We start from the raw sequence: 288,358 nt of genomic DNA, 5'->3' as shown, positions 1-288,358 counted from the left end.
ACTGCAGTTTTTGAATTAGTTGGGCCCACTTTAAGCATGTGCAGGATGTCAGCAAAGACCCGAAACTGTGAACAGAGCTGAAGCTGCGAAAAGATCCGAAGTCATGAAAGGAGCTGAAGCTGCTGAACAAAACTGAAGAAGCTGCCATCGAGGACAAGGAAGAAGAGCCTAAGGTAAGTTCCTTTGAACACCAATGTGTTCTAATTAAACCCCTGGCCACCAATATTTTATTTGTATCCCCAATGTGCCCTTGGCCACCAAAGTGTTTTTTTTATTTTCTACGGGGCTCCTTACCACCATGTTTTTTTTTTACTTTTATGGGTTGCCCTGAACAACAATTTTTTTTTTTAACTTGAAGGGGGGCCTGGTCACCAATGAAGATTTTTTAACTTTTATGGGGGGGGCCCTACCCACCAATAGTTTTCTTCTAACTTGTCCTGGCCACAAATAATTTTTTTAATTTGTAGTGGGGTCCTGACCACCAATTTTTATTTTTTTTACTTGTAGGGGTGTTCTGACCACCAATAGGTTTTCATGATTCATCTTTTAGCTCCCATGTTTGGATGGCTTTTTTACTGTAGTGTGGGGGTGTGTGGGGTCTGGGGTGGTGGGCAGGGACTAGGGGAAAATGTTGTACAGGGCCCTGTGATTTCTGATGGCAGCTCTGGATCTAGGTAGAGACCTACAACGTGTAATTTGTTGAGCTGGTGTGAGGAAGGATAGTGTTCCAATAATATAAAAAAACAATACCAAATTTCATTAGTGTTAAAGGGCATGTAAAGGCAAAAAAATAAAATCCCATTTTTACTTTCTTTAATGAAAAAGAACCCTATCTCCAAAATACTTTAATTAAAAAATGTGTACCGTTTTTATAAGAAAGCTGACTGTATGTAGTGAAATTCTCCCTTCATTTACTGCTGTGGATAGGAATTGTCAGATGGTCCCTAACTGCTGAGCAGGGAAACAATCATACTTATGAACAGCAGGGGGAGGCCCCGCCTTACTTCCCAGCAATGCAGAACTCAAGCTTTGTTTATGATGATCCCTAAGCAGCCCAGACCACACTGAGCATGTGCACAGTCTTAGTCTTGCAAAGATGTTTAACAAAGTTACAAGATGGTGACCCCCTGTAGCCAACTTTGAAAGCATAAATCATTTGTTTGATTAGGCTTGTGGTGCAGTAAGTTCATGTTTATATTTAGTATACAAAATACAGCATTTCTAGCCTTATTCTATTTTAGACTTTACGTGCCCTTTAAGTAAGTAAAGCCAATTTGCTACAATATAGTTCATAAAGAAACTGCTCTGGATATTGGACAGTAATACCAGTGCTGGTATTATATTTATATTGTCCCTATCTACTCTGGCTAATGTGAAGCTTATTCACCATATTACCACACTTACCTATCTTACTACCTAGCTATATGTCTTTTTGTTGTTTTCTAAAGCTTGGTTCTACAGGTAGAGACTCTCTATTAAACAGCAGAGTGAGTAGTATGATAAGGGCCTCTGCCTAAACTGAACAATTACTATTTAAATCAATAGTACAGGTATAGGATCCCTTATCCGGAAACCCGATATCCAGAATGCTCCGAATTACGGAATGGCTGTCTCCCATAGACTCCATTTTATCAAAATAATCCAAATTTTTAAAAATGATTTCCTTTTTTTCTGTAATAATAAAACAGTAGCTTGTACTTGATCCCAACTAAGATATAATTAATCCTTATTGGAAGAAAAACCAGCCTATTGGGTTTATTTAATGTTTAAATTAATTTCTAGTAGACTAAAGGCATGAAGACCCAAATTACGTAAAGATCCATTATCAGGAAAACCCCAGGTCCCGAGCATTCTGGATAACAGGTCCCATAGTACAATAGAACATGCTATAATAATACTGTGCTATGGCACTAATGACTATTGACCATGACTGTTAATTGTTGTTGGTCAGATTATTACATTATGCATCTTAATTTCTGTTATTTTAAACATGATTAAAACAGGATTTAGCAAGTCACAGCCAGACACAGAGAGATTAGTGCAGATTTCTTGAGGATATGGAACCAGAGATGAACTAGACTCTTATTTGTTTTACATTTTTGTGGCTGCGTCGCAGTTAGCATGTGTTTGGCCATGTCTGCAGAATAAGAAGTATCAGATGCTATACAAAGTCTAGTGCCAGCCTAATCCAGAGCTGGCCAGGAAACATCCCTAAGGAACGCAAGTTGTACACTGCACACACCCATTCACTCAATCTAGGTTATTTTTTTAAACATTTCTTTACTTCATTTACTGCTAATAGACATACCTCCCACCGACATCAGATTTTTCAAGAAATCATGGATACTTTCACCTCTGAATATCTTTTCCTTTCATAAGGCCAAATATATATCTGAACAACATATTTATTTAGTTTTATACCAATTTTCTCCTGCACCTACTAAATACATTACAAGCAAGGAATGTCTAGGCGGACGCCCATGTCCCACCCATTCCATTGCCAGTGCAACTTGTGCTGAAATATAGAACTTTATCTACCATGCAGCATTTTTCCCAGAATTCCAGTGTCATTGCAGTCACAAAGGGGCACTGAATCCAACAAATTTGTACTGTGCCTGGTGGAATTGCATCCAATTTGCGAAAATGGTAGCTCCAGGGTTCCCCTGCGACAATAGGAGCAGCAGCACCTGATTCGAATGGAAGGCAGAACGGACTGAGTAGTTAGTAGCTATTACTTCTACTATAGAGAAGTTCAAAGATAAGATGTAGTAAAGATACTAATGGGGGAATGTATTATGTTTGTGCAAAACATACGACCATTGTGAATGTTAGCTACTATGTTTGTGTCCTTTTGACTAATTACAGACCTCAATGATTCCTCGCAAAGTTTGCGACCAAATAGCTTTTGCAAACATTCGCAGTGTATGTAAAAACAATTCGCAATTTCAAGGTGTATTTAATGAAACTCCAGAGCAGGTGTTAAAGCTGACCTTTGCTTAGAGATATAATATTCCCTAATGATTTTACATTGCAAGCAGCGCTAAACACTCACAAAAACACAATTTTAAACATTGCTTGCATTTTTTAATTACATTCTGCTCCTTTGATCATGTGCGAGTAATTTTGTACTTGAGCCTGTAATAGTTGTAAATGAACCCCTGCATATTTAAAGTACTAGATATGGCCAAAGAGGTGTAACTTTTTGGTACAAATTAAAGGGCATGAAAGTAGTTCAACCTGACAAGGACACTATACCATAGAGTAGTGTTTTTCCAACTATGGTGCTGGTGGGGCCAACTGGGATCCCCATTAAAAGGTAATTTAGTGTTGAACTTGAAAGGCAGAGAAACCATGTCAGTAAAAAATAATATTTTCCAAAACACATGAAAAAAATAATGCAGATAATCTTTTTAAATCATGGATTTTATTCTGCCATGCATTCTTTTAGGGGCATATTTATCAAGGGTCGAATTTTGAATTGAAAAAACTTCGAAATTTGAATTCAAAAAGAGCAACCCGAAATTAAGTTGAAGTTTTTTTTTGGTCGAATAGATCCGTTTTTGATCGAGTAGGTCTGTATTCGGCCAGATTCTAATAATATGAATTGAAGGAATAGTGCATCCGATCGAATTCATTTAGAAGTTTTCCCAAAAAAAGCTTTGATTTTTCAAAGTCCACCATTTGACTCCAAATAGGTTCTAGGAGGTCCCCCATAGGCTAAAACAGCAATTAGGCAGGTTTTAGATGGTGAATGGTCGAAGCTGAATTTTTAGAGAGAGAGTACATGATAAATTTCGATATTCTAATTTGTTTATTTGAATCAAATTTGGACTATTCCCTAGTCAAAGTACACAAAAAATAACATGAAATTCTATTTTTTTCATTTGAAAATTCACCTCGACCTTTGATAAATCTGCCCCTAAATGTACATAATCATGTATAGCTATGTATGTTCAGATTTCATTGTTAGAAATAGATTAGATGTATGTGCAAATATTGCTATTTCTTTCCTCTGTAGATTCTTCTTACATAACCAGTTCCAGAGGTAGAGTCATTTTCTCCCGCAGTTCATTTTCTATTGAAATGTCACTTGGATGCTCTAATTTTATGATGCTGCAGCTAGTTTTAGACCAATATAAAAATGATAGCTTTTTAGCTACTTTTGACAGATGACTCCAGGAAATTAGTCATTACATCTGTGTTTCGAATTCCAGGAAGGCAGCAACTGTGTAATTAGACTTTAAATACTGTATAATGGATGAAGACAATTTGCTAGGAATTGTCAAAATGTTCTGCTCCTTTCCTTTCTAGCTATTTAAAAATAGACAATGCTTTAATCCCCACTTGAGGCAAAACTCGCCAGGTCTACAGGTGTGTTTTATTTTTCTTCCTCTGAATCCACAAAAGGGTTTTGTGAAAGGATGAACTTATTCACTAATTAGCCAGACTTACTAACTATATTTCTAGAAATCATTCTAATGGATAGAATTTTTGCTCTTATGCCCATTCTTTCTATTAATTGTTCTTAAAATGTGCAGGTTTACATTTTGCTACTTGCGTAGTTTTTAATTTAAAATAAATGGAATTAAGTGGAATTAGTCGAATAAACAAAACACAGATGCATTTTGTGGGTGATGAGTTTGTTTTGCAAAACATATATTGTGGTGTAGATAATATTATTTTTTTGACAAATAAGAATGGGAAATGGGAAAAGGGGCCATCTGAATTATTTCCTTTAGGTCATTTAACGACCACATTTGGATAAGTTTCCCAGAAATCTAGCTTTTCCCATTATAAAAATGACTGTCAATCAGATGTGTTGGGTTGAAGTTCTTGACATTCTAAGCCCCTCATGTTATTCTAAACCAGAAAGGAAGATATGAAAATGACTATTTATAGTTCTACCATTACTCTCTTTTACAATAAATTATTTATTTGATTACATAGTAAATAAAATGGTTTGAGTCATTACTACATTATAGAATAAAAAAAACAATCAGAAATATATAATTTGGAACCAAGATAAAACAGGCACTACTTGTCAACTTATTTGCCCTATATCCAAGTCACATTAACATACTGTAGCTAGCCAGGGATTGACTGTCAACATAATTTAATCAAACTGTTAATATTCTTGGATAATGTTGAACTACTATATGATCATAATATTGTCAACCATTTACCACACATTTACCTACTTCCCATTTCCCTTGGCCTTGTCTTCTTCCTTATTTTATTTGTTTTGTTTTGTAAAACATTAATATATTGGTTCATAGAGGAAAATACTTTGTTTTACTCTTTTCCCTTTTTTACTTATAGACTCAAAATATATGTTTTACATTGTTAAGTTATAGTAGCCTTTCCAAGCTGAATATCACAGTAGCAAAAAAATGTTCCTGCTTTTGTAGATACCTGTAAAGATAATTATATTATCAGAGTGATTTTTCAAATAGATGAGAGATGGATCTGAACTATGACAGGCATGTACGTAGAGGTATTTCCAGGCATGGTGCATACATTAGGATATAATTATAAAAGTGTGTAGATTATTTTACTCCTACTTTACTTTCTTTTATTTTACTCCTACTTTTCTTTACTTTATTTTACTTTACTTTACTCCACTTTTTTCCTAAAAATCGTTAAAATTCAAATCAATCAATTTTAATTAAGGATCTATCACTTTGGTGATGAGCCCCATGAATCATACAATTGATTGTTTAATAAATGCAAATGGTAAATATGCCCATACAATTCATACTGGATTTGTATAGTCAGTGTTGCTCAATAAAAGGGTGTAATGAGTTGAATATCATATAACTTCATATTATAGTTCTCTGGCATTACAAGTTCTCTGCAGCATTAAAAATTACTGTCCGTTTAATTATCTGAATAACTCATACTGTTATAAGGGATACAGTCTTACTGTACGAGTAACGATGTTTCGGTCCTGATCTAAGACCTTAGATAACAGTCTTAAATCAGGACCGAAACGTTGATCCTTATGTTTTTAATTTCATTTATTGAACAATAAAGAAGTAATTATTTTAAATCTGGTGTCCGCTGCTTACAAACACAGTATATGTATATGTAGGTCTGATAGCCCTACAGTTAATTCACTAAAAATTAACCTTCTTTAATATTAGCAATTTAAAAGATTCTAAATTAAAATTCAAAGGAAAGCAACAAAAAAGTAATTGAAAACATTGAATCTTTGAGTCAAAATGGTAAACCTTCAGGGTGTCCTGTTCTAAATTAAAAGAATCCAGAAGACCTCTTTGTACTTCTTTGTAAAGAGTCACCTTCTCTGACATCCATACTGACTTTTTTTTACATCCCTTGGAATGTGACATACAAACATTTTCCATGGTGCAATTCTGTAATAAGTTTGACAATAGTTCCATTCTTTTTTATTGACACTATCATTGTTTGGAAGGTCATCAGGTTGTTCCCTCAACCTTTCTTTCAAAGGTCTTAACGTGTGGCCCATATTGTATGACAGATAGAAATCCTTTAAGTAAACAGGCTGAGTGAATTTCACACATCAATACAACTGCATATATAGTCTCATTTTGTATCAAGAAATAGAATATGTCATAAGCTGCCCCCACCCATGTTTGTGAAACCAACATAAAGACTATTATCAATATATTTTCATGGTTCTTGATCTGAATCTCAGGGACAGAATAGAATTTGTACAGTAAAACGGTATCCCTTATACCAGTATGAGTTATTCAGATAATTAAACTGACAGTAATTTTTAATGCTGCAGAGAACTTGTAATGCCACAGAACTATAATACTATTATACTGCAATAACCAACAAATTTCCAGAATGAATAAACATAACATATATTCTACATCCATACACTAAATGGAAGTGTGTTGGGTGTCCTCCTTTGAAAATAATTGAGAAGAATTTGAGGATTTTCCATTGTCAGTCAGTGACTTTGGGAGGCCCATTTTAAAAGATTGAATTTTAATGACCACGATTAAACTCATTTTCTTGAAAACTAGGAATGTCATGAAAATTATTAAAAGGCCTTATTATAAAAAGTATGAATGGAAAAAGTATCGAATGATCCAAAGAAATACTGTATGAATATCTCTAAAACCTCAAAAATGTTGAGTTTTTTGGAAAATTACAAGCAAAAAAATCCCAAAACCTCTAAAGGCCTGAATGGTTAAAAAGAGGTCCAATAGAATCAGTACAGCTGCCATTGACGTCTATGGGACCTCGACTGTTGTTACTTTGAAAAGTCTTGTATGAGTTTTTCATGGTTTTTACACTCAGGGGCAAATTTACCTAGGGTCGAATATGGAGGGTTAATTAACCCTCTATTTTCGACTGGCGAATTTAAATCCTTCAACTTCGAATATTGAAGTCGAAGGATTTAGCGCAATTCGTTCGATGGAACGATCGAAGGATTTTAATCCATTGATTGAACGATTATTCTTCGATCAGAAAATTGTTAGGAAGCCTATGGGGACCTTCCCCATAGGCTAACATTGGCCTCGGTAGGTTTTAGGTGGCGAACTAGGGAGTCGAAGTTTTTTTTTAAAGAGACAGTACTTTGACTATCGAATGGTCGAATAGTCGAACGATTTTTAGTTTGAATCGTTTGATTCAAAGTCGTAGTCGAAGGTCGAAGGTCAAAGTAGCCCATTCGATGGTCAAAGTAGCCAAAAAAAACATTTGAAATTCGAACTATTTTTCCTCTATTCCTTCACTCGAACTAAGTAAATGGGCCCCTTAATAACACTCAAATTTGTAGGGGGTTATGCCATAAAAAGCAAAAAAAGTTTGCTACTAGCAGTACCTCATAGCAACCAATCAGTGGGTAGCATTTACTGATCACCTGTTTAAAAGCAAACATCTTATTGATTGCTTTGGGTTACTGCTCCTGGGCAAACTTAGTGCATTTTATTACATATTGAGTTTTAGAGAAATAAAAAAAAACATGCATAAATATGATTCTTCAAAAAAAGCAAATCTAAAGCAAGCATATAGGACCGATTAATTAAATAAAACACTTCTTGCATAAAAAAGGCATTTACTTGAGGGATGACATGTTAATTGTCCCTCTTTAAATATCCCTGGTAAGACCTCACCTTGAGCATGCAGAGCAGATTTGGGCTCCAGATGGAAATTAATGAGTTGGAGAGAGTATAGAGATGTTTAACTAAACTGGTATATGTGGATCTTTTTTCCCATAGAAAAGCAAGGGATCACTCATTTAGAACTAAAAAACAGAATCTCCACTTCAGTCAACACAAATAGTTCTTCAGGGTGAGGGGAGTAAGGTTATGGAATGCTCTTTTGCAAAAATGTTGTGTTGGAAGAGTTGATCTTCATGGACTATGGTTTTTCCAAACCCAAATTAACTATGTAAATATGTAACTATGCAGCAATATAAAATAAATTGTGCATTTGTAGTACATACACTACCTTCCACAGATACTGTGTTAGGTAGCCGAGAGGCTTCCAGCAAGTGCATGAAGTCAACCATGAACTTCAAAGTAACATGTACCATCTGGTTTTTATGTAACCAAAACTTGCCTCCAAGCCAGGAGTTCAAAAATAAGCACCTGTTTGGAGGCCACAAATCTGAGGGGTTGGTGAGCAACATGTTATATACAAGCCACTAGTTGGGTACCATTGCTCTAGGAAGTACTGTGCAATTTAACAATTTAAGGGGGAAATGTAAAGAAATTCAAGAGAATACATTTTCGCAGAAATAAGTATAACAATTTGTATGTCCCAATGTAATATTCATTGTTAGACTTTAATTGCAATAATGATCTTGCGTAGATCTTCACGTGCTTGAAGGTGACGGTGTAAACTTTTTTGGCAAACAACTTTTTCAGTAAGAAGTTTTATTACATACCCTGCACACTATCACAAATGATAACATTTACAAACGCTATCCTTCTGTTGGGAAAGGGGCAAAGGGTTTGCAAAATGTTCATTACATTTTGACAAAGGCAAAACTGTTTTCAATGTGAACATTTATTTAAATTGCGAATTTTCCCATAAGTGTTATTCACTTGTGGTTGGTGTCATTGGTAAGTAAATCCAGAAGAACATGACTGAAGTGATTATGTACATCACTGTGATATACTGTCTGTTGGTGTATTATAAAAAATTTAGCAATAATTATAATATTTTTGCAAGAATTAAGGATGTTATAAAAAATAGCTGTTCAAAAGGAAATCAATATCCATTTCAAAAATAATGTATTAAACTTTTGTTTTTTTTTTAATTGTCAGTTTCAAAAAGTCTCATCCATCTCAGGTCTATAGATGTATTATATTACTCCTTTTTGCCTAGATGTGAATACACTATTCATAAGATTAACATTGTTACCTAGAGCAGGTTGACAACATTTGATTTGCTTGTTAAAAAAAAGTCACAGCTCAGTAAGCACTGGAAGTAACATTAGCCAGAATGGGGAAAATCCTTCCAACTGCTTTAATATATGTGATGAAATAGTGATGACATGAAATGAAAGAAGAGAGAAATTTGGTTGTGGTTCAGTAGCTGCTTACTGCCTACCTTTTCTTTTAACCTTGTGCTCACAAAAATTATATATATATATTTTTTTTTTTTGTTCTTACTCTTAGGCCAATAATCCATAGAGACTTGGATAGTTCTAGACAATGTTTGTGATATTATTATAGTCTATATTCCTCCTCCTGCCTTGGTTTGCGGATTTACTGTTTTTAGTTTCAGTTCCATAACACTGATATTAGTGCTGTGCATGCCTTCAATACATTCTGGTGTGGCTCCTACTGCTCTCAAGTGCCACTATTTGGCATGTCACCACCCCCACTCGTTTAACTCCCCCCCCCCCCCACTGCTGCTACTTTCAGCCTGTCCCCAAGGATAGCCTGTTATGTGACATCAACATTGGGTATGCCAGACCAGGGCAGCAAATTTTAAAAGTGGTATGTCAATCCCTGCAAAGACTTAAAGTGATACTGACACTAAAAATTTTCTATTATTCTACATTTGGGAGCATATTTATCAAGGGTCGAATTTCGAATTGAAAAAACATCGAAATTCGAATTCAAAAAGACCAACCGAAATTAGGTCAAAGGTTTTTTTTTGGTTGAATAGGCCAGTTTTCGATCGAATAGGTCCCAATTCAGCCAAATTCAAATTGTACGAATCGAGGGAATATCGCATTCGATCTAATTAGATTCCCCAAAAAAAACTTTGATTTTTCAAAGTCCACCAATTGACTCCAAATTGACTCCAAAAACTCTAGGAGGTCCCCCATAGGCTAAAACAGCAATTCGGCTGGTTTTAAATGGCGAATGGTCAAAGTCGAACTTTTAAAGAGACAGTACATGATAAATTTCAAAATTCTGTTTATTTGAATTTTTTTCAAATTTGAATCATATTTGGATTATTCCCTAGTCAAAGTACACAAAAAATAGCTCAAAATTCGATTTTTTTTCATTCGAAAATTCACATCGACCTTTGATAAATCTGCCCCTAAAAGTTACCTATAGGTCACATTGATTGTTTTTTGCCAGATGTTCTGCTTTTGTAATAATTATTACTTGAAGTTCCTAAACCTGACTGTTTTGCCAACCTGACTGTTCCTTCTCAACATGTCAGTTAGAGTTTCTAATACTAACGGACTTCTGCTGCACAAATATGGCAGCCCCCTCATAGACGATCACAGGGAGTCAGATAGGTAATGTAAAAGCATCAGGCAAATACTTTTATGGCAAAATTATAAACAGCATTCAAAGATAATGTTATGATTGATATAAAAAAAGGTTATTTTCTAGAGTCAGTATCTCTTTAAAGTCAAGAAGAGAGAGAGTAAACCTGTTTCACAGGCTGAAAGGTAGGAGGAGATTTATTAATAATGAAATACTTAATTAATATAGATATTAAAGTAGTGATAGACGAATAAATTTGCCAGACAAGAATTTGCGGTGAATTTTCGAGTTTCACCACAAGCAAATGAATTTGCAAAAAAAATATATCTCTCTATATATACATGACAACTCAATGTAGCCATCAGCTCTGGCTGAATATTGTGGCAATGGAAAAATGGCTTGGGGTGATGAAAACTTAGCGGGATGTGGTTAAAGGCATTGAGGGATGAAAGTATTAAAACTGTATCAGAGTAGACCTGAAAGATATGTAACTATCCTTTCAATTATAGCTAAATCTATTCTAGGATTTTGCCATGTGTTTCAAAAACACATGTTTTGTTCTGGGAAAGTGGGGGAAAACACAGAAAAAGCACAAGTCTTCCACGTGTCTCTTTTTCTACTTTGCATGGGGAAAAAACTAAAAAAAAAGTCATTTTGAAATTTTTTTCTGGGATTTCAGACATTTTTACTTTGTCAGCTTGAAAAAGGACCTGGAAGGTCTGAAACGTTGCTGAAGTCGCAGTATGAAATGCTATTTCTCTACTTTAAGTTATAAGGTATGTGAAGGTCAACACATTTTTATTCAGGAGCTCTCCAGTTTGCAATTTCAGCGATCTGGTTGCTAGAGACCAAATTACCCAAAGAACTGGAATATGAATAGGAGAGGCCTGGATAGAAAGATGAGTAATAAAAAGTAACAATAATAATACAGGTATAGGATCCCTTATCCGGAAACCCGATATCCAGAAAGCTCCGAATTACGGAATGGCTGTCTCCCATAGACTCCATTTTATCCAAATAATCCAAATTTTTTAAAAAGATTTCCTTTTTCTCTGTAATAATAAAACAGTAGCTTGTACTTGATCCCAACTAAGATATAATTAATCTTTATTGGAAGCAAAACCAGCCTATTGGGTTTATTTAATGTTTAAATGAATTTCTAGTAGACTTAAGGCATGAAGACCCAAATTACGGAAAGATCTGTTATCCGGAAAACCCCAGGTCCCGAGCATTCTGGATAACAGGTCCCATACCTGTAATACATTTGTAGCTCTACATCTGATTAGTTCGTATGGATCTTTCAGGGACAAATCAATACCTGTCTTCTTCCTGGGGGTTTTGCCTACACGCACAACTGGCTTGTGTCTAGTGAAATACACACTATTTCCATTATTGAAGCTCCATGCATTAGTGAAACAGAAGTTACCATTGACATATAAATATTTGCCTTTTTCTTCTGACTCTTTCCAGCTTTCAAATGGATTAAGGTTACAAACGTACAGTGATGGGTGAATTTACCGTGAAATTTTTCGAATTTGCAAAATGCATTGAAGTCAATGGGCGTCAAAATAATTTATACACAAGACTATTTGGTCCAAATGCATTAAATTAATTGTGGCAAAACACAGAAATTCACTACAAATTCGTGTCACTACAAATGTATAGTGATGGGCGAACTTGCGCCGTTTCCCGCGAAATTCGCGAAATGTCTGTTTTCTTGACGCTGGCATCCGTTTTTTTCTAATAAGGTCTTCTCCTATTCATATTCCAGTCTCTTATTCAAATCAGTGCATGGTTGCTAGGGTAATTTGTACCCTAGTTACCAGATTGCTTAAAATGCAAATTGAAGAGCTGCTGAATAAAAATCTAAATAAATCAAGAACCTTAAATAATAAAAAATGAAAATCAATTACAAATTGTCTCAGGATATCACTCTTTAACAACCACTTTAAGGAAAATTTTACCTGTATCTTGTGAGCTATTTACTGAAGCTTAAACAAATCAGTACCTCGCATGCATAGTTGTGCCACTTCCTTCCATTCAGTAATTCAGGGGGAAACACTGTATTGTGGGTAATCAAAAGAGAACCATTTGCATGTATTTTTGTGCTTTGCATATGGCACTTGCCTTACAGTAACTTGCCTTACAAATTTGCAGGTCAATCCTATTCACCTGAATTTAAAAAATCTGAATTTCGATTGGTCATTTCCTTTTCGAATTTCGAGTTTATGGGAGTTTTTAGCAACTCCCTTCAACTCGAAATTCAACCCTTCATAAATCTGCAACTTTGTCTTATAAAAAAAATCATTTATGCATTAAAAAAAATGATAGGATTGTTTACATCCATCGAGGACTCATTTCTTAGTTAGGATTCAAATGACCATTTTCTTATTACAGAGAAAAAAATAATTAACTTTAAAAACGTAAAATATTTGATTAAAATGGAGTCTATGATAAATGGCCTTCCCATAATTCAGAGCTTTCTGGATAACGGATCACATCCCTATGCAAAAGATCAGAATTATCACTTACACAAAGCGCATTCTACACACAAACACAAATACATTTATAAAATATACAGACCAAGCCCTCCACAGAGCCAGTGGTTCCTGAAACTGATCAGCCAATGGCACGTATTCTGCACAGGCCAACTTCAATTTTACATCTCCATATATTATTTATGTGGTACCTCATAAAAAAGCTCTGGGAAACCAAGCAAATCCATATTTACTGCAGCCCACAGTATTTCTTTTATTTTGGATTATATGTTTATACTGTCTCATGTTTTTGATCTAGTAAAATCCATATCATCTTTTAAACATCAGGTTTTTGGATACATTTCTATGTTCCACCTGTCATATTTTTATACTAGCCATATGGTCCCAGTTACCATGTCAAATGCTCCATAGATCCAAAAAATTGGGGTTGTGGGATCACTCCTAAGGCTAAGTAAAAATGTATTAACGTATAATGGAAGTGCTACTGACTTGGCCAATTAATCAATGCACCTATACCCACACACATACATACACACTTTCCAAGTGTGTACCTATACATACAACTTTACTTTGCCTTCACTATTGTTTTTAAATTATTTCATTGTTTTTTTTAAAAAAATGGGCATTGGTTTGGCCAAGCTAGTGGCGGGGGAGGATCTCGCCCGAAGGTTCAGGATACATTTACTCCAGGTGGTGCTACTATGCAGAGAGGTACAAGACATTTTATACTATGACCAGAGGTAAACAATTTAGGGACCACCATGTGGGGTTTACCTTGAAATATGGTTCAAAAAGCCTATATTAAATTCACACAAAGGAAAATCTGCTTGCACAAAGGAAAACATGTTCACATTGAGCATATTTCTTCATTAACGACTTTTAATCCACCCCTATATCCGTCCTTAGTTCACTGAACACTTAATGACAGCCATAATTGTCATATTATTATGGTTGATCCTAGAGGCCATGTCTAGAAGGGATGTGGCATCCACAGCAGCAGGTAATATGATACAAATTACTGTCTCACTTTGTAATGCTACCCTGACATAGTTGTTTGTGAAGTCCTGTTGAAAAGATGTGGAATATATCCCTATTGCATTGAAAATATGGTATGTTCTATTTATCTGGGATGGTAGCCAAGTACAAAGACAAGGGGGGCCTTTTTGAAGAGTTATTCCACTGCTTAAGCTTGTAAAGATTATTTATTTAGATGAATGTGGGAAACATGTTACATGCTTTGAGACATGCGAATAAAGCTGATGATTTAATTATAAGAAGAAGTCTGGAACATATATCTGGCGTGTAATGTCATTTATGTGAATGTCTTTAAAAACATCCTCTCACACAGACCCTGTTTACACTACTAAATCAATGCATTGCACGTGGCTTGCGACTGCATCCGTTGGACACCTTTATCGTTCTTGAAGATCAAGACATTAGCTAATGGGGTCAATTACCTCCATTCTGGGCCAGAAGTGGGCATCCTTTGAAGCCAGATTTTACATTGAGAACAATTTTCACAAAAGCCTTTCTTGTTGAAAACAAGTTAATTTGCTTTTTCTATTAATAGCCTTTATTTATATAGTACAGGTATCGGACCTGTTATCCAGAATGTGTGGGACTTTTACAAATGTTTTAACGAATTTCAATCATCTTACCTTAAGTCTACTAGAAAATCATTTAAACATTAAATAAACCTGATGGCTGGTTTTGCTTCCAATAATGATTAATTATATCTTAGTTGGGATCAAGCACAAGGTACTGTTTTATTATTACAGAGAATAAGGAACTAATTTTAAAAAATTTGGATTATTTTGAAAAAATGGAATCTTTGGGAGGTAGCCTTCCCATAATTTGGATCTTTTTACCTTAAATCTACTACAAAATCATTTAAACATTTTATAAACTTAATAGGATTGTTTTGCCTCCAATAAGGATTACCGTATATACTCGAGTATAAGCCAAATTTTTCAGCACCCAGAATATGCTGAAAAACTCTACCTCGGCTTATACTCGGGTCAAGCGCAAAAACGGTCGCCGGCGTCTAAGAATAGTCACCGGCACCTAAGAATAGTCGCTGGCGTCCAAGAATAGTCGCCGGCGTCCAAGAATAGTCTCCAAGAATATTTGCCGGCGTCCAAGAATGGTCGCCGGCATCCAAAAACGAGACGCTGGCACCTCCAATGGGAGCAGAAACCCTCAATTTTTTGATTGAAACTTACCAGAAGCTGCTGCATTTCTCACCCTCTGTTAATTGTTGCCAGCATATATAACAATTAGCAGAAATTGTTAAGTAAATCCCATAAATCACTGCTCCTAATTACAGTTACACACATTAGAGTCAGTTTTATCATGAGCCAATGGACCTACCAGTAGGTTTGTGGAGTGTGGGAAAGTAATCAAGCCTTTCAGAGGAAACTCACAAATTATTTCTAGGGAATCTACATTTTCATCTCTGACAGTATTTGGGTCAAATGAAACCATATTTTCAGTAGGTATTTCTGCCCTTAAACCACTTTGTCAATCAAATTCTTCAAGTAATTCCCAATTGTCGGATCTGGTATTTATGAGCAGGAAATTTTCCATGTTCTTTTCCTTTAGATTGTTTCTTATAATTATTCCATTAAGTGATACAATTGTTAATACCGTAAGATAAAATCAAGCATATAGCTGATACCCAATTCTCTTTGATGCAATTTTTAAAATAAGGAATCATCAATAAAAGTAACATTGCTATCCCAGTATTAACTGTAAAGAATAAAGCCCCTATTTGCAATATTTATAAAAATGTATGGCATGCCTAGTTAAAAAGAAACATTAATCCTCACTGGGCTTAATTAAAATAGTAAAGGAAAATATTTGCCCCAGGGAAACCAAGAAAAGTATAAGTATCATATTTTACTTACTACTTAACATTAATTGATATTCATTTCATTGTGCACGTTGCAATATATTCCTTACATGTATAAAATGCTTACAACACAAATAATTTACAGTTTTTCTTTAATAGAAACGATTTGTTTTAAAGTAAACGCACCATGGTGGTTGACTGCATATTACCCAAAATCCCTAATTATTTCTCCAATTTTACTTTGAATAAATAAGTTTAATTTTTAGGGATTCTGGAGGGGTATTTGCAAAACATACCAAATACTGAGCATGTTTGGTACCAATTCTAAATGAGCATCTCAGTTGATCAGTCCATTCAGGGCCCAGATTTTCTATATATTTGGCAATCACCTGGCAAAGACCAAACGTTTAGGGGCCAATTTCTTAAACTGTGGCTTTTTGGGGTTGGGCTTTTTTTTATTTTGTGACAAAACTTGAACAATTCTGAATCCAAAAAGACTCCAGTTGAAACCTGTTGAAATCATGTAGAATTCAATTTGTGGATTTAGAGGTTTTCGGGGTTTTGTTGACTGGCTTTTCTGAGACAATATGAAAAAGTTGTAATTATTGTGCGACAAGTTGAAAAAAGCAACAAACAGATGTTCTATAAGGCTACAAATGCATTGTTATTGCTATTCTTTATTACTCATCATTCTATTCAGGCCTCTCCTATTCATATTCCAGTCTCTTATTCAAATCAATGCATAGCTGCTAAGATAACTTTCACCATAGCAACCAGATTTCTGAAATTGCAAACTGAAGAGCTGATAAATAAAAAAAGCTAAATAACTACAAATAATAAAAATGGAAACCAATTGCAAATTGGCTCAAAGGTGAATAACCCCTTTTAGAGAAAACCTGCTGCTGCTATGCATTTTTTGATTACTATCATATATTTTCATGTATCTTTGACCACTATAACCTGGAGGTGGTATCAAGCACTTCTCCACCTGCTAAAATACATAGCATCAACGAGCCATATAGTTACATAGTTAGTTACATAGTTAAATCGGGTTGAAAAAAGACAAAGTCCATCAAGTTCAACCTCTTCAAATGAAAACCCAGCATGCATACACACCCCTCCCTACTTTTACATAAATTATATATACCCATACCTATACTAACTATAGCGTTTAGTATCACAATATCCTTTCATATTATGTCTGTCCAAAAAATCATCCAAGCCATTCTTAAAGGCATTAACTGAATCTAGGGACTTAGGGGTCCGTTTACTAAAGTGTGGTAAATCTGACTTTAAGTTTCCGCATGTTATCGCTGAGAATATTTTTACGGCAGAATATTCGCAGCGACTACGCTTACTAAACAGCGATATGCTCAGAAGTCATTGGGATCACTTGCGGTAACTACGTTAAGGAACCAGCTTACGTTAGCGGTAATTTTAGCGAGTTGCGAATTTTCTGGCGAAAAATTACGTTTTTGCGAATATTTATGCTATAAAATAGTCTTGTTTTATGGCGGTTATTATGGCAAATTTTGACTGTGAAATTTATGGCCAGAAATGCATCTTCAAAACTTATAAACTTTAGTGACTGATGATTATACCATCCAACAACATTACTAGAGTAACACCAATCAAACATGTCTGCATCATATAAACCCTTCTGCCAATAGAATCATATGAACAAGAAATCATACCAGTCAATCTCTTTGCTTCATAGAAATGCACAGTTTAATGTAGCCAATCACAATGAAACCAAAAAAGCGTAGAGGCTGACGAATCCTTGGACTTTGATGCCCGCTGCCAATAATATGCCTCTGAGCTGAAACTGCTGCTGTTGCAGCAGATAGAAGCAGAAGCCAAAACATCCTGTCAGCAATAGCTACAGATCTCACTCCTGTCAGCAAAGCATGATGGGTAAAAAAAAACAGTATTATGGGATATTTCCTGCCCCTTGAGAATTTTCTTGTGAAAAAATACTTTTACGCCACTACATAGGTGGCGGTAAAAGTTTGCGAATATTCTGGCATTAATTTTGTCTATAGCACATTTCGCTGTTTAATAAACCAAGCGTTAATGTGTACGTAGCGTTATTTTCAGAGAATGTGATAACTGGCGAACAATTATTCTTGCGCAAGAAAATTCGCAAATTTATATTTAACGCAGGTTAGTAAACTGGCGATAACATATTTGCCGAAAATTCTGTCTATAAATTGCGCGAATATTTTTAACGCACTTTAGTAAACGGACCCCTTAGTACAGAGCTCTGCGGTACTCCACTAACAACACTGGTCCAATTAGAAAATGTTCCATTTACCACCTCTCTTTGTAGTCTATATTTTAGCCAGTTCTCTATCCAGGTACAAATACTATGTTCCAGGCCAACATTCATTAATTTAACCAGTAACCTTTTGTGTGGCACTGTATCAAATGCTTTAACAAAGTCTAAGTAAATCACATCCACTACCATCCCAGAATCTAGGTCCCTGCTTACCTTCTCATAAAAAGAAATTAAGTTAGTCTGGCAAGATCTATTACGCATAAAACCATGCTGGCACACACTCATAGTATTATTATTTGCTATAAAGTCCAGTATCTTATCCTTTATTAACCCTTCTAAAGCTTTCCTACCACTGACGTCAGACTAACTGGCCTATAGTTTTGAGGCCGAGAACGGGATCCTTTTTTGAATAGAAGCAACACATACACAGTAATCTCTCGGCACTATGCCAGACTTCAATGAATCCTGAAAAATTAAGTAAAGAGGTTTGGCAATCACAGAGCTAAGCTCGCTAAGTACCCTGGGATGAATACCTCTGGCCCGAACCTTTGTTAATTTTAACATGTTTTAGTCTCTTTTGAATTTCCTCATGTGTGAACCATGCATCATTAGTTGTATTACTAGAATTCGGACTATTAAGAAGGAAACCTTCATTAACTGGTTCCTCATTTGTGTAGACAGACGAAAAAGAGTTCAGAATCTGCGCTTTTATTTTGTTTTCATCAACCAGTTGACCCCCCTCTGAAACTAAAGGTCCCAACCCTTCCTGGTTCATTTTTTTACTATTAACATATTTAAAAAATAATTTTGGATTCTATTTACTGCTTGCTGCAATATCCTTCTCCATATCAATTTTAGCTTGCCTTATAGCTTCTTTGCATGATTTATTATTTATTTATTTTTTAACTTTCTGTTTAATTCCTTTTTCTGTCTATACATGAAATAAAAAACATTTCTGATGTACATTCTCAGTATTTTTGTTCTGTATTGTGTAATTTCTGTTTTTATCTTAACAAGAACTTGTACTTATACAAGGGGGAGGGAAAGGAGCAAAACAGGGAAGGGTAGGGTTTAAGGGAAGGTTTCGACAGCTGAGATTTTTTAATGAATTTACAACTATGAATGCTTTGATAAAAAAAAGAATTTGGATTTCATATTTAATTTGAAAAGGACTTTTATCATACAGCTTTTTATGTCGACAATTTGGTAGCAATTTCACTGAGCTGTTTGTTTAGATGCATTTCCTAACAAACATTGGGCCTCGAGAGACAAGTGTACAGTATTAATATTGCAATCGTGTGACACTTTTATTGCACACAGGTGGACTTCGTTTAACTATAATGTAACTTTTGAAGACATTTGTTTGCACCAGAAATTATTTTCAAATTTTTGCAGCAAAGGCAGAAATACTTTTACAATCATTTAGATGTAAAAAATTTGGGCAGATCTATCAATGTCCAACTTTTATTTTTTACTGCAGTTTAAGGTTTTTTGTTGCACTAAAACTCATGAACTTTAAATTAGAGCTTCAGAAACTCGAATGATTGAGATTGAGGAAGAGCAAAAACTCAAGAAACATAAATGTTAAATTTCGTAATCTAAAAGCTGGCAAGTTCATGTAGAAGTCAGTGAGTGTTGTCTTAGGCAATTCCAGTTTTACGTTTTTTGAACATATGAATATGATTTTGATAATTTGTTTTTTAATCAGATTTTTGAATAATTAAGTACAAATTGAATTTAGGGAGTTTAATTTCTACTTAAACGACTCAAAACTTTAAAATTCACATTTTGATACATATGCCTCCCCACAGATAAGGGACAAAGTCCAAATTAAATCTATTTAAATGTGTGGATGTAATACCACAAAATCAACAAATCCGAGATATATATTTATGCAAATGTATATTTTCTGTGCAATGCAATTTTTTTGGTGTTCAGTCTATAAAAACTGGACACAACTGTACTACAAAGTCAACATGGGTTTGTACATTGTGACAAAATAATAATGCTCCCATCTTTATCAATATAAACTTTTTTTTGTATAATGCTGTTATATAATATATATAATCTTCAAGGCTTCTAACTAATTCTGGGTCATAGTCATTTCTGACCTCACAGAAATAGGGACATTTTTTTATTATGTTCATTTATACCTTTTCTCCCTTTTTCTAGTGTTGCCTAGCTAGGATTTTTTACAAACTCTAATCTAAGGCAAGTCTTTAAACTTAAGTGCAGGACTAAAATTCACGTTTTAGTTATATTAAGTAAGATCCGGGTTCAAATGACTAAAGCTTTAGTTGAAACAGGTATGGCAATATTTCTTTCAGCCTGTTATAGTTTTGTTCTGTTGCTATAAATATTCACAGTATAATCCATGCAGAATATTGCCCTTGGCATGTGCTGTCATTTGTTTCATGGCATCTAACAGTGACATTATGAGATTCAATACAAATCTAGCCTTCTGGTTAGAAATGAAAAATTGTAAAACAGCTTGAACTATTGCCAAGTCAGTGATTAATATTTTTTCTATTGTATCTTCACAAAATTCCAATTGTAAAACTAGAAAACGGTATGGCTTTTATCCAGGCATGCCTATCTATATATAGAAAATGTATATGCTTAGTTGCTTAATATGTTTATATTTCATATAGAAAAGAAAATAGCACATGATGCAATGCTAAACTGTAGAAAACATTGCAAACAATGGACGAGTACCATAGCACACTGGCACCTACTACAATAGAAATCTATTTCTATGATGCTAATCTTAAAAAGTCATCAGAGTAGGTCTTCGCCTCATTACCTTTGTAGTTACAGCTCTATGGTTGAAATTACAAAACTGCTTAATATTGCCACTGTGACATTCTTGTGGGAGAAAAATGGCAAATTTCACATTTTCAGCCTGTGCCTTGATTGACCTACTTTGGATGCCTTCAGAGGTAATCAGTTGAAACTAGATGAGCCCTGAAGACTTAGTTAATCCCTGCCAATCTAACCTGATCTTGATTACAGAGCTCAGGCTTAAATCCATGTCTAGGGAGGAATACACAGGGGATACTGATGTAAGTAAGCTTTCTTGTGATATACAATAAGTTCTTGTAGTGGAGCTTTGCAAGGAACAATACCTCAGTTCATAATAGAATCAGATATTTTTTTATAGAATAGAAAAAAAGGGCCTTCAAAAACAATAATAAAGAATGGGGACCAACATACATAAAATTAAAGCTTAATGTTGCAGGGCTGTCATATTGGGGGGGCAGCTAGAACTACCATAGGGGGAGGGGGAATTTTATGCATAGGGTCCCACAGACAACAATTCTCTCATTCTTTTTTTAATTCAGTCCTGGCCCTGCTCCTGAGCAGTCAAACACTATTAGCACCCCAGTTGAACTTACAAAACCCTTAGTTCCCTAGTGATGGGCAAGCATCAACCATTTATCTGTAGAGATCCCCGAGATTTCTGATGACAGCCATGTACAGGGGAAATAGTTACTGCTCAAAATGAGGACCATCAGCATTTTACTTATTTCATTATCTTATTTTAAAGTCAAAATTTAAATACTTTTCTGCACATATTTTGGATTACAAAACCAATAACAAAAGGAAGGAAAAAGGAAAGAATAAAGTGGATTTTTTTGCCAATACAATTGAAAATATTAAAGGGAAAGCTCGACTGCCCTTTAAAAATTAAATACAATGTGCTTCTGTACAATTTTATCTTGAAGAACAATACACTTATTTACATATAAATAAATCTGTACATCTTTATGCTTAGTAAGCATTCATTCATTCCTTTTATAATTTATTTTCCTGGTTAACAACAATTAGCTTTGTTTAGTGTCTCAGTCCAACTTTTACAGATCATTTTCACAGAGGTAATCTAACATCAAATATAGTACCTGTATATGATAAACTGAGCTTAGAGCAGAAGAACCTTTTATGATTTATGTTTTTTAGCAGAAAAATAGTGTTAGCCTATAAAGAACATTACATTTTGCCACAATTCAGTGATTTTTTTTATGCTCTTAACACATTGTCATTCCTGATAGTTAAGTTATTGTATCTGGTTGGCTACCCAATCTCAGTACCCAACTTTGTGGCTGATTGAATCAAATCCAGGCAGCAAATTTCTAAAGAGTAGAGGAGAGTATATATATTATATATTTATGCCCCATGTTTGGGTATGAGATGTTGGACAGATGGTTGTCCAGATACTTTTGGCCACATAATACATATATACTTTTCACAAAAATGTTCTTGTAATATTTTATATGCTGTCACTCTCCAGTCACCCACAGGTAAATGCTACTATACAATAAAATATTTTTTTAAATGGCTTATAACAGCTCATAAAACAGATTAGATATGCTAGTTATTTCATTTTGACATTTTACTTTCTGACTCTGGGATATGTTGAAGTGTGAAAATGCTTTAAAAGTTACAGGAAAAGTAGTATTTTTAGTATATCTAATCAATAACATCATCACATTCTAGTCAGGTTGCAATAGCATCAGTTATTTCAAATGCATGTTATTTATTTCCAGATAACCTTTTTTGGGGGGATTGACTGCCTTTTGAAGTTGTTTGTATTCCCACCAAAGCACAAGTGCCACAGTGTGTTGGTTAGCTGTCTATTCTCATCAGATGTGTTTGTTTTAGGTAAATGACCTAGAAAGCTTAACAGTTACATGCTTTGATATTTTATCACAATTACATCACCTTAACATTCCTTGTTGATTAGCACTGCACTAAGCAATAGGTATAATGTAACAGTTTTGTAAGGACGTATGTGTTTAATGGAACATGATATCATTTTGGTTAGAATTTGAAAACCCAAGGAAAGGTGCCAGTAACTGTATATATATCCAGTCTGGTAGAATTCACACACTCTGTAATGTTTTTACAGAATGAGTAAATATATGAAAGATTTACACCCACAATGCATTAGCAAATGATAATTATATAAATGGGTCCTCCACCCAAAAAGTGCAAAATCCTTCGGAGGCCCAGTTATCCTTGAAATATAACATAAGAGATGGCTGTGGGGATTAAAGATTTTTAAAGATTTTAATTAATGTACAGTTTCAATATATGCATGGAAATCACATAATCTTCCTCGAGTTTTGGGGAAATTTGTCCCTCAATGGATTTTAAAGTGACTTTTGTCAGTGGTTTCAACCAACCAATGTTCATTTTCAAGATTCCATATTTATTTAGTGCTTAAGATTAATGCAAACAAAACAATACTAAATATATGGTCACCCAGCACTGACTTTATCTATGTAGGTAATTGCCTTTAGTCAAACCGGGCTCTTTCCTATCTTAGTAATTAGTCTAGTTATCAAGGCTTTAGAAAGGGAGCATTAACTTACAGGCTACACAATTCCTTCCCTGTTTCTTCAGCATTACAAATCATTATTTTGTGTAAGCATTTTGGAATAATTAGAACCTACAAAGTCAAGCATTGGAAACTTGGGTCTTGTCACATGATGCTTCTCACTTAGAGGAATGACAAAGTTCCACCAGACATCCAGAGTGTTCTTAATTGAAGTTTGGGAATATTATGGTACTTTGGCACAGAGGGACACCTCTCAATTTTTTCTCCTATTTTTTGTTTACATTCAAACTTACTTTACTTACATGTCTGCTATTGTCTCATGTTTCTAAACCGATTCAGTCAAACAAAAACAATTTATCTCAAGAAGTTGTTTATATACTTCTAAGCTTAGAAGTGAGGCTTTAGAGAGATCTTAAAGTAATGCATGTAATATATTCTCCCCATTCTTACATGTCTTTGTTTTTGTTTGTTTTTGATTATTCTAACAATTCCTTGAATCAATCAATAAATCAGCTCCACAGCACCTCGTTCCTTTTTTAGAGTCTAATTCATTGGTTTAGATGCTGTTGCATACATGCAGTTGCCCAAACCAATGAGATTTGATTGAATGTTATAATGTCTAATAGGCTGCTCCACTCATGCTAAATTGAACAAGCACCAGACAATTACCCATCCGGTTTTTGATCTAAAAGTGTTCATGACTCACGATTCATGACTTTGCTTTCAATGTTTCAACTTTGTTGTTCCTTTAGATTTTCTGCCTACAATTTTGCTGCATTGATGGGTGTCACAATGAATTAAGGACCATGTGAAAGTCCACAGAATATACAAATATCATAAAAAAAAAATTCTTGATAATTTTAAATTAGGCAAGCTTACAGGGCAACTAAAATATGTGTCTGTATAGTATCAGGTAATCTCCATTCTTATATGGCCCTGACATTGTCCGTGAAGTTAGCAATTACTGGATCAACTAGCAGTTAGGCAGGTTAAATACAGACTTAAGGTTGAACTTGAAGGATGTTTGTCTTTTTTCAACCTAACTTACTTTGTTACTATGTAACTGCTCAGAACCTGGGCAAATGCAGTACTGAATTTTGTATTTAAGGAAAGCTGCATTTAATCATCTCTGGTAGAATTGTATCTGTAATATTGATCAAGATATTCATGTTGGAATTGATTGTTTCCTCTAGGGTTAGAGTAGGGGATATACGTCTTCATATCCACCAAAAGCCACCTTCCTTTTTATTTCTCTGTGCCAGAATCTACAGAGGTTTGTGCATGTCTCTTTGTCTTTATCTGTCTCCCTTTTTTTTTGTAGTGTAATACCTCTCAAAATATGAATTATTTCCAGCAGCTCAAACATTCTTCTCTTAAAATTTAGCACATGTAATCATCTGTTACCAATACACCCTGCCAATGACTCTCAGTGTGCAAAGAGCTCCTCCATTTAGTAGCTAATCAGTAACATGATTTATATTTCAGACTCCAGGCAAGTATTAAAGTTCAATGCAAAACAATCCAAATTTCTTTAAAAGATGATCTTCTTCAGTCAGGACATTCACAATATTGCATTTAAAAGCAGAGTGTCACATATTGAAAAAAAAAGTTTCTTTTTAGTAGTGGAATTGAAAATACTTACTTTTAGAAAATGAGAATTGTTTAAGAAGAACATACACATTAAATTAATATAATTTTAACAACTGGAATAGCTGCTTTAACGATATCTCATGTAAGATGTTATTTAAAGATTCCTGGTACATTCACTGGTTTGATTCTTCCACCTATTCAAACAAATATGAATAACAATGTCTGCTTATGAAAAGTTCAACTTTCAGATATGAGCACAGATCGTAGCCCAGATGGAAGTTAAGAGCAGTGACAAATGCTTAGTTCAATAGAAGATCAGCACAGTATACTCTGTGGAAGGAAACCTTGAATAAGTGTTCTTCAGCATTTTTCTATGGAAGATATCCATCCACAGTCTTGTGGCATTCTTGTACAAAGACACACTTGTGGATTGTCTTGAATTTGTGAGGTTGGCAACCAATCTCAAAATGTATATGGTCAGCAAAAAGTGATAAAGATGTTTATATATTGAGTTTAATGAGTTTTCCCTTACCTTAACTGCAACCTCTTTTTCAGCCTGCTAGAAATGGGTAGTTATTAAGCATAAGTAATGAGTATCTCTCCCAGATAGAGAGACGCAGATGTTTCGCAAATATATTTTCGGTGGTGAATCGCGTGAATTCCCCGCGAATTTGCGCCTGGCAGATAAATTCGCCCATCACTAATTGTAAATCTTATTTCTACAAACAAATTCTGTTCCTCTGAAGAGCTACTTTACAGAGGTAGAAATATTACCCAAACATTCCCTTGATATTTTTGATTATATCATGCTGCACAATTTAAAGTACTAAGCAAAAATTAATCATTGTAGATTTACTAGATCGTCATCATTTTAACATCAAATTTTAACATCAATTTAAGGATCCTGCCAACCCTGTCAAAGATGTGTTGTATTTTACGTCTTGCAGGAAGTATACACAGCAAACATGGGGAGGCACATTTATTAAAGGACGAATTTCGAATTCATGTGAGTTTTTTTTAAACTCTATTAAATTTGAATATAATCAAAATTCAACTGTGGGGTTATTTGTCAAACAAAATCGAATATCTAAAACTTGGACGACTTTTACCAACTCAAATCAAAACGAATCAAATTTACCTAAACTTGATTTGAGTCAGGAAACTCGGCTGTAACATGTCCAAATTGGTCCCTTTGACTTATACATGAACTCAGCAGGTTTTACAGTACGTGGCGAATAGTCAAATTTGAGTTCTTAAAGGGCCAGAGTATGATATATCTCAAAATTCAAATTCGAATTAAAACTTGAATCGCGTTTGGATAATTCACAATTCTGAATTTGAGAGTTTTTACCATAAAAAATTTAAAAATCTGAATTAAAATTTTCAGTGTTACTCTTAATAAATCTGCCCCTTACTATTTATGTTTTTTAATATTTATGTTTTGCCTTTTTTATTGAATCATGAGATATAAGATGTAAGAAATACTCTAGGTCCTTAAAAATGATTTTGCTCCATTCGACACTATACATAGGGTAGCTGAACTGAAATTCCCAGAAAAAAAATCCAGTTCATGCTTAATTGACTCTAGGACCTCCATTTTCAATAAACACATAGAAAATCAGATTAAAAACAAAAGCAAAGGAGCATAGGACTCATTTAGTAACACATGTGCATCAAAAAATTGCTGAACTAGACACAAAATTGAGCACACGTTTCAGAAAGGTAGATTCCTCCATACATGATTCCTCTGTAAGATGCAGGGAACATTTCTGTTCAAATTTACTCATACATATAATTTTACTTTTTAATTTAGAAAAAAGGCAAAATAATATAAAAACCTTTAGAAATACCTTTTAACTTTAGTATCTACAGTACATTATACTAGAAGTTAATACTAACATAAAGTTCCCCATGCAAATTCTAAATCTGTAAATACAGAAAACGAATGTGGCATTGATTGTGTACAGCATCTTTGGAGCATATCTGTTTCTGCGTATTCACATACTGAAACTACAGTCATCTGAAAATTAGGATCAAAGATGGATCAAAATAGATTTACATCAGAAAATATCCCCCGATTACAGGTCTCAACAGTTCAACAGTAAAGAGAGATAGCGGCCTCTAAAATGGGGCCAGATCTGAAGTCAGATCATTTAATTAGATTATCTCTAATAGCTGTTCTGTTTTTAATTCATCATCATGTATCACTCAGAATAGACCAATAGAGCTGAGCACAGTCAATGGAAATACACTGGGTTCAAGGAATTCACTGGAGAACGCTTAGCTTGTTCTTTTGCCCCCTGTTTTCCATTTGATATCACTTTTATCTGTTTCTCTCCTGCTTTTTCAGATAAGCATGCAGAGTGTTTTTAAATATTCCAATCCACTTCCTCAACCCTTTGAATTCTTTTTGAGATAAAAGGAAAGATTTAAAGATGCAAATTTGTGATAGTTTAGTAGGGGCCCTCAATAGGCAGAGTGAAATGGAAAGAAAGAACATAACTGTGCCTGCATTTTTAATCAAAATCACACCATACAGTACTGTACAGTACTTGTGTTGGAAAACTAAACTCTGTTGTACTCATGGATGATATGTGGCTCTAGGTTTCCCAGAATGATGACCACAAGATCAGCAATAATGTGGCCTAATAAGTCTTTGCATCTATAGCAACTCTACCAGTGTTAGACTGGGATGTCTGGGGTCATGCACTGTGTATTTTTTACCTGCTTGCAGCCACAATAAGCTGGGGGTGAAGCTCCAAAAGTTCTTGCAGGGGATCAGGTCTGGGTCGGCTGGGCTTTTTCCTAGTGTCCTGCAAGACCAGTTTGACCATGAACACTGGTACTGGGTTTATTGATTGGAACAATGTTTCTTTTTGGGGTTCAGTACTGTACTTGCTACACAGTATTGTGTAATAATTGGGGAATTGTGAGAGTATGGGGCCTATTTACTAATAAAATATGTTTTTTTTAGATGCATCTCTAAAATGTGGGGGGTTTTCTATATTTCTGTAACACACTAAAAATTTGAGATCTATTTATTAACCCTTTGCCTGCCAAGCACGTACGCTGTACGTTCTGGCAGGCAAGGGCTCAGACTGCCAAACACGTACCTTGTACGTTGTTTGGTATTTCCTGCTTTCTAAAGTGATCTGCGGCTCGCAGGGGAAGGAAACAGCCGCAGATCACTTTGCAACCCCCTAGGCAACGCGCACCCGGTCCTCGATCCCCTGCTGGCCCCACCGATCGACCCCCCACCCGACCCCAAGATCCGCCGACTACCCAAACACTAACCGTGTCGGATTTCAAGGCACTTTTCTTTTCTTCTGTGATCTGCGGCTCGCGCTGCTGGGAAAAGCCGCAGATCACTTGCCAGCCCCTTAGGCAACGAGCTCCGGGTCCTCAGTCGCCTGCTGGCCCCACGATCATTCCCCCACGTGACCCCCAAGCAGCGCCAACGTCAGCTGACACGTGGCTGCTTCTGGGGTAAAAAATCCTGCCTCTCAGCACCGCCCCCCTTCTTCTCTGCTGGTGCTGATCTGCCTGGGAGCCTTCCTGCTGCGGACCTCCAGTTGTGTTCAAGAGGGGGAGACTTTGCCTATCCCCAGGTACAAAATTTACTTTATTACACTTTGTTTTTATCAAACTTGTTTTTTTTTTTTTACTTTTATCAATTTCTCACTTCTTTCCCCCACTATATTTGTATATTTGTACACCCATATACCCACACCAATACTCACATATATACACACACCTTTGCAAGAGTATACACCTGCATAATTATATTTATTTGCTGTCATTTTATCATTTTCGCTTTTTCTGTGATTTTTTTTATTGAATATTCTGTTCTGTTTTGCTTATGTATCTTTAGTATAGTTTTGCTGTTTGGTGCTTTGGTATAGAAAGATATATTTTACTTTGTTTGATCCGTCAGAATATGTACTTTCCAAAAATATATGGTTTTCTTGGTTTTTTTTACAGTTTGGGGCTCTTACGGCACATAACGCACAGTTGGGGCTCTCTTTCAGCAGCTGAGTTGGCCGGCGTGAAAATTCAAATGCTCATTTTTCATTTTGGGTCCGTACACACCACACACTTTGGTAAAGCTATGCATATTGGGCATCAAACTGTTCAGTAGACCCTTGGCATCAATATTTATGGTGTTTTACAATTGTATGTAAGAAATTGGGTGAGATAAATGCGGCCAATTGCAATATTTTTAGGCGATTTTCAGAAATGTAAAAACAGTTGCTTTTATCGCCAAATTTAGGAAAGGCTTGCGACTTGGTACTTTGGAGTACAAAGACATGCATACCCAATTTGGATTCGCAGGAATGTGTACTTTCCAAAAATATATGGTTTTATGGGGTGAACGCACTTTTTTCTACCTTTGCCCCCCCCAAAACAATGTAAATGTGTTGATTTTGCAGTACCTGAAATGACAGACCATATGGGGGTCTTTGTTTTGGGGCCCCTATACGCCACGTACTTGGGTACACCTATACATATTGGGCATCAAACTGTTCAGAGGACCCCAGGCTTTCATATTTGGGGTGATTTGTCTTGATACCTAAAAGTATGTGGGTAATACAATGCTGCAGGGTCGAAATTTTGAAGTCATTTTTGGAAATGTCCCCAAAATCACCAAATTTAGGAATGGTTTGCGGCTTGGTACTTTGGAGTACAAAGACATGCATACCCAATTTAGATCCGTGGGAATGTGTACTTTCCGAAAATATATGGTTTTCTGGGGTGAACTTACTTTTTTCTACATTTGCCCCCCTCAAAACAATGTAAATGTGTTGATTTTGCAGTACCTGAAATGACAGACCATATGGGGGTCTTCGTTTTGGGGCCCCTATACGCCACATGCTTGGGTACACCTATACATATTGGGCATCAAACTGTTCAGAGGACCCCAGGCTTTCATATTTGGGGTGATTTGTCTTGATACCTAAAAGTATGTGGGTAATACGATGCTGCAGGGTCGAAATTTTGAAGTCATTTTTGGAAATGTCCCCAAAATCACCAAATTTAGGAATGGTTTGCGGCTTGGTACTTTGGAGTACAAAGACATGCATACCCAATTTAGATCCGTGGGAATGTGTACTTTCCGAAAATATATGGTTTTCTGGGGTGAACTTACTTTTTTCTACATTTGCCCCCCTCAAAACAATGTAAATGTGTTGATTTTGCAGTACCTGAAATGACAGACCATATGGGGGTCTTCGTTTTGGGGCCCCTATACGCCACGTGCTTGGGTACACCTATACATATTGGGCATCAAACTGTTCAGAGGACCCCAGGCTTTCATATTTGGGGTGATTTGTCTTGATACCTAAAAGTATGTGGGTAATACGATGCTGCAGGGTCGAAATTTTGAAGTCATTTTTGGAAATGTCCCCAAAATCACCAAATTTAGGAATGGTTTGCGGCTTGGTACTTTGTAGTAGAAAGACATGCATACCCAATTTAGATTCGTGGGAATGTGTACTTTCCGAAAATATATGGTTTTCTGGGGTGAACTTACTTTTTCTACCTTTGCCCCCCCCAAAACGATGTAAATGTGTTGATTTTGCAGTACCTGAAATGACAGAACATACAAGGGGGGGTCTTCATTTTAGGGCCCCTATATGCCACGTGCTTGGGTACACCTATACATATTGGGCATCAAACTGTTCAGAGGACCCTAGGCTTTCATATTTGGGATGATTTCTCTTGATACCTAAAAGTATGTGGGTAATACGATGCTGCAGAGTAGATATTTTGAGGTGATTTTTGGAAATGTCACCTAAATCACCAAATTTAGGAATGATTTGCGGCTTGGTACTTTGGCGTAGAAAGACATGCATACCCAATTTGGATTCGTTGGAATGTGTACTTTCCGAAAATATATGGTTTTCTGGGGTGAACTTACTGTTTTCTACTTTTGCCCCCCCCCCAAATCGATGTAAATGTGTTGATTTTGCAGTACCTGAAATGACAGACTATATGGGGGTCTTCATTTTAGGGCCCCTATATGCCACATGCTTGGGTACACCTATACATATTGGGCATCAAAACTGTTCAGAGGACCCTAGGCTTTCATATTTGGGGTGATTTGTCTTGATACCTAAAAGTATGTGTGTAATACGATGCTGCAGGGTAGATATTTTGAGGTGATTTTTGGAAATGTCACCTAAATCACCAAATTTAGGAATGATTTGCGGCTTGGTACTTTGGCGTAGAAAGACATGCATACCCAATTTGGATTCGTTGGAATGTGTACTTTCCGAAAATATATGGTTTTCTGGGGTGAACTTACTGTTTTCTACTTTTGCCCCCCCCAAATCGATGTAAATGTGTTGATTTTGCAGTACCTGAAATGACAGACTATATGGGGGTCTTCCTTTTTGGGGCCCCTGTATGCCACGTGCTTGGGTACACCTATACATATCGGGCATCAAACTGTTCAGAGGACCCTAGGCTTTCATATTTGGGGTGATTTGTCTTGATACCTAAAAGTATGTGTGTAATACGATGCTGCAGGGTAGATATTTTGAGGTGATTTTTGGAAATGTCACCTAAAGCACCAAATTTAGGAATGGTTTGCGGCTTGGTACTTTGGCGTAGAAAGACATGCATACCCAATTTGGATTCGTTGGAATGTGTACTTTCCGAAAATATATGGTTTTCTGGGGTGAACTTACTGTTTTCTACTTTTGCCCCCCCCCTAACGATGTAAATGTGTTGATTTTGCAGTACCTGAAATGACAGACTATATGGGGGTCTTCCTTTTGGGGCCCCTGTATGCCACGTGCTTGGGTACACCTATACATATTGGGCATCAAACTGTTCAGAGGACCCTAGGCTTTCATATTTGGGGTGATTTCTCTTGATACCTAAAAGTATGTGGGTAATACGATGCTGCAGGGTAGATATTTTGAGGTGATTTTTGGAAATGTCACCAAAATCACCAAATTTAGGAATGATTTGCGGCTTGGTACTTTGGCGTAGAAAGACATGCATACCCAATTTGAATTCGTGGGAATGTGTACTTTCCGAAAATATATGGTTTTCTGGGGTGAACTTACTGTTTTCTACTTTTGCCCCCCCAAAACAATGTAAATGTGTTGATTTTGCAGTACCTGAAATGTCAGACTATATGGGGGTCTTCCTTTTAGGGCCCCTATATGCCACATGCTTGGGTACACCTATACATATTGGGCATCAAACTGTTCAGAGGACCCTAGGCTTTCATATTTGGGGTGATTTGTCTTGATACCTAAAAGTATGTGGGTAATACGATGCTGCAGAGTAGATATTTTGAGGTGATTTTTGGAAATGTCACCTAAATCACCAAATTTAGGAATGATTTGCGGCTTGGTACTTTGGAGTACAAATACATGCATACCCAATTTAGATTCAGGGGAATGTGTACTTTCGAAAATATATGGTTTTCTGGGGTGAACGTACGGTTTTCTACCTTTGCCGCCCCCCAAAACGATGTAAATGTGTTGATTTTGCAGTATCTGAAATGACAGAACAAACGGGGGGTCTTCCTTTTGGGGCCTCCTATGCCACGTGCTTGGGTACATCTATTCATATTGGGCATCAAACTGTTCAGTGGACCCAGGATTTTATATTTGGGGTGTTTTACATTGATACCTAATGATGTGTGGGAGATATGTTGCTGTAGAGTGGAAGCTTTGAGGTCATTTTTCAAAAAATTCACCAATTTCTATAAAACACTATAACTTTAGGAAACAATTGCAACTTGGTGGTTTGGAGTACAAAGATATTTCTACCCATTTTTGATTCACCAGAATCTGTTCTTTCTAGTAATGGGTAGTTTTCTTGGGTAAACCTACTGTTAGTGGAATGTTTGGCCTTGAAATCAAAAGTATGCCGTTTGGGGAGTGTTGCTTTGGAAATTTGGTTGTGTACTGCTTGTAGATTTTGAGCTATACAAGTGAGAAATCTCCATAAAACTATATATATTTGGTATTGTCGCGTTCAGGAGACATAGACCTTTCTAAATCAGCTGTGTTCTCGTACGTAAAATGAATGATGTTTCTGATATATGTGATTGTTCTTCGTGCAACATGATTTTTTTCATTTTATTTGACACTTAGAATCCAATATTTTTTTAGAGAAGTAGAATTACACCAAAATTCTTGCATATTGTGAAAGTTCAGGTTGTCCTGAAAAAAACAATATATTGTTTTCCTGGGTTAACTAAAAGACCACCCCAGGAAAGGCCCTTAAAGTGAAAGAGTGCAAAATATCTAAAAACTGCTTGGCAGTAGATGTTCGCATCTAGGACAAAACGGCTGGCAGGGAAAGGGTTAAAGGTTGCGTTAACTCGAATAAACTCACAGGGGGTTATTTACTAAAACTTGAATTTTTCTGGTTGGGCTTTTTGGGGAAAAATTTTCGTGGAAACAAACTAAAATTTTTCTAGATTTTATACCCCAATGCTGCAAAAAGCTCAAATCCAAAAATCTGCCATCTCAAACCTGTCAATTTTCCTATCCTAATTTGCAGATATTGTGGTTTGTGTTGGGTTTAGCCCAATGATCCAAAATATTTGGGGTTTTTGGGAAATAACTCGAAAAAATTGAACGATTCTGGAGAAAAATCCAAACAAATTGTGGATGGGCGTTTGGTCGCTTTTGTTTAATAAAAAAATTAAATAAATTTGGATTTTAGTAAATAACCCCCTCAATTTAAACAAACTTACTTATTTATGAAAAAATCTGAATGTAAAAACTCACTTGAATGCAACCAGGAAATCAAGTTTTAGGGGCACATTTACTAAGCCCGAGTGAAGGATTCGAAGTAAAAAAACTTCGAATTTCGAGGTTTTTTTTTGGGTACTTCGACCATCGAATAGGCTACTTCGACCTTCGACTACGACTTCGATTCAAACGATTCTAACTACAAATAATTCAAATATTCGACCATTCGATAGTCGAAGTACTGTCTCTTTAAAAAAAACTTTGACTACCTACTTCACCACTTTAAACCTACCGAGCTACAATGTTAGCCTATGGGGACCTTCCCCATAAGTTTGCTAAGCTTTTTCTGATCGAAGGAAAATCCTTCGAATCGTTCAGATCAAATAATTTTTCCTTCAATCGTTTGATCGAAGTATTTGCGGTAAATCCTTCGATATTCGAAGTCGAAGGATTTTACTTCGAGGGTCGAATATCGAGGGTTAATTAACCCTCGATACTCATCCCTTAATAAATGTGCCCCTATATGTGTAAAACCTCGAATACCTCGAATTTATCAAGTTTCCAGGGAAAACCAACATGAAATAACTGAAGATTGTGAAGGCAAAAAACATATTCAAATGGTTAAAGGGACCTCTGCCATTGACCTTTACATGAATTCAACAGGTTTTAGCTGGAGTATTATTGCATTCTGTCTTTTTGCAACTTAAATACTCGAAAAACTCAAATTATTGGAGGAAACTTGACCTTTAATAAACAACCCCTAAGTGTAAAAACTACAAAAAAAACTCTAACACAAAAATTCTCCAGGTAAAAGTTGTCGAGGTCCTGTAGAAGTCAATAGGAGCTGCACTGATCCTATTGGCCGCTTTTTATAATCAATTTTCTAATTTTGTTCACTAGGAATTGCCTGAAAAACTCAAATTTTTAGAGGTTTTAGCAGTATTCATATTTTTTTGGATCATTCAGATCTTGTTTTCATGCTTTTTAAATTCTGATCTTTTACAAAATTACCGTATATACTCGTGTATAAGCCGACCCGTGTATAAGCCGAGGTACCTAATTTACCTAAGAAAACTGGAAAAATGTATTGACTCGTGTATAAGCCTAGGGGCCCCATGTCAGATTTCAAAATGTGAATGTGACCCGGCCGCAACAATTGGGGGACACTGGGCAGGTACCTGTTAAAGGGTCCTCTGTCTACCCCTATTTCATGTTTGCTTCCCTCTGCCACTTCCCCCCCCTGCCCTCCCCATCTGTCGCTCTCCCCACCCCGGCCCTCACGTCTGCTGCTCTTCCCTCTGTCACAGTAAAACGTGACCCGGCCCCAGCAGGACTGTCTGTGACTGACTGTGACGCCGCCCGGAGCAGGTCCAGGAGCTCCGGGCGGCGCGTCCTTCCCTGCCGGCGTTCGCTCCCAAAATGGCGGCGCCCATGGCCGCCACGTGGGTAGCGGCGCCGTCACAGACAGTCCTGCTGGGGCCGCGGAAGGAGGTATGACCCGCGTATAAGCCGAGTTTGAGTTTTTCAGCACATTTTGGGTGCTGAAAAACTCGGCTTATACGCGAGTATATACGGTACATGACATTCCTGGTTTTAGAAAAAGTGAATTTAGTCATGGCCTCAAAAACCACAAAATGAGGTTGCTAATTGATAGCCCTCCTTGTGTATATATTTAATTTTTGAAATGCAGAGAAATATCCCATTTAATGGCGTCCAATGATCTTCAAAGTTAGTGCATCAGTCCTGCTATCAGAATAAATTGTATTGTTTCTGCAGAATACACTGAATGCACAGTAGTTCTTTCTCCATTTTATGTTCCTTCTGTGAACCTCCTAACCAACTCTCATATTTGATATCAATCTCAGCATGGCAACTTTATTTATATGTAACATGTTTTGCATGGTTATACTGTATTCTAGCTGCTTTCAGTGGAACATCATTAATTGTGCTGGAGAAAGACATGCTAAACTATAACTCTCAACGTGTGCACCAGTTGTTCTTATCCAGGAACAATATATGTATTTGACATCATTTATTTGACACAGCTGCTCATATTTGCCTCTATCATTCTTTAATATCCATATGCCACTTTCTTTACCCCATTCATGGGGTCACTGACTAATTTTCTTGCTGAGTCTTTCTTCTTCAGGATCTCAGCTTTCCCCCCTACTAGAGTGGAATCCAACACAGAATCATGTGTACCCTTCACTTTTATAGATTGGCAAACAGTAACTACAATCACGAAATCACCCCTGGGCCTATTGTAATAAGTCTTTTCTCCAGGGCATAGGAATACTTTCTCACAGTTGGGATGGTGAATTCCTTATATCCACTATATATTTTTTTTAAAATAACATTTAGTAAACCATAAAGGCACAATAAGTTATGCACAATTGTGTTCATTAATAAGAGTAGCCATGATTGCCCTTACAAAGAAATCCAAAAAATAAATAAATAAGAGAAACACTTTTACATCAAGTGGCCTAATGTGTATAAACAATGGAAGAATATTTTCTTGGATTCACCAAGTAATAACGTTTTATTTAATCATCCTTCTAACTAGCCAAAATAAATAATAAACAGATATTGTTTTCTAAATCCACAACTGCTCAACATGATGTCTATTTACTGAGTGGCACATCTTTAATCCTCTCTCTGCTACACAGTGAATTGGCCAAGAAATCCTGGCTTTAATTTCTTCTCTTAAACAGCCACTAGTCAATGTCTTCTACAGAAGCCCCATGACAGTATGAAAGTCATCTCACTAATAATAATACGTTCATTAATCATTAAAGGGGCAAATTTTTTTGGGCCTGGTTAAGACTTGTCTTTTAACAGTGTATTATTCATTTTGCTGGGAAGACACACATTCACAAAGAAACAGGATCTGAACCAGGTGCCTGACCTCCCAGGAAACACAGAATTTCCTCCTAAAGCCGATTAAAACTCAGCAACTGTTTTTCAAAAGGGGGTGATACCTAATAGCATGTACCAGGACAACGCCCAACTTTTCATGCATTCAGAGATTAACCTTAATTTAGTACATACAAAGAAGGACCATTATTAAATCCTGCAGATAGGCTGTGCTGTTGCCCAGAAATTATTTATCAGTTGCCCAGAAATTATTTATCAGAAAATGCCCTGTTTTGTCCAGAAGACTGTGTACTTTATTATACCACATATGCCTCAGTTTCTTTAAATCCTATATATGATATGTACTCTAAACTTTTGTCCTGGTTTCTGACCAAAGTTGTTTTAATTTCTTCCCTCATCTAATCATAGTTCAGTTTTCTGTGATGAAATGTAACATACCCCTAAGAATTTTGAAACCATACACCCCAGTTTATCATTGATATACTCCTTAAAGAATTAAGGATGACAGTCTGTTTTCGATTGTAGAGGTAAAGCCCAGAACTGTTCCAGTAAAATATCGATGTAATTGATGTAAGGCTAATACAGCCAATGGAGGGAAACAATGTGCATGACATCTGTAAGTTATAAGGTCCATCTTGCCACTACCTTAGAAGTAATCGCCATAGCTGATAAAAGTATTGAAACCAGAGATACCTCTCTGATGTAATCTATAACCTCCTGTCTCTTTTTTTGTGTGCAAGTGTCTTTAATAAGGTAAAGCACATAACTCATGTGTGTAGGACCTGTTCTGAATCACCTCTTATAACTAAAAACAATCTAAAATTGTATTTGTTCTCTATATCAGTCCCAAGGCGGTGCAGACAAGATTTGTTTATCAAAGCTTTCTCTTTATAGTATTTCCATTTTATTTCTAGTTTTGACATTTAAATTACAATATTCAGATATAAATGTTGGAGCTTTGTTGTATACACACTCAAAACTAACTCTAAAACTGAAGCTAAAATGAACTCAAAACCCCTGCAATAGAATCACACCCTTAGGGCAGAGACACACGTTCAGATTCAGTGAGATTTGGTCTCCCGGCGATAAATCAACTCTTTTTCAGGATTACTAATCTCCTCGAACTGCATCCCGCAGGCTAGAATGTAAATCGCCCGCGGGATGGTACTCAGAGCGCTTCTTTTTTTGAGGTTGTCCAAAGTTTCCTCATGAGGCAACTTCAGGCACCTTAGGGAGACAGTTTGGAGAGATTAGTCGTCCCGAAGAAGAGGAGATTTGTCACTGGGCGACTAATCTCCCCGAATTTGAGCGTGTGTCTCTGCCCTTATGCTTGTAGACTTACAAGTGGTTTTAAGACATGTGGCAAGATGCGATGTGCACCAGGCTCAACAGAAACACATGGTTCTGTGCAATCCTTAAAAAATCACGGGCCAAGTATGTTTAAAATAATGACAGTAACTGTCATAGTTATGTGGAGAACATTTACCCATAGAGAGAGGGCAGCAAAAATGTCTTCAAGATGTATCACATAGCAACAGTTGTTGCATGCCAAGTTCATTGCCTCCAGGGTCAAAGACAAACTCTGGGAACTATACAAAAATTGGCTAGCATTACTTGTAAATGCATTCACAACTCACAGATTTCACAGATTTTTCCTTTGGCTTCTTACCATTGGTGATCTAATCTATAAGACTGGTATCTATACTCTTATTACATTTGGGAGGGTCTAGTTCACCAATCTCCTTAACTAGTAAATATCAGCAGGGTCAGACTGGGCCGGGGGGAGACTGGGAAAAAACCTGGTGGGCCCCGCCGACCCAGATGCTCACCCACATCTGCAATATGAAGCCTTGATAATGCCGGAATAACATTGCACTCCGGCGCATGCGCACAAACTCGGAGCCCTGCTGCATGCGCACAAACTCGCAGCACTGGAGCAGCATGGGGGGGTTGGAGGGGGGCCCTGGGGCAGGAGCCCCGGTGGGCCCCAGTCCCCCCAGTCCGACCCTGAATATCAGCCCAATATGGCTAACATTTCATTCTGATCCCCTTAACCCAATCCAAATTTGCCACTCCATTACTATACAACTGCATTTGACTATGTGCCTCTTTAAAACCTGATCCTCTTTAAACACGTGTGTAAAGACATGTTTATCTACAGCATGGATCACCAACCACTGGCTCATAATCAACATATTGCACACCAAGCCCTCTAATGTTGCTCACAGTAGCCTCAAAGCAGGTGCTCATTTTTGGAGGCATAAAGACCATGCGTACTGCCAAACAGACCCACCTTTAGTCTGCCAGTTCATAAAGGGATTGCCACATAACCAATTACAGCCCTTATTGGGCACCCCTTGGAACTTTTTTCATGCTTGTGTTACTCTCTGACTTTTTTATATTTAAATGTAGCTTATTGGTAAAAAAAGATTGGGCACACCTGATCTACAGAAATAACAGTTTGAAAGTTCTCGTCATGTTTCAGAATACACTGTAGCTTTTACTTTAATGTTCATCTAATTTTGAGCCCTAAAAATAAAAACTTACTTTCATGGGATGACTCATATTGTCCTTCTTATTTGATATCCATACTCAGATGGGGTTTAAACCTTTTCCTTCCTTTTTAGCCACCAATTTTCAACCATTGCCTGAAAGATTTCAAAATATTACTATGCAATTATTTTGTACTGATGCTCAACATTCTGTGGAGAACAAATATGATTTATATACTCTGGTCTGAAACCACTTGATTTAGACATTATTTTTTGTAATTCAAGAGGGTCCTTGAAAGGTTTGACAGCCCTAAAATCTATCTTTGCCTTTGTTTATTCAGGCTGCTGTTGCCAAGGTTTTTTCTTGGTCTCAGGAGACTGCCTTGTTTCAGGATGCATATTCTACTCATATAGCTTCTTTTTGGATCCCTACGATATAGATCAGTGATCCCCAACCAGTGGCTCGTGAGAATCATGTTGCTCACCAACAGCTCGGATGTTGCTGTCAGTGGCCTCAAAGCAGGTGCTTATTTTTCAATTTCTGGCTTGGGGTAGCTTTTGGTTGCATAAAAACCATGTGTGCTGCCAAGTAGAGTCTCCTATAGACTGCAAGTACACATAGGGGTTACCAAAAAGCCAATCACAGCCCTTATTTGGCACTTTTGTGTTGCTCCCCAACTCTTTTTTCATTTGAATGTGGCTCATAGGTAAAAAAAGGTTGGGGACCTCAGATCTACTAATTATTACTGTTAAAGTTTAGCAATAACTGAAGTTTATTAGGGCAGCAGAAATGGCTTCATTGTAAGGTGAAAATGTGCATATGCTTCTCTGAACAACAGAGTTTTAAATAGATTTGTTTTTCTTCTTAAGCTCAAAGGGATTCTGTAATGGGAAAATATGTTTTTTTATATGTTTATATATGTTATTAGTGTTTCTCCAGCAGACTTCTGCACTGAAGTCCAATTTTATTTATATTTCATTTCAAAATCTAACATGGGGCTAGACATGTTGTCATTTTCCCAGGTGACCTCAGTCATGTGACTTGTGCTCTGATAAACTTCAGTTATTCTTTATTGCTGCACTGCAAATTGGAGTGATATCACCCCCTCCTATTCAGGATAGCTGGGACAGCCAAATATTTTATCAGGTACAAGGAGGCCAATAAATCATGCAAATAAGCTATCAGAGAAGCTAAAATTGAGATGGAAAAGGGTATGGCAGCAAGGAGTAAAAATAATCCATTTTTTTTTAAATATGTAAAATTAAAATTAAGCAGGAAGGGATGGGACCCTTAATATCAGAGGGGAGTCAGTTGGTTGATGAGAACATAGAAAAAGCAGAGATTCTGAACAGGTTATTGAGGAATCATCTAATGAAGGGTTCCTTCTTAATAGTCCCAATTCTACTAATACAACTAATGATGCATGGTTCACGCACAAGACTAGAACATGTAAAGATAAACAAAGATCCAGGACTGGATGGTATTCATCCATGGTTCTAAAGGAGCTTAGCAGTGTGACAGCAAAACCTTTTTAATTAATTTTTCTTGATTCATTGAGGTCTGTCATGATGGAGAGAGACTGGCAAATTGTGGTGCCATTATTCAAAAAGGGATACCATTCTCTGCCTCAAAATTATAGGCCAGTAAGTCTGATGTCAGTGGTAGGAAAGCTTTGTATTAAGGGATAAAAGTCTTGACTTCATTGCAAATAATACGATTATGAGTTTGCACCAGCATGGTTTTATTTGTAATAGATTTTGCCACACATATTGAATTTCTTTTTATGAGAAGGTGAGCAGAGAGCTCAACTCTGGGGTGGCAGTGGGTGTAATCTACTTTGCTACAGCATTTCATACAGTGCCACACAGAAGGTTACTGGTTAAATTAAGGAATGTTGGCCTGAGTCCAAACAAATTGTAGTACAGGCAAGGGTTAACCAAAGGTGTAGTCAGAAACCGAGCAGGGAGTTAGGGCTGACATAACAGAGTCAAGGACAGGCACAGAGTCAGTTACCAGAGATCAAAATAGCAAGGGGATGCTTAGGCAGAAACTGTATAACCAAAGCCAGCAAAGGCAAGGAAGAGGGCTCAGAGAAGGTTTTTATTTTAAAATTTTGGCACAAATAGTGATGTCACACATCATGGCACTCTGTGCATGTGCACCCACATATTTGGCTGCACAATGAAGTTACAGTGCATGCCTACACAGAAGAACTTGGTACACCGAAAGGTAAGAGAGCACTTTCTGCTCTCAAGGCAGTACAATTTATATGAAAACAGTATATTGCTCTTTGTAATTGCTGCCTCTTAAAAATTCATAGCTTTAAAAGGAGTTGTTGAGGTTAGTGGTATTTTATAACATTTGGGGGCAGATTTACTAAGGGTCGAAGTGAATTTTCTAAGTTAAAAACTTCGAATTTCGACAACAATTTTTGGGTACTTCGACCATCAAATAGGCCTAAATTCGACTTCAATTTGAAGTGAAAATGCTTCGACTGTTCGACCATTCAATAATCGAAGTACTGTCTCTTTAAAAAACTCGAAGTAAAATCGTACGATCGTACAATTAAATCGTTCGAATCATTTGATTCGAAGTACGCTCAGAGTACGATCAGAGTTACGATCATAGTACGATCGGAGTATCATCATACGATGTTAAAAATCGCTCGACTTCGAATGTCGAACTAACCTATTCGATGGTCGAATTTCAACGTTTTTTGCACTTTGAAATTCGACCCTTGATAAATCTGCCCCTTGTTGTGCTATCTCACCTGCGCTAAGTATCTGTTACTTTCCCGTTTGCATCAGAGAACATTCCTATAAACTGAAGAAAATGCCATAGATTATCTTTAAATACAAAATTGATTTTAATAAAACTTCAGTCCTCATTTTCTAGAACTTTAAAATATTTTCGGTGCAATCCAAACCCGGAGAGGCAAAAGCTGTATCAACTTGCTTTTCCAGGGAATATAATATCAGAACATTGTCTGACCTTATTAGTGTAAGATATGTTTAAAACAATATGTTACATGTATAAAAGCTTGCTGTTGATAGCTAACACAATAAAATGAAAGATGTCTGAAGGAGAGCAACTAACTGTTGTTTTTGGCACATAACACACAAATAAATCACTTCTTTTAAAATGTGTAATAAACAGATAGCGTGATTCACACCACATTTAGGAGTGTGATGATCATTCATTTTTCAATTGTGTCATGTAAGAACAGTAAGGTTTCGAGGGCATGTGTACTTTAGGAGACACAAGAATGTGACACTTGGAATTACATGAAAGAATAAGACATATGCTTTTCATTTTAGCATCCCAGAGCTGACTGCAGATGAACCAATTCTAACATCATCTGTGACATTTAATTTCTAAGATATTTATCACTGCCTTCAAAGTATCTTATTGTTAGTCTGTTATAATTACATTAGGCTAGCATTTAGCAATACTTGAAATGAGCCCTTTGACTAATAAATTAAAGAACAGTGTTAATGTGACTCTATTTCTATAAGCACTCATAAGCCAAAAAACACTGCAAGTTTGTATGCCGATCATTTGTCTATTTACTCTTTTGCCTTGAAAACCTCTGCCTGATGAGTATTTGGTTGGTACAGAAATGCTATGAACCATATGAAATGAACCATACAAATGAAAAGTTAACAGCTTCAATTACAATTTATTGGATGTGGGAGAAACATGGACTGCATTTTTCTTGCATTGACCCTTGATGAAGACCCTTCTATATGGGAGGTGAAATATGTTGAACTTATGTCTATGGATATTCTCATTCATCCAGGTCATGATATACAGTATCTAGTAGAGTTAATTCTAAAGCAACTGGACTTTCTGGGTTTTCTTAAATAGTTTCACTGCTCATCCAAGCTGTTTGAAAAAGCTGCTTGTATAAGTGGTGAAAACATTTTCAAGAACACTCAGAAAGTCCAGTTGCTTTAGATTTAACTCTACTAGATGTTGGACTTATTTTTATGATATGGAATAAAATATTTTTTGCTCTATATTTTAGAGTGTCCTGTCCTCTGTTCTCTTCATTCTGGTTTTCTACAGTTAAACACTTGTGTTTTCGCTTTAAGTAATGAATCTTCCAGAAGTTGGGAGAGCAGCTTCTTCTGTAGAAGTTCTACTGGTTTGCTACAGTATAACACTTGTGTTTTCACTTTAAAGGGCATGTAAAGGCAAAAAAATAAAATCCCATTTTTACTTTCTTTAATGAAAAAGAAACCTATCTCCATTATACTTTAATTAAAAAATGTGTACCGTTATTATAAGAAACCTGACTGTATGCAGTGAAAGTCCCTTCATTTACTCCTGTGGATAGGAATTGTCAAATGGTCCCTAACTGCTGAGCAGGGAAACAATCATACTTATGAACAGCAGGGGGAGCCCCCCTTACTTCCCAGCCATGCAGAACTCAATCAGCTTTGTTTATGACGATCCCTAAGCAGCCCAGACCACACTGAGCATGTGCACAGTCTTAGTCTTGCAAAGATGTTCAACAAAGTTACAAGATGGTGACTCCCTGTAGCCAACTTTGAAAGCATACATTATTTGTTTGATTAGGCTTGTGGTGCAGTAAGTTCATGTTTATATTTAGTATACAAAATACAGCATTTCTAGCCTTATTCTATTTTAGACTTTACATGCCCTTTAAGTAAGGAATCTCCCAGAAATTGTACAGTTCCCAATTTAATACACATAATATTAATCTGTGCTTATAGAATATACCTTAAACAAGATATTTTAATCTTTATAAGTCTCTTTATTTGTGAAAAATTGTTGACTATCATCAGAAAAACACAACAGAGGTCATTCAAGACCACAAGTGCAGTGCCAAAGTACATTTTTTGCAGTGTTTTTTTAACCCACAATGCAGCATATTTTTCCCATTACTCCAGTGTAATTGTAGTGTGGGCAGATTTGTGCCCCCTGTAATTGCATCATATGCACTAAAAAGCTTGCTATTAAGCATGTGCGTTTTTAGGAATTGGATGCAATTGCAAGTGATGGGCGAATTTGGGCCGTTTCGTTTTGCTGAAAAATTGCGAATTTGCCGCAAAATTAGCGAAAAGGTGAAAAATTTGCGAAATGGCGCCCGCGTCTCGATTTTGACATCAAAGAAAACAGACTGGTGAATAAATTCACCCATCACTAACAATTGCTTAAAATGCAGACCATGTAATGACAAGGGGTATATCTATTACAGATTGAACTGGGGAATCCATCTGGACTTACAGCTGTTCAGTCTTTTTTTCACATATTTAACAACAAATTTCTAAAGCTAAAACAAACAACTTTTTCCTAAAGACATATGGGATCAAACCATGTGAGAAGAATATCATGGCTTCTTTAAGCATTGTGGACACTTGTTAGTTACATAGTCAACTTGGGTTGAAAAAAGATAAAAGTCCATCAAATTCAACAGCCTGAAATGAGCCCCAGTGTACATGTATCAGATATCTAAACAGACCTATCAATGAACTCACTGCTATCTGTCTATAATGTCCTCTTAGGTACTTGTAAATAATATTCATGTCCCCTTGCAAGCACCATTTTTTAACAAAACAAATTAAAATGCACAAAAAATATTTTTCATAATTCATAATCATAGGTGGCGTTAACGTTCTATTGTCAGAACTATTCCATATTGTACAGTGGAATGAAAATAAGTGAGAATTAAGGCAAAAAGAGACCAATAATTTGTATCAGTAGCCATCTTCTATAAATGGAAAGCATGTGACCTAGAAGGTGATACTGTGGAGATAAAAGCATAATTTTTCAAATGTATTCATTCATTAAAGAATTCTGTTGCAGATAACAAGGGCAAAATTTTATATATTTACATTGATAGGTTTGGTGTAGCTGGGTGAAGAATTCCAGAATGCAATTTGTTTTTTTTATACTGAGAACCATGCCTATTGAGCTCTCACGAATACCTCTTATTATGTATAAATACAAAAAATTGTACTCAAAAGTTATCGAATATCACAGTATGTGGCAAAATTACAAAAAACTGTGAATTTTTAGATAAAGAAAATGTTTCAGAAATATTATTCAAAAAATCCATCACACAATAGTAGCTATGCATATATCAGGTATTGGGCTAGATTCAATTCAGTGAGAAAAAGTTATCTCATGGTTTATCACGTGAAAAAATACTGAGGAGATTCAATTTGAGAAGAAAAAACTTTTCTCCTAATTCAGTTCCATTTTTTTCCCATAGACTTCAATGAATTTATCACATAATGATCAGAGTGTGGTCAGAGTGTGCCATGTCTCTTTGCAGATAGAATAGGCCAGATTCAATTCAGTGAGAAAAAGTTTTATCACATAAAAAGTGATGGATGAGATTCAATTTGAGCTCCAATTCAATCAGAAAAATGTATGTTACTGTTCACTGAATTGTATCTCAAATTGAATCTCAGATAAACCCTTTTCTCACTGAATTGAATCTGGCCTATTCTATCTGCAAAGAGACATGGCACACTCTGACCATTATTTGTCTTTATTTGACATTTTTTAAAATGTTTCATTTGAATGTCATTTTTATCATTTTAATCCAAACTATATTCAGAATACCAGAAATTGTCCTGTTACAATCAGTAGCCACGAGTAATTTAAGTAGATTTAGAAAGCAAATGAAAGCCAGACAATGACAACGCAGCTTGTTGCTTTGATAACATTTATTGATACAGCTCTGACTACATTTGGTAGAGGTGTATTCTTGAGGATCAGACTGGGTTGGTATCTAGTCATCTCCTTGGACACACCCTAGCTTGTACATCATTCAATTGGTGTAAGGTGCTACAGAGCCCTGTACTTACTGCATTAAATATAGGCCTTGTCCCAATCTGACACAATAATGTGCAGAGGTCATTGCTCCAGACACACATTTTAGGTAAATTAGTTTTTACATGTTTCAAGCACAGCTGCCCTTTATTAAGCCTTGGCACAATGGGCTAGATTCTATTCAGTAAGAAAAGGGTCTATCACGTGAAATGGACAAGATTCAAGTTGAGATGCAATTCAATTCAGAAAAACTTATCTCATGACTATTGAAGTTTATGGAAAATAACTGGAACTGAATTTGGAGAAAAGTTGTATCCCCCTCAAACTGAATCCCCCCTTTTTATGTTATAAATAGTGATGGGCGAATTTATTCGCCAGGTTCAAATTCGCGGCGAATTCGCGGCGAATTTAAAGCAAATTGGGCAAGCAGATGTTATTGCTGCTTAAATCTCCTAATCCCCTAAATCACCACCGTCCAAGGTGTCCTCAATCTTGGGGAGCCCAGCTGGCAAATCGGGCCTGCATTTACTAAAACCCTTGACAGAAGTTCAAGACCACTAAGGGGCATAAAAATGTGCTCTTCGGTGCTTATTCAGTGAGCACTTATGTCCTTGGGCTGGCTGTTCTTTACATCCCACACCGGGAAAAAAATCCGGCATGAGGTGCAGATTGCAGTGACAACAGAAGCAGGGCAGCTCTATTCTATGAAGGTAAAACATCACATTACATGGAAGGTGTACTGTATATAAAACATGGTGTATCCCTTGCCACCTAAGCCCTATGAATACCTCAAATAAGAGATGTGAATTGGTAATGAAAAACAGGATAATTTTCCTACATCTCTCCAAGCTTATTCATTATTATCCAACCCTCTCCTATTGTATGCACTTCAGGAAAAGGAATTCTGTGTCACGTTATCGAGTGTCAACAGTTGTCTCACCCTCTCTGACTAAACTTAAAAAGATTTAGTATAGGTTGTAAAAAAGTCAGGAAATCAGCAGGAATTGTCAGAAATCCGCAGTTGCTTAGATGTACACCTGGAAAGTTTGTGAGACTGATCTGCTAGAGACAATGGCATATGGTAAAATGAACCAATAATGGCCATAGCAATGTTGTCAATTTCTATATTTAGGGGAATATTTATTAAACCTCAAATGTTTATGGACGAGTTTTTAAATGGGAAAACTCAAATTTTTAGAGTAAGATTTTTAATGAAGAGATTTATTACACCGCCAAAGCTGCTAAAAATCTGAATTCAAAAATACTCCAGCTGAAACCTGTTGAGGTCATGTAGAAGTTAATGGCAGATGTCCCTGAAGATGTTTTTTGACATGTGATCTGCCCTGGTTTTCATCCCATAATCCGATAAATTAGAGTTGTCGATATGGCGATTCGATAAAGTCAAAGTCGAAGTTTCAATTTAAAAAAGTCACAAGATTCCAATTGGTGCACAATTTTGTTGTGACTTTTTTTGCACAGACCTTTTTAAAGGGCATGTAAAGGCAAAAACATAAAATCCCATTTTTACTTTCTTTAATGAAAAAGAAACCTATCTCCAATATACTTTAATTAAAAAATGTTTACCGTCAAGAAACCTGACTGTATGCAGAGAAATTCTCCCTTCATTTACTGCTGTGGATAGGAATTGTCAGATGGTCCCTAACTGCTGAGCAGGGAAACAATCATACTTATGAACAGCAGGGGGAGCCCCCGCCTTACTTCCCAGCCATGCAGAACTCAAGCAGCTTTGTTTGTGACGATCCCTAAGCAGCCCAGACCACACTGAGCATGTGCACAGTCTTAGTCTTGCAAAGATGTTTAACAAAGTTACAAGATGGTGACCCCCTGTAGCCAACTTTGAAAGCATAAATTTTGTTTGATTAGGCTTGTGGTGCAGTAAGTTCATGTTTATATTTAGTATACAAAATACAGCATTTATAGCCTTGTTCTATTTTAGAATTTACATACCCTTTAAGAAGAATTATTGGTAAATTAAAGGGATTTGGGTTTGGGAGCTTGGTCAAATTTTTTTCATATTAGAGTGAGAAAAAGTTAAGTTTTAGTAAATACCCCCCTTATATTTATGTTAATTATACATAGAAATTGTCTTACTGTCGTGAGGACAGTATTTACTTCTGTATTGACTTTTTCCAATGCTGACTATTAACTTGCAGTATCCATATGTGTAATAAGAGAAATACCGAGGTTAACTACATTGTTCATGGTAGTTTGCCTGATTTAACTGATATAATCATATAACCCAACAGTAATGTCAATAAACACTCACATTCATACCGTATACCGTATACTGTATATGTACAACAGCGCAACTTATTTGAAGTAGAACAGGACAATAAACTTTGACATATAAGCACCTTAAAGTCTTCTTAATTTAGCAGTTTCATCACTTTCATGTCATCATCATCATCACATTTGCATATTTAAACAACTCTATAATGAACAACTCCCTATCCAATGAAAACTACAAAAGCTACAAATGTACAGGTGCACATATGACGTTGATAAAACCACACCACTATACTTATATGTTATATGGAAAAGAAACTTGGCAAATTATTGGGGGCCGTTGGCAGAAATCAAAATGTGCAATTATATATATTGTAGATATTTATTCAGTTATTAATGAAAGATGTTAACATGATCATTAAGAAAGCAGTCATGAATATGTTTTATTCTTCTAGCAGAGGTTTAATGACTAAGCGCTGCATATATTTCTCTGACTATTGTAGCCCAAGAACAGTGATTTAAATACATGGAACAATGTTAAACAGAACAAAACCATTAAGTCTTAAACATTTACTGATTAATACCTTGCTTGCTGAAGAGGAAAGTGGTAATAAAGTAGGTCACGTCAGTTATTTTATTATGTGAAGTATCTGTAGTTCCACTATCAATCAGGAGCCGTTTTAGCATCACTGAAGTTCTAGAACAGAACTGGAGAGTTCATTAAACACTTCAAAGTACTTCATAAAGCTATGAATCACTAAAGCGTATTTCCACTTTCACTATCTTGTTATAGAGGGAGCAATTTGAAATCAGCAGATTTTAGTAAAATAAAAATGTTATTAGCTAAACCTTTTAGAAGGTATCGGTATATTGTCAGGAAAAAGAATTCAGTGGTAAATTCGAAAAATATTAATATGTATTAGTGGGGAGCGAAAGTGCCGTGTTATGATTCACTGGAAAATTTAGGAACTGGGGAAAAATTGGCTAATTGGAGACAATGGATGCATTTTAGCCACGTTTTTTCTCGCGGCAGATGTACAGTATTGTAGTCAACGGGTGGCTTTTCTCCCACATGGAAAAGTGTTTTTTTTTTTGTCACAGCAAATCAAAGCACATGAAAATTTTCATGAATATACATATATGTACATTTAGGGGTTTATTTATCAATGGTCGCGTTTCTGAGGCTTGTGAGGATTTTTCTACCTCAAATAAACTCACAACTCAAATGTTTGCTTATTAACTAAAAAACTCGAACGTGAAAAACTCAAATCAATACAGTCGGGAAAAACTTGAATACTCAAATTGTTCCAGTTATAGGGGGAAAAAAATCTGAGTGTTATGAGTGCAAACCATTGAAAAAAGTGGAAAATCATGAAAGCTCCTTCAAACTCCTTCAAATTGTTCAAGGGACCTCTGCCATTGACTTTTACATGAAGCCAGTTAGCGACATAATAAATCTCGAAAAATTCGAGTCTTCCCTCGAAAAAACTTGAATTTTTTTGGGAAAACACAACTCGACCTTTGGTAAATCTGCCCCTGAGGTGGGTGCACATGTAAAAAAATCGCTAATACCTGGGTGCTACAGAAGTAAACCATAATAATGAGCAATATTTTTTTTGCCTGTTACAGAATTCTGGCAAAATCCATTTTTTCTGGAGTAGCAAGAAATTTCATGAATCTGTGCTAGGATTTTGCCAGATAACTCTAGTTTTGCCATTTCCCTGTGACAGCTTTGAGGAAAGAGCACATAAATGTGATAAGGTAAGAAAGCTGCTAATTAAAACTGAGATTACCTTAATCCAACTTGCAGTGATGTATTATTATAATAACACACAGTAAGTACGATAAATGAGCAGGATAAATTCGAGGAAAGGCTTCTTTTCCCAAAGATTGCTGGCAGCTGCACCGCATACTTTCTTATTTCCAGATCATCTATTTTAACTCTTATTAAGGAGTTCACTCTTGCTATCTGGAAGGGGCTGCAGCCAAGGTATGTATCTGCATGCCAAAACATAATAAATAACATTGGCTATATGCTGCCAAGGAATTCTGGAAAGCTAAAAGACTTCTAAACTAGATTTGTGCGCTGCAAGACAAACATATTTTGTCTTCACAATTACAGTAGGGTCATATTTCTCAAGTTTTTTTGTCATTTTGTTCTAGTTTATTGAATATTAACGTAGAGAAAATTACAAATATCACTTTCCTTTAAATAAGTTTTTCCTTATTTGAATGAACTTTTAGTATGATATAAAGAGTGATATTTGGAGGCAATTTGCAATTGGTTTTCATTTTTTATTATTTATTATTTGGCTTTTTATTCAGCAGCTCTCCAATTTGCAATTTCAGCAATCTGGTTGCTAGGATATAAATTACCCTATCAACCGTGCATCGATTTGATTTGAATAAGAGACTGGAGAATGAATGCACCGGGACGCAGGTGCTAGACCACTAAGGGATGAAAGAGTACTCATCTAACACTTACTCCCTGGGGAATGCTGTGCTCTGTACCTATGGGGCCATTTATTAAAGTCTGAATAGTAAAATATCGATAAAATGTTGAGATTTATTATACCCCGATGCTGAAAAAAGCCTGAATCTGAAAATTCACCATCTCAGACCTGCCTAGGTCTGTTAAAAGTCAATGGGAGAGACACCTTTCCTAAATTTATGTTATCGGGATCTTCGTGGGTTGAGCCCAAAAATCTGACTTTTTTTCAGTTTTCAGTTTTTGTGAAAACACTGAAGAAAAGTCCAAAAAATTAGTTTGATTCGGGTTTTCACTTGATTTTATCTGTTTTTTCTCTCCAATACGATTTATTCAAGTTATTTTATTAATAAATAAGGCAAAATCGGGCACGGGAGTTTGGTCGTGTTATTTTCTTAAAAATAATCAGATAAATTCGGATTTTAGTAAATAACCCCCCTAGTGTTGGACTGAAAGTCTGGTGCACAGATCAGAGGACACCATAATGATATGCAGGCATGCTTACTGTCTACTAAATAAGAGTAGGAGGTGGAAGTTGGGTTAGGTCTCTGATGAAGTGCAGTGACACGAAACGCGTCAGACCTCATGGCGCAGGGTTACACAGTTTGTTAAAATGTTAAATCTTCAATAAAATCAAAGTTTTTTACCAATGATCTGAAGACCAAGCGATTCCTTGGGTGATCCGAAGAGTGCGTTGCCTAGAACTCTTGTGGGTGGAAGTTGGGTTGCCTATATGCCTCATTCCTTCCCAAGGATTAACACAGTTGGGGCCCATTTACTTAGCTTGAGTGAAGGAATAGAATAAAAAAAACTTCGAATTTCGAATGTTTTTTTGGCAACTTCGACCATCGAATTGGCTACTTCGACCTTCGACTACGACTTAGATTCGAACTAAAAATCGTTCGACTATTCGACCATTCGATAGTCGAAGTACTGTCTCTTTAAAAAAAAACTTCAACCCCCCCTACTTCGCCACCTAAAACCTACCGAAGTGCAATGTTAGCCTATGTGGAAGGTCCCCATAGGCTTTCTAATGTTTTTTTGGTCGAAGAAAAATCATTTGATCGATGGATTAAAATCCTTTGAATCGAACGATTTGAAGGATTTAATCGTTTGATTGAATGATTTTTCGTTCAATCGTTCGATCAAACTATTTGCGGTAAATCCTTCGACTTTGATATTCGAAGTCGAAGGATTTACATTCGGCAGTCGAATATCGAAGGTTAATTAACCCTCGATATTCGGCCCTATGTAAATCTGCCCCTCCGTGTTGTATTGATAGGGAGTGGTTTCAAGTTTTTGAAATGGAGTGCAGAGACCTGCATAAAATAAAAAAAACATTAATCAATTTTATGTGCAAAGTGCAAAACAACGAGAAAACAATGGCCAATTGCACCTTTTCCAATAAGTAAAACAATGTAGAATTATTCTGATTAATGATCAAAATTCAAATTGAACTTTTTACAATAATTTGAGTGTAATTTAGAGATTTATTAAATGAAAATAACTCAAGAACTAGAATACAAAAGGGCTTATTTACGACTTTATCAAATCTCTAAAAATGTAAGTTTTTATTTTTCCAAGAAAAATTTGGGTTTTCCCCCTATAAACCTGAACCAAAAAAAATTGAGGTTTATTAAATGAAAGTGCTTAAAAATGTGATTCTTGATAAGTTAGCCTTTAAGGGCGCTTCTCTGGTGTTTTATACACATACGACAAATGGAAGCAGTGGAAATCTATAGTAACATAGATCTGTTCTTAAAATAAGAGAAGGTGCCCGGGTAGGGTTGCCACCTTTTTTAAAAAAAAAAATACCGGCCAGTGGTGGGGGTGGGTAATAAAGGGGCGGGCCGTGACGCAAAAGGGGACGGGCCGGTGGTCAGCGACGTAAAAAGGGGCGGAGCCACAGGGTAGCGCTGCAAAAGGGCCAGGGCCACATCGCAGAAGCCAAAGGAAATGTAAGTTTTTACTGGAGGACAAGGACTTTTGTAAAGGGTATTACAAATTACCGGCATCTACATTGCCGGTAAATTTGTAATACTGGCCCGGCCCTGGCAGGCCCGTAAAATACCGGCCGGGTGGCAACCCTATCCCGGGAGACATGGTGGTCATGTCTGCCATTGTGTAAGTACCAAAAAGGTGATCAGGGAGCCAACACCGTACAGTTACACTAAAAGGGATTTTTTTTGTTCTTCTTTTTCATGCCTTTAAAAGATACAAAAATAGGGCATAAAACACCACAGTTATAATACTTGTGTGCGTTGAATGTTAATAGGGCAGTTTGTATATTACAAACTCTGTCTTTGCTCCTTATGCTTTCATTGCAGATTATACTTGATCAGACTTATTAAGACCTTGTCTTTCAAAAGGTGTAACTAATGATAAAAAATCCTTCAGATGAGCAGTGCCAGGGGAATAATGGTATGCACTCTTGGCATGTTCTTAAATAAACGGTAATTGTTGCAAACTTCCAGCCTGACAGCACTGATGACATTGTTAAATGTTGCAGTGTGTAGCCCAGATTTGTGAAAAATGATGGAATGGAATATGCTGACATGTTAACAACTACAATATTGGAAATTCCAGGTGGTCAGTTTAGTTTTTTGTTAAGAAAAGACAAGTTTTATTAGTATACTACAAAATTAACTTGAAGCATGTGTTCCTTACATTGTTAGCAGAATGCATATTGAACAAAGCGTTCACTCCTATTACATTTGCTTAAAGATTAAAAGAAGCTGCACATTGCAGTATTACAAAACAATAATTGGGAAAGATATCTGTGGACTAAAAGAGATTAAAGCGTGGAATGGAAACTATTTAATGATGACCTTTTCTTTCCTCTTTTCTGGATTTAATTGCATTTTTTAAGGATTATGCACATCAGTTTTTCTTTACTTTCCGTACACTCTGGTTGCCTCTATAGATAGATGGCACAAATGAATAATCAGTGCCAAAATTTCAAATAAAATGTTTGAGGTCAAGAACTGGGGCAGGATTCCTCAATGATCTGTAAAGTTAGGAAGGCTGGAACAGTGATAGAACTACTTGTCCTGTTTTATGGTAATGTAGCAGCAGAATTGAGGGGCTCAGACTCAGACTGGGTGTCCGAAACCTAATCGGGCTGTTGCCACTCAGGGGCTTCCACTGGCCACTCCTACAGCCCATTGCCATGTTTTTTTTACCCAGAACTTAGTATTTTACCTACAATTCCAGCTCAATCACCCAATACATGATAAAGAATGAAACGAGTGTGCATTTTTACAAAATTGGGGTTATGTTGCAACCAAAACTGTTTCGGCTGGGGATTGAGTAATTTTTGTTTAATCTACCTGATTCTTTGAGGGGAATTAATGATGCAACTCTCTGTGAAACTGTTGGCAAAACATTCTGTGAACAATGAATGCAATGTTCTGGGAGGTTGTAGCTCATTTTCTGTATAATTCTGCAGAAGCAGCAGGGTGAAGAGAATGGTGCTTGATGTAGCTATACAGAAGTACATGGTGCATGTTTGGATGCAAGTAATTCAGATAAATAGGTCAATGTACACCTGTTGCAGCAATTTTATTGTGTCTTCTGCATAGATGAGCCCTCGGTTTATTACTTTTTAATCACCGGCACCTCCTAACTTTGGGGCCAATTCACCAAGCTCGAGTGAAGGATTCGAAGTAAAAAAAATTCGAATTTCGTAGTGTTTTTTGGGCTACTTCAACCATCGAATGGGCTACTTCGACCTACAACTACGACTTCGAATCGAAGGATTCAAACTAAAAATCGTTCGACTATTCGACTATTCGATAGTCGAAGTACTGTCTCTTTAAGAAAAAACTTCGACCCCCTAGTTCGCCATCTAAAAGCTACCGAACTCAATGTTAGCCTATGGGGAAGGTACCCATAGGCTTTCCTAAATTTTTTTGGTCAAAGGATAATCCTTCGATCGTTGGATTAAAATCCTTCGAATCGTTCGATTCAAAGGATTTAATCGTTCGATCGAAGGATTATTCCTTCGATCGTTCGATCAAACTATTTGCGCTAAAATCCTTCGACTTCGATATTCGAAGTCGAAGGATTTTAATTCCCAGTCGAATATCGAGGGTTAATTAACCCTCGATATTCGACCCTTGGCGAATCGGCCCCCAAGTGTAGGGAACTTTGTACATCTCCAACTGTGGAAAAACAAAATCTAAGTGGAACAGGATCAAAGTTTGCTTCCAAAGAAAGCTTTAGGGGGGTTGTGGGTGACATGTGTACCAGACAATTTGAGCAACTCCTAGAATGAGAGGATAGGTGTTGGTAGGTTCTGTAACAGATGCCATACCTGTTTCATCTGAACCACAACTCCTACAGTGCAAAAGCTGTCACCCATGAGGATATGCCTTGAATTGCAGTTGAGGTGGGAGTGTAACAGGAAGCAGACCTCATGTTGCATGTTGGGAGTTGTGTTCCAGCAGTTATTGTGTATCCGGTGGCTGAGCCTGCTTTGTTGTTTTCCGAATCACTGAACATAATTCTTGCTCAGCTTAGACTTTCGTAGGGTTTCCATGGTATAACTCATTTCTCAGTTGAAAAGCATACAGTAGTACGTCAGTTTATAACTCCTATGAACATGTCACATCGTCCATGCTAAAAAAGATTTACAATACCACACAGATTGGGTAAGGAGAATATCAATGGAAAATGAGAATTTTCTCAAAACATTAACCTCCTCTAAATGCTCTTGACATTCCAGTGTACTGTGGCCAGACAGCAAGAGAATCAAAAGTGAATACTGAAGTCTGAATAAACTCTCATTTATTCTAACCGCATTCCATGGAACGGGAAGTCAAATAGAATAAAACCAGTAAAACTCAGTGAAAGCCAGAAAGCATAGAGGTGGGAGGGGGTTATGATCTATGTTTTAATACACAAGCAGACCAGGATTTTTACATCTGGAGCATTTTGCTCATAATTGTTCATGCTCCTCTTAGTATACTGTAGATATATGTCGACTTACTGCTTAGGAAAACCATTTTATGTATTATCTCTTAGTTTAGTCATTAAGCTAACCAAACATTTTTAAAACTGGTTTGTGTAAGCATGTGAAATATGCACATTTGTATCTGGGTTGGAGGCAGAATGGAAATGTTGGTGACATCAGGTAGTAACTGCTGCCAAAACATCTGCACAGATCCTACATACTGGGAATGCCCTATACTGAAAATAGAAAAAAATAACTCATACTGTTTCTTAGAGGCCAGAATCAAATTATTTTCTCTGGGATCTTACCATACACCTCATATATCCAAGTAGCCTGATGTTGCTGGAAAAGTGTGATGACATTATTGTGCAGTGATGAGGTTATGTGAAATACAAAGGCATTATGGACATGAAAAAAAAACAAAGACAACCACAAAAAATGGTTTTATGAACCTCAGACATATGAAAGGTGGGTCTTACTCATATAGAGGGTATATCTATTATATAGTAATCCTATGAAAGTTAACAGAGTTGTGGACTCCTCAGCTGATATGTGACAAACTGGTCAGTGAGAAAAAGGATTATCACGTGAAAACTCATGGACGAGATTCAATTTGAGATGCAATTCAATTCAGAAAAACCTATCTCATGGGTTATCACATGAAAACCAATTGTCTATGGGAAAAACTGGAAGTGAATTAGAAGAAAGGTTTTTTTTTCTCCTCTAAATGAATCTCGTCCATGAGTTTTCACGTGATAAACCATAAGACTTTATCTCACTAAGTTGAATCAGGCCCAAATTTGATAAATATGCCACAAAGGGGAAAACTACAATTTCAAAAACCTGAGCATACAAACAGGAAAAACTAAATGAAAAACAGTGAAATCACATTTTACTTTGAGTCTGCCAAATTTTAAATGAATCCCTAAAGGTTGAATTAAAAAATAGCTTGAACTTTGCAAATACAACTCCCATTGACTTCTACATGCACTCACTAGCTTTTAGATTCCATATATATTCTAGTTTTTGCATTCAATTAATCTCTAAAATTTGGGTAAACTTAAATTAAAATTCATGATTTAATGACGCAAAAAGACTCGAATTGCGGTAAAAAGTCAAATTCAAATGTTGATAAAGCTGTCCTTGGGTGTCCATATATCCCAACTTTCACAGAGAAATAAAAAACACAGTGGACCATTAAATACTTTGAGCCAGATTCAAATTGATGAGAAAAGCTTATCTCCAAATTCACTTCCAGATTTTCCCACAAATGCAATTCAATAACAAAAATTGATCCCAGTGTTGAGCTCTGTTGAAGTCTATGGGGAAAAGATGGAACTGAATTAGGAGAAAGGTATTTTGTTCTCAAACTGCATCTCACCCATATGTTTATTTAAGTTCACTTAATAAACCAGAAATAAGTTTTTCTTGTGGAGTTAAATCTGGCCCTTTGTATGAAATCAATCTATTGTGAATCTTTACCTTTTCAAGTTTGTCTACACTGTGAAAACTTGTTCCCAGGGAGGCTGATTTGTTAATTTTCTAATTTGATTAAAAATGTGACTTTAAAAAAAAACAGAATTGCTTGAATGTGAAATATACACCTTTTTTTTATTTTTATTGACGCTCAATAGGTTTTAGTTGCTGATTTTTTAAGAAATATTTTGTTGCTGTAATTCGAAATGCAGAATAAAGATCTTTAATTTTGATAAATTTGCCCCTTTGAGTATTAAAAAAAATATTAAAAAAAGACCTACAAAAAATGAATTCCTTGATTGCTACCTTATTTCTGAAAAATATCTCAAAATCTTGACCATGTTAAATTGTGCGAAACAACTCAATTAAATAAATATCACTTTCCAATGTGTTTACAAAACCTAATTTTTTTTCCCCAAATCAAAAATTTAAAATTTTTTTAACAGTCCACTGAATTCTACAGAAATGCACTAACCTTTACATGCCAATTGAGTGAGTTTTCACTTCTTTTTTTTTCATTGAATATATCTTATGAAACTTAAATCTGGAAAACTCAAATTCATAAATAAGTTTTTTTGATGCAATGAACACAGATCATAGAAAAACACAATCTCGAATTTCGAATAAATCAACCTCTTAGTGATGTAGTAAGGAAATTTGGCATGAAAACTTGCACCTTGGTGAGGCATCTTAGACTATAGATCTGGATCAAATTCATGTTAACTCTGGAATAAGGCACTGCACATTGTCAATTGGCTGTATTTTGTACAAGAACAGACAGCCTCTTGGTCTTCCCGCCCACCCCATGTCACTTCAGTTTTAGACACATGACTCACACATACAGAGAACCTTACTTCAAGTAAAAATAACACCACATTTAAGATTGATTGTTTCCAAAGTGAATGTGAAGTAGAAATGTGTCATGTGTTCTGGAAGAACACACTAAACATTTGCTTTGTTTTTACTAATTATCCAAATAGTTTCCAGAAGTCTTGATATTATATTTAAGGAAAAGCAGGAAGCCTGACACAATCATCTTTTCTCAGAGATTAATAGAAACATAGAACTAACATGTTGGATTGCCAGAGGGGTTTCCCTGGACATTTTGTTCTCCATAGTGTGAAAATAAATTAGCTTAATTTTCTTAGTCATCTGTAGGGATGTAGCGAACCGCCGATAATGTGTTCGCGAACGCCGTTCGCGAACACCGGCAAAAATTGCGAACAGTTCGCGAACAGTTCGCGAACTTCGAACATCCGAAAATCGTTCGATTCGAACGATCGAATGGTCGAATGGTCGAACGATTTTGACGCGAACGCCTATTGGCGAACGTCGCGCGGCGTTCGCGAACTTGCGGCGGACGCGAACAGCCGATGTTCGCGCGAACAAGTTCGCCGGCGAACAGTCCGCGACATCCCTAGTCATCTGTACTAATTCTGGTACTGGAACCAGGCACCGGACCTAAACACACGCGTGAACATAACGCGTGAACATAACGCGCGTGAAGTCAGAACGCTGTGAAGCATGGACATCGCTTCACTTCCACCAACCAACCCGGCCCCATACCCCTCACCCCCCCAGCTCTTTCACTGCATTTCCTATGGAAATCCATGGAATTTTTTTTTTTTTTTAATTAAAAAATACATTTATAGGCACACAAGGGCTGCTGCCCTAGGCACAGGCCCTCGGGTGCCTTAATATTAATACGCCCCTGACTGGAACACACCTAAGCTAATAAACACTCCAGACTTTTATAAATCTATCCTTATAGAATGCTCTGCTTCAACTTTCCACTTAGAGGCAAATTTATCAAGGGTCGAATTTCGAATTCATGTGAGTTTTTAAAACTCCCATAAACTCCAAAAAATTCTATATACGACCAATCAAAATTTATTAGAAAAAATCGAATTTTTTAAACTCAGATGAATGGAATCGACCCGATTTTCTGAGAAAAAACTTGAATCTCAGGAAGACTGCAAACAACTCAGAATTGATCCCTGGACCTCTCCCATTGACTTAAACAGCAATTCGGCAGGTTTTGGGTCAAATTCAAATTCTTAAAGGGCCAGAGTATGAAAATCTCAAAAATCAAATACATTTTTATTTAAAACCTTGAATCAAATTTGAATAAATCCCTAAGTCTAAGTTTTTTTTAAAGAGACAGTACTTTGATTATTGAATGGTCGAATATTCGAATGATTTTACTTCGAATCAAATTCGAAGTCGAAGTCGTAGTATCCTATTTCGATGGTGGAAGTATTCAAAAAACTACTTAGAATTTTGAATTCCCTTGAATTCACTTCTACCCTTGATAAATCTGCCCCTAAGTGTAAAAGCCATGAAAACCACTAAACCAAAGCTTCGCCAGGTAAAAGTTGTTGAGGTCCTATAGAAGTCAATGGAAGCAATGATGATCGTTTTGGATTCGCTTAAATCAAATTGAACTTTTAGAGGGTTTTTTTTTTTGCTAGGTCCTACTAAAACTCAAGTTTATCTAATTTTTTTACTAAACCAATCCTGCCCAAACTCACGTTCACGGTTTTGTTTTATTTATCAATAAAAAAAAAACTAGAAAAAATCGGATTGCGAAAACTCAAATTGTACTAATTTTTCAGATTTGATGCCTGAATTATTCGCTTTTTTAAGGTTGTCCACCATAAACCCTGATTTTTTTGTATTATTAGATGAAACCCAGCTCAGATCACAACATCTTTAAATTGTAAAAGGGACATCTGCCATTGACTTATACATGAAAAATTTGAGGTTTTTTTCCTCTAAAAATCTGAGTTTTTGCCCAAAAAACCTCAACCAGAAAAAGATCAAGGTTAATAAATAACCCCTAAATGAATTCACATTTTGAAATTATTTTTTCAGCACATCAAGTATATGTATTTTATTGTTTCTTCTGTACCAAAATAAACTAAGCATTACCCTTTTAACTCAGATAGTTCCTTTATCATCAACCTGTGCAGTCTTTAAGATAAATGCTCACGTTGATTTAGAAGAACAAGATAATGCCTGCTGAGGAAGTGTGAGAGATGAACTTTGACAACAGTATAAATAAACTGTCTATCTAAGCATACAAAGGAGAAATGCTGAAATAAAGCTATTGTGTGGCAATTTTATCTGCACAATAGTACTTAGAATAACTTGATAAAAAATTTGTCAAGAAATGGGTGAATGTGTATAGGATTATCTCCAGGTGCCCAGACAAGAATCAATATCCCCTTATCATTTGATTACTAAAACTACTGTACTTGACACATGAAATTTTATTGATGTCATGTGTGAAGTATTGTCGGTATTGTTCTGTCCTCCCAACGTATTACCCGGGGCAGTGTGTAGTTCGACATGCAGCTAACATGACAGGTATTTACAGTGCTTTTAAAGCTTAGAGAGAGAATGAAATAGTAGTTGGAATTCAGGCCTTTGATGACTGGGGATTTAAATGAATCGCAAATTTGGACTGTCATTTTTTCATTCTCTACTATAGATGGCCTGAGTGTTGGTAGTTCAGCTGTGTATCAGTGGGCCCCAAGTTTGCTCCATGTGTCATTTTGCTGACATCAGTTTAATCAATTTAATAATTGTGGATTATTTGAATAAAATGGAATCTATGGGAGACGGCCACACCATAATTCGGAGCTTTCTGATAATAGATCCCACACCTGTACTTAATCCCAACTAAAATATCATAAATCCTAATTGATGGCTAAACAATCATATTGGGTTTATTTAATGTTTAAATGATTTTTTGTTGACAACAAACATATTTCATTTTGGTATTTAGACATATTTCAACAGTTGATGTAAAATCACCGAGGTTACAGCATTATCAGATATCACTTAGACAATAACAGTATCTGTCTCTGGAGGGAAGCTGATTGGACAGGGAAATAGAGCACCAAGGCACTTATTTTAGATATTTTGCTTTATTAAACAACATAGTAGGTCCCCTGGATGAGATGGATGGTTAAGGAAACTTCTGGCATGTACTACAACACACTGGAACCTCCCCTGGCTCATTAGCTATGCACTGTATAAGTAAGTTCTTGAACAGCTTGCATATCCAACTTATTGAGTTTAGACACTGTGCTGTGATTGCAGTTTATTATAATGTTAATCCTTTTACAATTTAATTTAAACAGAGGGTGATTTAGTAGGGTTTGGCATCTCGGGGTTGCCAAGCCATTGGGGACTCGTCAGTAAAGCAATTAGTGTATCTGGGTACTTGTTATTTTTCAGATTTGAATTCTGTTTTATTAAACAACATAATCAAGCTTCTGCATGAGATGGATGTTTGAGGAAACTACAGGCATGTACTACAAGAAACTGCAGGGTCATTACCTAAGTCAGTGTAATGACATCCAGCACCCACAACCCCCCAGAGGTAATAAAGCCTTGAAATGGCGCCAAAATCTGTTGCTAGGCAACCATACAGGTGTCAGTGAAAGTGCTCAAATCTATTAGCCAGTGATATAATCTAAAAGGCACATGGGGAAAGATATAACAGCCTTTTAGATTATATCACTGGCTAATAGATTTGAGCACTTTCACGGACACCTGTATGGTTGCCTAGCAACAGATTTTGACGCCATTTCAAGGCTTTATTACCTCTGGGGGGTTGTGGGTGCTGGATGTTTGTTTGTTTTTGCTCCTGACGAAGATCCCTGTGGGGGATCGAAACGTTGAGGCTTAATAATAAAACATTTTTTGTTTTTTCACTAAAACCCTGTGAGTGCCGCAATCCTTTTTCACTGCTTATTTCCCATGCTGGCACCCAGGTATTAATTTTGTCTACGGAGTGCACCATTCCTTTGGTTTTATATATATATATATATATATATATACTGTATATACTGTATATATACATATATATATATATATATATATATACTGTATATATACCAGATTATATAAATACTCCATTATAACATGCACTTTTTTTACTCTACCATGTGCAGTACATACTCTCAATTTCCATGGCAAGTATGAATATCATTACCCCCAAAGAAATATTCTTACATTTTTTTAAGATATTGTCACAATAAAGGGAGAGCAATTAGAACGCTGACATTCATGCAGATGTGTATAACAGGTGCTTTGAGATTTTATTTTTCCTTTTTTTGGTGGTGCAGTATGGGCTAAAGGTTATTACGGGATGAAGAGATCTCAATGCATGGTAAGTCTCAGAGGCCTTAGTAAAAGAGTAAAAATGTGGTTCGTATAAAATATGTACTGCAGGAGACGACTCCAGTTGCAAATCCATATCCTTATTAAACACACATGAATGCTGTTGCCAGTCATACAAAAGGTTGTTCTACAAAGCATAAACAAAGCACAACCCAGCCTTCAAAATGTCACTCCAATAATGGGCTCTCTCCACTTTTTTAGGTCAAATTCGTAAAATCCACCAAACTATTATACATTAATACATTATAGTCACAAATTTGGTTGGGTCAAGTACCTGTTTATTCTGCTTGTTGTGAAGACAAATTTTCATTCTCGTCTTCTTTCCTTCTGAATGAAATGACATTTCACAATTTAATTAAATAAAAGATTGCCTTCATTATAATTTGCATTACAAATCTATTCCCTAACTGGCAAATTATCATTATGAGTTTAGATTATTCTGCTTTTCTCACAATCAGTGCTGCGGACTGATGTCTGGCATCTCTTATATTTACATAGAACAGATAACAATGGTAACTTTCAAAAAAGTAAACGGCCCCGTAAAGTTGATGTCACACATGGTGTTACTGCCTTGACCTTTCTCAGGAAAATAAAAAAACTATTTAAAAAAAATGTGACTTGTCACAGACCACTTTTGATTATAGTTATTATAGTTAATGGGCATCCCCAGGAGTATGGAACATGCAAAAATGCAAATTGTGACCTACAGGGGCCAGAAAGTGTTCTGTGTTCCAGCAGTTGCACCGGAAAACATGTTTATTGCTTGTGGTGGTGATAAACTACAAAACTATAAGGCTTAATGTGCTTCCTTTAAAATAATAAGCCAATGGGGGAATTTACGAAAGTGGAGAGAAGCCCATTATTGGAGTAAAAGTGGTGGTAAACTGGTGTAAAATACTTTCTCCATATTCACAAACAGAAATCCGCCTAAATTCCGACTCAACTGACACTTTTCATTATTTAGTGAAATAAAAACAGTTTATTGACACTTTTATGAATTTGTCTTTCAAACGACATAAAAATGGTGCAAAAATGAAATTTTAAATGACATTGTAAACGACATTTTCTCTCGACATTTTAAAAATGAAGTAAAGCTTGGGGGCATATTTATCAAGGGTCGAATTTTAAAAACGTTGAAATCCAAAAAGACCAACCGAAATTAAGTTGAAATTTTATGGCCAAATAGGTCAGTTTTCAATCGAATGGGTTTGTATTCAGCCAAAATTCGATCGAATTCTAATCAAAGTTTTTCCCAAAAAAACTTTGACTTTTTCAAAGTCCACCAATTGAATCCAGTTATGGTTCTAGGAGGTCCCCCATAGCCTAAACCAACAATTTGGCAGATTTTAAATGAGGAATGGTCAAAGCCTAATTTTTAGAGAGACAGTACATGATAAATTTCGATATTCAAATTTTTTAAATATTTTCAAATTCGAATCGAATTTGGACTATTCCCTAGTTGAGGTACACAAAAATAGCTCAAAATTAATTTTTTTTTAATTCGAAATTTATTAAAAAATCTGAATCTGAAAATCCGGCATCTCAGACCTGTGGAGGTTGCATATAAGTCAATGGGAGAAGTCCCAATGATTTTTTGATGTGTGCTGGGTTTCAATACCTCGAAGTTTTCAGAGTTTTCGGGTAAAAAACAAAAGAATTAGGAGGTGTCGGGTTAAATATCCGAAAAAATCGGTACTTAGTACTTGTGTTTGGGATACCTTACTTTTTCCATTACTGTCACTTTTAGCTAGCCATGCCCCAATGATATCAGGTCACACCCCTGTTGGCTTCTTATAATGTGATTATGACATTACAGGGGGCTATTAGGAGGTGATATTGAAGGTTATTGCATATCTGAGACAAATGCTTAGGTAAGACAGAGTTTGCAAGCTAAGTTAACAACAACTTCATAGGTTCAGGGAACCAAAGCAAAAAGAAAAAAATATACAAAAAGAAATAAAGATATGATCTTGAAATTATGTCATTTCACCAAAAAAATAGAGAACATTTAAAACTAAAGTACATAGTAGGCAGTCGTATTTAATTAAAGGGGTTGTTCACCTTTAAGTTAACTCTTGGTATGTTAGAGAATCACTAATTGTAGCAACTTTTCAATTGACTTTTATTCTTTCTTTTTTAATAGTTTTTTTAATTATTTGCCTTCTTCTTCTGACTCTTTCCAGCTGTCAAATGGGGGGCACTGACCCCATCTAAAAACAAATGCTCTGTAAGGCTACAAATGTATTGTTATTGCTACTTTTTATTACTCATCTTTCCATTCAGACCCTCTCCTATTCATATTCCAGTCTCTTATTCAAATCAATGCATGGTTGCTAGGGGAATTTGGACCCTATCAATCAGATTACTGCAATTGCAAACTGGAGATTTGCTGAATAAAAAAAAAAAAAAAAAATATCTCCAAAAACCACAAATAATAAAAAATTTAAATGAATGCAAATTGTTTCAGAATATCACTCTCTACATGATACATATTAAAGGTGAACAACCCATTTAACTGGCTTTTTTTATTTTATACTGACCAATTTCGTGTCAGAACACAGCTTATTCCTTATCTTTTTTGAGAATTTGCATTCAAAATTCCAGAGCTGTCTTGACTTGGAATATTATTTTTTATCAGGCTTTGCCTTAGTAATCTAAATGTGTTCTTCATTGAGCAACCAAATGTCTGTTTTTAAGTTCTAATAATATCACCAAGTAAAAAAAATGACTGCATTAGGCTTTTGTCAAGCGTCTGCCTTTCTGATAAGGCAACATAATAGACTTCAATGTTAAGTAACTGAAATGCAATGCAAATCCTTTAATGCAAAGTTCTCGGAGACTTGTTTAGCTTATCACAAACCTTAACACTTAAGCATCAGCAAAACATATTTGCAGGGGGTACAGATGTTTCAATTCACTCGTTCCAGTGCTGGGAAGATGTCAAGAAATATTGGAAGAAAACATTAAAGGGGTTTATTTACTAAACTCCAAATGCCAAAAACCCGAAAAATTTGTGTTTTTTTAGTATAAAATCCAAATTTTTAGTGAAAAAAAATCACACATTTTTCAGAATTTATTATACCCCGAGGATGGAAAAGTCAGAATCCGAAAATCTGGCATCTTAGACCTGCTGAAGTTGAATATAAGTCAGTGGGAAAAGTCCCAAAGATTATTTGATCTGTGCTGGGTTTTTATGCGTGGAAAAAATCTGAGATTTCGGATGGAAATTCAGAAAAATTAAATTTTTAAGGATTTTTTTTCCTGCAGACAAAATTTCCGGAAAGTGTGTTAATAAATTATCAGAAAAAAGCCTGTGCGGATTTGGTCGGAGTTTTTTTCAGAAAATATTGAGATAAATTCAGACTTTGAGAAATAACCCTCTAAAAGGCAATTTATCATTGTTGGGTGCAGTCAGGATTAAAGTCTTCACATAACTGATGTGAGGAAACCAGCGAAGTTGTGTCCTAAGAATGTATAATGGAATATGGTGGAAAGATAAAAAGAGGTAGGCATTTTATATTCATTGCCCTAGCTGCACTGCTGCTCCATAGGGTGTCTTGTAATGAACATCTACCCAGAAGAAGGAATTAAATACTAGGGATGCACCGAATCCTAATTTGCATATGTAAATTTTCATAACAAAAGAAGATTTTTTTCCCACTTTTTTTCCTTTACAGACCCTAATTTGCATATGCAAATTAGGGTTTGGATTTGGTTCTGTATTTGGCTGAATCGTTCAACAAGGATTTGCCCAAATCTCAAATAAGGGATTCGGTGCATCCCTATTAAATACAAGACTTTCTGCCCTGTGTTCTTGCCTTGTGCATTATTAAAAGAAAACCCTGCTGCCACCCTTACAGCACAAGGGATCACAGATGCCAAAGCAACACCCAGTGGAATTATGGGTAAAAATAAAATAAAGTCCCTCCTAAAGGTGCCCCACAAGCCCTGCTCACAAATAGAATTAAAACCCTTTTGTGTCTTTAGCACTCTAATTACTTTCTCATGCTGCAAATGTATGTTAAACTTTTGAGAGATCTCCTCTGATCTCTTGTGAAACTGCTTATAGGATTTACAGCCCACTTACTTGAGCTGAAATTAACCCTGAGAATCAGTTTTTATGCCCCACCAAAGATAAATTTTCCATTGCTCACCCTGTGTCAACACAGTATATTATCAAGGGAGACACTGTACAGGCCCATGCTAAATTATTTCTTATAGAGCTCAGAGGCTCCATAGGGGGTTATTTACTCTATGAAGTTGTTGAGTGAATTTGCATATGCTGTAAAATTAATATTCTGTGACTTATAATAAATATGAGTACTGAAAATGCATATTTTACATTGTGAATCCCGTATGCAATTATTTTGCAGCCCTTTCACTATTACTTTGCAATAAATATGTATTTTACAGAAACAAATTCCATTTTATTTTATTTTCAAAACTGCAAATGTCCATGAAAACGAGCAGGGGCAGATTTATCAAAATGTGAGAAATACTCACCTACTTTCTATTCATTGCTATGGGATTTTTAGATGAGTATTTAGCAAATGGTGAACTCCAACTTTCATACATTGATAAAAAATAGGAATGAATAGAAGGCTCCGACCAGTGATGGGCGAATTTGTCCCGCCATGAAAATTCACGAAACTGGTGAAAAATTAATGAAACAGGTATTTTGACGCCAGCGACAACCCGCCGGCGTCAAAATGGGTGCCTGCGTCAAAGTGGATGTCAGCGCCTATTAAAGTCAATGTGTGTCCATTTATCGTCTAAATTGACGCCAAAAACCGTCACTGGCGTTGAAAAAACGTTGACGCCGGCGTCAAAATTGTGAATTTATTCACTGTTGGCGAAACGGGCAAATTCGGCGCAAATAAATTGGCCCATCACTAGCTCCGGCACATTTACAGAGACTATACATCCGCCCCATTAAAGCTTACAATCTAAGGTAATATACTACATTCAAATTGCTAAGAATAGAAAGCTGTTTCAGATAACCAGAACCCTATGTATCATTCCTAAATTAAGATGCTTAAATATGTAGAGGGAGCTGAGCTGATGGTGAGCATATCAGGTCCAGAAGTAGGATTAGGCAGAAGAGGTAAGTGCCTAGGGTGCAACAGATGGGGGACACTAAAACCCTAGGCATGGACCTCTTCTGCCTGGTCCTACTCCTAGTTTTGAGCCTGTGAATAACTGAAGCATCTGTTTTTGCTTCTGGCACCAGTGGTGGAAGTAGAGTCAGACTCAGAACTGTGCAGATGGTGGGGCAGGCGCTAAGAAAAAGCCACCAGCAGGGAGCAAGAATAGGTAGAGTATTGCAGGCAATGAATGCTGGTGCACAGGAGATTGTGTCAGGACACAAATACTACTTGGCCCAGCTCTGGTGCTGATCACTCACCATGCTACCTCCTTCCCACCAGTCTCCATACTGTCTAACTGAACAAAGAAAACACCATCTCAGAACATTCTTATGCTTCTTGGACAACCACCATCCAGCTCCAGGTCTTTCACCCATCAGACAACCAACCTGTTGGCATATCACAGCAAACTATGGCTTCAGTGGGTGAAATCTCCACAACCTGTTTAATCCATTGCTTATACCAAATAATTCAGTATTTAAAGAATTAGGCACATTTGAATACTATACTGATCTCAGTATGTTTGTTATTATTTTTATAATAATGTGCACATGAAGAGAAAATACTGCTCTGAATGCTTGGGCACTGATAAGCAGGGTCTGGGCCAGTGGGAAGCTGGGAAAAAGCTCAGTAGGCCCTGGCTCTCATGGGCCAATCCGATCCTTGCCCTAAGTGCCCACCTCCGATTGCAGCAAAATTCAGTGTAAGGTATGCACAGCCAGGGGAATAGGAACCTGCGGTGGATGGTGGGGTCCCCAAAGGGGGTGTGGGGCCCCTGCGGTAGTAGCAGGGTGGGCCTCACACACCCCAGTCTGACCCTGCTTATAAGGTCTTGTGTCTTCTGGACAACAGGAATCCCTGAAAATAAAAGTAAAGATAATTATTTAAAGATTTCTACAATACAATTAAAAAATAACATTTATCTTTTATTTGTCCCTCTGATAATATAAAATTATAATAAATATTATAATAAAATAATAACCAGATTAATAAAGGTCCCTAATAACAAATAGTGGGCAGTGCTGTCAGTTAAGCTGATCACATACTGTACATACATACCTAGCTCAAGCACAAATAAAGGCTGCTGTTTGGTGATGCCAAAAAATTAGCAAAACCATCGAACAATTTGTGAAAGGCAACATTTTGCCCTAATTACACAAAATACATATAGTCAACTACAAGAGGTCCTCTGCACTCAACCCATTATCAATATATTTAAGACAGAGACATTTTGTGCATACTGCTACTAAAAAATGCCTTACCCTTTAAACAAAACAGGGATTGTTTGTCCATATATTGCAATATATTTAAGCTGGCCAACTACGCCAAAGTCATCCCATATCTGGCCAGTCCTACGCTTAATTTTCATCTGATTCATTAAGAATTCAATTGCTTAATTATACATTTTACAAAGGGACTAAGTTTTACCTGCAACTTACTAGCTGCTTTAAAAATGTATAATTAAGCAATTGAATTCTTAATGAATCAGATGAAAATTAAGCGTAGGACTGGCCAGATATGGGATGACTTTGACGTAGTTGGCCAGCTTAAATATATTGCAATATATGGACAAACAATCCCTGTGTTGTTTAAAGGGTAAGGCATTTTTTAGTAGCAGTATGCACAAAATGTCGCTGTCTTAAATATATTGATAATGGGTTGAGTGCAGAGGACTCTTGTAGTTGACTATATGTATTTTGCCTAATGGTTTTAAAAAATAGTGGTGAGCACAACTTTCCCTTGTTTGTTACACAGGATGCATTAAAGTCAAGGGTATTTTTGTCACATTTTTTCACGTGCCAAATGCATTGGAGTCAATTGATGTTATTTTATTTTTCCAAATGCAATGGGGCATTTCTTTCCCCATGAAAAAACGTGATTCTTTTTTGCAGCGAAAAGTAGATTCCCGAAAAATGTAGCCGCTCGTTAAGTCGTGAATTTCGCCTCAAATCAGGCAAAAAAAAAAATGTACTCATCCTTACTGGTGGTCAAACGCATTTCCCTTAAACAAGGCTACATTCACAGTTAAATTGACCCAAAATCTTTTTTTGCAATCTTTTTAAGAAATGTAATAAATCCAGCAAGTAATAACACTACTTGCTTTCGGATTTGGATTGGATTTGAATATATAGAAAAATATTAGATTTCCTTTTAAGCTGATTTTGGTTGTTGTTATTATGAAATCCAATGCAAACATCAGTGCATATCCCGTAATCATCTCGTACTGAAAGATATATCCTTATCACACAACAGCTCATTGACTGAGGGAACTTGGACTCCCCACAGTTCAGATGTTCACATAGCAAAATGAATAGAAGCTTTCTTCCTCCAGATCTTTCTCCTGTTACCTGCCTAGAGGGAGTAATCTGAGTGTCCCAATGCCCCAATAAAACAGCTAGTTAACAGTTCAGGGTATTCTGAGCTCACAGGCCTGAATCTCATCATGAAAACACTGTCTGAGAAAAAAAGAAGCTTTTAGAAAGTAATGTGTTCCATTCACAGTGTGACAAACATTACCTGAAAACAATGGTAATAAGAAAATCAGAGTTTGTAATCTTATATAACTGCATGTAGCGTTGTGTTAAACTTTATATTTAGTCAACAATTCAATAATACAACAGTTCCTTTTCTCTCTGTATCTATTCCCCTCCTTGCTCTCTCACATGACAGAGGTTGAGGCAATGCAGTTATATTTCATTTGGTTACCCCGTGTGATCATTATTCATGATCTGCCTCTTGTAGAATTCTACGCTATGTTCATATGCGTTCATATACATATCTCTATGAATCTATTCTGGCCTATTTAGGCTACAGTGAACTTGTCCATTTTAATGTAGGCTTAGGTTGGCTCAATAAGCCTTAGTAAAGGTATAGAAAGTTAATTCAGACATGGATGAGGCAACAATCTCTGCTTTAATTATGCAAAAAAAATATATTTATTCATTCTTCTTTATTTTTATTTTCCTTTAATCTGGAAAAGGGGGCTCCCTTTGTGTGTGTTGTACCTATACATGAAACTGACTTGCACCTTACGAATTTCATGCTAATGCCATTAACACAATCAATAAAATGCAGTTCACATTCATTAATGTGCTTAGATACAAATGCAGATGGAAATGGCATTGGTACCAGGGATAGTCGAATTTGACCCGTTTCACTTCAGCAAAAATTCAGCGCCGGTGAAAAATCGCCAACGCCCATTAAAGACTATGGGTGTCAAAAAATGACATGCATCCTTTTCCGCAGCGAAACAAGGTGAAAAAATTTGCCCATCCCTAATTGGTTGATCACATGCAGATTGCAGCACATTCTACACCTTGCAATGTCTGGAATTCTGAGAAATAACACTGTATTTTGAGTTAAATACATCAGATTGTTGTTAGTTTTTGTTAGTTTTCAGAGCTGGGTCACATCTTAGGCCACTGCCCTCTATAGTAACCCCCAAGATGTGGGGAATAAGGGAATAAGGGGATCGTAGGTTGATTAATTTGTGATAAGTTTGATGATCACTGGCAGGAGGCTAAAATAATAGAAGTCTGCACTAGAGGCAAGTAGAAGGGTTACATGCCTAGTGTCCCCCCTCTGTTGCGCCCTAGGCACTACCCTTAGCCCCTTAGTTTGAGCCATGCTAAATCTGTACCTTACAACATTTGCCTACTAAATTAACTCATATATATCAGTAATAGAATAATAATTGTCACTGCCATATCATTGAGATGAATGAGTAAAGAAATCTAGATAGAGTTCCCATTGGGAGGAACCATATCTAAATTCTAAAACCATGCACTGCATACTGTATGTATTTATATCCTAGATTAAAGGTCCCCAAGAGGAGACCACAGACTGGTGTCCAAATACAGGTATGGGATCTGTTATCCGGAAACCCATTATCCAGAAAGCTCCGAATTACAGAATGGCCGTCTCCCATAGACTTGATTATAATCAAATAATCCAAATTTTTAAAAAATGATTTCATTTTTCTCTGTACAGGTATAGGATCCCTTATCCAGAAACCCGATATCCAGAAAGCTCCGAATTAAGGAATGGCTCTCTCCCATAGACTCCATTTTATCCAAATAATCCAAATTTTTAAAAATGATTTCCTTTTTCTCTGTAATAATAAAGCAGTAGCTTGTACTTGATCCCAACTAAGATATAATTAATCCTTATTGGAAGCAAAACCAGCCTATTGGGTTTATTTCATGTTTAAATTAATTTTTAGTAGACTTAAGGCATGAAGACCCAAATTACGGAAAGATCCGTTATCCGGAAAACCCCAGGTCCCGAGCATTCTGGATAACAGGTCCCATACCTGTAATAATAAAACAGTAGCTTGTACTTGATTCAAACCAAGATAAAATGAATCCTTATTGGAAGCAAAACCAGCCTATTGGGTTATCCATTATCCAGAAAACCCCAGGTCCCGAACATTCTGGATAACAGTTCCCATACCTGTATTTCTAGCCAACAGCTAACTTCTAAATGTCATGAGCCTTCAGCAAAGCATTAGGGATCCTAATTAAACATTTGCCACACATAGTCAGATCTGAGCAGTGTAGCATCAAATACGTGGGCTAGCTGACCCATCATTTTGACCCCTGTACCCTAACCCATTGCCACAATAAATGAACAGTATTCAAGGTTGGTATTGGCCCCTTTATGTAAAAGCTATAATCACCAATTGTTTATAGTTTTGACCCACCAAAATATAAGGGGTGCAGTTGTGTTGAGATGCCCAAAGTTTTCTAAATCAGATCCGGCCCAGAAAGTACATACACCCAAGTATGCGGGCCTACGTATCCACCCCCGACTCGCTTACCAACAACACTCCTGGACAACCCGCTCCACACATGCTTGTTCTACCTACCCCTAGCTCCAGCTCTGCTGAAACCTGGTGAAATAAATGTATTTTCAATTTAACTTCTGTGTACATTTGTATATTTATTTTATGTTTACTAAGGGGCATATTTATCAAGGGTAGAATTTCGAATTGAAAAAACTTCAAAATTTGAATTCAAAAAGACCAACCAAAATGAAGTTGAAGTTTTTGGGGTTGAATAGGTGCGTTTTCGATCAAATAGGTCCGTATTCAGCCGAATTCGAATCAAAGGAATAGCACATTCAATCGAATTCAATTCAAAGTTTTTCCCAAAAAAACTTAAATTGACTCCAAATAGGAGGTCCCCCATAGGCTAAAACAGCAATTCGGCAGGTTTTAGATGGCGAATGGTCGAAGTCGAATTTTTAAAAAGACAGAACGTGATAAATTTCAATATTTGAATTTTCACATTTTTTTCAAATTAGAATCTAATTTGGACTATTCCCTAGTCGAAGTACACAAAAAATAGCTTGAAATTCGTATTTGTTCCTCCATGACCTTGAGGTACCTGAAATTCCAAAGTCATTCTGGCTGTATGAGTCAGTTCTTACTGAAAGCTTCAGTAACATATATTACCCTTTAAATTTCGCTAAAAATAACCTATTTTTTTATGTCCTCATCAAATTATTAGGTGAAAAAATGGTGGGGCAATTCTGAACATTGTGTAGCCTATCCACCAACTTTGAAATCACTCAAACAGCAAAACTCTCCTTTCTGTTCTGCAGATGGCAAGCTGCAATGGGACTGAGCTGACACATATACAGTAGAGCGCCTGCAGGCTCCGACTGCTCTGAATCTCTAAACAGGAAGTCCAGCCATAGAATAAGGTATAGAGGCATCCATATGTAATAAATCTGTATAAATGAAATACACACAGATGTGACACTGAAAGTAAATGTTTAGAAGAACGCACTGAATCAGATAGAAGCATCGAGGCGGGAGAAAATATTTGCACACAATATGCAGATGCTGCTTTTATCTCATAATAATATTAAATGCAATGTCTGTTAATAATCTGATTTTATTCCCCAGTCACTGGAAATCATTAATAGTATTTAATGCTTTTTGCTTAACCCTGTACTTGATCCAAACTCAAATATAATTAATCATTATTGGAGGCAAAACCAGCCTATTGGGTTTATTTGATGTTTACATGATTTTCTAGTAGACGTAAGGTACGAAGATCCAAATTATGGAAAGGTCCATTATCCAGAGAACCCCAGATCCAGAGTATTCTGGATAACAGTTTCCATACCTCAAACAGTAATTATTGAATATAAACTCTTGTTAGGGATCATATATAATGCAGAACACAGTGTGCAAAGCACAAAAAAAGGCCGCAACCAGCCATTTGCACACTGTGTCCTGCATTGGCTAAGTTCCCCTTGAATCAATCCAAAAAGATCAGGAAGAGGAGGCACTTAGGCATCTCATCAATTGACCCCTAACTAGCTAGGGAGCAACGAGAGCCGCAGCCCGCATTATGGGCCCTGTCCTTACTGGCTGTCCTTACAGACAGGGCTAAGTGAGACTCCTGATGTTGTACTCTGCTACACTTCTTAAAGGGCATGTAAAAGCAAAAAAATAAAATCCCATTTTTACTTTCTTTAATGAAAAAGAAACCTATCTCCAATATACTTTAATAAAAAAATGTGTACCGTTTTTATAAGAAACCTGACTGTATGCAGTGAAATTCTCTTACTGCTGTGGATAGGAATTGTCAGATGGTCCCTAACTGCTGAGCAGGGAAACAATCATTCTTATGAACAGCAGGGGGAGCCCCACCTTACTTCCCAGCCATGCAGAACTCAAGCAGCTTTGTTTATGATGATCCCTAAGCAGCCCAGACCACACTGAGCATGTGCAAAGTCTTAGTCTTGCAAAGATGTTTAACAAAGTTACAAGATGGTGACCCCCTGTAGCCAACTTTGAAAGCATAAATTATTTGTTTGATTAGGCTTGTGGTGCAGTAAGTTCATGTTTATATTTAGTATACAAAATACAGCATTTCTAGCCTTATTCTATTTTAGACTTTACATGCCCTTTAAGTGAGCACTTAGGGGTACGCACCCGCACCCTTAATGCACTAGCACTTGTGCCCTGGGGGTTAAGCAAATGACCCCTTTTACTGATAAGTAAAGCAAGGCTTATTTCAAGTGTGAGAAGTAAATAAATAATGGCTTGGTTAACTTAATCATTCTACCACTTTCCCGACACTTGGATCTCCATGGGGTACTTTTTCACAATGACTGAAGTTTAACTCCATACTCTGCAAAATGCTGATGCAGTATGACAACTTAATTTTACACATATATAAGTATAGCTACACAGTCAGTGTTATAACTCTCCATTACAGAATCAAATTTTTTGCAGCTAAATCCCCAGAAGATAGATGTTTACGTATACACAAAGGGAGTTTTGTTGGGTGCTAGTTTGTCCTTATTATAACCAAGTTCATTTGAAAATAAACACGGCTTCCAACTGTTATGATATTTGATTAGTAATATGTAAGATGTGATTTTCTAGAGTTAGATTTTTTTTTCTTTTACAGAAATAGCCATGTAGGAGGTCCAGAAAACTCAAATATTATTGCTTTCATTTAGTGATACTTGTAGAGATGAGTGAATTTTTATATTTGTGTCTACACAAGTGTCGGAAAATTCTGCAAATCGGCAATAGAACTTATTAACACTCGATAAATCGATTTATTTGCATTTTAGAGAATCAAAAAAAAAATAACATGTTTTTAGAGAAAAAAGAAAAAATTTTAAATGTGAATGTTAGTAAATAAACCCCCATAATATTGCAAATAAAAGTTCTACTAATATAAAACATTTCAGGAAAGAACCATTTCAGGAATGTCTATTGGGTAACTGGGTAAGTAGAAGTTTGGTTTCCAAGCTCCAAAAAGATGTACTGTACATGTGCATATGGGTAGAGATGAACAAGCTACAGATCTCCCATGCAGGAACAATGAATAGTATACAGATGAAAAGGGTAGTTTAAATAAACTTTAAATAAAATGTATGTGGAGGCTGATTTATCAAATTTCATTACAACTTAACTCTAAACGCTAAAGCTCTACAACTAAGGGACAGATTTATCAAAGGTCAAGATGAATTTTCGAATTCAAAAAATTCAAATTTCAAGCTATTTTTTGTGTACTTCGACTAGGGAATAGTCCCAAATCTATTTGAAAAAAATTAGAACATTCGAAAGTCGAACTTTATCATGTACTGTCTCTTTAAAAATTTGACTTCGACCATTCACCATCTAAAACCTGCCGAATTGCTCTTTCAGCCTAAGGGGGACCTCCTAGAACCCAATGGAGTCAATTGGTGGACTGGGAAAAATCAACATTTTTTTGGGAAAAACTTCGATTCGAATTCAATCGATACGAACCTATTCAATCGAAAACGGACCTATTCAGGCAAAGAAAAAAAACTTAGACTTAATTTCAGTTGGTCTTTTTGAATTCGAATTTCGAAGTTTTTCAAATTCGAAATTCGACCCTTGATAAATATGCCCCTAAGTGTCTCATGGAATTTATTAAAAGATCTGAATAAATAATGTGCTAAAACATCCAAATACCGCTAAAACCTCAAACAAAATTCAAAAAAATTCAAAAACCCTCTAAAAATTGTGTATGGCTAGGAGAGGCTGAGGGTCTGAGTAGAAAGGTACAATGTGATCTGATTGTTTGGTCCACTTGAGATCTCCCACCTCAAAAGGAAGGATCTTTTGTAAGGCTAGCTTTAGTTTGCCCAGGAGCAGTAACCCATAGCAAACAATACAATATTTACGTTTAAAGAGGTGATCAGTAAATGCTACCTGCTGATTGGTTGCTATAAGTAACTGCACCTGGGCTAACTTAGTGCCTTTTATTACATCAGCCTGATGGAGTTTAGTGGACCCTAAATACTGTTTAATATCATCAAACGTGTTTCTCAATAAAACTGTAATGTACTAATTAATTGGAACCTTTGGTGACTGCGGGTACATACAAATGCCCAGGGCACCCCTGTGGGTTCCGGTGTTCACTGGGCTTTCTGCTGCAGAATCAAACAAGGGATAGTGCAAAATAGTAACAAGTCCAAATCAAGGTACCGGCAAGGATTAGGCAAAAGCGTAGTCGAAGGTCAGGCAAAGGTAGTGTCGGACTGGGACATCAGGGGCCCACCAAAAAACCTTAGACCAGGTGCCCACCAAGAAAATTTAGACCAGGGGCCCACTCTCAGTACTATTATTCTTCCTCTCCTCACTCTATTCTCCTAGTCTCTTTAGTTATACATACTATAATCTATTATTCCATCTATTTAGCCTCTTTGTTCTCATAGACATAGGGAATGACCATGAAATAGGCCAAATGTTTAGGAGCACAAGGGCCCACTGACACCTGGGCCCACCGGGCGTTTTCCTGGTATCCCTGTGGGCCAGTCCGACACTGGGCAAAGGGAGGCGGCAGGAATTGAAGTCAAAGAGTCAGGCATTCAACCAGGAATTCAAACACGATAATTATGCTTTGGCTGGATCAGTAAACTAAAGACAGCTTGGGCATTTTCAAAATGGAGGACTGGGCTTTTAAAGATGATTTGGCGGCAAGAATTCAAATTCTGTGCCAATTTGTGATGTGATGAGCTTCATGATGCTTTGCGTCAAGCACCAGCATCACTTTGGCCCTACAACCGGAAGTGCGCTCCTGCAAGCGTAGAGAGACACCGGGAGGTAGGGGACGGAGAGAATCTCCCAGCACATCTAACATAAACAAGACACAGATGAATAAGGAAGAAGAATAAATGTTGTCTGTAAAGGTCACCTAATGGCAAAAGTTCACACAAGGCTGGTTGAGTTTATTTCCCTTAAAATGTTTTATATACAAAAGAGTGGAATATTTCTGGAAATGATATGGTTTTAAATATGTGGTAAGGGAGAAAAATAAACAGATCCTTACAGGAAAGAAAGTTATACAGTACAGCAAAACTGAAATAAAATATCCAACTTAAATTGTCCTGTTACAGAAAACAGCAAGTACTTGAAATTATTCTGGCAATTTGAAGAAACACTTTTGTTATTGTTCCAAAATAATGTCATGGTTTGCATGAATTTTAAGCATCATATATATGCACAAGCATGATATTAAAGTATAATGCTTTATCCCCATGAAACCATGCATATACTTTATGTACCTATGTATGCTTTTATTTATGTATTCTAAGTTATATTATACAGTAAACACACTGTAAATCTGATTTGGGTAGGTTCTGTGTTTGGCCTCCTCATTTGTAAGTAGTCAGGTAGTAGCAGAATTAAGGCTATTGTTAATGGTGCTTTAATGGTGCCAGGGTTTGTAGCAAACCACATTGTGTTATATATCAATGCAGGAATGCTCACAAACAAAGCAGATATTATTCTTTTCAAATTCATTCACAATTCTTTTTGGATGCACCAAAATCCTAGCACTTTTTGTACGATTTTGATTGAGCTGAAGCCTGAGCGCCATACGTGTCAAGATTCAAGTTTTCCTGCAGTTCAAATTTTTCATGCAAAAAATTGTGAATTCAAATTCGAGTTTCCGAAACTAGTATATTGAAGATTTATTAAGTGCAAAAAAATTGAGAACTCAATTTAAGAAAATGTGGTTCCTAAAAGCTGGAGACTCGTGTCTGAGTTGTATTTTCAAAATTCAAGCTATTTTTCAATTTGAGTTTTCAAATCACAATTTGTCAGACTTACTTAAAATTAAATATAGAATGTGATTTCACTGTGTTCAAATTTTTTTCACATTTTTAACGGGTCAAATTTAGATTTTTTTTTCCCTAAGGATAGGACTGCCCCACCATTCTGCTGGACCCCACTGACCTCCCGCTGCTGTGCTGGACACTGGCAACCCCATTCAAGTGAGCCCTATTGACTCACCATCTGCCTTCCTCCATGCTGGGTTCCTTTTAACGACCCTACATAGCAGGGGTTAACAGGAGGGTGGAAGCTGTGAAAGGTGGTGGTGATAACTTCAGCAGTGGGTGCACTTATATGTTTGGTGGGGTGAGGTTCTCCGATGGGTCCCAGATAAACCAGTCCAGCACTGTTTTTCTTAAATAAGTGCACATTTTAGATTTAGTTTTTTAAGTTTTGAAAAAGCTCAAAAATGTGAGTTTTGATATATCTTCATTGATATATTCAAACTGAATTCATAGGCTTTAAAGAGGTTGTCCACCTTTCAACACTTTTTTTAATGTAGTTCATCAGAAATAAGGACTCTTTTTAATTACTTTCTTTCTATTGATTTTATGTTGTTTAAAAAAGATTGTTATTAAGCCTGGAGGATTTTAAGTATACAGACGATTAATAAATATATTGAGGATGTACCCTGACTGTTTAGATGAAGTTGATTAATTAGCCACCTTTTACTAAATTGCATATACTGTTATTGGAGAGAAAACGATAGGTTCAACAACAGGTTCTGTGCATATCTTTTGAGAAACCCATCTCATCTATCTCAGTTATTATTCCTAAACTAATATTCATGTTACATCCTTTCAAAACAGATTTTAAGGTAAGCTAGAGGTTGAAATAAGGCAATATGTTTACTAATTGATTTCACTACAGAGCAGAAGCCTGGGGTGTTGTAACAGATCCTGCAAGGAGGAAAATAAACCTATAGAAATACTTCAAAAGAGCTTAAAAGCTGAACCATGTGGCCAATTTCCACAAGAAGAAAAAAAAACTGCTTTGAGTTAGATGATGAGTTAGACTATTTAATAGGTGAAAGTTTAAACTGCATGTATCATTTTCATTGTTTGGAGATCTTGCTTGTGGCAATCTCGTATAGTCATTTAATTATGTCATTTTTAGATACTGAATGTGAAAGCAAATTCCCATGAAATGTAGAAAGAGAGGGGCAATATATTGTTCAAAATAAGCCAAATGCATGCACATAAAATACATGAACACAGCCTGGAGTTAATGTCAATGGAGGAGCAAAATGATGTAATTTGTATACAATACAATAAGTCGCATAACTGGGCGGTGAATATTGAAGGTGGGGGTTGCATAACTTGGAACAAATATAAAGGAAGAAGCTGCAGTGAGAATGAGTGATAAGGCTAAAGACACACGGGTACAATTTTTCACAGGTGTAAAAGGATAGGCAAGTAAATGTTTATTGTATGACCCCCTCCAAAATAATGAAGAAAGAAAGAGCTCCCATGGCAAAAGAAAAGACTGCAAATTTGGTGCAAGTCTTCATGCATAGGACAACAATAAATATATTTTACATTTATTACATTATTGGGCTTATATATCAGAAATCGAATTTGTGAAATTTTAGAGGTTTTGTCTACTTCGAATAAACACAATAAACGCGAATGTTTGCTTATTTATTTAAAAATCAGAATAGAAAAAACTCGATTGAATACAATCGCAGAAAAAACCTTGAATAACTCAAATTTGTGAGTTTATAAGCTCAAAAACTCGAAGCTGGAAAAACTCGAAAATCTTGAATTCAAAAGATTAATTGAATTTTGCCAAGGACAACTCCCATTGAATTCTACAAGAACTTGCAAGCTTTTAGATGCCAAAGTTTTACTTTCAAGTTTTTCGAGTTTATTTTGTGCTTAATATATATTAGTATAGTATTTTACTAAGATACACTAAGGGGGTTATTTACTAAACTCCAAATGCAAAAATCCTGAAAATTGGTGATTTGTTTTTTTTATAAAATCAGACTTTTAAAAAATCATGAATTTTTCGGAATTTATTAAACCCCGAGGATTGTAAATTCAGAATCAGAAAATCCAGCCTCTCAGACCTGTCGAGGTTGCATATAAGTCAATGGGAGATGTCCCAATGATTTTTTGATGTGCGCTGGGGTTTCGTGCAATACCCCGAAGTTTTTGAACAAAAAGCATAAGAAATCAAAAATAAAATCGGAGCAATAAAAAATCGGAGGTTTTTGGATGGCAAAGCAAATTTTCGGGAAAATGTAATAATAAATAAATATAAAAAACCAGAGCGGATTTGATCGGAGCTTTGTAGCAAAAAATGTTGAGATAAAATCGGACTTTGATAAATAACTTCCTAAGTCAACAAAGGAAAGCAAATTTAACCATTATCATTATTTAAATACATACATTGGGACAAAAAATTATTAACAGCGAAACTATGCCCATAGTTACTAGTTACATGGTTTTCTACAGCATATACACAATAGAGGAGCCAGGGTAATCATCTTCATCATCATCATCATTTATTGATAAAGCACCAACAAGTTACGTGGTGCTTTCATGTCTAACATTGTTATTGTACAGAAGGCGTAGTTTTGATTCAATGATTTCTGATTTTCTCACAATCACAGGACTGGACTGGAGGAATAATGTGTTTGACATCTGACTTAATGTTTGACATCTGAATTTGGACGTTAAGGTTTGTTAAGAGATCAAGAATCAAGATCATGTCTTGGAGAGTGACACTGTAAGTAGTATTTGTTGTGATTTTATCAAGGACAGTTCATGTCAAACAAATGCACTTGCTTTTTATTATGTGGCAACTAAGAAATTCTGTCGTAGTGGGTGAGGTCTGCTTATATTTTGCCATGGCTTTTAAAACAGTGCCCCACAATTGTCTGCTTTCTAAACTAAGGTCTATTGGTCTTGGTGGTGCATTCTGTGAAAGGATAAAGATTTGACTGAACAATTGTGGTACAGAAAGTAACTACCATTGGTAAAACCACTTTTTGGACTTTGGTTCAAAGTAGTGTTCTCCAGGGTTCTGTATTTGGCCCACCTTTGTTTAATCTGTTCTTTAATGGATGAGAGTACTGAAAGCAATGTACAGTGTCAGTGTTTGCCCATGACATGGAAGCTGAAATCTAGTATGCACTCAGAATTCTTCATTCTTGCAGGGGACTCTGAAAATAAGGAAATTTGGAAAGTGGCTAAGTGTAACATCCTGCCTGAAGTTGAGCCAGCGATCTAGTGTTTCCAAGCCATCCGCATTGTCTCTGCTCTATCCGAGCAGAAATGTAAGTTCTTGGTTCACTCCTATTGCTATCCTTGAAATTGCAAGTAGGCTTGGCTTGTTTCAGCTGTTGCTAGTCTGGCCACAGGTGATCAGTGTAAGTCATTAGGCTGCCTACATAGCATCCTGTTTTGCATTGACTCATTGCCCAATGTAGGTCTATTCTGAAATAATTCCTGGGTGTGCTCATTATCTGATTTACTGTTCCGGATCATTGCCTGTCCTTGACCTTTGCTGATTTGCTGCCTGAACCGACCTTGCCTGATTACTGACTATTCTTCTGAATCCTGATTCTGTACCACTCTTTCTGTTTGGTTTGATCCTGGCCTGTGTCCTGACTATGCTCCTGGTTTCCAATTCTGTACTGCAATGCCTGATTGATATCGACTTGGCCTGAGCCTCGACTATGCTCCTTATTCCCAGTCCTTCCTGTGCACCTTAGGTTCCCCTTGTACCCCCTTGGTCCTCTAACTTTAAGACCTGGCAGCATCTGAGAAGTGGAGGGCTCCTCCCGAAACAAAAGGCGGTTGTTATAGGTAGAAGCGTGAGATGAGATCGAGACCTTGGGGTGTGTTCTGAGTTTTGGGATACCATATATTACACAAAGTATCAGGTTAGTCAAACTCTGCAGGCTACTCATCCTTTGGATCTAAGACACATTCTTGAAGAGTACTAGTGAGGTCCATTTAAAATATGCAGTAGAGGGAAGAGCTAGTAAGCTGATAGAGGGTGAGGAAGCTCACTTATGAATATCAGCTGGGAACAAATACATTTCTTTACATTGGAGATGCTAGAGTACACCCAGGCACCCAAAATTAATATTTTTTTTATTTCAGTGAAGACTGAAGGAATTCTTGCCCTGAAGCAGATTTCTTAAATAGTTTCATGAAATGGTTGGGTTACTTTTTAAACAATGCTCTCTGTAGAATGTTTATCCAGAGACTGGTCCCATGGCCCTTTTGAAGTTAGGAAGGGTTTTTCTACTTTCTCAGATAAATAGGAGCCATCTTCAGATATGGGAATCTCTTCTTTCTTTGGATCATCTAGAAATTATGTAGAACTTGCTTAGGCTAAAAATCTGTCTTTTTTAATATCTACAGTATAGTTGTATAAAAATTAAAAGTACTAATAGATCATGGCTTTTTTTTTACCATCACTGCATGGTTTACAGATAAGAAAGAGTACATTATATTCTGAAGAACCAAGAAGGCGGGAACAAGGGCAAAATTAAAGTGATTTTAATTTCACTGTTCTTCAATGAGAAACAGGGAATATGACAAATGCAACATTTTGGACACTTTTAAATATGTCCACTGGACATATGTTGGAAAATAAATATTATGTGTGCCATAGGCTTTAAGGTAGACAACCCACAGATTTTAAGCTCTGTATATACAGGAGGTACTGTACTCCAGCAGTTCTCCTAGGTAGAGCACCAAACCCAGATTGGCAATCTGCCCATTTGGGCAAATACCCGATTACTACTTGTTAAGTGGGCCGGGGAAGGGGTTGGCCACCAATGCCAATGCTATTTTTTTTTAACTTAGGGGGGATGCTGGTCACCAATGGGGTTTTTTTACTCATCCTCGGCTACCCAAAACATAACAGTGAGGATCTCTGAACTACACTTCGTTTCTCAATTTTTGGTCACCAGTTGTTTATAAACAGGAACAGTAAATGAAGTAAGTACTGTACTTGGTACACTGAATATTCATTGTAGATGACTATATCCCAGGACCTTCACATGGGTATAAATGATCAGGTGTCTTCCCCCAGTATACCAGAATCTCTCAGTGTCTCTCATGGATTTCAAACACTACTGTGGGCCCCAAATACTGAATTTCCTACAGTTTGGTGGTTTTCATCTGGTTAAATTACCCACACTATAGTGTAGTACTGTATATTGGACACAACAACTGCTCTTACTAGATCACACTGTCTATCTCATACTTTTAGAGTGAGCTAGATGAACTACCCTGCCATTAACTAGAAGGCCTCATTCATAGGGTCCCTTTCTCCAACTATCACTTAAGTGTTGGGCCAACCTGTGTAAGAATGCAACATACAGGCATAATCACCCTCCAGGGAGATCATTTCATGTTAAATTCCAAATAGATCATCACTCTCCATCAATGATGGTTGCAGTAGACATTGTGGTGTATTTATTAACGCTGGAGACAAACATCATCAGTGTTGCTGCCCATATCAACCAATCAGATCTTTGCTTTTGTTTCCTAACTTGTAGATGACTTTTCAAATCTAATTGCTGATTGGTTGCTATGGGCAATCAGTGATGATTGTCTCCTATGTTAATAAACATGCCCCATTGTCTCTATCAGATTTTTTTGTCAGATTTTGTGATTCAGTTACACAGTAGGGGAAGGTTAACTCCTTCACATTCCTTACATGTGGTATTATGGAGCAACACATACAAAGAACTACCCGAATTTCCAAAAGACAACTCCCACAATTCAACCAAAAATCACTAATAAATGAGACACCACTGGTGGTCATATAGAGTCTGCAATAGGTCCTCCAAGCAGTAACATGCAGAATATCCTTCACTAATATAGGAAGCTATTTATTTCCAGAACCCATCTCTATTTGCATTGAGACCATCTCTTTCTAAGAAGACTAATAGTTACAACTTTCCTATCACTGCATTCCCACACGTTAAATATAACAGCATACCCAACATAAAAGGAATATGGTGTCTACAGCCACTGCACCTGTTCCTCTTGTTTAAGTAAGCAGCATACTTAATACACCATGAAATGCCAAACAGGAGGATTTTATATATGAAAGACTGGACAAAACCTCAGAAGGTAAACAGCCAGCATCTTCACGAACAGTAAAAACACACCAGTTTGAAATCATTTCAATAGCCCTAACCACAGCCGAAAGGTCTTAAAAATGACCGTGCTCATAAGTAATGTTAGGAATGTTCGGAAATACAAAGATCAGTCATTATGGGTCTTTATTCCTCATTTCCTCACAACACAAAAATCAGCTAAATGACTAAATAGCAAAACTACCTTATTGGCAACATAAGCAAAAATATTTAATTCTTGCTTTCCTGAAAGCCCAATGCTTTATTTTTATGTTTCATAGAATAGAAAAAAATAGAAAATAAGGCAGGAGCGGGAACAGATACACAAGCACCAACGTAGAAGGTGTTCAAGTTGTCTGGATGCTGTTCACTGGATTGGATAAAGCAGAGGTGGGTGCAATTACTGGGAAATGTAACTGTAATAGTGTGATAGTATTTTTTATCATTCTTTTAAACCACGTCGTTACAAGCAACCCACATCCGAAAACATGCATAACATGAATGGCATTAATTTTATTGTGACTCCCTAGCTGCCAATAAAACACAAATCTTTATGTGTAACATATGCATTTAATTTTCACACAAGCACATAACAGATAAAGAAAGTCAATATACTCTTTGAAACTCACACATATGCACCTGGGCATGTTGTAGAAATGGGCCTCAATGCCTTCAACCTCTTAAAAGTAAAAAAAAAAGAGAGAGACCAAGAGAAAGAGGAGAGAAGAAAAAAATACAACTCACAACTGCCTATAAACTTTCCATATGTCTTAATGGTTTATTGTTATAAACTGTTTAGCAGACCTTTTTTTTCTTCTGCATCCTCACCCTGAGATTAACTATAAAGTTTTATGGTGTATCCCAGTTTTGATTGTGCAAAGAAGACTGTGTGTGTGACACAGGATGCTTCTCGCAGAGCACATTTAGACAATGGTGTTACTTTTGGCAATCTGCACAGTCCATATCCAGGGAATTTAACAAGTAAAATATACCACAAATTATGATATTCCCTCAAGACATAAATGGAGTTCTCGGATGAACTCGTTTTATATATTTAAGGGTAAATATTTCAATATTTAAACAAATAACCAAATCTCTATTATTCTGGGACATTTTTGGGGATAAAACCCTGGATAGAGGACTACTGTGGGGCAGGACCTCCCCAACCCTCCTGTACAAATAGACAGACACATAATTTGCAGATTGTTAAGTAACACAGCACCCCATAAACACATCGCAGAATTAAGCAGAGTACATTTTAAATAGATTGTAGATTGTAGAGTGCCTTGCTAGGGTTTATCAATACAGGAATTGAGGGGCAAAATCAGTAAGTGCCGAAGCGCCTAACGCTAGCGTGAATTCGCTAGCGTTGGTCATTTTCGTTACTTCGCTGATTCACTAACGGACGCTGGCGTAACTTCGCTAGTGTTACTTCGCACCCTTACGCCTGGTGAAGTTGGACAACGGACGTAATTACACAAATTCACTAATGAGCGCATTGTTCTGAATGCTACCTTTTACGCCAGACTTCCTTCGCCACCTCAGACCAGGCGAAGCGCAATAGAGTAGATAGGGATTGCTTCAAAAAAAGTTAAAAATTTTTCTAAGTCCCAAAAAACGCTGGCGTTTTTTCTTTATTATGGGTGATAGGCTGAAAAAGATAGAAAAATTTTTTGGGGCTCCCCTCCTTCCCCCCTGCATTTCCTAACTCATGGCAACTTAACTATACAGTGGGCACATGTGTAGGGCAAAATAAAAATTTTATTTGATGTTTTGAAGGTTTCCCAGGCTTGTGTAGTTCTGCTACGAATACTTCCATTGAAATTTGAATTTGGCGCCATATGCAAATTAACCATCGCTAGCGTAACTTCGCTTTGCTTGGCGAATCAACACTAGCGCAACTTCGCAACCTTACGCTACCCCTGAGCGCAACTTTGGATTTTAGTGAATTTGCGTAGCGCTGGCGAAAATACGCCTGACGAAGTGCGGCGAAGCGCAACTACCGATCTTAGTGAATGTCCCACTGAATACCCATAATTAATTGCAAAGCTTAAGCACACAACTGCATAAATATGAGCAAAATAAGTAGAAATTTAGTTTTGTTGACATTCCATCATGTTTAGGGTTGGGGTCAGACTGGGCCAGAAGGATACTGAGAAAAGTCTGCCACCCCAGACCCGTTCCCCACAGCTGACTCAGAGTGTGAGCTCCCTGACCTCCCCCCATCCAATTACACAAAGAGAGAAGACAAGGTATGCGCTAGTGGAGGGGGGGCAGGGGTTGTAGTTGGGGTGGTGGGCCCGTGGCAGTTATGGAAGCGGGGCCTGGGTGTGTGTGTGTGCAAGCCCCTGATGCGCCAGCCCCGGTGGGCCTGGACCACCCGAGATCGAAGCTATATAAGGTACATTTAAGATTAGGGATGTAGCGAACGTCGGAAAAAAAGTTCGCGAACATATTCGCGAACTTGCGCAAAAATGCGAGCGGTTCGCGAACGGTTCGCGAACCCCATAGACTTCAATGGGAAGGCGAACTTTAACATCTAGAAAAGACATTTCTGGCCAGAAAAATGATTTTAAAGTTGTTTAAAGGGTGCAACGACCTGGACAGTGGCATGCCAGAGGGGGATCAAGGGCAAAAATGTATCTGAAAAATCTGCCTGTGTGTGCTTGGAAGAGATAGTGTAGGGGGAGAGCTGTTAGTGATTTCAGGGACAGATGATAGTAAGTTTGCTGGCTAGTAATCTGCTTGATACTGCTCTGTATTGGAGGGACAGAAGTCTGCAGGGATTTGAGGGACATTTTAGCTTAGGTAGCTTTGCTGGCTAGTAATCTACTGTTCTCTTTAAACAACTGCCATACGTTGACCTTGTAGGCATTGTTTGCCCAGTTTTTTTGGACGCAGCCACTGAAGCACAGTTGCCAGAAAAAATATGCCATATAAATGCTGAAAATAGTCATTTTTCGCCATACGTTGACCTTGTAGACATTGTTTGCCCAGTTTTTTTGGACGCAGCCACTGAAGCACAGTTGCCAGAAAAAATATGCCATATAAATGCTGAAAATAGTAATTTTTCGCCATACGTTGACCTTGTAGACATTGTTTGCCCAGTTTTTTTGGTTGCAGCCACTGAAGCACAGTTGCCAGAAAAAATATGCCACATAAATGCTGAAAATAGTCATTTTTTGCCATATACGTTGAGTCAACGTATGGCAAAAAATGACTATTTTCAGCATTTATATGGCATATTTTTTCTGGCCTCTGTGCTTCAGTGGCTGTGGCCAAAAAAACTGGGCAAACAATGCCTACAAGGTCAACGTCGTTGACCTTGTAGGCATTGTTTGCCCAGTTTTTTTGGCCACAGCCACTGAAGCACAGAGGCCAGAAAAAATATGCCATATAAATGCTGAAAATAGTCATTTTTTTGGTCGCAGCCACTGAAGCACAGTTGCCAGAAAAATTATGCCATATAAATGCTGAAAATATAAATTTTTTTGGTTGCAGCCACTGAAGCACAGAGGCCAGAAAAATTATGCCATATAAATGCAGAAAATATGCATTTTTTTGGTCGCAGCCACTGAAGCACAGTTGACAGAAAAATTATGCCATATAAATGCTGAAAATATAAATTTTTTTGGTTGCAGCCACTGAAGCACAGAGGCCAGAAAAATTATGCCATATAAATGCAGAAAATATGCATTTTTTTGGTCGCAGCCACTGAAGCACAGTTGCCAGAAAAATTATGCCATATAAATGCTGAAAATAGTAATTTTTTTGGTTGCAGCCACTGAAGCACAGAGGCCAGAAAAATTATGCCATATAAATGCAGAAAATATGCATTTTTTTGGTCGCAGCCACTGAAGCACAGTTGACAGAAAAATTATGCCATATAAATGCTGAAAATATAAATTTTTTTGGTTGCAGCCACTGAAGCACAGAGGCCAGAAAAATTATGTCATATAAATGCAGAAAATAGGCATTTTTTTGGTCGCAGCCACTGAAGCACAGAGGCCAGAAAAAATTAAACCAGTAGGGTTTGCACCCTAGTTTGTAACGGTGGCGGAGGGAGGAGGAGGACGCTAAAGGACAGCTGTGTGTGGAGTCATGAGGCTTGAAGAGAAGGACAGCTGCATAGAAGTCAGAACAAGTCTTCCGGCGTGCAGTAACCCTCCGAGATCCACCCCTCATTCATTTTAATAAAGGTCAGGTAATCGACACTTTTGTGACCTAGGCGAGTTCTCTTCTCAGTTACAATCCCTCCTGCTGCACTGAAGGTCCTTTCTGAGAGCACACTTGAGGCTGGGCAAGACAAGAGGTTCATGGCAAATTGTGACAGCTCTGGCCACAGATCAAGCCTGCGCACCCAGTAGTCCAGGGGTTCATCGCTCCTCAGAGTGTCGATATCTGCAGTTAATGCCAGGTAGTCCGCTACCTGCCGGTCGAGGCGTTCTTTGAGGGTGGATCCAGAAGGGTTGTGGCGCTGCCTTGGACAGAAAAACATTTGCATGTCTGACGTTACAGACTGGCCAAAGGGCTTTGTCCTTGCAGGTGTGCTCGTGGCAGGATTACTGGCACCTCTGCCCCTGGAATGTTGATGAGTTCCTGAAGTGACATCACCCTTAAAAGCATTGTACAACATGTTTTGCAGGCTGGTTTGTAAATGCCGCATCTTTTCGGACTTGTGGTATGTTGGTAACATTTCTGACACTTTATGCTTGTACCGAGGGTCTAGTAGCGTTGCGACCCAGTACAGGTCCTTCTCCTTAAGCCTCTTGATACGGGGGTCCTTCAACAGGCATGACAGCATGAAAGACCCCATTCTCACAAGGTTGGATGCAGAGCTATCCATCTCCGCTTCCTCATTATCAAGGACTGCATCATCCACGGTCTCCTCCCCCCAGCCACGTACAAGACCAGGGGTCCCCAAAAGGTCACCACTAGCCCCCTGGGAAGCCTGCTCCTGTTGGTCCTCCTCCTCCTCCTCCACAAAGCCACCTTCCTCCTCTGACTCCACTTCTGGCACCTCTCCCTGCGTTGCAGCATGTGCCTGGGTTCGTTCTGGTGATTCCGACCAGAAATCGTGTGCTTCCAGCTCCTCGTCACGCTGGTCTACAGCCTCATCTGTCACTCGTCGCACGGCACGCTCCAGGAATAAAGCGAAGGGTATTAGGTCGCTGATGGTGCCTTCGGTGCGACTGACCATATTTGTCACCTCTTCAAAAGGTCGCATGAGCCTGCAGGCATCGCGCATAAGCACCCAGTAACGGGGGAAAAAAATCCCCAGCTGTGCAGATCCAGTCCTACCACCCAGTTCAAAAAGGTACTCGTTGACGGCCCTTTGTTGTTGCAGCAGACGTTCCAACATAAGGAGCGTTGAATTCCAGCGAGTCTGGCTGTCAGAAATCAAACGCCTGACTGGCATGTTGTAGCGCTGCTGAATGTCAGCAAGGCGTGCCATGGCTGTGTAGGAACGTCTGAAATGGGCCGACACCTTTCTGGACTGGGTGAGAACGTCCTGGAATCCTGGGTACTTGGAGACAAAACGTTGGACTATTAAATTTAACACATGTGCCATGCAGGGCACATGTGTTAAATTGCCTAGTCTCAACGCTGCCAACAGATTGCTTCCATTGTCACACACCACTTTTCCGATCTGCAGTTGGTGTGGGGTCAGCCACCGATCGGCCTGTGACTGCAGAGATGACAGGAGTACAGATCCGGTATGGTTTTTGCTTTCCAGGCACGTCATCCCCAAGACAGCGTGACAACGGCGTACCTGGCACGTCGAATAGCCTAGGGGGAGCTGGGGGTGCACAGGTGTGGAGGAGGAGAAGGAGGACCCAGCAGCAGAGTAAGAAGAAGAAGAAGACGAGGTAGAGAGCGATGGAGGAGTAGAGGTGGTGGCAGAACCGCGTGCAATCCGTGGCGGTGACACCAACTCCACTGTTGTTGTTGAGCTACCCATTCCCTGCTTCCCAGCCATTACCAAGTTCACCCAGTGGGCAGTGTAGGTGACATACCTGCCCTGACCATGCTTGGAGGACCATGCGTCAGTAGTCATATGGACCTTTGGCCCAACACTAAGTGACAGAGATGCGGTAACTTGGCTCTGCACATGTTGGTACAGGTGTGGTATTCCCTTTTTAGAAAAAAAATTGCGGCTGGGTACCTTCCACTGCGGTGTCCCAATTGCTACAAATTTGTGGAAGGCCTCAGAGTCCACCAGCTGGTATGGTAAAAGCTGGCGGGCTAAGAGTGCAGACAAGCCAGCTGTCAGACGCCGGGCAAGGGGGTGACAGTCAGACATTGGCTTCTTACGCTCAAACATGGCCTTCACAGAAACTTGGCTGGTGGCAGATGACTGGGAATGGGAACAGGTGGTCAAGGTGGAAGGCGGAGTGGAGGGTGGTTCAGACGGGTCAAGGAGAGCAGAGGTAGAGCAGTAAGATGCTGGACCAGAAGGAGTGTGGCTTTTAGTTTGCCTGTTGCCTTTGAGGTGTTGCTCCCAAAGTGCTTTGTGCTTGCCGCTCATGTGCCTTCGCATAGAAGTTGTACCTATGTGGCTGTTGGGCTTACCAAGGCTCAGTTTCTGACTGCACTCATTGCAAATTACAATGCTTTTGTCAGAGGCACACACATTAAAAAAATCCCACACTGCTGACTTTTTGGAAGTGTGCGATCTGGCGGTAACAGTAGAAGTTGGCGGAGTTGGCGGAGTTGGCGGTATTGGCGGCAATGGCGGGTGCGTTGGCCGGCTGAACACAGGTGCCGATACATGTTGTTGCCCTACTGATCCCTGCGGGCTGTCCTCCCTGCTTCTTCTAAGTCTTATTCTCCTACTGCCTCTCTGACTCTCCGTCTCTCCATCTGAACTACCCTCCTCTTGCTCTCTTCTACTAGGCACCCACAAAACATCAATCTCCTCATCATCATTCTCCTCAGATGCATCAATTTCTTCTGACACATCACAGAAGGAAGCAGCAGCGGGGACCTCCTCCTCATCACTCATTATGTCCATCTCTATCGTGTTCTCTGCCAGAATTAAATCTGGTGTAAGGTCCTCATCTCCTTCATCTTCTTCTGGCAATAATGGTTGCGCATTACTCAGTTCAAGAAACTCATGGGAAAATAACTCCTCTGACCCCAGTGAAGAAGGGGCACCGGTGGTGGAGGAAGTGTTACGTGGGGTGGCCATAGCAGTGGAGGATGAGGAGGATGTTGTGGTAAAGTTAGAAACGGTAGAGGATGGGGTGTGCTGTGTAAGCCAGTCAACTACCTCTTCAGCATTTTGGGAGTTCAGGGTCATTGGCTTTTTAAAACTGGGCAATTTGCTAGGGCCACAGGATTGCATAGCAGCACGGCCCCTAGCACGGCCTCTGCGTGGCGGCCTGCCTTTGCCTGGCATTATTTTTAAAAAAACAACAACAACAACAAAAACTCAGTTGGTTTTTCTGGAAACGATAATACACACAGCTAGATGGCGGGTTGAAGAAAACACTGTGCAAATAATGCCTACAAAGTCAACGTATACACTACTACAGCGGTGGATACGGATTACGTAAAATATATGAATGCTGCTTGAAAAAAAGTAACTCAAGTGGTTTTTCTAGAGACGATAATATTATCAATATTTAGACAAAATGTGAACAAGCTCACACAGCTCGATGGCGGGTTGAAGAAAACAGTGTGCAAATAATGCCTACAAGGCCAACGTATACACTACTACAGCGGTGGATACGGATTACGTAAAATATATGAATGCTGCTTGAAAAAAGTGACTCCGGTGTTTTTTCTGGAGACGGTAATATTATGGATATTTAGACAGAATGTGAACAAGGTCACACAGCTCGATGGCGGGTTGAAGAAAACAGTGTGCAAATAATGCCTACAAGGCCAACGTATACACTACTACAGCGGTGGATACGGATTACGTAAAATATATGAATGCTGCTTGAAAAAAGTGACTCCGGTGTTTTTTCTGGAGACGGTAATATTATGGATATTTAGACAGAATGGGAACAAGGTCACACAGCTCGATGGCGGGTTGAAGAAAACAGTGTGCAAATAATGCCTACAAGGCCAACGTATACACTACTACAGCGGTGGATACGGATTACGTAAAATATATTATGGCTGCTTGAAAAAAGTGACTCCGGTGTTTTTTCTGGAGACGGTAATATTATGGATATTTAGACAGAATGTGAACAAGGTCACACAGCTCGATGGCGGGTTGAAGAAAACAGTGTGCAAATAATGCCTACAAGGCCAACGTATACACTACTACAGCGGTGGATACGGATTACGTAAAATATATGAATGCTGCTTGAAAAAAGTGACTCCGGTGTTTTTTCTGGAGACGGTAATATTATGGATATTTAGACAGAATGGGAACAAGGTCACACAGCTCGATGGCGGGTTGAAGAAAACAGTGTGCAAATAATGCCTACAAGGCCAACGTATACACTACTACAGCGGTGGATACGGATTACGTAAAATATATTATGGCTGCTTGAAAAAAGTGACTCCGGTGTTTTTTCTGGAGACGGTAATATTATGGATATTTAGACAGAATGTGAACAAGGTCACACAGCTCGATGGCGGGTTGAAGAAAACAGTGTGCAAATAATGCCTACAAGGCCAACGTATACACTACTACAGCGGTGGATACGGATTACGTAAAATATATTATGGCTGCTTGAAAAAAGTGACTCCGGTGTTTTTTCTGGAGACGGTAATATTATGGATATTTAGACAGAATGTGAACAAGGTCACACAGCTCGATGGCGGGTTGAAGAAAACAGTGTGCAAATAATGCCTACAGGGCAAATAATGCCTAAAAGGTCAACTTATACACTACTACAGCGGTAGTAAAATAAAAAAAAGTAAAATAAAAAAAAAATGAATATTAAAAAAAAAAAATTAAAGTTGGTGCTGCTGAACTACTAGGAGCAGCAGATTAGCACACCAGTCCCACTCCCCAACACTGCTAGACTAATAGCACTGGGCTCTTATAGTAGTAGTAGTAGTAGTAGTAGTAAAACAACAAAAAAATAAATAAAAGCAGTCCTTACAAGGACTACTGTTATTGCAGCAGTCAGCAGATGAGATCAGAAGCAGGACAGCTGCCCACTGCAGCTACATACAGAGCACTGCAGTAGAAGGTAGATTACTAGCCAGCAAAGCTACCTAAGCTTAAATGTCCCTCAAACCCCTGCAGACTTCTGTCCCTCCAATAACAGAGCAGTATCAAAACGATTACTAGCCAGCAAACTTTCAACTGTCCCTGAAATCACTAACAGGCAGCAGCTCTCTCCCTACACTATCTCTTCAGCACACACAGGCAGAGTGAAAAAACGCTGCAGGGCTTCGGTTTTTATAGGGAAGGGGAGTGGTCCAGGGGAGAGCTTCCTGATTGGCTGCCATGTACCTGCTGGTCTGGGGTGAGAGGGCAAAAAAAAGCGCCAACAATGGCGAACCCAAAATGGCGAACGTCGCGCGACGTTCGCGAACTTCCGGCGAGCGCGAACACCCGATGTTCGCGCGAACAAGTTCGCCGGCGAACAGTTCGCGACATCTCTATTTAAGATACAGAGATTGAGGGAAAGTTTTGAGGCCTTAAGATGGTGCACAGTAGAGTTGTAATTTACTATAGTGCAAAGCAAACTTTCGGTGTGGGTTGTGTCTTTATTACACACACAAGCAGTAGGTGCAACTAAAAGAATCCTAGAAGTGATACCTTCTCGAGGCAGGTGTCAATTCCAGGGGTCCCTTTTGTCAGTGCGCCCTACTTTGCACCTTGCTTGCAAATGAACACAAATCATCTGAGCAGGCTTAAACAGCTATTGTTGCTCAGCACAAAGTCAAAGGTGCATGGGTGAGCACAGGTCACTTTGCTAATAGCACCTTAGTCACCTTTAAATTAACTTTTAGTAGGTTATAGAATGGCCAGTTCTAAGCAACTTTCCAATTGGTTTTCATTATTTATATTTTATAGGTTTTTAATTATTTGCCTTCTTTGTCCGACTCTTTCCAGCTTCCAAGCGGGAATCACTGACGCTATCTATAAAACAAATGCTCTGTAAGGCTACATATGTATTGTTATTGCTAGTTTTTCTTACTCTTTATATTAAGATCTCCTATTCATGCTCCAGTCTCTTATTGAAATCAGTGCATGCTTGCTATTGTAATGTGCATCCTAGCAACCAGATGAAAAAATAAGACAAATAATAAAAAATGAAAACCAATTGGAAATTGTCTCAAAACATCACTCTCTACATCATACTTAGGGGCCCATTTATTAAACCTTGAATTTATCTGGTTGAGGTTTTAAAGGGAAAAACTACATTTTTTTGTGGAAAAAAAAATATAGATTTATTATACCTCAAAGCTGCTAAAAATCTGAATCCGAAAATACTACATCTGAAACCTGTTAAGGTCATGTAGAAATCAATGAAGTTGTTTCTTGACATTGTGATTTGCCCTGGGTAATCTAAATAGTCGGTGGTTTTAGTCCAATAATCCTAAAAAGTTGAGTTTTCTGTCATCAATTGTACAATACGAATTGACGCAAAATCAACTTTGTTTTCGAGAAAAAATATTGATAAATGAGTTCAATTCATGGAAGGGAGTTTGGTTGACTTTGTTTTAATAAAATTTTTTATAAATTTGAGTAGTTTTAGTAACTAACCTTCCAAAGGTCAACTCAAAGGTGGGCATTCCATTTAATTTACCATTAAGCAAACATTTTAAGCACGTTTTTCCTACGGCTTGGTCATTTTTGGGGTATTTTACCAGGGCCCGGTGTGCAAATACAAAAGCACTAGCTGTGTAAAATCTAACCCTTTAGAGTGTATGTAAATTAGTGTGCCTGAAGCAAGTGGCTGTGCAGCTGTAGTAGAGACCAACACTGTCACAGCACTGAATAGAACCCAGACTACAAGGCATTCCAGTGGGTGCACTCTTGCCACCCACCACCAATGCACCAGTGCTGTCAAACATAGTATTCAACTCTTTTCACTCCATTGCATAATAACTGAGCCCTAGAAAGGCAGTGTGCACTATCACTATTATTTTGCCCTTTGCACACTTCATTCCTCTGTTTTGGAGCACAGGATCTGCAGCCACCCCCCAAAATACAGCCCTGCCTTCACTTGGAAGCTCCACATTAATAAGCAATATATTCCATGCCTCCCTTCACATCATTCAGATGGACAAGGTAGGGGTTAGGGACAGACATAGGCCTCTTGCTCCATATGGAATTCACCTGTGCTGAATTACTATGGGAAGATGTTTAAACTGCCAAGTAAATGTAGTTTCCTTTAGATCGCTATCTGCGTACTTTACATGTATGAAGGCAAAATAATAGCTGATTGATAAGTGTGCTTTTGTTTCATCTATTAATTGGAAAAAGCCACATGGTATCAGTTAGCTCTGACTAATGTCCATTTAATGCTCCAAGTGAACTAGTAGTTTATCTCTTTGTTTCATTTATCTCTCACATACATCAGTCTTCCCCTGGTTAAATAGAAGCTATTTATTTCGGTAGTTAATGGGTAATGTATTTTACCTTGAAAGACTGTGCAGAAGATCTCAAAAGTTAAAGATATAAAAAACAGCGACATGGTCATTTATAAAATACTATGTATTTGGACAATCATAGCTTGAGAAGGAGACCTCAGTAACATTATTTGCAGGAGATATGGTGATTAAAGGAGAATTCAACTCTTAATTAAAAAAAACCCTACCCCCCGACCCTAAATAGACCCCCCTCCCTGCTCCCCTCCAGCCTAACTGCTGCAGCTGGTAAATGCCCCTAACTCTTTACTTACCCCTCAGTGCAGATTCATTATATCGGAGTTCACAGGCGCCATCTTCTGGCACTTCAGTAATCTTTGGGTCTTCTTCCTTCACTTTTGAAGTTTCCGTGACTTTCTGCGCATGCGCAGTTGTCGCAAAATGGAAGATTGCTCCAACTGCGCATGCCCCGATATACCGCTCTCATTTAGAAGATTACAAAAGAGAAGAAGATGGTGTCCATGAACTCAGAATCTGCACCAGAGGGGTAAGTAAAGCATTAGGGGGATTTACCAGGGGTAGCAGCAGGTACCAGGAGGTAGGGGTTTCTTTAATTAAGGGTTTAGTTCTCCTTTAAGGGGAAGGGCACACGCTAAAATTCTGGGAGATTTAGTTGCCTGGCAACAAATCGCCTCTTTTTCTGGGACTAATCCCCCTGAAAAGCCTTCCCATCGACTAGAATCTAAATCGCAGGCGGGATGGCACTCAGAACCCTTTGTTTTCCAAAGCTGCCCGAAGTTTCAACTTCAGGCAACTTCGGAAAACCTCAATCAATCAATCTCATGCTAAACTCCCATTTAGCCAAGGTTGGCATCCCAACTACCCAGCCAATCCAATAAGGGATCCATTGGGCAGTTAAAATTCCCTATCATGCATAGGTAGTAGGATGCTACAGTGGCCATTACATGTATAATACCCCCAGAATTCATAGCAGGATGGCACAGAGGCAATTCCATGTATAAATACTCCCATAATTCACCGCAGGATGGCACAGAGCCAATTGCATGTATAATATCCCCAGAAGTCATAGTAAGATGGCACAGTGGTAAGTCCATGTATAATACCCCGAGAATACATAGCAGGATGGCACAGTGGCAATTAGAGTATATGTCAGATACCCCCCAGAATTCATAGCAGGATAGCACAGTGGCAATTCTATGTATAATACCACCAGAATACATAGTAGGATAGCATAGTGACAATTATATGTGTGATATCCCCCATAATTCATAGTAGGGTGGCACAGTGACAATTAAATATCAGATACCCCCCAAAATTTATAGCAGGATGGCACAGAGGCAATTTCATGTAAAAATACCCCCAGTCCCAAACTCCTCTAACAAATGCTGGAGGTGTAATTTACACAAGGGTGATATGCTACATATGTGGTGGGAGTGTCCTATGATTCGAACCTACTGGGTCACTATAATAAAATGTATATCTAGAGTGACGGCTATAGACCTCCCCATTGACCCTGGGATGGCACTCTTGTCAATACCTCCTCCACAAACCATTATTGTGCGGAAGGCATTGGTTGCTTTCGCCCTAACGGCGGACAGATCAGTTATTCCCAGATATTGGAAACAGAGTATTACTCCACCTGTAGGGGACTGGATAAAGGAACTTAACTCTATCATGCGCAATGAAGAATTGCTCTCTTATTCAAACAAAACACAGGACAACTTTGTCCGCACATGGTCGACATGGATCGTATTTGGAGAATCCCCTGAATATACTGCTATGCTTGTCAGTTGAATGTGTAATCTGTTTCTCTGTCCCTCTCTCTGTATGCCCAGGACAGCACAGGGTGACCTTGAGATAATTCATAGGATGTTACATGTTCGGGTTTAGCATACCCCCTCGTTTGCTGAGAGGGAAACCAATGGTATTGTATTGGAACTGTGTCCCCCCCCCTCCCCTTGTTATTGATGTATAGCGTGCATACATGACTCTACTTAAAGGAATTTGGTTAAAACTTTCTGTACTCATTACTATGGCAATTGTATAAGTGATTATGGCTACACTTAGATTTTTACCTTGCAAAATGTGATAATGCATGATTGATACACTCAAGTTATGTATGCATGTAACTCTTACATACCAATCTTGATGTTCTTTGTGTGTACTTTGTATTTCAAAAACGGAAAAAAAAGAATATATAAAAAAAAAAAAATACCCCCAGAATTCATAGTAGGATGGCACAGTTGCAATTGCATGTATAATACCCCCTAGAATACATAGCAGGATGGCACAGAGGCAATTTCATGTATAATACCCCCAGAATTCATAGCAGAATAGCACAGAGGTAATTCCATGTATACTACCCCCAGAATACATAGCAGGATGGCACAGAGGCAGATTCCCAAATGATACCCACTGAACAGTTATTTTTATGTACAACAGTCTCAGCACATTTTAAAAAATAAATAAACATCACATTTTCAGAGGTAATGGCAGACAAAAAGGAAAGAGTTAAGGCTATAGTTCTTACCTATCTTCTTCTTCCTGGGGGGGGGAGAGAATCTGGAAAGTAGACAGCCATACATTTCTTCCAGTGCCAGTGCGCCTAATCAACAGGACCCCATATATGGAAGTTTAAATAAGCAAATCAGTATGCAGCTCTTTAGCTGTTCGTCCTGCTGCCTACTTGCTCTCTCTGGACCAGTTGCATAAAGTGACCCTGCCTGGGGCCCTTCTGGATTCAGGGCCCCCGAGGGGGCCTTAGTTACACCACTGTTGGCATCCATCTTGTATACATCTGAATGTTGCACCAGCTAGGGATTGTATGCGTGGATTAATGAGCGCTGCCCCCAGGGAGCCCCTCCTAAATACTGTGAAGCATTGTATTCATAGGAAAGATGCAATTCATTGCTTTGTACTCTGTGGTACAGGGTGGAAAGACTCAAATGCAGGGGCCTTATTGTGTTCCCAACAACCAGAGATGATGATTTCTTACTAACCTACTGAAATGCAGCCACTGTAATTCTCCTAAGCAGAACATGCTTCTTTTTATAATCCATAAATTTAATAAAATCAAAAAACTTTGCGAGTAAAATAAACTGAGCCAATAAAATACCCATAAAAAAAACACATTGTCTAATTTCAACCCTCTAGCAGCCATTTCCATATACACAATCCCTTATAATAAAAACACTCTATTTTAGTATTGTAAGCGACGCTCAGGGCTTAGTTGTAAGCAATTTAAAATGTAAAAAAATAAATGTTTCTGATTAAAATCCTATCTATTCAGCTAATATAATTAGCAGAGTCATTAAATGAAAACAACACACTGTGCCCATGTGGTCTCAACCATACAAATTTTTTTTTTTGGGTTCTGAGTTTGGCAGCAGATTAAAATGTCCAATTCCAAAAGCATAACATTCAAATTAAAGCTTCACGCACATGTTATACTTTTCATATAATTTATTTCAGAATATGTATACCAAGCACAAGCTACTTTTTTTGCTACATTTACAAATTAGTCACTTTTAGCATGCTGATTTTAAGGTAGTTTCGCCGCAGGTATTCACTGGGAATAGTTCTCCTGGGTTATTTTTTGTTGCTGTGTTGAATTAAGAATTTTGTGATGCCTAGGACTTTCTGCACCAGTTATTTACACTCATTGACCCTGCAACTAGGGTTGCCACCCAACTGTATTACAAATTTACCGGCCATGTAGCTGCAGGTAAATTTGTAATACTCCTAACAAAAGCCCTTGGCCCGCCCCCAACCCGCTCAAAATGTCCCTTTATTTGCTGCCTTCTGGCCAATTGCGCATTCTAGCTCTGCCCTTTATGTCACGACCCGTCCATTTCTATGTCATGACCCACCCCCTTTTACATCACGGCCCGCCCATTTGCTTCCGCCCCCACCACCAACCGGTGAGCATTTTATTAAAAGGTGGCAACCCTACCTGCAACTAATAAGAGTAACATTTCAGGAGGCAGACACAATTTAAGGACACAATTGTGGTTACTGTCTATTTGTAAAAGGAATAATACATGTTTATGAGAAATGATAACAGCAAAAAAAAAGTTATGCACAAAGTACAAACTCTTTTTTGAAAAAAGTAATTTTTTCAAAAAAAGGCTCATTTCAAAATGTTGACACTGGGTGCAAAATGAATTGCCTTTATTTGGCAGCACTGTATTCATGTTGTAAGGTGTCAGTGTAGAACATGTTTGTCCCATTGGTGCTCTCTAACTTCCATGTCATTAGCTGTTCTGCATTATTTATAGAAAGTTGGGAAACAATAAATGTGTTGCTTGAAGGGCTGAAGTTATTCCTACTAGTGGCCTCTCAGTTTCTGATACCAACTGTATATATATCATACCTCTCAACTGTCCAGTTTTTAGAGGGACAGTCCAGATTTTGACAGCTCAACCTGCAGTCGCTCTTTTGGACTGGAAAGTCCCGTTTTTCTCTGCACTGAACAGCCAGAAAAATAAACAACGTTTCTAACTTAATTGGCTTTTGGTAGAGAGCCCAGAATAGCCACAGCTTCAGATAAGACAATTTTGAGATAAGCAAATAAGCAATTGAACAATATAAAATAGCAGGTCCCTTGGGAAAAGTTAGACTCACAGCTTAAAGGGCAATTCACCTTCATTAGCAAAACTGTAATAACTGAAAAAAACACAGAAATATGTTCAAACTTTCATAACCTGCACATTTTGTAAAATTAACATGGTTAGGGGGTGTGGCCACAAAGATGGGCGTAGTCAAAAAAAATTTCATCGTGCTATGCACAGCAACTTTTTTGTCCCTCTTTTTATTTTCAAAATGTTGGGAGATGTGATATATATACCTAGGACCTGCCTTGTTATTACCCAACTTGGATTCCAGGTATGGCATGCAGTACATGGGACTCTTTCTCTCAGGTGGGCCCTCCATGTATTGGTACAGGAAGGGAAAACTACATCTACTCACTACACACAAAAAGACCTTGATCTCATAATACCGTGGAAGCCAGTCGTTTTTGCAGCAAATAGTTACACTTTGTTTGCCGATTCTCAAACAATCTCTTAGCTTATACTAAGTAATTGGTACTTCAGACATTTTTATCCACTTGATGATGTCACACACAGCATAATGTTGGCAACAACCCAGAGAGAGGTCTAATTCATAGATGAACTAGTCCCAGCTCCAGTGGATACTCACTCAATTAATCCAGGATCCTCCTTTTCCAGAGCCTGATTCCCGGTCTCTCGTTGAAACTTCTGTCTTCTCTACTAACTACCTTGATCCTGCCTCTCACTCCTAGCATGAGCTCTTACAGATATTTCTTGAAACTGACTTCTCCTACTGAGGTCTACCTCTGTGTCAGGGTTTTTTGGGACCCACCACTCTCTCCAGGAAGTGGGGTTCAAAAAGAGACAAACATATGACAACTTCCTGGTTTCAATACTAGGGAATTCTGATTCCCCTTTCCAACTACAAAATTCCAGGGTAACACTTTGACCAGGGTAAAACATTTCCCCCTTCCAACTGCAAAACAGATCCAATTCTTAGCTGGTAAAACCCTTATGGGAGTGCCTAAAGTAAAGGTGAACAAAACTCACAGATAATCATTTAAACATGCTGACTTATCTCACTCAAGTCATATAAGTTCATCTCTCCAACTCAGTCCTATGCCAGTCCTGTTTGGTCTTCTTCCACTATATTTGACCTGTAGCTCCACTGCAGTAGTATCCTGATTAATGGACCCCAGCTGCTGCCCCACTTCATCAGTGTCTTACAGCATTAAGTATAGGAAAAACTATTTATCACTACCATTCACAGAAGGTTTGAGTTTGTTGCATTTTTTTTTTTTTGCTAAATGAGGGATCCTTTGTGAACAACAAAACTCTGATAGCGTGGCATATAAAGTTCTAATTAGTGATGGGAGAATTTGTCCCATTTAGCTTTGCCTTAAATGCATCAGTTTTAATGCTCGCGTAAATGTTGACGCCAGCGTTAAAGTCAGTGGGTGTCCGAATAATGTTGACTAGTGCCGCTTTTGACGCAATCGATTTTCCGACGCGCATTCAAAAATTTTTGACACCGAAACGTGGAAACATGGCAAAGCGTGGAAATTCACCACGAATTTATTCGCCCATCACTAGGTCTAATGCATCCACTGTGGAAGATAGAAATAATGCTGTTCTCTATTGTCAAATTCGTATTTCCCAATGGCAGGCTCCTTACAAACAAATATAAATTGGCTTATATTGGTATATGTGCCACAGAAGTTGCTATAATAGACTACATATATTTATCTCTAAGTGTAAACATTTGTGTCCATATGTACTCAGCTCAGCTTTGCATTCTAGTACTATGCATCCAGGAATACAGCTCTGAATTTAGAACTTTTTTGCCTTGCCAAAAATTTGTGAAACCATGGAAAAATTTGTGAAATGGTGAAATTTTGCCAAATGCATTGAAGTCAATGGGAAAACAACATTACATTGGTGTTTTAGCTCTGCAGTAATAAATACATTACCCTACTTTGGTCCTTTCCACTATGCTACAATTGTTCTTCATAAGTCTCCTGTTGCTAATTTTTACCAAAGACAGCTTCTTATATAGACAGCCTCTGATCTAATTTGGTTAATGTGCAATATGAGGGGTGCATAATAATGGCATTGGCAAATTTTCTAAAAAAATTTGACAATTTTTCCAGTGCAAAAATAATTTTTTTCCAGCAAAACATAACACATGGCACAAACCCATTTTTGGTGAATTTTACACTTGAATTGTACAAAGCGCAAAAAGTTCACTCCTCCCTACTCAGTTTCACTCCTTCCTTTTCTTAAAGCATTATAAAGGGACAGATGTTTTTTCTCACATCAAAAATACTGTACATTGGAGGCGTATTTTTTTATCATGCGTTTTTTTGTTGAAAAATTTTGCTGATGGTTTGAAATGTTTGTGTGATACTTTTTTAAGCACAGACAAGTTTAACAAGGCAAGTTGAAGGTAGGCACTGGGAAGGAAAGGGTTGAATGACAGGCAAGACAAGGGACACATTGCATTGCAGGGCTGGCAGAGAAATAAGGCAAACGATTCAATTAAAGGCGCATTTACTAGCTCAACGGTAGGGGTGGAGATTACCATATAGGTAAAGATAAGAGTAAAAATCCATGTTTATTAGTTCATTTAAAAACACATATGGAAAAATCAAAAATGGATGAAACAAAGCAGGGGAGTGCATGGCTAGAGAAACACGGCAAGGCAGGGACAAGGTACTGACACAAGGGAAGAGACAGTGCAATTTTTATGCAAGACATGCACTGTCTTTGACCCCAAGGTTAACGATTTACTGTAGGTCACTGGGGGCGCCAACATGTTGTGTTTACTTCCATATCATAGGGAAGATCAATGGCCTTTTTAGCACATTTATAAAAATGGTATTTTAAAAAAATATCAGTGATTTCATTTCTCAGACCTCTGCCTTGAATAACACAGCAGTCTGGTATTTAGTGAACGATCCACCAGGTGGATAAACAGCTGTAGTAATGAAGAAAACGAGCCAAAAATCATCACATGGGATTTTTTTTTTGTTACAAACGTGTTAAAGATTATATTCAGTGATTTGACTGCAAATTGTTTAGTTGAACTGATCATCCTTGTAAAATGCCTTTGATCCTTGTTCCTCTGTCCACAGGAAATATCAGCATTTCTTCATTTCAGCTAATAAAGTCGATTCCAACGTGCATCAGATCTACTGGGAGCAGAAACACTTTTTTTTATTGGGAAACAATAGGAACAGCATACATTCAAAAAAGAGTTCTGAAAATGTGGGTCAGGTCTCATTTGAGCTATCAAATTATATTAGTACGCCTCAGTTGGAGAACATTTCAACATTGCAATGTGTAGTTACAATAGACATTAATAGAAGGAAATGAGAATACCTTAAGACTGAATTGCAGGGGCCTTTTCAATCTTCTTTCTGGCTGTGTTTTAGTATCGGTAATCTCCAAGCATGTAATAGAATATCTCTAGAATATACATCACACACAAATGGTCCATCCAACGAGTATGCTAATAGAGTCTCAGCCATAATGGTAGATGTTTTTAGATCACATGTTTTCTCCTCATGACCCATACAAGAAGTGATGACAGTGCTTAGTACAGTATTTAGCCAGATTCTCTAACTTAATTAATCACACATGGTCAATTGGGAAAGTTCTGTATGCTATGGGCCCATGATACATTTTTAGTTTAAATATTACATGGTAATAGTAACACACACATATTGCATTTAATATTCCAATATAACATATACTTTTAGAAATGACAATAAAATAAAAATAAAAAATATTTATGCGTACACCAAAATCAAGTGCAATTCCACTATTTTATAAATACATTAATGATGAGCTAAACTGCCCTGTTTCGCTGGTAAAATCGCAAAACCATGGAAAATTTGGTGAAATTGTGAAATTTCGCCAAAATGTTGCCAAATGCAGTAGAGTCAATGGCCATTTTTTTCCACTATTTTTTTTTCCGTACCTAATGCACTGGAGGCAGTAAGTGTTTTTCCACACATTCTCAAGCCAAATGCATTGAAGTCAACTGGGGTCTTTCTTGAGTTTTTGTTGTGTCAAATGCATTGTCAGTGGGGGGTTTTCACATAAACGAAATACATGGCAAAATTCTAGAGCTGATTTACAAATATTTTTGCCATTTGTGAATTTTGCCACTAATCTGTATCAGACAAGAAAAATGTTCTCGTTTCTAATGCAGGAAGGTAAAGGTTACGCCAACCTTCAGTTTCTTAATCTCTCAGGAGGATTCTGGCCAGTTTATTAGAGTTGAGGGGGAGAGCAGGTTTCTTGGCATTATTTAACTAGAAAGAGGTGTCATGTTTCCCATATTAAAAAGGGGAACATGTGCTCTGTGTCTTTTGGTTACACCACTCACTGGAGGAGATGTGGCGTGCTCCATAGGAATGGTGGTAGGTCCCAGTAGGAGAAGTTAGTTCTAGGTTAGAGTTGCAGTACTAGTGCACTCTAGGAATGACAGGCAGGATCAGGTTAGTTAGTAGAGCAGTCAGATGCTCCAATGAGGAAGCAAGTAATGGTTAGTACCCTGTGGTGTTAATGCTACCAGTATATGGACTCAAGCGATTAGGCTCAAGGTTAGAGAGGTCCTATATCTGTACAGTAATTGTGTAATTGAGTAACAACTAATTGAGAAAGTATTCAAAACATTTACTGATTTGGTCTTGTAATCAAAGTCAGCACCCACCATTCTAAATTGCGTATCAATCTTCCAATAAAGAAATCCATTTGTTTTTAAAGAACTACTGGTGGCCAAGTTATTTGTAGAATCTCTCTTGTAGTGGATATACGGTGTGGTTATCCCTTCCTCCAGCAGTAAGTGAGGTCCCACCTGAGAGAGAAGAGTCCATGTAACACCTGCTACACCCAGAGTTAAAGGGAATTGTAATGGCCCTAAGGCTAGCGTGGGTGAGTTATTTTACAGTATAAGGTACTGGTGAGCACCCCATTTCCAAAAACCTGTTACACTAACAGACGTTATAGAATTAGAATATACTGTCTCTGTTTGGAATAATAAATGATGGGGTCTAAAACAAAATACAGTTCATTTCATTCCTGTAATTCCTATAATGTGTACACCATTCACTAAAGGCGATATATTTAAGTGTGAAATGCTAAATTAGACAAAATTTCTCTAAAAAAAAATGAACATTTACAATGACGATGGACGACTAAAAAAATGACAGCATTTTTATTTAAGGGCAGCAGAAGAATTTTTTAAATGAGTACATTATATCTATATATACAAATAGGAAGGGGCTTACATGACTCTTTTACCTTTATCTTCCATGAATGACATTTTTGTCTCATACAGCACTGAATGCAGGTAGAATGAATGATTGATGGATGGATTGATTAATACTGTTTAATTAGAAAGCTTACATGTTTGCCCTGTGAGCAGTCGGGGCCTGCTCCTGTTAATGACAAACACCTGTACAAATGTTGGTATTTTGATTTTTGTACAATTATGATGCCCTTGCACTGTACTTAAAACGTAAATGTTTATTCTTGTAGTAAACAATTTTCCCAGAATTTGGAGAGAATCTTTCCATAGCCCTGACACATGGATAAAAGTGAGCATGCTTTTGAAACACTGGAATGGGTTGTACAACTCATGTTGCACTGTTTATAACGGTATTTATTTTGTATTTCTTGCAATGGAACATCCTCCAGGGCTGTAGAACGTGGGGGTTGGACTGATTGCCTTTGCCTGCTTCCTTTGGAATAAGGAGTACAGAATGTTTACTCACTTTGGAACTGTTTAGCTTATTCCTGCAATGTTTGAAGCTCACTTGTTTTGTTTGTTCAGTGGAAACTTTTCCTTGATTTGAAAACGATTTGCTGCCCACTTCCCATTGCTACAAATTGATTTTCTTATACAGTGTTAATGATAGATGCTTTTGTGTACATCTGAAGGAGAAGCGGACCACTGGCTTATTTATGGACGACGCCAGCAAGATAGGAAATTTTAAAGCTTGTCTGTTATTGACTGTGCAAAAAAAGGAGGGTTGTGGGAGCTCTCCAAGGCTAAGTAAAAGCTCATTTAAATACAATGGGAGTGCTACTGATCTGGCCAAATTAACTACAAACATAGAGAAAAAGAAGGGGGATTGATCAATGCACATTCCCTGGTCCACTGTCTCATAATTAATTCAGTATATATGCAAGTGCATGTGTTTACAAAAACAGGGGTTTTTAGTTACAAAGTTATGATGATAAAATTGGTAAGACATCATAACACGCCAAGGTTAACCCCACACGGTCCCTAACTATTTACCTCCAGTCATAGTATTCAAAGGCTGGCACCTCCCTGCATTGTAGCATTTCTTAAGATAAGTGTCTCCTGACCTGGTCATTTCTTTCAGTCAAAGGGCTTAGTTATCCCCCGCCACCGCCACTAGCTTTTAAAAGAGAGAGATTACCTAGACCACAACATTGGTTCTGCAGGCTTAATCCTCCCCCTTAAAGGAGAAGGAAAGACTAAAACTAAGTAAGCTTTATCAGAAAGGTCTATATAAATATACCAGTAAACCCTCAAAGTAATGTTGCTCTTAGTCTTATACCAAAAGAAACACACCATTTCTTTCCTTCTATTGTGTACACATGGGCTTTTGTATCAGACTTCCTGCTTTCAGCATAAACCTCCTGGGCTAGGGCTTGAGCATGCTCAGTTTGCTCCTCTCTCCCTCTCCCCCTTCCTCCTCCCCTCCCTGCTGTAATCTGAGTCCAGAGCCAGGGTCAGACTGGGGGAGCCGTGGCCCATCGGGACTGCTGTCCCAGGGCCCCCCTCCGCTACCCCACTTGGCACGCATGCGCAGTCGGCGCCAATCAGTGGTGCGCTGAAAAAAAGTGAAGTGATGTCACACCAAGCTAATATCGCAGCTGCTATCCTAAACAATCAGAGAGCTTCTAGAGCTGTTTACAATGGTATGGTAAAGCATTCTGCAGAATAAATATAGTTTTATAGCTTGCACTATTGTGGCTTATTTATTGGCAATAAACTGCTTCGGTAGCTTTCTGTCTCCTTTAAGAGAGAGAGACTGCCCAAACCAACGCCTATTTAAAGGGATGGGATCAATTTTATGATCGTAACTTTGTAACTAAAAACCCCTGTTTTTGTAAACACATGCACTTGCATATATATACTGAATTACTTGTGAGACAGGGGATCAGGGAATGTGCATTGATCAATCCCCTTTCTTTTTCTCACTGTTATTGACTGTACATCTAATTTAATTTCAGCCAATCGCTTTTGATAACCTATTCCATGTATGGCATTAATTCAGCTTCCCTGGCAATATACTTGGATTTTAAGAACACTATATTTAATGCCAGCCATATACTGTACTTGCCCCCATATATAATTAAAGGTACCAGGTTTACTTAAGAGCATTAACCCATAGCAACCAATAAGAAATTTGCTTTTAAAGGGGACCAGTCACCCAGATGTAAAAAGCTGTATAATATAAGTCCTTTTCAAATTAAACATGAAATCCAAATTCTTTTTTTTATTAGAACATCTATAACAGTTATAGATGCATTTAAAAATCTCAGCTGTCAATCATTTATTGCCTGCCCCTCCTCTATGCTTTAGGCATAGAGGCGTGGCAGGTAATCACTTTCACTTTTCATTCTGCACTTCCTAGATGTCACAGCACTCCTCACATTGCCCCTCCTTCCTTATCTACTTTTGTAACACTCCGCCGCCGCACTTCACCAGGCGTATTTTCGCCAGCGCTCCGCAAATTCGCTAAAATCCGAAGTTGCGCTCAGGGGTAGCGTAAGGTTGCGAAGTTGCACTAGTGTTAATTCGCCTATTACGCTAGCGATGCTTAATTTGCATACGGCGCCAAATTCAATTTCCAATGGAAGTATTCGTAGCAGAACTACACAAGCCTGGGAAACCTTCAAAACATCAAATAAAATTTTTATTTTGCCCTACACATGTGCCCACTGTATAGTTAAGTTGCCATGAGTTAGGAAATGTAGGGGGGAAGGAGGGGACCCCCAAAAAAAATTTCGATCTTTTTCAGCCTAACACCCATAATAAAGAAAAAACGCCAGCGTTTTTTGGGACTTTTCACATTTTTGAAGCAATCCCTATCTACTCTATTGCGCTTCGCCTGGTCTGAGGTAGTGAAGGAAGCCTGGCGTAAAAGGTAGCGTTCAGAACAATGCGATAGTTAGTGGATTTGCGTAGTTACTCCGTGGCGCAAATTCGCCAGGCGTAAGGGTGCAAAGTAACACTAGCGAATTCACGCTATCGTTAGGCGCTTCGGCGTTTAGTGAATTTGCCCCATAGACTCCATTTTATCCAAATAATCCAAATTATTGAAAATGATTTCCTTTTTCTCTGTAATAATAAAACAGTGCCTTGTACTTGATCCAAACTAAGATATAATTAATCCTTATTGGAAGAAAAAAACAGCTTATTGGGTTTATTTAATGTTTACATGATTTTCTAGTAGATTTAAGGAATGAAGATCCAAATTACAGGAAGGACCCATTATCCAGAAAACCCCAAGTCCTGAGCATTGTGGATAAGAGGTCCCTTACCTGTATTTTTATTTATATAGTACTACTTGAGAATGAAGCACTGTACAGTAGGACAATAAATTAATGGAACGATCAGGGGGTCATTACAATAATAAATACAAATAAGTACAAAATACAATACAAATGAATATAAAGTACCGTTACAATAAAGATGAAGAGCTTAGTGTCAAGGAGACAAGAGAATGGAGGTCCCTGCCCCAGAGAGCTTACAATCTAAATGACAATAGCATCTGATTAAATTGGTTTCACGTAGAAAGCCACTAAGGGAACCCTGAAATGACTGCCAGATCATGGCTGCTGATAATTCCAGGGTTCCCTTGGGTCCATGCACACGGCGGTGAGCAATTCGTCAGAACTGTCACATTGCGCTTGCCGTAGGCTGCAAGTGACCATGTAGCTTTAATGTAGAATCAATTTTTGCATTTATGTAACTTTGCACTTGTTCTTGCATTTGGATTGTAACAGTTTAGGTTTAAATGTTGCTCAGGAAGTGCACTTGCACAATGTGCAAATATTAGCATAGATTTGATAGCCATAAAGGTTCAAATGCATGGAGAGTGCAAGTTAGAAATATTGCGGATCATGCTGTTATCACATACCACTATGATAAATGAGCCCTCAAGGGTAAATATGACTAATGAATAAATAAATATGCAAAAACTGTTGTTTATCGTTTAATTCTGTGTCAGTGTTTCATTAGGGCTCATTTACAAACACTAGGTAATGTGCACCAAGGCAGGATCCCAAAGCAACCAATCAGTGATAAGCTTTTTTCTGCCAGTTGCAGGTTGAGCACAGAAAGCAATCATCTGATTGGCTGCCACTGTGTTTTCAAATAACTCATAGGTTTTATTAATGTATTGTTTCAATGTACAGTGTTCCATATACAGGCAATGCTATTTAATTCAGTATACCTGGTATAGGATCCATTATCCGGAAACCCGATATCCAGAAAGCTCCGAATTACGGAATGGCTGTCTCCCATAGACTCCATTTTATCCAAATAATCCACATTTTTAAAAATGATTTCCTTTTTCTCTGTAATAATAAAACAGTAGCTTGTACTTGATCCCAACTAAGATATAATTAATCCTTATTGGAAGTAAAACCAGCCTATTGGGTTTATTTAATGTTTAAATGAATTTCTAGTGGACTTAAGGCATGAAGACCCGAATTACGGAAAGATCCATTATCCGGAAAACCCCAGGTACCGAGCATTCTGGATAACAGGTCCCATACCTGTATTACATATATTATTATTCAAATTAATATGTTATTTCTTTCATTTTTAGTGTTGAATAGTTACATGGATGGTATTTTCCTTAATGTATACCCTTAATTTAGTATGGAGAGCTACATGGGCCACTAGGAATACAAAAACAATATTGCCAAGAGCATTTGGTTTAAATAATAACCAAGTATGTCAATCAAAATGACTGACTGCCTTATCAGTCCTTCAGCTGAGATATCATTATAAATCTGACTTAGTGCCCCTTGAGAACTGGATTAGTCTCACTGTATTGCTTCACTTGACAACAGGATATGTTGGAGTCACAATATGATACGGTGCTTTCACGATATATATATATATATACTATTAATGTTAATTGTTGGAGGTGTAGCCCACTTATTTTGACCTGTTCTTAGATGTCCCTTCCCCCAACAACTTCTTTTTTTTTCTTTTGAAAATATCCATCCAGATTAATCAATAATCCTCCTGGATGTGCCTGAATTAGTCCCATACTTATCAGTCCATCTGTGCTCCTCTGAGGATATCCAAATCATGCCCTCACGGTGAAAGGGGATGAGGTCAGGTTTGGAAATAATTCATATTCTGACCAGTCTAATGAGAAGCAGAATGAGGGGACTGAAACATCGGAATATGCTTATACTGTATATATGAATTTACTCTCGTAGACTTCTCAGCAATTTTCTTAGCAATGCACATTGAACATTAAAGTACAATGACTCTGATTTTAATGATTTAATGTTGGCCTGATTTCCCACTATAAAACAAAATTCTTACCATAAATGAACTACAGTTTTACATCTATTTTTAATATATTCACACATACAGGTATGGGGTCTGTTTTCTGGAAAACCCAGAAAGCTCAGAAAGGCCATCTACCATACACGCCATTTTTTTCCCAAATAATCCAAATTTTTAAAAATGATTTCCTTTGTCTCTGTAATAATAACACAGTAGTTGTACTTGTTCTAAACTAAGATATAATTCATCCTTATGGGAAGCAAAACCAGCCTATTGGGTTTATTTAATGATTACATGATTTTCTAGTAGACTTAAGGTAAAATAAAATATATCCAAATGACTAAATTCCTCCTATAATATTCATGGTTTAACTCCAGAATTTAATGATTGTTGTTGTTTTTATTTTCATACATTTAAATTAAAGGATACACAAGGCCAGCCATAAGTCCCCAGGAATATTTGTCAGTCCCATGGCTCCTGTGGGACAATACTGCAAGCTGAAATTTGTATAATGTTTTTAATCTTATGTTACCAAGTTGCTTTACAATAGTTGTCCAGGGCACTTAACCCTGCATGGCCCTTACCCTACCTAGTATTGCAAATGATTGGGTATTATATAGACAGGGCTTACTGTAAAATAAGAAATGTGCCTCTTGATACCAAGCCTCAGCTCCACCCATTTACAAAAAAAACAGCATTTTTGCTTTTGGCTCCGTAGTATTTGTATGTGTATAGGGAAGTATTATATATGCGTACAAATCTATTGGAGTATAGTGGTAGCAACAGCAACAGGGAAATTTACATAGGACTATAAGGTAAGCCCTGTCTATATAATACCCAATCATTTGCAATACTAGGTAGGGTAAGGGCCATGCAGGGTTAAGTGCCCTGGACAACTATTGTAAAGCAACTTGGTAACATAAGATTAAAAACATTGTTCTGTAAGGCTACAAATGTTCAAATGTTATTGCTACTTCTTATTACTCATCTTTCTATTCAGGCCCTCTCCTAGCAACCTAGCAACCTGGAACCCAGCCACCAGATTGCTGGAATTGTAAACTGGAGAGCTGCTGAATAAAAGCTAAAAAGCTCAAAAACCACAAATAACAAAAAACGAAAACCAATTGCAAATTGTCTCTGTATATTATTCTCAACATCATACTAAAAGTTCATTTAAAGGTGAACAACCTTATAGTCCTATGTAAATTTCCCTGTTGCTGTTGCTACCACTATACTCCAATAGATTTGTACGCATATATAATACTTCCCTATACACATACAAATACTACGGAGCCAAAAGCAAAAATGCTGTTTTTTTTGTAAATGGGTGGAGCTTGTTACTTACCCTTCTGCGCAGGTCCAGTCCAGGGAGTTCACAGACGACATCTTCTTCCACGCGATCTTCTTCCTGCTTTGACCAGCGGTCCCTGGACTGGACCTGCGCAGAAGGGTAAGTAACAAGTTAGGGGCATTTGCCCAGCGGGACGGGTAGGCCAGGGGGAGGAGGGAGGGTGGGCAAAAAACGGGAGGGGGGGTGGGGGGTTTGCGCAGACTAGGTTTCCTTCCCCTTTAAGGTGTTGAGATCCAAATTACTGAAAGATCACTTATCCAGAAAACGCCATGTCCCGAGCATTCTGGATAAAGGATACCATACCTGTACTTTGCACCCCACCGCAAAATTAGTAAATGAACCGTTATGTCAGCCTGTGTATAAGCAGACTCAGCAAACATTTAATAGCAATTGCTTATGCCTTTGTCAAAGCAACAACCCACTGCAGTATATGGGGGAGGGGGGTGAGCTACTATTTTTGATGCACAGAAATGGATGGAAACCTGAGAACATTGCTGCCAAACCTATACAGGGTCATAAGTATGTACGGTTACCTCAGTCCTCCTGGGACCAGCTTTATGTGTGACAAAAAAATAAAAATAAACAGGGGTTTTGGATGATTGACAACCTACAACAGAAATATAACCTTATAAATGTTTACTTTCTTTTTGAAAGAAGATATCAAAGGAAAATAATACTCTGTGACATGTGTTGCCCAAAATAATGATTAGGCAAGACTTTATTACCTATAATTATACTGTTTTTTCTTTTAGTCCACTGAAACTAAAATTACGCACCTTAACCTAAAGTATCTTTATGCCAAAAAATAGGATCTGTTATACAGAATGCTTGGGACCTGGGGTTTTCTTCTGAAAAAAAATCATTTAAACATTAAATAAACCCAAATATGGATTCACACATCTTAGTTACAGTTTTATTATTACAGGTATGGGATCCATTATCCGGAAAACCGTTATCAAGAAAGCTCCAAATCACTGAAAGGCTGTTGCCCATAGATTCTATTTTATCCAAAAAAATCGAAATTTTTAAAAATGATTTCCTTTTCTCTGGAATAATTAAACAGTAGCTTGTACTTGATCCAAACTAAGATATAATTAATCCTTATTGGAGGCAAAACCATCAGGTTTATTTAATGATTTTCCAATAGACTTAAGGTGTGAAGATCCAAATTATGGAAATATCCATTATCTGGAAAACCTCAGGTCCCAAGAATTCTGGATAACAGGTCCTATACCTGTATAGAAAATAGGGAAATAATTCTACAAATTAGAATTACTTGCTTAAAATGGAGTCTATGGAATACAACCTTCCCATAATTCAAGGCTTTTGAGTTTCAGGATAAGGGATCACATACCTTTACTACTTATCATTCCAGTACGTTGGTTTTTAATATATATATATATATATATATATATATATATATATATATATAGAGAGAGAGAGAGAGAGAGAGAGAGAGAGAGAGAGAGAGAGAGAGAGAGAGAGAGAGAGAGAGAGAGAGAGAGAGAGAGAGAGAGAGAGAGAGAGAGAGAGAGAGAGAGAGAGAGAGAGAGAGAGAGAGCTAGAGAGAGAGAGAGAGAGAGAGAGAGAGATATCTTCAGTGCCATATTTTTTTAGGCAAGTGTCATCTAATTCACTGTCTGCGATTGGATCCATACCCATACTTGTTTTATTTATTAATAATTGGTTTTCTTAGTATTTGTCTAATTAAAAAAAAAAGAATAAAATAGCACTACTCTGGTTGCAGCTGTTTCCATTGTTTTATAGATTTTGAGCGATTTAGGACCAGTTATTGGATTATAATCTTAAATATTTCTTAGGAAAGTAATTTGCAAACAAAATAGGTCAGTACCGTGTGACCATCCACCTGTGTGGCCACATTTTACAAATATCTGACCAAATGTCATCCCAGGTGTGGTCATATTAAGTCTGCTGGGATAATCCTGTGACAATAGAACGACTCCAAACCTGACCTAAGGAGAGCAGTATAGCCCACCATCACTGGGAACATAAGAAAAAACAAAGAAACTTGTAATAACACAAAGCAATCATAGTCCCCTGAATTGGCTGTAACTGTGCAAAGGGAGAACAGGTTAAGAACGCAACGCATTCAACAAAAAGGGAAATTACAAGGCATGAGTTTCCTTTGAAGCTCTGCTGCTGATTGTATCAGTCCAACCTTAGTACAGCTGGCTATAGTTGTTGAGATTTTTAAAATATCAGATCCTGATCGTGAGACCACGATCTTCTCAGAACGATCGTACGATCTTACGAATTGACCATCAACTAAAAAGACCAATTTGCCAGGAAAACAAAGAGGAGCTGCCTGCTTGGCCCTGCAAACATAGATAGATTGCACTGGGACCGATATAGATTTTTTGACCTGGCCGATCAATTTCCTGACAGATAACGGCCGAAAAATCGTAAGATGTACGATCGTTCAAATCCCACTAACCGCACGATAATTTCTAAGGATTGGTCGGACTTCCCTAAAATCGGTCATTCGGCAAGAAGAATCATTGCGTCTATGGGGAGCTCATGTCCTGGCTCTGTAACTAGTGTTATTCTCTGGTTTTTCTGTAGGCCACTGGGGATTACGGCACATCTGACAACTGAAAGATAAAGGTGGTCATACACTTGCCAATACTTGAATGGGCAGATGGCTTTTGAGTGGCCATACGAGATATAGACGCCTTACTAATGCTCCATTCTGCTGAAGCCTGAATGACCAATGATTCCTTATCTGCTGACGCCCCAGACATTGGCAGATATGATGCATCATCAGATGGAATATTCCACCATGTCCCATCAACAAACCAACTGATATACATGGAAGATATCTGTAGAGTTTGTCGACCCAGTAGTCTCATACCGAAAATGTAATGAAAAATAATAGTTTCATTTTTGGGGTATTGTTTTCCTTTAATAAATTGGGTTTCTGTGTTCAAGCATCTTTCCTGCCTTTCTATGTTTCTTATCCCTTAACATATATATATATATATATACTGTGTAAGAAACAACAATGGGCCAGTGCATTATACTGTTTAGAAAATAGAGGAAACGTGCTTAAAAAAAGGTTTTCCAAAAACCCCACTAGTCCCACCCATCTGTCCCACTTTCTACTGTTTCCTTTCCCATGTTGTGCAGGGGTTTCAGTGGCACTCAGCATATTACACTATAGGATAGTATCCTATAAGCAACTAAAAGGACACGATAGGGACTAAAGCCTGTGCTTATAAGTCTTCAGTGCTGTGATTGGCTATCCTCCTCCTACTGTGCTTCTGGCAAGGACCAAAAGAACATGTCCACCACTGTCAGAGTGGGGTGTCCAGGGCTCACTAGGGCTGACACCTCAGCCCCCCCATCAAGAAACCAGACATCTGACACCATCCTCTCCTCCCACGCTCATCGTGCACTTGAAATTTTCTTCTTGTGGTCATGATCATGTGGGGGATGGAGTGGGCCCACAAGGTCAGGGGCCTACCAGGTTCTTTCCTGGGGTCCCCACCACCCCAATCCATCCCTGATGTCCACCCTTCATTTTAAACACTAACAGGGAGCTCCAATAAAGGGGTTGTTTAAAGATTATTAATTAGATATAAATAAAGATAATTAAAGATAATTATCATTCTAGCCCAAAGTGAAAGCTGACACACATTTATTATTGCTTACAAGATTAGGGGGATTTTTCCTTACACTATATGTGGCCCCTGGAGGTCTGAGTTGGTTCCTGGCAGTATGTCTGATCCCCTCCCGCAGTTGGAAAACAAAACTAGAGAGTTTCAAAATAAAAGTGTCAATAATTCAAAAACTACAATAAATAACAGCAAATATCAACTGCAAGATTTCTTAAACTGACCATATACTTGGATCTGCTCATTTGATGACTTAGCTAAGAGAGATGATCTTCTGTGCTGGGTTGGACTGAGCCAGAGGGGCCCACAAGGGCTAAGGCCCACCAACCTGCACATGAGCTTAAGTTCATCTCTCTTGGTGAACTCATCAAATTCGCCCAGACGCGCTCTCGGCCTCTAACCATTTTTGCTGCCCCTGACCTCTGTTCCCGGCTGCAGGGTGGGGCGAATTTTGAGGGCATTTTGAGGCTGAGGCGAGGGGTGAGGGGACCCCTGAGGTTGCAGCCTACATGGGCCCCACAGCCCCCAGTCCAACACTGCTGATGTGACCACCAGCAGGCTGGGAAAAATCTGGAAATTAGATTATTCAGCCCCTGGACAATGATTGGATCATAATGGGGGCCTACAGCAACACATGAACATGCTGATGCTTTCCTCGCTTTAAGGGATCTTCAAACCTGTCCTATAAATATTGTGACATTTTTTATCTAATTGGACCTAATCTGCCTCTTTTATGGGGCTGTGTATGGCCATCTTTACAATAACAAAGTCTGCAGTCATCACAAATTCCACATTAAATCAGAAAATACGTAATAGCAACATAAACTTTGTTCGATTCCGACACTCTGACCCCAGCACAAATGTGTACCCCCAGTTTATTTGTTCATTAGGAGGCAAATAGCTTTCATCACAAGACATATTTTTCCAGATAATGCCAAGTAGCCCTGACATGTCTGTATTTCTGCATACAATACACATTACAGTGCATCATACGTTTCTTTTCCCTTGCCAATGTGTTTTTCATTTTCTTACCTCACCTATTACTGGAATCTGCAGTCATTTATTTTCATTTGGAAGCTGGAGTCTTTAAAATGCTCAGATGAATGACTAGCTTTTATCCTAAACTATCAATAAAGAGACATTTTATTATTGCTTATTTCAAAATGTTCATTAGAGGGAGAATAAGAAGTTGGATTTATGTCCAGGGTAGATTTCCTACTGCTGGTCTGGATTCTTGACAATTTTGCTGTAATCTCACCAACATGTGAAGAGAAAACACAAAGGCTGTTGGTTTACTCTAGTGGTTTTATCTGGAGTTCCAAATGGGTCGAAATACCTTAATAATAAAAAGTCACCCCTGATATTCTCTGGCATTCCATCTATGCCCTATTCCTATTTTAGATATTTATTTTATTCAATAAAAATAGCCCCAGTTCTTTAACAGGCAACTGCAGTGGTGAATATGGTGTGAATAATGTGCGTTCCAAACTTAACATGCAAAATCCGTAATGACTTTAACATCTGTGACCACTGCTCTTTTAAAAAAGTTAATGTTAGATTAGACAGCTGTTTTTTTAATACTATAGGACCCCACACCTGCTACACATGTAGACCAAACCACACACACTAGACAAGTAATCTAATAACAGGCTTGTTAAGTGCCATCTATTAGTTGCTTTATAATTGACCACAGAGCAATTAGGGGGTTGCTTTTAGCAAAAACTTTTGGCCACTTGGCTGTCTAAGAAAACATGCACGCAGTGTCTAAAAAAAGGGCTTATAGACTTGCCGGCTAGAAGTGGATTTTTAAACATCAATTAAGAGCCTAACTCAGCCAGGTAGGTTATACTAACTATAAAGAATATTGCCGTAACCAGGCAATCGGATTTAATTAGATTTGCATTCAATTCACGTTTAACTCAGTTATTTTAAAAAGAATGCCATAAAGGATCTTTATTTTAACATATAATTGGGCAAATGTGTTTTCTCAGTTAACACATTAACTGAGATTCATCAAGTCCAGCTTTTGCACAAGCCTTCTTACTGAGAGTCAGAGGGAAGACTCTAGATCATATATATATATATATATACACAAATCCCTGTCTATCTAATCCGAGGCAATAATAACTTATTAGTAGAGTCCTACATCAGGGTAGGTACCTGCAGAATGCCTGCAAAGAGATTGGGTTTTGGGAAGAAAGTTCAGATTTCCTGATCAAGTGGGTATTCCGAGAGTAACCCACCTGGGTACCTGTTTAAGGTGTGGGATTGAGTCCTCCCCTCCTCCCCTGTTCTTATCTGTTTTGGCTCCAGCGTGACGTCACTTCACACTTCCAATTCCATCACTTCTGGTTTCACGGCTCCTGGGTCGGAAGGTAAATAAACTATTTGCGGGCCGGGACAGGTAGCGACCCCAGGTAGGGGAACTTATTGGGTGACGGGAGTGGGTCAAGTTGCAGGTCAGGCACAGGCCAGACTTTAAGGAACATGTTTCAAATGATAGAGAATCCCCCAAAACTGCCCCTACTATCTGCCATTGACTGCAAGAAGAACGGCCTCAATGATCTGTGAACTACTAAGCTGTTTTTACTGACAAGACATAAGGTGAAAGGGTCAAAGCTGTCCAAAAAAGGGGTCGAACCAAGCATTTCCTTAATTATTCAAGCACCTCCTCAGTTTGAGTTCAACACAACTACATTAATTTTTAATACAAATTAGCAATATGATCTACCAAATATTAAAATGTTTTCTGCACAGTACAGGGCCCAGTAGTGCAAGGGAGCCCAGGAATTAACGTCTGCCTTGAGGCAATTCTAGGGTTACTGTTGTTGGCAATTCCATGGTTACCTTAGGGGGTGGTTACTTCATACACAAATGACTTTGATCAATGAAATTGAATTGATTGCTAATGTCATTAATGATGACGTGTCTGTCAGTGTGCCAGAAGTGGCACCATTGCTACTAAAAAAACTTATGCTGTAAACGTGAGAAAAAATCATAAAAGACACACTGCACTTGTGTTCATAAATGAGTCCTCTAGAATGCTAACCCTTAAAACTACATGTTAGGGTCTCAGACTTCTCTAGAAATGATCTCTTACTATCTTTCATTCATAGAGTGATAGCATGTAGGATCTAGCCTAACATTATTTAGTCCCTCAGACAGGGTCTTTCCCCAAGACTTGCCCTTCTCTACAGCTAGGGGAACCACCCAGGACTGGATTTATGCTGAAGGCACCTGCATTGTTCCTACATTTGGAGCACAGGGAACAGGGTGCGTAGATTCAAATTATGGGCAAAATTCCCCACATGCCTTGTCCCTAGTGCTCCAAAAATAAGCAACCTTCACGTGAGATTTGGTGGCATGTCACTCCTTAATTTGTGCTGCCCTAAACCCAGGCCTTTGTGGCCTTGCCACAAATCGAAGCCTGGAACCACCTGACATCCCACTACAACTGGGGACCTCCCCACCATCCACAACTATGCCTAACCTGGATGTGGCTGAACATCTTTCCAACCAATGTAGCGGCCTCCTATCTAGGTACTATGGTCAATAATCCCCACAGTGGAAGGCTAAATCCCTACTTCCTTACACAAAGAAACAACTCTTGCATTCACCTTCCACTCCCATAACTCCCAAGTGATGAATGTAAGCAGTGAATACAGTCTGCAATGGTGATATCACAGGATTACTTAGATTAGTGCTGTCTGACTATTCCAATGCCATGGGCCTGTCATAATGATTGAGGGCTGTATTATATGTAAATAGATGTAACACACAGAACTCTATTATCTCTATTTGTGATGTCTGTGGTCCATTAACATGATTCTTAGGAGGCCTATGGTTGGACCACCCTGACTTAAGGTGGTCTTACATGGGCAGTTTAAAGATGCCAATATGGGTCCTTTAGACCAATTCGGCAGCTTATTTGTCCATGTAGGGGGCATTCCGACAGGCCCCCCCATCGATAGGCCAAAAACCAGGCAGATATGGATTGGGAAGGTTTTATTTTTTTTCAATCGAAGACTACATCGGCTAGTTGATGTGGTCCTCGTCCCGTCGGCACCCTAGGGCCGAACAATCAGATTAACACAATATCACCCTGCCTTTCGTGGGCATATCGAATTAAGATCCGCTCATTTGGCGACCTTGCCAAATGAGCAGATCTTATTGTGTATGGCTACCTTTAGACTCTTGAGGGCTTTACTAAGTGCATAATATTGGCCATGCACACGTGTCATTTTTTCCCACAATGACACCGTAAGAGTATTTTCACTTCCAGTGGGTTGATATCTAGTGTCATTAACAGTGTTAGGCACCTTGTTTACTAGAAGCAAGTCAGTTATGTGTATAGTCTCCACATGCACAGGGACCCTTGTAAATATTACATCCACAATGTGTTTTCTCCGAGGTCCCCTTGGGTTGTGTGCCTTGCAGCGTCGGACAGGGGGTCCAGGGCAACCTCAGGCCCCCCTGCTGAAGCCTCTACACCCATAAATTCACAAACCGGATTATTGTATTCATTAATTGGTAGGCCATGTGTGTGTTAGCTGAGATGGTTGAACTCTTTAATCTTTCCTGGTGACCTCATGACAGCCAGTAAATAAGTCAGAAGGTCTAAGGAACAGCCATTACTCTATATGGCGTATGTGGAACAAATATGTTCCCAGCTGATTCCTGATCTGATTAAACTCACTTAGGTTTATGGAAGCTGTATTTTAGACTTAATAATGAAATTCATCAACTAACAAGTGATTAAATCAGACTTTACTGATGTTTATTTATGAGTGCAAGACCAAAAAGAAGCATTTGCTTTCATATTCTATTGTACATGAACATAGATCATAGGCTTCATAGATTATCAAAATGTAACTGGATATTATGTTACTTGTGTAGTGCTGTAGTAAAATAAGTGCAACGTTCTCTTTCTACGAGCTCCACTCCTAATACTGTGCTCCAGATGAGACTTTAAATCTTAGGGAGTAAGCCCTCGCAAACGGTGTGGAGGCAGGGTGTAGTGTGACTGTAACTAGATACAGGGTGCAAGAATCAAACAGGATTATGTACACTCCATTGAGGATTACATTGTTCAATAAATATGTTTATTTGTTAAGTTATAAGAACCACTGGCACACAATTCTTGCACCCTGTATCTAGTTACAGCACCTTTGGTCAGTATTAGTCCCCACAGGGAAGAGAACATACACAGCAGCAATGAAGGCACACCCAGCTTTCAGCCTTTTCCCTAAATGGAACCCAGGGGATTCTCTACACCCCTAAGTCTGTACACTTAGTCCCTATTTCTGGGCAATTAGTACCCAGGATCTTAATCCCTCTGACTCTCCTCATCGGAGCTGCTCAGCTCAATAGCCTGTCTATCTGTCTCTCCTAGAGTGACCTCTTAATGTGAGTAGCCTATCCTTATTAGACCTGACGTGTCTAGGTTCCACTCGATCTCTGCCTGTCTGCTCAGGCTAGAGCCAGCACAAGATGGACCCTGAGCGCATGGCTACAAAGGGTTTTATACACAGTACCATCTACTGGTCACTATATTGAACACCAAGGGCAGAATAAAGAAATAGGTCTCCTGTTAGGACCCATTTAGGTGCCTATACCACTGGGGATTTGCCTGCCAATATTATTAGGGGTTTATAATTTACCAGACCCCTACATTTGGAACACAACAGCATAAGGTATGTTTTTAAATATAAGCAATGCCATTCATCTCCTAAACCCAAAATAGTTATAGAGACCCTGAGAGTTTGCTGTATTTTCTCAAGCAGTTTCCCCTCTAGTTTGGACATTTAAGGTGGCCCTCATTAAGCTCTGGGTGATTGTTTACCTTTCCAGGGTTAATGTAGAAGGAAAACAAAAGTATGAAAGGAATATTCAGTGTTTGTCCAGTAGGTGAAAAAAGTATAAAAGGTACAGCAACCATGTGCATCTTTCCTGGGACCTCATCTATCTGGAGTGGTGGATACAGGATAAGAGCCTGAGTAGGTGACAGCCCTAGTAAGGATTTAGCTAGTGTGCAGTTAGTGTATGGTTATAGTTGCTGTATGTGCAAAATGTAGGCTCAGTTAGCTGAGCAGCCCTTTGCTCCACTGAGGAGTTTAGTGGTGTTAAGACCCTGTGGTCACGGTCAGACAAAGCCAGCTAGACTCCCAGGAAAATACGGGGTGGGCCCAGGCCCTTGTGGGTGCCACTGACCCAGACCTGCTCCTCGCCAAGACCCTAGACACTGCTCCCTGACCCCACCCACTGGCCCAGATTGTGTCGGCAAAAAGAGAAATCAAATCAAGAAAAAACAAATGTGCAATGGTGAGGATTGTGGTGATCAAGCCACTAGTGTAGGGACATGAGAGGGTAAGCTCAGGACCAGTTAGGGTATCAAGAAGCAAGAGATCACCTATACTAAGGGATAGGATCAACAGCAAGAAGTACGTTACCTGCAGGGAGGAGTGTTTCCCAAGAGTGAGGTTGAATCTGAAAATCGAAATGCCTTTACATGTTTCATGTTTACGCTTCATGTGTTGTGTGAGTTACTACTGATATATTAGCAGATGACAAACTGCCTGGTAGTTAATAAAGAAGTTCATTTGTTTCCAAGATACATCCATGCTCTTGGTCATTTTGCTAAATCTGCTGGTTGGCAAGTATTCCACGTGTGACCTTTCTCATCTGTCTGGCTGTCTGGTATCCCCCAGAGTGAAATGTGCGGGGAGTTGCTGGGTAATGTCGTCTAACAACAGGGCTCAAAAGGCACACAGTAAGCAGCATACACCTGTCATGTCTACACTTACAGAAAAGTTTCTAAATACACAATAAAGCAACACAATAAAGCAGGAACTGTCAGGATCCCTTCTCCAGCATTTTCCCCTTATCTCTACAAGGCTTTGTCTAACTGCACTGACTAAAATATTTATAAATGGCATTAGGGGAATTGTGTCGTTCTTTTCTATAGCATTTATACTACAGTCACAGGCACTATAAACCCAACAGAGAGCGGTGAGCTTGTTCAATAAAACCTGAATCAATAAAGTATGAACATATTGCTTGGTTCAATAAAGTAAGAACTGTGGCAATACAAACAGAATACTAAATATGGGCCTGCTTGTGCAGGAATTTATATTAATGCTGAGCTTGGTCATAAAACGGTGCAATTCACGTGCAAGTTAGCAGAGCAGAGCAACCTAGACATGTGCAGTGTAGCCCAGCCATGTATTAAGTACAGAGGCACATGTGCAAGCTATTTCACTTTTCCTATATTGCATCTTCACAAATAGAAAGAAAAAGGCAATTTTTTGACATTGAGCTTTATATACAAACTCTGGGCCAAATGACAATGATTTAAGATAATTAGGTCTTAGTTAAAATAAAGTGAACCTCTCCCATTAATATTTACTCTAATGCTAATGAATCAGGTAAATCTGTAATTGCGGAAGCAACTCTGTTTTAGTGAGTGCCGGAATCAGAAGCTGGTGCCACAGTACATTAATTACTAATTACCCAATATGTTGATATAGGAACGGGGAAACGGTTTGGGAACTGCTGAGGTCGAAGCTTCCCATAAAACAGACAAGAATATGCCAATATGTGTCATTGCATATTTATTTTTCTGAACACACAGTCGAGCACTTTAACATTAACCTTTTTTTTTCAAATCTAAACATCACTCATACAATGAAACAGCAGCGCTTTATCTTGTAGGTGTTAGAAAGGTCATGTGAAAAATGCTCCGCTATTGCAGCTTTATCAGTTCTTTTCACTTCTATTTGTCTTGGCAGCTTCGCGTTTTTACTTTGGGGAAAACACATTTCCATTGTTAACATAGCAGAACAGCTTTAAAGAATAAAGGTGGCCATACACTATAAGAACTGCTCGTTTGGCAAGGTCGACAAACGAGCGGATCTTGACCCGATATGCCCACAAACGGCTAATACGAATGAGTTCCGACGGGTCGCAGGACCGCATCTACTAGTCGATGCAGTCTTGGATTGTACGAAAAATCAAACTTGACTGATCGAAATCTGGCTGATTTGGGCAGATAAGCTGCCGTATCGTTCTAAAGGACCGAAATAGGCAGCTTTAATCTGCTCGTGTATGGCCACGACCTCTGCAGAGCCGATAACAAAACAATTTTGAATCGTTATTGTCATTACAACAATGAATGCACCGGTATGGCATCTGTTATACAGGAAACCATTTATCCAGAAAGCTTCAAATAACAGGAAGGCCATCTCTCATATAGGGGCAGATTTCCTAAAGGGCGAAGTGGATAAAGCTAGCGACTTTTCACCAGCGTTGCCACCCGCAGGGTCATCGCTGATTCGCTAGCGTAATAGACTGATGCCCTCAGTCGTTCGCACTTTTGCTAAGGAAACTTTTCGCTCTGGCGAATGGACGCTACTCCGCAAAGTCACTAAAATGCAGATTTTACTGAACGTTACATTTTTCGCTGGAGTTGACTGCGCCACCTCAAACCAGGCGAAGTGCATTAAAGCAGCTAGATCTTCCTCAATCTGTCACTTACATTATATTCTATGAGCCAAAAATGCATCAAAGTCCAAAAAGGCTGGCAACTTTTCCTTTTTTCAGTCTGATTGCCTGCAAAAGATCTAACAAACTTTTTTTGGGTAACGGTTTTTCCCTAGGGATGCACCGAATCCAGTATTCGTTTCAGGATTCGGCCAGGAATCGGCCTTTTTCAGCAGGATTCGGATTTGGCCGAATCCTTCTGCCTGGCCGAACCAAATCCGAATCTTAACTTGCGTGCCTTTTTGTCACAAAACAAGGAAGTAAAATGTTTTTCCCCTTCCCACTTCGGATTCGGATTTGGTTCGGTATTCGGCCGAATCTTTCACAAAGGATTCGGTGGTTCGACCAAATCCAAAATAGTGGATTCGGTCCATCCCTAGTTTTCCCCATACATTTGCTAACATATGGAACATTCATTTTACAGTGGGCTCATGTGTAGGGCATTAAATTAACTCTGTTGTGTTTATTTAGGTTCCCTGGATATGTGTTTCAAAAAATGTAATTTGTAAGTATATGCACCAACATTTAACATAAAGACATCCATACAATCTCGCTCTATGGAAATTGACCTGAGAGCAAGATCACTAGTGAAGTTTCGATAGGCAGAAATGAACGCTAGAGCATCTTCATCAAATGCTCGCATTGCCGAAGTAACGCTAGCGAAAAGTCGTCAGCGTTCAACCCCCAGGACGAAACTCATATAAGCGGTGTCTGAGCGAATTATCGCCTGGCGAAGTGCTGCGCTGGGACCGAAGTGGACACTGGCTACTTTTCGCCAGTTAGTAAATTTGCCCTGTTTTTCTGTAATATTAAAACAGTCCCTTGTTTTTGATCCAAACTAAGATATAATTCATCCTTACTGGAGGCAAGCCATCTATTGGTTTTAATAATGTGAAAGTCCCATGTTCCAAGTATTGTGAATAACAGATCCCATACCTGAACCTGTACTTGTATTTTAAACAGGAGATGATACTATGCAACTTTCTAATATACATTCCTTAAAATTGTTTTAAAAGTCAGAACCATCAGGGTGGAGAATAGAAAAGGACACATAGGGGCAAATTTACTTAAGGTCGAATATCGAGGGCTAATTAACCCTCGATACTCAACTGTCGAAGTTAAATTCTTCGACTTCGAATATCGAAGTCGAAGGATTTAGCGCTATTCGTTTGATCAATTTTAATCCATCGATCGAACAATTTTTGTTCGACCAAAAAAAGATAGCTAAGCCTATGGGGACCTTCCCCATAGGCTAACATTGACTTCGGTAGCTTTTAGGTGGCGAAGTAGGGGGTCGAAGTTTTTTTTTAAAGAGACAGTACTTCGACTATCGAATGGTCGAATAGTTGAACGATTTTTAGTTCGAATCTTCAATTCGAAGTCAAAGTCTTAGTCGAAGGTTGAAGTAGCCCATTCTATTCCTTCACTCGAGCTAAGTAAATGGGCCCCATAATGCTTTTAGCATCAGTTTACATAGACCCTGATTTTAAAGGGGTGTTTCACCTTTAAGTTAACTTTTAGTATTATATAGAATGGCCAATTCTAAAAAAAACTTTTTTTTAGGGGGGGCTTTATTTTTTTAATAGTTTTTTATTTATTTGCCTTTTTCTGAAGGTTACACATTTCACACATTCAAATTTCAGTCTCTTATTCAAATCAATGCATGGTTGCTAGGGTAATTTTGACCCTAGCAACCAGATTGTCGAAATTTCAAACTGGAGAGCTGCTGAATAAAAAGCTAATACCTCAAAAACCACAAATAGTAAAAAATTAAAACCAATTGCAAATTGTCTCAGAATATCACTGTCTACTTCATACTAAAAGTTAATTCAAAGTTGAACAACCCCTTTAAGTTGTCCCATGTTTTATACTGTTTGTGGTCCCACCAATATATATTGCATAATTCATTTCCCTGGATCTTACACCATTTTTCTGCTCCCCTTAAAAACATAAAATGGGGGTTCTACTGTACAAATGAAAATGAATAAGTATGTTGGAAAGTTGCGTTCATTTATTTTTTTAATTGGGCAAAATGTTGTTTTGGCAATTACATCCCTTTATATGGAAGTGTTGAAATACATAAAAATATTACTCAGGTCCACACTAAGAGGAGTAAAGGTGGTTAACTGGAATTCAGTCTTTGACTCATTCCCATCTCAGAGTAAGAATAAACTTTGTCTGTTGGACTAAACGACAGAAGAGCCATTACTCCTAAGCACTGTCAGATCTATTTTCCTTCAACCATATTTACCTTCTCCAGTTACATCTTCAGTTCTGCTACATGTTAAAAGAATATGCAACAGAAGAGGAAATGTTCCCCTTAAAATCTGTTTTTCTTTCGGCTGGTGTCTGGGGGTAATACACTTTGAAGAGTGTATGGGATCAAATCCATCATCTGTAGAGTAAAGTCATGGGATACTCCGTGAATGGTCTCGGCGCTGTGATTGACAACCAATGGCATTGCATGCTGTGGAATGAGTTCAGGTGGCCGCATTAGCCCAACACTATTCCAAACTGCTTATGTGAAATGAAAGAGGAGGTCTTGTAAGTCACTTCTGTCTATTTGCCAGTCCATTCATTGTAAAGAAATGTTATGCTTAGGTTTGTCAGCTTTAACACAGTTGAAAACGTAACACCTATACTGAATGCCGAGTGCTTAGAATTGTAAAGAGACCAGACTATTCCCCTTTATATATAATGTGCTTTTTAATGCACAATGTTGGGTGTGAACTTTGTCTTTCCAAGAATAACAATGACAAAGTTGGTATCTAGCCTCATGAGCACAAAGCACAGCAAGGTGGATCTCCTATATAAGATTCTGTCATGGACCTTTCCACCAAACATCTGTAACTGTCTTAACTAAATTTCTTTTTCATCACTTTTTAATTATTTGCTTTCTTCCTCTGAGTCTTTTCCAGCTTTCAGACGGCTGAGTTTATTGAAATAATTTAGGAAAGAAAACCATCAAGAGATGTATGCCTCCTAGAAATGTTAGATGGAGTTCTTCCCAAGTCTGAAGTTCCTGTTGTAAAGAATCAGTTTCGGTGGTTTGGTGGTTTGGTTGCTTGGTTATATGATTCGATTTTAATTTGCTTATTTTAATCTGTGGAACAACTTAGATGGCTTCACCAATCATATTTACTCTTCATTTTCCTATTAGGCATTTTTGCTACAAGGTCTATTGGTGTGCCTCATTGTTCTGCTTTGATCTTTTGTTGAAATTCCTGCTTGTTTAAAGTGGAAAACAATAAAAACATTTTCAACAAAAGAATCAGTTTCATTCCTCAGTAACATCAAAAAAATGTTTAAAAAAATTTATTAGTATACCACAAAAAAAACTCACCAAGACTAATTAAACTTTAAAATTGCACAGCCTTTATTGAGAAATAACTTACCGAAACTCCGCTTGCGCTCCTCTTCAGAAAGGGTGACACGGTGATGATCCATCATGCGGCGCTCAATTTATCCTCCCTGACCATCTCCTATAAGGAAGGCAGGGAGGAGAAATTGAGCGCCGCACAATGGATCGCCTTTTCTGAAGAGGAGCGCAAGCGTAGTTTCAGTAAGTTAATTCTTAATAAAGACTGTACGTTTTTAAAGTTTAATTAGTCTTGGTGTTTTTTTTAGTGGTATACTACTGAATTTTGTAAAAATAATTTTTGATGTTACTGGGCCTTTAATTTGTGTAAATCTGTATAATGTTTTGGGATTTTTATACCAAGAAATGTTATGTGGTCTCTTGCTTTTCAAAAGGGGAAATCTATAGACCAATCTGTTTGACAGAATCTGTTTTAATCACTAGATATATCCACATATCATATCATTATTGGTGTAATTGAAATATGTGGAATAGCTGTTGAAAGATCTGTTCATTGAATGCATACCATGTAGAACCATCTGATGGTCTGAAAATCTCAAACAAAGGGTGTACAGTTGTTTAGGAGTCTTCTACACTTTTGATACCATATGTGTGGGACAATGAAACTTAAATCATGGCTGGAAATCATTTAAACCACGTGTAATCAGCCAGGTCAGCAGCTGTCTTATTGTGAGCTTAAAAATGTTCTCCTTGCTGCTAAATAATAAAATCTGCACTTCATAATTTCAATTAGGTTATTAGTTTTTAAGTCTGTCAATTAAGTCTGACAAAATTGTCAAAGAACCAAGTACTGACAAGGCAAACAGGACTTGTTGGAAGACAAAGGGTGAGCATCTTTCAAAAGTGAATGTACCGTAATTTATGAGAGGAACACTTTGGGGTGGTGGCATTATTTACATGCAGAAGTTCCCAAATTGAACACATTTTGGACCTTAGAATCTTAGAATCTTCTGGTTCCCTTTACTAAAACATCCCATGATCTATAGTCAACTTCTCCTCCCTTCTTCCTCCAAATGGCTGCATGCTACTTGCATGGTCTAGTAGTATGAGTAGTATGTCCAGCACCTGATGCAGATTTGTGCTTTTTTAAGGGTTTTAAAATGCATCCTGCAGGTTTAATATCAGGAGACCTGGGGAAAGTGATTAAGAAGGTTGTGACCAGAGTCACAGTGAAACAATGGCAAGACAAGTCAGTAAAACCTTCATTGAAGTTTGGTAAGAAAAATAAAATACATTCAGCCCTTACTATTTCCCTTAGAAAATGGAAAGGTGAAAACCGTTTCTACTGTAGTTTGAGGAAGTACAAATGAGCCAACCACAAAGATTTGTTATCAGCTGCCCAAGTTTCTTCTGGTTTGTATATGTATCTAGAGGTAAGTGCTGTATCTTCTGCAACTAGTACACCATGCTGTTTGCAACATGGGTAACTAGGTAACATGAACACAGATGCTCTCATTTATCTTTATAATACTTCTAAACACCATAGATGTTTTTGTGCTGTTCCTTGAATGATTCTCTCTGGGCAGAAGCTTAGAACTATTAACACTAGTTTCTTTCAGTTCTCCCCACTCACACAGCCAAGTTATAGTTCAGACAGAAAAATCCAGTAAGTTGGTATCTGAATAGGAGATGAACACACCGCACACACTATAGATGCCAGACGTCTGGATCCAAATACATCAAAGTAAACCAATTAGTATTCTGAACCACCAAATACCGAATTAACAGCTCAATTAGATAATATAAATAGCCACCATGTACAACATAAGCCCCTAAATGCTTTTCTGGTTGCATGATTTAAAATGAATATACCTTTTTTTTCCAAACAATTACAGCTTAGACGTCTTAATATTTTTTTTTCAAAGAAGCAATTTGGGACTTTTACTGTTCATAATGTCGATTTGTATTTTTTATTTCAGCTGCGAGGAACTATATATTATATATTATAACAGCTTAGTGATTCTTCCACGTTTAGTTACTCAATAAATACAGGTACAGGATCTATTATCTGGGATGCTTGGGAACTGGACATTTCTGGATAAGGGGTTTTACCATAATTGTGATCATACCTGGGGAAGCAGATTTATCAAAAATTGTATCTTCAAAAAATTTTTATGACTCAAACAATCTCAAATTTGTTCCTATTTATTAAAAAATCGTACATATAAAAAAATGTAAAAATAAAATTGGAAAAAAACAACTTGAATGCAATAAAATCCCATTTTACCCACCATTTTCAATGTCTGACAAATTTCAGATTAATCTCAAAAACTTGAATTTAAAAATTTTAGCATTTTGTTAATACAACTTTGTCAACTTTTAGATGCTGAATTGATATATTCAAGTTCTTGAGTTTTCAATAAATCTAAAAAAATATGAGTTTCAGAAACTCAAGTCTAAATTCATGATACATTATGTGATACCATTGAATTGTGGTAAAAAGTTGAATTTGAATATTGATAAATCTGCCCCTAAAATTTGGATTTCCCTTTTTTTCAAGAATAACATCTTCTCTAAAAAATAGTTTTTTTATATCCCTAATACTCAAAAAATGTGAGGTTTATTAAGTATAAAAACCAAGAAAAACTCTAATACTAAATGTCTCCAAGTAAAAGCAGTCAAGGTCCTATAGAAGTCAAGGGGAGCTGCGCTGATCCCATTGGATCTTTTTTGTAACCAATCAGCTCTAATACCACTAAAAGGAAACCTTTAATAAATGGGTCTCCATGTGTCTAAAAATATTTAAACATTAAGGGGGACATATACTATGGGTCAAATATTAACCCTCGATATTCGACCATCGAATTTAAATCCTTCGAATATCGAAGTCGAAGGATTTACCGCAATTCGTTCGATCGAACGATTCGAAGGATTTGAATCCATCGATCGAACGATTTTCCTTCGATCACAAATTGCCTAGAAAGCCTATGGGCTTTCGAAGTAGGTGGTCGATGTTTTTTTTTTTTTAAAGAGACAGTACTTAGACTATTGAATGGTTGAATAGTCAAACGACTGGTTCGAATTCAAAGTCGAAGTCGATGGTCGAAGTCGCCAATTCGATGGTCGAATTAGCCAAATAAATACTTCAAAATTCAAAGTATTTTTCCTTCTAATCCTTCACTCGAGCTAAGTAAATGTGCCCCTAAATAAACCCAATAGGATTATTTTTCCACTAATATGCAATTTATTTACTATCAAGTACAAGGTACTGTTTTATTATTACTTAAAATAAAATATTTTACCATTATTTGCAATTTTATATTTGTATGGAAAGAGGACCATTTTTTTCTGTTGAGTGCACACATGAAACTTTTTATTTATAAATACCAAGTAGGCTTTATGACCAAATGATTGTATAATTTAGGTGCAGTAGGGTAGGTATCTGAATTTAAATTTTTAAGAAGGTTTTATTTAATTTTAAAAATGTACACAGTTCAGTAATTACGGAAAAATTCTAAATAGAATTAACTCTAATACAGGAAACATTCCCTCCGGAATAAAGCACAGTTTTTTTTTTTTTACATTTAAGGACTGTTTATTACATAAACATTATGTACAAATTCTAACATGGAAATGAGTTATATAGGAGAATATTTACATTTACAAATTTCTTTACAAAATTTTCTTTACATTGTCTTTGATTACTTCCTAAACCTTATCAGCGGGAAAAAGGTTGTTACATATATTTAAATAAATATGTGCTTGTCAGGAATTCTACATCCAAAGAGATGCATTTGTTTACATACATATTCTCTTACAGCGTAACTTGACTTATATTTTCAAATAAACTGAGATGTAAACGTTTCTTCAAAATCATGCTTGCGACCAAAGACATGCAAAACAACATAATTAACATTTGCATGAATCCATTTACAGTTGATAAAAATGGGATTTGCCATACATGCAACATTTTGTTCACACAATTGAAATGGATACGATATATATTTTTGCATAACATCAACGAAAATATTGAGTTAACACATGTACATTGGTAGGGGTATAATAAATACCATAGAAAATTAAGGAAGAAAAAAACAATACACTTCATACAAGAACTAGGTTACAACCGTGGATAAAATTATGTTGACAATATATACCTATACATTCAATGAACATTACTTTGTTTTGTAATGTACCTATAATATTGATTCAAATAAAGAAATAACTGGCATCTTCTGTGGGCTGTAAAGGGATGGCACCCCATCATAAAACCTATTGCTTTCAAACAATTAAATTTTTTGTTGCTTTCTAGATATTATTTCTAAGGTCTTCTAAAATGTACATTTTATAAAAGAATTACTTCTGTTCCCCACATTTCCCAGTGGCACAACAGTATGCCTGGTTACAGACACAATTGTTGACACATGGTTTGTAAACTGGTCATTCTGCTTGGACCCCTAGACACTGTGGGGGTTATTTATCAAAGTCCGAATTTATCTCAGTATTTCTAATATCAAACTTCGAGCAACTCCTGAATTCCTGAATAGACCTAATTTATGAAGAAAAAAGCCAAAAAAATATGGTCGGGTAAACTTTGGAGCTTTCCCCGAAAACTCAGAATTGTTCGGAGTTTTCTGCAAAAACTACGATTTTTTCGGAGTTTTCGGAATTTTTTGCGCAGACACTGGGACCTTCCTCATTGACTTATACAGGACCTCTACAGCTTTTAGATGCAGGTGTTTCAGATTTGGAGTTTTTAGACCATCTTTTTTGCTCCGAAAATTATGAATTATTTGAGGTTCGGATATTCGGACCTTGATAAATAACCCCCTGTATATTCAGAAACCAATGCAGACAAAGTAATATCTATGAAAGCTTCTCCCCCCCCTCAAAAACCTATAAGGATAAAACTAGAATTAATTTTAAAAAGTAAGAAGGACATATTAGGTGACCCTACTATATTTGCATGATTTAAATCTCTTCTTTGTATGATTTGCATGATGTAGTGTTGGATCATGATCATTTTTCACAAACTTTCACAATTCCAAGTTCCCAGTGTCCCCAGAGAAATGAACACAGTGGCACTGGGCCAGAAATGTTGCCATATTGGATAGAATAATGGTCTTCCCATGCATTGGTTAAAAGGCTATCACTACATTCCATGCATGACAGCATGCAAATTAAGATGTTAGATATTAATAAATAGGGGTTTGAAGGTGATGGGCACTTAACTTAGATTAGTTAAAATATTGCTGACCTTTTAAATAAAGAGTTTATAGCAACATTAACCTCTCTTCGTATATATAAAAACCTATATATATGGAACTCACCAAACAAAAACACAGCATGCCTGGGTGCAGGTAAACTGTGTACAAAATACCGCACTCAACAGGCTCAGTTAGAGTAACTGATTTTAATAGAAAAACAAAAGAAAAACCAACGAATCGAAACGTTGCACTTTCTTTTGTTTTTCTATTAAAATCAGTTACTCTAACTGAGCCTGTTGAGTGCGGTATATTTTCACTATTATATATATGATATTATTCTTCTGCAACATGATGTTTGAATTTTTAATAGGACAGGAGGATATGAGGTTTCATATGAGAGTCCAATGAAGATAATGTTTTATGTATAATTCAAGATGTAATAAAAGGCAGCGGCTTAACTGCCAAACACGTATACAATATGCTTGATGAACAGCATACCGAAATCGACAAGTGCCAATCAATTTTGACTCCTCCCATGGGGGATCCATGGGAAGAGTCAATGTTATACCAGAGTGAAATTAGTATAGTAATAATAAAGCTTTCTTAGCTATGTTAGAGCTATTTGGGGTCTAAAAAATTATTTTTTTGTAAACCATTACTTTTAATTACCTGTGTTTTTGTGTGTGGTTTCAACAGGCAAAAATGTTCTTTGGACATTTACTATTATTGATGACAATATTCCTTGATAACATTTTCTTGCAGAGCCCAAACATTTTTTCGAAAGATGTTTTGGGGTTTTTTTCCACCTGGGTTCACCGATTTATAATAATAATAATGGCTTTCACCATTCATACCTGCTAAAAAATGTTATCAAGAAAGCTAAAAATCTAATTTCAAAGCGCTTTAGTAAAAAAATACTTCAAAAACAATTTCAGCCTGTTGATATTATTAAATTAATAATATGGATGCCTTTTCAGTTCTCTGCATTAAAGCACTAAAGATTAGTGATGTGCAAAATAAATGAGCGAATTTCCAGCAAAATGGCGAAAAATTCATGAAACAGTGCCGGCGTCTCGTTTTTTGACGGCAGCGTCCATTTTTGACACCAGTGAATTTTCGCTGCGAATTTAATTGCCTGCAAAATAAATTTGCCTATCACTACTAAAGATTGTTAGGCATGTGACAGTACCTGCTAGTTAACCTGAAAGGCAGAACTGTTATTACTATGCTTTGTTTATATTGTGCTTAAATAGTCAATAGTGCTATTCAATTCAGTTTAAAAGAACATTATAATGATTATGAATTTGGATAAAAATATATATTGCTTTTATAGCCATCATGGTATCAGTGATTAAATAAAATGGTTATCTTTACAGTAAAGTACTACTATATTTATTTGCGTTGGCTGACTACATCCTCCCTCATCATTCCCCATGGCTCTCCTGTTATGTTAGCAACAATGGTGATTACAGGCATTGCCAATTGAACACGGCTGAAAAGAACTCCCAAGAGTCAAATTAACTCCCATCCACGAATGTAACTAATCTATCAAATAATCAGTTCAAAAAGTTGGTGTGGGAAAAGTCTCAACAAAATCGTGTGACAATTTGAATCATGTGACTTTTTTAAAATTTGACGCTCGAACCGTACGAAAACCAGCGCAAATCATGATGTCAAGAAACATCTTCAAATTGTAAAAGGGACATCTGCCATTGACTTCTACATGACTTTGACAAGTTTTTTGGATTTGGATTTTTAGCAACTTCGGGGGATAATAAATCTTGAAAAATTCTAGTTTCCTCATCCTCTAAAAATTCGAGTTTTTCCCTTTTAAAACCTCAACCAGGTTTAATAAATAGGCTCCTAAATGTGTAAATGACTATAAAAATTGGTTGTAGTGTTTACATTTTTTCTCTTGGCACATAATATAGATTTTATGTATTGTTTATACTATGCAATGTATACGCTGCATATGTAACAAGGACAATTGCAGAATTGTTGGAAGCTTTCAATGGATATCAATCAAGCCTTTTAGTTGTACGACTTTTAAGATCAAATCAGTCAAGATTATTGGGTCTTGAGATTTCTGCATGTGGCCAGTTAATACTGCAGTAATTATATGTTCACTAACATTGACTTTGATGTCTTCATAAGAAAGATGGGGATATAAGAGGTAAAAATATTACCAATTTGTCAAAGATGAGAAATGCCATTAATATGTCTTACCAAAACAAACTAGGATTGCTAGTAGTAGTACAGTAGTAGTGACAGTAGTATATCCCCAAACACCAATATTGTGGCATGTAGTGATCTCATTATACTGGACTGTGTAGCATAAGATCAAAGAATATAACTGTCACCCCTGAATATTTAGGCCATCTTGGAAAGCACAAATGCTAATACTTAAGTCTCTGTCCTTTAAAAAAGCATTGTCTATGATATTCAGCTAAATTATTGCTTTCATTTTCATTTTCCTCAAGTTCCTGAAAAAATTTTTTTTTGAAACATTAACGTCATATATACAATATGTGGCATTCACAAACGGATAAACTTCTAACATTATTCGTTGTGAAATAAGATCGCACTGTGAAAGTCTTATTCAAACACAGGAACAAAGGGAAACACGAGTAGCTGAAAGAGACCCTTAGTATGTTGAAATGAGGTACTACACATTGAGGACACATTTATTCAGCCATCAACCTATGATCTGCCAAGAAGATGCTTCTCACAAATCACTTCCATCGTTTCCTGTATTCTTTTTCATGCATGATTTCTTTTTAGGATGAGTGTACGTCAGTATGAGTTCAGTACTTCTCTGGAGATGGTTTGTAGTGATGAGGGCGGTGCTGTTTAAGATGAGGCCCTGGAATTTAAATTTATAAAAAATTGTTAGAATTTGACTGTTTTTATAGAATGTAACTATAAATATTCAAACCATTCTGCATCCCAACTGTATGTAATAATGAGTGTCTGGATTCGGAAGGCTCCTAATCATAATTTTAGCATTTGACTAAATACAAAATCCTCCACAAAAGATTTGGCCAATTACTAAACAGAATCTGAACCTTCACTGCATCACAGGTCAGGAGTTCTCCAGTTACATGACTTTATGTTCCGCTAAACCAAAAATACTGCAAAAATTGCTGTAATTCAGCTGAATCCTGAGCCGCATCTTGAAATTTCTGTATCCTTACAGAGATGTATATTATATAAGTTTAATGAAATACCCTCACAAGCATATTATGTTGTACTCTGGATAAGCTATTTGGTTTTCATTTTTCTCAATTATTACATTGAAAATTCATTAAAATCTAAGAAAATAAAATTTCTAACCTCCAGGAAAGATTGCTTATCCCTTTTCTGAATACTATGCTCAATTACTCATAGAGAGACTAGAACCAACTCACTTAAAAATAATGAAAATTTAATTTCTGTGCTCCAAAATGATAGTACAATGAAATAAGATGTTTTTGGTTAGTGGAATTAGAATCACATTTTTTTCAATTTTTAATCAAACATATTGACATCACACAAAAGAGCTTTAAAGGGAAAATATACCTCTTTTTTGACATGAGCTCATTCAGTTGTGCTTATACAAAAAGGTGCATAAACAATATATATACTTCCAGAAATAAACATTAATGTATTTTTTGCAAAAACATACACGATTCCGCAGATTGAAAGGAAACCATGATATTCATGTGAAGCACTTCTTAACTCCATTTAGGCCCACAGTGTAATGAAAGCCCTCGCTTATCTTGTTCCATTGTAAAGTGATGGATTCTGGTTCTGGAACTTGAAGTCTCTCTGTTTTCCATAGTGGGTGATGAACAGGTTCTCTGGAAACAGAGGGACTTCAAGTCCTAGGATTCATCACTTTACAATGGTGTAAAGGTAATGAAGGAGGTCAAATTATTCTGCCATTCTGTCACCTAAGGATGGGGGAGCTGGTCCTTGTAGTACAGAACAACTATAATTCTTTTCTTTCAATCTGTGGAATATTTCTAAATTACACTGTTTACACTGTAAATAATATAAAATTTCATTCCAGAACTAGCGAATGTATTTTTTTTAGTTGTAATATTGGTGTGCAGGCAGTCGTCTCAGGTCATTTTTCCTGATCATGTGCTTTCAGAAAGAGCCAGCACTTTAGGATTATTATTTATTAACATGTATTTATATAGCGCCAACATATTGCGTAGCACTGTAAAGTAACTGTGATTATACAACTACATCACATGAATTACATACATAGAATATATGGAGTAACAAACATCACAATCAATACAGGTACAAAGAGGTGAGGAAGGCCCTATGCATAGGCATACAGTCTAAAGGGAAGGGAGTAATACACAAGGTGTGGGAGTGGGCAAGATCGAAGTAAGTGGGTGAGAAATGTGGTGTTGTATGTGGTGTTGCGTTTGGTAGTTAAGCAGAGTGAGGGTAGGCTTCTCGAAAGAAGTGCGTTTTCAGAGATTTTTTGAAAGCAGAAAGGTTGGGAGAAAGTCGGACAGATCGTGGGAGAGCGTTCCAGAGGAGGGGTGCAGCCCTTCCAAAGTCTTGAATGCGAGCATGTGAGGAGGTAATGAGAGAAGAGTTGAGTAGCAGGTCAGTAGAGGAGCGAAGTAAGCGAGTGGGTGAGTATATAGAGATGAGTTCAGAGATGTAGGGTGGAGCAGAGTTGTGAAGTGCTTTGAAAGGATGGAACTGCTTTCTGGCAGGCTGTTGTTTCTCCTACTGAATGTGTCACAGTGGGACCTGGATTTTACTATTGAGTGCAGTTCTTACTGTAGATCTACCAGGCAGCTGTTATCTTGTGTTAGGGAGCTGCTATCTGGTTACCTTCCCATTGTTCTCTTGTTAGGCTGCTGGAGGGATCATAGCACAAGTCACATGACTGGGACAGCTGGAAAATGGACAATATGTCTAACCCAATGTCAGATTTCAAAATGAAATATAAAAAAATCTGTTTGCTCTTTTGAGACACAGATTTCAGTTCAGAATTCTGCTGTAGCAGCACTATTAACAGATGTGTTTTGAAAAAAAAAAAACATTTTTTCCCATGACAGTATCCCTTTAACAGGGCAAGCAAAATGGTTTGTCACATAGCTCCTCAGCCAGATCAGGGTAAATCTAAACTCTGTACTAATTTTAACAACAATGACAGCATTGGCTGTAATTGCTAATTAGCCTGTGTTTTGAGTGCAGCTTTACATAATAATAATAATTTCACCACTGCATATTTTGCACTAGCTTATCTAAGCATTCCACGAGTCTCAGGGGCAGCTTTGGAATTTGCTGTAAAAGAGTCCCAGTTCTTGAGATTGTTTTCCATTTCCCATTTTAAATGACATCCCAACATATGATATTTATATATTTTATTTTCTAATGACATCACTATGTTCATTTCTAAAAGACATTTGTCTAACGCTTCATCTGTTTACTGATTTGCATATGATTACATCTACAGGCAACAGAAAGCTTCCAGGGTAAATTTACATTTAGAAATAAAATGTAATTTTCCCATTTCAAGAATAAAAGCATCTTTCCATCAGCCAGTGCCTCACAATATTAAAATCAGTTTATCAAATATGGGCATGAGTGTTCTTTACCGGTACAGCTTACTTACGGTGAGGTAATGGGGGTAGGACATCTGGTGTTCGGAAAGATTTTATTGTTGCTGGACCTTCTCCTCCTGTTGTCAGTACCTGAACTTCCAATTTATAAAGCATTGATGGTCTAAGATTGTGAACTGTCAGCATATAATGATCCTGTAAACAAGCAAAGGTAGAATAAAGCCATGAATTAAAAATAATAGAAATGTATAAAGTGTTTTTAATGCTGGGATAACAATAAAGTCAATCAAATTAATACTCAGTTCTCTTAAAGTATACAGGATATTTAGAGGAGAGATATAACAATTACTGTATATTTTATAGGATATGTGAGTTCTCTTTTGATTTTTGATAAATACACCACTCAGTTCTTCATATCATCTGAACCAAATAACCATTATTCTCCTCCATGATTATCATACAGTTCAGATTTTTAATGGAGGGTAATTCGAAATATCATCTTTATTTTACATCTTAAAACAGTCACTGGCTCACCTTTGAGCACTTGACCAGAACCTTCTTAAAAATGTCCTCAGACATGGTCCAAAATATGGTCTCTGGATTATTTAAATACAGGTATGGGATCTGTTACCCATTTTCTAGAAAGCTCCAAATTACGGATAGGTTGTCTCCCATAGACTCCATTTTATCCAAATTTTTAAAAATTATTTCCTTTTTCTCTGTAATAATAAAACAGTACCTGGTACTCTTGATCCAAATTAAGATATAATTAATCTTATTGTAAGCAAAACCAGTCTATTGGGTTTATTTAATGTTTACATGATTTTTTAGGAGACTTTTAAAGTATGAAGATCCAAATTACGGAAAGAACTGTTATCTGGAAAACCTCAGGTCCCAAACATGCTGGATAATAGGTCCCATACCTGTACTACAAATAATTAAAGGAATTGTTCAGTATAAAAATAAAAACTGGGTAAATGGATAGGTTGTGCAAAATAAAAATATTTGTAATATAGTTAGCTAGGCAAAAATGTAATGTATAAAGGCTGCGAAAAATTTCGCTCATCACTAGTTACCACTACTGATAAAGTCCCAGGTCAATAATGCAGCACTTGCCTTCCAAATTTCCCTCTTTACCTGCTGCTTCCACACCATCACTCTGTTATATTATACTATCTGTCGCCTTTTTGGGTTCTGTTTAACAAGCAGTGAACAATGGTCCTGGTCTGTCTTATTATATTTGAAAATTCAATGTGATGAATGAATTATGCATTCATTAATTGATTAGTTATTGAACACATGTTATGAACAAGTCAAGTTAAAAGAAAATAAGTAGAAAATAGATTACCTCTATTGGAAAAATTATGGGAGAACAATCTGGAAAGGCTACACAGAGTAATGCCCGCCCCTATGAAAGTCCAAGAGATCCCCGAAACTCGCTATGGTTCTTTTGTGGCAGGCCCACCCCTCTACCTAACACAGATAAGTGAATGGAAAGGTAATGGGCACCTTACATCACCAGTAAAAAAGGCAGAAAAGCAAGCAAAGCATGGCTTGTATACTAGTATTTTGTCTGATTGAAGAATGGGTTAACACATTGCATCATATAGTCCTCTTTTCTCGGTAAATACAGTACAATAGCACATTTCAATTACAAAAATACAAATATAATTTATAAAATATTAAGAGAGAGAGAGAGTAGTAATTAACTTACAGCTGGCAATATCTGGGACTGAGAAATAATGCTGTTTGGCAAACTGTTCTGTCGGCTCTCTGTTGTTACTTCTGCCCATGTGACTTGAAAGCCTGTCATAGGCTGATGAAGATTGACTTTGGAGAGTTGCCAAGAAAAGTAGCCAGTAATATTACTCTCTTGTACATTGAAAGTTGCCGAGAGGTTTTCAGGTTTTGCAAGTACTTTGGAGACAGCTGGAGCTGAAAGGTATGAGAAAAATGCTGAAAACTTGCATAAATAGAAAAGAGAAGAATCTGATAACTTACAATGCAGAACAAATCTCTGATCATGTTTATACATTTATTGTTCTTTATACAAACAAGATCTGAACAACACAGTATAGCTAATGATGGGCAAATTTATTTGCCAGGCACGAATTCGCGGCGAATTTTGCAAAACGGGCGTGAAAAATTGTCGTCGGCATTAAAAACAGGCATCGGCGTCAAAAACGGGCGTTGGCGTCAAAAAACGGACACATGCGTCAAAAAACGGACGCCGGCGTCAAAAACGAGACGCCGGTGCCGTTTCGCAAATTTTTCGCCCATCACTAAGTATAGCCAATATAATAAGAAAATAATAAGAAAAAACTTAGGTTCATCATACACCAGGGGGCACATTTACTAAGCTCGAGTGAAGGATTCAAATGAAAAAAACTTTGAATTTCGAAGTATTTTTTTGGGTACTTCGACCATCGAATAGTCTACTACGACCTTCGACTTCGATTCGAACGATTCGAAGTAAAAATCGTTCGACTATTCAACCATTCGATAGTCGAAGTACTGTCTCTTTAAAAAATACTTTGACTACCAGTTAAAACCTACGAGGTTCAATGTTAGCCTATGGGGACCTTCCCCAGCACTTTTCTACGTTTTTTATGATCGAATAAAAATTCTTCGATCGATTAAAATCCATTGAATCGTTCGATTTGAAGGATTTTATAGTTCGATCGAACGATTTGCACTAAAATCCTTCGAATTCGATATTCGAATGATTTTACTGCGAGGGTCGAATTCGAGGGTTTATTAACCCTCGAAATTCAACCCTTGATAAATCTGCCCCCAGGACTTTGTTCTTGATAATCTTCCATGGAACATGCAACAATCTTTCAAGAAAAATGGCCAAACTATTTTACTATCACCCCATTAATTTAAACTGCATTGAGGCTTGCTCATATCTTAGAGTTCACAATGGCCCCAAAAAACTAGCACTGTTTTTTGCCTATGTCACATGTAATGTCACTATGGCATTGGTCTTTTGCACCAGCCACTATCTGGGAAAATATTTGACAAAGATGTGGAATGTGATTTAAAGTGGACCTGTCACCCACACATAAAAAGCTGCATAATGAAAGTCCTTTGCAAATTAAACATGAAACACAAATATTTTTTCTCGTTAAAACATCCATACCTGTTATAAATGTGTTTAAATATCTGAGCTGTCAATCAAAGATTATCTGCCCCGCCTGTATGCCTGAGGCATAGAGGTGGGGCAGTCAATTACTTTCACTTTCCATTCGGCAATTCTTACATATCACTGCACTTCTCACATTTCTCCTTTCTTCCTCAGGCTCTATAATTGTGTAGGACTCTGTGCATGGGCATTAGGTTCCGCATTCTGGTGCATAAACAAGATTTGGGAATGATACACATTTGGTCTTAATAACAGTGTCCACAAAATGGCTCCTGCCTGCTTGCTGCAATAGTGTAATTCCAAGACGGAAGGAAACCAAATTTAAATAATAAATATAGCGTAAATAATGTTTATTTTGCTCAAGTAACATGATAGAAAAGAAATGTGGATTATTTCTCAGGGTGACAGGTCCTCTTTAAGCAAGTAAGCAGCACATGGGCACGAAATGGATAGCTTTTTTATAGGTGAATCCAGAATTCTGTACCACCACCTGAATGGCCAAACCTTTGTTGACATCGAGACATGGGCTATAGAGAAGTCCTTTTGGGTTTTAATTTTTTAAAACTTTTTTTAATTTTTGATCGTCTTTTGTATTTGCCGTGACATAATGATGACATTCACTGAATACCTGAGCTAAAGGAACCCTACTGATAAAGCATTTCACTCAAGTTATTTTGACTATTCTGTTAGGATGATAGTTATGGTTCTTTTTAAAGACTCCACTGGTAAGTATTGGGTGGCACACTGATCTAGGGATATATTTTAATCCCTCCATTGCTATTATTAGCAAGGGGTAGGGCATTAACCTTTAGATACAGATCAATCCTTCTTCTAACAATATTCCAGCCCATGAAAGAATAAATCAGGATACAAAACCTTTCTATGATTTGGAAAAGTGATAGATCAACATAAGCTTTCCCTGAACTACAGATGTCAGCATCCTATGAAAGTCTTCGACTCAGAATACTAGAAAGTTGATATCCGTATGTTACAATTAAGACATTTCCATTAATTTACCTGTATCAGATGGGCAGTTGATTTGTTTGTGGGTTTTTCCTTTAAGTGTTGAACAGGGAGGTGTTGTAAAGAAAATACTTTCGGCCTTTAAATGATCTTTGGGTCTTGCTGGATGTACAGTTACTTTGTATTTGCAGGAAAACAACAGGGCTGGTAGCACTATATGATGATCCTAATTAGAGAAAACACATGGAAAAAGTGATAAAACACTAAAAACTTATAAAAAATAGTACAATTATATTAGATCCGAGCACCATGTTTGTGATAGCTCTTAAACCTTGTATGGCGCCTTATCTTGCGCTAAATATACAGTATAGGCAACACTATTCTGTACCACAAGATTACAAAAGTATACAACAAAATGAGAAACCTGACGAATAGATAAGATTCTTCAATGACTGGCTCTATAATCCAGTGCCATAGATAACTAGGCCAATGCAAACATGTGCATGTTACTACACAGGCCCTAAATGTTCAGTTGGAATTGTAGTGTCAACACGCAGACTGTGGTCAGCAAAAGACCTTGCACTGAAGCTTCAGATGGCTTAAAATTTTTATAATGAATGCAATATGTTAGATCCCATCCCAGTATTAGAAAATACTGCATGAAAACATATTGAATCGCGAGACCCTATGTGAAAAAGGTAGATAGATGAGACATAGATGACAGACAGACATAAAACTAGAGTCCTGTGCAGAACCAATTTTTGAAATCTGCACCCAGACCAGCCCACAACGTCCATGTTTACCTATTTGGACCCACTAACCGACCTGACACTGCCTTATCCACAACCCTCTGACCAGCAAGAAACAAGCTGCTGTTGTAAACCAAAAGTAACACCATCAGAAGAAGGCAGGAACAAACCTTTTCAAAAATGTGTAAAGGAATATACTTGCTATAGATAGAACCCACAACCCAACACACACCAGAAAGTCCTACCCATAACCAGCAGGTAACCTGCTTTTTTGTAGTTAACCCTCGGGTACCCGACCCACTACAAGACTCTACATCAAACTTCAGACTGCCCTGCCAAAATATTTCATGGTAAGTCCTGGTACTAGAGGGTCTTGGTGTGGATTTTACATCCAGCCAGCAATTTCTTCTTTCTGCCATAGACCTCAAAAGCATAACATTGCATGGAAGCTTACAAGAGCCATATTTTAACTATTTAGATAATCGTAACATGTTTTAGCCTGCACAAGATAGATGACCCAGTCCAAGTGGTGGGCCCCTGCCTCAAAACCAAACAAGGGGCTGATGATTTTTTTACATCCCATAACCAAAAGTGCTTTATTGAGGTAATTACAGTTAGCTATGTAAAATGCTATAAATGTGATTTTTTTGTTGCATTTTTAAAATACATAGAAACTTCCCTTTGGGCTCAAAAATGAATACTTTTAAGATTTTATCATTTTGAATAGAAAACTGCAATTGCATACTCTTTCCGCAAAACTTTTCTTATTCATGGTTTTCTCTTTATAACTGTCTGTATATTACTATATACTAATACTTGTGAATTGTGGCCCAAACTGAAGAATTCTCTTTTGCTCTGTGTTTTAAACATTAAGATATAAGAGATTTCTCTTTACATGGGATTTATACATGATGAAAGATGAATGGTTATAGATCATGCGATCGTGAACTGAAATTGGAAAAAGATGTAAAGTGATGGATTACTTGAGCTGTGTAAATAATAAACGGTGTATAGGGCACCCAGGAGATATTGGTTTTTAATTCGTTTTGATGATAAACGCAGATGTAATAATTAGAGTTCTGATCAAGGTTAAAACACTGAAACACGCCCATTAACATGAAAGAAATGCAAGAAATGTCTAAGGGAAGTAATGTTTCTTCACCAAGTGATTACACATTTTCTTTATGTTTCCTGCCACCCGACCTCCGGTCTTTCGAAAACAGCAATTTGTCAGATAACTGAAGAGCTCCACATTCATCAAGTTGGCACTAAGTTCTCACCAGTAATATCTTTTCTCTATGAGTATACTTGATAAATTCAGGATCTTTGCAAGTAAATCTTTAAGGGACAAAGTATCACATGTTTTGTCATCAAACGAAACCTATTTAAATACACTACAATACTTTGTTCAACATGTAATGTACTCAAGCTGCACAATGTACTGCAATAAATGTTATGGTTTGGCTGCTGATTTTCTAGCATGTTCATTTGACACATGTTATTCTTATCCTGTACAGTTAATAAAGTTTAACTTATAGCAGAATGTTCTTATTTTATTGCAAACTGCTGTCAGCTCTGATGTGTTTAGACAACTTTTTTTCTGTTGTCTAGAACCTTAGATGATACATATTAACAACATGGTATTAGGCAGTACTGACAGCCAATGAAAATAAATATATTTGACTGCTCAAAGCAGTGTTTCTAACTTGTCTTTTTGGCTCAAATTACTGGCTTTAAAGGACCATAGAGCAAGTTAGTTTGGCTGGTTATTTAATCGATGCCGCAGTCATGTTTACATGTTTGTATAAAACCATAATTTTAATAACACTTACTTGGGTTACGGCTTTTTCTGGTCCTTTGGTCTCATTATGTGTACATGATTCAGGAAACCACTGGACATGGTACAGTCCTAACATTGAATCTGAAAGGGAAATCAAACATAGTAATCATCATCATCATTATTATTTATGTATGTAGCACCAGCAAGTTAGCTTTCCATTAACCTATAACGAACAGGGGTCTTACAATAATTTAACAAGCAAGGGTTACAGATTAAAAATAGGATCAGATGGCCCTACTCGCAAGAGCTTACAAACAAATAATATCAATTTTATTTTTATTATTAGACAAAAAAAACCACATCCATTTATACAAACCATTTATATAAACATAATATTGACCAATTCTGAGTGCCCGTAAGAGAGCTTTGTATTAAATTTAACACAATACCCTTTCGGTTTTTTGGTAGGAAAACAATTTCCTCTTACTTCTCAAAACAGTAGGTTCCATTCAAACTGACATATTGCTCAGCTGGTTCCTGATAGTCAGGAGTTTTAATAATTGTGACAAAAACAGAGCTGCTGGGGATCCATCTGGATTCCGTAGTTTAAAGGACACGTAAACTCCTACAAAAAAAATGTATCAGAGAACAGCCTCTTTGATATCTTTAAATAATTTCTTGCTAAATGCAAAGAGGCATTTGTTTTAATTGTATTCAATTCTATTCTATTATAGCCTATGTACGTCTGCATACTTGACTGCATGAATTTTACAGTGCACCAGTAAGATGTAAATGTTACTCATGATATGTCACAGAAAAAATGTCCGCTGGCGAAAACTGCTGTTTGTTTTAGGAAAATGTGATGGTGCTGGTGTCAAGTTCAGTATCCCAAACCCAAAACAAAAACCAAGGTCCTGGTCAAGGCTCACCCTTCCACCTATAACAGCTGTTATTAACGTCGGGAGGAGGCCTTTGCTATTAGGATGATGGCAAGTCTGGGCAGGCAAAGGAACCAGAACGTGTGACAGGAGTAACGGGGAAAGAGATCATTGTGGCCGTAAAACAGGCCAGGGTTAGCACAGTACAGAGTCAGCATCTGGAAGAATTGTCAGTAACAGGCAAAAGGTTGGTACAGGCAGAAATTCAGCAGAGTTCAGTGACAGGCTCGGCAAGGACAATAAGTACCCCTCAAAACTAACAATAGACCTTCTTTGGACAATGAAAAAACGAACAAGGCGCCTTCAAATATTTGAATTTGCTCCAAGTGCTATGACACCCGATGTGGTGCACCAAATAAAAGGACGCGAGCACCAAAACAGACCACTAGGTATTGTTACAGCTGCTGATCAGAGGGGATATATGTAGTGCAAATGATATGGTTTGGGTGGTGAAGATGTGCCCAACTTATATGGTATGTGGAATTTTCATGGTCAAAGGACTTGGCCTTTAAGTGTGCTCCATGTTTTTCCAAAAAAGATGACCCAAAATTTAACATTCCACATATCCTCCAAAAAATGTAGGTAAATATATTGACTTTGGATTCATGAGTGGGCAAGAAATGATAAAATGCATTGGAGAGCAACATTCTGTCCACGGGCTTCCAGTTACTGGTGTAGTTCATGCATTTCTGAAATTTAAGCCTATCCAAATTAGTTTAGATTGGAAATATTTGTCCCTCTAAAAAGTAATATGTCAGCTGCACTGTTCCCTAATGCTGCAAAAAACATAAGTCCAAGTAGATTTAATAAACCCAAAAAGTATTAAAACATATTTTAAGTGTAATTATCAAAATAATCTAAATATGTTTTAAATAATCCTATTTTAAGATTTTATGTAAAAATAACTTCCACCTGCCAGAAGCAGCTCTTGATATAATGTTTCTGGGCTGTAACGGCAGTAGCTTATGCCTTATGGCATCTATCTAGCTAAGGGATTTTACCCAGATCAGTGCAGTAAGCAGGGCACTTGCTCCCCCCAAAAAAACTATTGCAATGAAGACTGCCAACAAGAAAATCAGAAACAGCCCCAGTCACCTTGTGTCATAGGACATCAGCTGGGGGTGGAAGGGTATTTAACACTAAATATCTTGGTTTGTAATGGCTTGTAATTTGTAATACATTATATTTACAAAGAACCCTAAAATGGGATCATTTGAAACATATTACAAATCATTTTAATTGTGGTTTCCTTTTAGGCTATTAAATCAGTCATTGATGTTGAATAGATATAAGCATGCACAGCACTTTTTACTTGTACTTTTAAGCCCAAATGGTGCATTCCTATAGTTGACCTTAAAAGTGATCTTTACTGCTGTAAACAATTTTAAAACAAGGGGGATTCGATTAACAAGGTAAAAGTCCTAAATCGCCTTTCCATGCTGTACAACTGGAGTTTGATCAAAGAACAAAAGACTAATTTAGAATTTCATGGCAACGGTATGCACAACAGCTGCCTTGCATCAGAAATCTATCTTAATGACTTTCATCACCATTACTGAAGCAGAGATTTATAAGACGCATAACATTGATGAAGAGATATTGATGGTGAGATTTTACGAGAGCGAATGAAATACTGTTATCAACATTGACAGCAGAATACAAATATTCCATATGCCAATATGCAGGTTCCACGTGCCAATAAAATGATGATATCTTAAGATTTATATTACTGGACTTTTATAAACAGGTTTTTTTTTCGTTTCCCCTGAATTGAACTTTTTAGAGCTAAAAATCATGTAAAAACACAGAAAAACACTAACACAAAACTTCTCCATTTAAAAGCTGGCAAGGTTTTTGGGGTTGTTTATTTGTAAACGCACTAAAGGTTCCTAAAAAAACAAACATTTTGAATGTTTTAATAAATAAGTAGACATTTGTGATTTTTTTTTTAAATGTGAGTTTATTCGCAGTAAAAAGAACCTCTAAACCTACACAAATTTGAATTCTCATAAGTTGGCTTCCGGGTTTTGTTGTTTGGTGATGCAGAGGGTGCTGATTTGTTTTTTTTTATCCTAGCTTAATTTTGTATTGACATAACAGAAAGCAAAAATTGACTCATGGTAATATTTACATTATTCTTACAAACCAATCCAATTTTAAGGTCATCATGAGAGCAGAGCTGTCAACTAGTGATGTGCAGGCTGGCCCGAAATCTGTAGGACCTGTGGGTTTACCCGAGGGTTTGGTGAGTTCGGGGCTGGCTGCCACATCAAGTCTTCAGGTCGCAGATCCGCTCTCCCTGCCAGCAACCTAACACTTACAGCTTCTTCATTTATAGATTAGAGTCTACCCCACCCCTTTTATGAAGTCACTGCAGGGCAGGTTGTGCAAGGGTCTTTAAATGGAGGAGCTGGGTCGGGCAAGGTGCAGGTTAGGGTCGGGTGCAGGTCCTGATTCATTACTACTGCCAACCTTTTACTGCTCATTATTGGGGGAATTGTGGTCTGCTCCAGCATGCTGAGCAGGCCAGACGTGGTGTTGGCAGAAGTGAGGTCACAATCATGTGCACAACCTCTCCTGAAGCCATAGATTCTGTGCTGTGCATGCACAAATTGCTCCACTGACGTCTTTGGAACGTTCTGTGCACATCTGATTTTTGCCCGCAAATCATCAGAAATTTTGAAAAATCTTTCAAATTCTGGGAATCCTTCAGAGTGAGGGGAGACCAGGGGACAGACCCCAAAATCTGAAAACTCCCAAAAAAAAACAAGGAGCGATTGACAGCTCTGATGAGCGTTTATAAAAGTTGTCCACATGTAGTTTAGATATATATTAGGTAACCAAACACTAAATTCTTTCACTAAAAATGACCAAATAAAACATTTAAGGGCCTATTTATTAAACCTCGAATTTATCTGGTCAAGTTTTTAAAGGGGAATACATGAATTTTTCAACGGAAAAAACCCCGCATTTTTAAGATTTATTATACCCCAAAGCTGCTTGAGTTTTAGTAAATAACCCCCTTATTATTATCATCACTTTTTTACCTTCAGATACAAATGGACCATTTTGTCTTCTTACGGTTAAACTAAGTTCTTTTTCTGGAATGCATGTCATCAAACTACAAATATATTTAAAGGGGCTAAGTAGATTGTAGGTGGAAAGAAATGTTAATTGGATTTTAGTAATAGTCCAGGAGGAGAACGAGGAGAAACTGACCATTGCTGTGAGGTGGACATGGTTATTTGTGGAGCTTTTGAATTTGTGTATTATGCTGATCAAGAGCATGATGGAAAAGCATGGTAAAAATCTGCATGAATATGATCTTCTTGAAGAATGTAATGAAATTCATTAATAGAAAATATGTGTAACAAGAGCAATTTTCCCTGTGCATCTATGTACAGGACGAGGAAACCCCAATTCACTGTGGTTGCAGCTGTATTGTCATTCTCCCAACTCTTCAAAAGCAGATATGTGTGCAGATTTACAACATAGCACCAATGGAAATCACTCATGGGAATGTATAGTTGGCACAAACGATAAAACTTGCACTTTTGAAGAGTTGGGAGAATGACCGTGCAGCTGCAACTGCACTCCGGCTGCAGTATTTAATCCTTTTCACAAAATCTGCCCACTAGGGTCCACTATTTTCTATTAGATAAAATATATCCTCGCTGCACAAACTAGTATTGCTGCTAAGAAAAAGTAAAGCTGGCCATAGATGTTGAGATTTTTAAAAGATCCGATCCTCATCGTGAGACCACGATTTTCTCGGAACGATCGTACGAATTGACCATCACCTAAAAAGACGAATTTGCCAGGAAAACAAAGGGGAGCTGCCTGCTTGGCCCTGCTAACATAGATAGATTGCACTGGGACCGACAAAGATTTTTTGACCTGCCGATCAATTTCCTGACAGATGTCGGCTGAAAAATCGCAAGATGTACGATCGTTCGAATCCCACTAACCGCACGATAATTTCCAAGGATTGGTCGGCAAGTTTGGCTAGAAGAATCGTCGCGTCTATGGGGAGCTTAAGGCTCACCGGGAAGAGTGAGCGACTGAATTCACATTATGTAAATGATACAACACAATTGTTTGACTTGTTTCATTGACTTGTTTGACTTTTCATTAAGACATAAACCACCTATTGGGAATCCTCATTGACCAGACGGCTGTGTTTAGACAGATAACATCTTTCTGCATGAATGTGCCACATAGTGAGAAAAAATGAAGGCAAAAAAAACTCACCAGGATATGAGCAACTAGTCATAAATCCTACACTTTTTAATTCACAACCTGTTTCAGTCCATATAGGATCTCTATACAGAAGCCTTTTTCCCCCCCTGATGTCTCACAGCATGCTTAATCTAAAACTTCCCGGCCAGTGTGATAAAAGTCATGAAATATAGAATCTGACGGCTATAAGAATCTGAGAACTCTCTATAGGGATTTGTCATAGAAAAAATGTTCTATGTTGTCAGAAAGATATTAAAAATGCCATCCTTGAAACCAAATACTCTGAGAAACATTGAGGACTAAATTCTTACTGTATCCCTCAGTCTCGTGAATACACTCTGCAGTCCGAATACGACAACGATTTTTATTTTTTATAAACTCAATCTGCAGATATTAGCGAGTATTTGGAAAATAAATGCTTCCCCCTTGCCACTAAATCAATTCAAATATACAGACATTATTTTGTTAGGATGTACTAGAAGCCTGATTTATGCTACAACATGGATATCCATCACAGATTTCAAAAGAATGACAACAAAGATTTTTAGGCATTCAATAAGGCTTTGAAGGTAGCACAGGTTTTACCCATATGTGTACACACCAGAGGTTTAAAAAAAATCTTTCGTTTGTGTTTCTTGTAAAGAAGGAAATCTTCCGTAATTGTTCTAAATGTATGGCTATATATTCCAAGTCAGGAGTGACAAGGTATATCTCATCAAGACCACATGTTTCCAAACAAAATGGGTGGCCCTGTTTGTTGGTTGAATCTACGTTTAAATTTCATATATCAGATGTATTGGATGCCATCTGGGAATGTCCCATGTGTGTCTACAATAAGATAACAGCAATACATCATTTCTTAATATTAGCTTTGATGTTTTTTTGAATGTTTTTTGTACTGTAGCTATGCATACACCCCTTGCCTCATGCCATAAAAAGCCTTCTGTTCGAATGTCGATAGCTAGTTGATGTAGTTTGTTGTTTTAGTGCTGGCTTTGAAAAGCTATTTAATACATGCATTGGAATTCTTTTTAGGTGTATTTTAGACTCAGACCACAAACTGTGATCAGCCCCACCTTATATATATGTACAAGTATGGGATCTGTTATCTGGAAACTCGTTATCTAGAAAGCTATGAATTACGGGAAGGTTGTCTCCCATAGACTCCACTTTAATCAAGGACAGTACTTCACATTTTTAAAATGAATTCCTTTGTCTCTGTAATAATAAAACAATACATTGTGCTTAAAAGAGAATCAAACCCTTAATAAAAAAAATCCCCTACCCTACATAGACCCTCCCCCCCCCAGCCTAGCTGCCCCCTCTGGGTAAATGCCCCTAACTCTTTACTTCCCCCTCCATGGAGATTCTGTCCAGCAGAGTTCATGGGCGCCATCTTCAGCCGCTTTGGTAATCTTCGGAATGAGACAGGTGCTTCGGCGCTTTATGTGAGTTTCGGCACATTTGCAGTTGTTGCGAAACAGAAAATTTGCGCCAATTCGCCGGTCTCATTCCGAAGATTACCGAAGAGAAGAAGATGGCTGCTGTGAACTCCGCTGGACAGAATCTGCACAAAGGGGTAAGTAAAGAGTAAGGGGCATTTGCCCGGGGGGCATCTAGGCTGGGGGGGAGGAGGGAGGGGAGTCTATGTAGGGTAGGGGTAGTTTTTTCTATTAAGAGTTTGTTTCTCTTTTAATCCCAACTAAAATATAATGAATTCTTATTGGAGGCAGAATAATCCTATTGGGTTTAATTACTGTTTCAATGATTTTGCAGAAGACTTCATGTATTGTGATCCAAATTATGGAAAATACCAGGTCCAGAGCATTCTGGATAACAGGTCCCATACATGTACCAACATATGATCCTAAAGACCGTTTCTGCCTACCTACAATATTATAACTTGGATGTCATCAAACAGTTCAAGTTGCCACTCTCTTGCTTGGGTTGAGTTCCTCTTGTATCTCTAATTATGCTCCAAAGACTAACAATATAAGGTTACAACGCATGGGCAGATCTATGTAGCCAACTCAGTGGCCAAACAGACCAATCACTTGCCACGTTGACAACTTGAACTATATGGAGGTGCAAACAGCACCCTTTGTTGCCACTCTCTTCTTTGGGTTGAGTTCCTTTGTAGCTCAAATTATGCTCAAAAGACTTACAGTATAAGGTTATCATGCATGGGCAGAGCTATGTAGTCAAGTCAGTCACTCACCACAAAAAAAATGTCTACATCCAGTCTATTGACCAGAACAAAAAAAACATCAGATAAGGAGAGAATTAACCCATTCAGCCAGTGATCGTTTAGATGCATTGATGATATTATGAGCTGAATAAAAGAAACTAAATGTGAAATTGAAAGTTGTCCAGTTCACACAAATTCTGATTGGCTTTCAATGAACCAAGCACATGGGCAGGTCAATTAAAACCAGCATAATCTGCCAGCAGTTTTACCTTACTGTGTGGAGACATTACTGGAAAGCATTACCCAGCTAATGGATTGCAGAAGATAAATTTACCCCTATTGTGTTAGATAACCTAATAACAAACAGCTGACTCTAATAACGTTAACATTTCCAGCAAATGACAGTTTAATACAGTTACTTTACACAACAGTTACAATCTGAATGTGTTAAATTTGCAATAGTCACTACTCCAGCAGCTAAAATGTATATGCTTAGGTTTGTGGCACCTACAGTAAGGCAGGAACCTAAAAAGAAAAATGTAATGGTAAAATATATGAGACGTCATTTACGACCACATATACAGTGAGCAAAGTATACTTCAAGCACAGCTGCATTTTTTCCCCATGATGCAACGTTTGGTGACGAGGAGTGTTGCAGTCGTGGCTGGTGCATTAAAATTAGTGCAATTGCTCTTGCACTTTGCCGCAACTCTTACACAGTTTTTTGAGTACGGTTGGCGTCATTTCCATCAATCATGTTCAACCCTGGCACAACTGTAATGTGGGAATTGATGCTTGGTGCTTTGGGAACCCTGCATCTACCACTTGGTTTGGAGGTGATGATAGTTCCAGTTTTCCCTTGCGTCAATAGGAAAAATTGCGTCCGATTTGGAATAGAATGCAAGAGGGACTGAGTGGTACCAAGCACAACTATATAGAGGTGCAGACAGCCCCCTTTGAATCAAGTACCTTTAATAAATGGGATTTTTGGTGCAACTCAACTGCCAGAAATTTGCATAACCACAACTGTGCTAATGCTCATAAATGACCCCTATATAAGGCAGTTTTGTGACCATGATATCAACACTCCTTACTGTAATACCTGTAATAGTTTGTCTTCATTTGCCATTATAACTGGGTTGTGTTAATATAAGCTTCTCATTTGAGGAGGCAACCAAATGAATTGCAGAATGTTAATGACAAAGACAGGAATATAAATGTGTAGACAGAAAGGCAGACGAAAGGAAATATACAAGCATATGTGTTTTGTTAATTTTTTTAGGCGCAGGAGTTTTAAATATTTTGAGAGATAAATAAATCTCTGACATGCAGATAAGACACATACCAGAATGTTAGCTTACATTACATCATTCTCATGAATATTTTCAAACACAACATCCTTTTTTTGACTCTTTGTGATTAAATAAAACCGTGAATTCTGTTTTTAATTATTTCTGCCAGGGATCTGACTATTCTGCACCCAGTTCCCCTTTCTTTTTCATTTTTTTGGACACAATTTAATCAATCAATCTGCAAGATACTTTCCAACATGAGAAAATCTGTTGTTTTCATAATAATGAAGTCTTTGTGTGTCCTGCTAACATGTCTCACGAGGCAAGAGGCCTCATAACACACAGAGAAAATATTTTGTAAGAGATTGTACGGGAGATTAAATGAATTGAATGAGAAAAAAAACCTTTATAATAAAAAGTATTCATGTGTTGTTGTATGTATTGTGTGGAAAAGTACAAGTAACATTGATGATGTTCTCATTTTCCAATGATATGGAAACTAAACAGGGCACATGAGAATAAGCAAAGGGCCTTTATTTACAATAAATATACATATCACATTGTATATGCATTTAATTACATTGGGGGCAATAATAGGGGAACAAAGAAGTCTACATAAAATACAGGTATGGGATCTGTTATGAACAAAACTCCAAATTACAGGAAGGCTGTCTCCCATAGACTCCATTTTATCCAAATAATCCAAAACCATTTTCTTTTTCTCTGTAATAATGAAACAGTACCTTGTACTTGATCCCAACTAATAAATAGTGAATCCTTTTTGAAGACAAAACAAGCGTATTGGGTTTATTTAATGTTTACGTGATTTTTTAGTACACGTAAGATATTAAGATCCATACGCTATCTAGTAGAATTAAGTCAAAGGCAACTAGACATTTAGGGAGTTATTAAACCTCACATTATACTGGTCGGGTTTGTTGGAGAAAAACTTTTTTTGAGATGTATTATACTCTAAAGCTGCAAAAAGTCCAAATCCAAAAATCTGCCATCTCAGACCTGTCGATGTCCCATGAAAGTCACTGGGAGAGGCATCTATCCCAATTTGAAGTTATCGTGGTATGCCCTGGGTTTAGCCCAAAAAAAAACCATTGAGGGTAGTCACAGACAAGGGTTTTGTGACAAATAGTTACCCTGGTGGTCTAGTGGCTTACCATGTGGCAGGCAGGGCGCCCACCATGCCTTCGGTTGGGACGCCCACTGCATGCCTCCTGTTCCCTTCAGCGCTGGTTCTTCTATGGTGCGCGCGGCCGCGCGCTTCCTGGCTTATTCACCGGAGTGATGACGTCATCGCGCAATAGCGCAAAATTCAAAGTATTTAAAGCAGCTTTGAGTGAAAACTCATTGCCCGTTGTTATTTTCTATTTGCTCGTTTCCTGGGTGTTTATTCCTTGTGAATCCTGCTTGATCTATAAAGGTAGAAGCAAAAGCCGAGACCAGGGAGCCTAGCATTGGTTCTGAATTTAGGGTGCCGAACGTGACATGTTTAATTCACTTGAACTGAAGAAGCCACTCGGATGAGTGGTGAAAAGTTTTCAAGACAAACTCTAAATGTCCAGTTCTACTAGATACTGGATATCATGACCTGGATAAATGAGAATCTTCATAGACATACGGTATGAAGATACAAATTATGGAAAGATCCGTTATCTGGAAACCCCCAGGTCCCGAGCATTCTGGATAACAGGTCCCCATACCTGTATCTTATACTATATAGAAAATTACAGAATAAATAAAGAAATAGGCAGAAGTTGATGAGCCATTATGTGTATAATCGAACATTGTATTCAAAAAGAACAATGGCCTTTTGGAACATTTGGCATTCACAATTGTGCAGATCCAATATGATGATCAAAACTCGAGTATTTCAATCACACAAATATTGGATCAAAACTACCTTTTTTTTTATATGCCTTCATCAGTTTTTTGATTGTCAGCAGGTGTCATAGACAACATATCTCCCAATTATATAAAAGTGAAATGACTGTCAATAGGCCAGTGGGTTCTCCTTGGGAGGACCGTGATGATCAAAGCACCCCATGTGCCATCAGCCTAAGGCTTGATCCCAAGTTCTAACAACAGATAAGTCTGTAAGTTATTTCACATTCAGTTATTAATTTAGATTTTTTTACATCTGCATATTTCACTCTACTGACTACCTTCTTAACCACAAAAAACTAAACTTCAGTTGGAAATCCACATAGTTTCAAGTTGAAAGAAGGCAAACCTCAATCACTTTTAACTCTTACTCACATAATTCCTATTTTACTTTCTATTTGATCCAAAGAAAAGAGAAAAATGTTGTGTCCAGTTTATTGGAATTATTTTATTTCTTATGTAGCTTTAACATCCTCAAAAGCATTCATTCTGGTAGACTTTTTGTAATTGATCTGAGATATTTATAATTATTCTTTTTTTTTATTAGAGGTATAGAACCTGTTATACAGAATGCTCGGGAGCTGGGATTTACCAGATCTTCTGTAATTTGGATCTTGATACCTTAAATCTACTAGAAAATCATGTAAACAAAGCCAATAGGCTGGTTTTGCTTCAATTATATTATATTAGTTGGGATCAAGTACAAGGTACTGTTTCATTATCTCAGAGAAAAAGGGAAACAATTTTAAAATTCTGGATTTTCTGGATAAAATGAAGTCTATGGGAGATGGCCTTTCTGATATTTCTTGATAATGGATTTACAGATAGACCCATATTATAAATCTAAATTGAAATATCAATGCAACATGAACCAGGAGCCTATAGCAACCAATTATCATTTGACTTTCAATGAACCACATCAGTGAAAGTTCATATTTGATTATTTCCCATAAACTCCATAAACTGTTTTTATGTGGGAGTTACTGAATAACATGTGCCACACGTGCAGGAGCAAGACATAGAAATACATTTCTATATTTGTACTCTGATTGTTTTCCATTACAATAGAAGGTCAACAGTCCCATAAAGTGTTGGCCTAACTAGTCTGCTTCTTTTTTAAACCAACAAGCAATGTTTTTCAAGTGTCAGTCTTGTCAGACACCTAAAGGATATCTTAAAGGGTAGCAAAAATAACACAGATTTTGCTTACTAGTCTCAAACTTTATTTATTTATTCTAGAAAGCATAACGATATATCAGTGCAAAATGGCTAGTTCTGCTCTTGAGCTATGTTTACTTACCAATCCCTAGAAAAATCAGATTTTTAGTATTTCTTTGAGTCAAATCATGATGTTAAACAAGTGAGGTCAAGCGATAAAACAAGCAAAGCTATTCCCTTTTAGTTTAAGATAATAGTATTAACATAAAGGCTGTGGATTATACCCAATGATTACTGTTGGTATTTCTTTCCACAAAGGAATTTGTGTGTTTTCTAAATCTGAATCTGCAATTTTACCATTTACAATTTTGTGATCTATATTCTCTTTCTTGTTTTAAAAATCTTTATGGACAGAATGTAGAATCCAGCCTTCCTCTCTGATTTAAACGGATCCAGAACAGAGCAAAACTAATTACTTAAGCCAATCTCTGACTAGGAAAGTGTGCATCGTGTTGTGCTACATCCTCCTTAACTTAAGGTATAAGTAAATGCATTTTTTTAGAACGGTATCTGTGCTGCCAATAAAGTTTGCTTGCAGCAATATTTATACAGATATGCCCTGCATCTCATGTCAAGTTTCTTAACTTTAAAACATCCATCAAATGTCAAAATGTAATAAAACATAACTTTGTTACCTAAAATGTTGTTTTATTTCTCAAAGGTATAAATACACTATGTTTTCCTATATGAATGCCACAACATGCTGAGTAGTCACCAAGGCTTTAAAGCCTAAAATACATGATTTGCAGGAGTAAGTATTATATATATATATATATATATATTCAACTCCCAGTAGAGTATGTGTTATAGCATATGGGACTCTTTTACAAGGGATGTGTTACAGGAGACTCAACTAGCTACCTTACTCCGGCCTCTCACTCCTAAACTGAGCTATAACAAACCTTTTCCTACTTCTTCTCCTTCTGTCTTTCGTCTTCTCCTACTGAGGCCTAGCTCCACCTATTCTGGCATCAACCACCCCCTCCAACAGGTGGGATACAAAGAAAGAGGCCAAGCACATGGTGACCTCCCTTTTTATAGACTAGAGAAACAAGACACCCCTGGCCAACTACTAAAATGCCAGGCAAATACTTGCTTAGGGAAACAATCACTGCAACCCAACTGTAAAACAGGCCCAACGCTTAGCAGGCTTAATCCTCATGAAGACTGGAAAACCTAATTAGCCAGTTATTAACTAGAGGCGCCCAGTGCACTCCAATCCACATCCTCCCACCCACTTCCCACCCAGACTCCACCCACTATGTGCCCCATGCTGACGTGCTCTGCTTCCCCGCAGCAAGATTTCTTTGGTACGAACCGCCTATATTATCCTCATTGTGATCCAATATCACCTACCCCAAGGTGGGGTATCAGGGAGAAATCCTCTCATTTGCCGTCCTCCCTAAATGAGCAGATGCATGTATGGCCAACTTTACAGTCAGACACAGGCAATTCTATCCAGACTGACCTTAAATTGTTCAAGTGAGAACAGATATTTTTTTTATCCTTGTTAAGATCTGTCCTGGGTGATTTGTAGAATCTGATTTGTAGAATCTAATTAGATGCAACAAATTATTTTCCATTATTACTCGTTTTGTAAGGCTATGGTGCTATAATAATACAGGTTGACAAGTACATGGCTAGGGACGAGTAAACTTTCATCCTGTACAGCTTTGTGTTGAAATTAGAATGGTGACAATTTTGGAAAATCCTCACTAGAATTTTGCCACATGTTTTGTTTTTCGCCAGGAAAAAAACCCATCATTGTTGCACTGAAAAAAACGTAGAAAAAACACGATGTTATGTGTCTATGCCCACCCCCTTCCCCTGTCTATCTATAGAGCTGTTTGGGAGCCATGTTCGGAAAAAATGGGCAACACAGAACATTTTTTTCTATGTTGTAGCATACCGGAAAAGAGCTTCCTCAACAAGACAAAACCACAGAAAATGTTGTCAAAACTGCGAAATTCCACAAAAAAATGTGTTTTGCAATTTTTTCAGAAAATTGAGCCAGTTTCATTCCAATGTAAGGACACTGAGTGGCATTCGGCAATCAGATGCAGCAGTTCAATACCATTCAATCTGAGCTAAAGAACGGTCAAATTGCAGAATAAAAGAAATGGCGCACATCGATTTTGTTCCCCCTGACTTTTTTTCTAGGTACAAAATCACAGGAATTCAATCCAGTGCTATTACAGTGGGGGGTAAATTCCTTCTTAGCAAACAGTTTTCTGCGACTTGTCATATGCGAATGCATTGCCCATAGAGCTGTAAATACTATGCTATGATTTTGTTATGAACGATTCCAAGATGGTGCTTTGTGCTGCATATTATATTCACATATGCTAGCATTTTATAGTCTCGCAATCACCATTAGTCGGAGTCCAGAAAAATGTATGTTTTGCAGAGACCTTAAAGGCATTTAGACAAGTGAAGTGTGTTGCGTGAATGAGTTATAGGCCTTAAATAACAAGATCCACTGGGGGCAAGGACTGATGTAAAGGATAAACATCTCTGTAAAGCACTACATAACATGCTGGCGCTATATAAATAACAGGGTAATAATGACAAGTTTGACCAGCATGCAATACCTTGTCTGTGTGTATATTTATTCTGCAATGTATTCCTTAATTTTCATTCCAAGCTGCCCAGAAAGAAAGTTTATTTATCTCTCTGACTTTTCAGCCATTGACAGATGCCTGTGATTGGTCCAAATAATTATGAGCTCCATCGCAATTAGGATAGTAAGGGATATATAAGCAGGGAAAGAAAAAATAATGAAACTGTAAGTAAGCAGATGAGATTCGCACTCATTGATCCACTTCCCAAAAGGTTAACCGAAAGGGAAGAAAAAAATGGATTTCAAACCATAATCCTGTTTCCATTTCAAAACAGATGGCCCCCGGATTTTCATCTGGTTGCAAAAGAAATGTTGTTGCTACAGATAATGAACTGCACAAGGTTAAGCAAATAAGATAACAGCATGTATCAGTCTGTGTTAGGATTTCCAAAATAAACTGTCTCCTCACCTTCTGTCTTTTTCCAGTAGACTTTGACCTGCAGCTGATTGTCTTGGTAGAATGGAGCACCAATTTCCAACATGCGAGCAGTGCGTTTCCTTTGGGGAGGAGCTAAAATGTCTGTCTTGATTTTGCTTATTTTTGATACTTGATCCTCTGCGGGAGAAAAATAAATAAATTTACTGAAAATGTATTTATCTGCAAGGATGAAAAATCTATTTCTCTGCACCACTGCCTTCTGCTCAACTATACTTGGGTTTGGAACACTTGAGGGGTCTTTACAACCACAAGTGCCGTGAGTAAAGTGAGCATTGAGCAATCAGTAGGTTTTTTCCCACAATGAAGCATTTTCCCCCAGGATTATAGGCAGTTGCAGCCAAAGTGGTATTTTAGTAATTGTGCTTCAACACGAAGACACAACCGATTGGCATCATTTCCTGCAATTGGCATCACAATGTTTTCCATTATTATTTTTTTGGGGGTACTGAGCTGCGGTGACTGGCAAAGAGTGCTGCTGGAATACCGGAGCTACTGCCTGGTTTGAAAAGTATCAATAGGTGCAACTGAGCTTGATTTGGAACAACAGGCAGGAAGAGCCAAGTGGCATCAAGCATAACAATAGGGAAGTGCTATAGGGGAGTTCCAATTGATAGATGGCTTTAAAGGCTGTAAATGACCCATTTAATATTTGTATATACAGCTTAATAAATAAAGGACAAGGAAAGTGAGTCACTGATGGGGGGTTAAAATTGGTTAGGCACCCCCACCAGTGCCTCTAATTGCTTACCTCTTACTCCAGGCCAGCAATCCTCCTCTTTAAAAAGCACTTTGCCCGGGGGGTCTTTTTTACTGCAGAGTGGGCTACCACAATCGTCCCCCAAGTTCCCAGGCATCCCCTGTACCAAGTCTGAAAAAGGTGCAGGGGATAACTGGGAAGTAGAAGGAACACTCCATTAAGAATAGCAAATATGAAATGTTTTAAACCCAGCTGTAAAGTCAGTGTTTTAGTTTTCTGAAGGATAGGCAGCAACCATTTCATCCCAGCATTCCAGACGGCCTGTTCTGTAGTCACTGGGGATGCCAAAAAACATTGGCCCTCCACAGAGACTCAGACTTTCCTTGCACTTTAAGACTTAGTTAAGTTCTGTATATAAATATTAAAAATTTTAGGTGTTTTAAACTCATTTGTAGTTAAGCAGTAGGATGTGATCTAGTTGTCTGCCATTTTGCCCCAGTCTTTCAAATGGTCTGCTCTGAAGATAAAAACACCTTCTAAAGATCAGCAGTACTGTCGTAGGGTAAGAGGTAAGCCATTAGTGGCTTCCCTTAGAATAAAGCACTTATACAAATACACATATTAAAAAATGAAAATGCTGTTCAATGAGCTTCAAAACTATCGAACATGAACATTAAAGGAAATGTGATTTATTGTGCAAGTTAAGGGTAAGCATTGGTTCACTTTCAAGGTAATGTAATAAAAGTCAACAAAACTGTACAGGTCTAGTATCCCACAACAACCAATTAGATGTTTACTTTAATACATTCTACATTGATCAGTAGGGGGTTACTAGACCAGTAGCAAATGTGTGCCTTTTATTAAATTGTCCTGTTTGGGTCATAAGTAGGGTTGACATCTTTTCTGGAAAAAAATACCAGCCTTCCTATATATTTATCTTTTTTCCCTATTAATAACAATGGGATCAGTCATTGTTTTTACCGGCCAGGTCGGTAAAATACCGGCCAGGTGGCAACCCTAGTTATAAGCAGTGTAAAGAAACGCTTCTGCCCTCCAATTTAAATTTTTCATCACATAAAAACAATGTTCTAGCAAATAAATATTTATCTCTCCCAAATTAAAGTCAGTACTTACGGCTTGTGCTTGGGGGGCTGGTGGAAAAGTAGAGTGAGACCTTGCCACTTTTTAGACGCACTTGTCCCCAATATGTGATGGCTTGCAGTTCAACCATATAGTTGCTGTTTGCTTGCAGACCTTCCAAAGCCACTGAGTTCTGAGACTACAATCAGCAACAAAAAGAAAAGTACAATGAGAAAGAGTAGCTGAAATCCACTGATTACACCGCTAGGCTTCCTTTAAGGCAAATGCTAACGAACAAAAGCATAAAGTGAGCCTGCTCCTCTCTCTATTTGTATTGCTTGCAACTTGCGTTGAAGAATCAGTTGATATAATTTCCTCTTTGATCATGCTTTTGACTAATGGTGGCATCATAATATATTTAATGAGCGGTAACAACTGTCATAAACAAATTCTAGGACAGCGGAACTGAAGGTGGCTGTTCTCGCTATGTAAACTGATTTTCTTGACGAAAAAAGACGGAAGCAGCAGACATCAAAAGAAGGATGTAAGTAATTACTGAAAGTCGTTTCTGTTTTTTTAAGGTAAGCTTTCCCTTTAGTTCCAATTGTGCTGGTCTTTACAATACGTGGATTTGGGGATTTTCATCGCTATTCTTTTGATTTTCTAAAGCCTATCAGTGTATAAGAATTTAAATGTATTAGCAAAGGGTTCACCTTCATGTGGCATTACATCACTGTGACTCATTACAAAGTGCACCCACTCGAATGTGTACATTGTTCTCCCATACAGATTAGCAACTCATCTGCCTATCTTTAGTTTGAGTTAATATGCAATGTACGCAATAAAACTTTATTTACTCTTTGAAAAAAAATCCAGATTGCAGCAGGTTTTTAGAAAAGAGCAAAGTGCAGACAAGGCTACCATAGCTGCCCGTTCCTGACATGGTAGAAGAGGTGGACAGGAAGAATAATATGGGCAGGACTGGGAGATTTAATTTCTGTCCAAATTCCATATATAGACTTATAATACCTGTATGTGTGGGGTTTTTATTACGATTACTATCCTTTAGGGGGTTATATATCAAAGGTCAAATTTTAGAGCTTTGTGAGCTTTTTTAAGACCTCGAATGATCTCACAACTGGAATGGTCTCTAATTTAAGAAAAACCACGAATGTAAAAAAACTTGAATTGGCGTAGTACGGGTGAAAAACTTGAATACTCGAATTGATGGGGTTCTCAGTGGAAAAAAATAGAATTGCTTGAATTAAAACCCACTGGAAAAACCTGAATATCATGAAGGCTACAAACATCTTGAAATGGTTCAAGACAGGAGTTTAACTACAGAGGAAGCTGCGCCTGCAGGGGGCCCAGGAAGTATAGGGGCCCCATAAAGCCCTAATTAAGTCATTTGTTATTTTAATATATAATGGTAAAACAGTAATTTTAATATATAATGGTAAAACAGGACAACCTGCGGAGAGTTTGGGGGGCCCTCAAATTATTTTGCTGTGGGGCCCAGTAACATCTAGTTATGCCACTGGTTCAAGGGACCTCTGCTATTGAGTTCTTTTTTTTTTTTTTTTTAATTTAAATTCATTTTTTTTCTAACCGGAAAATTCGAGTTTGCCTGAAAATTACCCTCGAAAACTCAATTTTTTTGTGTGAAAAAAACAACTCGACTCTTGATAAATAAGCCCCTTAAACTATTGTTATATATGTTTATACTTGTCATGCCCTATATAGTCCCTGTATGAGAAAAGAAAGACAATTCAATGCTCAATAAATAATGAATAATAATATGAATTTATAAAATTGATTATTTTGGGTGCTCCAAGGCATTATTATTCTCTATATCCAGATTGTAATGGTTACTTTGTTCTAACTTTCAAACAGCTGTTTGTATTTTTACACAAATATAATACCAGGAAACTGGGGATATATGAAAATGTATGTGTTCCACTGATAAAAAAAAGCTTCTGTATATGGCTGTGTTCTATCTACAGTGGTAAAGCCAATCAATAATACTGCTAAGAGAAAAAGTGAAAAATGTCCTTAGTATCTTTTTTCACCGCAAAACGTTGAGCAATTTCCTTTTTCTACAATAAACATGGCTATAAGCCTTGAACTTTCCTTTTCTGTGTTGCCCCATGTTCCTATCATTGGTGTTAGTTGAAATCCTCTCTATAGTTATTCCAGATACTGATGGACTGGGAGCACCAGAGAGAAATCTGTAAGGAAGGTCAGTACAATTATTTACCCCTTCTGTTGTCTTTCTTCTCTTCTTTTTAGCCGGGACGACAGATTTGCTGTTAGCTGTCCAACTCCAGAAGACTTTATAATGGTGCACGGGGATATCGGGCTCCTCTGGGAGATCCCAGGCGATCCTAACGGACACAGTGCCCTCATTGTTTGTAGTTAAATTGGAGATCCTGAGATTTGTTGGTGCTGGTGGGGGTGAAGGATCTATAAAAGGGAGCATTATTGTTAAAGTAAAAATAAAGGAAAGCAGTTCATTTCCTAAAAGCAGAGCACTGACCCCATCCAACCCCACCTCCAAATCAGTAACACCATCTTTAGTAATGATAATCTCATTGTGAAGGAGGTGTAAAGGGTGGCCCCCATTATGACTGTACTAGGTACTGATGAATTGCCTCCTTTATTAGATCAAGCAATAAAGATCTGTGATTGCACACCTGAAATTAGACCCACAAATAATTCTGCACACAGAGCTACAATACTATAGGGCAACTGTAATTAAAGGTGCAAAGTTTACCACTTGTCTAGTAACCAGCCAATCAACCAATCGGGTAGCATTTAGTGCTTTGGAAAAATGATCATATATATTTACAGTTACCAAAAACTATTGGCCTACTTCCTAGAATGAAAATTACATTGCCTTTATATTTATATCAACCATTCACCAGGGGGGTAGGTAGGATGGGCCCTGTATAGGGTGTATTGCCTGGAGGAGTTCTGAAAAAAAGATACTAGCAAGGAGGGAGCCATAAGGGTGGGATTGGACAGTGGGGAAGGCCGGTAGCAGAGAAGGGGCAGATCTGCAGGGCACCAGGCCAATTAGTATTGCCTTGGGTACCAGTATTACTTGGTACCACTCTACCATTCACTATCAGACAAAGAAGGCAAAGTACATAGATAATAAAGTCTATAGATTATTTTTAGTTTGTGCACCAATTATTCTTTGCATATTTCCATTTATATGAACACGTGCTGCCATATAGCTAGGGTTGCCACCTGGCCGGTATTTTACTGGCCTGGCCGGTAAAAATGATGACTCCAATGTTATTTATAGGGGAAAAAGATAAATATATAGGAAGGCTGGTATTTTTTTCCAGAAAAAGTGACAACCCAACATACAGTATAGCTTGCCTCATTGGTGACATATTCTCTATATAGAAAGAGGAAAAGACACAAAAGGGTAATATCGGTACAGTTTCTATGAGTAACATTCAAGAATATTCAAGCTGATCTCCTCCGAGGCCACAACACGACAGATGTCACTGATACAAAGAAATCAATTCATGCAAGAAGAGAATGTTTTTTCTTTACGCCTTTCTGCTTATTCTGCGCCTTTATTTTCCTACTAAAAATAGTGTCATAGTATATTCTGCAGTAGCACACCATTCTTGTTAGAATGGTAGAATTAGTATAGCGCTATTACCCATTTCCTCCACATTTACTGAGGTTACAAATGTCTCTGGACAAGCAGAGCATATCAGAAATATCTCAGTCTATTGCAATAAGCCAGCAACCATCATACTGTCGCTAATAGGTATAAAATGCTAAAAGCAGACCCCACTTCCCTACTGATAACGGCATCAGCTCTCTCTCTGCCCAACTTTAAGCCGAAGGATCTTATGCTTATTAGAAAGAATTTGCACTGAAGTCATCACGAGATACGGGAGACTGCTAATGAGGATTAGGGGGAAAAAAAGATTTTTACAATATTACTGTGAAAAAACATGAGCCTAACGCGCTCAAACACATGACTATTTCTTCCAAATGCCACATGAAATCTTCCCCTTCTTTACATTTTAGACCTGGCGCTTAGGACTATTGACGTCAGCGGCACCATTATCCTGTTAACTGAAATAACCTTTACGAAACATCAATAGCCAATTACGACTCTGTGTAAACGTTTTGTTTTCCTGTTCCTGTCGTCATCATCAGAGGATCCCTTCTCATTGTGTAGTATATTAGCCGGCATTGAAAGTAATCTCTCTTTCTTGCTCTCACTGTCTCCATTCTCTTATTCTTTCTCTTTTCTCCGTCTATAGAGTTTAAGTCTTTCCATGTAATAAATGCACACAAGGGATTTAAGTTTAGCAACCAATTTGCTAGTAATGAGGCTGGGAGTTTCCATTTATAGACTGTGTCTACGGTTAATTTGATATGTTATAATACAGTCACAAGAAAAATGTGAGGCTCACTCCGAGCAAAAATAGCTCGGCCAAAGGAGTGTCACTCCTACACGGAGAACAAAGGGAGGCAAACTTGAAAGCATTGAAAAAACGGATGATGTCAGGCATTCTTTCACTTTAACTTGCACCTGGATGTTTCTGTAGGGCCTAATTAGCTCGTTAGCTCGTTAACATTCCCACACTCGTCAAATAATAGTCAAATGAGCTAAATAATCGCTGTTGCCTCTATCCATTTTTATAGGTAACCAACCCTCCATTACAGAAAAAAAAAAGGGTCTTATTCTTAGTGCAACCGATGTGGGTGGGGATTGATGAGATACCACGAGATACTGAGAAGTAACAATTATTCCTGTCTACGGTGACTAACAGCGACTAATATAGCCCATCAGCGCTTAACTATTTCTCTTCATTGTGAAAAGTGTAATCAGTGTTGCAAAAAGCAAAGAAAAAAGGCCATGATGTGAGCATTGAAGTTTTTATTTTATGCCAACAAGAAGTTATTGTTTGGGGAAGTATATGTTAAAGGGCTGGTGAAAGTTGAAATGTAAAGACGGGTATGTATTATAAGTACTGGCATAGGGTGACTGTGGAGATTTTGTATATTAAACGAGTGGTTCACCTTGAAGTTTACTTTTAGTATGTTATAAAATGGCCAATTCTAAGCAACTTTTCAATTGCCATTTTTTTTTTTTTTTTTATACTCTTTAAATTATTTGCCTTATTTTTCTGATCACTGACCCCAACTTAAAACAAATGCTCTGTAAGGCTACACATTTATTGTTTACTATTTTATTATTCATCTTTATCAGGCCCCCTCCAGTCTCTTATTCAAGCTGGAGGGCTGCTGAATACAAAGCTAAATAAGCCAAAAAACCCAAATAATAAAAAATGAAAGCCAATTGCAAATTGTCTGAGAATATCACTATCTATCATATTAACAGTTAACTCAGAGGTGGAAAACCCCTTTAAAACTGCAGGGACTGTTCGAGGACAGCTAGAAAGAGACGCAGGTTCAAAGGTGAACAACCCCTTTAAATTAAATCATCCTCCCCATGTAATCCACATTTTCCATCTGAGTTCCTTTATGAAGCTCTTCTTCTCCTCTAAGCCCAGAGCACAGGGTCCCAAGATAGAACATCAGAGTGCATACAGTATGTACATGCAGATCAGGTATCTGTAACCCCAGAGGGGTGCACACAAATTATGCCTCAGGCTTAGACTAGGGGGAGGGTGTCCTATAGGATACCAGAATTAAAGCCTTTCTGTCAATCGCTTGCCCTGGTATCACTTTCTGAAGCATATTTGCATTTCTGTCAAACCTCAATCAAAGAATGGCATTTCCAGGGTTTTCTACATGAGAGCTGATTGTATCCGACACAATACGACTGTCGGATGAAGACGCAACATGACGTGTTGGATGCAATCAGCTTCTACGTGTGACATTTGTATTACTTTCATTAGATTTGGCGCATCCGACGTGACGCCTGTGATTAGTCTCATCGCTTTGGAACAGAAGGTATAACAGGTAAAATCGCCTGTGGAGTTCTACCCTAAATGATTTTTAGTTGAACTAAAATATGGTGATGCGAGTCCTGCAGCGGGGCGGGTCCCGCAAAAAAAAAAAGCAGTTACCCTGCGGAATGAGGGTAGGCTTTTCAGGTGTCGGTATAGATGCGTGGTCGCAGGTCTGTGGGACGCGGGTCTCTTACTGCTGCAGCGCTCTCCCTGCAGCTTTCCCTCCACTCATCTCCCCCTCCCATCTGACTTCTGGCACAGCTCTCTTACATGACATGGCATGCTTCTGTCCCTCTCGGCTATCGGTCATGTTTAATGATGTCACTTCCAGTTTGCAGCAACATAACTTCCAGTTTGATATCGGTCGGCGGGTTGTCGATTGGGTTGCGGGTACGGCAGTTGCGGGTCTGTGTTGGGTAGCGTTTCAAAGTGGGTAAATATGTGGGTCGCGGTTCGGGCTGCGGGTCCAGGTCTTAGAAATTGGTTCTGAGCAAGACTCTAATGCAAGCTATGGAAAGACCCCTTATCCAGAAACCCCAGCCAGGTCCTGAGCATTCTGGATAACAGGTCCCAGAACCGTAGTAAATTGGCTTCTGAAAAGGTTAACCATAGTCAAGCGTGTATGTAACAGGGACTTTAAACTCCTTTGGGGCAGCCACTGATGTGAATAATGTAGAATCTCTGTAAAGTGCTGTAGAATATGGTGGCACTTTATAAATAAGGAGAAACCCCCATATGTAATAAAAGGCACTTAGCTTGCCCAGGAGCAGTAACCCATAGCAACCAATAAGATGTTTGCTTTTTAACAGGTGACCAGTAAATGATACATGCTTATTGGTTGCTATTAGTTACTACTCCTGGGCAAACATAGTACATTTTATTACAAAACCCTGTAATGATAATAATGAAGTATCCTGGTCTAATGCGTGACAAAATCAACATGTTTAAAATCAGCAAATTGAAATACTTAAGAACTCTGAAATACGGTAATTGTTGCCTAAAAAAAACACCAAAAATACAATAGAATGAAAATGTTTTTATAAAAGATCACAAGCGATTGAAATGAGAATTAAGGGGTTGTTAAGGCAAAGGCTAGCCTTTTTATCTTTAATCATCCTGACCTCCAACCCTTGAGTCTCACGGCTACGCTAAAGACACGTTTTCGAGCACTTAGAAATGTTAAAGACATATCTTGTGCTATGACCAGCGAGTGACATATACAAGCCAGCTGCTCAACATTGGAAAATCATTAGTCCCAAGAGGAAGCGAGAAAGAGTTTTATTGAGGGGAGTGGGTGTCTGTTCTGGTTTTGCTAACACTCAGTAATATGCCCATGAAATCATTTTAACATGGGACTTTACTTCCATGAAAAAAAGGAATTGCCTGCCTCCTTTCCTAAAGAAGAAATCATAATATCTACCAATTCTCTTTTTCTGGAAATGACTAAACTTCTACTCAAGCCCTCAGTAGAACAGACTAGAACAGAAAAGGAGATTACATGGATGTTTTTCAGCTTTAAATGAATGTACTTTATACCCAAGTTATAGCCCTGCAGGGTTTTTCTTAACCAGATTACTTACATTTGCATTCCCAAGTCTCCAAAATTTTACAACATCCTAATTTTTAATTTTATATAGAAATAGTTGAAGTAGTTAACTCTTTACTGCAAATATGAAACTTAAAGGTATCCACTCTGAGGCAACAGCATTTCCATTCTTAAGATGATAAATAATACAGACAGTTTTAGGATGAAAAAGTTATTCATGTATAAAAGGACTTGAGCCTAGAGCATTTGGTTTTTCTACAATGATGGCAGTTCAGTTTATTTTTTTTTCAGGCTTCAGTTGTGCATTGAATTTGATAACAAGTAATAGAAACATAAGTGAAATTTCTTTAACCCACAAGCATATTAAAGGGATTGCATACGCTCTTGTTTAAAGGGCACCTGTCACCCCCAAACTGTTTCCCCCTACAGGAGGTGCGGGGTAATAGAGCCTGGGGGGAAACAATGTTTTTTTATGGTCCTTATGAGTGCTGGGCCACCCACACTGAGAGGGAGCTCTCAATGCGGCGGCCATTTGTGGCACAGAGCATTTGTGCCACAGCTTTTGCTCATTGTGTGACATCACATGCATGCACATACCAAGCGTGCCGAGAGAAGCAATCATTACGCACATGTGTGCCACTACAACCTGCCGATGCGTGAATTGCAACTTTTCCTTCATGCCAATTTTTGCATTTTTGTCTCCCCTATAGTGAACCCTATATTTCAACTAGATTAAGGGCTAGACATTAACATGATGATGTTCCATGTGCCCATAAGGCCTCCATAGCCAACCCCTATAGCCCTGTGAATGAATAATTTAAAAAGAGACAAGTAGGCTCATTGTAAAGGGCAACTTAATGTTAGAAACTAAAAATAGTCAATAGGTCTCAGTCTCAATGTTCCACGCCGTTTGCAAAGTGCAAAAAAGGCCACAATCAGACTATTTTTTACACTTTCCCCCATTGTGCAAATAGCTTGGGAGCACATAGCCATGCAAAATGTGCCCTCCTGACACTGCTCTTTTCATGGAGCACCACATTGTTGATCCGGCATTCCATGTAAAGAGCAGCTAACCAGGGGACACAAGTGCAAATGAAATGAGCATTAAGGGGGGCACTCTTGAGCTCTTGCACTTGTGCCCCCAGGGGTCACGAATGACCCCTTATGTGTTTTGGTTTTCTTGTGCTCTTAAAATCCCCAACCTGCTTACCAGCAACCCAGAGCTATATTCAGTAATGGAGGTGTATGCTAGAGAGTGTAAGTCAGAGAGAGCCAGGGAAGGTAAACAGAAACATGAAGAGGGAGGGCTGCTACAGCACAGGCCTGGTGTAGATGAAAAAAAATGTACGGCAGTCCTACATACTTATAACCAGCCACAGTACAATCTGCTCTTTGCATTAATAAGCCATCTGTGTCCTCAAAACATACACTGTTTAATGTAATAAAACAAAACAAAAAAAAAAACGAGTACATTTATATAATAGATTTTTTTTTTCAGTTAAATAAACCCCATAACTAAATGGGTACTTTGTCTTCCTAATGGGCACTTGCTTGTGAAATGTATTGATTTTTCCTCGCGTTTATGTCTGAGCGTTAGCTGGTGTGTGAGAGGCTGAGAGCAGATAATGGCAGGACGGCTGCTGACACAGGGGAGCATTTGACCCGGCTTTATCTGAACCGACTGAAGTTGGAATTCTTCCTGAAACCAGGATTTATTCCCATGTTATGAATTTTAGCTTTTCCTGAATTAACATGGCTGACTCTTCACTTTCAACTTTCCAGCCACCTGAAATAAACCACTCTTGCAATAAAAAGAAATAAGACCCAGTGTTTAATTTAGAAAATACTCAATATGTATTCTGAAAATGGTGTCAATGCAACATATTGATAATTGGTGGTGATTAAGTCACATAAGCAAAGCTATCGCTTGTTTGATGATACAACTACTGGTTGGCCCTGTGATTGCTGGGAGAGTGGATTGCTGAGGGCATATGGCTGGTGTTTGGTTATACAGAGGTGCCAGCTGATGGGCCCTAGCATCACCGATCCCAATCCATTCACCATTACAATGTGTGTATGAATGCAAAATCAGGTAAGTTCTTGAAGATTGTTTAAACTGGTAATTGCCCCAGCAATTACCAGTTTGTACCACCAACATTTTTTTGGAATATTTTTTTACACTTTAAAACATATCAGGCAAATGCCTACTGTTAAGACCTTAGTCAAAGTTACTGCCGTAATCAAAAGATACAGTAGATAGCTGGATTAAAAAGGGACTTTGTCCACCTTCTGTCACGGCCGGCACCCATTACCTGAACAAGTGCCAAGCACCCTGGTCTCGGCTCGGCTTCACCAGTAGTGTGACCACCTTTGGGCTTCGGGAGGAGCCCTCAGCTCACTTGGGTGCCACCTGGACTTAACGAGGGGTGCAAGGCAAGATGTTCTGGCTGGCAAAGGGGCACGGCTGTTAGCAAAGTCTTTTGGGACGAAGATCACGATACAAAAGGATTAGGCAGAAGGATGGTCAGACAGGCTGGGTCGAGGCAGGCGGATATCAGAATCGTTAGGCAGGCAAGGGTCAAAACCGGGTTGTCAATCAAGGGGTTAAGCTGGAAGAGTTTTCGTAGGCAGGCAAGGGTCAGTATACAAAATGCAGAGTAGTCAGGGAACAGGCAGGAGTCAAAACCGGATAATCAGGACAAAAAGATACAGGATCAGATGCAAAAGGCTCAGGAAACCACTAGAAACCAAGTTCTATCACGGGCATCTGTCTGCAGTCAGAATGGGCCTTTTATAGGGGAAAGAATTCGCACCAAAAACGTGCACATTCGCGCCAAAATGCACTGGCGCAAACACGCCACACGTGCCCTAAAGGAAGGCAATATGGCGCAGGAAGAGGACCATGCGGCGTCCCCGTCGCCCCATTAGACCACCAGGACAGGTAGGTTTTGTTACACCTTCTGATGAGCAGGCATCAATCGTGCTTTGAGAATTGGGGCTCAGATACTCCCTTGGAGTATCCATGTATCTATGTCATGTTGCACCATCTATATCAGTTACAGATTCTCTAACTGAGGGACAGCTCTCACCAAGAAGGCCCAATACCCTGACGGATGGACAGGGAAAGCCTGAAGGCCAAGTAGGGCGAGATGATGAGTGTTGCTGTAATCGAAACTCCTGAAAAACGATAACTGCTTCACTGAGGGGCACATTTACTTTGCTCGAGTGAAGGAATAGAATAAAAAAAAATTTAGAATTTCGAATGTTTTTTTTGGCTACTTCGACCTTCAACTACGACTTCGATTCAAACTAAAAATCGTTCGAATATTCGACCATTCTATAGTCGAAGTACTGTCTCTTTAAAAAAACCTTCGACCCCCTACTTCGCCACCTAAAACCTACCGAGGTACAATGTTAGCCTATGGGGACAGTCCCCATAGGCCTTCCTATGTTTTTTTGGTGGTAGAAAAATCGTTCGATCGATGGATTAAAATCTTTAGAATCGTTCGATTCAAAGGATTTAATCGTTCAATCGAACGATTTTTCGTTCAATCTAACTAATTGTGGTAAATCCTTCGACTTCGATATTCGAAATCGAAGGATTTAAATTCAGCAGGCGAATATCGTAGGTTAATTAACCCTCGATATTCGACCATATGTAAATCTGCCCCTGAAAGTTTAGTGTTTTCATATACTTGTATAACCTTGTATCTAAGTTAAGAGAAACCCACTCAAAAGGTACTTGAACATACGAAGTCTAAAAACAAAAATTAAATAGCTGCTTAGTCGGATGCGTTAAACACAGGTCCCTAAGTATTTATTTTCTCCTTTATTTTTGCTGGTATAAAAATTATCATCTACAAATGGAGCGTGACTTATTGCAAACAATCACACACCAGTGAGCATGGGTGTTTATAACCTTCTGTGAGCTGCAGTTGCTCAGTGAGCTCTAAGACTGGGGCTCCCTTATGAATTCCTCACTCTGTTTCATCTGTATATGTTTCTTCAATATAGAAACCATTTTTCTTCCAATCATAAGACAAACTGAATGAATATTCATTACACTTATAACTTGATATTCTACACGCTGCAGGACTAAATAGAAAAGAAAATGTAATTAACCCCATAAAGATTGGGATTCACTGCATAATTATCATATAAGTGGTACAATGAGTGGGAACAGAAGAAATACTGTATGACACTAACCTTTGGATGAACGGAAATGTTTACTTGGTGCAGTAAAACCCCGTGTTCCATGGACATTGACAGCGGCCACTCGGAACTGGTACCACCTGCTTGGTCTGACGTCAGCAAGCTGTATTTTTTCATCTGTTATCTGGTAAAGAAAGGAAATAGTGCATTAGCTGGATGCAACAAATATTTTATTTCTGTATCTGGTAAGGTACATCAATGATGTGCAAGAAAATATATATTTAGGATGAGAAAGTTTTTTATGGCCCATCTGATATTTTATGGTCCATCCGATGCAAGCTTTGAAAACTATAGGGCTCATTTACAAAGCAAGTGCAAAGTGCAAGATGCAAATTGCAAATTCTCATTTTTGTAACCTATAATGCAGTATTTTGCCCCCAGAAGTCTAGGGTTCTTCAAGAATGCACTTGCATGTTATTCACTGGACAATCACCTTGGCTAGTTGCTCGGATCATGTATAGGTTCAAGTCTCTTTTGTGAATACGCACAACAATGCCTATATTTTTTACATGATATGTTATATATTTACTTTTTTGGGTCCTACAAAGCTAGAAACCACACTGTTTTTGTTTGTTTTTTTGGAGATGTCATAAGTCAAGTATGAACATTTTCTAAGTTCTTAATTAAACTAACATAAATGTTATGTTGATATGACAGTAGAAGATGTGTGGATGCAGAAGTCCTGCAGCAACCAATCAGATGTTTTATTTCACCGTTTTAACTACAGAAGTCTAGGAATCAATTAACTGATTGGTTGCAGGGTTATGGCACCTATGTTCATGACTAAACCCTATATATATACATTTTGAATGAGGAAACAAAGAGAGGAATGCTTAAACTCTAGCTGCCAGCAACCATCATACAGCATTACTGTTCTAGGCCCCATGTAATTTTGCATGTAATTGCAGATGATTAGGTCATTATTCATGTGGCCAAATGAACTAAATGCTGTAGAAAAGAGTGTTTGCAGACTGTCCAAGCTTTCTAGTTTTTTCAGATCATTAATGTGATGAGAAAGACTTTGATCTCACGCCCATGAACAAATAACGAAAACATACAAACACATTTGATCACACACTTTCTTGATGACAGCAAATGCTATACAGATCAGCAGCGAGCGGGAGACACTAGAGTGGAATATCAGCAGCCAGATGGAAACATATGGAGGGTGTCAGAGATTACTGGCAGCAGCCAGAAGGAATTTAATTGTGACAAAGAGAAAGAAGACATTAACAGGTAAGAATTAGAGAGTGAGAAGAAGGGAGCTGGACAGCTACGGGGGTTTTGTGTTTACAACAAGCTCCTTTTAATAACTGATAAAGACTGTCAGTTTAAGAGTCACAATTCCTAAAGGAGAACTCCCAGGGTGGGGAAAAAAAGCAGACACAAAGCAGAAGACAAGACAGAAGTCTTCATCTGTTTAAAGAAGAAATTACACTTTTCACAGGTTTCATTTTAAATTAATGTTATGTAGTCACATGTGCATGCCAAAATAACTTTGCATTTGTGTTTTATGTGATACAGCAACATAAAGGATTGTATATCTATATAATACAAAAGAACCATGAATATCCTATAAATTATATCCTTATAAACGGTGAGTTCTGATGTCATCAGTTATAAACGGTGAGTTCTGATGTCATTCCTGTCACATGACTCACTGAAACGTGTGTATTATAATAAATAAAGTACCCCCAGTTGCAAAATATGGGGATATTAGAAGTTACCTCGGAGTTCCATGACCTGTATAAAAACACGAGGCCTTCAGCCTCGTGTTTTTATATGGTCATGAAACTCCTCGGTAACTTATAATATCCTTATATTTTACAAGAGGGGGTACTTTATTCACTATATAATACAAAAGAACCATGAATATCCTGTAAATTATATCCTTATAAACGGTGAGTTCTGATGTCATCAGTTATAAACTGTAAGTTCTGATGTCATTTCTGTCACATGACTCACTGAAACTTGTGTATTATAATAAATAAAGTACCCCCAGTTGCAAAATAGGAGGATATTAGAAGTAACCTCGGAGTTCCATGAACTGTATAATTTTTTTTATATGGTCATGAAACTCCTCGGTAACTGATAATATCCTTATATTTTACAATAGGGGGTACTTTATTCACTATATAAATGGTGGTTAATGATGTAATTGGTTATAATCGGAGCTTAGTGATGTAATGTCTGTCACATGACTCATTGAAACTTGTGTATTATAATAAATAAAGTACCCCCTGTTGCAAAATATGAGGATATTAGAAGTTACCTTGGAGGCCTTGTGCTTTTTATATGGTCATGGAAATCCTTGGTAACTTATAATAACCTTATATTTACAATAGGGGGTACTTTATTCACTATATAACAACCATTTGCCTTATCAACATTAGTAAACATAAATATTAAAGTAAACATACTTCAACTCTGGATTTGATGACTGGCCCCATACAATCAACACTGTTTTCTTTCTAATAATTACAGAAAAGGACAAGTCTGACATATTCAACCAACAAAATGTACAAGGTGGGGGTTGAGAATCTCAGTGAAAGCCCCATCAAAGCTCGAGATCTCTAAAAACACAACAAAGCCTGTATATGTCTCAAGCCCCTCAAGAATAAACTGATGGCCGTCCTGCAGAGGCTGCCTAGTTCCAGATCCACAAAGGAAAGGTTTAGATTCACAGACCTTTCTAAGTCTTCACCTCTATGTAAAACAAAAGAAAAATCCAAAGAACATCACCACAGTCCTTCAACTCTAATTTATCAAAATGGTTTATTAACATAAGGTCAACCGATCTGTCAAACAACAAAGAAAATATCGATTAACTCCTTTAACCCCCTGGAAATACCATGATAGATGGATGGTATAACAATCAATACTTCCAAAACAAGAACATTAAGAACACATCAAACACAAGATAAATACTTCCAGCATGCCAGCCCTCCTAACGCTGGCCATAGATGTAAAGGTTTTTAAAAGATCTTTTTGTTATCATGAGACCACGATTAACTCGAAACGATCGTTTAAATTTCTGATTTGTCCATCAACTAGAAAGACCATTTCAAGTGATATTGGCAGGAAAACTGAAGGTAGCTGCCTGCTTGGCACTGCAAATATAGATAGATTGCACTGGGACCGATAATTTATTTTTAACCTGGCCGATCAATTTTCTGACGGATTTGACGGATTGGTCGGATTGCACTGAAATCGATCGTTCGCCAACGGAAGATCTTTGCCCCTTAAACTGACCAACCTTAACATTTTATATTTTTTTAACAAGACATCACCAAGGCAAACAGGAGATCAATTTTAAAAAAAATAGTAATGAAACAATAATCCCATTTCACTCACATGAAACCCTTATTTGAGCATTCCAACCAATAAAAATTCAAAGCCTTTTTAAACATGAATAAACACTTTACTTCATTAGAAGTACAATTAGGAACATCTATGTGAGCTAACGGTGCATAAAAAATATATACCAAAAACACGAGTAACTAATCAGATCAAATTGCAGTTTAAGAAATATCAAAGTCAGGTGAATCTCTAAATGCTACAAACAGAGAAATTAAGTGTTCCTGTTTGAACAACATCTGTAGTTAGTGAAAAATTGAGTCAAAGGGTCAAAGGGTTAAATGGATTCTGTTGTGATTTTTATTTTTAAATGACACTATTTACACTGCAAATAATTCACTCTATCATATAAAATGTTATTCCTGCTGCCTCAGTTCATTTTGCCTGGTCATGTGCTTTCAGAAGGAGCCATGATGGAACTGCTTTCATGTAAGTTATTGTTTCTCCAACACAATGTAACTGAAGGAGTCATATTGAGGCTTGAGGCGTGGTACAATTATTTTTTATAGAAATCAGGAAATACTGTAATGTAAAGAGAGCTGGGGGTTTGGTAAAAAAAAAACTTCAGCCCTTAGATTTTATCTATTATCTACAATATGTGCTTGTTAATCCAAAAATGTTTGTCAACCAACCTGTGCCATCGTTTGCCAGTTGGTTGCATCATCCTCACTTGGGTGGATGCCATAGTTCCATCTCCTTTGTACGACATAGATCACTGGCTCAACGGAAATATTGAATTTAGAAGACCATTTAATGTCCAGGTGTCCAGGCTGTAGTTCATCAAAGGCAAGCTCTTTCCTTGGCTTTAAAGGGACACCTAAAAGCATAAAATACAGAATGAAAGGGTGACCAGATAAGTCTCATTGAAACACGGTTGTAAAATGTACTTACTGATTATCCTCTTTTAGAAAGTGAAAATGGCACACGAACTCACAGAAAAATCTAAATAATGAATGTACAAATACCATATGGATAGTATTGTTAATTGATATACATGTATTTGCAGCACTGTCATTTCTTTTGTCTAACTCAAATTGCTCACACTAGATATAAGTGGTTCTTTGCTGTGTATGATAGAATATACATGATATTTTTCAATGCCTTCTCCTGCCACTGCTGAGCACCAGCCACAGTCAGGTTTCAGAAGAGCCAGCACCTGGTATTTCAACAGTTTTGGTTTGTAAAGATGAACTGGTTTTAAAAATAGGTTAATTAAAGAAAATACATTTGTGTTGTGGATACAAGTAACTTTTAAATCAGCAGCACTTCCCTTAGGCATTACTAATGGGGGGATCTAGTCTTAAAATTAAAAAAAAAAATAATATTGGTACAAATGAAAAATAAAATGCTAATTTAGTTAAACTGGTGATCTATGTTAATGTATTGGATATATAAGGGTCATCAAACTGCTTGAGTTGAGTTCCATACTTCTATGCAATGTATGAATCCGATGGATTACTTCCATGACCAAATAGCTTTTATAATATTGTTTTAAAAATTCTAAGCAGATTTCCGGCAATTCAATACAAGTCAGACGTATGTTTATCTATTTTATTTATAAAGAATTCTGAATCGTCACTCCACCCTTACATGTGGTCCTTAAACATCTTAAGTAAAATAAATAATGATTTCATTTAAATGCATGACTTTTCCCAACATTCATAGTTTTAACTCTATATAAAAAGCTTGCCAGTTTTAATTCTGACATGTTAAACTTTGTCCTTAATTATTGTGTGCCATAATTCAGCAATTTGTATGTTGAGATATACATCATCTGTTTTCCATTAGTGTCCAGTTGGACTTAACTCAACCTCACTGTGTTGCTCGTAATTGTCAGCAGATGGACAGTGCGCACGTAAGAGGAAACAAGTGCAAGGGTCCATCAGTTTACCTTCTGAAGAGTCGGAACCATGAACTCCAAAAAAACAGATGTGCATGAGACCCAAAGATTTGTTAGTATGTTCTTCATTATGTTAATGACCAATTCCTTTGTATCATGTTAAGGAAATTTGTTTTTGAAAATTGCCTTTGTCTGGGCTTTATTTTCAACAGCACTTTATTTATCCTTTATGATCACAAAAGACTACATATTATGTCTAGAAATGAAACTGTACGGGGCCGATTCATGAAGCTCGAGTGAAGGATTCGAATAAAAAAAACTTCGAATTTCGAAGTGTTTTTTGGGCTACTTCGACCATCGAATGGGCTACTTCGACCTTCGACTACTACTTCGACTTCGAATCGAACGATTCGAACTAAAAATCGTTCAACTATTCGACCATTCGATAGTCGAAGTACTGTCTCTTTAAGAAAAACTTCGACCCCCTACTTCGGCAGCTAAAAGCTACCGAAGGCAATGTTAGCCTATGGGGAAGGTCCCCATAGGCTTGCCTGAGATTTTTTGATCGAAGGATATTCCTTCGATCGTTGGATTAAAATCCTTTGAATCGTTCGATTCGAAGGATTTAATCGTTCGATCGAAGGAATAATCCTTCGATCGTTCAATCGCAGGATTTGCGCTAAATCGTTCAACTTCGATATTCGAAGTCGAACGATTTTAGTTCCTAGTCGAATATCGAGGGTTAATTAACCCTCGATATTCGACCCTTCATACATCTGTCCCCACGTGTTGAGTGTATAATTAATCATACATTTTACTTATTGACACATGTCCCTGCTACTCTATACTCTCATTGTCTAACTAGCATGCTCAAACCATGTACACTGAGCATGGGCAGATGTAATGTAACTGGATCAAACAATTAATACAATTTGAAGGAAACAGTTGCAACTTCAATAAATATTGAGAAATATTTTATAAAGGGTAATACAGGTATGGGATCTGTTTTCTGGAAAACCCATCATCCAGAAAGCTCTGAATAACAGGATGGCTGTATACCATAGATTTAATTTTAATCAAATAATTAAATTTTTAAAAAAGTATTTCATTTTTCTCTGTAATAAAAAAACAGTAACTTGTACTTTATCCTAAGTAAGATATATAATTCATACCTTTGGATTCTTAGATTTCACTTTTCTGTTTGGAGATGGAAGGTTTATTTGTATGATGCAACAGTATTTTTATATTTATAGTTTTCACTCTTTATTATTTTTTTTCAGGTATTTGAATTATTTAAGCTTTTTTCTGCAACTATGCAGTATCCCACTGATCCTTGCAGCCAGGTAGTGGTTTGAATGAAAGATGTGGATATAAATAGGAGAGTTAAAATCTAAATTTCAAGTTAAAGAGAGATGGCATAAAAAAGGTAAATAACACAAAAAGCAAGAAAATATAAATAAAAAATCTAGGGTCCAATGCCAAACAAATAAGACCCATTGAAATTTTCTTTTAACAGTGATCTGTAAATCTTTTTGGGGCCAAGTATTGTATATAAGGCTAATTTAGACACGTGTGAGTTCAAGTGCCAGAAACTTCAATACAATTGATCAGATCAAGCTGAACTGGTGCATTGATACTCTGTACATGTTCTAAGGAGCATGTACCACATTGATACAAGTTGTAAGGAGCATGTAACTTTGTGAATAAAGAGTGATTACAATTTTGAGTCCTTTGAGTCCAAAAGTGCTAAATCACCCTTCTTCTGTTGTGGGCACCCATTATTATTCTGGAGAAATGCTGCATTGAGGGTAAATATGGAATGTTGCATACGGTTTTACATCTAGTGCATAAACTGCACTTGTGTTTGTTGGAAAACCTGAATTAAAAAAAATGGAGACTGTTTTATTCGTGATTTTCTAGATTTGTTGAAAAAACTTAACCTGGAATTTAAATTTGAGTCAATTCAGTATTATTATTTTTCTTGTCTATAAAAGAGGTCATCCTTAATTTTTCTAAAAATTTGGCTTCTGCAGCCTCCTTTTCAGGTCATGGAATGCCGAGGTGACTTCTAATATCCTCATATTTTGCAACAGGGGGTATTTTATTTATTATAATACACAAGTTTCAATGAGTCATGTGACAGAAATGACATCACTAAGCTCCTATTATAACGGATGACTAAGCACTAAGCACCGTTTATATAGTGAATAAAGTACCCCCTCTTGTAAAATACAAGGATATTATACCAAGGAGTTTCATGACCATATAAAAACAGGAGGCCGAGTGTTTTTATACAGGTCATGGAACTCCAAGGTAACTTCTAATATCCTCATATTTTGCAACTGGGGGAATTTTATTTATTATAATACACAGATTTCAGTGAGTCATGTGACAGAAATGACATCAGAACTCACCGTTTATAACTGATGACATCAGAACACATGGTTTATAAGGATATCATTTTGTGTATAATAAGGATATAATGTACAGGATATTCATGGCTCTTGTCTAATATGAGAGGTATTACTTTCAGCAGAGCTTAGCTTTCTCTTATGACCACTAATTTGGATTTTTTAAAAGGAGCATCTCCTGTCGTACAACAAGCCTAGTGTCCGATTGAACAGATTGTGTTCTCCTAAACCATGCAAGCTATTGAAAAGGATTTCCCCTTGGAATGTTTCTTTTAGCTCATATGAATACATTAGTAATGGCATGTGTCAGCCCGTTGCTGTTAGACCAATGTGCACCGCCAGATGTGGACATCTCATTACTGCTATTCAGCTAAGTATTTCCTTTAATTCATCAAGTGAGAAAATTGTGAAATGTTTCTCTAGCATTTTGGTCTATGCACTGAAATTAATGGTTTCTGTGCTAAATTTAGATTATTTTAATCTCCTTATTGATTAATCTGAATGAATGTCCAACTTTGATGACAGTGGTCATTCATTTGGCACAATAAGCCTGTTAGATTCTTGTCAGCTAACACCAAAAAAAATAAATCTATAATAATGAAGTCTCTTTTTTCCTCCAGGTAAAACAAAATCGATTTGTTACGGTTGTTTCAGTTAATGAACATCCTGCTTGGGGCGGTCAAACAATGGTCTGATGTTAGACTTTTAATGGAAATAAACAGAGACTATTGTATTGTAGAGTAGGTTTGAAGCCAGTCCCTTTCAATATATTTTACATAAAGAGTATCCAAAGATGCCACACATGTTTTTTTTTATCCCCAGTATAATCATGTTTCTAGATTCATATGCAATAAATGTCCTTTTTATACAGATGAAAGAATCATGCTACTAATGATTGACCAACCACTATTTACATTTAAATGACAATCTGCACTCTAAAGGTAGGGGATCCCAGGAATGAAGATGACTCGGCAATGTACTCCCCAATAAGCAATGTCAATGCAGGTATGGTATCCCTTATACAGAAACCCATTATCCAAAAAACTCAGAATTACGGTATGCCCATCTCCCATAGGGGCAAATTCACTAAGCCGCGAAGCGCCGAACGCTAGCGTTAATTCGCTAGCGTTTGGCATTTTCGCTACTGCGCAAATTCACTAACGAACGCTGGTGTAGTTTCGCTAGTGTTACTTCGCAACCTTACGCCAGGCGAAGTTTCGCTAGCGACGAAACTATGCAAATTCACTAACTTGCGCAGTGTACTGAACGCTACCTTTTACGCTAGACTTCCTTCGCCACCTCAGACCTGGCGAAGCGCAATAGAGTAGATAGGGATTGTTTAAAAAAAAGTCAATTTTTTTTCTAAGTCCCAAAAAACGCTGGCGTGTTTTCTACATGATGGCTGATAGGCTGAAAAAGATCGAAACATTTTTGGGGCTCCCCTTCCTCCCCCCTACATTTCCTGACTCATGGCAACTTACCTAGACAGTGGGCACATGTGTAGGGCAAAATAAAATTTTTATTTGCTGATTTGAAGGTTTTCTAGGCATTTGTAGTGCTGATACGTGTTCCTCCATTGAAATTTGAATTTCGCGCCGTATGCAAATTAGCCTTCGCTAGCGTAACTTCGCTTTATATAGCGAATCAACGCTAGCGCAACTCCGCAACCTTACGCTACCCCTGTGCGCAACTTCGGATTTTAGTGAATTTGCGGAGCCCTGGCGAAACTACGCCTGGCGAAGTGCGGCGAAGTTGCGCCTTGCGTCTGACTTCTGAGATATAATTAATCTTTACTTTACTGAAAGCAAAACCAACATATTGGATTTATTTAATGTTAAAAAGATTCTTTAGTAGACGTACTGTAAGATATGGAGATCCAAATTACATAAACGTTGCCTTATCTGGAAACCCCCAGATCCCGAACATTCTGGATAACAGGTCCCATAACTGTACATGGTTACTGTGGGATCCAGAAACTTCTGCTTATTCACTGTCTACATGTTTAAATTCTCCAGATTCCAAACCACAACTTATGGAGATATTTTAGTTACAGTGAGGCAAAAAGTATTTTTCAATTGCCCTTATCACTCAGTAATAATCATTCAGCTATAATTGAACATAAATAAAAGTCCAGGTAGCACATCTAGTTAAAAAAAAAAGTTACAAGCAGGAAATGCCACAGGTACAGGATCCACTATTTATTTATAACCCGTTATCCAGAAAGCTCCAAATTAAGGGCATCTCCCATAGGGGTAAATTTATCAAAGAGTGAAGTTCCGCCACTAGAGTGAAATTACGCAGCTCTCAATTCATTTCTATGGGATTTTGAAAGGCGTATTTATCAATGGGTGAAAGTGAAACGGAATTTCACTCTAGTGGCGGAACTTCACTCTTTGATAAATTTACCCCTATGGGAGATGCCCTTAATTTGGAGCTTTCTGGATAACGGGTTATAAATAAATAGTGGATCCTGTACCTGTGGCATTTCCTGCTTGTAACTTTTTTTTTTAACTAGATGTGCTAAACGTTCGATCGAACGATCGAAGGATCGAAGGATTTTTCGTTCGATCGAACGATTAAATCCTTCGAATCGAACGATTCGAAGGATTTTAATCAAACGATCGAATGAATATCCTTCGATCAAAAAAAGTTTAGCAAGCCTATGGGGACCTTCCCCATAGGCTAACATTGACTTCGGTAGGTTTTATCTGCCAAAGTAGGGGGTCAAAGTTTTTTTTAAAGGGAAAGTACTTCGACTATCGAATGGTCGAATAGTCGAACGATTTTTACTTCGTTTCGTTCGAATTCGAACGAATTTAACCAATTCGATGGTCGAAGTACCAAAAAAATACTTCGAAATTCGAATTTTTTTCATTCGAATCCTTCACTCGAGCTTAGTGAATCGGCCCCCAAATGTTTACATGATTTTCTAATAGACTTATAAAAGGTATGAAGAGCCAAATTATGGAAAAATCCATTATCTGGAAAACCCCAGGTCCTGAGCATTCTGGATGACAGGTCCCATACCTGTATGTAACAATTGAAATATCGGAATCCTTTCATGTGTGATCTGCATCAGGGAGTAGGGATTTCCGACGGGTCTTCTGTGCACTAATACCTTATAGGTAATGAATGTGAAAATCAAACACATATTCCGATGAATTGAGACCTGTATGTGCTTTGATAATTGTGTTAACGCAATAAAACGATGACTTCCTTGAACTGCTGAGAATCCTTCTTCAGTCCCAGGTTTGATTACAGCCTTACAAAACCCTTGCTCTGAATTTGTGGCAGTTTCATTAATATCTTGTGGAATTAGCCTTAAATGGTTACATGGTACAAAAAGCTCTGTTTAACCACAAAAGAGACACAATCACCCCCCCCCCACACACACACACACACACACAAAAGATCAAAGTAATATGCCACCTTCTTCATTAGAACTTGTGGCAGAAAGTTTTGGCAAGCCACAAGTCTGAAAACACTGACAACCTTTAAATATATGTTTCACTATGAGTCATACTAAGTGGGCATTACTGATGGTTCTCACCATACTTCCATCATTACTCCACTTCCTCCACAGGTGGTGTGGTTAGCTGACCAGAATGTTTATATGTGTAGGTGGATGGCGGTGACCTTGGATTTTAAGCTCTGCTGAGGTAGAGAATGATATTGATGTCTTGTAAAGAGCTTTGCAAAACGATAAGCCTTTACATATAAAAATAAGCAAAACTACAATTCCAATGGACAAGATTTAAACAATGTTTCAGGAAGTCCATTAAACTATGGTTTAATGGACTTTTTTAAGTCCCTATGTTATACAACACAATTTCCAGAGAGAAATCTAGCTGCTAGGAAGAGACGTGGGATATTGGAAGTATGGAAGAAGCCAACAAGTAGGACACACTCAGGTCTGGGCTGGGAGTCAAAATAGGGCTTGGCATTCCAAGTACTCAGAGGCCCAAATAGTCCTCCACCAGCCCACTAAATAGTGACTGTCTGTGGGACATTCAGCAGCCCCTCTGGCATTTGCCAGAACCCACAGATTGCAAGTCCGGCCTGGACACACTAAATAAAATGCACAATAATTTGTGGCAGTGCAACAAGCCCACTTTGAAGATAAAATAAAGGCAGCATTGAAATCTGCTTAAAAGTTGATAAGTGAAGTCAAGGCATGGGGGAAAACTTACTGTCCACCCCAGTCTGAGGGTGCATACTTAAAAGTGAAAACAAAATATACAGTGAGATTGCCCTAAAAAACATGAATTATAGGAACAAAATTATTTATTAGTACATGGAGGTCTAACGGGTTAGTGCCCCAACGGGCATGAAACATGTTAGGCCTCCATGTCCTAATAAATGGTTTGGTTCCTTTAATTCATATTTTGTTTTGGGGAGATCTCACTATATTTTTTGTTTTCACTTGGCACAACTACGGTCAAGCACAAGTTTTACCACGGGATACACTAATCAAACTGGACTAAAAGCAAGACATGGTTATAGTTACTATAGTGTAAACATACAATGACCTGGTGGAAAGAGTTCCATGCTCTAAAAATGGTTTGCTAAAGGGGGGGAAATGGTTAATAGGTTTAAAGTATAATAAACAGAGAATGTCTCTCATTTTCTGCAATCAGATGCACAGATGTTACACCTGCAAAGTGACAGCTCAAACGCTAATACCAAATGAGAATTCTCATTTATTTAGTCTGCAGTGGGTTCATTAACAGTGCAACTGCTTACTCTACAGCTTGGCTATTGCAATCAAATGGCATAATCGATTCGCTAAAATGGATGAGTGCGCTAAAACACCAGAAAGGTAAGGGACTAAATGACCTTGTGCTCTAGCTGCCAAGCCAGTTGCTGGAAACAAATGATAAATGTGTTGTAAGTGCAAATGAAAGAAAAACGGATTGAATAATAGTGGAGAGCATTAATGTTGCAGCTGGGCTGTTATGCAATTATGATCCTACTAAGAGAACAGGTTTTCAAATCAATATGTATGATTTATGGGTTGATCTATTGCATATGGACAGGCAGGTGTGAGAGGTGGGACTCCACAACAATAAACATAAATATGGATGTCACATCCTTCATGAATGAAGTTGATATCCCTGGAGACAGCTGTTAATGCATATGGTCAGATTTAGCAGCAGGAATACAGAAGGGTATAGCATTGCAAGACTTTATTATTATTATTATTATTAACATATTGCACAGCGCTGACTTTTACATTTTAACATCAATGACATGAATCGGAATGATGTCATTTGAATTCACGCAAGCGTTTATTTAGGATTTGTCTCCTTCAAAAATTCCTACCTTTGTACAAATTTTTCGGAACTTGGCATGTATGGCCACATCCATTGGAGCAACACTTCTTCACCCCCGAGCACTCGTTATCAGCGTCACAGCTTTCAACACAAGCGGCCGCAAAGCCACTGGCTTTCTCTGGGGCTGGGCAATCTCCCTGCTTTACGGACAGAACCGATTTCAGGAACTCGCAGCTGGTTAAGCATTCATAGTGCTTCTTGGGGAAAAGCGGCTAAGGTAAACAAAAAAAAGGTGGATAAAGCAAACCATGAATACATTTCATGCATCCTCCTCAAATTTCATGTTTAAATGGTTCCCAACTTTAATGACATACAATACATGGATAAAATCTGCCATGAATTACAAACAGAATCATTTCTCTTACAATATGGACAGGAAAAAGTAAAGTCAAGGCAATTATCTTTTAAAATATTCTAAGTTGTAAGTTTGTGGGCAGACAATCCCATTCTGCAATGGCTCTTAACACGTGGCACTTAGGGGCAAATTCACTAAGCAGCGAAAATGCGTTAGCGACACCTTTGCCGCACTTCGCCAGGCAAATTTTCACCAAGGCGCCGCTAATTCACTAAAATCCGAAGTTTCGCTCAGGGAGGCGAACGGTAGCGAATTTGCGCAAGCGTTAATTCGTCAAGCAAAGCGAAGTTACGCTAGCGATGTCTAATTTGCATATGGGGCCAAGTTAAAATTTAATAGACGTATAAGTAGCAGCAAATACATTACACTACACAAGCCCGGGAAACCTTCATAACATAAAATAGAGTTGTGATTTTGCCCTACACATGTGCCCACTGTATAGTTTAGGTGCCATATATTAGGAAATGTAGGGGGGAAGGAGGGTACCCCCAAAAAAATTTACGATCTTTTTCAGCCTATCACCCTTAAAAAAGGAAAAAACGCCAGCGTTTTTTGGGACTTAGAAAAAATTTCAACTATTTCTGAAGCAATCCCTATCTACTCTATTCGCCTGGTCTGAGGTGGCGAAGGCAAGTCTGGCGCAAGAGGTAACGTTCAGTAAAATGCGCAATTTAGTGAATTAGCGTTAATTCGGCGAATTAACAAAATGACATGACGCTGGCGAATTTGCGCTAACGTTAGGCGATTCGCGCTTTATTGAATTTGCCCCTATAAATCCACATACAGGTATGGGATCTATTATACAGAAACTCATTATCCAGAAAGCTCCAAATTACAGGAAGGCCATCTCCCATAGACTCCACTTTAAGCAAATAATTTGAATGTTTAAAAATACAGGTATGGGACCTGTTATCCAGAATGACCTGTTGTTTTCCGGATAAGGGGCCTTTCCTTAATTTAGTCCACTAAAAAAATCATTAAAAGATTGATTAAACCCAATGGGATTGTTTTGCCAGCAAGGATCAATTACAGTAAATCTTAGTTGGAATCAAGCACACAGTACTGTTTTATTATCACAGAAAAAAAGTCAATTTTAATGATTTGTTTAAAATGAAGTCTATGAACTTTCTGCATAACAGATCCTACACTTGTAATTGTTATTTATTCTATGTCAGGGATCCCCAACCTTTTGAATCTGTGAGCAACATTCAGAAGTAAAAGGAGTTGAGGAGCAACACATGCATGAAAAATGTTCTTGGGCTGCCAAATAAGAGCTGTGATTGGCCATTTGGTAGCCCCTATTTGGATTGTCAACCTACGTTGAGGCTCTGTTTGGCAGTAGTTTATACAACCAAAACTTGCCTCTAAGCCTGGAATTCAAAAATAAGCATCTGCTTTGAGGCCACTGGGAGCAACTTTCAAGGGGTTGGTGAGCAACATGTTACTCACAAGCTACTGGTTGGGGATTCTATATGATAATAAAGCAGCAAAACAATCATATTGGGTTTACTTGATATTTAAATAATTTTTTGTATGAAGATCCAAATTACAGAAGGACCCCTTAACCCTGAAAACCTTAACTTAATAAGTTTATATCTCTGTAATCTAAACTCCTGACCAGTAGGCTGATTGACTGCATGTGATGCAATGTAATTACACACACACAAATGTTATCGATCTGCCGCGCACCTGTTCTCTCACTCTCCACTGGTGGTACTGGATTTGCACAAACCTGGCTTCCCTGGTCCCATAGTAGCTGCAAAAGCGTATATGAAGCACACACTCAATTCATGCAGTTTGGGAGCTCACTAGTGATGTGCGGGCTGACCTTACACCCCCATTTGCGGGTGGTGGCGGGTCCGGGCTGAGCTCTTCTTCCTGCTCTCCCCACCCGCCAACTTACACTGCTGGCTTCCGTTTTTATAGCCACGCGCCTGCTCGCCCCGCCCCTTTTGTGATGTCATTGGCGGGGTGGCACGGGTCTATAAAAGGAACCTGGAAGTTGGACACGGACTGGTGGAGGGAGGGTAAAACCCAACCCGCACATCACTAGAGCTTAACCCATTTATTATTTCACCAACTATGTCAACATTTCAGGGGGTACACCCTAGGATGACACTCAAGGATCTGCCATCTGAGTTTGGCCTCAAAAAAGTTTTTAGCCAGTAAAGTTCCTTGAGGTGGTGAGCAAAGATGCAGTTATCGTGAGTACAGAGTCATTTTTAAGACCGGAGGCATATTGGATATGGAAATTAAAAACGTAATTTGTTAATGATAATTTTATCTTGACTAGTTTCCTATGAGTTTCATGTGTAATTATTATTTTTTACCATTTCCCTTTTGCTGGGGGGAACACATACTGAGTAAAGATAGAATTAACTACCCCACTGGCAATGAGTATATTATATTTAGTATTTTCTTAAAAATAACTTGATTCAAAAAAATCTTCCTATACGATTTGTGGTAAATGTGTGGGACTTTTTGCATTATCCTGAGGAATGGATGACATTTACATTGCATCAATTGGATTGGACTTGGACATCACTTAATTAAATTGACAATTAAGGACAAGGGAGGCGGGATTTATGGTTATAAAGGGGAATGCATACTTTATTTTTCATCCTGACGAAGGGAGGGAGTACACCCCCGAAACGTTGACATTGTTGGTGAAATATGAAATGGGGTAAGCTCCCCAACTGCATGAATTGCAGAGGACAAATGCAGTTGACTGTGGGACAGTACAAGATTACAAAGAGCTGCGGAAGAGTGGTAACCTCACATATGTCCAGATGAAGGCCATCAGCCCACCAGATTTTCTATCCTGACAAGTCTACTGTGATATGAGGAGACTATCTGCATGTAGTTTGTATTTTCTCCTTGTGTCTGCATGGGTTTCATTTGGCTAATCTAAAGTAGGTGCTTGTGATAAAAACTGCCCTAGTGTAGACCAGTAATCCACAGTGGCTCACCAGCAACATGTTGCTCACCAACCCTATAGATGTTGCCCTCAGTGGCCTCCAAGCAGGTGCTTATTTTTGAATTCTTGGCTTGGAGGCAAGTTTGCTTGCATAAAAACCAAGTGTATTGCCAAATAGAGCCTTCTGTAGGCTGCCAGTCCTCGTAGGAGCTACCAAATAAACATTCACAGCTGAATTTGGCATCCCAAAGGACTTGTGTTGTGCCCCAATTCTTTTTACATTTGAATGTGGCTCAAGGTTTGGGACACCTGGTATAAATGCATGGTTCCTATGAAAAATGATAATTAATCACTAATAATCAAATCATCGTCCAATGCATGATCTGGTATGTAACGCCCCAACGCTTAACTAAATTACTAAACTATCCTAAGTCTAACTATCCTTTCTACCTTACAGTTCTATCGTGGGAATAGAAAAAGGAAGCAACCAATCAGATTCTGACTTTCATTTTCTACCTTGTAGTAGACCGGTCAAAGCTAAATGTATATGTATTCAATATACATTTTCTGTCTCATAATGAAAGTGATTTTAAAGCAGCAAAATTTGCAAGTAAAATTTAGCTTAGAAAATTTGTTAATCAAAAAGAAAGTTAATTCTCTCTTTGGCTCCCACTTAGCCCTGGGAACTCTTCATCCTTGCCCTATTTAGTAGCTTTTTTTTAAACTATGCAATTGAGCACACTTGTCTTCATTACTAGTCTTTGAAGTTCTAAATATAGCCGTAGTCACTAATCAAAGAAGAATTCTAACAGATATAAACAACATTAAAAAGTCTACAGCTGCACTGCAACTTCTCTTTTGGCAAAGGATGGTTGGATAGCTAGATTATATCTAACAAAATAAAATAAAAATACTAATGAACCCAAAGAGTGAAAACCAAAGCAAGAGACATGCTGCATTATTATTGTACCCACGTTTTATATCAATATATTTATCCTGCAGTTCTTGAAAGCAATCTATTCAGAATAACTATGCAAAAATGTCATAAGAAATTGTGTCTTGGAATTATTTTCCACTGACCCTTTGTCTAATCATAAAGCCTTATCCAGCCTGTAAAGAATGATGATAAAAATGTGGTTATTTCTATGTTATTTCATGGAGATTAAGAGCAAGTAGAGAAAATATCGAAAAAAAAGAGCATAAAAGAAGGTTTTTGTAGCTTTTTCTTTGGTTATATTTTCATACCCACTTTCCTCGAGATATATTATCAAAACCAAAATAAACGGAACATACCTCGCAGAGATTATGGCAGTTATTCTTTCTCAAATCCCATGTTTCTTTGCAGGGTTCTAAACACTGTTGAGAGATTAAACAGACTCCTCAGAAAATGTCTTTTTCAAGCAGGCTTTTTTTTTTTTCGTACTCGATTTTAAGAAGTTGAAAACCCACATAGAAAAAGTAATATTGACACAATAGACACATCACTCACTCGCTGGGCCCTATGTTTGTCAGCAAACAAACTTCAAACCAAGTGAAAAGAAACACGGCCATAATGTAGACATAATATACAGTATTTCTTCTCCACTGCTGCTTTTTCTCTCCTCTCTCTCATTCTTCAAGTAATTAACATGCCACCCGGGGGCTGATTGAGTCTTTATTTAGCAGCCTAGTCGTATATGTTAAATACGTGTTTATGTAATGTCTTTAACCTGAATATCACTGGGTTTAATTTTAAACACCAAATGCCAAACTAATGTCCCCGTAATTGAGCTGTTTGACAAAAAGTATTCATCACAGCCTCAGCTGAACATCACTGTGTTCTGTGGCATGTTAAATTAAACAATACAAAAATAATTATGGCTTATACAAACCTAGATATACAAGCAAAGAATGGTGATGAATGCGTGTTTTTTTTATTTTGGCCATTAATCCTTTGTTATGGATTTAAGAATTTATAATATATAATAAGTCATTTTTAGTATGTTATAGAGTGGCCAATTCTAAGAAATTTTTCGGACTTTTTTTTTTATTTTTTTATGTTTTTTTTGGCGTTTTTGTGTCAAAAGCCCAGCTTATTTGACTTTTCCTCATTCTACAAAACCAAGACTTTTCTAATCAATTGGAATTATGGGCCAGATTCAATTTGATGAGAAAAGCTTATCTCCTGATTTAATTCCAGGTTTTCCCATAGAGCAATATACAACTCTGGGGGACTTTAGTCATTCTTGTCTCTGTGCTTTTAATTAGTACAACTGTATTAAATTGCCTGGACGACCAACTTTGTAGCTCTGAATGATTGCTCTGCCTTTGTCTGGATTTTTGTAAGGATTCGATTTGCTGTGTAACTACGAAACATTCTAAGGCTTGACACAAACTGGGACCTTTGCAGAAAATGTATCGAAGAAAATGGCAGAAAACAAGTCTAGATTAAAGCACATGGTTAGGGCAGGCAGCAAGTAAACAGATTCTGTGAAGTAGGCACTAGAATGCGGCGGGCAGCAGATAAGCAGAAATTCAATAACGGGCCAGGCGTTAGAAACTAGGAGAAGAACAAAGGACAGGGCAGGAACCAACTTACAGGACAAGAACTCAGAACTGCGGACTTTTTTCAACAGCTTTTAAGGGGCTGATTCACTAAGGGTCGAATATCGAGGGTTAATTAACCCTCGATATTCGACTAGGAATTTAAATCCTTCGACTTCGAATATCGAAGTCGAAGGATTTAGCGCAAATACTGCGATCGTACGATCGAAGGATTATTCCTTCGATCGAACGATTAAATCCTTCGAATCGAACGATTCGAAGGATTTAAATCCAACGATCGAAGGAATATCCTTCGATCAAAAAAAGTTAGGCAAGCCTATGGGGACCTTCCCCATAGGCTAACATTGACTTCGGTAGCTTTTAGATGGCGAACTAGGGGGTCGAAGTTTTTTTTAAAGAGACAGTACTTCGACTATCGAATGGTCGAATAGGCGAACGATTTTTAGTTCGAATTCTTCAATTCGAAGTCGTAGTCGAAGGTCGAAGTAGCCCATTCGAAGGTCGAAGTAGCCCAAAAAATACTTTGAAATTCGAAGTTTTTCTACTTCGAATCCTTCACTCGAATTTAGTGAATCGGCTCCTTCTAAGTCTAAAGGTCCTATTTTTGAAACCTAGATTTTTTTCTGGTTGGGTTTTAATCAGAAAAATTTGAATTTTTAGATGAAAAAAAAAACCTCACATTTTTAGAGATGTACAGTATTATACCACAAAGCTGCTAAAAATCCGAATCCGAAAATACTCCAGCTAAAACTTGTCGAGGTCATGTAGATGTCAATGGCAGGTGTCCCTTTTACAATTGGAAGATGTTCCTTGACATAGTGATCTGTGCTGAGCAACCAGAAAAAGTCGGGGTTTTCGAGGCGACAACTTTCAGGTGTCAAATTCGAAAAAAGTTGCACAGTTCAAATCGTTTCACGATTTTGTCGAGACTTTTCCCGCACCGACTTTTTTGAACTGATTATTTGATAAATTAGTTACATTTGTGGATGGAAGTTAGATCTACTTTGTTTTAATACAAAAAAATTGGGATACATTTGAGTTTTATTAAATAATCCCCTTAGTGAGAGCTGTGATTTAAGAAAATATCCAAATGTTAAAAACCAAAAAGTTTTTTATTAAAAATGTAATTAATCTCAATTGCTATTTCTGAGAGATCGTGACAGTATCAGAAGAGGGATGTTTAGACCATTGTTCCTGAATGAAAGATTAGGGATCCAACTGCTCCAGGATATCTACATTTTCTTTTTAAGACCAATGGCATTGTGTCAAAAGCCCAGCTTATTTGACTTTTCCTCATTCTACAAAACCAAGACTTTTCTAATCAATTGAAATTATGGGCCAGATTCAATTTGATGAGAAAAGCTGATCTCCTAATTCAATTCCAGATTTTCCCATAGAGCAATATACAATTCTGAGAAGAGAAAAACGTATCAGTATTTATCACATGGAAACTCAATTGAAGTCTCTGGGGAAAAACTGAAACTGGATTAGGAGAAAAGTTTTTTCTCCTCAAATTGAATCTCACCCCTAAAATCTTCAAGTAATAAAAGATAAAATAACATTTTCTCGTGGTATTCAGTCTGGCCCTATATGGGATGTAGGGAGCCGTTTATCATTCATTAACATGGCAGTTGCCAGTGGATCACAAATGGCTTATGCAGTAAAATAAAGTTAGTAAAATAAAGTTTCTTTTGAGTTTATAAAATTACAACTTTCAAAAGGACTTTTCTTCCTAGTTTCACCAGCGTAGTAATTAAGGGCTCTAATATAATATACTCTAATATACACAGAGTGCTCTTTTAGGGTTACGGTACACATGCTGCCTTGACATCCCTACTGAGTGACAGTAATCGCCATGGTTTATTTTCCATTGATTGCAAGTAGCCCTCAGCCTGTGAGTGGCATCGTAGAATACACCAATGACCTATGAGTGCAGCACACTGAACATGTCCCCAAAAGAAAAATTGAACCAGATGTGAAATCTCCGGTTCCTGGCATTTATATACCCTGATCTAACAGGCTGATCAGACAGGCAAGCCTGCAAAGTATTATGAGTTAAATATGACTGTTTGGAGACATTAACCATAATGTTTTACTAACACTGTAAGATACGGTAACATTTATGCGAACTTTGGGATTCTGACTTCATTCAAACAAATCAATCACTTAACTACAACCTACCACACCCTTAAACCGATGACTAGTTCAGAAAGAACAAAATCATCAAAAACATCAAGCAATAGGTTTGGGTTTTTTTCCAAAGACTAGACCTAGTTGCCTTCGCTGTCTCAAAACCTTATTAAAACCAGTTAGCCAACAAAACACTTGGGGGCTGATTCACTATGGGTCGAATATCGAGGGTTAATTAACCCTCGATATTCGACTAGGAATTGAAATCCTTCGACTTCGAATATCGAAGTCGAAGGATTTAGCGCAAATGCTACGATCGTAGGATTATTCCTTCGATCGAACGATTAAATCCTTCGAATCGAACGATTCGAAGGATTTAAATCCAACGATCGAAGGAATATCCTTCGATCACAAAAACTTAGGCAAGTCTATGGGGACCTTCCCCATAGGCTAACATTGACTTCGGTAGCTTTTATCTGCCGAACTAAGGGGTCGAAGTTTTTTTTAAAGAGACAGTACTATCGAATGGCCGAATAGTCGAACGATTTTTACTTCGAATCCTTCGATTCGTAGTCGTAGTCGAAGGTTGAAGTAGCCCATTCGATGGTCGAAGTAGCCCAAAAAATACTTCGAAATTCAACGTTTTTTTACTTCGAATCCTTCACTCGAATTTGGTGAATCGGCCCCTTAAATGCAAATGTTAGGCAAGAAATGCCCAAGGCAACCACAGTCCTTTAGCAGTAAAGATCTGTGTCTCCAAAGATGCCCCAGTAGCAACCAATCTTCTTTTCTGCTGATTCACTGCACATGCTCTGTGCTGCTGTCACTTACTGAGCTTAGGGACCCACTCACAATATACAGTACACATACAGTAGAATAGAAATGTTACGATGTAAGGCTGATTAGTAATTAATATCCATACTTTCTACATGGCAGCACATGAGAAGCTGAAACTTTAGGTTGGTGCAATTAGTTCAGTATGTAAAATATGGCATTTTTAGCCATATTCATTTTTAGGTTTTAGTTCTCATTTAACCTCCTTTACTCTAGTACTGTAACCCATTCAGATATAGGCTGATATATTTCATTAATTACTTCTCGATTATGGTCTGCTGCACATGGACATTACCTTATTGTGTACTGTACATACATCAACAAGTAGTTTGCAGGAGGTCCTGACACATCAGGTGCCACGCACCTAGATGGATATCACAACAATGACATCCTTTTAATTTACTTTGAGGGCACATCATTGGCAATATAAGCTTAATAAGATCTCCAGTGTATGGCTGCCATATAGAATCTCAAATGGACATCTGTATAATGACGCCTCCAATGCATGGCCTGGGTATGATCAATCTTTGGAATCCACTGATGCAAAGCGTTTGCCATAAATCTTTGAAAACACAAAGAGCCATGCAGGAGCAGCAATAGCTGGTAATCTGAAATAAAAATCACTTTACACATTGCAACAATTAAATGCCCCATGTGTCATTGACCTAGAAGTTCACATTTGTATATTTATGTATTTTAAGAAATGAATTAGTTGTCGTTGTTCTTTCTCAGCTAAGTTCTTCCATTCTAACAGCTAGCCACAAATAAGTCTCCAAGCACTTGCGCTGTCCATAATTTATTAATTTTCAAAAATGACTTTTTTCCTTACCATCACTGAATTTATGATATTTACAGTATGCCGTAGTAGGTCAATTTTTTACAAAAATGTCTCAATATCTTCCTCAAATTATAATGGAAGGTTCGAGGCTACGAAATTAGGATGTTGCCACATTATACTTATTGCAAGCTTAGTGGTTGATACTGATGCAGAGCAAGATCACTAAATACAAATACAGTGACTACAAAAAGCAAAAATATCCCATTGCTATCATGCAAAGGTACAGTGATCCATTCCATTTCAAAGATAATAGAGTAATGCTTGTGATATGAGTGCAATGCTGTTCAGGAACCCATTATCTAGAAAGCACTGAATTATGGAATGGCTGTCTCCCATAAAAGAGAAGGAAAGTCGTTTACCACTTGGGGGTGCCAAATGTTAGGCACCCCAAGTGAATGTATTTACTTACCTGAAACCCTGGGCCGGTGCTCCTATCAGCAGAAAACTGCACCGGCCTGGGGTTATTCCAGAGAGCACCATGGAGCGTTTCACTTCCATCTTCTTCTTTCTACAAATTTCCCAGGGCAGACACATGTGCAGTAGAATTGAAGTTAAAGTTCGGCTTTTCACTCTAATGCGCATGCGGAGCCGCGAGAAGAAAAAGAAACCGGAAGAGGATCGCTCCGTGGTGCTTGCTGGAAGTAAGTAAATACATTCACTTGGGGATGGTAAACGATTTTCCTTCTCCTTTAAGGTATGAAGATCCAAATTACAGAAAGATCTGTTATATGAAAAACTCCAGGTCCCGAGCATCCCGGGTAACAGGTCCCATACCTGAATAGCGCACATAGTTTGACAGATGCACAAAAGTAATACGCATATAGTGGTCTTCTACTCCATTTTAATACAGTGAAAGTTAATCTTATACAAGATTTGTTTTTCCTGAGCTGCAAAACCTGCTATAAATCCTGCACACTGCAGTTGGGTCTTATTTAACAGCTATTTTGTCAGCTTTTACGACTGTGCCAAAAGGACAGCATCAAAGAATTATAACGTATATTTCTGGGAGAACTGAAAGACCTCTGAATTTATAGACCATTTCCCCTTTCTCCAAAAAATACAAACTATGAAGTATGGCTGCTTATACAGAAAAGTCTAATGAAGTTGTTTTTCAAGACCAGAAACGGCAGCTGCAAAAACACAACAGTATTTGAGAAACCCCAAGCTGCAAATTATAACACCAATCAAACGGCAGACATATTTATTTGTCAAACACTTAATCCCTATTCCAACATACTGACAGACGTTATGTATGTGCTTGCTATGTGCAATAAGCCCCTTGTTTCAATACACAGGAAGATTTTGTTGGATGTAGGGCAACGATTCCCATTTGCGTTTGAAGTCTTACACAAAACGATGCACAGATGTGCGCCATGATTCACATGTTCTGCAGCAATCGTCGTTTATTTAAAGGAAATATTCAGAAACGAGACACAGCTTCCATTATATATAGAATAAGATTCAAGAATTGTGGTTACGGCCATTCAAAGATGGAATCAATATTTGGAGTCGTGCATTTTGAGTATGATACGGACAGGGCACATATACTTATATGGTGCGGTCAAGTTTCTTTTCATGATTCTTATTAGGACTGTGATGGAAACGATGATGGAAATTCGATAGAAAAGGATTTCTTTTGTATGATAATGTTTTATTGCTGTCTATTGGTGGTCATTATCAGAAGCAACCATGAGCCCTCTTTGCTATACCAGCTATCCCCTTTGAATAAGTGTGGTTTCACTAATTTTAACCCTCTATGGTGATATACTGTAACCCTCTATAAGTATAAGTAAGGGACCTGTTATCAAAAATGCTCAGGACCTGGGGTTTTCCAGAAAAAGGATTTTTCCATAATTTGGATCTTCATACCTAGAAAATCATGTAAACAGTAAATAAACCCAATAGGCTGGTTTTGCTTCCAATAAGGATTAATATATCTTAGCTGGGATCAAGTACAGGGTACTGATTTATTCTAACGAGAAAAAGCAAGTCATTTTTAAAAATTTGTATTATTGGGATAACATGGAGTCTATGGAAGATGGCCTTTTGGTAATTCTGATCTCCGGATAATGAATCCCATACGTATTAATGGCTGTTGTGTATTATATAGTGAATAAAGTGCCCCCTCTTGTAAAATATAAGGATATTTGAAGTTACCAAGGAGATTCATAACCATTTAAAAAAAGGCTTTTTATACAGGTCATGGACGCAAGTTTTCCAGTGAGTCATGTGACAGAAATGAAAGCACTAAGGTCCGATTATAAACAATGACATCACTAAGCACCGTTTATAAGGATATCATTTAGTGGCTATTCATGGCTCTTGTGTATTATATATATATATATATATATATATATATATATATATATATATATATATATATATATATATATATATATACAAATATAAGAGGTCCTCTGCACTCAACCCATTATTAATATATTTAAGACAGAGACATTTTGTGCATACTGCTACTGAAAAATGCCTTACCCTTTAAACAAAACAGGGATTGTTTGTCCATATATTGCAATATATTTAAGCTGGCCAACTACGTCAAAGTCATCCCATATCTGGCCAGTCCTACGCTTAATTTTCATCTGATTCATTAAGAATTCTATTGCTTCATTATACATTTTACACTAAGGGGCAGATTTACTAAACTCGAGTGAATTTTCTAATTTAAAAAAGTTCGAATTTCGAAGTAATTTTTTGGGTACTTCGACCATTGAATAGGCTACTACGACCTTCGACTTTGACTCGAAGTAAAAATCGCTCGACTATTCGACCATTCGATAATCTAAGTCTCTTTAAAAAAAACTTCGACTTCATACTTCGCCAAATGAAAGCTACCAAAGTGCAATGTCAGCCTATGGGGACTTTCCACAGCACTTTTCTACGTTTTTTTTGACCGAATAGGAATCCTTCGATCGATCGCTAAAAATAGTTCGATCGTGCGATTTCTATTCGATCGTTCTAAAAATCCTTTGACTTCAATATTCAAAGTCGAAGGATTTCAATTCGAGGGTTACGTTTTTTTAACTTCGAAATTCGACCCTTAAATATGCCCCTAAGTTTTACCAGCATCTTACTTGCTGCTTTCAAGGTTAAAACTCCCAAACATGGCTGCCCTTTTATTGGCCACCACTGGGATCACCTGAAGGATGGGAGCTACAACATGGAGCTGGCCACTGCTCCTGTATAAACTATAACAAACAAACAAACACACACACACAAACACACACACACAGAGATGCTGAGGCACACCAGGATTTCTCATCAAAAAAGCTTATTTTATTATATATCTATCTTATTTTATATGTGTACTAGACATTAAGCCCGTTAAATTAACGGGCGCTAGAACATATGTAGTCAAACATTTATAAAAACAGAATTCGCCAGAGACGGTCCGTGGGGCACATGCGCAGTAGCGCAATCCCACAGACACAAGGACTGGACGCAGAGACACTTCAACTTTATTATATAGGATTATATAGGATAGGATATATATACAAATCCACGTAAAAGTTGTTCATTTGCCTGGATGCAGATCAACAAATATTCACCATACACTTCCAAAAAGATCAGCACTCTCAGGTCTTAAAAATATAGAAAAAATGTATTCATAAAATAGCAGAAGACTAATGTTTCGGCCAATACATTTTTTCTATATTTTTAAGACTTGAGAGTGCTGATCTTTTTGGAAGTGTATGGTATATATTATATATATATATATATAGTTATAGATACTGTAGCTAGAGAGAGAAAGAGAGATGGACAGACAGAGGTTCTCTTACCAATGGTGCCTTAATATATTACTCTATTTGGACAGCAGTGGAAAGAATTATATATATATATATATATATATATATATATATATATATATATATATATATATATATATATATAAATAAAGTATTGTCTATTATTAGGCTTTTAGTTCCCTGCTAAAATCATTAGAAAAATACCTCTAAAGTTCACCCAAACACACTTGATGTCATGTGCTCTCCGGCTACCTCCTAATTGAATTAACTGTACTTCAGTAGCATTCCCATCCGCCCATCTTCAGACTCTGAATTCCTCTACTGTCGACAACGTCTCACATCACCAGTGTCCTGCTCACACCATCAATGCCTCCAATCACTCTTTCAGCACGTCAGACGTTTCTGGACAAACTTCTGTATTAGCTGGTATCTACATGATGGATGTAGATAGGATTGCTATCTAGTGTGAATACCAACGGGCAATCAGTACACTCATTCCAATCTCAAAGGCAGGATTTGGTTTAAATAAAGAGGCTTTGCTGTCCTGTGGTTCATATGACATCTTATGATAGCATATCATAGAATGATACATGGTCCTAAATGCTTTGGGGCAGTTGGATACTCAGTGACTCTGTAGCAGACCCCTTAGCACTATGTTAAGAATCTGACAACCAGAGGTAAAAAAAATTGTCCAAGATCTGACACAGAAAAGCATATGTGCTCATAATCAGGCTTGCCGCATGGTTGGAGAATACTGGCAAATAATAAAGCAAGTGCCCTATGGCATTTTTTTGTTATTACAATATGTACATATATTTCAACAGTCATCTGTTCTTAATGTTATCAAGCAAATAATAAAACACTGCATTTCATATCCAGCTGAGCAGAAAACTGGACATTTTTTTTTTTTTCATTGGCTCGGCAGAAAGGAATCTACCCTAAAGCAACGTAAAGGATAAAGAATATGACTAATAAAAGCAGCAGAGTGCAACCAAATTATAGAAGTACATGAAAATAATTGGTTTGAATGAACAATTCTCCCAAACGAAATTCATTACTTTACATGATTAAACAATGAACACTGGGAAACAGCGCAAGAGCTGCACAGAAGTCCTATTGTACTGCTACATCAGATAGCCGTGTTTCCTTTATTCTTTCCCCGTCTATCAGAGAACACTTCCATTGTAAATAAAACGAATGCCCTGTAGCTATGAGCGAGGGGCAGAATGACAGAGAATCTCAATTGCCTGAAGCCGGACCTCTCTGATTACATTTAAAGACCAATAGTCACATTCAAATAGAACTATATACAGGAACTGGGGTGGAGAAAAGCACGGAAGTGATGTCAGAGGTAATTTCATAGCTCACTTTGTTCTGAGTGGGGTTTCATCCAGGTATCGTGGTTTCCTCCCTTGTTCCAAAAACATACAGACAGGAGAACTGACTTCTTATTAAACTGACCCTAGTGTGAGGGAATGTGATAGAGACCTTAGATTGTAAGCTCTGCTGGGCCAAGGACTGATGTCAATTATGAAAAATGTCAGCAAAGCACTGAGTAAATGTGTTGGTGCCGTATAACAGATAAGTATTTAAAAAAAAAATAAAAGCTGTCCCCAAAAACATTTTGGGAGAAGCATAACATGGAGGACAATGATCTTTTCTCAGCAGATATGGAACTGAAAATTAGTAGGCAAAGCTCATTGGCTGAATAGGACAGGTTCTAAAATGAGTTGTTCATCTTGTAGAGATTGATATTCTAAGACAATTTGCCACTGGTTTTCATTTTGTAATATTTGTGTTTTTCAGTTTGAAATTTCAGCAATCTGGCTGCTAGGATCCACCGGTTTGAATAAGAGACTGAATATGAATCGGAGAGGCCTGAATAGACAGATGAGTAATAAAAAGTAAATGTAGCCTTACATGTAGGTTGTTTTTTAGATGGGGTCAGTGACCCCCATTTGAAAGTTGGAAAGTGTCAGAGGAAGACAGCAAATAATTCAAAAACTACTGTATAAAAAAGAAAAAATCAAGGCCAACTGTAAAGTTGCTTAGAATTAGGTGAATTATCCATTTAAGAGTATGGCAGGTGCCATTTTTATTCTTTGCTGATATTTTTATTTGTGTTTCATAAAGAACTTGGCAGTCAAAATAATTTTATTGGGACATATTTCTTATTATATCACTGTCAAATCAGATATCGGACTTTGCTTATTGTGGAGAATTTGAAGGTTACTGTTATCTTCTTTAAAGTCAGTCAACCACCAGTCATTTTAGATGTGATAACTAGGATTGGTAACTTTTCGGGGCTGCTTCACTAACTTCGAGTGAAGGATTCGAAGTAAAAAAACTTCGAATTTCGAAGTTTTTTTTGGGCTACTTCGACCATCGAATGGGCTACTTCGACCTTCGACTACGACTACCACTTCAAATCGAAGGATTCGTAGTAAAAATCGTTCGACTATTCGACCAGTCGATAGTCGAAGTACTGTCTCTTTAAAAAAAACTTCGACCCCCTAGTTCGCCATCTAAAAGCTACCGAAGTCAATGTTAGCCTATGGGGAAGGTCCCCATAGGCTTGCCTAACTTTTTTTGATCGAAGGATATTCCTTCGATCGTTGGATTAAAATCCTTTGAATCGTTCGCTTCGAAGGATTTAATCGTTCGATCTAACTATCTGCGCTAAATCCTTCGACTTCGATATTCGAAGTATAAGGATTTTAATTCCTAGTCAAATATCGAGGGTTAATTAACCCTCGATATTCGACCCTTAGTGAATCGGCCCCTTCCTGTTCACCGGGAGATTATGTCATAGGGGTGTGGTTGCGACATCATAGGCTGGGTGATGGTATTATGGGGGCAGGACTATTAGGTGGTGACTGGAGATTGGTCAATGGTCACATCACTCTAGGGGAGCCCAGTTTTCCTAATTTGGAAATTCAGGCATGCACTTTTGACCCGGGCAGCCCTTCTGAAAAATGGAGTGTCTGGGTCAAAACTGGACAGTTGCTAATCCTAGTAATAACTTTTAAATGAAAAAGGTTACTGAAAAAGGTGCCCTAAATATGCTAGAAATGCCTGTTTTATAGCATCTGCAGGTCAGGCAGCTAATACACTAAGGGGGTTATTTACTAAACTCCGAATGCAAAAATGTTTTTTTTTCAATAAAATCTAAAAATAATGAATTTTTCAGAATTTATTAAACTCAAGAGGATGGAAAAGTCTGTATCTGAAAATCCGGCATCTCAGACCTGTCGAGGTTGCATATAAGTCAATGGGAGAAGTCCCAATGATTTTTTTGATGTGCGCTGGGTTTCAGGCAATACCCTGGAGTTTTCGGGTGAAAATTATGAAAACATAGTGAAAATCGGACGAAAAAGTCCAAAAAATCTATTAACTGATTTTTTCCCTCAAAGCAAATTTCGGGAAAATGTAATAATAAATTACCCGAGCGGAATTGATCGGAGTTTGTAGCAGAAAATATTGAGATAAATTCGTACTTTGATAAATAACCCCCTATAAGTCATTGTTTTCTTTATTTACATAGCATCAACACATTCCGTAGCCCTAGAGAATGTTCTCAGCCCAAACCCCAGTAGCACTTACAGTCTAATAACAACAGACAGACATGCACACATACTATAATGAGCTTCATATTCTTCCAGTACATTGTAAAATGGAAACCAGAGCAGGAGGAAACCCACACAAGCACCACAAATACACACTATCTCTCATTGTGCAGCAATGGTAACTGCTGTCGCATATGGATTTCCCAGTAAACAAAAAGCCAAATCAGAAAACTGCAGATACTTTTCCATAAAAAAAATGTGCTGAATTTACAAAAGTGAAGACTGAAGGGAAGATTTAATGGAGTTGTAGAACACTTCCTTGGCTTAATCCTGACCTAATTAAAAGGAGAACCACCGTATGGGACACATCAGCATTTCAACTACAACAGTGGACTTACTTGAAAATTCACAAATTGGGAAAGAAAGTCAATTTGAATGAAGCCTATGGGAGCCTCGGCCAAGAATTAATTTTAGAATGAGAAATAGTAGTAAGAATGAGAACTTGCAAAGGGAGAGGGGTATTATGTGAATATAATACTGAACAGAACACTGTGGGATACATTGACTTTTTTAGGCCATTATTAATAACATTTTATCTGTGATATGTTATATTTACATAGTTTGGGCTGAAAAAACAAAAGTCCATCACGTTTAGCCTCTCCAAGTATCACAAGCATAAATAAACCTATTCATACACTCACATACATAAGCTATATATCTATACAGGCACTGGATCTGTTATCCAGCATGCTCGGGACCTGGGGTTTTCTGGATAATGGATCTTTCCGTAATCTGGATCTTCATACCTTAAGTCTATTAGAAAATCATGTAAACATTAAATAAAGCCAATAGGCTGGTTTTGCTTCCAATAAGGATTAATTATATCTTAGTTTGGATCAAGTACAAGGCCCTGTTTTATTACTACAAAGAAAAAGGAAATCATTTTTAAAAATTTGGATTATTTGGATAAAATGGAGTCTATGGGAGACAGCCTTTCCATAATTCAGAGCTTTCTGGATAACAGGTTCCCAGATAACAAATTCCATACCTGTATTTATATAAGTATGGGACCTGTTATCCAGAATTAGGGATGCACCAAATCCACTATTTGGGATTCGGCCGAATCCCCGAATCCTTGGTGAAAGATTTGGCCGAATACCGAGCCGAATCCGAATCCTAATTTGCATATGCAAAAAGTCACTTGATTTCCCTACCCGTCCCTAATTTACATATGCAAATTAGGATTCAGATTTGGTTCGGCCAGGCACAAGGATTCGGCCGAATCCGAATCCTGCTGAAAAAGGCCGAATATTGGCCGAATCCCAAACTGAATCCAGAATGCTCGGGACCTGGGGCTTTCCAGATAACGGATTTTTCTATAAGGTGAATCTTTATACCTCACTTCTACTAGAAAATCATATTAACATTAAATAAACCCAAAAGGCTGGTTTTGCTTCTAATAAGGATTAATTGTATCTTATTATGTACTGTTTCATTATTACAGAGAAAAAGGAAATCATTTTAAAAAATTTGGGTTATTTGGATAAAATGGAGTCTATGGGAGACAGCCTTTCTGTAATTCGGAACTTTCTGGATAGCAGGTTTCCAGATAATGGATCCAATGCCTGTGTATGTATATATATATATATATATATATATATATAAAATTGATATTACAGGCACTTCCTAAATTCAGACTCAGCAAGAATCACATGCTGCTGCTTGTATGTGAAAGGGGACGGGGGGATAAAACAGTGCCAAAAGCACAGGTGGAACCACAGGATTCTGCACATACCAATTAAAACTAATCAATACTTTGAAAGACATTTATGAATTATGTTTGGCCAGAAGAATGATTTTGTCTTCCAAGGTACTGTTAACGCTATAAATATTTCAGCACAAAATGATTAATATTAATTGTTCAGTTTATTGCTTTATCTATTCTCTCCACCCGTACTATAGCCAATATAGTCATTTGTCAGCTGTCTTTCATACATATTCCCAGCAGTAGCTTATGACCCTGGCCTAACATATATTAAAAAAAAAGCCTTCAGAACTTGTTACATCTGCATCTGCCACCCAGTGAGTGAATAATGAGGCCTACAAATATCAATCAACAGCGTGGTTCAGAACCAAACAAAAATTAACAGCCGTAACCAGACAGAGCCATTCCTGCTGGGCACAGTCAACCTCCCATCGGCTTCCACACCACCCACAATCATCTCCAGTTAGCAATGGCTTTGCTCTGTATTACATGTGGATCTTGGTCTCTGCTTTATTTTGTTTACAATTGTGGTAAAATATGATTTTTATTATTATTATTAAGAGCACCAACATATTGTGCCGCGCTGTAAAATGAATGTGCTTATACAAGGAAATCCCATGAATGAGAGACCGTACATATACAGAGTTACATATATAACTACCAGTAGTCTCAATAATGTGATTGATACACACGGAGGATTGCAGTGGATCCTATTACTGTTCCTATGGTGCTCCGTCCAAGCACCTAAAATATCAATCCAATATCCAATATCGGGCAGTTGCGCCCGAAACATGTTGTGTGTGGATTAAAATAAAATTTGGCACATTTGCAGTTATCCTGCGATTTGGTCCTTTGTTCCAGACTACAGATATTGGATATATAACTACCAGTACCAGTACAAAAGTTGAAGAAGGCCCTGTGCAAAAGAGCTTACAATGTAAAGGGGAAGGGAATGAGATAAAAGAATAATTCAAACCAAACAGAAGTGAAATAAAAAAGAAGCATGAATGGAATTATACTGTTTGGCGAGATTTCGTTTTTTAACTGCGCCTCCAGTGATGCGGTCTGAAAGATTATATATCTATATATATATGGATACATGGAAAAATGATCATAAAAGTTCACTTGGAGTCTTCCTCTCGGGGATGCTGAGTTAAGTGCCAGCGCTGGCTCAAAGTGAAGTGGCTTAAACTGACACTTGCAGTGAAGCAGGCTCCTTACTAATTTGCTTTGCATCTCTGAAGTGCTATCGTTTGCCATGGAGCTGGATCACACGGTTCACCGGTAATTGGGATGCTGCTCGACGCTACTTAATCAACCACTTTCTAGATGGGGAAGATTTACAGTTGATTGGTCGGCACAGTTCATTGGCTTTCTCAAACCGTTCTAGAAAGAGATTATTTTTGTGCCCGAATAAGACCACAGAATGGAGAGGGCTTGCTCTGAGACTGCATTGTGAATGTCTCTTGAAGCCGTACAGAGCGTTCAGTGAAGCAGATAAAGCAAACTTTAGCCTGCATTTAGTTCCCAAGAATTACTCCATTAATTCTGTGTCAGTTATTTTTTTTTCTCCCCTCCGTTACCAAGCTCCTTCCATTTATTTCTGTGCAATCATAAAAATACAGCACTCGTTAAGAAGAGACCCCTGTACCGGAACAATGATATGAGAAAGAAACAGACCAAACTAAGAATGTTCCTTCATGTTTATTAGAGAAGACATCCTGAGCATTTTTATTATTTCAATAACAGAGCTAATACATCATTGTCCCCAAGTCTTTTCAATTTACAAAAGATTCTAATTCTGCCGTAAATTCTTCATAAAGAGTTCATTTACTGTCAACTCTTCTATATCTTTTGAATGGATATGATCATACTACAGGTATGGGATTCGTTATCCAAATTCAAATTGTTCGATCGAACGTAGAAAGCTTTCGAATCGAACGATTTAATCGATCGAACGATTTTCAGAAAAAAAAAACTGACTTTTAAGCCAAATACTCGCTATAAGTTCGAGGAGGTCCCCATAGGCTAACATAGCAATTCGGCAGGTTTAAGGTGGCGAAGTGTCAAAGTAGAAGTTCAGTTTCAATTCAAATCGAATTTTGGCCTATTCGATGCTCAAAGTACGCAAAAATTACTTTGAAATTCAAAGTTTTTGAGTTCAAAAATTCACTTTGAATTCACTTCGACCCTTAGTAAATGGGCCCCATAATGTATATAGGTGTACCTCGAAGAAACACTAACAACGTTACAAAAATAAGTTCCCATAAGAAAAACATGTACTGTCTATGCTTGTTTTATGAGAACAATATGAAAAACTGATATATCAGGAATCATATAAAAATGCCTGGACTGATTATGTTCCAAATCCACTGCCAAACTATTTATTCTGTATTTCAGAAGTGCTAATATGCATTTGCATTTTATTGTGATATTTCAACATTAGCTTTAAGCCAATGGTAAAATCACTGAAACAAAATATGTCATTTGTGCAAAAGTACAGTCAGTACACATCCTAGCATTTTTTTTAATCTTTTACAGTACAGCCAAGTAGTTAAGTTATATATTATATACATACATCTATAAATACATATATTATATACATACATAGCAAAGAGAGCATCACCAGTGTGTTCAAGGCCCTGTCCTTTGTATAGAGAACAGAAAGAAAACAGGAGGCCTCTGTGAATCTGCAACTCATGTTTAAAGCACTGCAGAGAAGAAAAGTGGTACTTTTGCAACATTCCCTGCACTTTGTAAATGAGCCAAATGTGCATAAACAGTAGCAAAGCACCATGTTTTTTGCCTTTTTGAAATTTTCCTCCCCTCTCTTTCTTTTTTTTCTGTGTCATCTGTGATGAGCAAAAAGGCAGCAGCAGCAATTAAATGGACTCCATGTTGGAGCACCTTAAATACATGGCTCTCTTGTGCCTGCAAGTACCATGCTCTGCAAATTAGGGATGCACCGAATCCAGGATTCGGTTCGGGATTTGGCCTTTTTCAGCAGAATTCCGATTTGGCCAAATCCTTCTGCCAGGCCGAACTGAATCCGAATCCTAATTTGCATATGCAAATAAGGGGTGGGAAGGGAAATCGCGTGACTTTTTGTCACAAAACAAGGAAGTAAAAAAACGTTTTCCTCTACCCAAAACACTAATTTGCATATGCAAATTATGATCAGATTCGGTTCAGTATTCAGCCAAATCTTTCGCAAAGGATTCGGGGGTTCAGCCGAATCCAAACTAGTGCATACCTCCCAACATTTTGGAAGTAAAAAGAGGGACAATTTTTTTTTTTTGCACAACCGCAAAAATTTTGACCACGCCCCTTTCTGTGGCCACACCCCCTAATTACCATGTTCATTTTACAAAATTTGGCAGGTTATGAAAGTTTGAAAATAATTCTTATCTAAACTGTTTTTTGTGTCTCAAAATTGTTACAAAGTATCTTATTTGCACCTGTTAGCTGTTCTGTGCTCTCTGCTAAAAGCCAATTAAGTTAGAAACTTTGTTTCTTTTTCTGGCTGTTCAGTGCAGAGAAAATAGGGACTTTCCAGTACAAATGAGGGACAGCAGGTTGAGCTGTCAAAAGAGGGACTGTCCCTCCGAAAAAGGGACAGTTGGGAGGTATAATAGTGGATTCGGTGCATCCCTACTGCAAACTGAAAAGCTAGCTACTAGCTGACATGAGGGGTTTCTAGGATAAGGAACTTAGAATGTGTCGGTCTAAGGGTGGTGGCACACGTGCAGACATCTCCTCTTATTCGGGCAACTAATCTCCCTGAAATGCCTTCCTGCCGACAAGAATGTTAATCGCCGGCGGGATGGCATTCGGATCGCTTTGTGTTCCAAAGTCGCCCGAAGCTGCCTCATGAGGAAAACTGAAGCGGTCCTTATGCCATCCCTCTGGTGATTCACATTCTTGCCAGCGGGAAGGCATTTTGGGGAGATTAGTCGCCCGAAGAAGAGGAGATTTGTCGGCTGCCACTGCCCTAAGACTAATGACCTTCCAAATGTGGACTAATAGGTGTGATAATAGTCTCCCAGCATGAAAGCTGAGAATGCTTAGCATAAGAAAGGCTTTGCTGTGGGTTTGGCATATCACTGACACCGTCCCTAGCTGGGCTAGGCCTAGAGGCATGCATTTTAACTTTTCAATGAAGTGGCTTTTGACTGACATAGGGACCAGAAAATCTGCTCTGCTGAAATGATTAACTCATCTTTTTCACCTAAATTATCCCTAAACGTAACTGTGCTGGAAGTATATACAGTAACGGACAATACCTCTTTATGTATATGTATGTATGTGAGGCCCCCGCATTCATATACTGTTTATATTGCATATTTTCTCTCGCTTACTGTGTGCCAACACTTTCAATAAAACAAATATGAAGGGCTGTTTTAGATCTTTTTCTTTCATTTTTCAACAGTGAACGCTGAAGGGTTTCCTTATTATGTTATTATTCTTATCCTTTATTCATGTGTCATATGTTTATGTTCATTATTTACATATTGTAAAGGGTTTAATGAACAGCACCATGAAAATAGAAAAAAAAGCAATGTTTCAGGCCTTTTTTTTTCACCTGTTTCTGGGGAGCTTACGATCTACGGTACCTATAGCACACACTGTTCCACTGCTACCAAGCAGCAGTAGTAAAATCTGGGCCAGCTTGCCAGCTATGTGTGTGGAACCCATCTTTGTGTGAAACCTATTTTTCTATGATAAATCAGAATATTTGCAATAAATAAGAAAGACCTGTATGGAGGAAGGGGAATGGAATGAGGAGGGACTGAGCATGTCAGGTAGGGTTCTGTAGCCGCGTGGCAGTTGGGTCTCGGCCGGATTCTACTTGATTTTCAGACCATGCAGGTGGCCAGTGGTTACCCTTAAACTGCAGTGGGGTGGGTAACAGACGGACGATTAAGGGGGGGGAATTAAAATATACTTTTCCTCCTGTACATCAATCTGTGAGTGATGTCACTTCCTTGCTATATGACGTCGCTACGCAAGGCTTACTACAGGGGGCATGTTGGGCGCAACTGTACAGGAAAAAAAAAGAGGGTAACCAGGTTTGGGCCGGCTTAGGGTATGGGTTGGGCAGGGGTTTTAAAAAACAGACCAATGCAGGTCGCTAGCATCAGGACCCCACAAAAGCGTATTTGCATGGGTGCCCAGCTTTTCAGTGCTGTCCCACTGTGTTGTACCACTGGCATCAGTAGAGTTTCTTTTTACTATTTGGGAATCACTATAATAGAAGACATATTCAGTATACACAGAACTAGGGATGGGCGAAGTTCACCCATTTCTTTTCGCCAAAAATTCGCCGCCAGCGAAATGTCGCAGACAGCCATTAAAGTCTATAGGCGTCAAAAAAATGTTGTCGCGCAGCGAAATTGTTAAAACGCGCGTCTTTTTTTTTTTACGCAGGCTGCCATACAAGTCTATGGGCGTCATTTTTTCAGCGAAACGAGGCGAAAAAATTCGCTGTTATGAACTAAAAATTCCTCTATATTATAAATAAGAATGCTTCAGATTAGCCCCGAAAGAGTAACATCCCCGTCAGAGCAAAATGTTTATGTCGAAGAACATATTGTACACATTAAGTATTACTGCGCCCGTATATTTTATATAGATGTAATGTAATATGTACTGGTGACATAAAAACCAAAAAGGTTCAGGCCAGGTTTATGCGAGTTCTGGAGAAAATATCTACCTCCTGGAGGGGGAATAATTTATCCAAACCACAGTCTCCGTAGCGTTAAAACTGTACAATCATTAGCATATATCACCATCAAGTATTTTCATGGCCCGGGTCCTAGCAAAGCTTCCATAAAACATACAGATAAAAGTTTGCTTTATATTACTTTGCATGCCTCATTAATTTATTGTTTATATTCTTGAGAAATAACAACCTCAGGATACCCAGCAAGCTGCAAATGCCTATACTGCAGTGATTGTCTGACTTTTTCAGTTCAGGTTCCCCATGGAGGTCCAACCTTTGGCCCGGGCCACCTCATTTAGCCCAAAAAAAGGCTATACATATAGGAAAGTATTAATTTATTGGTCATTCAGCCGTAGCTCCAAAAATATCTAGCAACTGTTTTTCCAATATCGTTTTCACCTTCAAGCTGTCTATCTAGGACACAAAATGGGCATTATCCCCTAGTCAGCCTTTTGGCTGATCCCCCCCTGTCATTGTGCCAAGTAATTTTGGGGTGTATTCCATACACCCTAATTAACTCACCTCTATAAGGGTAAAGGCACATGCTGCTATTTCGGGAGATTAGTCGCCCAGCGACAAATCACTTCTTCTTCGGGCGACTAATCTCCCCAAACTGCCTTCCAGGTTTCCGAAGTCGCCTGAAGTTTCCTCGTGCGGCAACTTTGGGTGACTTCGGAAAACTAAGCAGTCCGAGTGCCATCCCACTGGCGATTTACAGTGGGAAGGCAGTTCGGGGAGATTAGTCGCCCGAAGAAGAATCAATTTATCGCTGGGCGACTAATCTCCCGAAATAGCAGCGTGTTTCTCTGACCTAAAACTTATACAGTACAATCACAGATAAAAATAACTACATATATCTATAACCTAAAAGTACTTACAATATGATAATATGACATTTGTCTGTTCTCCAAAAACAACTGCGACGCTGCAAGTTCATATTATTCTACCTCTGTGTAAACTAAACACAGGAATTAAAACCAACGGTGCAGAAAATCGACATCAATCACTGAGTAGAAAGGGTATTTTCGCTAACACCTTCATGGCCATGTTTAGCTTGGAGAAATTATAGGTTCTCTGTGAGCAGATTTGATGGTTTCATTTAAACTGGAAGTATATCATATTTTATCTCAGATCCAAATAAACGTGCATTATGAATGTTATTTAATGCAACAGGGGTTCAGAATTTCCCATTCAGATTATTTATATTCACAGTCACATATTTTGCTACAAAAGTTGCTCAGACTGACTGGTTGATGAAGTTTGCAGTGTTGGTATGGAGCACTCAAGTGTGCAACTCATGACAGCCAGAAAAGTCTTTAACATAGTGTTACGTGTATATTATTGTTTAGACGCCCCCTATTTATATCGTCACATCGTCAGACCCCAAAAATGAGCCAACTCAGGGTTCTTCTCTTCTGCTGTTCTGCATATTCTGTAATAATCACAATGGGAGTGCACTAAAACCCTTTTTTTGCATTTTGGCTGCATTCTTGTAAGAAAGATACCTGTGCGGCGGGGACGCCCGCCGCATGGTCCTGAACGCCGGCGCCATGTTGTCTTAGGGCGCGTGCGGCGCACCTCTTAAAGGCACAGGCGCGCTGGCATGCTTGCGCCAGCACGTTTTGCACGTTTTTGGCGTGAAATTTGAAATGCTATTTAAGAGCCATTCAGTGTACTGACATTGCCCATGATAGAACTTAGTTCTGGTGGTTTCCTGAGCCTTGTGCGTCTGTCTTTGAACTCTGATCTGTTTATCCGTGTTTGACCCAGCCTGCTTCCTGACAATCCGACAATCTGTATGACCTTTGCCTGCCTATGACAACTCTCCTGCCTTGATTGACTACCAGTTTTGACCCTTGCCTGCCTGACGATTCTGATATCTGCCTGCCTTGACCCAGCCTGTCTGACCATCCTTCTGCCTAATCCTTTTGTACCATGACCTTCGGCCCAAAAGACTTTGCTAACAGCCCCTTTGCCAGCCAGAACATCTCCCCTTGTACCTCTCATTAAGTCCAGGTGGCACCCAAGTAAGCTGTGGGCTCCTCCCGAAGCCCAAAGGTGGTCACACTACTGGTGAAGCCGAGCGGAGACCAGGGTACTTGGCACTTGTTCTGGTATTGGGTGCCGGCCGTGACGTTTCTGTTTCCTTCACACAAAAAATTACTACTTAACTAAATTTAAATCCTAATTTGCACATTCAGAACTGTTTATTTTTCTTTTGCATTTTAACATAAACTTAACCCTTCATTTGCCCAGTGGGTTAAAGTCACATGAATGCAAGGGTTTTTTATTCATAGACCCGCGTCTGACCCGCCAATGTCTGATTTAATGAAAGGGAACGGGGCAGCTGCCTGCCTATAAGTAAAGGCTGACAGAGGTGGAAGCTGGCAAATTAAGGTCTACGGAACGCATTTTAGGACATCCTGCAGCAAAATACTCTTCCTTCTTGCGATGTCCTATGCCTTCTGAATGGCGCATCGAGTGCTTTTACCATCACTCATCGTCCAAACCTGCAGTCACACCTCCGTCCTCTACCCTCCCTTCTCAGCCGTCAGTCATGCTAACTCAGCCTTCAGACCTCAACCTTCAGCCCTCAGCCTTTGGCCCTCACCCTTCAGCCCGAGGGGTGGGGGCGGAGTTAGCATGACTGACGGCTGAGAAGGAATAGTAGAGGATGGAGGTGTGACTGCAGGTTTGGACGAAGAGTGACGGTATAAAGCATAGGACATCGCAGGAAGGAAGGGTATTTCGCCTCAGGATGTCCTAAAATGCGTTCCGTAAAGGTCACCACACCTAAACTTGTTATGACCTGGTAATCTGGCGCAGAAGCCAGGCAGAAACCCACCAATCACACGGCTTTCAGGCTGGCCCACACATCACTACAATGGACATTTTGTTGCCTGCAGTAACCAAGATTAATTGCTGGCGACATGCCGTCTCATATGTCATTGCTCTAAGGGATGCCCCAAATTAAGGATTCAGTTTGGGTTTCAGCCGGCGGCACCGAACACTTTTTGCAGGATTCTGAACATGCTAAATCCCAAAACCAACCTTGGATTCCTAAGTGATCCTAAGAGCACAGTTAATTAACGGCACATTTTTCAGTAGATAGGTTTGATTCCAACTAGAGTGCATCTCCTTTTAATGATGCATTTTCCTCCCACAGTAGTTTTGGAGCTTTCATTCCTATTTACAGCGGTGTGGTTGGCTTAAGAGTAAGTTCCTGGCAGTCATATGACAGCAACCAGGGCATGCTTTATGACATAGACTCTAGCAATCTTTAGAACAGCTGTTAAGCAACAGAAGAGTAACGATCCTCTTGAGTGCTGTTCAACGTTCTAAGTATTGGGCTGTTTATCTGATGGATGAAGTGTTCGTGGGCTGGCTTATATTAAAATGATGAACAAGAAAGTGACTGAAGGCTATAAAAAACCCATTGAGGGTCAAATCTGGCCCTCAGGCCTTGAGTTGGAAAGCCCTGCTGTATTTCATGATCCATTATACAAAAGAAAGAATGTAACATAGCCAAGCTAAAAGAATGGGAGAAAGATCAAAGATTAACAAACACAATGGAGAATCTACACATCTAGATGTCTTCTATAAATTTTCCATATTATATATATATATATATATATATATATATATATATATATATATATATATATATATATATATATATATATATATATATATATATATATATATATATATATATAGGTATTATCCAGAATGCTCGGGACGTGAGTTTTACCGGATAATAGATCTTTCCGTAATTTGGATCTTTATACCTTAAGGGGCCGATTCACTAAGGGTCGAATATCGAGGGTTAATTAACCCTCGATATTCGACAAGGAATTAAAATCCTTCAACTTCGAATATCGAAGTCGAAGGATTTAGCGCAGATAGTGCGATCGAACGATCGAAGGATTATTCCTTCGATCGAAACGATAAAATCCTTCGAATCGAACGATTCGAAGGATTTTAATCCAGCGATCGAAGGAATATCCTTCGATCAAAAAAACTTAGGAAAGCCTATGGGGACCTTCCCCATAGGCTAACATTGAGTTCGGTAGCTTTTAGATGGCGAACTAGGGGGTCGAAGTTTTTTTTAAAGAGACAGTACTTCGACTATCGAATGGTCGAATAGTCAAACGATTTTTAGTTCGAATCCTTCGATTCGTAGTCGTAGTCAAAGGTCGAAGTAGCCCATTCGATGGTCGAAGTAGCCCAAAAAACACTTCGAAATTTGAAGTTTTTTTACTTCGAATCCTTCACTCAAAGTTAGTGAATCGGCCCCTAAATCTACTAGAAAGTCATGTAAACATTAAATAAACCCAATATCTTAGTTCGGATCAAGTACAAAGTACTGTTTTATTATTACAGTGAAAAAGGAAATCGTTTTTACAAATTTGGATTATTTGGATAAAATGGAGTCTAGTTTCAAGATAACGGGTCCCTTACCTGTGTATGTATATATATATATATATATATATATATATATATATATATATATATATATATATATATATATATATATATATATATATACTGGAACTCTTATGTTAAAGAAAATAAGCAAGCGCTGTAGTAAAAAAAATCTTTTAAAATAGAACAGAATAGTTTGCCAAGTTTTTGAATAAACTACACCTTGTCACTGTACGGCTTATTCCAACTGTCAGACAACAAGGATCCATCCAGACAAGTTTCTGTGTTTGCTGTTGTGTCTACCTAATTATTTAGATGTCTGGCTTTCATTGTTAGTTAAGGGTCTCTGCAATGACGTACAGCTCAGTGGCTCTGTTTGGAAAGCGTTGTTCTTTCAGCAAAGCTTCAGAGGTGGAAAATATCTCAAGCAGTAAATAGTGGAAAGGACCAGAAGGCACCATTTACACCATTCACTTAGCAATTATTAGAATGTTTGTGTCTACACCATGACATCACCGCTACAATAGCCGCATATGCTTTTCAAGTATTGCATTATTCATGAATTTTCAGCTACCTTTCAAAACATGCCACGGGAAGGCTGTGAGCAGCCAGTCAATAAATCTTTATTCGTTTAGACTACTGCAGGATTGCTAAACCTTACGTTTTTAATGTCATGAGATATATTAGTTCATTTCAAAGCCTCTCTACATCGTTTATTCTGATCATGCAGAGCGATGCACATACTGCAGGACACTATCATAAAAAAAACCCTATAGATAAGTGATTTATCACACATAAAACGGTCTGTTTGGAGGCAAGAGCAAGGTTAATGCCTAGCTAGCAAGTCAAAGCCCCAAAAGAACAACAAAACTAGAGACTAATCTCACTCTCTATTGGGAAATATAGGTAAATATATACCTTTTTTTCCTACTCTCTATCTGCTTCCCATCTCTCATGTACCTGCTGGGATTCCATTAAAGGGGGTTAACCTTTATATTTATTGTATTATGATGTAGAGGGTGATATCCTGAGAAATCATTTTTTATTATTTGTTGTTTTTAGTTATTTAGCTTTTTGTGCAGCAGCTCCCCAGTTTTCAATTTCATCAATCTTTTTGCTAGGGTCCAAATTACTCTAGCAACCATGCATTGATTTGAATAAGAGACTGGAATATGAATAGGAGATGCCTCTAACATCATCTCTCTACCCTCCGACGTCACAGGACTGCCCCTCTAATGTCACCAGTCCACCCCTTTGGCCATATTTATATATCAGCAAAGGTGGCAACCCTAGGGTGGGGGGTGCATGTAGGGGTCCCCCTACCAACTCTGCCAGTCTCATAGGGGCAATTAGTAAATAAGTAAAGGGCGAAGTGACTAACGCTGGCCAAAATTCGCCAGCGTGATATCATTTCGGAACTTTGCTGATTTACTAATGGGCGCTGGCGTAAATTCGCTAATGAAGGAGATAGACTCTAGCGCTACTGCGGACTCTAACGGCAGGCGAATTTTCACTCTGGCAAATGGAAGTAACTACGCAAATTCACTAAGATGCGCCAGACTTGCCTTCGCTACCTCAGACCAGGCGAAGTGCAATAGAGTAGACAGGAGTTCCTCAAAAAGTCCTCAAAGTCCCAAAAAATGATTTTTTAGTTTTTCAGGGTGCAAAAGATCGTAAATTTTTTTTAGGGTACCCGGCTTCCCTCTACATTTCCTTACATATGGCACATAAACTATACACTTACCACATATGTAGGGAATTATACAACTTTATTTTCTTTTATTAAGGTTCCCTGGGCTTGTGTAGTGTAATGTATTTGCTGCAACATATATGTCCAGCAAAAATTTGCCTGGCGTTAGCGTGCGAAGTACCGCTAGGGTCTATCTCCTTCGCTAGTGAATTTATGCCCGTTAGTAAACCAGCTTTAGTCACTTCAACCTTTAGTAAATTTGCCCCCGAATCTGAATAAATATGCAAATTAGGGGTGGGAAGGGGAAAAATTTTACTTCCTTGTTTTGAGACAAAAAGAGTTCCCTCCCCGTCCATAATTTGCATATGCAAATTCAGATTCGGTTCGGCTGGGCAGAAGGATTCAGCCGAATCCGAATTCTGCTGAAAAAGGCCGAATCCTGAACTGAATCCTGGATTCAGTCCATCCCTAGTATTAACAATTTAAAAGTAAATATATTCTTAATAACAGCAACAAAATAGCAAAGGCAAGAGTTAAAGTTAATGTTTTATGACAGAGTAAAGCCTAAGCCAGAACTTATGGTAATGGTGAAAGGTTTTGATTAACAGCTCATACTGGAATTAGCCTGAACTGCTCCATAAGATTCATGGGATGAAAACAAGACAGTTCTCAGCTCATTCTTGACACTGTTTATTTTCAAAAGTATCTGCTCAGCAACCTGGAACTTATCTGTTTCACAGCAAGCAAGACAGAACATTTTCTACCTTAAATGGCAGGCGTTGTAGCCAATATTTCATCTTGACAAACAGCCTAATGAAACCTGTCGGCCATGAGCATCTGTTCAGAGAACAAACTCAAGCATACCATTTCCTTCTGTCAAGGCAAAGCGGTAAGTACATCCGCTATAAAGAAGCCAGGTGAAGAGCACAGTTTGTATATACTAGGACTATTCTTTGGTTGCATCAAGTAATTCTTTGTCTTGCAAAAATGCCCAAGGCACTATGGAATCACGGAAAAACAGAAACACAACAGCGAGATTTGCAATGACTTGCTGCTTTGTGCTATGCTACTTTTTTCTTAGAGTTTGGAAATGTTATGTATTAAAAAAGTTCTAACCAAAAATGTTTTATCATGACATCACTGTTTCATTTTGCCATTTTTAATTACCGTTGATGCGAATGATCTGTAGGAGCGCTAATTATGGGGTTTATTCATGTAACTTATAATAGTGCTAAAGACTGTAGTGAGTATTCCTCCTAACAATGATAATAGAAATAAATGGTCATTTTAGGCCATGGTCTTAATAATATAATGAAACTTGAATAGGGGTCTCCAATAAGTAAAGCTTTTACTCACCAAATTAAGGAAGTGGCCCAGTGCACCACCCTGAGCCCTCAGCATAGGGAGCGGACAAACCAAAAAGTACTGTTGAGCAGGCACTCAAATAAAGGCAATCTTCCACCAGGTTGTTGCAGCAAAGTAAAAAAAGATGTATTGTGTCCACAGCCTTATGTGCTACACGTACAAACACTAACGGTGGCCATGCACGGGCTGATAAGCCCGAGTCTGCAGCTTATTGACCCGTGTATGGGGCCCTCCGACGGGCTTCCCCGATCGATATCTCCCCAAAAGTCATTTTAATGGATTTTCAATAAACCTTTCAAGTTTTAATTAGTCCGGCTGCTGTGTGCTCCATACCAATGTTGTACAACTCCCCAAAAGTCAGATGTCATTCGGACAGGACTAAAAATCCTGTCGGATCGCGGCTGCATCTGTTCATGGATGCTGCCCCAAGAGCCTACCGCCCGTTTACCCTTCGTTATGATCCGATCCTTGGGCCCTGGGGTCCACGATCGGATCAGCACAATATCGCCCACCTCAAGGTTGCATATCGGGGAGAGATCCACTCGTTTAACGACATTGGCAAACAAGCGGATCTCTCAGTGTATGACCACCTTTAAGGCTGTGGACACAATAAATCCTTTTTACTTTGCTGCAACAACCTGGTGGAAAAGTACCTTTATTTGGGTGCCTGCTCAACAGTACTTTTCGGTTCATGATCCTAATAAAGCTGGCCTCATTCAGTTATCCCCAGACATGGTGGATCTACCCAAAACCCAGCCTACTTTCCTGCTTTAAAGAGGTTCCCTTCCAAACACTTTTTTCAGTTCAATTGTTTTCAGATTGTTCACCGGAAATAAAGACTTTTCAATTGCTTTCCAATTTTTATGTTTTACCGTTTTTCTAAAATCGAAAAAATTTAAAGTTTAATGTGCCTGTTTCTGGTGTTTCCGTTTGGCAGCTCAGTGATCCAGGAGCGGATTCTGAATTATTACAATTTGCTACATTTAGTTGATACAATTAATTGATACAATTAGTTCATACATTTCTCAGCAGTATCTTTGGAATATTAGCAACTATTATATCCATTCAATTGCTGCCTGGGATTCTGTATCAACTAATGGATCAATTTAGAACAGTTTACAGGGTCGGCGACCCCCCCCCCTCCCAGAGCTGCTTCAGAAGGTGAAAAGTGAAACATTACACTTCAATATTAGAAAAATGGTCACACATAGAAAATAGAAAGTATTTGGAAAAAGCCTTTATTTCTGGTGAACTGATCTGAAACCAACTGAACTGAAAAAAGTGTTGGAAGGTGAACAACCCCTTTAAATGGGCTCCTGATATTAATTCTGACCTGCTCGCTATCTGCACTTGGATGTTCTCCTCATGTCTGGTAAGGTTCCTCCATGTACTCCAGTTTTCACTCAGACTTATTAAAGACAATCCCGTAACACCAGTATCCTACACCTTCCAAAAACAAATAAAAACAAATAGAATGCCTACTTTTCACTGTTTCTGACTTTTTTTTACCGAGGACCAAAGGTTAAACCTTTTGCACAAACTTCAATATTCTATTTAAATACATTACACACTCTGAGGCCACTGGGAGCAACATCCAAGGGATTGGAGAGAGTGTTTCCCTATATATGCTAATTTATACATGCCTTTCATTGAGGAGACCAACAACTACAAAACCCTTTGTTGCCATCCAACTACATAATGCATTTATGTTAAAATGATCTGCTGGTATTATAAGATGGAGAATATGGCATCTTGGTCTTTTCCATCAATATCTTTAGAGTTTTTTCCCCATATTCCCTTAAGTCTTCATTACCCCAGACACAATTCACATGGGCGAACTGAATTGTCAGTAATGTAGAAGAACTACAATTCCTATGTAAATGTCATGATACAGGGATTTAACCCCAGTGGTTATTGCCATAAATAAATATTGACAAATACTTGATACAAGAACAGTCTCTGTGAGCAATTATAGAAGGGCTATTTCACAAATATGAATGATTATTCAGGAACACTGGCTTATCTTACATTCTTGTTTGCCAGATGTATTGAGCGTCCAACATCCTCCCATACTGAGCAAAACATTGGAAAGCCTCTCTGGTAAAAGCTAACTGTATCCAAAAAATTACAATTTAGTTTACAAAATGTGAAGCATTTCTCTGACTCCACTGTATTGAATGTAACTAGTTCATGAAATCAATGAAGTTACATGCCCCAAACAGAGACTGTAGCCTGGCTAAATCCATTTATAATTAGGTTGGTCTTTTTCACTCATATTAATAATGTTACTCTTTTCAGTCTTTATTTTACTTAATTCTTCTTCTAAGTAGCTGTTTTTAGTTGCAGGTTGCCTTGGAATTCTTGCCTTTGGTCAGAGACTCCTTAGCTCATAACAAGGTTACAGTCACTGGAAACACTGGTGTATCAGGCATAGGGCCAGATTCGTTTCAGTGAGAAAAAGTTAACTCAGGGTTTATCACATGAAGAGTCATGGACGAGATCCAATTTGAGGAGAAAAAAGTTTTCTCCAAATTCAGTTTTTTCCCATAGACTTCAATAGAGTTCTCATGTGATAAACAGTGAGATAAGTTTTTCTGAATTGAATTGCTTTTCAAATCGAATCTCATTTTCACGTATTTAACCTTTTTCTCACTGAACTGAATCTGGGCCATCGTTCCAAGAATAACCAGCCCAAATGTCACCCCAACTGAAAAGAAATTAGGCATTTTCCCCAAATCATTTCTAACTAGCCTTTAGGCTCGGCTTCATAGCCACTGCTCCAAGCACCAAAAAAAGGTATTTAAAATGTTAACAAATCAAACATATTTTTCTTTTCACTGTCACTTATATGGACTTAAAGGAGAACTAAAACCTAACTAAAGAAGTAGCTAGAAATGCTATACATTATGTTTTGTGCTTCTGTACCAGCCCAAGGCAACCACAGCCCTTTAGCAGTAAAGATCTGTGTCTCCAAAGATGCCCCAGTAGCTCCCCATCTTCTTTTCTGCTGATTCACTGCACATGCTCTGTGCTGCTGTCACTTACTGAGCTTAGGGACCCACTCACAATATACAGTACACAATATAAGGCTGGTTAGTAATTAATACAGATAATTACTTAGCTTCTCAACAGCTGCTCAGAGCCCACTGAGCATGTGAGTGTCACAGACACTTTCCAAGATGGTGACCCCCTGTGACAAGTTTGAAGTCCTGGATCATTGCTGCTATTGACAAGCTGAAACTTTAGGCTGGTGCAATAAGTTCAGTATATAAAATATGGCATTTTTGGCCACATTCGTTTTAAGGGTTTAGTTCTCCTTTAAACGCTAGCACAGATAGACACTGCATAATAATTCCTTGTATATCACATGATGGACCTTATATAATTAATAAATGGAGGGTACTTTGGTAAATACATATAAGAAAGATAAAGAGATATGTTTGCCCCTCCCACTTCTATTCTTTACCCCCTCCCATGGCCCCTTCCCCCACCCATTCCTCCTCCCCTTACTCTGCTGCCATTGGCTTTATGATTTAACAAACACAAGGACTTGTTGCTTCAGGCTTGATAAAGATTCCAGTGAGGCCAGGAATTTTGCCACCTTTTGTATGTCTATTCTGAGCACATAAACTACAACCGTGACACTTTAACACTTGTTCAGGGCACTGTGATCTCCCACACCCAGGCAGGTTAGTTGGATTCTAAATACATTAATTGTAGTGTGTGTGCCTGTATGGATGGACCTTATATTGTAAGTTGAACAACAAAATGACATAAAGTAAAAAAAACATGGATGGTATCCAAGGATCTGGAACATAATTCACACAAGTAAAGTTCCGACTGTGCTCTGGATAAAATAAAATAGTCAAAAAGCTGGAAGAAAGTTTGTCCCTAATGTCAGCCATAAGGCAACTCCTGACATTAGATAAAGTCCATGTAGCCCTAAAATGTACCTTATTTACATTTCCAATAAAGTAGCATTGTGCATTTATAAAGTGAGGCTTAAACAATTTATATAATGGTAGGGAAGAAATTCCTTTTGCCAACAGATAACCATTTTATAAACATACATGTTGCCTGTTTGCATAAAGAGACTATAGTTCTGCACCTGCATCCCCAGTGGGTGTGTTATCAAATGCTCTTCATACCCAATACTATATTAATAAAGTCTATCAGTCTGCCTACTGCCTCCACTAACAGCGATAATAGTTATGCTCTGGAATTTACCATGGCTTAAAGGGAGAATAATTTAGCCAGTAATCAAAGCTAGTACCGATATGGGACCTATTATCCAGAATTCCCGGGACCTGGGGTTTTAAAGGATAAAGGATCTTTCTGTAATTGGAATTTCCAAGTCTGCTTAACCCAACGGGGTTGTTTTGCCTCTAATAAGGATTAATAATATCTTAGTTTGGATCAAGTACAAGGTACTGTTTTATTATTACAGAGAAATAAGAAATCAGTTTTAAAAAATCGGAATAATTTAATTCAAAGCTTTCTGAATAACGGGTTCCAGGATAATGGATCCCATACCTGTAGGGTATACTGCACAATCATTAGCTCACTAAAACATTTATAGTATTTGATAGTATATATCTGTGCCAACCCTGTACTAAACCCTAAAAGATATTTCCCATTGAACCTTCTCGCTAACTCCCATCACTATCTGACAAGGACTTGGGCAATTCATTAACTGTGGATTTAATGTGATGCATCGCTCATTTGAACACATTAATGAGATTCGTGTCAAAGAGATTCAATTGCTTGTTAGTGTATGTGCTGCCGAGGTCTTGGGTGTCGCAGCATTATAATGAACACGGCACGTACTTGCCTTTATCCCCAGGGAAGAGAAAACTTCGCAATTGAATAGCACTCTCTTCCCTACGAATAAAGGGGTTAAATGAGCAAGGGAACTTAGAACTATTATGTACCTGTCAAGCCTTGAATAAGCACCAACCCAACAAAGTACTGTCTAAATGGAGTCCTCAACAGTGAAGGGGTTATTATAGTGCTTAAACAGCTTACAAACGAATGGCAGGAGGATGGACCTCACAAAGGAAGGACATTTTTTCACATCAACTATATAATGCAATCCCCCCTCTCCCAAACACACACTCACACACACACACACTTTTTGTCTTTCATTGTGTTTGAAGATACAGCCATCAAAGTTCACTGTTACACAAAAGCACCACATTTTTACCATAGAATACCTACCTTTGAACATTGCTTGTGATTCTGACACCAAATCAAGGAGCCATTATTCTGCAACAAAACAGAAAGACAAATAACTTTAATGAGATGAAGAGATCATCAAAGCAATGATTGTAAAAACTCAGCTGGAAAGAGCTAAATTCTTTTAAAAAAACAAAAAAAAAAACAGGACACATTAAATACAGAAAAAAAATACATCAACCAGACATGTTGGTATTACTTACACCCATAGGAATACTAGATATGTAGGATATATTTTAAGATAAAGTCAGGCCAACTCAAATACTGCCAAATGCAATGGCCGATAGGAATGGCGACCACCTGTCATTGGGCATAATTGAGAATTTCAGGGCATAATCCATCCAGTGAGCCAGTGACAGGCAGATACAATTTCTGTCAATGCAGAAGGGGGAACAAAGCAAGAGGTCATTTGTATTTAATGCATAAGAATCTATTTATATATTTACAGTAGAACCCCGATTATACGTTGCAGGATTTTACATTTTCTTGGAATTGATGCCGTTTTGTCACAGTCCCAAAATGAAAGCATTTTGTTTAGTTTAGACATGGGGTGCTGACATTGGCACATCTACTTTTGTCATAAGACACATTAAGAGGCCTATTTACTAACATTCGGATCTCTTTTTTTTTTTTTATGAATCGTATTTTTAGTCTAACAGTTTGTGATTTTTTTTAATTACTAAAAAACTCAAAAGATTCAAAATTTATGAAGTGTAAAATCCACGGAAAACTCTAACAGAAAACTTTGCCAAGTAAAAGCAGTCGAGGTCCCATAAAAGTCAATGGGAGTTGCACTGAACTTATTGAACTTTTTTTTTAGCCATCCAGAGTTTTTTTTTTTGTATCTTTTAGAGCATCATATATTTTTTGCAGTGAATCAGCAAAAAAAGAACACGGGGAGTTATTAAGGCTTCAACAGAGGCACATATATTCCTCCAGAATGCTCGGGACCTGGGTTTTTCCGGATAACGGATCTTTCCGTAATTTAGGTCTTCATGCCTTAAGTCTACTAGAAATTCATGTAAACATTAAATAAACCCAATAGGCTGGTTTTGCTTCCAATAAGGATTAATTATATCTTAGTTGGGATCAAGTACAAGCTACTGTTTTATTATTACAGAGAAAAAGGAAATCATTTTTAAAAATTTGTAATTATTTGGATAAAATGGAGTCTATGGTGACAGCCATTCCATAATTCGGAGCTTTCGGGATATCGGGTTTCCGGATAAGGGATCCTATACCTATACAATATTTCAAGCCTACCTTTTTAAGTTATGCTTTAGTTCTCCTTTAAAGTGCTTATTTATTACGGTTCGGGTAGTGTTTCCACGAAAATTTTTGTTTTCGAGTTGATTTCTTTTGTCAAAACTCACACATTTTTCGGTTAAAAAAATATTTTTCGAGTTTTTTAAAAAAAACTTGAATTTTTTGAGATTTATTATACCACGATCCTGGAAATACACCATCTAAAACCTGTGGAGGTCATGTAAGAGTCAATGGCAGAGGTCGCTTAACCATTTAAAGATCTTAATAGCCTTCATGTTGTTCGAGTTTTTTTTTTTTTTTTAGAGGGTTTTGCCTGAAAACTCAAAAAATTCAAGCTGTTAATTCGAGTTTTCAGCATTCGCAACTTGATCTCGCAGAATCAAGTATTTGCCATTCGAGTTTTTTTTTAAAATAAGATACCATTCGAGTTGTGCGTTCATTCGAGGTATAAAAAACATTCAACCTTTGATAAATAATCCTCTAGTAGAAAAAGCAAGACTTTTCTACTAGTCCCTGACTAGTTGACTAGTGGGAATCTCCAGTTCAGCGTATAGGCCACACTTTCCACAAATATCAAACTTCATTTTAAGAACTTACATACACAATCACTGGACCATTGACTTGTTTTTACAGTCTTTTCTGTTGCCTGTTTTTTTTGGCATTACGGTGTTATTTTAATCATCTTATTGTTTCTTATCATGTCATTAATGTTTAATTGCCGTTTTGAATGCTCTGATGACAAACATCTAGAACAGGCTTCAGTTCAGTTTCTCTCAACAAGTGATCATAAAACAGCAATAAAGGGTGAGTACATAAAATATGTATTACGGAAGCGACAGTAAAAAGAAAATGAAATCCCTTGGATTTGCCAACAAAAACATTTTCATTCATCTCCACGACATTCTGTTGTAATGAAAGGAGAAGCTTAGAAATCGCAGAATTTGGGAAAATACGTTATGGGTTTCTTTTGTTTTCAACTTTAAGTCAAAAAGTAGAGATAATGCTGCATTTCTTCCAAAAAGATTAATTTTTTTTAAAAAAATACTCTGGAAATTCCTGAAAAGTAGTAGAGCAAAGTGCAGTGTAGGACTCGCATACATCTGAGCAAAAGTTGGCAGGGTAAAATAAGGTTCTGTTAATAGTTAAAATATATTAGTACCGTTTTAGAAACGTTGGCACCACTTCGTGGCCAGTAATTGGCAAACCCAAGACTGAATTAAATGTTATTGCTGGAACATAGACAAATGGTTTAAAACAAATGCAACCTGGACTTTATGTCAATGTTTTCATTTTAAATCCATTGAAATTGACTACAATTTCACAAAATGATAAACCTCTAGAATAAAACTGGGAACCAATAGCAGGAAAAAAAAAAAGTGCTGCTAACAAACATCTTGTTCTGTAACCTTCATATTTATATATTCAGCTGTCATGTAAATGGGCTCACGCAATGCAGGACTGTATAAGGTGTATTTAATTTCTGAGTCCAACGAGTATCTGGAGACAGGAGTCAGATGGAAGCAGATGTATGCAAGGTTAGCATGTCAGAAAATCTCTGATTTGAGGAATATTTATTACCGCAGAAGGCAACTGGATGTTTCTGTTCCCAGTTGGAAAAACAGCATGTGGCATATCATATATCAAGTTTTATTAATGTAAGAAAATGTTTATATACATGTCGGTGATTGTCACAGCATGCCCTTCCAAATGGATGGTAGCTTTTATTTTCCCCCATGTGATCTGTTAAGGGGATTTTCATTTTGTTTGTGAAAAAATAAAGAAGTGATAATTATTTCAAGCACACACATGGAAAATGAATTAATGATATTATGTAAGTAACCTAACATAAAATAGTATTGGGAAAACAGGTTTTCAACTTCACAGACCATTTCATTTGGATAAAGCCAGACCTCCTGGCCACAATACACCCACGTGAGTTTTATTGGTGAATCAGCTAGTGGGCAGAATACAGGAAACTGGTGTATGAATAGAAAGGCAGCCATTGTGGCAGGAAAAACCAAATCATGACTTAGTGGAAACCATGCTCCTGAATACCTTTCAACTGGGGAGAAGCACACACCAAAAACATAGGATAGTATGCCCATAGTAAAACCATTTTTGAAATACCACATTATTTTGACCTTTCCCATGTTCTGCATAATAAGACCTCCCCTGAAATTGCCATTAGCAAGCCATTTTACTTCTGTCTAAAAGAAGTGATACTTTTCATATAATGTACAATGAGATTGTCAAATAAGCCTGACTATTTGTATTTTTTTTTCTATGTAGGCACCAGCAATTTCATGAATTTTCAACCTTCACTAAAAACTGGCCCAACATGTGCAGATCCAGTAGATTGGAGAGGTTCCTAAACAAATGGATCTTGCTCAGAAGTGCCCTCCGAGAATGGGCGATATTGGGCTGATCCGGTTATGTGCCCTAGGGCCCAATGATCGGATCACAAGACCAAGAATGCAGGGGTTGGGAGCAAGGACTGAATCAATCAACAGATATGGTCCTCGTTTACACAGGATTTTGAAAGGAGAAGAAAAGGCTTTGTACACTTGGGGGCAGGTCCGGACTCGCAATCTGTGGGTTCTGGCAAATGCCAGAGGGGCTGCTATAAGGTGCCATAGAAAGTCAGTATTTGGTGGGTTGATGGGGGCTGTTTTGGCCAGGTATTGACTTACCTGAAAGGATCGCTCCATGGTGCTCACTGGTATAACCCATTTTCTGCTGTTAGGAACACCAGCCCGGGGGTTTCAGGTAAGTATATACAATCACTTGGGGTGCCTAACATTTGCCACCCCCAAGTGTACGAAGCCTTTCCTCCTCCTTTAAACCTGCCTGATCGACATCTGTTTGATTTTTGCACAGATATCGGCAAGGGAAGCTTGTTGGAGGGCCCTATACACTAGCCAATAAGCTGCCGACTTTATTTGTCGGCAGCTTTTATCAGCCAGTGTATGGCAACCTATAGATCTATTGGGCCAAACTCGATTCAGAAAATGCATAATTCCAACATTCCTCATAGACTTCTATTGAGTCTTCATGATAAAACCATGAGATAAGTTTTTCTCATGGAATAGAACCTGGCGCATTATTTGAAGCCCTACTTGATCATAGATTCAGCGTGCATATTAAGTACCTGGACTCAAATCAATCATTCTGTTTATCTGCAAGATCCTGAAATTTGAATTCAAAAAGTGTTTCCCTCCTGGATATCCAACATTTTCCCCTCTATTAATCACATGCAGAAAGCCAACTTAAATTACTGTTTACAGAGCCTATTCCAAACTCTACAAATATATGAACTTGGCTTTAAATAAAGGGATGGAAAAGCTTTTATTAATCAATGGTAATGTTGCTGACCAGCCCAAACAAGCACAAAACTGGTCCACAAAAAGATTCTGGTCAGCGTGCATCCTTGCTGTATTTCAAATAGATATACACCAAATCCATAATTTATGGATTCCACTAGATACCAAATCCTGTAAAAAAAGATTCACCTGAATACTAAACCACAACGGAACCCATAGTCACATATTGAAATTTCCGAAAAATATATAAATTGCAGCAATTGCAGACGAACAAATTCATATGTTCAGTTGTCCAGAGCTTCAGTTGACTAAGGGTTTGGATGCCTTTTGGCTGAACACTAATATAAACTATTTACAATACCGTGGAGAAAAAAACATCTTTTGTTTTTGGATATACAGATGAGTCTACTGTAAATGTGCATTGGAGCAGACTGAGGTTTGTACCAAATATCATTAGGTTTTTATCACACTGACAGCTTTTTATTAGCAACCATGAACGTTTCATTTCGGAGTACATTCCAGTCTAATGATGTTCTCATGGAAACATTTAACAGTACATCAACACATTGTCTAACACTTGCCTAATGCTGATGTACAGTTCTATAAAAAGATAACCTTAGCTGAAATGATTTCAGAGGCTACAGTAGTCGGCAGAAATCACCAAGACCCCTCTCTGGTTTCCTACCATGTTAAAGTCATTCACACTAGATGAGGTCCCAGACAACATATAATGGGTGCTGTCTACAGTTTCATTCCAAGATGATCTTTGTGATCAATTTCTTATCTGTATATGGAGATTACAAGACCATATCTATGATAATACATCCTGCTTCTGAAGTTATCCATAACATACACTGAATTAACCAAGGGCCTTCATTTTTGGCCTAATAATAGTATATAAAATTCCAGTTCCATAAAATCAGGCCATTCTTGAAGCACTCACTAAAACCATCTGTGTACAAGCCCACACCCAACTGAAACTCTGGGATATATTTCGGATCATCCACCCAAACCACATCCAATCATGTGCCAATCGACCAATAACCTTTCTGTTTTAGAATCAAATTCATCACTACAGCAGCTGGAAAGCACCTCTATGATCTAACAGGCACTCATTAGCCAATCAAAACTTATCCAGCATGTGTTTTCTATCTACACAATCCATTAGTTTATAAAAAAAAATATTAACCAAACACCCTACACTCGACTTAGTTATACAAATAAACTCTGAATTTAGATACTACAAAAACATTTTACACTGCAGAGGATTAGTACAGTAAAACAAGCTTTAGATAAGTTAAATGTCTTTTGCATATGCGTAATGAAAGCATCTGTAGCCTTTTAATTGTTCTTTTTCTCTCTTTTTTAGAAGACACCGTGGAATATACTGTATATTTTATATATCATGTGATCCACTGTATAAGCGTTTTATAGAGCAGTAACTTGGTTAATTTACATTAATTAGGCACCAAACTGATAACAGCTAAGTACTGATTATTTGTGACTATTTATCTGTGCCCCAGGGTGATTATCATTTTGCTCATTATATAAACAAAAAGTGGCACAGGTAGTTTTCAACTTTTCTCTGCTGGTGAAGAAACCACCTTGTTTGCCCTCACTGTTTGGGACTAGCCTTCCTTCCTCATACTAAGCATTATGCATTTCATAATATCCCCAGTTTGGAGTCTTTTATGAGTAGATGGTTGCCCAATTTAACATTCAAAAATGAGAAAAATAATTGTCTTTGGTTTTGATTTTTTACTCTTGCAAAAAAGTCCTCAAACTAATTCCAAGTTAAAATGGTATGATGGTGATGGTATGATGGTTTGATGGTATGAAGAAATGATGGATTTTTCCAGGGTTGTGTGAACCCTGACTTCCCCCATCCAATAAACCAAATCAACTAATCATATATGCTTTCCAGGAATCCAATACTTGTATTTAAAATTGAAAAAAGCTACATAAAACCTGCCAATGTGGAAAGATAAAGGCCATCAATGAAATATATTGCAAGTCAGATTAAGACCTCTACCACATCTTCTTAAATTGATATGCCCAAACCTGAGGAGCAAATAATAATATACAGTATCTTCCTTTTTAACATATTGAAAAAGGAATTGGAAGTACATTATTTTTAAAAACAGGAATATCTTTTATCATAAAAATGTCACACCTGGCATTTATTCTGATTCAGGAAGGACAATCCAACGAAATGGCTACAAAAGGGGCAGGGGTACCTATATTAAGATGTGTAGGTAATTGGTTCTGTTTTTGAATGACCACGGAAGATCAGAATGATGGCATAAAATATCCCAGGATTTTGTTTTGAATGTTGGCAACTATGAACTTGCACTCAACAAATAGAGAGCTCACACAGACATTCTGCCTCAATGGGATTCTAAATATGCTTCCCCTTTATGTATCACAATTACCCAGCTCATCAAAGTCATCTGTAAACAAGGAAGCTAAAAATAGCTCGTTCGGACTTTTTAAAGCTGTAAATGATTCTTTTGTGTCTTCCTTAATCCCAGATCGGCAGTCTGTATACTGCAAAGTGGTCTAGTGACCTCCAACCTCAAAGTGCACCACTACCTCTCCCTTTTATAGCTCAATTTCAAATTCCATTTGAAAACTCCACAAACATTTTTATAGTCCTTGACCACATATTTATCCATGTGTCCCTAACCCTTAACCCCACAAGTACAGACTGCTCCATATCATAAATCGAACATTATTTGTGACAGGCAAATCATTCTATTGGAGAATCTACTGTTTTTCCTCCCACCCACAGTGTTGTACTATTGGAGCACAGCCTGACATTATGTAGGGTCGGGAGAACTGTAGCTTGGACAATAAAGGATGTGTGTTTGAAAAGAAGGAAAAATACTTAAAACAATCAAACACCATTTCAGTTAAATGAGAAGAAATATCATATGGAACCAATTATATGGACATTTTATATATACTTACATCTAGCCTGGTCAATCAGAGGCTCAAGTTCAGTCTAAAACCAGTGGTGTAACTACTAGAGTGCTGAGCCCTGACCACATAATGGTGGGGTTTCTGGGAGTTCCCAAAAGTGCAAGAATTTAGATCACAGGGTCTCTAATGGCTTGAGAATAAGGGATGAGCACTGATCCCCAGTAGAGGAGAAGGGTAAAGGAAGCACTGATCAATAGGAAGACCAAGTTGAGCACCTACTGTAGGTCTCTAGAATTAGATTTATTTTAAGGAAAACTATACCCCCGAACAATGTAGGTATCTATAGAAAGATATTGCATAAAACAGCTCATATGTAAAATCCTGCTTCATGTAAATAAACCATTTTCATAATAATATACTTTTCTAGTAGTATGTGCCATTGGGTAATCATAAATAGAAAATTGCCATTTTAAAAAATAAGGGCCGCCCCCTGGGATCGTAGGATTCACTGTACTCACAAACAAACCAAACAAACCATACATGTTAGGTCACATGAGCCAATTAACAGACAGAGGTGTGTCTTTTGCTTCCACACTTCTTCCTGTTACAGTTAGAGTTGTAGTATTTCTGGTCAGGTGATCTCTGAGACAGCACAGAGACCATCACGAAATGGTGGCTCAAGGCAAGAGATGTAAAAGGGCAAGATTTACTTAAATATATATTCCAGTTTGGTGAGATTCTTTAATATGCCACTTAATATGATATGAACTATCTGTTGCTTAAGTGATCATTTTGGGGGTATAGTTTTCCTTTAAACAGTTACTTATTATACCATAACTTATCTGTATATCAGTAAAATATAACACTTCCAAATCACATGACATTCTTTCTTCACATAACTGCATTTAGTTGTATAAATGTGAAGTATAATAATTGCCTTGGCATAAATATTTTCATAGATGTCAGGACAACAGAATGCCTAATGGTCGAAGTATACTATCGATGCCTAAGAAGGATGTCTATGTCAAGGCAAACAACATTGTGCTCTATGGCAATTACATTGTGCCCTGATACCTAACGATCAGAAAAATATTTGATGCTAGGCTCTTTCTTCCAAACACAGGTATCAGATTGACACAACTTTGTACAAGCATTACTAGCAGATCCAGTAAAATCCTAAACACAAACTATATTATGATGGTTAAAAAGGATCTTTGGTGTCAGTATTGCTGGCCAGAGGCATAGGTCAGATTATGCAGACAGCTCATTGTATGTCATAAAATGGTAATAAAAATTCTATACGTACACAGGCAGAGATTCTTGCAGCGGACAGATAATCACATGCCCAGTGTACACAAACATTTTGTGATTGAAATACAAATCAAAAGATTCATGCTACCAAAGCAATGGTAATGCTAATATTATAATTGATAATGTCATATTTAAGAAGAAGGAACCTAAAAGTAAAATAAAGCAGGAGAAATATTGCTTTGCAATATCTGAATTAGCCACTCCTGCCTGAATCAAGATTATTTGCTATATGAGGGGCCAGAACAGCCTTCTCAAGAAATCAGAGAGGTTTAAAGGACTTCATTGGGCAGTTGATACAGTTCTCCATTGGCAGTGTTGGACTGGGGTGCTGTGGGACCTCTGTAGAACCTGACCTGGAGGGCCCATTCCACCAGTGACCATTGTACCCCTCAGCACTGCCAAAGCTCATCTCATCCCCACTGCACAGCTCTCCCCTCTCCAACAAGTGGATTGCAGGGAAGAGAGATGAGTGGCATGGTCCTCCAGGACTGGAGCCCACCTGGGATACCTGCCTGTGGGTAAATCCAAACTTGTCCATATTGTTATCTGATTGTTGGCCTAAGGGATAATAGATGAGATCATCTAGATTTCGCCTACTACCTAGGTGGGCAAATCTAAAAAAATCTGCTCAATAGTCAACCTCACTAAATGAATGGAAAACAGTCTTTGCGTGTATGGTGACAGGCTATTAGGGAGGCACCAAATCTACTATTTTAGGATTTAGCAGAATCCCGAATCCTTTGTGAAAGATTCGGCCAAATACCGAACAGAATCTGAACCACAATTTGCATATTTAGGGAAATGAGGGGGAATGAGAACTGCGCATAGCATGCATGGTTATAAAAATTTTGACTTCCTCGTTTGTGTGACGAAGAGTAACATGATTTTTTGTATTCGGATTCAGTTCAGCCAGGCACTTGGAATCGGCCCAATACGAATTCTGCTGAAAAAGGCCAAATCTTGGCGGAATCCTGGATTCAGTACATCCCTTGTAGCTATACTACTGAAACCTAAGCTTTTGTCCATGGAATTGGCCATATGAAAGAACACTTCCTCTGTTCATAGAGGTGCCTTAGGACAACTCTACCAAGATCCCCCAGGTGCCTATAAAATACTTTTAAAAAATTGCCTTTATTTAAATTCAATGTTTTGGCCATATCCCGTGGCCTTCATCTACATATTTCCATATACAGCGCTGCACAATATGTCGGCGCTCAAAAAACACATGTTAATAATAATGATAATATATAGAGTGTGTATACAGTATATATATAGTTTGAAAACTAGATGTATTTACCACTGCACTGCACAAAGTATTTGTTAATAAAATATTTCAGCAACTGAATGTATAACATTTCAGGGTACAACTAGATGACATAATCCTTTCAATTGCTCAAAATATCTTTTTACATAAAATGTATATATTACATTTTTATCCTTGCCAAAAGCTTATCAGACTGCTTAATTTAAGCTGTAATAGCTTGCTCACCATATGCTTCCTTGTTTACTCTGATAGCAGATGACAGATAAGGCTTTGGAATAAATAATGCCTTTCTTCCAAGTGTCTGTTTTATGACAAGAGGGTGAATCCATAAATTCCGACTGTGTTTATCTCTGCTAGCACATAATTATAAATGTTGAGGGTATAATGTAAGCTTCTCTGTTGTTAATTACTCTGACCACTATCTCTAACAGGCCCACCAGCAAAATTCACATAATAATTATGTTTGCCAATTTATAGTGCACTTAAGGGCTTCTTTAATTACATGAAGCTCTTTGCTCTAAATTATATTGCAGTCTGTGCTATTCAGCCACATTCTTGGAAATTAAACTGAAAAGGCTCAATGTTTTGCTGCTCATCAGAGCTCAATGTACTCTATTACATAAGTATATGAGCACATACGTATTATAAGATGAATGTGTAATTACTGTAAGTACTGAGCCTAGCCTAAGGCTTATTCCAGCAAATCCCTAGTTACATGTTAAGTGTCACAGAAATGTAAAGGCATCGGAAAAATATGCCATTGGGTTCTTACCCTACATGTATGTGTATGCCAACAGCTGGCGTGTTATGGACCTATGGGTGAAGGCACATGGAGCGTTTTGACCGCCTCTTCCATCTTCCCTTACCATTCTGTCATGGCTCCTTATAATGAAGAAAGAAAAGGGCACATATGGAACAATGACAGAAGGACCTAAGGCTAAAGTGCTCAAGTGTACATTTTATCACTTAAATTTGCCTGTCCACGAGTTCATGATTAAAGTTGCAAGAGCCCGAAACGTGTCAGGCTTTGTTCCTTTTGCCTGTTTTTAAAGTGGACCCAATAAAGACTATCATTTTATTTTACTCTATGTGCAGTTTGTTCTGCTGTCCAAATTTTAAGGAGCAATGTGTGGTGGAACTAAGCGTGATGGCACATGGAGCGTTTTGACCGCCTCTTCCCTTATCTGTCTGTCATGGCTGCTAATACTAAGAAAGAAAAGTGCCATATAGGACAACATGGAGCAATGACAAAAGGGCCTGGGGCCCCAAGTGTACATGTTGGCACTTAAATTTGCCTGTCACCATCCCATAAGTGTCAGACAAGGCACTTAACAATAGTACTAGAAGAAGTATCGGACAATGGTTGACAAGGGTACAGAGGACACTGTCTGACTGCAGGATGGCTTCAAGTCTCTTATCATCTTGTGCATATGTTACAGTACCATGCTAAGAAACTAGTAGAAACTGTGGCTTGTTGTGATAATATATCTGCAGTGGTAAGAACTCATGGGGGTGGTAAAGTTCTTCTCATACAAGGAACTGCTCCCTGTGTAGAAAGGTATATTTTCTAGTACTGGTATACACCTGGACTAAGCACAATTCTACTGGAAAAGTTGAGGATATTGTGGCCTGCCTTCAAAAATATAAGATCTTCAATGCAAGGTCCTCTTTAAAGTTATATTATTCTTTGTATATCCTGCATTTTTGAGACTAGCTCCAAGCCTCAAGGTTGTATTTGAGCCCTTATGTATTTTTGATTAAGAATAGTGACAGATTGCTACCAATAAATCAAATCAACACTGGAAATTAGAGCAGAAAGTAGAACAGTAGAACAATGTAAAGTTATGCTAGGCAGGTAGGACATGGGCTCCCTTACATTGCATGTCCCTACTGAAAAGGCGCAAGCATGAAAAGGAACAATTCTGTTACTCCTAATTTAGGAATCATGTATACTTACAAAACATAGACAGCAAGTCAGGTTGAAGAACTAGTTAAAGGATATGTACACCTTCAGACAAAAGATAGAAAGTGAACAGCCCATGGGAATTTTTTTTTAAAAATTAATCTTTACAGAGATATTTAGTTCTGCAGCTCCTCTATGCCGTTCTAAAACGAACCTCCGATAACCCCTTCCGACTTGGTTTCCTGTTTCTTCCCCCTGCAGAGTGACGAAAAACCCAAAGCACTATTGCACATGTGCCATCCATCTGGTTAAATTTGCATATCAGTGATCCGATGGCTGGAACACTTCAGCCAATGGGATCAATGACATGCAAATTCAAGGGGTGTGTACAGCACCACTGGATCCTGAACGTCTAGTTTGTCATTCTGTCGGCAGGGTCCCACCTGGGGGAATTGGAGATACAGTATATACTAGCAGGTACCATCAAGATGAGAAACTTACTAGATACCCAACAATTAGAATTATGAACAAAGCTGAAGAACAATATTTAAAGACCCATCAGACTCTACAGTATAAACGCAGATTTAAAAATAGATTGTTTTGCCTTAACACAGACAAGAACGAACACAGACAAGAACGGAAAGTTTTGCACTGAGACCAGCGCAAAGAAAACAAACAGGCAACATAATAAACTGACTTTCATGAAAATGTTGATGTTCCACAGTGAAAAAGCAGGCTGTTTTACTGTCATCGGGTGATCAATGCTGCAGAGCTGTGTTTACAGCTGTTGTTGATGTAGAACTGTCAGGGCCAGTCTCTTAGCTGCAAAATATACACACCACTAACAAGTTTCTGCCAACAAATACACTAAAACTTCACAAAACCCATGTTTTAGAGAACTTTGTTTCAAAGCTTTATACAAAATTTAGAGTGTTGTAGCCATGGTTTATAAAGCAATATCTTACTATCATTACAGATATTTTTTTTTTCATTTCTGTCTCCCCTGCTTCTTTTTTAGCCATTTCTCAATATTTTTCTATTTTGGAAATTTTTTACCCTATAACAGTTTTATTATACTGTGGGTTGAACAAGATGGAACTTTGTCTCTTTTCAGTCTTAACTGATTAATCAATATACTGTACATATAATACTGTTGCACATGCTTGGTCAAGTCTTAATGAATGACCCAATTTCCCCTCCTGGGCCCCTTCCCAGTTGCCACTCCCCTCTGAAACCTCCCACGTACCCAGTATCGGACTGGCCCACCAGGATACCAGGAAAACTCCCAGTGGGCCCAGGTGCCAGTGGGCCTCTTGCTTCTAACCATTTGGCCTATTATATGGTCATTTCATTATTTATTAAGGGGTTTAATAATGGAAGAATATAGTATAGTTTGTACAGATAAAAGACTAGGAGAATGAAGAGGTTGAGTGAGGAGAGGAGGAATAATAGTTTGGAAAGTGGGCCCTCAGTCTAAGGTTTTCTGGTGGGCCCATGGCATCCCAGTCCGACACTGCACGTACCTGTTCTCTTGCAGGTAAAAGGGAGGTCAGGGCCGGGAGGGAGGTCAAGGGGCAGCACTGGGTCTCAGGCAGGAGCAGATCTGGGTCGGCAGGGCCCACCAGGTTTTTTCCTGGTGTCCTGTGGGCCCAGTCTGACCCTGAGTAACCTATAGTAACCAGGCAGCATTTACTGGTCACTTGTTTGAAAGCATACAACTATTTGGTGCTTCCGGTTACTGCACCTGGGCAAACTTTTATGCCTTTTATTACATAAGGGGGTTTAGTCCTTATTAAAGGGTTGTGATGACATTATAAGAGGAAAACAACACTTACACATTTAACTACAGAAAAGTTCAGAATATGTAATTTTTTTATATGGTACTACGTGTAATATGCAGCCCTGTACATTTGTACAATACATTTTCCTTATGGAGGAATCCAAGCTTGGAATTCCAGATGGATGAAGTAGCAAGAGCTAAAGATTTAAAATGGAAGATGTGAGTAGAAATGGGTGGCGGCACCAGGTGGTGGCTCTGAGAGAAACGGAATAGATGACCTGGAACATATGGAGACACAAGTGAAGACATTAAGTGAGGTGCTGAGGAGAAGGGCTTTGAAAGTTAGCAGAAGGATTCTGTAAGCTATATATTTGCTTTATAGGGAGCTATAATACAGATTATAACAGCAGAGGATCAAATTCTACCTTAGTTGAAGGGCATTCTTTTAGCAGCAGAGTTTAATATAAAGTGAATGGGGAGAGGAAGGGGTCAGAAGTAGGTTGCAGTAGTCTATGTAGGATGGATGGATGGGTGGATGTAGAAGGGGTGGAAACTGGCCCAGAATGTGATTCAAAATAGGCTCAAAGTAAACAAAGTACAAGTATAATTAGATCTTACCATCCCAAAAGCTAGTGACTGTCTATGGAATCTTACAGCAGCCCCTCTGGCATTTTGGGCCTGAATGGAAACCTTTCTGTTATATTTTATTCTAGTAACACTAACATTTCTAAGTAACATCCCTCTTTTTGTCTAAAAAGAAAAAAATCTGTGAAGGTTTTATTCCTATCTGACAGGACAGAGTTACGTATATTGTAAATCCTGTCAATCGATATTCAGAATTTACCAAATGATATATAAAAAAAGCTAAACAACTTGGTATTATTCCCACAATACCTAATCACATTCAGTTATTTTATGTAACCTTGAAACCTTCACTGGATTCATCTACCATTTTTCAAACCAGGAGTATTTGGGAAATGACTTACTAGTCTCTCAAATTCTGCCCTACAATTGTCCTCCTCCCCTGTTTCAAGAATCTAACCTTATTTTTTGTCTACAATCCCGGAACAATTGTCCTTAATTTTCTGAAACTTTGACTTTTATTCAACTATTTCTAATCATGAATCCAATGATTTTATCCTCAAACTCTTACATTTACATTTTTGGCCTATGTGGGTGCACTCCTACACCCTTTCATTGTAGGGGTGCATTCATCGCAATGGTCAAGTATTAGGATTAGTATTAACATTTTGTAATGGTGCTTATCCAACTGACACAAAAGAAGGGCAATTATAGACAGATTTATTACTGAACCATCTCACTATAGGTCATTAGCAACTTCAGCTTTGCTCTTGGTTATAGGACAAGCTGAATATTAAAGGGGGAGTTCACCTTCATATTAATCATATATTGCAGTGATGCCCAACCAGTGACTCGTGAGCAACATTTTGTTCTCCACTCCCATTGATGATGCTCGCAGTGGCCTCAATAATAATTTCTAAATTTCCAAATTTCTGGCTTAAATTCAAGTTTTTGAGGCATGAAGACATAGGTTTACTCCAACAGAGTTTCCTGAAGGCTATCAGTCCACATGGAGCTATTAATTAACCTATCATGGCATCGCCAATTATTTTTTTCTTGCTTGTGTGGCTCCCAAACAGTTTTTCTTTCAAAACTTTTTTTTATTAACCATCAATATATTATATATTTGCCACATGTTAAAATAATTTTACCATTTATTTCTTCAGATATCAGATGCTCTTCTACGCAGAGAAAAGCGCAAACATCGCATTTAACCATATTTGCAATAAAATTACAGGAAAAGTTTATTAGCATTGGTTCTCTATCTGTTAGCATTATATATATATATATATATATATATATATATATATATATATATATATATATCAAGATATTGAAATGATAGAATTTGTATATCAATTAAAATTTAACTAATAAACACTTTAAGGGGCAGATGCATCAAGGGTCGAATATCGAGGGTTAATTAACCCTCGATATTCGACTGGGAATGAAAACCCTTCAACTTCGAATATCAAAGTCAAAGGATTTTGCGCAAAAACTGCGATCGAACGATCGAAGGAATAATCGTTCGATCGAACGATTAAATCCTTCGAATCGAAGGATTCAAAGGATTTTAATCCAACGATCGAAGGATTATCCTTCGACCAAAAAAAGATAGCCAAGCCTATGGGGACCTTCCCCATAGGCTAACATTGACTTCGGTAGCTTTTAGGTGGCGAAATAGGGGGTCGAAGTTTTTTCTTAAAGAGACAGTTCTTCGACTACTGAATGGTCGAATAGTCGAACGATTTTTAGTTTGAATCCTTCGATTCTAAGTCGTAGTCAAAGGTCGAAGTAGCACATTCGATGGTCGAAGCAGCCCAAAAAACACTTCGAAATTCGAAGTTTTTTTACTTCGAATCATTCACTCGAAGTTAATGAATTGGCCCCTAACTGTCTATTTGTGTAACGGCTATTTCCTTTATTCCCAATCTAATTATATAAATATGTTAAGATTCCAAAGTTGGCTATTGTCACTTTTCATTTTCACATTTCGACAGGTTTCAAAGGTTATCAAATAACACTTTATTGTTCACTTATACGTTTATACAGACTCATAGATTCTTCACAAGGTAAATTTATTACAATCTAGTGTCCAAATTTTGGTAAAGGTACTATGCTTATCTGTAGTTATATTCTTTCATTTACCATTATGCTATTCATTCTGATACGGAACATAATGATAGGAATTGAACGCTTTTTCCAGGAAGCAGCTATAGTCTGCTTTGCCGCTATAAAGATAAATTGTATAAATTTCTGGAGGTATTTATTCGGTACTGGTATTGTTGTGTTAAGCAATACTTGTCCCAAACTGTTTTTACATTCAAGTGTGGCTCACATGTAAAAAAAAGGCTGGGTAACCCTGATATATTTTATAGTTTTTGAATTATTTGCCCTCTTCTTCTGACTCTTTCCAACTTTCAAAAGGGGATCACAGCAGCCAAAAACGATTGCTCTGTGAGGCTACAATTTTATTGTTTTAGCTACTTTTTATTACTTATCTTTCTATTCGGCCCCTCTCCTATTCATATTCCGGTATCTTATTCAAACCACTGCCTATTTGCTAGGGCAGGGATCCCCAACCTTTAGAACCTGTGAGCAACATTCAGAAGTAAAGGGAGTTGGGGAGCAACACTAGCATGAACAATTTTCTTGGGGTGCCAAATAAGTGCTGTGATTGGCCATTTAGTAGCCCCTATGTGTATTGACAACCTACATTGAGACTCTGTTTGGCAGTGCACCTGGTTTTTATACAACCAAAACTTGCTTCCAAGCCTGGAATTCAAAAATAAGCCCCGGCTTTGAGGCCACTGGGAGCAACGTCCAAGGGGAGCAACATGTTGCTCACGAGCTACTGGTTGGGGATCACTGTGCTAGGGTAAATTGGAATGTAGCAACCAGATACCTGCTGAGGTTCCAATAGCAAATTGTTTCAGAATATGAATCTCTACATTATACTTAAAAGTTAATTTGAAGGTTTTTGTGATATTTAGGATGGAGACATGCCACTTAATTCAGCTAACCTTTACTAAGATTCTCAGATCAATCAGTTGATTCCAACACGAATCCTATGCATGCAATAAGCCACATAGCAGCATTAAAAGCACCCAAGAAATGTACTAACAACATTATGGCCCTTAGAGGCTTATGAGAAATATGCCAAGCATCAGATACCACCAAGTACACCTTCCAGTCTGCAGGTCAAAACAGTTACAGAGATTTATAGCCACTGTGCATACATCCCCAACTAAAAGATGACACTAAAGTGTTCAATTAAATAAGTTAATGTATTAAAGCAATGTTTTTTAGTTATAAAATACCTTCTGAATGTAATTTTTATACAAATCTGCAACTTAATAAGAATGTATTTTAATGAAGCTGCTGAAAACAGCCCTTATTGACTTACACGTAACATTATACATGTCTTCTGGAATCTCACACATCCAGTCTACATATGTCCACACTTTCAGTATATAAATATGAGACACTAGAGTGTTGAAACCTCTTTTACTGCAATTAATGTCTATTTAATTAAAGTTTCTGTCACGGCCGGCACCCAACACCAGAACAAGTGCTCGAATCCTGGGTCTGAGCTAAGCTTCACCAGTGGTGTGACCACCTTTGAGCTTCGGGAGGAGCCCTCAGCCTAATCGGGTGCCACCTGGTCTTACGAGAGGTTCAAGCAAGTGTTCTGGCAGGCAATGGGGCACGGCTGGTAGCTAGAGTCTTTGGGACCGAGGATCACGGTAACAGACAAGGATAAGGCAGAAGGATCGTCAGACAGGCTGGGTCGTGGCAGGCAGAAAGCAAGGGTCGTCAGGCAGGCAAGGGTCAAAACCGGGTATCAAGCAGGAAGGGTACAAGCAGAAGAGTAGTCGGATAACAGGCACAGGTCAGGATACAGAATTCAGGATGGTCAAGGTACAGGCTGGGTCAAACACGGATAATCAGATTCAAACAGGCAAAATAGCACAAGGCTTCAGAATAGAGCACCAGAAACAAGTTCTATCACGGGCAGTTTGCTGGGAGTGGAAGTGGCCTATTTATACCCTGTTTGGACGCCAAGGTTTTCGCGCCAAAATCGACGCACACGCGTCAGGATCGACGCGCGCGCATCCGCGTCAAAATAAAGGAAACGAGACGCGGGCGCGCGCGTCCTAAGGAGGCAAGATGGTGGAACCACGAGGCGGGCGTCCCCGCGTCCGGCGTGGCGGGCGTCCCCGCGGCCGACTTACAGCACCCCCAATCCCAGGTAAAACAGATTTCCTTACAGTTTCCTAGACCTACTCCTATGCATAAAGCAATGGAAAAATGACACTGGTTCATGAAGAATTCCTCATCCGAGCACAATCTCAAACATACTGAAATATTATACACACAAAAAAAATTGCTCGGGACCTGGGGTTTTCCGGATAACGGATCTTTTCCGTAATTTGGATCTTCATACCTTAAGTCTAGTAGACAATCATGTAAACATTAAATAAACCCATAGACAGGTTTTGCTTCCAATTAGGATTAATTATATCTTAGTTTGGATCAAGTACAAGCTACTGTTTTATTATTACACAGAAAAAGGAAATGTAAAAATCTGGATTATTTTATTATAATAGAGTCTATGGGAGACGGCCTTTCCGTAATTTGGAGCTTTCTGGATAATGGGTTTCTGGATAACGGATCTCATACCTGTACTGAGAAAACATTTTTAAAAATTAGGATTATTTGGATAAAATGGAGTCTATGGGAGATGGCCTTTCCATAATTTGGGTACTTCTATACAAATTTTTGTACACTAATGTCACAAAGATATTTTCATGCCTTGCTTCTGAATGAAGAGTGTCACATTGATTCTGAATTTAGTAGGGAAAGGGAAGTACATGAATAAGCAAAATATATTCCTAAATCTCTGGCTTCAAAGTGCTTGACAGGCTATTACAGCTAACACATTAGTCATTGCAGGTCTAATACATAAATTATACCATAAGGAGATTAAGAGGAGTGTTTAATTACAGGTGCAATGTTTGTAGGTCTAGTCACCTATAGTAACCAGTCATCTGGTAGCATTTGAAGGTCATCAGGACCTGGACAAATTTGCAATTTTTACTATATTCACTCCATAAGGGACTTGTTCATAAGGATTTTCCACAGCAACTTGAATCTTGGTTTCTAGTTTCAGATCAAGTGTTTAAAGGTGGCCATAAACGTTACAATTACGATCTTTCCAGGAGAGATCGATCTTTTCAATACACACGTGTAGAACTGAATCGTCAGATATAAGCAATAGAATTCTACCTGTATCAGACGATTCAGCACTAACAATGGCCAAAGTTCGGGTGCCTTCAAAGGCTCCCGATCAAAATTTTCCAGCCAGCCCGATCGACTATCTGACCGATCTCCAAGTCTTCTGCTGATATTGGTCGGCTTATCTCCCACCATACACGCACTGAATATTGTATGATATTATCGGTGCATCTATGGCCACCTTAAGACAGATCTTAACTAGTAGTTTCCAAACTGTGGGGCTGCCTACCATGGGGGCCGGGGGCAGTGGTTGGAGTGTTCCTTCCTTAAAGCCACTTAAAGTGTGTGACATTTGTGTAGAATTATTAATAGATACAAAAAAAACAATTAATGTAAGATTTGGGGGAAATACTCATTTTTGCACTACATATTGCAGCATTTTATGTCTGTAACCTTGTTTTGGGCAAGAGCAGGCCCTGAGCAAATGTTAGATCTCAAGGTAGTACCAAGCCGTCTCTATTCAATGACAACACTCTGAGATATAGACTAAATAATCTAGATAGCAAAGGTCAGGCCAGGCTTCATGTGTTGAAGGCCAGAGTCCAGGCCAATGGTCAGGGCTGACAACAAGGTTGCATCCACATGAAGGATCAATAATCGAGAAACCAAGCTAGGCAGGAACATGCGTTCACAGTAGCAGATGATAGTTTGGGCGAACGAGGACTCCAGGAGGTGCCTTTCATATTGGTTCTGGCACTGACAAGCAGAAATAACAGAGGGCACATGCACAGTGGACAAAAGCCCCCGGTTCTCAAGCCTTCTGACACAAAAGTGCCGGCCTGCTGGGCGACAAGCATATCGGACAATTATGTTTCAAACCTTAACTGGTGTCTACCAGTCTACATAGTACCTTGCCTGCTGCTCTCTGAACTTCAAAACCTTCAACAAACCATTTCTGTGCCTTAAATAACATCATATGAGAAGTCTGAACCTCATCTAGATTCAAACATATTTCACTAAACATTCCTATCCTCCAACAAATGATAACATTGCAAAGCAATACTAGCCACTTGTTCCTGTACACAAAAGAAGCTACCAGAAATCTGAGATGACCGTCCAGCTGTCCAGGCTTCCATGCAGCTTTGTCTAATGATATTGTGTCATTTTTAACACCGTTTTACAGTGGCCAAGGATTCATATCTAAGATATTGCAGATGCGGAGTTTTCTGGTCATTGTAAAGCGACATTTATTTGAAGAAACTAAACTGCTGTAGTAAATGACCTGAACATCAAACAATTTGCTCAAGTAATCAATATAAGGGACTGAATGAAACTCAATTCATAGTTCAACCAATAAATATGAATTCCCTATGAAGGAAGAGTAAATTTGACCTCTTGCAGTTCTTACACTTGAGTACTACAGCTTTTGATCCAGCCCTTGTAAATACATACACACACCCACATATATTTAAAATATTTTCAAAAAGAAAATAAAGATACATTTTTCAACTGAAGCCCCAATGCAATATGGTACTTAAACAGAGCTTAGATATTTATTTGACAATATAAATTTCAGAAATTGAAGTGCTTGTATGTATAATATACAGTAAATATATGGTACTGCTCAATAAAGCAGTGCTGGAATGGCAATTACAGGGATCCGTGGCTTGGAAGACTATAGATTACTTTTTAAAATCTTCTCTTTTTTTTAATCAGAAACCCAAAAGTGAAATCAGATGTGTATAAGCAATGTTATGTAACTGCATCTATTAAATATACTTAATTAGAGAATCATGATAAGTTGGGACTGATGGAAGTAAAAGAAAAATCCTTGAAGAGTGCTTGGTAATATTTTGAGCACTTTATTAAAAAAAATAACTACAGTCGTTTGAAAATTATATTCTCCTATTTCATTGGTCTTGTATCAGTTCTACAAAGATACCAACATTCATGTAAATCTTCTAAAGCTAACCATCTGCAATTTTCACCTGTAGACTGCCATCTTTGTCTGTAAGTGCTGTAAGCACATAATATAATGCATTACATACAGTAGATGAAGCAAACCTGAAATATCTGTTACAAAGATATACAGGTATAAGTTATGCTGGACCCCGTTATCCAGAAAGCTCTGAATTATGGGGTGGGCATCTCCGATAGGCTCTAAATAATTCAAAATGTTAAAACATACTGTTTATCCTTTTTCTTCCCACTAGAATGAATGATGCGCCTTTCCCATTGATTGCATTGACATTTGCCACAAAAACATGAAGACACACATAAAATATAATCAAAATTTTCTGAAGCTTCAGATAGACCGGATTTATTAAAGAAAAAAAAATCACAAAAAGTCACATAAATAAAATGGAAAAGTAAAAGCTGGAGAGTTTCTATAGAAGAATCTATAGCCAGAATTTGTCGAATTTGAGTTTTCTCAAACTTGTTTTTACTAGATTTATCAAGTCAATAACTCTTTAAGATTCCAATGAACAATGAGCTCCTACATAAGTCAACGGGAGGTGTATCTTCTACATTCAAGCTATTTTTAGGCAGTCGTATTTGTAAATTTTAATGAAACGACACGATTTTCATTGAAATTAAGTTTTTTTCTGTTCCATTGCTTTCCTATATTCTAACCATTAAGAAAAATACTTGATTGAGTCTAATCATGATTTTTTTCCAGTAATCTAATTTAAAGATATGTAATTAAACTTTCATTTAAAAAACAAGTAAATCTGCTTTTTTAATATGACCTACACCAAGTGGATAGTGTTAACAAATGAATATTTATATATAGTTTTTTATGGTAAATCCTTTCCTAGTCACCTGCTGGGTATTTGGCCGGCTTGGATAGTAATAATGATGCCATATGAAAGAAATATAAAAATACAGAAAGGCCGATTTATTTTGTTCTAGGCCAGGGGTCCCCAAACTTTATTTTACCCCTGAGCCTCATTCATATATAAAAAAGTTGGGGAGCAACACAAGTATGAAAAAGTTCTTGGGGGTGTAACGGCTGTAACTGGTTATTTGGTATCCCCTATATGGACTGGCAGCCTACAGGCGGCTCTATTTGGCAGTGCATCTGGTTTTATGCAACTAAAACTTGCCTCTAAGTCTGGAATTCAAAAATAAGCACCTGCTTTGAGGCCACTGGGAGCAATATCCAAAGGGTTGGTGAGAAACATGTTGCTCTGGAGCCACTAGTTGGGGTTCACTGTTCTAGGCTATCCAACTAAAGGCCAATGGGCCGGATATGGTCAATCATAGGTTTTGTATGGCCCCAGTCTACTTAAAAGATCCATAGACGTCTCTGTATGGCATCATCATTTTAGGTTAATCCAGCACCGAACACATCATGGTGGTCATTTATAAAAGCCAGGCAAAATTGGGCATGAACCCATGGCAACCAATCAGATGATGGTATGGGTTACTGCCCAGGTGCAAATTTACCCAGTGTTTATAAATGAGCCCCACTGTGTGAGAAATAATTGGCCTACTACATGTACAGGTATGGAATCTGTTATCCAGAATGCTCGGAACCTGGGGTTTTCCGGATACCAGATACTTTGGCTCTTCATAACTTAAGTTGACTAGAAAATCAAAATAATAATAAACATTAAATAAACCCAATAGGCTGGTTTTGCCTCCAATAAGGATTAATTATATCTTAGTTTGAATCAAGTACAAGCTACTGTTTTATTATTACAGAGAATAGGAAATCAGTTGGATTATTTGGATAAAATGGAGTGTATAGGAGATGTAGAGCTTTCTGTTTTCTAGATACAGATGTATATTACACAAAGGAATATATTTCTTTGTACCTTCTTCCTAATAGGATACTGTTTAAGACAAAATTAGGCATGATCGCTGGGTGGCCCTTATCTTAATCGCTAATTACTGCCTTAAAGCCTGGAAAGATAAGAAAATGTAGAAGGATATTATAATCATCTGTATTTGTTTGTTTTCTCATTTCCTCCACTTTTCTAGGATAAACAAAGCACTGGACTAAGGGTTGTATCTCATTGACTAAACCATGTCCCTTCTATATACAAAACTAAGCAGACTCTAAATTTCTTGACATGTAATTTTTAGAGAAATTGATAGGTAAGCCGTAAAAATATATCATTTACGGAGTCGACATGAACTGTATGCTTTTTTTTTTTTTTTTTACGGATTTTCCAACTTCTTTCCAATACAATAAAAACATCTGGCTAATGAAATGACACCCCTTGGCTGTACTTTATAATAATGAGTTTGTATATTGTGCAGTGCTGACACATAAAGCAGGGGCCTGTCACTTAGTCAGCGAGTGAAAAATGGGTTTATAGAAAATATCTCAGAGGAAAATATTTCTTATTGATTTAATCTTCCGGCAATTTGTTATTCCTCGGCGATGGCAGAAGTCATAATTTACTGCATGAAGTGTATACAGATTATTACAAATATCTGCTGTTCTGCACCTCGGCCAGCACATTACACCAGCGACGACGCATTGATTTAGAGAAAGCGTAGTGTTTTCAGTTTGTGCATTTGTCACAATCAATGATTTTAACATGTAAGCTTTTTAAAAAAAAAAACGACAGCTGGGCCTATATAGAATTACAATTCCATTTTTTATTTTAAGTACAGGAACAGGACCTGTTACCCAGAAAACCTTTATCCAGAAAGCTCTGCATTACAGGAAGGCTGTCTCCCATTGACTGCATTTCCTTTCTCTCTGTACAGGTACAGGACCTGTTATCCAGAACGCTTGGGACCTGGTGTTTTCCGGATAACGGATCTTTCTGTAATTTTATCTTCATACCTTAAGTCTACTAGAAAATCATATAAACAGTAAATAAACCCAATAAACTGGGTTTTGCTTCTGATAAGGGTTAATTACATCTTAGGTACAAGCCACTGTTTTATTACCACAGAAAAAAAGCAAATGATTTTTTAAAATGTGGATTAATTGATTATAATGGAGTCTATGGGAGACAACCTTTCCGTAATTCTGGATAATGGGTTTCCGAACAATGGATCCCATACCTGTACTACTAAAACCGTACCTTGTACTTGATTCTAGTATTTTAGTAGTAATTAATCTTTGTTGGAGGCAAAACCATCCTATTAAGTTTAATTAATGATTATTAGAAGACTTACAGTATCAGACATTATAGAGATCCAAATTGTAGAAAGACCACTTATTTGGAAAATAAGGTCCCTAGCATTCTGGATAACTGGATAACTGTATCTATCTACTTGTACAAGGAATTCATTGCAAAAGTATCTATGGATCAAACCAAGCAAATGTATATTAGAGTTTCAAACACTCTATGGGTACGGGATGGGTGAGTTTGTTCACCTTGTTTCGCCGCCGAAATGACGCCCATAGACTTGTATGGCGTTGCACACCCAAAAAAAAATTGATCCCCATTAAATTTCGGCAAAACGGGTCAAATTCGTCCAAGCCTATCTATGGGTCATTTATGGATTCCTGGGTGTTCTTGGCTCAGTCAAGAGTTAAGATCTGTATGTTACAAGTCAAGATATACCTCCAATGTCTGAAACTTCACAAAAATAAGCATTCAGACTCTTAGATTAGAATATATCAGGTGTGATTTACATTCACCACTGGCTATATAGAATCAGGGCCGTTCCTGCCATGAGGCAAGGTGAGCACCTTGCCTCAGGCGGCAGTGAACGGCCAGTTACAAGGGGCGGCAAAAAAACGCTTCCTGTAACTTTAAGAGCCGAATTTCCATTTTTTAAACCGGAAATTTGGCTCTGCTAGTGCAGAAAGCGCAGTACGCGCTCATTACACTAGCGATACTGCCCCTTTTGATCCGCTCCGACGCTAAAATTTTCAGTGCGGAGCGGGAGAGGGGGCGGCATCGGCGTTGCTGCCTCAGGCAGCAGCAGCCCATGGATCGCCCCTGTATAGAATCAAATTGGGGTCACTCTGACATATACTAGCATAGGGGAGCTTTAACCTCCTCTGCATTATTATACACACTGCATCTCTATGTCTACATGTACTCCCTAGCAACAGTAATTTAGGTTATAAAAATGACATATTCATCAAAAAAAAAAAAATCTTATTTTTTTCAAGTTTGACAAAACCATCTTGTTTTTTTTTTTCCAGTTTGACCCAGACGGGAAAAAATTCTTCCTGACCCAAACATGGCAACTGGAACAGTCCCTGGATTAACTTTGTGCTAAAAATTCTGGAAACCTGTATTGTTTCACTTGCTAAAAAGCCATCCAACCCTTTCTTCAAGATATCTAATGTATCTGCCAGCACAACTGATTCAGGAAAAGAATTTCTCAATAAATACCCTTCTTCAAAAACTATCCATTCTTCTGATCTCTGCAGATGCCCTCATGTATCAAGAATCTACTTGTGAATAAAGGACCAGAGAGTTTATTATACAGTCCCCTTATATATTTCTATATAGTTATCATAGCTCCCCATTAGCACCTTTTCTTCAGTGTAACATTCCCAGCTTCCCATGTCTTTCTTTTTAACTGTCATAATCAGTAAGGAAGTGAACAGAGCGGCAGCGGGGTGTTATTTTGCAATGGCGACGTGACATGCGGACAGAGAAGTGGGTGGGGGGTGTTGCGGAGGTGTAGGATGGGCATCGGGCCAAGCAATATTGCCTTTGGTGTCAATATTTCTTGGCCCAGCTCTACTTTCCATACCCTTTACCAGCTGAGTTGCCCTTTTTTGCACTCTCCATAATTTTATATAACATTTGAGCGGTGCAGACAAAACTGCACAGAATATTCTAGACGGGGCATTTGCATCGCTTTTAAAAGGGCAAGAATGACCCCCTTCTCTCACAAATCTATTCCTTTTAATAGAACTCAAAACCTTGTTTGCCCTTGCAGCTGCTGACTGGCATTGCTTGCGACAGCCATGTTTATTATGTACAAGGACCCCAAGGTCATTCTCCATAATGGATTTGCCTTGTGCAGTACAATTAAGGGTATAAGTGGCTTGGATATTCTTCCATCCCAGGTGCATGACCTTACATGTATCAACATTGAATCTCATCTGCCACTTCGCCGCCCACATTGCCAGTTTGTCAAGATCCTGGGTGGAATTAAGTGGACTGCATAATCTTATGCCATCCACAAACACTAATCCATTAACCCCAATGCCCTATCCCATGTCGTTAATGAACAAATGAAATAAAAGTGGTCTCAATACAGAATCCTGCAGGACCCCCACTAAGAACCTTACTCCAAAAGAGAATGTACTACTGACAACATATAAGTTGATATAACTCTACCTGTCTCATTTTTTAAAGGGCAGCCCTGAATACAGGCCAGTCCCATGAGCATTACAATTCAGCCATTCACCTCTGAAGCCAAACCACATTTAAATGAAAGTCACATTGGGCAGTCTGTCACATATCCAGTAACATCGTCAGCATGAGGCCAGATATATCTCTAAAACTATCGTGGCATGGATTAAATCCATTAAATATATCATCTTTAGCTTGAAACAGACATATACGGGTATGGGATCCGTTATCCAGAAACCCATTATACATAAAGCTCTTAATTTATGGGAAGGCCATCTCCCATAGCCTCCCTTTTAATCAAATAATTCAATATTTTAAAAGTGACTTTCTGTTATAATGAAACAGAACCTTGTACTTGGTGGTAGCTAGGATAAAATTAATGATTAGGATGTAAAACAACCATATTGGGTGTAATTAATGTTAACTCCATTATAATCAAATAATCCAAATCTTTAAAAATGATTTCCTTTTTCTCTGTAATAATAAAACAGCACCTTGTACTTGATCCAAACTAAGCTTTAATTAATCCTTATTGGAAGCAGAACCAGCCTATTGGGTTTATTTAATGTTTACATGATTTTCTAGTAGACTTAAGGTATGAAGATCCAAATTACTGAAAGATCCATTATCCGGAAAACCCCAGGTCCTGAGCATTCTGGAGCATACCTGTATACTGTATGTATTATTCTAATATACTGGAAAAATATGAGTAATATCAAACACTAGAAAACCAATCCAATACACACTTTTCAAAAAAAAGTGACATGACAAGAAGAATTGGTGCGGCAAACAAACACTAAAGTATGCAGACAAGAAAAGTCTCGAGATTAACGTGTCTTTCAGAGTTCTCATTCATACAGTGCATCTCACTCCAGATGAAAGGAGAATGAAGAATGGAATAACTGTATTTGATAACTCCTGAAAGTATTTCACAGAAGTGAGCGAAAACATTTCCAACCGATTGTAACTCTTTTGTAATGGCCTTTCAGCTTGTCTTTTAAGCCAGATCAGTACATATTTCAGCGAACAAGAGAAGTCGGATTTAATTTCCGCCGCTTCTGAGGGTGTTTGTGTATAATGAAATCCATTAAATACCAGCCCCTGTTTACATTAGTAGAACAGCATGCCACAACAAGCCACCATGTGTCAGGATCAAACATAGAGACATCTGCTGGTGCCTTTATTGACGAATATGAAATATAAATACAGTAGAACCCCCATTTTATGTTTTTCAGGGGACCAGAAAAAAATGGTGTAAAATCCAGGAAAATGTAAAATCAGGGAAATGTATTATGCATAATATATACAGTAGGTGGGACCACAAAACAACAATGTAAAATGAGGGGGAACTTAAAATCAGGGATGTAAAATGGGGGTTCTACTGTATATATATATATATATATATATATATATATATATATATATATATATATATATATATATATATATATATATACTGTATATACAGAACAACATTATTTAACCCTACCTCAGACCTGGCGGTAAGTCAAATTAAGTCAAACAACTCAACAATGTTTCTACGCACCTTTTTCTATGGAGGTTTTTCTGAACTTTTTATAGCTTTTACATTGGCACCTATTTCCAGACTTATTTCCAAATTTTCACTCCTTAAAGCCCCCTATACACGGGGCCGATAAAAGTTGCCGACAGACTGAGTCGGCAGCTTATTGGCCCATGTGTGGGGCCATCTGACGGCTTCCCCAGATCTCGATTGGGCAGGTTAAAAAATCCCGTCGTATCGCAGGCCGAATCTGTGCGTTTATGCGGTCCCGTGATCCGACCGCCCGTATGGGATGCATTATGATCCGATCGTTGGGCCCTAGAGCCCACAATCGCCCGATATCGCCCACTTCAATGTGGGCATGTCAGGGAGAGATCCGCTTGTTTGGCGACATTGCCAAACAAGTGGATCTCTACCTCTATGGCCACCTTTAGCTACATGTTCTAATGAGCAAGGACCCTTTGTGTGGTGGGGCCCTGGGCACCAGTTTTTTTTTAAACTTCTGGGGGGGGGGCAAGTTTTTTACATGGATATTTAAGGGGGGCCGTAGCCATAAATTTTCTTATAATGTGGGGGGGGGGCTGGCAACCAATTTTTTTCCCCATGTGGGGTCCTAGCCACCAATATTTTTAATGGGGGCCCTGACCACAATTTTTTTTTATGGGGGGCCCTGACCACAAATGTTTTTTTTAATTGGGGGGCCCTGACCACAAATGTTTTTATGGGGGGCCCTGACCACCAATATTTTTTTATTAACATGTGGGAACCCTAGCCACCAATGTTTTTTTTTTTTGTTTTTTTTTTTAATGTGGTGGGTGGACCTGTGGGGTGGGGAGGGCAGACCTGTAGGTGGAGCCTGTGGTGGGCGCAGCCCAGGGGGCCCAGGACATTTTGTCGTATGATGCTCACGCCCGGGGGCAAGGAGGTTTAAGCTGAAGGCAGGAAGTCTGATACAGAAGCCCATGTGTACCCAATAGAAGGAAAGAAATGTTGTGTTTCTTTTGACAGGGGACTCAGAGTAACATTACTTTGAGGGTTTACTGGCATATTTAGTTGGACCTTTCTGATAAGCCTTACTTAGTTTTAAACGTTCCTTCTCCTTTAACTTACTGGTATAATAACATCAGAGATGTCGTTTAGTAACATTATACATTTATAAAGTAACAGGTTGAGTGTATTTTTCTAGTTTAGAAATCCACAAGAATTAATCCTCCACTGGCAATAATATAAATTGTAGGAAGGGAAACATAACCCATCACTTCAGGTTTGTGAAATATCATGAAGTTTCCCCACTATATAACTAGGGGATACTGCCCAAAGCTGAAGCGACTGGTATGTTTCCTCACTGGCGATTTTACATTATTGCCAGATATAAGGAAACTAGGGACATTTTGTGGCCTATGGTAGCGCAGATTTATCATGGGCAACAAAACATCCCATGTGCCAGGGCCCTGCGTTTTATTTTATCATTGGGGCAGGGATTGATGCAAATGATGCATAAACTCTGAAAAGCACCTCAGAAAATGTTAGCAAAAAAGGCAAAAAAAACCAGTTGGCCTGCACTCCCCAGGCTCCACTCACCAGGTGCATGTCAGATAGGTAATGTCTGTGGCATTTTCCTTAGTATTACAATTCAAAAATGTGCCAAAGGATACTGACGCACTCTGGGTTCAATATCAAAAACATATCAATGTTTAATGGTCAAGGTTCAACAGGAAGACGTTCCTCTCTGACACTGAAATGTTGACCTTTAATCATATGATATGTTTTTGATATTGAACCCAGACAGAATCAAGATTCCTTGCCAAATTTTTGAATTCACATAAATAAAGAATAATAACTAGAGATGAACTAAATTTTTTGCCAGGGATATCATACAAAGGAAATTTGACACTGGTTAAAATTTCACCACCAAAAAATATGCGCAATGTATTTTTCGTTAAAAAAAAGTCACCCTAAAAAGAAAATGCACATTGTAATTTTCCCTGGAAAAGTCACTGTGAAAGCATTCCCATGTATTCTGTGGGGAAAAAAGTTTCACAAAAAAACACCAATTGACTCCAATGTATTTTGCACAAAAATTGTGCAAAAAAAAAACAATTACTTGCATTTCTGCAAAAATGTTTGCAGCTTTGTGGATTTTTGAAACTTTTTGGATGAAATTGGACAGATTTGCTGATCGCTAATAATAATCATATTAATTTACTTTTTTAAAATGTGCACTGGATGCTTGTTTTTGCTTGTTTTGGGGGGTGAAGGAGGAGCAGATAAACGGATAAATCGCTAAATAATAAAGAGGATGAATAGTTGCGTGCTGAATCAATGATAAGAAAGAATTATGGGCCTTTAGAATGTAATATGTATATAATGAATAGATTATTCCTATACTTAATTGTTATTAATTGCCAGTTCTTTACATACTTATCTTTGTCCTGATGTTATTTCTGTGTATATTTATTATTTGATTTGACTTCCCCGTGTATACTTTTATATATATATATTGTACTTTTATGCACTGTACAGCAATACGGCTCCTTAACAATGCTTTATAAATAAAGTCATACATACATACATACATACGAATAGTAAAAGGCCTGAAGTTAGCACAAAGGTCAAGTGAGTTAATGTGTTTGTCACATTATAAGACTAGTGACATTAGCCGGACTAGATAAACAGTTTGGTGCAACACAAATGGTCACAGGCAAATGGCCTCTTGGCCCTTGGGGGTGGGTGGGAGAACTCACTTGCCATTTACATGCTGGTCATTTGAAAGATCAGCCATAATAGAAAGTACAGCAGCTCAGCTACGAAACCCTTAACACGGCTGAATTTTCAGCAAGGCTTCATGTAAAACAAACTTCCACTGTTAGGTGCCACTTGTTTGTGTGTGTCTAAGCTACACATAAGCCCTCAGTAGTGATGGATGAATTTCTCCCGTTTCCTTTGCCGAAAAATTCTCGAATTTTTCCACAAAATTCATGAAACGGCAAAAAAAAAATCGAAAAACTCGAATTTTGCAGCTCGCGTCACTTTTGACGCCAGCGTTAAAGTCAATGGACGTCCGACTAGTGTTGACACGCAACGGTTTTGACGCTGTTGAATTTTTTGCCGACTAATTTTCTCTGGAGTTTCACGAATTCGCACCTGGCAAATTTATTCGCCCATCACTAGCCCTCAGCTCTCACATTTCAAAGGTTACAAATCACCTACCAGGACCACCACTATTAAATTGATTCAAATTCAGTATAGAAAATCATGCCTAACTGTATATAGTCAATAAATATAAATAATTATGGACCTCCGATATCATGAGCATCTCAAAGGCACCATATTGCAGTCTCATAGACATGCATTTGTACAATATCAACCATAACATCATTTAAAGCAGGCAGATTTTAGGATGTACAAATCATGATATTTTATTTACTGAAGCAATCTTCATTGCTCATTTATCCTCATATATTGACTTTATGCATCTATTCTTCTATATCTGTACTAGTTCCTACAACTCAAGGTTAAGCCACAATGTAGGTATTGGAGGGATTTCACCAAAAGCTACCAAATACAGTTTCCTCTATCAGAGCCGGACTAGTAATAGGCAGATGAGGCACATGCCTAAGGTGCAACGATAGGGGTCACTGGGCCAATACTTACAGTGGGCTCCAGTAGGCCTGTAGGCTGCAGTTTCCAGAAGAAGAAGTAGACCATGGTTGACGGGGGCCAACTGGATTTTTTCCTAGTCCGACCCTGCCTGCTCTCTTGACCCCACTGGTACTTGTCACCTTTCATTTCCTCTGCAGCACATAGGGGGCAAGGTTTCTAGCCAGGGTAACTAGCTTAGCCTGCTAGAAGAGGCCCAATTCATTGCAACTTCATTGCATTTGATTCACTAGGCACAAGTCTGCCATGCTGATTGACCCCCCCCCCCCATTCTGGGAACCCTGGAGCTTCCTCAAGGTCCAGGGTGGTGGTAGCCCCAGGATGAACAGACTACCAGGATGAACAGACTAGCAAGGAACTGCAGGACGCAAGTAGCTCACTGAATGGCGCCAATATGTGCTTTTCACTGTGTCTATTTAAGAATCCGCACATGCAGGTGTGTAAGTAATTGACCCCTTAAATATTGACATTGATGCAGAGCAAGTGGATTTTCCTAAATAGCTTATAAGCGTCACTATACACTTGCATGTTCCTGAGGAACTGTGCTCAGTGCAACTCAACATGTAGGCTGGTTGGATGAAGTGTAGGGGTTGTCTCTTCTAGTGCTAAATCTGGAGAGTCCCTTCCAGCTATTTTTGAACTGATCAGGCCCCCAGTAATCACATCCCTTCATCCATTATAAGGGCAATACAACACAAAAGACAAAAGGAAGGCTTTGGAAGGAAACCAGGATGCCAAAGACAATGAAACAATTAAAATAATTACAGCTACAATTTTGAATATTTAGGCAACTATAATGGGGAGAATTAATTTCCAGTGGTTCTTTAATGCTGATGTACCATATATGTAATTCTAAGATTCTCTAAGATATTAACTTAACTTTTTTAATTTTTTTTTCCTCAAAATAGTTTAACGACAGTGTGATGAAAAAAACACCCACAAATAAAACCTCTCCTAACAGAGATGGTGATGATTTCTCCTGATTAATTGGTTGTAACGGGCCTCCCAAAGACTAACCTGGACCTTGATGCCTCTGCCCATCTTGATGACTCAAATTACAATATCATGCACTTTAATTCTATAATGCCACAGACTCAGAGTGACAATAGCCCTGGAAAGCATATGTTTAAATACTTCTTTATGCAGATTCTATTTTTTCTTCTTTTTTTTTTAGTTGAACCAACTTTCACCCTTGAAGTTCCAACCTTTAGCCATGGTCCTCTTAGGTCATAACAAAAATCCAGATATAGTAAAACACTGGTGTATCAGCCATTCAGCCATAATTCAAGAATATCTAGGGAAGCCAATAGATGTTCACCCCAACTACAACCTTCTAGCTGAGCTTTCAGAGCTATCTAGAAGAGTAAATAGACATTAGTGCTAAGCTAACTGTAACTGGCCTCCTAAATGAATGTTCAATTTATTTTCAAGGCAAGACGAGCCAAATATGTTCCAAAGCAGAATAATTGCGGTTTCTTTTTTTGAATGGGGGGTAGGGTTTAGGTTAAAGGTCAAAGGAAGTCAATAAAGGCACTGACAGCAATCTGTTGTTTAGCAGAGACAAACCCTAATAAGTGTTGGGCTATTAAGATGTTTGATGGATTGAATTCTCTTGTTGAGATATATTTTTGTATTTGGACACCTTATCTGCTCTTTCAGGGTCAGGGCACACAGGCAGATTCGGGGAGATTAGTCGCCCGTTGACAAATCTCCTTTTCTTCAGGGCGAATAATCTCCCCGAACTGCCTCCCCTGCCTTTCCGTCGGCTAAAAAATCGGATCGATTTGTTTCCCGAAGTTGAGGTGGGCAAAGATGCTAAGCATGACAAAGCACCATGTAATCAATAAGCATATAAATAAAGGTTCCATAGACAGGTCCCTATTTGATGGATGGAATACCTCAATCCAAAAATTCATGTTTTTAGAAAAAAAAAAGAAAACGCTCTTCCTGGGGGGAAAAAAACAATCATCACTAGTACTTCACGTGTTCCAAAACAGATATGGACATGTACCAGGTGTGGCTTGTGTTCTTTTATCATTAGCGGTGAAGGCCTCTGTCAGAAAGAGATCATTCTTAATGTTTCAGGATCAAATTGGCTGAGATCTAAGCTTTTCCTATATAAAAGCAAAGGATTCAGAAATCTCAGCTGGCAAGCACATGCCTGTTACTGATCTGAAACTTTTCCATGAAACAATCCTCCCACATGAGACAAAGCACCAAGACATGTTTAATGAGTAGACTGCTTTCTGGCACTACTACGGAATGACTGTTTGCAAGATCCTTCAAACTCATTACCACCACAGGTGTCCTAAGGCGGTGGCGCTCGCTCAGTGGATTGGCACTTGCTGGTCAAAATCATTGAACTTCATTGAGAAACAACAAAAGTAAACCAATCTGTACTTGGACCTTATAAGCACACGCCCTCAGCTGTACATCTGAAACCCAGAGATGAGTACTAATTTATAGGACTTCTAAAATCTAGGAAACGCTGGAAGCAAAATGTGACTTTGTTTCCAAGAATACGGTTTTTGCATATGCAAATAGGGTGTGGGATCTAAGCTCTACGGAAAGCTGACCGTAACCTTTGAATAATTATCCCCTTAGGGGCTTCAGCACATGAGGAGTCTTAATTGTAAATATCTGGCAATGGAAACCTCTAGACATAGCATTCGCATGAACAGACCTCTGGCTCTGCTAACACACTTTGATGCTGTAATACAGTGCCATCATCCTATATAACAGGAGCAGTTCATATTTGCTCTTAGAAAAAGGGGTACAGTGAACCCTTAAAGAGGTGGTTCACCTTTACCTTAACTTTTAGTATGGTATTGAATGGCTAATTCTAAGCAACTTTCTCATTAGCATTTATTTTGTCTGTTTAATAGTTTTTTAATTATTTGCCTTCTTCTGACTGTTCTCAGCTTTCAAATGGGGGTCACTGACCCTATCTAAAAAACATATGCACTGCAAGGCTACAAATGTATTGTTATTAGGGATGCACCGAATCCAGGATTCTGCCTTTTTCAGCAGGATTTGGCCGAATACTTGTGCCTGGCCGAACCGAATTCTATTTTGCAGAATGGGCAATTTTTTTTTCCACTTTCCCTCCCCCCTAATTGCCGATTCGGTTCGGTATTCGGCCGAATTTTCCACGAAGGATTCAGCCGAATACCGAACCGAATCGGAATCCTAATTTGCATGTGCAAATTAGGGGCGGGAAAGTTGGAAAAAAATTGCCCATTCTGCAAAATAGAAATCGGATTCGAAAATAGTGGATTTGGTGCATCCCTAATTGTTATTGCTTCTTTTAATTACTCACCTTTCTATTTAGACCCTCTCCTATTCATATTGTCTCTTATGCATGGTTGGTAAGGTCATTTTAACCCTAGCAATCAGATCACTGAAATTATAAACTGGAGAGCTGCTGAATAAAAAGCTAAATAACTCAAAAAGCAAACATAATAAAAGAAATGAAAACCAAATTGTCTCAGAATAGCACTCTCTACAGCAGTGATCCCCAACCAGTAGCTCGTGAGCAAAATGTTGCTCTCCAACCCCTTGGATGTTGCTCCCAGTGGCCTCAAAGCAGGTGATTATTTTTTAAATTCATGGTTTGGAGACAAGTTTTGGTTGTATAAAAACCAGTTGTAATGCCAAACAGAGTCTCCTATAGGCTGTCAGTCCTCATAGGGGCTACCAAATAGCCAATCACAGTCCTTATTTGGCTACCCATGAACTATTTTCATGCTAGTGTTGCTCCCCACCTCCTTTTACTTCTGAATGTTGCTCACGGGTTCCAAAGGTTGGGGATCCCTGCTCTACAGCATACTTCAAGTTAGTTTAAAGGTGAATACCCCCCTTATTAGAGCAATACTTTACTTATGTGCACAATCGTATTGCTTAGTTGGTTTCATAGAAAAGAGGTGATAAAATGCTGAGCAGCTATGATCTATGGGCAGTGCCCTATCTGCTATACAGTAGTGCAAGGCATACTAAGCACAGCAAGCGAGCGCAGAGTTCTTGCAGTGAAAGAAGAGTAAGGGAGGTGCCAGTAGACAACCTCCTGTGATGTTGTTAAAGTCTATAAAGAAAGACCTTACTCTGTAGGCTGCACTACAGCTTGCTTCCAGTCTAGGCAATGTCCAGGAGTGTAATGGGAAACATACTGCTGCAACACTCACAGGAGAGTGAACTGCTCAGGGTGCTGCAGGGGTTAGAATAAAGAGGGTTGCTCATACATTTTTGGTGACTTTCTCACCTAAACAAGGCTAATAAAACAAATGGGGCTAGCCAGCACTCAAAGGGCCAAAACAAATAAAGCAAATATGTATTTGTAGAATTTAAAACTTACACATCTCCATGGGCCCTGCTCATTTCATGCCCTACAGGCACTTAGTCATAGGCTTTCTTGAGCACTTTCTCTCCTAACCCCAGCCCACACAGGACAGCACAGAGTGTTTTATCAAACATATATCAAGAAAAGTCATTGTGTTTGGGTGCTTAGACTAAAGCTCCCCAAAGACGCGACGATTCTTCTTGCCGAACAACCAATCCTTCTAAATTATCGTGCGGTTAGTGGGATTCGAACGATCGTACATCTTACGATTTTTCGCCCGACATCTGTCAGGAAATTGATCGGCCAGGTCAAAAAATCTTTGTCGGTCCCAGTGCAATCTATCTATGTTAGCAGGGCCAAGCAGGCAGCTCCCCTTTCTTTTCTTGGCAAATTGGTCTTTCTAGTTCGTACTAGATCGTACGATCATTCCGAGAAAATCGTGGTCTCACGATGAAGATCGGATCTTTTAAAAATCTCAACATCTATGGCCAGCTTAAGAGGAGGGTTGACTTGCCACTGTATCAGCATAAGATAAACCATGAAGTGACCCATAACTGTTCTCTGACCAGTACTAAGAACTATAATCTATATCTGCTCAGAGTAGGTGACAAGGTCTCCCCAACTCTTTCCATAGCACTGATAATATTGATACAGCAACGCTCGGAGTGTCTGGAGTGACATTTTCAATGTACAGGAGAAAACCCTAAAACTGCCATCTATATAGGCACTTCTTCCCAGTAACACCAGAAGTAGGAAATGTACCTTATTCTTTCTATATCACATTTAGAATAATATGCCACTTATCTTTTTTTATGAAAACAGCATGCAACGTGGATACAAAAATAGCAAGATAAAGGCACAAAACTCAATCAAAAAAAAAAACGACAGTATTACTGCAGTTTTCACGGTTTATCAGTCGAAATAACAAAGTACGGGTATGGGATCCGTTATCCAGAAAGCCCTGAATTACAGAAAGGCTGTCTCCCATAGACCATAGACTCCAGTCCCCCATTGACTCCCAACTAAGATATAATTGACCCTTACTGGAAGCAAAACAATCCTATTGGGTTTAATTAACATTTACATGATTTTTAAGTAGACTTATGGTATGGGGATCCAAATTATGGAAAGATCCCTTATCCGGAAAACCTCAAGTCCTAAGCATTCTGGCTTATAAATCATATAGCTGCATATAATATCTCTTTATTGCATACACTCATTAAAGCAGTGAGCTTGACTGTTAAATGGGATTATTATTAAAGAAATACAAGTATTTTTACCATTTTCCGAGTTTGGCTACTGGTAAACCTTATCCTGAGCATTCTGGATAACAGGTCCCATTCCTGTACATACTTTAAGCTGTCCATCACATTGAACCTCCCCAGCTATGCTCAGATGCTCAGAACTACTGTGCTCTTAGCACTGTACCAGAATAGCAAGCTTAGTTTACAAACAAGCAGAAGGATATGTTATAAATATCAGGTATTAGCAAGACTTGCAAAGCAACAATGCCACCCATTTCATATGCAATGTTCTGCTCGGTGCATTCTAATGCTGGCTGATCAATGACGTCCCCGAGGCTGATCCCTATCATCTTTATGGCCATTTTCCCTCACTTTTATGACTTCAGCATGCTGCTACACACCGCAATTATGGCATTTGTCACTGTAAAAAGCACAACAGGTGTCACACTTCCGCGAAAATATTTCTGCCACCAACACCGTGATGTATGTGAAAAAAGTGACCTACGTTCAGTAATACTGTACATAAGTGGTATAAATAGCAGGGGACGTTTAACTCATTGTATGCCTGGCTAAGTCTCCCAATGAACTACACTGCCACACTGTTTGGTGATATCATATTGTATTAAGTTTTGGATTCATCTCCTGCCTTGTGCTTCTTGTACTAAAGTTAAAAATAAATTTCTTTTCTTTTACTTGAGCTGGTACATAGGGCAATGGAGTCACTAGACAAGGAAACCTTGGATTATTGCCAAGGAATTATTCTTTGTAACCAAAGTGCAAGCTCTATGGGGCTCAGTGTTTAGCATTGCAGCTCTGGGGTTCTGAGTTCAGCTCTGACCTGGGCATGAGTTTGTTCCTGCACTCAATCCAAAAACATACAGGTGGGTTACCTGACTCCTGATAAAATTGTCCCTAATGTGATAAAGTTGCCTGGGGGTAATGACTGATGTGAATTATGTATAATCTCTAAAAAAAAACCCTGTTTATAAACCCTAAGGGTCAGGGCACACAGGCAGATTAAGGGAGATTAGTCGCCCATCGATTGGCTGACGAGGTAACTTCGGGCGACTTCGGAATACGAATCGTTCTGCGTACCATCCCTCCGGCAATTTACATTTTAGCCAGTGGGAAGCCAGGGGAGGCAGTTCGGGAGATAAGTCGCCCCGAAAAAGAGATTTGTCACCGGGGCGACTAATCTCCCTGAATCTGCCTGTGTGCCCTGACCCTTAAAGCAGATAGGTAAGGGAGCCATCCACATAATAAATAGATAGATAGATAGATAGATAGATAGATAGATAGATAGATAGATAGATAGATAGATAGATAGATAGGTCTGCAGCTCCTCTACCTTGGACAGGAGGAAACTTCGGGCGACTTCAGAAAACGAATCGTGACATCCCGCTGCCGATGTACATTCTAGCGGGCAGGGGAGGCAGTTCGGGGACATTAGTCGCCCCGAAGAAGAGGAGATTTGTCTCTGGGCGAGTAATCTCCCCGAATCTGCCTGTGTGCCCTGACCCTTAAAGCAGATAGGATAGGGAGCCATCCACATAATATTTATATATATAGGTCTGCAGCTCCTGTACCTTTGACAGGAGGAAACTTCCGGCGACTTCGGAACACTAATCGTGACATCCCGCTGGGGATTTACATTCTAGCGGGCAGGGGAGGCAGTTCGGGGAGATTAGTCGCCCCGAAGAAGAGGAGATTTGTCTCTGGGCAACTAATCTCCCCGAATCTGCCTGTGTGCCCCTCAGTGCAGAGCTGCTCCATATCACTGGTTCTCTAATTCTGGGAGGGAAAGAGTTGATGAAAAGGAGAACTAATATGGCTAGTAGCTAATGCTGAAAAAAGCAGAGACTTGCATAAAAAAAGTGTAATTTCTCTGAAATCATAAAAAAAAAAAAAAATCCAAGTGTAAATGATTACTGGAGGAATTTTTGGCCAGTTCAGTGCAAGTTGATATAAGTGCATGCTGACTGATCTATATGGACTGGGCACTACAGTATTGGGGGTCCTTCTATCTTGAATCAGTGTAATGGGGCAGTTACTGATAACCATTCTGTATGAGAAACATATTATCAGCAGGGAGCACAGTGATGATGCCCAGTACCTGGATCTAAGTCTAATTCAATCATTGAATCATGATGAACAGCAGCCCCAGAGAGGGGTAGTTATAGTTCAATGGCAGCAGGATGGCAACTCACTGGACATATCTGCTACACATTAAAGGTATATAAATAAAAGCAGCGCTAAAGGTCGAGTATTGCGCTCGGGCTGTACCTGGAAGTGCTTGAAGTAGGCAGAGATGCGCGTGATGTGCAGACTCAGACACCTGGACGTGCATCTGGCTCTGTAGATACTCAGCGCGGAGAGCGACTCGTCCTGTTTGCGGGAAGACGCAGCGACAGCAGAAGCAGAAGCGCATCGGCTCCCCCACCACAAGGTAATCCACAGGATAAAGGTCAGGAGAGACCAAGAACCTCGCTCCCTCAGCCACATGTTGTGCAGCGGATGAATAAGGAAAATGAATGGCCTGGCTGGGATCAATGTGCCTCACATAGGCTGCAGCGCTGGGGAAACTAAACAAGAAAGTTCAATCTTGCAACTCTATTTGGTTCTAAGTGTCGCCCTCTCCCTCCTCCTCCTCCTGCTGCTGCTGCTGATTCTGCTGCTCCCCTCACCACTCCTCTCCGGGCTGCTCAGCGGGCTGTGGGTGGGACCGGCCTGACAGCGGCTCCTTTCATTGGTCGGGGGAAGGCGATGAGTGACAGGCGCTTGGTGGGCAGCTGGAGCGCGACATTAGAGGGGAACGGGGCGCAAAGTTCCTATAAAATACACGAGAACTAAAGGCAGATGGATAGGGAGAAATCTGTAGGGTGCCACCAGGTAGATTGACAGCTGCTGGACTCTCATTCCTGCTGGAAGGATGGATCTATTACAAAACTCAGCTAATGTGGGAAAATGTGGGAATGTAGAAGAATGTGGTTATTAAAGGGATACCGTCATGGGAAAACATGTTTTTTTTCTTCAAAATATACCAGTTAATAGTGCTACTCCAGCAGACTTCTGCGCTGAAATCCAATTCTCAAAAGAACAAACAGATTTTTTTATATTCAATTTTGAAATCTGACATGGGGCTAGACATATTGCAGTTTCCCAGCTGCCCCCAGTAATGTGACTTGTGCCTGCATTTTAGGATGGAACTACTTTCTGGCAGGCTGTTATTTTTCCTACTTAATGTAACTGAATGTGTCTCAGTGGGACTTGGCTTTTACTATTGAGTGTTGTTCTTAGATCTTCCAGGGAGCTGTTATCTTGGAGCTGCTATCTGGTTACCTTCCCATTGTTCTTTTTTTAGGCTGCTGGGGGAGGGGAGGAAGGGAGGGGTGATATAACCTCAACTTGCAGTACAGCAGTAAAGAGCGACTGAAGTTTATCAGAGCACAAGTCACATGACTGGAGGCAGCTGGGAAACTGACAATATGTCTAGCCCCATGTCAGATTTCAAAATTGAATATAAAAAACTCTGTTTGCTCTTTTGAGAATTGGATTTCAGTGCAGAATTCTGCTGGAGCAGCACAATTAACTCATGCATTTTGAAAAAAAACATGTTTTCCCATGACAGTATACCTTTAAGAGAATGTATAGATTTTAAGGCTCCACTGAAAGCTTCATGCAGAAGGAGACATATTAATTAAAGGCACTAAACTCTATATTCTCTCTTGATTTATTTGCACCACCTAAATGGTATCTTTTTATTTTAAAAGAAACTTGTCAAAGAAAGAGAGAGAGAGAGAGTGTGTAGATGTGATAGATAAAGACAAATTTGGCAGCATTTGCGCCTAGTGGTTTGTATTGTATATGGCCATTTACAGTGCCAACATAGCCCCGCCATCAGCACTGGACTGGGATTCAAAATACAGCAGAACCTGCATTTTATTATTTTCAGAGGACCAGAAAAAAAATGGTGTAAAATTTCAGGAAAATGTAAAATGAGGGAAATGTATTGTGCATAATATATAGGTGGCACCACAAAACAACAATGTGAAATGAGTTAAAATCAGTGGATGTAAAATTGAGGTTCCACTGTAGGCCCTTGCATTTCAAGTAGGGATGCACCGAATCCAGGATTCGGTTCGGGATTCGGCCAGGATTTTTTCAGCAGGATTCGGATTCGGCTGAATCCTTCTGCCTGGCCGAACCGAATAATTTGCATATGCAAATTAGGGGTGGGGAGAGAAATCGCGTATAATATAATGACTTCCACCAAGTACAGAAGGTTCTTTGAGCAATTTAGGAAGGAAATATTGTACCGGCCAAATAGAACTACATGATGTGGCAGCTTGGCTCCTGTTAATGCTACTCCCTAGGCAAGAACACTGCTTATATGTGTATTCTGCACACAATATATGATATATTTCTGTTATTAACCAATTAAGTATATCTGGGGTGGAAAATGTAAAAATCCCCACTAGAATAACAATACAGTTATTATCTATCGGCAATGAGTTAACAGCTTCACTCACAAATGATACCAGCTCCATATATATAGAGAGGGAAATTGCCATCACTCTGCAGTGTTAATAAATTGATCTGGATGAAGAACATAACCTTGCAATACAAATGCTGATTACCCCAGTGGTCCAGCGCAGGAGAAAGCTAAATTGGATATTGAAATCCAATGGAGAAAAAAAAAGAAGCCTTTTGGTCAATATAGGTTGCCTTGAATATGATCTTATACAATTACCCACCAATTTCTGTTTTTCTTTTCTTTGCACCAATGGGAGAGGAAACACAGCCGAAGACGTGACCTTGGAGCACATCGATTATCCGTATTTTCCCCACTGCAGCAAAGGTGGAATGGAGTATCAGTTTCTAGTCTGATGTTTCACCTTTCCTGCAATTTACAGTATAGTAAATGTTTAAATACCTCTCTCTATATACATATTTACTGTATATGGTGTTTAAGGGAATAGCATAGATCGCCCGGCTATAGTAATACAATTACTAGTGTGCCTGCTTATTGACTTATCTTGTATTATCCTATACATTATTGAACAGAACATAATGCATATGGCTACTAGACAGCAGGGATTAGTAGTTTCCCTTGTAAAAAGCCAATTAAGAAAATTCTGACTTTCAAAACGGGTGTCTATTGTGACTATGCTTGATGTATTTTATAGGGAAAGTCACCAAACAGCTGATATATTTTATAGGGGATGTAAACCCCTCCTAAAAATTAGACAGTGGCAAAAGTATTATATAAGCAGTATAAAACTGCTAATATCTACAAAAAATATAAATGTATAAATGTTATTTAGTTTAATTTAAATTGCCATGGAGCCCAGGTGAACAAATGAGAACTCTGCCTGTCTATAGTAGATAAGGAAGGGATAATAAGAACCCATATTTTCCCCATAATAAAGCAGCCCTGTTCCTTACGACAAGCAAAGTACCTCAATGTTCTGGTACAGCTTTAGTTCCTCTTTAAATTAATGAAGGCATAGCTCATTGTGCACACAGACCATTACATTTCTCTCCCATATTCCTTGCACTGTCCATAGAACAAGTCCACCTAGTCTTACAAATAAAGTGCAATGTTCTTTTGCTGGCTGTACATAATTTTTCTGCCAATATATATATATATATATATATATATATATATATATATATATATATATATATATATATATATATATATATATATATATATATATATATATATATTATATATATATATATATATATATATTGCTGTCATATTTAAAAATGCAAAGTTGCAAAAATTAGAAGTGTCTGCGAACCCAATAACTTACCTTTTACCTTTTTTGTTTTAGGGTAAAGGAACACAAGGCTGTTAGCTGGGTCTATGCCCGGGGGGGTGGGCAGCCGCCCCTACCAAAACCAACTTTGCTATTGGCTGTAATATTTCTAATAAATGCAATCTTATTCAATCCAATTGGAAAAAAGCAATTTGCCAATACATTGGCTAATCTGAACTATTCTTTTCATACTACTAAATCAACAATTTAAGGTTAACATGGAATCTATAGGGTCTTTGGTCCATTGGTTCTCCACTAATGACATTAAAATCATGACAGCTGACGTGCACTGATCCCTAGCAGCTAAGGGGTTAATACAGAATGTATATCAGCCTCTTGTCCTGCAATCGCAATGATCCAACCTAGAGCCAGCCACGAAAATCTCCAGGAAAACCAGCGACTGTGCATCATTTTAAAGGAATTAAGGTGAATCACCTTACATTTCAGGAACATTTAAGGGTTTCAGTAAATGTAAAGAAAAAACTCTTTTAAACCCAAATGGAGTTTTGGTAACAAAGCCATTGTGCATCTTTCCTCTGCCGTTTCTTGTTGAGACGCTTGTTGTGTGTTGAGCTAAAATGAGGAATATTAAAATGTTTAAAATCAGCGTATCCCCCTGAAAGCAATTGCTCCTGCAGTGTAGATGCAAGCATTAGCAGCATTAAATGGGATAATCATTAGAATCCCCTGGCTCAGGCCTGACTGCTATCTGCTGGATTAACTACTTGCTTTTTAATTTGTTTGCTTTTTTTTCCCATTATAGGAAGACCCTGTCTGGATGGTAGAAGCAAAGATCCATATTGTTTCTGAATGGAAATATGTAGATTCCGGAAAAAGCCAGAGGGGCTGCTGTAAGAAGCCATAGACAGTCACTATTAAGGGCAGGGAGACACGGACAGATTCGGGGAGATTAGTCGCTCGCTACATATCTCCTGTTCTTCGGGGCGACTAATCTCCCCGAACTGCATCCCCCTTCCCATCGGCTAGAATGTAAATCGCTGGCGGGAAGGCACTCAAATCGCTTTGTTTTCCGAATTCACCCGAAGTTGCCTAACAAGGATACTTTTGGCGACTTTGGAAAACAAATCGTTCCGAGTGCCATCCCGCCGGCAATTTTCATTCTAGCCGGCAGAAATGCAGGGGAAAGCAGTTCACGGCAACTAATCTCCCCGAATCTGCCTGTATGTCTCTGCCCTTAATGATGGGCGGCCAGGGCGACTGTTTGGGCCTCTGTGTACTTTGACCTATTTTGAATCATAGTCCAGGCCTGTGTTCTGATTATGATATCAGCCACCCAACCAATGAGATGAGGTTTCCTTAAAGCCCTTGCTCATTGTCAGATGTAGTGAAACATTATGGGTAAAGGTACAGGCTTCGTGTAGCTGAGGGCAAAGCATATGCCAGTCAGAAATCCTGATTTAGGGAAGACCACCTTGGCCCCTAAGGAGAGCCCTGATCTAGATGCTTTTCATGATTTCAGCACTAAATGAATATAACAGGTACAGTACGGGACCTATAATCCAAAATGTTCCGGACCTGGGTTTTTCCCAATAAGGGATCTTTCCATAATTTGGATCTCCATACCTTAAGTAACATAGTAAGTCAGGTTGAAAAAAAGACACACGTCCATCAAGTTCATCCTTTTAACTCTATTTTAACCAGCCTAAATGCTATTTGATCCAGAGGGAGGCAAAAAAAAAAAAAAAACATTTGAAACCTTAGAGGGGTAAACAATTCCTTCCTGACTCTAAGATGTTAAAGTCTACTAAAATCATTTAAACAGTAAGGAGTAATTTTACAAGCTGCTATTTTATTATTAAAGAAAAAAAGAAAATTATTTTTCAAAATTTGAATTATTTGATTAAAATGGAGTCTATGGGAGACAGCTACCCATAATCCTGGATAATTGGTTTCCGGATAACGGATCCCATACCTCTATTACATAGAGTAAAAACTGCTTACCTTTTTTTTTTTTTTTGCACCAGTTATCCAGGTAGCTGTTGATGAACTTTATGTTTTATCAATAAATGAAAGCTAAGCTTGTAGTTTAACAAGAGATGGAGGGTTGTAATCCTATAGCCATTGATTTTTTTACATATTTGCACATAGAGAGGCGTTCTATAAAAGGAGTTCCATTAAAAATTACTATCTTGAGTAGTAAGATTGGGTTCTGATAAAAATAACAGTAGTGTGTGTGTGAATGTGATAGGCACCTTAGATTGTAAGCTCCACGGGGGCAGAGACTGTTGGGAATGATGGATGGAAAAATGCGTGAATATGTAATTGTTACAATAACAAAGCAATTATGAAAATAAATATATACGGTTGCTTGCAAGCACAGCACCAGGATTTTGCACATGCTGTATGTATATGTGTGTGTGGGTGTGTGGATGTGACACATATACATGTGCACACATGTCTGCCCGAGGCAACAGGTCATTCGCCCACAATGCTCCTTTCACTAAATAGTATATAGCACCCTTAGAGGAAACAACCATATATCCTCAAACATCCTGAGGTCTGAAATTTAATTACTAACCACTGTACTAAATCGAGTTAGAACAAGTACCCTGATAAGTAACATTTTGCTTTCTATGCGCATCTCACCTTGGGTTCAGGGGTATAACCACAGAGGAGCAGACCCTGTGGCTGCAGGAGGGGCCCTGGAGGTAAAGGAAGCCCCATGAGGCCTAAATAAAGAGCAATTTTAACAACTTGGAATAACAGGACAACCTGTAGATATGTCAGGGGCCCTAAAATTAATTTGCTGTAGGGCCCGGTAACATCTAGTTGTACCACTGCTTAGGTACAACTAGATTTTACTAGATGTTACCGGGCTTAGGTAAGGGCACACGGGCAGATTCGGGAAGAGATTAGTCGCCCAGCGACAAATCGCCTCTTCTTCAGGGCGACAATCTCCCCGAACTGCCTTCCCCTAACTTCCAGTCGGCTGTAATGAAAAATCGCCAGCGGGATGGCACTCGCAGCTCTTTGTTTTCCGAAGTCGCCAGAAGTTTCCTCGTGAGGCAACTTCGGAAAACGAAGCGGCGCGAGTGCCATCCCGCTGCCATTTTCATTTTCATTATAGCCAGCGGGAAGGTAGGGGAAGGCAGTTCGGGGAGATTGTCGCCCCGAAGAAGAGGAGATTTGTCGCCGGGGGACTAATCTCCCTGAATCTGCCCATGTGCCCTTACACTATCTAATGCAAGTGTGTCCATATGTACTTGAAAAATAGGTTACAGTGAAAGAGATATGTGGCCAGAGGACTAAAGTGATAAAGTATTTTATTTAGAAATCTTATACATAAACTGTGTAGTTATACATATAGCTAAAATGCCAATGAAACCCCACTTGTTAATCAAATTATCCGGCATGAGATATTCCAATACAACACTTATGTTACACCTAAGCTATGGGGCAATATATGCCTCTGTATACCATGGGATTACCCTGTTTAAACAGCACAAATCAGCAAAACAAGCACAAATGGGAATCTTGAAAAAACAGACAAAGAATTTTCAAATCTGACAATTTACAGTATATAAAAGGCTAGTTCCGTGGCCTGATGGTGTACGTCATATATTGACAGAAGTTGTGAGCGATTGCATTCAGTTACATTCTGGCTGACTGATGGGAATTTAGATTCCATTTTCTTAAAAAACAAATCCAGTTTTCTTGTTTATTCAGCAGAAATTATATAGAAAAATTATTTAGGAAAAGGCCAATGAAATTGGAGCTATTGCAGGAAATTTCGGCTTGAGTGCTTTGGTCTAAAAACTGCTTTTTTCTCTTCCCGTGTTTTTTCTGCTTCCAAAATAAACTTACTTGCATGCAGTAAGGCTACACCCTAGCCATCAGAACTGCAAGCTGTGCGTCTGTCGGTGGATGGAGAAAAAGCTGCATTATTGGCTGCTGGATGATTTTTTTTTCATCATTTTGCCTTTTGTAAATCATTTGCCTGGATTAAATCTAGTCCCAAGAAAATAGAATAGCTGTGGTCCAGCAACATCAGCAATATTATTCTGTAAAACTAGATGATCCTGCAGTGAGAATTCTGTGTGCTCTTCTGCACAATGGCTCACTGTCCTGGAGGCATTAAGACTAATGATGGAGAACAGAAGAGGTTAAAATGCCCCTGCTTGCCTGTCACCACTTCTGAATGAAAGGTCCTGTACTGGATGCACATGGAGCCTCGGTGCCAATATCTGCCTGTCACTGCTCCATGTGCATCCAAATAGGATGCTTTTCGTTTATTACTATCAGGACAGATTGCCGCTACTGTTTTCCACAGCATGGCACCCTGAGTACCATAACCCTAAGGGCACAGACACAAGGCGTCTGGGATTTAGCCAATAAGTATGTTTGCTGTGCGCTTGTTATGGCTTGTCTTGGGCCCCCAACTCTGTAGAGCTGGGGTAAGGTTTTATAGCAGGTTAACATAGTCTAACCTAGGGTCCCCAACCTTTTTTTGAGCCACATTCAGGGACGGACTGGGGGGCCCGGTGCCCACCGGGACTGCTATCCAGGGCCCCCCCTACTCCAACTCGCCTCACTGCTCGCATACATGAAGGTGCCGGCACCATGTGCAGACGATGACGGCGCCGCTCTGCGCGCATGCACTGATGGTGCTGCACGGCGCAGACAAACAAGAGGGGTCTTCGCAAGAAGGGATCTGGCCCACCGAGGGCCCACCGTGTTTTTTCCCGGTGTCCCGCCGGGCCAGTCCAACACTGGCCACATTCAATTGTAAAAAGAGTTTGGGAGCAACACCAGCATGTGAAAATATCCTGGGGCTGCCAAATAAGTGTTGTGATTGGGTATTTGGTAACCCCCTGACCCTCCTGTGGACTGGCAGTCTACAGGAGGCTCTGCTTGGCAGTACAAAAACTTGCCTCCAAGCCAGGAATTCAAAAATAAGCACCTGGTTTGAGGCCACTGGTGGGCAATATGTTGCTCACCAAGCCCTCACTACTAGTGATGTGCGGGCCAACCCCATACCCGTGGGACCGGGTTCAGGCCAACCTTGCACGCTTCTTTGTGGGTGGCCGGCGGGTGCGGCTCTCCCCGCCACCGACAAATGCCGGCTTCCGACTTCCAGGTTCGTCTTTTATATCGCCCCACCCTTTTTGTGACATCATCAGCGGGTCAGGTCGGCACAGGTCTATAAAAGCAACCCTGATGTGCGGATTTGGGCGGGCGCAGGCCAAAGGAGGGCAAGTTAGGGTCGGGTGCGGGTCAGGGGAAATCCCAACCCGCACATCACTACTCACTACCTATAACAAATTTTATTATTGAAATTATTTAGTGCAGTTAGCCAGTTTTGCAAGGTTACATTTTCAAGGAAACATCTCCATGAGACAGATGGGTTTAGTTAACATTGCCAAGGGAGCAAGTTTTACAGCACCAAGGACCCATGCATAGAGCCCTTGCACCTGTGGCAATGGTTGGTGCAGAGTACATAGTCAGGGGGAAGGTTGCAGACTCAGAGTACTTAATTGCCATACGCAGACTGTTTGTACTTAGTTTTGCAGGCTCTGCTGGTCCCCTAGCTTTTATGTCTAAGGCAGTGATCCCCAACCAGTGGCTTCTGAACACCATGTTGTTCACCAACCCCTTAGATGTTGCTCCCAATGGCCTCAAAGCAGATGCTTATTTTTCAATTACTATCTTGGAGGCAAGTTTTGGTTGTATAAAAACGAGGTGTACTGCCGAACAGAGCCTCCTTTAGGTTGCCATGCTATACAGGGGACACCAATAGCCAATCACAACCCCCAGGAACTTTTTTCATGCATGTTTTGCTCCCTGACATTTGAATACGGCTCATAGGGGAAAAAAGGTTAGGGAGCCCAAATCGAAGGTATATGCCCGGGAAAATCTATGCCGATTAATACATATAGTGCCGGTGTTGCATACAGAAACTTTTTGTGCTTCGTTTTGTAAGTGCAAAGAGCTGCACATTTGGCCATATGAAAGATGAGAATAACTTAGGGCTGGCACCTTGTCTTGCCTTAATATATGAGGCGATAGAGTCAAAACCAGACTCTTTAACTGGACAGTTAAAATCTATGCAATGTGCCAAATGTATAGTGTTCTTATAGTAATCTGACATTGGGATACACAATTCATTCCTTTTTTTATAGTGCATATAATCCCAGGTGTGCCAGTGGAAGCATACTGAAATATCAAGGATGCAGATAAGCAAATCTTATTTTCAATACAGAGACACAGAAGCAGCGGTGTGCATGAAACAGAAGCCTGTATACCAACATTTCACCTAAATCTGGGAACTGGAGTAGATGTTTTTTAGCTTGAAATTCCTCTTCATCTTACAGAGAAAAAATATAAAAGGTTATATTTTAAAAGGCAGAACAAAACAAGAAAGGCAAGGAGTCAGCACTCCCGGTAGCTGAATGATCACTTGGGTATGAAGTCAGTAACAAATGTACTTTCAAGACTTCTTAAAGGCCAACATATATTTTGACTGATTTGATGTTTGGGTTGTACACATTGTCCTTTATTAATATCAAATTGATTTGATACAAGAAACTATAAATGATTGATCTGGGTTACAGAAATCACCGAACACATAAAGTTTGGAAACAGATGAAGCAAGCCCCAGGATGGAGAAAACGGCTTTTTTGGCTTTATGTTTGAAGGAAGGATTTTTCTAATGTCACATAGTGCCATCTTTTGGTGCTGTACAGAATGACATGCTTGTCGCTTCACTAATTACTCCAGTGATCAATTTCTTGGGCCATGGTTTAATCCTGCTTAATTTAAAGGACTTTCATAGTAGGTGGTCCTGTGTTCTGCTCTGATAAATGCCCTGAGAGTCAGCCTGACTGAGACAGTAATTACTGAAGGCAGCCCTGATGGGTAATTATAAGGTGTAAGCTCTATTGAGCAGGGCCCTCTTTCCCTCCTGTATCAGTCAGTATGTCTATGTATTATACACCCTTCTATTGCACAGGGCTGCAAAATGTGTTGCTGCTTTTTTTCATATGAGTTAACAATAATAATCAAATGTTTTAGTTTTAATGTATTCAGGAAGATTAAAGAAGTGGTTCAGATTTTAGTTAACTTTAGTATGTTAAAAGATGGCCAAATCTAAGCAACTGTTCAATTGGTCTTCATTATTTTTATTTTTTTTTATAGTTTTTTAATTATTTGCCTTCTTTGACAATGGGGGTTAATGACCCTCCCCCCCAAAAAACAAAAACAAATCCTCTGTAGGGCTACAATGTATTGTTATTGCTCGTCTTTCTAGTCAGGGCCTCTCTTATTCATATTCTAATCTCTTATTTAAACCAATGCATGGTTGCTAGGCTAATTTGGACCCTAGAAACCATATTGCTGAAATTGCAAACTGGAGAGCTGCTGAATCAAAAACAAAATAACTTAAAAACCACAAATAATTAAAAATTAAATCCAAATGCAAATTGTCTCAGAATATCACTCTCCACATCATACTAAAAGGTAACACAAAGGTGAACAACCCCTTTATTGGCATTACTATTACAATTTAATGGCACTAGAGCAGTTTTAGCAAATAAGTCCACTGTAACCTTTAAGGTAATTGTGCATGGAGCATTTTGTCTGCTGCTGCTGCTGCTGTCAACTACAGCAGTCAAACTGTCACTCCTGATAATGACAAGCATCTTGGTTGATGCACAGGGGGTGGTGATATTTGGACCTCCGGGGTAAACACTGTATAAGTGCTTTAATTATACAGTACTGACACTAAAGATTCTTGGTAGGAAAAAACACATAAGGGCAGAGACACACACACGAAGATTCCGTGAGATTTAGTCCCAGGAGACAATTTGCCTCTTCTTCGGGCGACTGGTCTCCCCGAACTGCCTTCCCGCTGGCTAGAATCTAAATTGCCGGCAGGATGGCACTCAGAGTGCTTCATTTTCCGAAGCTGCCCGAAGTTTCCTCCTGAGGCAACCTAGGAAAACGAGCGCTTTGAATGCCATCCCGATGGCGATTTACATTCTAGTCAGCGGGAAAGCAGTTTGGGGAGATTAGTCGCCTTAAGAAGAGCCGATTTGTCGCTAGGTAACTAATTTTCCCAAATCTTCACATGTGTCTCCGCCCTAAGAGGGCTTATTTACTCAGCAAATGCATAGAGCAAAATAGGACACAACTTACTATGTTTTCAACCCACAATGCAACATTCATATCATTCCAGCATCAGATTGTGCTCTGTAAATTGTGTGTATGGCCCCTGCAACCACATGGTCTGCTTCCTCTGTAGTTACTCACCTGATGTATGGATTTTGGACCTTGCCATTATAGAAAGCTTCCCCAACATTGAACACATCATGCAAAGGATGCCCTATCTCCTGGTCAAAGCAGGTATTAAGTACGTGACTCTCTTGTGCCAAAGGTAGTCGCTCCTTGAATTCACAAGCACATAGGCACCTAAAGATCATAAATGAGGCCTTAAAATCACCTACCATTTTAGATTGTAAGCTCTTTTGGGCAGGGTTTTCATTACCTCTTGTTTAATGTATACACTGATCTATTGTAAAGCACTGTGGAATATGTAGGTGATTTATTATTACATGATTATAATAACGGTAAATTTTGTATATAATGTGGCTTCTAAATGTATTGCTAAATGAAGAGCAATGTACCATGTTAGTGCTGGGCGGGATTTGGGGCTGAGGGTTAGTGACAGACCAGAGTGAACAGAAGAGAGTGGGATACAGATAAGCAAAGAATTTTTATTGCAGGCAGAGCTAAAGTAAATAGTGACACCAGGGAATGGAAATGTTACCTCTTGGCACTGATCAGAGCAGTCTGGCCATAGATATAACAATAACGATCTTTTGACTTTCTCTGTGACCATTGGTTGCAGGGAAGATCTTTGGTTTCAATACAGACGTGTTAGAGCTGAATCGTCAGATATACAGGTAGAAACTATAAAATTCCACCTGTAGCTCACGATTCAGCTGTAACAGCGGCCCATGTTTGGGCGCCATGTTTCATTCACACATATACCCTGTTGTCTGCTAATAAGCTCTGGCTGTAGCACGTGAGGGGCTTATCCCCCTTTGTCTAAAATGAAACTTCAGTTGTATAAGGTGCACAAAATTTGGTAAGAACTGACTGGTGTGATCTCAGTTTCTACAATGTAAGTGTTAAAAGAGAATATGGTTAGAAATGCTGTTTCTTTTTATATACTCACTTACTGTACCAGCTTTTAGTTTATGTCCGACAAATAGTAGTAACATACTCCCATTAATATCGTCAGATAGGCAATACACGCAGAGATATTATTGTTAGCCGACATAAATGTTTTAACCTGTCTGATCCACTGAACGACCGATCGCCATGGCGTGAAAATGTCTGGACATTCCACACACGGTCCAAACATTGTACCAATCTGTGTTTCATATGATAGTATCTTTGTGTCTATGGCCAGCTTTAGGCCATCTGTCAGAGGCATTGCACATGCTCAGTTTGATGCTGTTGGGAAGCTAAGCTCAGGGGTTGTAGAAAATCATGAACACATTTACATTAATTATTTATCCTTAGTTAGCCTTGAATCGGGAAGCTTTGATGTTTGCTGTAGTGGAATTGGACAGGTACAGAAATAGGTTTGCCACCTGTCCAGTTTTGAACCATTCAGTCCAGTTTGTACACAGGCTGTTTAGGTCATTTTTGTATAACTACTTGTCAATGTTTCTGAAACCCAAACAAAACTCTTTCAGTAGAAACTGGGATTTTGGCAAATCCCTGGCCATTGCACCAGGGTCAGACTGGGCTGCTAGGACACCGGGAAAAATCCTGATGGGCCCGAACATTGTGGGCCCTGTTGTTCCAGACCAACTTGCTGTATGAAAAAATTGCCGCTGCCCCGACCTCCCTCCCTGGCTCTGGTCACAGCCGTGAGAAGAAAAAAGGTGGCGATGGGTCAAAAAGGGGGGTGTTGTGGCTGGGGAGAGGGGCCAGAGGGAGCTTTGTGGGTTGGGGGCCCATGAGGCAAGGACCCTGGTGGGCCCAAGTCCAGTGCTGCATTGCGCCATTGCATAACAGTGCCCCAAACCTCATCCACCTGCTGACATCAGCTGCCCCCCCCACCCTCTATAATGTCATTTGTCTGGACCTGTTCCAAGCAAAATGTGGCTAATTCTTTGTTAATGGGATTCTGTCATGATTTTTATGGTGTCATTTTTATTTCTAAATTACACTGTTTACACTGCAAATAATTCACTCTACCATATAAAGTTTAATTCCTGAACCAGCAAGTGTATTTTTTTTTAATTTATAATATTGCTGTGTAGGCGCCATCTCAGGTCATTTTGCCTGGTCATGTGCTTTCAGAAAGAGCCAGCACTTTAGGATGGAACTGCTTTCTGGCAGGCTGTTGTTTCTTCTACTCAATGTAACTGAAAGTGCAGCAGTGGGACCTAGATTTTTATTATTCAGTGTTGTTTTTAGATCTACCAGGGAGCTGTTTTCTGGTTATCTTCCCATTGGTCTGTTGTAAGGCTGCTGGGGTGGGGGGCGGATATACTCCAACTTGCAGCACAGCAGTAAAGAGTAACTGAAGTTTATCAGAGCACAAGTCACATGACCTGGGGCAGCTGGGAAACTGACAATGGGGCAAATTTACTTACCTCCGAAGTTGCGCCAGCGTTGACTTTGCCAGGACGCCGCTAATTCACTAAAATCCGAAGTTGCGCTCAGAGAGGCGAAAGGTAGCGAAGTTGCGCTAGTGTTAATTCGTCAAGCAAATACATTACACTATACAAGCCTGGGAAAGCTTCATAAAATAAAATAGAGTTATTATTTTGCCCTATACACGTGCCAACTGTATAGTTTAGGTGCCATATGTTAGGAAATGTAGGGGGGAAGGAGTGTACCCCCAAAAAAAATTACGATCTTTTTCAGCCTAACTTAGAAAAAATGTCAACTTTTTTTGAAGCAAGTCCTATCTAAGAGGTAACGTTCAGTAAAATGCGCAAGTTAGTGAATTAGCGTAATTACATCCCTTCGCCATATCGCAGCTTCGCCTGGCATAAGGGTGCGAAATAACGCTAGAGTAGGTCCACTTCGCTAGCGAATTCACGCCAGCACCCATTAGTAAATCGGCAAAATTACGTCACACTGGCGAATTTGCACTAGCATTAGCCACTTCGCGCTTTAGTAAATTTGCGCCAATATGTTCAGATTTCAAAATTAAATATATAAAAAATCTGTTTGCTCTTTTGAGAAATGGATTTCAGTGCAGAAGTCTGCTGGAGTAGCACTATTAACTGATGCGTTAAAAAAAAAAAAAACATGTTTTCCCATGACAGTATCCTTTTAGGTTTAGTTCTCCTTCACTCTACTGTATAAGGCAGTAAAAGGTAGCACAAGGCTTCACTGCAGCGAAGAGTTGGGTTAACTTCCTGACTGCAGGGACTCAAGTCTCTCAAGTTAAGTGAAAGGAGAATAAAATCTGCAGTTGAGACCACAGAGTATAGGGTAAGGGATGATTTATTTTACTTTCAATGTACATATCTGCCCTGCCGTGTCCAATCAAAACTGGGCTCATCTGGAGAAAAGAAAGCAAACTGTTGCAAATGTTGTGTTTGCAAAAGTAGAGTATTACAGGAACATCGCTCAAAAATGCAAATAAAGTAGTTGAGGCAGATCAAAGCACTGCCAAAGCTAGTTTTACTACCTGATTTATTTTCATTTAAGGCCTTACTTTAATGTTGGTTTCCACATCAACACATTTTGTTTGTTGCCATACCAGAGCGTGCCAGTAGCGAAGCCCATTTGGATTCAATTCTCGCTAGGACACTTGGGGCACATGTACTTAGGGTAGAATATCGAGGGTTAATTAACCCTCGATATTCGACTGTCGAAGTTAAATCCTTCGACTTTGAATATCGAAGTCGAAGGATTTAGCGCTATTCATTCGATCTAAGGAATAATCGTTCGATTGACCGATTAAATCCTTCGAATCGAACGATTTTCCTTCGATCACAAATTGGCTAGAAAGCCTATGGGGACCTTCCCCATAGGCTAACATTGAGGTTCGGTAGGTTTTAGGTGGCGAAGTAGGGGGTCGAATTTTTTTTAAAGAGACAGTACTTCGACTATCGAATGGTCGAATAGTCGAACGATTTTTAGTTTGAAACGTTTGATTTGAAGTCAAAGTCGTAGTCGAAGGTTGAAGTAGCCAATTCGATGGTCGAAGTAGCCAAAAAAATACTTTGAAATTCAAAGTATTTTTAATTCTATTCCTTCACTTGAGCTAAGTTAATGTGCCCCTTGGTATGTTCCATCAAACCAGTGAAAGAGGATTGGAGTGAAACATTTGGTTTAATGCATTTACTACAGTTTAAAGGGGAACTATTGCAAAAATGAAAAATGAATATAAGCTTCAGCATACTGAAATAAGAAACTTTCTAAATAATATCAATTAAATATTCTGCATCGTTTCTAAAATAATCAAGTTCATTTTCACCTCTCTCAGCATCTGTTTCTCTTCATTCTGTTTTCTTGCAGCAGTTGGGTGTCAGATATTCCTATTCCTATCCTAGCAGATGAATTAGACTCAAATAACTGATTCCTGTACAAACTAAATCTAACAGAATATCTGCCTTTTGCACAAATTCTGCATGTAGAAAGACATGATGTCTGATGATTTTAATAGAGTGAGCTCTAATACATCTGCTAGGAAAGGAAGCCCTATATAAGATATATTGGATCTAACTGTCAATGAATATCTGACACCCAACTGCTGCATGAAGACAGAATGAAGAGAAACAGATGCAGAGAGAACATTAACCTGATTATTCCAGAAATGGTACAGAATTTTTAATTTTAATTCTTATTTCAATGTGATGAAGCTTATATTAAATTTTTATTTTCACGACAGTTCCCCTTCAAAAAGTGAAACAAAGGTCAGTACAACCAGAAGCTTTTCCTATCTCCCCATCAGAACATCGGCCCTGGGATCCTGATCACTGTTGACTTTTATTTTGTCTTTGGCCTGAGAGTAACTGATTGTGGCTGTGGTTTGAGTAAGACAAGGTAAAAGCGAGTGACTCCTGCCATTGGAATATCTGTTTGCAATTAGGCAGTTTAAAGAATTTAAATTCATCGGCATACTGGGTAATTGTGGATTATTCTCAAAATAAATATAGTGACCCCTTTCTCCCCTTTAGGCTTTAAAAGAAGGAGGTTAAATAAACACACACATATACTGTATAAATGAACATCTTTTCTACGTTCTACCAATGTAGTTGTTTTATTGTTGCAAATGCTGTTTAAGGCGTTATTTAACCGTAGGCTCATTTGGTTAGCCGCCACAACTTCAAGATTTGTCATGTAACAGCAGCATTTTTGCTATTTGTTAACATACAATTTCTTCATTGACCCCGACTAACGACTTTTAAGAGAAAAGCGCGGGTTTAGAACATTATGCCATTTGTTTTGGTTTACAGGATCATCCATTAAAGAGATTTAGACTGTGATGCTGCCTTTTATAGCAACTAACAAAAGTTTTATGTAAACCATACTGAGGCTTTCTTAGAAGTTTATCCAGGTGTGAAAAAGCCAAGTTAAAAAGATAGGCAACAAAGCCATCTGTGCACATGTGGCTGGGAGATGAAAGGGGCGCTGCGTGGCATTGTGGTGCAATAAAACTCTACAATTAGTAGCCAGCTTCTATGAAACGGCACCGGGCATGAAAACTGTTTATTTAGGGACGGGGACATGCAATAAATAACGTGTGGAACAGAAAATCCTTTGGGCCCTGAACTAGTAAAGTGGAACAAAGATATTTGCAGGTGCATGAGTGTCTGGTCTGGGCTTTTTCTACTTTTAAGAAGTAAAGTTGGCCTTTAAGAAGTAAAGTTCTTTTGAGTATAGACACTATATGGGCTCTATGGGGCAAATGTACTAACCTACGAAAATTCACCAGCTCACATCGCAACACTTCGCCAGAAATAGATTCGCCAGGACAATGCTAATTCACTAAAATCCGAAGTTGCATCCAGGGCGCTGGAGGCTGGCGAAGTTGCGCTAGCGTTACTGCGCCAAGGGAAGCGAAGTTGCGCTAGCGTTGCCTAATTTGCATACAGCAGGAAGTTAAAGTTGAATGGACGTATATGTTGCAGCAAATATATTATACTACACAAGCCCGGGAAACCTTAATAAAAGAAAATTGTTATATTGCCCTACACCAGTGTATAGTTTATGTGCCATATGTTAGGAAATGTAGGGGAGAAGCCGGTTACCCCTTTTTGGGACTTAGAAAAATTTTCAACTATTTTTTGAGGAAGTCCTGTCTACTCTATTGCACTTCGCCTGGCCTGAGCTGGCGAAGGCAAGTCTGGTGCAAGAGGTAACGTTCAGTAAAATCCGCATCTTAGTGAATTTGTGTAGTTACATCTATTCGGATTATTTGGATAAAATGTGAGATGGCCTTTCTGTAACTCAGAGCTTTCTGGATAATGGCTTTCAGTATAATGGATCCCATACCTGATCCTAGAGGACTACATGGATGTTTTCGGCGCGATCCGACGAGCTGCGACTGCATCCGACATTTCCATTACTTACCTTATTTCCGTTGCATGCAATTTGACGCTGGCGTTTTGTTACAGCTCGTTGGATCGCGCCAAAAACATCCATGTAGTCCTACCCTCAAAGTCTAAAATTCTCAACTGAATGAAGGAATTTTCTAGGATCATTTATGAAGGAATTCTCTAGGATCATTTGTAAACACAGTGCAAAGTGCACTTTTCAGAATCAAATCACCATGTTTTTCCCCACAATGGATTTTTTTCCCAGAACTCCAGCATTGATGGGTTTGGTGCAATTGCATGCGATGCACCGAAATGCTTGCTACTTACCTTGCATGTTTCCAGATCTATGGGTGAAAAATCCTTTAAAGAGTGGAGTAAATGCACAAGCTATTTTGCAACTATGTCAGGGCACCTCACTTGTAGCTTTATTCGTAAAACCCTTCTGTCTCTTTTTCCAAAAAACACAAGGCTGATCTTATAATTTCATTTATTTAAGCAACCTTCCTGTAATATTATATTCAAAAATATATGCCTTATTTTTATGAGGTGTGTAATTATGTAGGGGTTGAAGCTAAAATATATTTACATTTATACTTGAACAGATTAGATACGTTTACCTATCCACTGTATTAAGCAGCCCAAGGCCTCAGGGAATTCAGCTATAGCAGAACTACACGGTGCATTAGTGTTGCTAGGCCATGACAAGATACTGTTTATATGTGCCAGGATAAGATATATGGGATCATTTAAAAATGAGAAGGCAGAAAAATTGGCACAATTGGCAGCCACAGGCTGCAACATGGCCCTGTATTTACCATCTGGCCTATAGCAATCAGAAGAGTGCTGGCCTGCTCATGCCAACGAAGCACTCTGCACCTTATGCCCGGCCAGATAAAAAAATTCTGTAGGGTGCAGCCAATTTCCTGGGCAGAAATGCCCCCATGATGTCAACATTCTATGAAGCTGACACTGCCTGGAGTGACTGTTAAAGGAGAACTAAAGACTAACTAAAGAAGTAGGCTAGAAATGTTATACAATATGTTTTGGGCTTCTGTACCAGCCCGAGGAAACCACAGCAACCACAAAAGAGTGAGTACTAGGGATATGGTGCTCCTTAACAGGTCAGTTATTGCAACTATCCAATGGTAAACAAGTCCAGATATTGGTTTTAACATCCCTGTGTAACGCTCAGATTCTCTGGAACCTTGAACGGTGATGGGTACACTCACATGCACAAGAGCTCCCTGTGGATTCCGGTGTTCACCGATGCCCTTTTGGGTCTTTCTGCTGTGGAAAACCAACAAGGAAGTGCGTAGCAACAAAGTCCGTAAACAAGGTAACGGGAAGGATTTAGAGGAGACGTGGTCGAGAATCAGACGAGGGGTTCAATGCAGTCTCGGAGTATCGGAGTCAAAGTCAAGCAGAAGTCGAAAACCAGGAATTCAAATTAGAATCAAATGCTGGAACCAGCTTGGGCATTAACAAAATGGAGAACTGGCCTTTTAAAGCTGTTTTGGCACCAAGAATTCAAATTTGGCGCCTTTAAGTGACGTCATGACGCTCTGCGTCACAACTCAAGCGCCATGATGCTCAGCATCAGACGCTAGCGTCACTTGGGCCTGGAATGCGGAAGTGCGCGCCTGCGAAACAACAGCCTGGGAGAGCCGCGCCAGGAGGTAAGAGATCTTGCCAATCTCCCGGCATGTCTAACACCCTGCAAATAAAGTAAATAAATTAAATAAATAAATGTAAAATGTCTGTGTCATCTAGATTTGGCAATTTCAATTACCTTGATAAATAACATTTTAGAAGTAATTTACAATTGTCAGGGCAGGGTACAAAGTGCAAACAACAGGTACAAGACACCACTTTTTTTGCACTTTTAACCCTGCCCACATGGTGAGTATCTATGGGCCCCTGTTATGTGATTTGGGCTCCTTTCAGCTCTAACACATAATAATAATAATAATAATAATAATAATAATAATAAGTGAAGAGACAATGGCAGTATATAAATGGCCCGTTCACAATTACTGTACCTGGTTGGACAGAGCTACTACAAAGAACTTTAAAGTATTTAGATAATTCTAACAAAAATGTGTACATTATTGGTAAATGTGATAAACTAAAAAACAAAATCCTTTAACCTTATCGAGAAACAATATCAATCAAGTGTTTTGAAGCGAGCAGCTTTGTTAGATTAACTGCGCCACGTTTACAAGGAGAACTGCTTGACATAAATCTTCGTGAAATCAAATTTAAGTTTACAGATTTATAGGCAACTTCTAAAGTACAGATGTATGAAGGTTATAGTAACCACGTGAGGACAACTGCAAACATCACACATTCACAATAAATATTCACATTATTTGGTCTCTATCCTGTATTATTATTGAAACATGTACAGAAGGATTTTGTTTCCCAATAAATAGAAATAATCATCCATAAAATTAAAATGACAACAAAAAGTATTTAATCAAAGTATTTTGTTTTAATTAAAAGATTTTTTTCAATTCCACAATATCACAATTTTTTGGACATAGAGTTTGGGTGAAACATCTGGACTGTAGGGATTATTTACAAATTTAAATGTAAGCACTAAGACTGATGCCGGAAGACGATCGATGGGCCGGTGCAGTTTTCTTCTGATAGAGCACTGGCCCAGGGTTTCAGGTAAGTACATGCGATCACTTGAGGGTGCCTAACATTTGGCACCCCCAAGTTAAAAGACCTTTTCCGTCTCCTTTAAAGGAGTGGTTTACCTTTACGATAACTTTTAATATGTTATAGAATGGCCAATTCTGAGTAACTTTTCAATTGGCCTTCATTTTTTATATTATTTGCCTTCTTCTGATTGCGGTCCAAGTGCGGGTTGGGAGGGGGCATGTTAGGGTCGGTGCGGGTCGAGAATTTCTTGACCCGCACACCACTAATGAGGCATGCAGAAAATATTATCTTCAGATGAAGGATTTGCAGATATGGAAGAGGAGATGAGCCTCAGCTCTTCTTCACTCCCTCCTTCAACTTTTAGGCTGTCTGCCCAAACAACTGGCTCAATAATGGTGTTCATTCAACTGGCCAGGGGTTGATTGGATGGACACCTATGAAGACTGTATGGTGTCTATGGGACATCCCATTTAGTTAGCTGTTTATTTCATACTCTGGGCCTACTCCTTGTTCTCAGCTACTGTCTGTGTTAGGTCCAGCTTAGCACATGAACAGACTTTTTGGAAAAACTTGGTTCTGCGCATGGACCACATCTGACCTGCCATGGAGGATTAATTGGAACAAAGTGAAAGATGATGAACTGACCTTTCTCCATGCCATAAATTAACCCAGGCTACTGTTATTTTTAAAAAAGTGGAGTGCCAGCCCCGGGTATTGAGTAAGTGATTAAAGGAGAACCAAAGCTTAACTAAAGAAGTACGCTAGAAATGCTGTACATTATGCTTTGGGTTTCTGTACCAGTATCAGAATTTAAGAATCAGCCTTGTAGAATCAACTTATATTACAGGCCAACCTCATTGTCTGCTTGATAACTTGTGACGACCCCTAAGCTTAGCTTCTCAACAACTGCTCAGAGCTCACTGAGCATGTGAGTGTCACAGACACTTTCCAAGATGGTGACCCCCTGTGACAAGTCTGAAATCCTGGATCATTGCTGCTATTGAGAAGCTGAAACTTTAGGCTGGTGAAATAAGTTCAGTATATACAATATTGCATTTTTTGCCATATTCATTTTTAATTCCTTTAATTTTTAAGTCCTTTAATTGACACTGTACTAATCAGTGGGCTTAAAGTGTCACCATCCCCACTGAGCAAAACGTATGATTCAACTTGGTCAATAAATTGCTCCTGAAATTGTGCCCACTTAACATTTAGGAGGCACCCTGGCAAAAAAAATGATTAATTTTGGAAGGGAAAAAATAGTGATTTGCATAGAGACTTTGAATTTTCCACAGAACACCGCTTTGTTAAATAAGCTTGAAAGAAACAAAATGTTATTGGATATACTATATATATTTATATATATATTTATGCACATTGCAGCTTAGCATGAAACAGATCCCCTCAGTGGTGCAAACCCAATGACACACACAACATAAACAAGGCTTTAAATAGGACATATTTAGTTTTTTTATAGAACTGTGGGAAATGTTGGGTTTTAATGGAGCGAAAGAACCTCTAAAGAAAAGGAGCTTCTATTTGCTCTTGAATCAAAGTCTTGGTTTGTTTTCCTTCTCACCTAGCCTCCTACAGAGATTACACAGTGAAGTGAAAACCAGAGAATGGAGACTAAGGAAGTTTGAGGTGGGATAGACAACCTTTTAAACTCTCACTGTGCAAAATTGCAATTATTGTATGGCTTGCAGGGTTTTTTCCTTTTCTTTGTCTTCAGACAAGAATAAGACCTTTGTTAAGGATAATAATAAATGCAATTTTTACACAAAATATACTCTCTATATAAGAGCTTTAATGGCCAAAGTGGTTTGAGATAATGGGTCTTATTGATCAAGTTGCCTCTGGTACAAACAGGGTTTTTTTTGTGAATGAAGCACAGAATGGAATGCTAGAGGCAAGTCTCCTGAAGCCCTGTCTATTTCAATTATTTTATGCCAATGTACCATGTTGGCCATTGAATCCATTCAACAAGATCCTCCAGAGATAAAATACGGTCATACACCTGGCCAATACTTTTACGAGAGGCCATACCGAGTATATACCATATCTAAGGAAGCATGTTCCATGGATACATACTGAGCAACTTCATTGATGCACTGTGAATCAGATTATAATAAACAGACACCACTGCTGCTTCCCTTTTTGGGGATTTTGATGTGGCAGTTTTTATATAACTGTTTCAGACTAGTTCTCTGTCCAGATGGGGAAAAAAAAATCATACTTCCAGTTTCAGTTCCCAAGCAAATATTTGGTTTCTAAAAGGCAACACTTCATATTCCAATAAAAGATGATCTAGTAAAGAAGGCAATGAAAAGAAGCATGTCAATATGTATGGTATCAGCATTGGATACACTAGGAATTCCCATTCTGCATCAGGGTATGTCAAATTGAGGATTCACTTTACTTATATTCTAAGAAAAGCTAGCTGGGCCAGCAATCCCTTAAAAAGGAGAAGGAAAGTTTGGCTCATGACATCCCAATCCCTTCTACAGACCTTCCTGCCCCTTTCTTGTCCTCACAGGTCACTCATAAAACACCATGTATCACTTTCCCTCGTTGTAGCACATTGGAGTTGGCTGGCAACATGTTGCGTCACTTGAGTTGTTATTCCAGGTCCAGACTGGCTTCATCCTCCCATGCTCCTGTGCTACAGATCACAGTGAAGATGACCCAAAGTGATGCAGGATGATGCCCACCAAACCCACTGCACTACATTCTTTAACAAGGAAAAGAAATATAGAAAGGGTCATTTACATCTGCAAGTGCAACAAGCAAAGGGCAATTTTGAGCACAATTGCCATGTTTTATTGCCACAAATATTTTTTTAATAGAATTCCTGAATCAATGTGGTCGAAAGGGGGTGTTGCACCTTATCCGATTATACCGGATTCATCTAACTTAAAACAACAGAGCATACATTTCATTGCAAACTGGACACAATTGAGTCGAGACTGGCATATTTTTTGCTGTTTAGTGTGTGAGTAAAAGCTGTGCCCAACTCTTTAGATGCAAGTGCACTGCAACTATTGACACTGGGTGCAACAGGAACCCAAGAGCTACAGCTTGATTCAGAGATAGTGGTAGCTCCAGGGTTGCCTGCCCTTAACTGTGCCTATGGGGCACAAATAGAGTTGCCACCTTTTCTAAAAAATGTTACCGGCTGGTGGGGGGCGGGAACAAAAAGGGGAGGTGGGTGACGTAAAAGGGACACGCGCGATGGACAGAAACCTAAAAACAAAAAAGTTAAGTATGAATTGGGGGCAGGCCAAGGGCTTTTTCTTAAGGGTATTTCAAATTAACGGCAACTACATTGCCAGTAAATTTGTAATACCGGCCTTGGCCGGTAAAATATCAGCCGGGTGGCAACCCTAGGCACAAAACAAGTAGGGCAATTGGAGATGTATACTTTTTAATTTTTAAATTGAAATAAACTGTTTTTTTACTCTATACTTGAGGCCCTGTGAAATTCCTAGAGGGTCTGGAGCTCTTTGGTAGTATTGTGCTTGGTTTTTATGCCACCCAAGCTGAGGGTCTGGTGCACCTGGACCACCGTTTCAACGTGGTAAGTTTATCAACACTAGTTATTCATGGCACCTTCTCTGTTGGGATTAAAACTGGGTAGCTCCAGGCTTCCTCACCATCAATAGGAGCAGCAGTGCTCAATTTGAAACTGAAGGACTGAGCAGTCGAGACCTTTATCAGGTCGGGTACCGGTGGATGGGTTGGAATTCCGGATTCCCTGACCTTGCAGGCAGTCTGCAGGTAACCTCTCTAAAGTCAGGAGTGATCCCCCATCCTGGCGATATGGCTAGTTTTTCTCTTTACCTGGTTGATCCATGCTCCGGCCTGACATCACTTCCAACCCATGGTGACGCCACCAGTTTTGTGTTAAGTTAACCAATTGCGGCCTGGGTTGGGGATCAAATTAAAGGTTTCAGTAAATGGACCTGCGCAAGACTCTACTGAGCGCCACTAATACTGCACAATACCCCTAT

At 38.3% G+C, this 288,358-nt stretch overlaps 1 protein-coding gene across 1 annotated transcript; it reads right to left on the bottom strand.

The window, feature by feature from the left end:
* Positions 1–134,878: 134,878 nt before the first annotated feature.
* On the bottom strand, positions 134,879–263,991 carry anos1.L (anosmin 1 L homeolog). The gene is made up of 14 exons (XM_018246158.2): positions 263,603–263,991; positions 223,662–223,709; positions 191,098–191,160; positions 186,522–186,744; positions 177,581–177,765; positions 173,586–173,715; positions 164,137–164,342; positions 161,934–162,078; positions 160,073–160,219; positions 145,325–145,413; positions 142,798–142,969; positions 140,350–140,570; positions 138,689–138,830; positions 134,879–135,922 (listed from the first exon to the last, which is right to left on the bottom strand). The coding sequence occupies exons 1-14, from the start codon at positions 263,819–263,821 to the stop codon at positions 135,864–135,866; spliced, it is 2,049 nt and encodes a 682-aa protein (XP_018101647.1). The 5' UTR covers positions 263,822–263,991; the 3' UTR covers positions 134,879–135,863.
* Positions 263,992–288,358: the final 24,367 nt, after the last annotated feature.

The sequence above is a fragment of the Xenopus laevis genome, chromosome 2L, assembly GCF_017654675.1.
Source record: "Xenopus laevis strain J_2021 chromosome 2L, Xenopus_laevis_v10.1, whole genome shotgun sequence".
NCBI lineage: Eukaryota > Metazoa > Chordata > Amphibia > Anura > Pipidae > Xenopus > Xenopus laevis.
Note: the sequence above shows the minus strand (reverse complement) of the source record. Positions and strands in the feature narration are given on the sequence as shown.

Coding starts and splice junctions, on each gene's coding strand:
- anos1.L (XM_018246158.2), bottom strand. CDS start 263,821: ATGTGGCTGAGGGAGCGAGGTTCTTGGTCTCTCCTGACCTTTATCCTG. Junction 173,716..177,580: donor ACTGGCAAACGATGGCACAG/GTTGGTTGACAA, acceptor TTTCTTTACCAG/ATAACAGATGAAAAAATACA. Junction 164,343..173,585: donor ACATTTCCGTTCATCCAAAG/GTTAGTGTCATA, acceptor TCCCTTTTATAG/ATCCTTCACCCCCACCAGCA.